This window comes from Oryctolagus cuniculus, chromosome 2, assembly GCF_051225735.1.
Source record: "Oryctolagus cuniculus isolate XC-2025 breed Fujian yellow rabbit chromosome 2, ASM5122573v1, whole genome shotgun sequence".
NCBI lineage: Eukaryota > Metazoa > Chordata > Mammalia > Lagomorpha > Leporidae > Oryctolagus > Oryctolagus cuniculus.
In genome coordinates, this window is record NC_142868.1 from 39881366 (window position 1) to 40141098 (window position 259733).

Sequence of the window (259733 nt, forward strand, 5' to 3'; positions counted from 1 at the left end):
CTTGATGCTTTTTTTAGTGCTTTTTTTAATGAGAGGAGGGTACAAATGCAGTCCCGGACTATTACAAATTATGCAGGTGAGTTTCCCACATTTGGGGAAATGGCAGGAGTCAGCACATCTGGGATGCTATAGAAAAGCCTCATTCTGGGGAAATCACCTTCATGATCATGATAACTCCTCTATGTGGTAAATATTCTTAACCTGCCAGATGCGCATTTCTTATATTTGTAAATGACATCACCTCTTCCCTCAGTGGCTGAAACCAAATGTTTCTTTCACAGCAAATCCTATTAGTCCTATTGACTCCGCTTTCAAAAGGTTACTGTTGTAAATAAAATCACAATAATTCCTGACCTCAAACTGGTCTCCTCAAATCCACTCCTTCCCCCTACAGAGTCTGTTTTCGGAAAGCAGATCTATAAAAATTTTAAAAAGTCAATTTAGATACATCCCTGATTGTAAGTGAACATCACTCTCAAAGCAAACTTGCCATCACACTCAATTATGTGTTTGCTCCCTGGATATCTATTCCGTTTCATCCTCCATCCCTCACAGCCGCTGTGCACCAGTTACACTGTCATCCTGTATTTTCATTAGATTTATACATGTTCCTTCCTCAGAATCTTCTTCTTTGGGGTTTCCACTGCTGGGAACACTCTTTCTGTAGGAACCAACGTAACTCATTCAGTCAATTCTGGTTTTTTTGTGAATACGCGCCTTCAGAGAAGATCTTCCTGACCACTCCATAAAATGGAATCCTGCTCCTTCTTCTTGGTGCCCTAAAACACAGTGTATTCATACAAAATTTGATGTGTACTGAAGACCTACAAGTTACAAGATGATTATCATCAAGAAGATGGTTGCCTTCTCACAGCTGTTAAAGAGGCACATCCTAGCATGGAGACCACACAGGGAAGTATCAGAGGTCATCCGCAGACAAACGGAAAAGGAGGGCAAGGACCTGCTTTCAGCAGGAAGGACTGGATGAGGCAGAGCAAACGTGCCCAGGATTATCTCTTGTAAGTAATGTTACCAGATCTGGAGGATGGAGGCTGTCATTGTTGTTTGGTACCTGGCCTTATGGGGATTGAGGAATGTGAATGGCAGTCTAGAGTGTGAGGCTTGGTAGCAGAGATACTTGCGGATAGGCCCTCTGAACTGTTTGGTTTGCATTTGAGAAACAGGTTTTTACTTAAATTTAGATGTTCCTTACACCCTCAAAGCCTTTTCAATCATATTTATCATTATCTGAACTCCAGAACCTAATTATAAGCTTTTGCAATCTTGAAAATACCTCTCTATTATTTTAAGAACCATTCTAATATTTGTACTTGAAAAGTAGTCTGCATAGTATTTTAATGCACAGTGGGAAGCAAACAACATATCCTGATATTTGGCTCTTTCCAGAACTTTATTGAGAGCTGCAGATTTGGTTGCCACTTGAACTACCTTCCAACCTATCACATGGTACAGTTCCATTAAATATTTTGCCATCATGACAGGGAATTCTGGCTTAATGGCTTTCTACATTTTCTAACCACAACCAACCAGCTAAACTAGTGCCTCAAAATTAAGTGCTCTTACAATAGCACACAACATCTGTTATAAATGTCTATATTAGTTAGACCAATCTTGCTATTATAATAAGTAATTGCCAAATTAGTGGCTGACAAGAATATAAGAGCATTTCCTGGTCGTATAACAGATATATGTGCATGTTCCTTGTTGCTTTCTTTCATGTGATGATTCAGAGTCAGGTTACTTCTATTATATGTGTTTACCATCTATTAGACTTTATGGCATCAAGTTGACAGAGAGGAAATAAGAATCAATTTGTGGAGGGAAATATAATTTATTTTAGTTATTTCAGTGTTGTTTAATTACCACATATACTTGGATATGAAATGATGTTTTGATACATGTATACATTACATAATGTTCAAATCAGGGTAATGATATTTATTTCTTAAAACTCAACAGTTTACTAAACTGGGGAGGCAGTGTTGTGGAGTAGTACATTAAATTGCAGCCTCAGATGAGTGCCAGTTCAAGTCCTGGCTGCTCCAATTCTGAACTAGCTCCCTGCTAATGCACCTGGGGAATCAACAGAAGATGGTCCAGATATTTGGGTCCCTGCCATGTACATGGGAAACTTGGATGGAATTCCAGGCTCCTGGTTTCCACCTGGCCCCGCTCTGGCCATTGCAGCCATCTGAGAGTGAACCAGCAGACGACAAATTCTCTGTGTGTGTGTGTGTGTGTGTGTGTGTGTCTCCTTGTAATTCTGCCTTTCAAATAAAATAAAATAAAATAAATGATAAAATAAAATAAATGTTTAAAAAAGTTTACCATTTTTGGCAGTTAACATCCTTTCTTATATGTTTTTTGGGGGAATATATGGTACATTCTGGTATTTGCTGTGAAATCAAGTACCACAAATTCTTTCTCTAATCCGATTATAATATTCATTGAACAACCTTTCCCCATCTCTTTATGCTCCATACTATCCACGCCTTTCCTAATCATTACTCACTCCCCTCTCAAATATTATGAGATCAATTTCTTTAGATGCTACATATGAGTGATATGTGTAGAGGGCTTCCTGTTTCTGGCTCATTATACTTAGCAAGTACCCTCCAGTTCCATTCAGGTTTTTGTAGATGACAGGATTTCATTCCTTTTGTGGCTGAGTGCTATTACATTGTGGATATGTCTCTTCCATCTGTTGATTATTTAATTTGGTGTTGTGCAGAAGCCTGATGAAATCCAAGTTGCATTTTTTGTTCGTTTCCTGCAAATTTCAGGTCTGATTAAAAAAATCTTGCTCATTCCAATGTCATAAAGAATTTTTCCTGTTTTCTTGTAGTAGTTTTAGGTCTTTCATTTAGATTTTTTAAACAATTTTCATTGGCATTTTGAAGATAGAGAATCTAGTTTCATTCTTCTACATATGGGTATCTAATTTCCCCAATACAATTTATTGAGATTATCTTTTCACTGATGCTTGTTCTCAGAATATTTGTAAAGTTCAGTTGGTTACAGATGCATGAATTTGTTTCTAGGCTCTCGATTGTGTTTCAATGGCCCATACACCTCATTTTATGACAATACCATGCTGCCTCAATAATAGTTTTTTTTATCCCATAGCTATTATAAGTGAGATTGCATTTCATATACTTGTCAGATAATATGCTATTAACAAAGAAATGCTACTGATTTTTGTGGCTTTATTTGTATCCTGTCAATTTGCTTATCTGTTCATTCTAACAGGTTTTTTTTTTTTTTTTTATAAAATCTCTGGTTATTTCTAGATATAGCATCATGTCATGTGAAGTGACAATTTGACTTCCCTGTTTCCAATTTGGATGCCCTTCATTTCTTTGATTGCCTCTTTGGTCTGCTCAGGACTTTCAGTACTAAATTGAACAAAAGTGATGACATTAAAATGCTTGATTGCTCTGGATCTTAGGAAGAAAGTCTTCCTATTTTCTCCCATTCAGTGTGATGTTATTTGTTGGCCATTATTAAATTGAAGAATGCTCCTTCTTCTTTATTTTTATTTTTTTTTGAATATCTATCTGAAAGGCAAAACTAGCAACAGAAAGGAAGAGACTCGTTGGTGGGGTGGGGGTGGGGTGAGAAAAAGGGAGAGAGAGAGATCAGATTGATGGTTCACTCTCCAAATGGTTACAATAGACAGGTCTGGGCCAGCCCAAAGGCAGGAGTCTGGAACTCTACCAAGATCTCCCACGTGGTGGTAGAGGACAAAAAGTTGAGCCATTCTCTTCTGCCTTCCCAGGTATATTATTAGGAAGCTGAATCAGAATTTGAGCAGCTGGGTTTGAGCCAACACTCTAATATGGGAAGTCAGCATTGCAAGGAATGGTTAAGTATTTTTAAACCACTGCACCACAACACTAGTCCCAGGACATTTCCTATGCCTTAACATATTAATGTAGTTATTAGTTTTATTTTGATTTTTCATCTTCAAACTAAAATAAAAATGATGTATAAAATCTTTTCACAAAATTAAAGTTCTGAATTTGTCAGTATACTCTGTTACTCTTATCAGTGAGCTTTATGTCATCCAATCTTTTCTTCTTATTCATTAGGTCTTGTTCTTTCAAAACGGAGAATTCTGTTTAGAATTTTTTTATAATACAAATTGGTTGGTGGTAAACTCAGTTTCTGTTTCTCTGGGTATATCTTTATTTATCCTTCATTTCTAAAGGAAAACCTTGCTAGGAACAAATATACTTAGTTGGAGTTTTGTGTTTTTGTTTTTGTTTTGCTTTGTTCTTCAATACAATGCTTCATTTTACTAGCCTGCAAGGATTCTGCTGAGAAATCAGCTGGCAAGTGAATCGGAAAACCCTTAGATGTTATTTTACTCTGCTGTCTTGCTTTGAGAATCCTCCATTTCTTAATAAATTTTGATAGCCTGATTATAATATGTCTTGGGTTCAACTTGATTGAGTTAAATATGAATGGTGACTTTTGGCCTAGTCCAGTGCTCTTTAATCTCAAACATTGAACATTTTCTGTTTTAACACTGTACCAAAATTCTCACAAGCTTGCTTTCTTCCTCCTCATTTTTTCTTTATTTCCCCCCAACAGTGTATGTTAAAACAGCATATGTTCTAGTTACTGTCTCTTTCTTCTGTGTGACCCATTCTCCTACTGGTGCCTTTTGTCATTTTTTTTTTTCATTTTGTTTAGTATACTTTTCAGCTCAAGGATTTCTATTGATTTTTTTTTTTAATTGCTTGATCTGTCTGTTAGATTTTTCTGGTAACATGCTGAATTGTTTCTCTGTGGTTTCTTGAAGTTCATTGAGTTTTAATTCCATTTCAAGCTACTTTAAATAAGGTATTTTAAAATTCTCTCAGGGTTTGTCCATATCAATTGTCCATATCAATATGTTGTCCATAACAGTTGCTTTCTGGTGGCTTGCTTTTTCTGTTAGATGAGACCATGCTTTCCTGAAAATTCATGATGATCATTGGCATTTGATAAAGTCTAACCATTGAAGGATTAGATATTTATTCCAATTATAGTTTGGTATAATTTTTCCTGTCCCATAAATTCAAAGCAGGTTGCTTATTTTTTCTCACACCACGATTACTGCCATTATTTAACCACTAGATGGTGGCGTAAGTCCAAGTTTCCCATGAGATTATGGTTGGTATGTTATCACTGTTTCAGCATTAGAAGGTGTCTCAAGCCCATGATTTCTCTTATTTATTATTTTTAAGATAAAATTTTAATTTACCTTATAGTCAAAGTTTTATGGATTCCACTATATAAAGTCTTCAACAACGCTTTTATTACATAAAAACAGCTGTTTATTGCAGCTCAATTCATAATAGCTAAGATATAAAATCAAACCAAATTTCTGTCAACTGAAGACTCGATAAAGAAATTATGGGATATGTACCCCATGGAATATTACACAGTGGTAACAGATAAAATCCTGTAATTTGCAACAAAATGGATGCAACTGGAATACATCATACTTAGTGAAATAAGCTAATCCCAAAGGGACAAATATCATATATTCTCCCTGATATTTGGTAACTAGTAGAGCAGTTAAAAAGTAATCTGTAGACGTGAAATTGACACTTTGAGATGTGATAACTTTGAACAGCCCTTGTTGTGACTGTTGAGGAACATGTTTTTTCCATACTATTTGTTGAACTCTTTACTTAATACAGAGTTAATCTTTTGTGTATAATGTTAATTCAAAATAAATCTTAGTAAAAAATAAGAATGAGAATAGGAGAGAGAGGACGAAGAAGGATGGGAGGGCAGGTAAGGTGGGAAGAATCATTATGTTCCTAAAGTTGTATTTATGAAATGCATGGAGTTTGTGAACCTTAAATAAAACAAAAGTTTCTGGGGGAAAAAAAAGACCATAGTCCACAAGAAAACAGGCAAGGATTGTCCACAACAATCTAAGGGGAAATTGTTCAGTTTCACTCATATAAAGTAAATTTTAAAATATTCATGACATAATTAAAACTACAATAGTGTATATATTTTTGATAAACATTTAACACAAAGTTTGAGAAAATACTCTACTGCAAAACTAATATACACAGGCATTTCTTTATTTTCTTTTTTTAAAATATTTTATTTATTTATTTGACAGGTAAATTTACAGACAATGAGAGAGAGAGAGACAGAGAGAAAGGTCTTCCCTCCGTTGGTTCACTCCCCTAATGGCTGCAATGGCCAGAGCAGGGCCGATCCGAAGCCAGGAGCCAGGAACTCTTTCCTGGTCTCCCATGTGGGTGTAGGGGCCCAAGGATTTGGGCCATCCTCCACTGCTTTCCCAGGCCACAGCAGAGAGCTGGATTGGAAGAGGAGGAACCGGGACCAGAACCGGTGCCCATATGGGATGCCAGTGAGGCAGGCAGAATATTAACCTAGTGTGCCACGGCGCCAGCTCCTGGGTATTTCTTTCTTTAATTTTACCTCTCTCATAGAAGGGAGAACAGGCAGTATTTGTCTGTCTGCGTCTGGATTAATTCACTCAACATGATGTTTTCCAGTTGCAATCATTTTGTATCAAATGATAGAATTTTATTCTATATTAAAGCTGAATAATATTTAAATACACACATGTATGTGTGCATGTATCACATGCATTTTCTTTATCCATTCAAATGATGATGGACGCTTCAGCTGCTTCCATGTTTTGGCCACTGTGAACAGTGCTGCTATAAATATGGTGGACAGGTATCTCTTTGATACAATGAGTTCATGTCTGTTGAGTATATACCCAGTAGTTGGACTGCTGGATCATATGGCAAGCCTCTACTTTAGGAGTCTTTGCAAGAAGCTATCATCCACACCATTGTCTTGAAGCATTTTATCTATGTTTTCTTCTAGCAAGTTCATAGTCTCAGATCTTTTACTCAGGTCTGTGAGCCATCTTGATTTGATTTTTATATATGATGAGAGGTAAGAAACCTAATTTCATTCCTTTATATCTGCATATTTATTGAAGAGACTATCCTTTGTCCAAGTTTTGGGCACTTTTGTCAAAAATCAATGGGCTTTATATACATGGATTAATTTCTGGGCTTTCTGTTTTGTTTTGTTGATTTATGTATCAGTTTTCATGCCAGTACTATATTATTTTAATTATGACAACTTTGTAGTAGGCTTTAAAATCAGATATTGTGATGCCTCCAGCTTGTATTTTTTTTCCCCCTCAAAAATTATGTTGCTATTCTGGGTCTTTTATGATAACATCATGTTGTACATGGAAAAAACCTAAACACTCCACCAAAAAGCTGTTAGAACTAATGTATAAATAAAAATAAAGTTGTAGAATACAAAATTAACATAAAAAATTAGCTTTTTTTAAACACTAATAATAATCTTGACGAATAATGAAACCAAGAAAAAAATTCCATTCACAACAGACACAAAAATATCAAACATTTAGGAATAAATTTAACCAGATAAGAGAAAGATCTCTACAAACAAAATTATAAAACACTGATGAAATCATCATCATGATACATTCATTTAAAACGCTCATGGATTAGAAGAATTTGTATCAGATTCAATGCAATCCCTATCAAAATGCCAATGCCATTTTGTACATAATTAGAAAAACATCCTAAAATGCATATACAATCAAGCCCAAGTTTGACACAAACCAGCAGTTGAAGGTTCAGGATAGACTGGGAGTGCTTAAAACTTCAGTTTATCCCTGTAGGCCTCTGCCTGGGGGCAGAGGCAGGCCCAGTGGCCTCATCCATAGTCACTGGTCTGTTAAGTTAGTTGTCACAAATTCTGCCCGACACAGGACCTCAGCATGGAGTAACTGGCCCTAGGCTCATATACAATGACTTGTGCCTACACTCTTTCTTCCCCTCAAGAAATTACTCTCCATGTTGTATTGCTCAAGGTTATAAGAAGAATGTAATAGAGGGATCTGTGGCCACCAATGCCACATCCTTGGGTCATGATTGGATCCTACAGACCCCTGAGACCTGCACAGTACAGGAACATCACCAAAGCCGTTCTTTTATGTCTTCCTTCCTTCTTTGGGATTTTCAAGGACCAAGACTTCTGCAGTGAGCTGGAGGTGATGCTGGCCAGAATGAAATCCAAATAACTAAGGCTATCGGTCTCTTGACATTGAGAGTATTGTAGAATCCAAAAATGATAAGCATCAAAATATGCAATCATCTGCTGATGTGACATTTTTTCTCATGAAATTAGTATCCTATTATTTTTGTGTGTGTGTGTCAATTTGTTAAGTCAACAACAGGAGTCACTGTGCACTTACTCCTCATGTAGGATCTCTGTCCTTAGTGTGCTGTACATTGAGATTTAAAGCTATAACTAGTACTCAAACAGTATTTTTCACTTTATGTTTCTGTGTGTGGGAGCAAATGGTTGAAATCTTTACTTAATGTATGCTAAACTGATCTTCTGTATATAAAGAGAATTGAAAATGAATCTTGATGTGAATGGAAGGGGAGAGGGAGTGGGAAAGGGGAGGGTTGCGGGTGGGAGGGACGTTATGGGTGGGAAGCCATTGTAATCCATAAGCTGTACTTTGTGGAAATTTATATTCATTAAATAAAAGTTTTAAAAAAGTATCCTATTATTTAAAAATAAATGATTCATACTATTTTCATCTGAGTAAATTTTGACCCATTTTTCTCATCTCAATAATGGGTGTAGTGTTCTATATTTTCCTCCAATAGAGTAATCTTATTAAATACAGGATAAGGAAATTGTACATCCTCACCAGAGCATATGTACATTGTTTGTAACTTTATATCTCATGGTGAAGCATTCAATTTTTAAAATTTCCTTTTATAAATAACATCATTTTTCCTATTCTCTTTAAACAAAGTTAGATTGCAGTATGTTTTATTAAAAAAAATCTGTTTACTTTTCAATAGCCCTTATACAGTAACTGGTGAACTTTCTTTTTACTCTGTTATCCAAGAATTTGACAATATATTTAACATTTTTAGTAGAACACTTGTCTGTCATTTATGGCTTAACCCATATAAAATTCATAAACCTTATACTGCAAGCAAGTTTTGCCCTCAATTTTTTATTTCAAACGTAGTCTCTCTTTTTTATTGCTAAATACTTGAAAATTATTCACACTTAATGTCTTTGTAATTTCAGACTTTAAATGACTGCTTTTTGTCTTCCAAATATATTTTAAAATTGGCTACATGTTGATGTGTTGAGTGAGTCAGAGCATTGTACACTAATTGACTAATCCTTTAATAAAAACACAATTTTTGTGATTAAAAAGTTAAATACACCTTCCCCTTGTCATTATCCACCAACTGAAATAACTGAAATACATTTTTTTATCACTTCACAATCTTTGCTCTAAGCGATACGGCCACTACCTCAAATTTTATCCAATCTCCTTCCTTTTTTGTTGATAAAAGTCCTTGTGTCCTCTTGTCATTCCTTTCATGCTAAACTCTAACTATTGCATTTCTTTTTTTCTTTTTTTTTAATATCTATTCAAAAGCCCTTATCCTAAACCCAGAAGGTCTGTATTCCTGCTATATAACATAGTCTTATGGAAATCTATTAGTGATACTCCTGTTACTCTTCTTCATGAGCTTTAGCTCTCCTTTGATCATTGTTCTTGAGAAGAATCAAAATCTTTCAATACAATAGTTTGAATGCTGCAGTAACAACAATCTCCATGGGAGAGGTAAAGAAGCCATGAGCTTCAGAGTATGAATTTCAGTGGTAAGTGGTTATATTTGGGAATTAGAAGGACTTAGATCTGAAATGGTGGAGGAGGATACTTGAAAAAATTTGTGGCAAAGAGGCATTGTAAGATAATTACAATTTGTTTCCCAAAAAAAATTGAAATCCATGAATAGTTTTTTCTTATTATGGTTTTTATATTAACTTTTTTTAAAGATTTATGTATTTATTTATTTATGTATTTGAAAGTAAGAGTTATACAGAGAGAGGAGAAGCAGAGAGAGACAGAGAGAGAGAGATCTTCCATCTGATGGTTCACTCTCCAACTGGCCACAAAAGCTGAACCTGTGCCAACCCAAAGCCAGGAGCCAGGAGCTTCTTCTGGGTCTCCCACGCTGGTGCAGGGCTCAAGGACTTGGGCTATCTTCTACTGCTCTCCCAGACCCTGTCAGAGAGCTGGATCAGAAGTGGAGCAGCCGGGACTTGAACAGTCCATATGGGATGCTGGTGCTTCAGCCCAGGGCGTTAACCAGCTGCGCCACAGTGCTGGCCCCTCTATGAATTTTTTCAAAGCCTTTTATATGGCCTTTATATGTATTTCAAAGTTTTATTTTACTGACTATACTTATCTTTTAATTCAATTTTACATGAACTTTTTGAAGTCTTCTCAATATTCAAGCAGAAATGTATAAAATCAAACATTACAGATATTTAATAATTAAATGATATTCATCGCAAATACAGAAGGGATTTAAATACTGAGTACTTTTAGAATGCACTTCATTTCATCTTCACAACAACTAGGAAAAAATTTAGTTAAAACAGGGTAAGTCATATGCTAGGCCATAAAGGAAGCCTCAACAAATTCAAAAAAATTGAAACTATACCATGCAGCTTCTCAGACCATAGCACAGTGACACTCGAAATCAACAACCCAAGAATCTCTACACCATATGCAAACATATGGAGAATGGACAACATGATCCTAAACGATCAGTGGGTCATCGAAGAAATTAAAAGAGAAATCAAAAGATTTCTAGAAATAAATGAAAATGATAACACAACCTATCAAAACCTGTGGGACACAGCAAAAGTAGTGCGAAGAGGAAAGTTTATAGCAATTGTTGCCTACATCAAGAAGTTGGAAAGGAACCAAACAAATGAATTCTCCATGTACCTCAAGGATTTAGAAAAACAGAAGCTATGAACGCTATGAGAAACGGTGACTTGATCAGTCCTTGCCCTGACCGTTGATGAACAACTTAATATGTTATCCCTCTTAGTATTTTTTGTTTGTTTGTTCTACTTAATACTTTTGGTTGAATACTGTAATAAATACACAGTTATTCTTAAGTGTTGAAACTTAACTGAAAAGTGATCGCTGTTAAATATAAGAGTGGGAATAAGAGAGGGAAGAGATGTGCAATTCGGGACATGCTCAAGCTGACTTACCTCAAACGGTAGAGTTAGAAACATACCAGGGGATTCCAATTCAATCCCATCAAGGTGGCATGTACCAATGCCATCTCACTAGTCCCAGTGATCAATTTCTGTTCACAATTGATCATAATGATAGGACTAAGAGCCAAAGGGATCACATAAACAAGAATAGTGTCTGCAAATACTAGCTGATAGAATCAAAAAGGGAGAGAACAATCCAACATGGGAAGTGAGATACACAGCAGACCCACAGAATGTTAGATGTCCTAAACAGCACTCTGGCCTCAGAATCAGCCCTTAAGACACACGGATCTGGCTGAAAAGCCCATGAGAGTATTCCAGGCATGGAAAGCCAAGACACTCTGGAAAAAAAAAAAAAAGAAAAAAAAAAGAAAAAACACCTAAATGAAAGATCTCTGTGAGTGAGATCCCAGTGGAAAGAACAGGTCATCAAAGAAGGAGGTACCTTTCTCTGAAGGGAGGAGAGAACTTCCACTTTGAATATGACCTTGTCTAAATATCATCAGAGTTGGTTTACTCAAAAGGCTTCCATAGGCTTGGCAACTCATGACAAGAGCCTAGGGTGATTACTGATGCCATAAACAAGAGTGTTAATTTGTTAAGTCAACAACAGGAGTCACTGTGCACTTACTCCTCATGTAGGATCTCTGTCCTTAATGTGCTGTACATTGTGATTTAATGCTATAACTAGTACTCAAACAGTGTTTTTCACTTTGTGTTACTATGTGGGTGCAAACTGTTGAAATCTTTACTTAATATATGCTAAACTGATCTTCTGTATATAAAGATAATTGAAAATGAATCTTGATGTGAATGGAAGGGGAGAGGGAGTGGGAAAGGTGAGGGTTGCAGGTGGGAGGGAAGTTATGGGGGGGAAGCCATTGTAATCCATAAGCTTCTTTGGAAATTTATATTCATTAAATAAAAATTTAAAAAAATTAAAAAAACAGCAGCAAATCAAGCCCAAATCCAGAAGGAGGAAAGAAATACTAAAGATCAGAGAATAAATAAACAGAATTGAAACCAAAAAAACAATACTAAAGATCAACCAAACCAGGAGCTGGTTCTTTGAAAAAAATAAACAAAATCGACACACCATTGGCCCAACTAACCAAAAAAGGAGAGAGAAGACCGAAATCTGTAAAATCAAAGATAGTAATGGAAATGTAACAACAGACACTACAGAAATAAAAAGAATAATCAGAAACCACTACAAAGATATGTATGCTAACAAATTGGGGAACCTGGAAGAAATGGATAGATTCCTGGACACATACAACCTTCCTAAACTGAGCTGTGAAGATATAGAAAATCTATTTTTTTGACAGGCAGAGTGGACAGTGAGAAAGAGAGGCAGAGAGAAAGGTCTTACTTTGCCATTGGTTCACCCTCCAATGGCTGCCGCGGCCAGCGCACTGCGGCCAGCGCACCGTGCTGATCCGAAGGCAGGAGCCAGGTGCTTCTCCTGGTCTTCCATGGGGTGCAGGGCCCAAGGACCTGGGCCATCCTCCTCTGCACTCCCAGGCCATAGCAGAGAGCTGGCCTGGAAGAGGGGCAACTGGGACAGAATCCAGTGCCCGGACCGGGACTAGAACCCGGTGTGCCGGTGCCACAAGGTGGATGATTAGCCTATTGAGCCGCAGCGCAGGCCTGATATAGAAAATCTAAACAGACCCATAACCATGGAAGAAATTGAATCAGTAATAAACGCACTACCGGAAAAGAAGAGTCCAGGACTGGATGGCTTCACCGCCGAATTTTACCAGACATTTAGAGAACAACTAACCCCAGTTCTTCTCAAATTATTCAAAACAATTGAAAGGGAGGGAATCCTCCCTTAAATCCTAAGCCCAGAAAAGACACAACAGAGAAAGAAAACTACAGACCTATCTCCCTGATGAACATAGATGCAAAAATACTGAACAAAATTCTGGCAAACCGAATCCAACTGCACATCAGAAAGATCATTCACCCGGACCAAGTGGGATTTATCCCTGGTATGCAGGGATGGTTCAATATTCGAAAGCCAATTAATGTAATACATCACATTAATAAATTGAGAAACAAAAAACATATGATTATCTCAATAGATGCAGAGAAAGCATTTGACAAAATGCAACACCCTTTCATGATGAAAACCCTAAGCAAATTTGGGTTAGAAGGATCATTCCTCAACACAATTAAGGCAATCTATGATAAACCAATGGCCAGCATCATATTGAATGGGGAAAAGTTGGAGGCATTTCCATTGAAAACTGGCACCAGACAGGGATGCCCACTCTCACCATTGCTATTCAATATAGTCCTAGAAGTGTTAGCCAGGGCCATCAGGCAAGAAAAAGAAATTAAAGGGATACAAATGCGAAAGGAGGAAGTTAAACTATCCCTATTTGCAGATGACATGATAATATATGTAGGGGACCAGATAAACTCCTATAAGAGACTATTGGAATTCATAGAAGAGTTTGGTAAAGTAGCAGGATACAAAGTTAACACTCAGAAATCAACAGCCTTTGTATACACAGATAATGCCAGGGCTGAGGAAGAACTTCTAAGATCAATCCCATTCATGATAGCCACAAAAACAATGAAGTACCTTGGAATAAATTTAAGCAAGTATGTCGAAGACCTCTATGATGAAAATTACAAAACAGTAAAGAAAGAAATAGAAGATGACACAAAAAAAAATGGAAAAACCTGCCATGCTCATGGATTGCAAGAATCAACATCATCAAAATGTCCATTCTCCCAAAAGCAATTTACAAGTTCAATGCAATACCAATCAAAATACCAAAGTCATTCTTCAAAGACCTAGAAAAAATGATACTGAAATTCATATGGAGAAACAGGAGACCAAGAATAGCTAAAGCAATGCTTTACAATAAAAACAAGGCTGGAGGCATCACAATTCCAGACTTCAAGACATACTACAGGGCAGTTATAATCAAAACAGCATGGTACTGGTACAAAAACAGATGGATAGACCAATGGAACAGAATAGAAACACCGCAGATCGATCCAAACATCTATAACCAACTCATATTCGACAGAGGACCTAAAACCAATTCCTGGAACAAGGACAGCCTCTTCAACAAATGATACTGGGAAAACTGGATGTCCACATGTCGAAGCATGAAGCAAGACCCCTCCCTTACACCTTATACAAAAATCCACTCAACATGGATCAAAGAACTAGAGATGCACCACGACACCATGGAACTAATTGAGAGCATAGGGGAAAACCTTCAAGATATTGGAACAGGTGAAGAATTCCTGGAGAAGACCCCAGAGGCACGGGTAATCAAAGATAAAATAAACAAATGGGATTACCTCAAATTGAAGAGTTTCTTTACAGAGAAGGAAACAGTCAGGATGTGAAGAGGCAACCAACAGAATGGAAGACATTATTCGTAAACTACACAACAGATAAAGGATTAACAACTAGAATATATAAAATGATCAAAAAACACCACAGAATCAAAACAAACAACCCAATAAAAAATGGGCCAAGGACCTTAACAGACATTTTTCAAAAGAGGGAATCCAAAAGGCCAACAGGCACATGAAAAAATGCTCAGGAGCCCTAGCCATCAGGGAAATGCAGATCAAAACCACAATGAGGTTTCACCTCACTCCGGTTAGATTGGCTTACATACAGAAATCAACCAACAACAGATGCTGGCGAGGATGTGGGGAAAAAGGGACACTAATCCACTGTTGGTGGGAATGCAAACTGGTAAAGCCACTATGGAAGACAGTTTGGAGAGTCCTCAAAAACCTGAATATAGCACTACCACAGGACCCAGCCATCCCACTCCTTGGAGTATACCCAAATGGAATTAAAGGGGAGAAATAAAGAGCCATTTGCACCTCAATATTTGTTGCAGCTCAATTCACAATAGCTAGAACATGGAATCAACCTAAATGTCCATCAATGGATGACTGGATAAAGAAATTATGGGATATGTACTCTATGGAACACTATACAGAAGAAAAAAAAACACACACAATGAAATCCGGGCATTTACAACAAAATGGAGGCAGCTGGAAAACATCATGCTGAGTGAAATAAGCCAGTCCAAAAGGGACAAATATCATATGTTCTCCCTGGTCAATGGCAACTAAACGAGCATCTAAAATGATACCCATTGAAGTGAAATGGACACTATGAAAGACAATGACATGATCAGCCCTTATCTAGACTGTTGAGGAACAATTTACTATTTTATTCCTTTTAGTATTTTTGTTGTTATTTTAGTTGCTCTGTTTGTTCTACATAAGACCACTGGTTGAACTCTGTAATCAATGCACATTCTTAGGTGTTTAAAATTAACAGAAAAGTGATCTCTGTTAAACATAGGAGTGGGAATAAGAGAGGAAGGAGATATATAGGTCAGCACATGCTCACTCGGACTTACCTCAAATGGCGGAACTAGAAATGTGCCAGGGGATTTCAGCTCAATCTTACCAAGGAGGCAGTTACCAATGCCAGTGCACTTGGTAAAGTGAAAAGTATAAATACACAAACGATCAAAAAGATAGGGTAAGTGTCGAAGAGAGTTCACAAATAAGACCAGTGTAAGCAAACAAAGAAGGACAGAATTAAAGGGGAGAGTATGATCCTGCAGGGGAAGCAGGACACAAAGCAGACTCATAGAATGGCAAATGCCCAAAACAGCACTCCTGCCTCAGAATCAACCCTTGGGGCATTCGGATCTGGCTAAAAGGTCCATGAGAGTCTCACAGGCATGGGAAGCCATGACACAGTGGCAAAAACAACCTAAATGAAAGATCCTGGTGAACAAAACCCCAGTAGAAGGGACAGACCATCAAGAAGGGAGGCACCTTTCTCCCAAGTTAGGAAGGAACCTCCACTGTGATATGGCCTTGACTAAACAAGTTCAGAGTTGGTGAACTCAAGGGGCTTCCATAGCCTAGACAGCTCATAGCAAGAGTCTCGGGTGATTGCTGACGTCATAAATAAGAGTGCCAATTGTTAAATCAACAACGGGAGTCACTGAGTACTTGCTCCCCACATAGGATCTCTGTCCTTAATGTGTTTTACTATGAAACTTAAAAACAACACTACTAGTCAAACAATGCCCTATACCTTGTGCTGTTGTGTGAGTGCAGCCTGTTGAAATCCTTGCTTGGTGTATACTAAGTTGATCTTCTGTATATGAAGGTGATTGAAAATGAAACTTGATGAAGGGCGGGATGGGAGAGGCAGTGGGAGAGGGGAGGGCCATGGGAGGGAGGGAGGTTGGGGGGGGAGCCACAACAATACAAAAGTTGCACTTTGTAAATTCACATTTATTAAATAAAAAAAGAACTTATGGGGGGAAGCCATTGTAATTCATAAACTGTACTTTGGAAATTTATATTTATTAAATAAAAGTTAAAAAAAAAACAAGGTAAGTAACCTGGCCAATGACAGTAGAGTTGAGCCATAATTGTTAACCCAATTCAAAAATGAATTTCCTTCTACTATGTCGTGCTGTCTCTCAGTTGGGACATAAGCAATTGTCATAAATTTTGCCTTTTGTTTTTTTTTATTTTTTTATTTTTTGACAGGCAGAGTGGACAGTGAGAGAGAGAGACAGAGAGAAAGGTCTTCCTTTGCCGTTGGTTCACCCTCCAATGGCTGCCACGGCTGGCGTGCTGCGGCCGGCACACCACGCTGATCAGAAGCCAGGAGCCAGGTGCTTCTCCTGGTCTCCCATGGGGTGCAGGGCCCAAGGACTTGGGCCATCCTCCACTGCACTCCGGGGCCACAGCAGAGAGCTGGCCTGGAAGAGGGCAACTGGGACAGAATCTGGCGCCCCGACCTGGGCTAGAAACCGGTGTGCCAGCGCCACAGGTGGGGAATTAGCCTATTGAGCCGCGGCACCGGCCAAATTTTGGCCCTTTTAAATTTTACATACAGAGTCCCAGATGGCATGCAGGAACTATGAACCATAATAAGGGCTCTGTTAGAAATCATCTGGAGCTGGACAAGTTGGTTAATATCTTACAGTTTCCTTATCTGAAAATTGAAAGCCTGAACTAGAAACAATGAAGATCTATCCACCTGCTATGATACATTTTGTGATATTTGGGAGTGTAAGAAAAAATAAATAACAGTTTTGAAAGATAGTTTATGATGTATATAAACATATAGACTTTCAGGATAAAATTGAAAGCTTAATTCAAATCATTAACCTATTCCTAGTTTGTTCCACTTGGGCTGCTATAATAAAATATCAGAAGTCAGGTAACTTACAAACTTATTTCTCACAACTCTGGAGGCTGGATTTTGTGCCTTGTAAGTGTCTACTTTATATTACGTAGATGATACCTTTTAGCTGTATCCACCAGTGGCAGGAGACAGAAATTAGCTCTTCAAGCCTCCTGTATAAGAGCACTATCACCATTCATTTGGAAAAAGGACTCACAGCCTACAAACCTCCCAAGAGCCCATCTCCTAACATCATTACCTGGGGGACTGGGATTTCAATATATGAATAGGGCAGGGAGATAAACCTGCAGAACATAACAATATAAAAGTTTCAGAACTTAGCTTTTTACCACTTCTTATAAATTTTTAAATAATGTATGTATGCATGTATTTGAAAGCAAAGTGACAGAGGGAGAGACTGAGAGAGGTCTTCCATCTAACAGTTCACTCCCCCAGTGCTTGCAGCAACTGGTACTGGATCAGGCCAAAACCAACAGCCAGGAGCTAGGAATTATATCTTGGTTTCACATGTGGATGCAGGGACCCAAATACCTGGGCCATCATCTAATGCCTTCCCAGGCACATTAATAAGATGCTGGACAGGAGGCAGAGTAGCTGGTCCTTTAACTGGCATTTGGACATGAGATACAGCAACTTAACCCACTGTTCTACAATACTCAGCCTTGAATTATTTTAGTAATTTCATTTAACACATATTTTATAACTCTAGGGACTCATAAGTATTTGAAAAGTTTAGAAAAATCAACAGAATATTCTCATGACCTCAAGTCATTCGTTTCCTCAAATAGCACAAAGTGTATTGACATGTTCCTTAAAAGTATGAAACAGACTGAATTTTTCCTTTACTTGTCATTTCTCTGAGAATTAAACCTAGGATTGTAAAGAAACCATTGTATTGGCTGCCTGGGTCATTTGTTTCTGATATGCATGTTGCTGTAATTATTAACTGTGCAGTACTAAATTTAGCCTTGCCCAAAAAGAGTTCTGGCCTCTTCCTGGTCCCTAGGAAGATAATCTCATTATTTAGAATTTCCCATATAATGGGTGTGTCTTTGTTATTCAAGATGATTCCTCAGACTATATGGTGTGGGGAGCAACTCGGACTATACTGTTACTGGAATTAAGACTTATTCTATGCATCTGCTCTCCCACAATGTGGCGCTGGGAGAGAAGCGTACAGCTTCTACCCAGCTGCCTCTCACCAACTTGACAAGCTGCAAGAGCCGCTCCTGATTGGAGGAGAGCGGCGCGCTCGGCGTGTGGGTAGCAGAGCACGGATTGGTGGAGAGGACTATATAGGAGGAGAGAGACGGCATGGTGGTGTGGGTTGGTTGGAGAGTGCGTTGGAGAGTTTGCAGGGAAGTTCGTTACTTCGTTCTTTCTCATTTCTCTCTACTCATTCTTGCTTTGGGAGTTTGCTGTTTACTTATTCTTACTTTACTATAGAAAGGACTTGTAAAAAAAGGGAACAACAAGCGTCCGGTCCGGTGCGGCTCCTCCGCATGCGGAGGAGCAGCAATATGGGATGGTTTATGCTAATAAGGTGACTCAGGATCTGATGTAAATTAGCAGAAACTATCATTTTTTCAACAGACATTAAAACAAATTTTCAACTGATAGACCATCTCTGATCATGATGTGAATTTGTTAAATAAAGTCAACAGGGCTTGAGTGTTATCAACCAGTGGGAAAATGGATGAGGTGAAGTCTGAGAAGGAGAACCGGATTAAGGAAGAGGCTTGGATTTTAAGCATGATGGGAAGCCGTGGGTGGGCATGGAAGGTACAGATAAGGCAAGAGAGGTTCACTGGGGAAACTTACACAAGAATTGAGGCACGGGCTAATAATGCCTTGCACTGCAGTAGGGGTAGAATGGATATAAGTGAACAGATCTATTTTATATTTTCATATAAGGATCCAAACTCATTAATGATTAGACTTGTTGTGTAAAGATAACCAAAATTTGGGGAGGTTGTTATATGTTTGCTGAGATGGAAGATAAAGTAGTGAATGTGGAGGAGAAATATGTTGCCGAGTAACATTATAAGCGCAACATATATATTAACTGTAAATCTACACAACATCCCTATGAGATAAGAAATAGTTTCAATGGGATAACTAAGTTTATAAGGTCACAAGGCCAGCATGTGGAAAAGCCTCATTTTCAAATCAGTCAGTCTGGCCTTGAATAATATTGTGCTTTTTAAAAAAAGAAAAAAAGATTTATTTAGTTTATTTGAAAGGTAGGGTTAGAGAGAGAGAGAGAGACAGAGAGAGAGATCTTCTATCTGCTGGTCACTACCCAATGGTGATAATGGCTGGAGCTGGGCCAATCCAAAGCCAGGTGCCAGGAGATTCTTCTGGGTCTCCCACGTGGGTGTAGGGGCCCAAGCACTTAGGCCCTCCTCCACTGGTTTCCCAGGCAAATTAAGTGGGAGTTGGATAGGAAGTTGGGCAGCTGGGCCCCAAACCTATGCCCATATACCATGCCAGTATCACAGTTTGATGGCTTATCCTGCCATGCCACAGTACAAACCCTAGCATTCTGCTTTAAAACACTATGCTTTACTACCTCAATTACATGCATTTGATTCTATATTTGTATGTATTATTCAGAACAAAGAAGAGGACTTATTTCATGAATGAAATTCTTAAACATAGTACAGTGTCAATATTATTGGAAACCCTAATTTGTTTTTATTTGTGAGATTCCAAAGGAGGCCTCTGCACTCACCCCTATCCTTACACTGCTCAACACATCCTCTAAAACAGCCTTAGGATTGGCACATACCTCTATGTTCTGTAAGGCAGAGCTCACTAAAACTGTTACTAAAACAGTGCCTGGAAGTAGTAGACTGTCACTATATTTTGTTAATAAAGAAGGGCTAGGCAGTGAACAGTAAGAGACCTAGAGAGAGGTGGGGATTTATACATGTATTTAGAAGTTTCAATAAATACAATCATTTTTTTTTTCTTTTGGATGCCTTGGTAGATAATGGTGCTATTAGCAAAGATCAAGAAACAGAAGTGGCAGGTGAAAGAATCCTCCATTTAATTTGTGACAGTTTAAGTTTGAGGTTTCTGAGGAACATACAAGGACAGATATCTAGTAGCTAATAATGACAGAATTGGTGAATGTTAGGAAAATGATTGATTTTGAAGATCAGAAAATATATATAATTATTCAAAGACAGTGACCTCCCCCCGCCATATTCTTTCTTCTAGGATGGATTTGGCAAGAATTATGCTAGAGAGAAAAGTACCATGGACTATGTTCAACTTGAAAAAGTACTGAGTGTGAGTTGGGGGAGGGGCTTGGGGACTATTTAGCCAGGAAATAAAACGATATATTTTTAAGTAAAGACCTCAAAAATACCTGAAATTTTCTACTTGCTCTTGTGGAGATTTCAACATTCAAATAAAAGGAACTGGGAGTTAAAAGTCAAAAGTGGATATAAAAATAACATTATATGAGTTAGATTGCAGATGATAAGAAATTGATGGACTTGTTTTCAAGTCTCTAATAGAAAGAATTAACATTGTTGCCAGATTTACAGCGATATAAACTTTAAGAACTTTGTATATTCATTAGTATTTTAGAAATAAAATCTTCCTTCCTTTTTAAATATTTATTTATTATTTTTAGTTACAAGGAAGAAATAGAGATCCATAAAGGGAGAAAGAGAGGTGAGAGAGACAGGGAAAGAGGGAGATGGAGAGGAAGGAAGGGAAATGGGAGAGGGAAAAAATAGCATGCTGCAATTCAAGGTTCACACCACAAACGCCTGCAACACCCAAGACAAAGCTGGGAGCCAGGAAGTCAATTCAGGTCTTCCATATGGGAGAGAGAGACCAAATTACTTTTTTTTAAAGATATTCATTTGACAGGTAGAGTTACAGACAGTGAGAGAGAGAGACAGAGAAAGGTCTTCCTTCCATTGGTTCACACCCTAAATGGTCACCATGATTGGCGCTATGCTGATCCAAAGCCAGGAGTCAGGAGCTTCTTCCTGGTCTCCCATGCGGGTGCAGGGGCCTGAGCACTTGGGCCATCCTCTACTGCTATCCCAGGCCATAGCAGAGAGCCGGACTGGAGGAGGAGCAACTGGGACTGGAACTGGTGCCCATAAAGGATGCCAGAGCCACAGGCAGAGGTTTAACCTAGTGCGCCAGGGCACTGGCCCCTAGACCAAATTACTTGAGCCATCACCTGCTACCTCCAAGGCTACACATCAGCAGGAAGCTGTAATCAAGTACAGAGCTGTGACTTGAACCTAGGAACTCAGATATGGATACCTACATCCCAGGCAGTGCCTTAACCACTATGGATAAAATAAAACTCCCTCTCTTTGTCTCTTCCGCTGTCTGTGTGTGTATGTGTGTGTGCGTGTGTGTGTGTAAGCAAGCTTCCCCAAGAGAGAATCACACACACACGCACACACACACACATATACACACACTTATTAAATATTTCCTCTACCATTTCTAGTCTACTGAAAGTCCATCAAAAGGCAAAATTCATTTATTTTATAGTAGCTTACATTTGTAACATTTAATTTTTTCTTAGAGTTTCCATCTCTCTGATTATAATGTCCATCTGTTCTCACATGCTGTCTATTTTTCCATCAAAACCCTTACCATCTTAATCTTAATCATGGACATTTTAAATTCACAGTATGACAATTCACCATTCTGCATCACATCTCAAATTCATTCTGATGATTGCTTTGTCTAGTTTTCTTTGATTTTTCTTGTTTTTTTGCAAGTCTTTTTTTTTTTTGCTTTTTCCTTTTTGATGAAAGCCAGACACAGTATCAGTAGGAACTGAGATAAATAAGTCTTTATATAAATCTGGCTAGGAGTTCAGTTATGTTTAAGGTTGGTTGTCATTATAACTGCTAGAAGCATCAAATTGCTATAATGTCCTTGTTTTTGTCTCCCCAGTTTGCTTTCAAGATTCCCAAGTACTTCTCCTTAAAGGAAGTCAGCAATTTGTAGCTTTTTAGCTGTAATTCATCGTTATTATAGGGAAGTACTATTGTGGTGGTTGCAATTTTAGTGGAAGGAGCAGCATTCTATCATCTTATATTTAAATCTCTGAACTTTAGCAGGACTGGATATTGAACAGTGACCTTCATGATGTATCTTTTTTTTTTTTTTTTTTTTTTGCCTTAGCTGATTCAGGAAGTTCACACGGGCCTGCCATGTAAAAAACACTCTTCCACCAGGTAATTAAGGCTCTTTGTGATTTTTTTCCTACTAGTGAGTATGCTTTGAAACGGAGAATGCCTTAGGTATATTTCACAGTGATTAGATTTCTCATCCCTTTATTAGAGCCAGGAATAGTTCCGTCCTCCTAAGTTTTTATGTATTTTTTTCCTTTTTCCCCCAGACCCTTTTATTTAAGGTATACAGACTTCCTGCATTTCATAAATATAACTTTAGGAACAAACTAATTCTTCCCATCCTATCCACTCTCTCACCCTTCTTCCTCTTCGCTCTACTTTTCCCATTCTTAAATTTTATTAAGAACTATTTTCTATTAACTTTATATACATAAGATTAACTCTAAACAAATAGTATGAAAAAAAAACTGTTCATCAACAATTGAAACAAGAACTGTTCAAAGTCATTGCATCTCGAAGGGTCAATTTCATTTCTATAGATTACATTTTAGGTACTCTATTAGCTACCACAGATCAGTGAGAATATATGGTATTTATCCTTTTGGGATTGGCTTATTTCACTAAGTATAATGTTTTTGACTGCATACATTTTGTTGCAAAAACAGGATTTCATTGTTTTTTACTGCTGTATAGTATTCCATGGTGTACATATCTCATAATTTCTTTATACAGTCTTTAGTTATTAGACATTTGGGTGATTCCAAATCTTAGCAATTGTGAACTGAGCTGCAATAAACATGGGGATACACATAACTTTTTCATAAACTGATTTCATTTCCCTTGGGAATTTCCCAGGACTGGAATCTCTGGGTCATATGGTAGGTCTATATTCAGACTTCTGAAGTACCTCCATACTATCTTCCATAGAGGCTTTACCAGTCTACAAAAACAATGGATTAGGATACCTTTTTCCCCACATCCTTGCCAGCATTTCTTGTTTGTTGATTTCTGTATGAAAGTCACTCTAGAGGGGGTATGTGAAACCTCACTGTGGTTTTGATTTGCAATTCTCTGATGGCTAGTGATCCTGAGCATTTTTTCATGTGTCTGTTGGCCATTTAAATTTCCTTCATTGAAAAATGCCTGTTTAGGACTTTTGCCCATTTCTTAACTTGATTGTTTGTTTTGTTGTTGTTGAGTTTTGTGAGCTATTTATATATTCAGGATATTAATCCTTTATCAGTTGCATAGTTTTCAAATAATTTCTCTCATTCTGTCAGTTGCCTCTTCATTTTGCTGAGTATTTCTTTTGCAGTGTAGAAGCTTCTCAATTTGATGTAATCTCAACTGTCAATTTGGGCTTTGACTGTCTGTGCCTTAGGGGACTTTTACAAGATCTCTTGGCCTATGCCAAGGTCTTGAAGGGTTTCTCCAATGTTTCCTAAAAATTTGATTGTATCAGGTCATAGATTTAGGTAGTTGATTCATTTTAAGTGGATTTTTGTGTAAGGTGTAAGGTAGGGGTCTTCTTCATACTTCTGCAAGCAGAGCTACAGTTTCCACAGCACCATTTGTTGAAGAGAATGTCTTTGCTCCATGGATTGAGTTTTGGCTCCTTTGTCAAACACAAGTTGGTTGTAAATGCACGAGTTGAATTCTGGAATTTCTATTCTGTTCCATGTGATCTATCCATCTGTTTTGGTACCAATACTAGGCTGTTTTGATTACAACTGCCCTGTAGTATATCTTGAAATCTGGTATTGTGATGCCTTCAGCTTTATTTCTGTTGTATAAGATTGCTTTAGCTATTTAGGATCTACTGTGTCTCCATATAATTTTTTTTAGATCTGTGAAGAATGTCATTAGTATTTTTGACTGGCATCTCATTGGATCTGAAAATTACTTTTTTTAGTATGGAAATTTTGATGATGTAAGACTTTTCCAATTTTTTTGTTTCTTCTACTATTTCTTTCTTTAATGTTTTGTAATTCTCACAGTAGAGTTTTGATGTCCTTGGTTAAGATTATTTTAAGGTATTTAATTTTTGCAGCTATTGTGAGTGGGATTGATCTTAGAAGTTTTTCTCAGCCATGGCATTGTCTATGTATACAATAGTTATTGATTTCTGAGTATTGATTTTATATCCTCCCAATTTCCAAACTCTTTTATGAGTTCCAACAGCCTCTTAGTGGAGTCTTTTGGATCTCCTATATATAGAATCCTGTCATCTGCCAATAGGGATAATTTGAATTCTCAATTTGAGTCCCTTGATTTCTTTTTCTTGCCTAATGGCTCTGGCTAAAACTCCCAGGACTATATTGAATAGCAATTATGAGACTGGGCATCCTTGTCTGGTTCTACATCTTAGTGGGAATGCTTCCAACTTTCCCCCATTGAATAGGATGCTGGCCATGGGTTTTTCTTTTTTTTTTTTTTTTTTTGACAGGCAGAGTGGACAGTGAGAGAGAGAGACAGAGAGAGAAAGGTCTTCCTTTTTGCCGTTGGTTCACCCTCCAATGGCCGCCGCTGCAGCCGGCGCACCGCGCTGATCCTGGCAGGAGCCAGGAGCCAGGTGCTTTTCCTGGTCTCCCATGGGGTGCAGGGCCCAAGCACCTGGGCCATCCTCCACTGCACTCCCTGGCCATAGCAGAGAGCTGGCCTGGAAGAGGGGCAACCGGGACAGAATCCGGCGCCCCAACCGGGACTCGAACCCGGTGTGCCGGCGCCGCAAGGTGGAGGATTAGCCTATTGAGCCACGGCGCCGGCTATGGCCATGGGTTTTTCATAAATTTCTTTGGTTGTGCTGAGGAATGTTCCTTTTATACCCAATTTGCTTAAAATTTCATCATGGAAGGATGCTTTATTTTATATACTTTCTCTGCCTCTAATGAAATAATCATATGGTTTTTGTTCTACAGTTTGTTAATGTGATGTATCACATTGATTGATTTGCGAATGTTGAACCATCCATGAATATCAAGGATAAATCCCAGTTGGTCTGGGTGAATGATCTTCCTGATGTGTTTTTGCATTCCATTGGCTAGAATTTTGTTGAGGATTTTTGCTTCTATATTCATCAGAGAAATTGGTCTGTAGTTCTCTTTTTCTGGGGTCTACCTTTTTCAGGTGTAATAAATAAGGTGATGCTGGCTCATATAAGGAGTTTGGGAGGATTCCCTCCCTTTCAACTGTTTTGAATTGAGAAAAATTGGAGTTAGTTTTTCTTTAAATGTTTGGTAGAATTTAGCAGTGAAGCCATCCAGCCTTGCACTTTTCTATCTTGGGGGGGGGGGTCTTTATTACAGATTCAATTCCTGTCTTGTTTATTGTTCTGTTTTGTTTTTCTATATCTTCATGGATCAATTTAGGTATGTTTATGTATGCAGGAATCTATCCTTTTCTTCTAGGCTTCCCATATTGTGGTGTACAGATCTTTGTACTGATTTCTGATGATTATTTTTATTTCTGTGGTATCTGCTTTTATATTTCCTTTATAATCTCTAATTTTATTTATTTGGTTCTTTCATTTAGCCAGTGTGTGGCAATTTTGTTTATTTTTCTTAAAAAACACAGCTCTTCATTTTGCTGATCTTTAATTTTGATATTTTGGTTTCAATTTTGTTTGTTTCATCTCTAATTTTACTTATTTCTAATCTTCTACTAATTTTGCATTTGGTTTGTTCTTGTTTTCTAGGTCCTTGTGATATGTTGATAGCTTATTATTTGGTGTCTTTCCAACATCTTGATTTAGGCATCAATTTCTATAAAATTTCCTCTTAACACTGCTTTTGCTGTATTCCACAAATTTTGTTACATTGTATTGTCATCTTTATTCATTTCCAGAAATTTTTTATTTCTCTTTTTATTTATTCTATAACCCAGTGTCCATTCAGGAGCATGTTGTTCAGTCTCCGCATGTTCATGTATGTTCTAGATATTCTTGAGTAGTAAAATTTCAGTTTCATTCCATTTTAGTCAGAGAAAATGCATGGCATGATTTTGATTTTTTTGAATTTAATTAGACTTGCTTTATGACCTAGCATGTGGTCTATCCTAGAGAAAATTCCATACACTGGTAAGAAGAATGTGTATTGTGCAACTGTAGGATGAAAAGCTCTGTAGATATCCTTTGGTCCATTTGGTCTGTAGTATCAATTAACTCTGCTGTTTTCTTGCTAAGTCTCCATCTGGCTTACTTGCCCATTGCTGAAAGTGGGGTATTGAAGTCTCCCATTGGAGTAAATATCTCCCTTTATATCAATTAACATTTATTTAATTAGGTGCCATGTAATTAGGTGCATTATGTTTATTTTTGTCACATCTTCCTGTTGAATTGATGCCTTGATCATTACATAGTGTCCTTATTTCTCTCTTTAACAGTTTTTGTGTGCAAGTCTATTTTGTTTGATATTACGATGGCTATACCAGTTCTTTTTTGGTTTTCGTTAGCATGGAATTTCTTTTTCCCATTTTTGCACTTTCAGCCTGCTTGTATGTTTGCTGGTGAGATGTGTTTCTTGTAAACAGATGGACCTTGTTTTGTAATCCAATCAGCAGTCTCTATCTTTTAACTGGAGAGTTGAGGCCACTTACATTCAAGATGACTATTAACAAGTAATGACTTGGCTCTGCCAGTTTTCCATAAATATTCCTTTTTTTTTTTTTACTTTGGATTTCCTTTGTACTTCTACTGGGAGATTTTCTTTCTTTACATCTTTTGTAGTGATGACAATGTTTCTGTGTTTCTGTGTGCAGCACATCCTTAAGCATCTTTTGCAAGGCTGGATGGGTGGTGACAAATTCTTTCAATTTCTGTTTGTTATGGAAGGTCTTTATCTCAACTTTATTAATAAATGAGAGTGATGCCGGTTATAGTATTCTAGGTTGACAGTTTTTTCTCTCTCTCTCTTTTTTTTTTTTTTTTTGACAGGCAGAGTGGACAGTGAGAGAGAGAGAGACAGAGAGAAAGGTCATCCTTTTGCCGTTGGTTCACCCTCCAATGGCCGCCGCGGCCAGTACGCTGCGGCCGGCGCACTGCGCTGATCCCATGGCAGGAGCCAGGTGCTTCTCCTGGTCTCCCATGGGGTGCAGGGCCCAAGGACTTGGGCCATCCTCCTATGCACTCCCTGGCCACAGCAGAGAGCTGGCCTGGAAGAGGGGCAACTGGAACAGAATCTGGCGCCCCGACCGGGACTAGAACCCGGTGTGCTGGCACCGCAAGGCAGAGGATTAGCCTAGTGAGCCGCGGTGCCGGCCCAGTTTTTTCTCTCTTAAGACTTGGAACATATCTCACAATTCCCTTCTGACATGTAGGGTTCTTGATGAGAAGTCCACTGTGAGTCTAATTGGAGATCTTCTGAAAGTAATTTGGTGTTTTTCTTATGAATATTTTAGAATCTTTTCCTTATGTTTTACTGTGGGGAGTTTGATTACAATGTGTCATGGTGAACATCTTTTTTGGTCATATCTCTTAGGAGTGCTATGTGCTTCCTGTACTTAGACGTTCCTTTCTTTCTCCAGATTATGGAAGTTTTCTGTAATTATTTCATTAAAAAAGACTGTCCATTCTCTCTTTCCATGCCTTCACTCCTAAGAGCCATATATTGGGTCATTTGATATTATCCCATAAATCTCCAACACTCTTTTTCACTTTTCTAATTTCTTCTTTTCTTCTTTTGGTATAACTGTAAAATTTCCAGAGATTTGTCTTCTGACTCAGATAGTGTTTCTTCCATCTTGCTGATTCTGTTTTTATAGCTTTCCACCACATTTTTTATTTTATCTATTGAATTGTTCATTTCGAAAATTTATTTTGAGTTCTCTTTAAGATCTTCATTTCATGGGAAAATTTTGATTCATGTCATGTATGGATTTCTTTAATTTTTGGGTTTGCTTCTGATTACTTCTAAGTAATCTTACAATCAGTTGTTTGAATTCAATTTCTGGAAGTTATTCAATCTCTTCATCTTCATATTTTAGTACTGGTGTTGTTGTGTTCCTTTGGGGATGTCATGTTGTCTTCCTTACTCTTGTTACTTGAATTTCTATGTTTATTTTCAGCATTTTTGGAAATATTGGGTCCCCCCCCCCCACAGAATGCTTTCGATCTTTGGATAAGTTCTCCAGTTTTGGGTTCTCCAATTTTATTTAATAGTTATTCAATCTTTCCCCTAATATTTGCTATATTTCTCATATTTCATGTTCAATTATAATAAGATACATATGTGTTCATCTTCAGTATGATTCCGAAACTGATGAATTCTCATTAACCCTACTGCTACCCACTAGTCCACACGGTATTGTATATGACAACTGGATTACTCTTTGTTAGTTCTTCTTCTTTGACAGAGCTAAGAGAATACTCACACATGTGGGTTCACCCCCCAAATATCTACGGTCTCCATGGCTGGGCCAAGACCAAAGACAGGAGTGGAGTTTTCTTTTTTTTTAACTTTTATTTAATGAATATAAATTTCCAAAGTACATCTTATGGATTACAATGGCTTCCCCCCCATAACTTCCCTCCCACCCACAACCCTCCCCTTTCCTTCTCCCTCCCCCCTTCAATTCACATCAAGATTCATTTTCAATTCTCTTTATATACAGAGGATCAGTATAGCATAAATTAAGTGAAGATTTCAACAGTTTGCACCCATATAGAAACACAAAGTGAAAAATACTGTTTGAGTACTAGTTATAGCTTTAAATCTCAATGTACAGCACACTAAGGACAGAGATCCTACATGAGGAGTAAGTGCACAGTGACTCCTGTTGTTGACTTAACAAATTGACACTCTTGTTTCTGGCATCAGTAATCAGCCTAGGCTCTTGTCAAGTCGCCAAGGCTATGGAAGCCTTTTGAGTTCACCGACTCTGATCATATGTAGACAAGGTCATAGTCAAAGTGGAAGTTCTCTCCTCCCTTCAGAGAAAGGTACCTCCTTCTTTGATGACCTGTTCTTTCCACTAGGATCTCACTCGCAGAGATCTTTCATTTAGGTGGTTTGGTTGTTTTTTTTTTTTTTTTTTTTCCCCCAGAGTGTTTTGTCTTTCCATGCCTGGAATACTCTCATGGGCTTTTCAGCCAGATCTACATGCCTTAAGGGCTGATTCTGAGAAGGCCAGAGTGCTGTTTAGGACATCTGCCATTCTATGGGTGTGCTGAATATCTTGCTTCCCATGTTGGATCGTTCTCTCCCTTTAATATTCTATCAGCTAGTATTTGCAGACACTATTCTTGTTTATGTGCTCCCTTTGGCTCTTAGTCCTATCATTGTGATCAATTGTGAACAGAAATTGATCACTGGGACTAGTGAGATGGCATTGGTACATGCCACCTTGATGGGATGAAATTGGAATCCCCTGGTATGTTTCTAACTCTACCGTTTGAGGTAAGTCAGCTTGAGCATGTCCCGAATTGCACATCTCTTCCCTCTCTTATTCCCACTCTTATATTTAACAGCAATCACTTTTCAGTAATCCTTGAGGTGAATTGAAAGCTCATCTATTTGGTGCCTTTCCAACTTCTTGATGTAGGCACCTATTGATATAAACTTTCCTCTTAACACTGCTTTTGCTGCGTCCCATAAGTTTTGGTATGTTGTGCAGTTATCCTCATTTGCTTCCAGAAAATTTTTGAATTCTCTTTTAATTTCTTCTATGACCCATTGTTCATTCAAGAGCATGTTGTTCAATCTCCATGTGTTCGCGTATACTCTAGGGATTCCTGAGTTGCTCATTTCCAACATCATTCCTTTATGGTCTGAGAAGAGGCATGGTATGATTCTAATTCTTTTGAATTTGCTGAGACTTGCTTTATGGCCTAGTATGTGGTCAATCCTAGAGAAGGTTCCATGTACTGCTGAGAAGAATGTAACATCTTTAGCTGTAGGATGAAAAGTTCTGTAGATATCTGTTAGATCCATTTGGGCTATAGTGTCGTTTAAATCTACTGTATCCTTGTTGATCTTCTGTCATATGATCTGTATATTTCTGAGAGTGGAGTATTGAAGTCCCCTAGTACTATTGTATTGGGGTCTAAGTCTCCCTTTATTCTTACGTGTTTAAATTTTAACTGAAAAGTGATCCCTGTTAGGAATTTGAAAAACATTATGCTGAGTGAAATAAGCCAATCCCAAAGGAACAAATACCACTTGTTCTCCTTGATAGGTGACAACTAACTGAGCACCGAAAAGGAAACCTGTTAAAATGAAATGAACACTATGAGAAACGGTGACTTGATCAGCCCTCACCCTGACTGTTGATGAGCAACTTGATATGTTATCCAATTCGGGACATGCTCAAGCTGATTTACCTCAAATGGTAGAGTTAGAAACATAGCAGGGGATTCCAATTCAATCCCATCAAGGTGGCATGTACCAATGCCATCTCACTAGTCCCAGTGATCAATTTCTGTTCACAATTGATCATAATGATTGGACTAAGAACCAAAGGGATCACATAAACAAGACTAGTGTCTGCAAATACTAGCTGATAGAATCAAAAAGGGAGACAACGATCCAACATGGGAAGTGAGATACACAGCAGACCCATAGAATGGCAGATGTCCTAAACAGCACTCTGGCCTCAGATTCAGCCCTTAAGGCATGCGGATCTGGCTAAAAAGTCCATGAGAGTATTTCAGGCATGGAAAGCCAAGACACTCTGGGGAAAAAAAAAATGAAAGATCTCCGCGAGTGAGATCCCAGTGGAAAGAACGGGTCATCAAAGAAGGAGGTACCTTTCTCTGAAGGGAGGAGAGAACTTCCACACTTTGACCATGGCCTTGTCTAAATATGATCAGAGTCGGTGAACACAAAAGGCTTCCATAGCCTTGGCAGCTCATGACAAGAGCCTAGGGTGATTACTGAGGCCATAAACAAGAGTGTCAATTTGTTAAGTCAACAACAGGAGTCACTGTGCACTTACTCCTCATGTAGGATCTCTGTCCTTAGTGTGCTGTACATTGAGATTTAATGCTACAACTAGTAATCAAACAGTATTTTACACTTTATGTTCTGTGTGGGTGCAAATTATTGAAATCTTTACTTAATTTATGCTAAACTGATCTTCAGTATATAAAGAGAATTGAAAATGAATCTTGATGTGAATGGAAGTGGAGAGGGAGTGGGTTAGGGGAGGGATGCGGGTGGGAGGGACGTTATGTGGGGGAAGCCATTGTAATCCATATGCTGTACTTCGGAAATTTATATTCATTAAATAAAAGTTTAAAAAAAATGAAAACCCCACTCCTAAAGTATTAAGTAGAACAAACAAAAAAAATACTAAGAGGGATAATGTATTAAGTTGTTCATCAACAGTCAGGGCAAGGGCTGATCAAGTCACCGTTTCTCATAGTGTTCATTTCACTTTAACAGGTTTCCTTTTTGGTGCTCAGTTAGTTGTCACCTATCAAGGAGAACAAGTGGTATTTGTCCCTTTGGGATTGGCTTATTTCACTCAGCATAATGTTTTCCAAATTCCTAACAGGGATCACTTTTCAGTTAAAATTTAAACACCTAAGAATAATTGTGTGTTAATTACAGAGTTCAACCAATGGTACTAGAACAAAAAAAAAGTACTAAAATGGATAAAGTATTACATTGTACATCAACCGTCAGGACAAGAGCTGATCAAGTCACTGTTTCTCATAGTGTCCTTTTCACTTCAACAAGTTTCCCCTTTGGTGCTCAGTTAGTTGTCACCAATCAGGGAGAACACATGGTATTTGTCCCTTTGGGATTGGCTTATTTCACTCAGCATAATGCTTTCCAGAATCCTAACAGGGATCACTTTTCAGTTAAAATTTAAACGCCTAAGAATAATTGTGTGTTAATTACAGAGTACAACCAGGAGTACTAGAACAAAACAAAGAGAAAATACTAAAATGGATAAAGTATTATATTGTACATCAACAGTCAGGACAAGAGCTGATCAAGTCACTGTTTCTCATAGTGTCCATTTCACTTCAACAATTTTCCCCTTTGGTGCTCAGTTAGTTGTCACCGATCAGGGAGAACATATGATATTTGTCCTTTTTGGTACTGGCTTAATTCACTCAGCATAATGTTTTCCATATTCCTCCATCTTCTTGCAAATGACCGGGTTTCATTGTTTTTCATTGCTGTATAGTATTCTATGGAGTACATGTCCCATAATTTCTTTATGCAGTCTACTGTTGATGGGCATTTGGTTTGGTTCCAGGTCTTAGCTATTGTGAATTGAGCTGCAATAAACATTAATGTGCAGACAGCTTGTTTGTTTGCCAATTTAAATTCCTTTGGGTAAATTCCAAGGAGTGGGATGGCTGGGTTGTTTCGTAGGGTTATATTCAGGTTTCTGAGGAATCTCCAGACTGACTTCCATAGTGGATTAACCAATTTGCATTCCCACCAACAGTGGGTTAGTGTGCTTTTTCCCCACATCCTCGCCAGCATCTATTGTTGGTAGATTTCTGAATGTGAACCATTCTAACCGGGGTGAAGTGAAACCTCATTGTGGTTTTGATTTGCATTTCCCTAATTGCTAGTGATCTTGAACATTTTTTCATGTGTCTGTTGGCCATTTGGATTTCCTCTTTTGAAAAATGTCTATTGAGGTCCTTGGCCCATCTCTTAAGTGGTTTGTTTGTTTTGATGTTGTGGGGTTTCTTTATTTCTTTGTAGATGCTGGTTATCAACCCTTTATCACTTGCATAGTTTGCAAATATATTTTCCCATTCTGTCGGTTGCCTCTTCACTTTCCTGACTGTTTCTTTTGAAGTACAGAAACTTCTCAATTTGATGCAATCCCAATAGTTGATTTTGGCTTTGACTGCCTGTGCTTCTGGGGTATCTTCTAAGAAGTCTTTGCCAGTACCTATATCTTAAAGGGTTTTTCCAATGCTCTCTAATAAATTGATGGTGTCAGGTCGTAGATTTAAGCCTTTAATCCATGTTGAGTGAATCTTTGTGTAAGGTGTAAGGGAGGGGTCTTGTTTCATGATTCTGTACGTGGAAATCCAGTTTTCCCAGCACCATTAATTGAATAGACTGTCCTTACTCCAGGGATTGGTTTTGGATCCTTGATCAAATGTGAGTTGGCTGTAGCTGTTTGGATTGATTTCTGGTGTTTCTATTCTGTTCCATTGGTCTATCCATCTGTTTCTGTACCAGTACCATGCTGTTTTGATAACAGCTGCCCTGTAGTATGTCCTGAAATCTGGTATTGTGATGCCTCCAGCTTTGTTTTTGTTGTACAGTATTCCTTTAGCTATTCGAGGTCTCCTGTGTCTCCATATGAATCTCAGCATCATTTTTTCCAGATCTGAGAAGAAGGTATTCGGTATCTTGATTGGTATTGCATTGAATCTATAAATTGCTTTCGGGAGAATGGACATTTTGATGATATTGATTCTTCCAATCCATGAGCATGGAAGATTTTTCCATTTGTTGGTATCCTCTTCTATTTCTTTCTTTAAGGTTTTGTAATGTTCATCGTGGAGATCTTTAACGTCCTTGGTTAAGTTTATTCCAAGGTATTTGATTGGTTTGTAGCTATTGTGAATGGGATTGATCTTAGCAGTTCTTTCTCAGCCGTGGCATTGCTTGTGTATACAAAGGCTGTTGATTTTTGTGCATTGATTTTATACCCTGCTACTTTGCCAAAATTTTCTATGAGTTCCAATAGTCTCTTAGTAGAGTTCTTTGGGTCCCCTAAATAAAGAATCATATCATCTGCAAAGAGTGATAGTTTGACTTCTTCCTTCTTGATTTGTATTCCTTTGATTTCTTTTTCTTGCCTAATAGCTCTGGCTAGATCTTCCAGAACTATATTGAATAGCATTGGTGAGACTGGCATCTCTGTCTGGTAGCAGATCTCAGTGGAAATGCTTCCAACATTTCCCCATTCAATAGGATGTTGGCTGTGGGTTTATCATAGATTGCTTTGATTGTATTGAAGAATGTTTCTTCCATACCCAGTTTGCTTAGATTTTTCATCATGAATGGGTGTTGTATTTTATCAAATGCTTTCTCGGCATCTATTGAGATAATCATGTGTTTTTTCTTCTACAGTCTGTTAATATGGTGTATCACATTGATTGTCTTGCGCACATTAAACCATCCCTGCATACCAGGGATAAATCCCACTTGGTCTGAGTGGATGATCTTTGTCATGTGTTGTTGCATTCTATTGGCCAGAATTTTATTGAGGATTTTTGCATCTATGTTCATCAGGGATATTGGTCTGTAATTCTCTTTCAATGCTGCATCTTTTTCCATCTTAGGAATTAAGGTGATGCTGGCTTCATAGAAAGAATTTGGGAGGACTCCCTCTTTTTCGATTGTTCTGAATAGTTTGAGAAGAATTGGAGTCAGTTCTTCTTTAAATGTCTGGTAGAATTCAGCAGTGAATCCATCCAGTTCTGGGCTTTTCTTTGTTGGGAGGGCCTTTATTACTGTTTCAACTTCTGTCTCAGTTCTGGGTCTGTTTAGGTTTTCTATGTCTTCCTGGTTCAATTTAGGTAGGTTGCATGTGTCCAGGAATCTATCCATTTCTTATAGGTTTCCCTGTTTGCTGGCATACAAGTCCTTGTAGTAATTTCTGATGATTCTTTTTATTTCTGTGGTTTCTGTTGTTACGTTACCTTTTTAATCTCGATTTTATTGATTTGGGTCTTTTCTCTTCTTTTTTTATTTAATTGGGCCAATGGGGTGTCAATTTTGTTTATTTTTTCAAAAAACCAGCTCCTCGTTTGGCTGATTTTTTGTAATGTTTTTTTGGATTCAATCCTGTTGATTTCTTCTCTGATTTTAATTATTTCTCTTCTCCTACTAGATTTGGGTTTGGTTTGCTGCAGTTTTTCTAGGTCCTTGTGATGCGCTGAATGCTCATTTATTTGGTACCTTTCCAATTTCTTGATATAGGCACCTATTGCTGTAAACTTGCCTCTCAGTACTGCTTTTGCTGTATCCCATAAGTTTTGATATGTTGTGTTGTTATCCTCATTTACTTCCAGAAAGTTTCTGATTTCTCTTTTGATTTCTTGAAGGTGAATTGTTGTTGAAATGAAATGGACGCTATGAGAAACAGTGACTTGATCAGCTCTTGTCCTGATGGTTGATGTACAATGTAATACTTTATCCATTTTAGTATTTTTTTGTTCTAGTAGTGGGGTTTTCAATCTAGGTTTCCAACCAAGGTGTCAGGAATACAATACTTGATTCATCGCCACTGCCTTCAAGAGTCTGCACTGGCGAAAATCTGGATTTAGGAGCTGGAGCTAGGAATCAAATCCAAGTACCAGTTTTTTGGACACAGGCATTCCAAATACTAGGATAAATGACTGTTCCGATAGTACTCTTTTAATTAGCCTTTCTTTCCCACAGAGTGATTCTGTTAAAACCTAAAAGTTGTTGTGTCTCTACACTGTTGAAACCTACGAGTACTTTTCTATCTCAGCCAGAGCAGAAGCCAAAGTTGTTAAAGAGTCTACAAAAGTATAAATGACCTGGCATCCCACTGTCAATCTGACCTGCTGCCACATTATTCTTTCCAGTGGTTCTTCCTTTCCAGACACATTGATCCCTTTGTTATTTCTGAAAAAATGTAAGGCATGTTTTTATGTTTCAGTCTTTCCCTGGAAATTACCCTCTCCCAGGAATGACTTTGCCCCAGGTACCAGCATGTTTTGATTCCTAATTTACTTCAGATTTATCTAAAATATGTTTCCTCAGTGAAGCCTTCCAAGTCATCTTATTTAATGCCTTCTTCCACCAGATGCTTCCTATCCCCATCACTGTTTTTTTCCACCAAATTACTTCACAATTTCGTAAAAATAATATTAATACTTAACTAATCTGATGATTTTTTGTAATACACTAACATACTACAATCTTAAATGTATAAATTTTTGTACTTTTATTATGCTCTTTTCATAATTTCTAGAACAATGCTTGATTTATGGTAAACATTAAGTAAATCTTGGAAGAATCACTGAATCTTCCTCTTCTTTTCAAAACTCATTGCCAATGTTGTGACTTAGGCATTCATCAACTTTCTTGTTGTTTTGTAACTGTCTTCCAATTTGTTTCTCTGTGTTACTTCAAACTCCTAAAACCCATCATTTCCTAAAGTGATCTTTCTAAAGCATCTCTCCTCATGCTTCCATGCTCAGAAAATGTTCTTGACTCCCCATTATCAAGAGGCTGTGTTGTTTTTCCCCAAATACTGGAGTGCAATGGCATCACTTGGCTCTTCACCTACAGATTCCAAGGTTTCATCCAAAATCTTGTTGATGACTCTATCGAAAGAGACTGTGATAGATAAAATTTTAAAAAATAGAAAAAAAGTGTGAATACAAAACACATATTTCAAGAGTCGCAAGCACAGAAATCTGGCCTCAACTTGCCTTCCACGTGCCTTTCTTTCTGTCTTCTTTCTTTCTTCTACTCTGTCCAACCAATGTATAAGAATATGTCCATAGCAAAATAATAATTGGATTATATGGAGGATTATTACATATAAGAAAGGAAGTATATGAGCTTGTTAGAAAAATTACAGGAAAGATGTTTTTCTGGAAGTGAAAAATCATTCATGATCTTTAATATATAATCTGCCTAGCAGAACAACTAACTCTAAAGTGATAGATAGTGATTGAGAAACATTTTCCCATAACAAATTTTGGATGTGGTCAACATTGAAGAGTCATTAAATAAACATCTTCTAAATGTATATAGAAGAATTTCCTTAATGAGTGGATTTTTTTCAACTTTTACTTAATAAATATAAATTTCCAAAGTACAACTTTTGGATTATAGTGGCTTTTTCCCCCATAACCTCCCTGACACCCAGAACCATTCATTCTCCCACTCCCTCTCCCATCCCATCTGTCATCAAGATTCATTCTCAATTATCTTTATATACAGAAGATCAATTTAGTATATACTAATTAAAGATTTCATCAGACTGCACCCACACAGACACACAGAGTATAGAGTACTGTTTGAGTAGTAGTTTTACCATTAATTCACATAGTACAACGCATTAAGGACAGAGATCTACATGGGGAGTAGTTGCACAGTGACTCCTGTTGTTGATTCAACAATTGACACTCTTATTTATGACATCAGTAATCACCCGAGGATCTTGTCATAAGCTGCCAAGGCTATGGAAGCCTCTTGAGTTCACCAACTCCAATCTTATTTAGACAAGGCCATAGTTAAAGTGGAAGTTCTCTCCTCCCTTCAGAGAAAGGTACCTCCTTCTTTGATGGCCCATTCTTTCCACTTGGATCTCACTCACAGAGATCTTTCATTTAGGTCTTTTTTTGCCAAAGTTTCTTGCCTTTCCATGCATGCAAAACTCTCATGGGCTTTTTAGCCAGAACTGAATGCCTTAAGGGCTGATTCTGAGGCCAGAGTGCTATTTAGGACATTTGCCATTCTATGAGTCCATTGTGTATCCTGCTTCCCATGTAGGATCATTCTCTCCTTTTTAATTCTAACAATTATTATTTGCGGACACTGGTCTTATTTATGTAACCCTGTGACACTTAATCCTTTCTTTTTGATCAATTATAGATTCAATGTGATACCAATCAAAATATCATTCTTCTCAGATCTGGAAAATATTATGCTGAAATTCATATGGAGGCACAAGAGACCCTGAATAGCTAAAGCAATACTGTACAACAAAAACAAAGCCAGAGGCATCACAATACCAGATTTCAAGACATACTCCAGGGCAGTTATAATCAAAACAGCATGGCACTGGTACAGAAACAATGGATAGACCAATGGAACAGAATAGAAACACCAGAAATCAATCCAAACATCTGCAGCCAACCTATATTTGATCAAGGATCTAAAACCAATTCCTGGAGCAAGGACAGTCTATTCAACTAATGGTGCTGAGAAAACTGGATCTCTACATGCAGAAGCATGAAGCTAGACCCCTACCTTACACCTTACTCAAAAATTCACTCAACATGGATTAAAGATCTAAATCTACAACCGATACCATCAAATTATTAGAGAACATGGGAGAAACCCTGCAAGATATAGGCATAGGCCAAGACTTCTTGGAAAAAAAACCCAGAGGCACAGGCATTCAAAGCCAAAATTAACAATTTGGATTGCATCAAATTGAGAAGTTTCTGTACTGCAAAATAAACAGTCGGGAAAGTGAAGAGGCAACTAACAGAATGGGAAAAAGTATTTGCAAACCATGCAACTGATAAAGGATTAATAACCAGAATCGACAAAGACGTCAAGAAACTCCACAACAACAAAACAAACGACCCACTTAAGAGCACCTAAAATGAAACCTGTTGAAGTGAAATGGACAAAATGAGAAACAATGTTTGATCAGCCCTTGTCCTGACTGTTGAAGAACAACTTACTATTTTAGTCCTTTTAGTGTTTTTTGTCCTACTTAATATCATTGGTTGAACTCTTTAAATAACACACATTTATTCTTAGGCATTTAAAATTAACTGAAAATTGATCTCTGTTAAATATAAGAGTTGCAATAAGACAGGGAGGAGATGTATGGTTCAGCACATGCTCCCTCGGACATACCTTTATGGCAAAGCTAGAAACGTGCCAGGGGACTCCAAATCAATCCCATCAAGGTGGCATGTACCAATGCCATCTTACTTGTTAAAGTGATCAGTTTCAGTTCATAAAATGAGTGAGTTTTATTATTTGGTGTGATTCATCATTTTAACCATCAACCACTAAGTAACTATATTTTAGACTGTGAAAAATAAAAATGACAAAGTATATCACCAGTTTTCATTCCTTCCATCGTCAAAAATTCATTAGTAACTTAAATGAAAGTTTAATTTCAGGATAAGAAAAGCATATGTCTCAGTTTGAAGAACCCAATATTAAATATGAAAGCATTTAACAAGAGAATCATAACTAAACAAAATGAAATAACATTATAGTTGTAAACATGATCATTTAAATAATGCAAGCTATTATATGGTTATTAAAGTTAACTATATACATTTTTAAAAGATTTATTTTATTTTGAAGTCAGAGTTATGGAAATAGAGTGATGGATGAATTTGTTCTCTCTCTCTCTCTCTATTTCTCTCTATAACTCTGACTCTCAAATGAATAAACTAAATCTTTACAAATTAATTAATTATAAAAATCATTTTTTGGATGGCATTGTGGTATAGCAGGTTAAGCTGCTGCCTGTGATACCAGAATCCCATATGGGCACCTGTCCATGTCCCAGCTGCTGCATTTCTGATCCAACTCCCTGTTAAAGCACCTAGGAAAGCAGTGTAATATATTCCACCCGCTTGTGCCCCCGCACCCATGTAGGGGACCGAGTGGAACCTTGTGGATCCTGGTTTCAGCCTGGCCCAGCCCTGGCTTTGAGGCTACATGGGGAGTGAACCAGCACATGGAAGACAGATCAATCTCTCTCTCCCCCCCCACACACACACCTTTTGTAACTCTGCCTGTCAAATAAATAATATTTAACAGAAATCATTTTCCAATAGCATCCGTGAAATTTTTATATTTTAACTCAATTATGCCAGAACTTCTGTGACATGGGCCCATATAGTATCTGACCAGAAATCATTAAACAAACCACTTGCCTGAGAGAAACCCGTCCACAGATTAGACCACACATTTAGATTTCATTCCCAGGAATTTGAATTCTGAGATTCAGAACTCAGTTAGCAAAACCTACCAAAACATTGACAAATACAGATCAGTGTTTAAAAATAAGAGAGAAACTACATTGAAGGTCCACAAAAAACAATTTCTTGGCCTTTAGAGATAAACCAATTTCTGACTTTCTAAGGCCTTGTTTTTCAGCCTTTATGAATTTCTATAAGACTTTTGTATCCTTTCCCTTTATTAATTAAGCTGGACTGAATTTCTGTTCCTGATCAACCCATGGGATCACAGGACTTCAAAATCAGAAAATATTATCTGTTCAATTATTCTGTTGTGTTCATGTGAATTTTTGGTTTTTGTGTATTTTGTATGATTTTCTATATTTTCCAAAAATACAATTCATTATGTTTAATCTGAGAACAAACATCAAATAGTAAAATCACTATAAAGCATTTTGCTTCTTTTTTTTTTTTACTTATTTTCTCTAAGAGAAAACCTTACAGTATTTTTTTTTTAATTTAAAATAACTTTTTTTAAGAAGTCTAAATTTCAGGGCTGGTGCTGTGGCACAGTGGGTTAAAGCTCTGGCCTGAAGCACCGGCACCCCATGTGGGCGCCAGTTCCAGAACTGGCTGTACCTCTCCCGATCCAGCTCTCTGCTATGGCCTGGGAAATCAGCGCAGGATGGCCCAGGTCCTTGATCCCTGCACCCGTGTGGGAGACAAGGAAGAAGCTCCTTGCTCCTAGCTTTGAATCGGCACAGCTCCAGCTGTTGCGGCAATCTGGGAGTGGACCAGCAGATGGAAGACCTCTCTCTCTCTCTGTCTCTACCTTTCTCTACCTTTCTCTGTAACTCTATCTAAAAAAAAAAACAAAACAAACAAAAAAAAACCTCTAAATTTCTTCCAAACTTAGAAATAAAAGTCTTGTTTTATATACCAAATTGTTTGAGCTTTACCTGTATCTTAACTAATCTATAGCTGGAAATAATTTAACTTCAAAACCTACCCCACCAATTTCAGCCCCAGATGACAGTTACAATAATGGAAAACATAGCCCTTAGAAAAATAATAAAATTTGCTCAATTATAAAATCATGAAGTCAAATTTTCATTGACATCTTAGAGATTCAAGCAGAATTTCTTAAAACGGGGATATTGCAGAGCAGTCTAAGTTGTTTTATAAGTTATCATTTCAAGCACCAGTGTTTTGACTTAGTAGCAGCCTGCAATGCTGGCACCCCTATGAGCTCCAGTTTAGTCCTAGCCACTCTCCACTTCTGATTCAGTTCCCTCCAATGTCCCTGGGAAAGCAACAGATGTCTCAAGTACTGGGCCTCTACCACCCACATGGAAGACCCAGATAGAAATCCAGGCTCCTGACTACTACCTGGCCCAACTCTAGCTGTTATAGCCATTTGGGGAGTGAACCAGCAAATGGAATCACTCTCTTTCCTCTCTGTATGTCTCTCTCTTTATGTGATTGTGCCCTTCAAGTAAAATAAATAAGCCTTTTCTAAAAAAAAAATAAGATAAAAATAAGAACTGGGTTCTCATTTCAGCAACTTGTTTAAAAACACTGTGTCACACCTAGTGAGTTCATCTAAAGAATGCCAAAGGTAAATGTTAACATACTCAAAGCACAAAATGCCAAAACAAACTGATATTTAAGATTGTGTACAAAAATATCTAATTAAATGACTAGCAATGTCATCTCTTACTCGGAGTATTTTTCTTAAATACTAATGAGGTTCTTAGGTCATTTGCTCTTATGTATATGATTTTAATCATCAATTTAGGAAAGAGGTTCTCAGGGTACTTTTCCTGGAACAGATGAATCAATATCACCTTAGAACCAATAGGAAATAAAAATCCTCAGTCTCTACTCTTGCCAAGTCTACTGTGAACAGAAACAGTGGGAGGAGAGTCCAAAAATTTTTAATGATCATTCCTATGATTATAATAAAGCTCACGTTTATGGAACACTGCTTCAGGAGAAAAACCTGAGTAATATACACAAAATCAAGATTAAGAAAATAAACTAATTTTTTCAACTTTTATTTAATGAATATAAATTTCCAAAGTACATCTTATGGATTACAATGGCTTCCCCCCCATAACTTCCCTCCCACCCGCAACCCTCCCCATTCCTTCCCCCTCCCCCCTTCCATTCACATCAAGATTCATTTTCAATTCTCTTTATATACAGAAGATCAGTTTAGCATATATTAAGTAAAGATTTCAACAGTTTGCACCCATATAGAAACACAAAGTGAAAAATACTGTTTTTGAGTACTAGTTATAGCATTAAATCACAATGTACAGCACATTAAGGACAGAGATCCTACATGAGGAGTAAGTGCACAGTGACTCCTGTTGTTGTCTTAACAAAATGACACTCTTGTTTATGGCATCAGTAATCACCCTAGGCTCTTGTCATGAGTTGCCAAGGCTATGGAAGCCTTTTGAGTTCACCGACTCTGATCATATGTAGACAAGGTCGTAGTCAAAGTGGAAGTTCTCTCCTCCCTTCAGAGAAAGGTACCTCCTTCTTTGATGACCTTTACAATATAACATTCTGTTATACTAAAAGACACTATTAGCAGCACCCCAACAAATAATTTATTTATTTGGAACTCATATGATATCAATGTGATTTTAGATTGCATGCTAATTTAATATATAGTTCAACGGGAGGCCCTTCATATCATAATCTACGTGAACTGGCCTGTTTTGCAGGTGTGAATGCTATAGTCAGAATGACAAAACACTGTGGTTCTTGTGCTAATAGCTTTTCATGAGCTCCATTATTCACCTATATAGATCTGCAAGAGGCAAGGTACACCATTAAAAAAAAAAACTATGACAAATAGGAAATGTGCATTTTGTTAGCAACGTACTCATTTCAAAAGGTTAGTACTAAATCTCTTTTCCTTTTCAACCTATCCATCTTATTTGGTGTTCAAATCTTAAGTATGAATGTTGTGTGTGGGTATTTTTCTTATATGTGGCTTTAATGAAAATTCTTTTGCAAACTTTTGATAAAATTAGAAATAAATGCTGCATGTGAAACTTTATTGCTTTTGTTGTGGGGAGTAGTTTTTAATAATCATCCACTTGAGTGAATGGTTATCTGAGTACATTATACTCGTCTACTCTTCAAAACCAGCCTTGGAACTTCTACTTTCTCTCATAACAGTTTGGTAAGGACAGGATTTGGCTGCAGTCTTCAGAACTCCATATGTCTGGTTTAGAATGTTTTCCTTGTTGTCACTGTTTTTTCACAGATGCACAGATGAAAGGCAACGTGGATTAAGCTGCCATGAAATACTAAGGTATTTCACAACCACTGCACAGTGACTACCAAGGAATTCCTGCTGAAAACTGTCACAGGCAAACCATTTCTTTTTGCCTTTATATTTAGGTAGCACAAAGACAAAAGGCTAAGAAGAACTTAATAAGCCATTCAGTATCTTATCGTATCTCTAACAAAGTCTAGACTTTGATCAATCCATCCAAAAATTTTAAAAAGTAAATTTACTTTTTTTGCTTTGAAGTGCACAGAAAAAATGTAATAATATTCAAGTTTAAATGTCATTAATTTGCCTTAATTCATACTGATTATCTGTGCCAGGTATATACAAAGAATTGAAGTCATGGTCTTTGTCCTTAGAAATCTCAAAGCACATGTACTTAAGAATAATAAAGGTCAAGTATTTTAATCATTAAAGAGAACTCACAACAGATAGCTATTATTTTGGATGTCACTTTATGGAAGAGGAAATTGATTTTCCCAAAGACACATAACTAAACGTGTAGACTTAAGATTTATATCAAAGTAATTCTGAAGTCCATTCTCATTCCTCTGTACCATATTACCTCTTGACAGGTGCCATTACTCTCTTTGATTTTCACAGAGGGTCTTGGAGCAATACTGTGGGTCTGGAAACTAACATGAGTTAGGTCTAGGGTGCATCTACCTTTCCAGTCTAAAACTAATCATTTAAAAATGTGTGCAGTTATGTAATAAAAGCATGATCTAATCCAGTCTGCATCCTAAACTCAAGGCAGGCATAGCTATCAGCCCTAACTCATTTGACATTTAACCCAAGGTTTTTTATTGACCAAGATATTTAGCCATTGCCAAATATTCATAGTTAACACAGAAAATGAAAATTGCTTGTTAGTGCTCAGTCTAGTCTAAACCTTATTTCCATAGATTTGGAGTAACACCGAGTAAGCTATAAATCCTTTGTAAAATATTTAGTACTATGTAAATATCAAGTTATATAGCACCTAGAATTTATTCTCAGTCAACAGATTCTTCAGGTTATGAAAGAAAATGATAATAATAGTTTCATAAAACATACTCTTTTTGTTTTGTGAGAAGCAGAGGTATAGAGAAAGAGAGATCAGGAGAGAACCCTTCCATCTGCTGGGGATACCTGTGCTGACACAGACTGGGTCAGACCAAAGCCAAGAACTAGGAACTCAATCTGAGTCTCCCATGTGAGTGAGAGGAACTCAACCACTTGGGGCATCACTGCTGCCTCCTAGGGTCTGTGGTAGGAGGAAGCTGGGATCAGGAGCAATACAGGGAATCAAACTCATCCACTCCAATATGGCACAGTGACATCTTAACCAGAATGTTAGTTAGGCTAACTAGGTGAAGTGTCTGACCCTTGACAAATATGTGCTTCGTAAGTTTCTGATTATGAGTCTTCCACTTATTTAAGTAATACTCTTCAGTCTTTGTTTTCAAATTGTCAACAGGAAACTAAAGGAAGAAATTGGGTCATATCAGATTGAGACAAAGGTGGTTGTTTTTGGACTAAAGGTATTGGGTATAAACTACTCTATTTAGAAGCTTTAATTTAAAAAACTACCTGGAGATAAATATTTATAGAACAAGTATGAATTTATTAAAAACAATCAAATGGAAGAGAAATTTTCAATGAAATTATTCTGGCTTGTAGCCCTCAACCAGCAAAATAACAAGAGTTGGAGAATTTGGAGAGCTCCATCCACTATCTTTGGGATTTGATAAGAATCTGGAAGCCTGCTCTGTTTCAGGAACCGGAGAGGTAACAGAATACATTGCTGCCCAGTGTTGGTTGGTAAGTTCTGGACGAGGCCTGTCCTTCAGGTCACAAAGATGCCCCTCCAAGCCTGAAACCCAGAATCAACCATAAAAGACCTTCAGCACTACCCTCACAGCCACAATGTCCAAAGGCCAGCCTCCAAAAGCCAACCTCCAAAGGCACTGTGTCACCATCTTGACACACTGCATATTATACATAGAAACGGAGAACAGACCTTTACCATAACCTAATCTTTCTAGTCTTAGAATCTTATTGTTTCCCTAGATGTTGAAATAACTGTTTTGTGGATATATTGAGTTAACTGGAATCTGTTAAAATTATTTTCTCTTCATTTTTTAACTTAAAAATGACTACTAAAATATTTAAAACTGCCTGTGTTTCCCATATTATATATCTATTAGGCAGTGCTGATTTATGATAATTTTGGCTAAATTTATAGATAAACCAACCTTACAAAGAATACCTGAATTATTACTTATTTTAGTGAATTTCCCCCAACAAATTACCTCAATCATCATACATTCTTCCACTCCCAGAAGGACTGAGAAAGACAAAATATCAGCTGTCCTAGAATAATCAACAAAAAACACTTCTCTGTTTTTTTATAGAGCATCAAGTGAGAAAACTGCACACTTACTATCTCAGTTAGCAATATCAGAACTATCGGCACCTCTGTGAGATTAAAACTTGATCTTAAGTAAGAAAAATTACAATACATTCTGTAGCACAGCATGTTTGAGTTATTCTTTCAGTTTCCATGTCTCAACCGTGGATAGGTCATTATACTCTTTCCCATCCAGGCCTCCTGTACTGTACAGAAGTTATCATCTTCTTTTCAGTGTCTGTAGACAGACAACTAGTCAGACAGCAGCAAAGAAAACCAGGTTCTACCGAAAGTTTTTGGTTTTTATCCTTGAAGAAAATTCAACTTTCTATTCTGTCACAGTTGGCTATGCCATACCTAGGTATACTCAGATTGAGTGGACAGATTATAGCAAAGTGGAATTACCAGAACATCATGACTAAATTATCTTCATCATTCATAAGATGTGTCCTTAAGTTTCATTTACATTTTATTTTCCTTCTGCTAACACATCTGTTTGTTGTATACCTGATTGTCTTTGTATCGCTTCAATCAAGTAATTTTTACATCTCAGGTCTACCTGTGAAATTCCAATACCCTTTTGGGCTTTATAAAATAGTGTAGCATAGTGATGTGACTTGGAGGTGAGAAATAAATGTTATAATCCACTGCTCAATTTAAATACTATGAAAAATCACTTTCTCCTATAAACAGATACTTTTATTCATAACTAAATCTGATGGGAAATTAAATTGCCATAAATATAAAGTCAGTATTAATTTTAGAAAAGTGAATAGGAATGTCTCTTCATTGAGATTTGAAAAGGTCTTACATTAATTGACGTCTGTAATTTTTTAACTCATGCTTGAAAAATATGCCAAGATACTGTGTCCATCTGAATTTCACAAGATGAGAGTAAAGATCAGTTTTAATTTGTTCTTAGTGCTTTGTTTTCTGGAAGACATTATATTTCTGATCTTATATCACATATTGAAAACTATACCAAAATTAACATGACTCAGTTGAATTCAACAAAGTGAGATACTATTCAGAAGTTTCCTTCTCAGGTACCTTATAAAAGATATATGACTCTCCATTAAGCTAAACTGTATTGTCTTTCTAGCAAGCATTTATAGAGGATAGTTCCATTAACTTGTTTATTTATGTTTTATTTATCAACACTAATGTAGAAATATTCTAATTATTTTTAGATATTGATATATTTCCATTAAAATATTAAGGGAGGTAGTTATTAATATTTCATCATAAGAGAAGTGATACGGAATAATCATCAGTTCCAGTAGAGGGGATTAGAATTTTAGATTGGATATGCACTAGAGAATGGGAATAATTATACAAAAATCTTCTTTGAGTATGTCTAGGAATCAGTGGAGACTATTCAGTTTAAAAAAATTCAATCTCTTCTATTGCCTTCATGTTCCACAGTTGTGTTTTTTAATCTCAGGAGAATGGGAAAGTATACTGTGCTGTGTGCAACCAGAGAAAAGCTAGCTGAACAGTATTTTAAACAATTGGATTGGTAGAACTGTCTGATTTTATTTGAAATTAATACAACTGGGAAATTTAAGCCTCTCAATAAGATCAGCAAAACTGTTGAATCACAATTTTCAAAGCTTCATTTTTTTGTTGTCATTGCCACATGACCTCATTATGTGCTTAGTAATTTAGACTCTTACCTTCACTGTTCTCTGTGGAAAAGTGTTTCTCTGTCTGCATGTTCCTCTGTGGATGTTCATTCATAGATTTCTTTGTGTGCTACTTGTCTTCATGCTTTAAATGAAGAGACTTCACTTTGGGGAGATTTGCATTGATGTCGGAAAGGTTAAGACGACAGAGAAGGGACATAAAGCACCAGAACTCACAACACAGGAAAGCATTTCAACCCCTAGACCTGAGGTGGAAAGGGTGCTAATGGCATCCAGTGAGAATTGAAGTCAGGAAGGAGGGGACAACCAGTGGATGCTTTAATTGTGGACAAATTCAGGCAACCTAACAGAAGCAGTGTCACTGCAGGGAGGCAACAAAGAGGAATATCCTAATCGAACTCTCTGATTTTTCTCTTGATGCTTCCATTACTTCAAACCTGACAGGAAGGCAGCCAGAAAAAATCTTGGAGGCTAGTCTCTGAGGGTCAGCCTCTTAGGGACCAGAACTGAGCAAACGTATCAGAGAAGGTATCTGGGGTGGGGTACAAGCAAACAGAAAATCAAAGATTTCTAGGGACAGATGGGTGAAAAACGACATCTATATTATTTTTCCCATTTTTAAAAACAAGAAAAAATCACTTAAAATACAAACACGCAGAAAGTCAGCTATTCAGTTAGCCATGGAAAGAAGGCAAATCTAGATGACCAGCTATAATAAAATCTATTAACATCTTATATTTCAAAACTTTTGAATCGGATAGGTTAAGAATGGAATTTCATATTAATGTATGTTTCATGGTAACTTTGGCCAACCGTATTTAATTTTTTCTCTGTAAAGTATTTATTGGTTTACTTCGTCTGCTTTCTTTGTATTTTTTAAATTATTATTTGAAATTTGTTGAACTTTTTTAAAAAGATTTTTGTTTATTTATTTGAGAAGTAGAGATACAGACAGTGAGAAGGAGAGACAGAGAGAAAGGTTCTCCATCCACTGGTTCACTCCCCAATTGGCCGGAGCTGCACTGACCTGAAGCCAGCAGCCAGGCGCTTATTTATTTGAAAGGCAGAGTGACAGAAAAAGAGGGAAAGACAGAGATTCTCCATCCTAGTTCACACCCTGAATGGCCACAAGAGCTAGCACTGGGTCAGCCAATGCCAGGAGCCTAGAACTCCATCCCAGTCTCCCACATGGGTTGCAGGGACTCAAGAACTTCATCATCCGCAGCCTCCTAGTACATAAGCAGGAAGGTCAACTGGAAGTGGATGACACAGTCAATTCCAGGTACTCTGAGAGCAGATGAGGATGACCCAAATAGCAGCTTCTTCTCACTAAGCCACAGACTTGATCCTCTATTCACATTTTTTAAAGATTTATTTCTTTATTTGAAAGGCAGAGAAAGTGAGTGAGAGAGAGAGAGAGAGAGAGTCTTCCATTCACTGGTTCACTACTCAGATGGCTGCCATGGCTGGAGCTGCACCAATCTGAAGCCAGGAGCCAGGAACTTCTTCTGGGGCTGCAGGGGCCCAAGCACTTGGGCCATCTTCTACTGCTTTCTCAGGATATAACAGAGAGCTGGATTCAAAGTGGAGCAACCAGGACTCGAACCGGCACCCATATAGGATGCCGGCACTGCAGGCGGCAACTTTACCTGCTATGCCACAGCGCCAGCCTCCCTTCATGCACTTTATAAAAGAGCTATTGGCTATTCTCTTTTATTAATAAAAAGCACATTACAAATTAACCCAATGTCAACTATGTTAGAAATATTCCTTCTTGCCACTGAGCAGAAGGGCTAACAATCAATAGCTTTTAATATATTCTTCTAGACATCTATCCATATACAGCCACATATATGTATACCTTTTCCATAAAAAGTATATACAGTCTTTGTGATATGTGAAATCTTAACTTACAAACTCTTCAGTATATTCTTATGTAAATTTCTTAAATATTTTCATTTACAGTATATTTCTAAAAAGTTTTATTTTGCATCAGTACCTATCTGATTCACTTTTATTGTCTGATAACATTACAATGTGTGTATATGTTGTCCTGATAAATCCCCTACCTAAAATCAGTTGTTTCTGGCTCTTTAATTTATAATATTTTATTATAAATAAAAATAGTACCACATATTATATGTATATATTTTTATGTATACTATTGTATCTGCAGGCAATTATTAATAAAAATGTGCACCAAAAAGACAAATACCATATGTTTTCTCTGCTCTGTGGTAACTAATAAAGTACCTAAAATATAATCTATAGGAGTAAAACTGATACTTTGTGATACAGTGATTTTGAACAGCTTTTCTCTTGACTGTTGAGGAACAATGTTTTTGGTTCGTTTGTTTTTGTTTTCATTTCATACTATTAGGTGAGCTCTCTACTTAGTGTCTTATGATTATAAAATTAAATGAAAATAGATCTTTGTAAAAAATAAGAATGGAGAGGGGCCGGTGCTGTGGCTTAATGGGTAAAGCCGCCACCTACAGTGCCTGCATCGCATATGGTCGCCAGTTCGAGTCCCAGCTGTTCCACTTCCGATCCAGCTCTCTGCTATGGCCTGGGAAAGCAGTAGAAGGTGGCCCAAGACCTTGGGACCCTGCATCCACGTGGGAGACTCCAAAGAAGCTCCTGGTTCCCGGCTTCGTATGAGCGCAGCTCCAGCTGTTGCAGCCAATTAGGGAGAGAACAGGCAGATGGAAGACCTCTCTCTCTCTCTCTCTCCCTCTCTGCTTCTCCTTCTCTCTTCCTGTAATTCTGACTTTCAAATAAATAAATGAATATTTTAAAAAATTAGAATGGGAGAGGGAGAAGGAAGCAGGGTAGGAGTATGGATCAGGGGGTAGGTAGGCCAGGAAGAATCACCATGTTCCCAGATTTGTGTATAAGAAATGCATGAAATTTGTATTCCTTAAATAAAATTTAAAAAGGAAGAAACCAATCACGTGCATGGGGAAGCCATCTCGGTCGTGGACCCTCTAGTCTCTGCCATTCCAGCAGATGCTACCATTGATGCTAGGTGCTTCAGAGAAGAACCATGACGTTATGCTCTTCCCAAATTCCCAACTCTCAAAATCATGAGTAAAATAGGATGCTTGCTTTAAAAGTAAAAAAGAATAATATGCATCTGAGTCTTCACAGTTACTGTAAACTGGTTAACCAAAGCTAAGTAACATTGTATTGAAAGTAAAGTACCTGTGTTAATCAATTATTTTAACCCTTTCCAGCATGATACATGAAAAATGAAAAGCTACTGCCGGCGCAGCAGCTCACTAGGCTGATCCTCCGCCTTGCGGCGCCGGCACACCGGGTTCTAGTCCCGGTCGGGGCACCGGATTTTGTCCCCGTTGCCCCTCTTCCAGGCCAGCTCTCTGCTGTGGCCAGGGAGTGCAGTGGAGGATGGCCCAAGTCCTTGGGCCCTGCAGCCCATGGGAGACCAGGATAAGTACCTGGCTCCTGCCATCGGATCAGCGCGGTGTACTGGCCGCAGCGCGCCGGCTGTGGCGGCCATTGGAGGGTGAACCAACGGCAAAAGGAAGACCTTTCTCTTTGTCTCTCTCTCTCACTGTCCACTCTGCCTGTCCAAAAAAATAAATAAATAAATAAATAAAATAAAAATAAAAAATAAAAATGAAAAGCTACTGAAATATTAATATTCCTATGATTCTCAGTGAAATTGGTCATATTTCAATTTTTTATAAGGTATGTGCAATTTTTTTTTGAAAACTGTGCAAAACCTTTACTGGTTTTACATATATTTGTGTACAGGTGTATGCATTCATATAGAATCTATTTTCTTGATTTTATTTACATGTTTTATATTTCATGACGTTTCTTCACTTAATTTTTTTGGTGTGAGAAAGGTAGACCCAACAAAGGAACAGAATGAAGATTTAGAAAATAGCTAACTGGCATTTCACATCAATAGGGAAAAGATGTATTTTTTTTTTAATAAAGTAGTCTGGAATGACTGCTAGCCAACTGGAATGAAAAAACCACTATCCCCAAACCATTCTTTTTATCACAAAAAGCTTTAGATAAATCAAAATAGAGAATATGAAAACTGATTTCACATGGAGTTGAAGAAAATAAATTAGGGCAATTTATTTATTATCATAAAGTGGGAAATGAATTTCTTCATGAGATAACATACCATAGAAATATTTTCACTACAGAAGAAAATATTGCTAACGTTATATATACCAACATTATTAGATGTCAGTACAAAAAAAATTTTTTTTAAGTTTTTTTTTTAATTTGAGAGTTAAGAGTTACATACAGTGAGAGGGAGAGACAGAGAGAAGGGTCTTCCTTCCGTTGGTGTATTCCCCAAATGGCCTTATCTGCCAGACCTACACCGATCTGAAGCCAGGAACCAGGTGCTTCTTCATTGGTCTCCCATGTGGGTGCAGGGGCCCAAGGACTTGGGCCATCCTCTACTGCTTTCCCAGGCCACAGCAGAGAGCTGGAACAGAAAAGGAGCAGCCTGGACTAGAACCAGCGCCCATATGGGATACCGGCACCACAGGCGGAGGATTAACCTACTGTTTTGTTTTTAAAAATGTTTGTTTATTTGAAACAGGAGAGAGAGGAGAGCGAGCAAGCGAGCGAGAAAGTTCCATCTGCTGGTTCACTCCCCAAATGGCCATAACAACCAGGTCTGGGCCAGGCCAAAGCCAGGAGCCAGGACCTCCAACCAGGTCATTCTCTGATAGCAAGAACTCAAGCACTTGAGCCATCATCTGCTGCATTCCAGGCATATTAGCAGGAAGCTGCATTCAAAGCAGAGTATTCAGGATTCAAAGCAGTACTGAGACACAGGATATGGGTAGCATTGTTACCTGCAGTGGCGTAACACCAACCTGAAGAATATATTTCTTAAAGAGCTAAGAGAGCATAGATAATAAAAGCAACACATCAGCTAAATATTTATGAATATTAATTTGACAATATCATACAATAGTGAAGGGAAAATAAGTTGCTTGTGTCACCAATTGTGAGCCAGGATCTAGACTGGTATGAAAACCATATTGCACACATGTTATTTTATTAACTTTAATGTAAGTAATCAGAGTTTTACTACTTAATATCCTGCATTTAATATTATGATGAGGTTTCACAAATGCAAACAGATGAGATATCCAGGAGTATTGAAGTCATAACCTCCTCTACCTCACCCTTCTCATGAGACTGATACACATTTAACAATGACTAACGGGACAGAGATGTTTTCAGTAAAGCTATCTTCGGCCCTAAATCCCCTGCTCATAATCCTCATAAGTGGGAAATTTTGCAGTGTGACCTTTCATTTTCTTCACTTCACTCAAACTTTCCTGCGCACATCTGTCCAGCTGAAAGCAGGTTTTCAATATTATGACCTCCTAACTTCATGTGGAAAAGACAGAGGACATGCAAAGAAAGTAGGTTTTAGGGCTTTCTAGATGATCAAGGTAATGAACAGCAAGACTAGAAGAGAAATGAGACAGAAATTCAAAAGTCGCTAGCCATTTAACCCACAAATTAACTTCACTCATTGGCTGATGGATCCTGTTCATTGTGAGATCTCAATTTGTCTATGTGATAAACGGAAAGAAGGAGGTGTGTGTGTGTGTAGGTAGAATTTTGAAATCCTCCTTTCCCCTGCAACTTAAAAAACTGGCAATTCTTAAATCTATTCTGCAAATTCAGTCCCATGGTCAGAAGCTCAGACCTATATATCCAACCCGACTCTCTCAGTTTGGATATCCCAGAATTGTCTCTGAGTCAATTGTCCCAAACTGAACCTAAATGAGTGTGTCCTAGACTGAACTCCCAAAGGAGTTCCTCTTACAACTGCCCTGGTTTAGAGAACCAGCCTTGACCCAGACACTTAGGGTAAAAGTGTCACGGTCTTCCTCCACAGAGGCCTACAACCAAGGCCCAAAGGACATTTTCCCTGAGCCATACCTTTCAGAGCTGCCTGAATCTCTCTCTCTCTCTCTCTCTCTCTCTCTCTCTTGCTCTCACTCTTTCGCTCTCGCTGTCTCCCTGTCTCCCCCCTACACAAACACCATTATTACAGAGGCTGTGGGCACCTGTTGTTCTGGATGGCACAGAGCCCTGGCCCCAGGTGCACTGTTCTACTGACACCTTCTCCCTTGACTAGTACCACATGGGATCCACGGTTTGTTTCTCACATCTTGCAGCAAAAGGGAATGCCTGAAAGGGGGGGAAGTGTAGAAATTTTGTCACTTCTGACTTCACTTGGGGAACTTTCCGTGATAAAGAATGAGGAGTTTAGGGGCTGGTGCTGTGGTGTAGTGGGTAGAGCCACTGCCTGCAGTGCCGGCATCCCATATGGGTGCCAGTTCAAATCCCAGCTGCTCCACTTCCCAGCCAGCTCTCTGCTATGGCCTGGGAAAGCAGCAGAAGATGGCCCAAGTGCTTGGGCCCCTGCACCCATGTAGCAGACCACCAGAAGAAGTTCCTGGTTCCTGGCTTCGGATAGGTGCAGCTCAAGACGTTGTGGCCATTTGGGAGTGAACAAATGGATGGGAAACCTCTCTCTCTCTCTCTCTTTCTCTCTCTCTCTCTCTGCCTCTGTGTAACACTGCCTTTCAAATAAATCTTTAAAATGAAAAAGAATGAGTTTAGTTCAAGTGAGCTTCATCAAATAAAAAGAAAAATTAATGAACTTGTCAAACCTTTCTTCAGGTAGCATGACTACAAAGGATGCTTGCAGTAGTGAAGAAAACCATAATTCCCATTAGAAACAAGCATCCAGTTTTCTGTTCTTTTTGAGTTTTAATTTGTAGTTTCAAAGGTATTCAAGAATTAGTATTTTATTTTCAGTAACTGCTCAATGGACACTGCAGAACATTTAGTAAAATTAACAATTCGTATTGATTTGTATATGTAAAGGATATACATATGTACACATATATACTTATATATACACACACACACACACACACATATATATATATACATAAACATATCTAAGCATCTAAAGTCTAGGGAGAACTTGCATGAAGTATGATACCAGTACTTCACATTGGCAACCTGATGGAACTTCAATGCTAAAATTACATTTAAAACTCTTACAGTCATTATAACTTGCATGTGAATTTTAATTTTAATAGAAAATCTGGATATTTTTAAGGAAAATTCTTTCCTAAAATATAGAAACTATTCTTTTGTTTACTTAAATTTACCTTTTTGAAATATTTTAAATTATATTTATTAAATAATAAATAATTTAATATTTTATATATTTATATTTAGTTTATATTAAATAATTCTCTACAAAAATATTGTTTGTATGATAAAATATATTCAACACTGCATTAAAATGTATTAATTAAATTTGCAGTACAATGACATTTTAAGTTTGAATTCCGTAGGCCATTGTTATGAGACAATGCTCACTGGAATGCTCAGACATGAATGACAATTATTAAACCCAATTGTGTGATATATTGCCAATATCAGCATATAAAAATAACAGATTATCACTATGTTTAATCTGTCATTATGAAATAATGTGTTTTTTTTGATGGTGGATAGTGCATATTTTCATTAAAGATTGATAGTTCTGGCCAGTGCTATAGCTCACTAGGCTAATCCTCCGCCTGCAGCGCCGGCACACCGGGTTCTAGTCCCAGTCGGGGCGCTGTCCTGGTTACTCTTCTTCCAGTCCAGCTCTCTGCTGTGGCCCAGGAGTGAAGTGGAGGATGGCCCAAGTGCTTGGGCCTTGCACCTGCGTGGAAGACTAGGAGAAGCACCTGGCTCCTGGCTTCGGATTGGCGCAGCACCGGCTACAGTGGCCATTTTGGGGGTGATCCAACAGAAAAAGGAAGACCTTTCTCTCTCTCTCTTTCTCTCACTGTCTACTCTGACTGTCAAAAACAAAGATTGATAGTTCTATCTATAATTTTTTAATTTTTATTTTATTTTTTGGCCTATATTAAAGGCATGTACTAGGGCACCAAAATGTGAGGGGCTTATTTAGTCTTCACCATTAATACCCCATGGAGTAGTTTCACTGCCTTAAAAATTTGTGCTCCTCCTGTTTCTTTCTCTTCTCTAACCCCTGGCAACCACAGATCATTTTAGTGTCTCCATAGTTTTGTATTTTTCAGAATGCTTAATAGTTGAAATCACACATATTATTTTTAGATGGTTTCTTTCACTTTCAAATACACATTTAAAATTCATATATGTCTATTCATGACTTCATAGTTCTTATCAATACTGGATACACACTTCAATATCTGGATACTGAAGGACACTGTGGTTGCTTCCAAGTTTTGGCAATTATGAATAAAGCATCCATAAATATCTGGATGCAGGGTTTTGTGTGAACATAAGTTGCCAGTTCATTAGTGTAAATATGAAGTAGTGTGACTGCTAAACTGTACATATGGTTAAGAATATGTTCAGTTTTGTAAGAAATTGCCAAACTTTCTTCTACAGTGGCACTATATTTTGCATTCCAAGCAGTAATGAAAGAGAATTCCTGTTGCTCCACATCTGCTCCAGGTGTTAACACTTTGGATTTGGCCACTTTAATAGGTGATGGGAGAGTAATTTCACAACAATGAGTGCTATCTCACTGCTGTTTAATTTGCATTGCCTAATTCTATATGATATTAAACATCTTTTCATATGCTTATTTGACATATGTTTATGCTCTTTGATGCAGAAAGTATTCAGATATTTTGTCCATTTTTAAATCTGGTTGTTCATTTTCCTTTTTTTTTATTGTTTACATGGAGGTCTTTTTTTAACTTTTTTTTTAAACTTTTATTTAATGAATATAAATTTCCAAAGTACAGCTTATGGATTACAATGGCTTCCCCCCCATAACGTCTCTCCCACCCGCAACCCTCCCAACTCCCACTCCCTCTCCCCTTCCATTCACATCAAGATTCATTTTCAATTCTCTTTATATACAGAAGATCAGTTTAGCATATATTAAGTAAAGATTTCAACAGTTTGCTCCCACACAGAAACATAAAGTGAAAAATACTGTTTGAGTACTAGTTATAGCATTAAATCTCAATGTACAGCACACTAAGGACAAAGATCCTACATGAGGAGTAAGTGCACAGTGACTCCTGTTGGTGACTTAACAAATTGACACTCTTGTATATGGCATCAGTAATCACCCTAGACTCTTGTCATGAGCTGCCAAGGCTATGGAAGCCTTTTGAGTTCACTGACTCTGATCATATGTAGACAAGGCCATGGTCAAAGTGGAAGTTCTCTCCTCCCTTCAGAGAAAGGTGCCTCCTTTGATGACCCGTTCTTTCCACTGGGATCTCACTCGTGGAGATCTTTCATTTAAGTTTTTTTTCCCCCCCCCCAGAGTGTCTTGGCTTTCCAGGCCTGAAATACTCTCATGGGCAATTCAGCTGGATCCGCATGCCTTAAGGGCTGAATCTGAGGCCAGAGTACTGTTTAGGACATCTGCTATTCTATGGGTCTGCTGTGTATCTCACTTCCCATGTTGGATCGTTGTCTCCCTTTTTGATTCTATCAGCTAGTATTTGCAGACACTAGTCTTGTTTATGTGATCCCTTTGGTTCTTAGTCCTATCATTATGATCATTTGTGAACAGAAATTGATCACTGGGACTAGTGAGATGGCATTGGTACATGCCACCTTGATGGGATTGAATTGGAATCCCCTGCTATGTTTCTAACTCTACCATTTGAGGTAAGTCAGCTTGAGCATGTCCCAAATTGCACATCTCTTCCCTCTCTTATTCCCACTCTTATATTTAACAGCAATCACTTTTCAGTTAAGTTTCAGCACTTAAGAAGAATTGTGTATTGATTACAGTATTCAACCAAAAGTTGAACGGTGACTTGATCAGCCCTCACCCTGACTGTTGATGAGCAACTTAATATGTTATCCCTCTTAGTATTTTTTTTGTATGTTCTACTTAATACTTTTGGTTGAATACTGTAATCAATAACTTTTATTTAATAAATATAAATTTCCAAAGTACAGCTTTTGGATTACAGTGGCTTTTTCCCCCCATAACCTCCCTCCTACCCGCAACCATCCCACCTCCCACTCCCTCTCCCATCCCATTCACATCAATTCATTTTCAATTCTCTTTATATACAGAAGATCAATTTAGTATATTCTAAGTAAAGATTTCAACAGTTTGCACCCACACAGAAACACAAAGTGTAAAGTACTGTTTGAGTATTAGTTATGCCATTAATTCACATAGTACAACACATTAAGGACAGAAATCCTACAGGGGAGTAAGTGCACAGTGACTCTCGTTGTTGATTTAACAATTGACACACTTGTTTATGGCATCAGTAATCACCCTAGCCTCTTGTCATGAGTTGCCAAGAATATGGAGGCCTTTTGAGTTCGCTGATTCTGATCATATTTAGACAAGGTCATAGTCAAAGTGGAAGTTCTCTCCTCCCTTCAGAGAAAGGTACCTTCTTTTTGATGGCCCATTCTTTCTGCTGGGATCTCACTCACAGAGATCTTTCATTAATTTTTGTTTTGTTTTGTTTTGTTTTTGCCAGAGTGTCTTGGCTTTCATGCCTGAAATACTCTCATGGGCACGTTTCTGTTTGGGGCAAGTCCGATTGAGCATGTGCCAAACTGTACATCTCCTCCCTCTCTTATTCCTTCTCTTATATTTAACAGGGATCACAACGATGGCAGGGAGCCAATTTCTTGAGCCATCACAACTGCATTCCTGGGTTTGCACTGGTGGGAAGCTGGAGTCAGAAGCCAGAGACAGAATTCAACCCTGTTCTTGGATGTTGGATGTTCCCTCCATGAGCTTTTCATACCATTTATTATTTACAACTATTCCAAGTCCTCTTTCTTTCTCTCTCTCTCTCTCTCTCTCTTTCTTTCTTTCTTTCTTTCTTTCTTTTTTTCTTTTAAGACAGAGGTACAGAGAGAGGTAGAGAGAGAGAGAGAGAGAGAGTGAGAGAGGTCTCCCATCTGCTGGTTTACTCCCCAAATGGCCTCAGTGGCCAGAGCTGCACCAATCCAAAGCCAGAATTTAGGAGTTTCTTCCAGTTCTCTCACGCGGGTGCAGGGGCCTAAGGACTTGGGCCATCTTTTACCTCTTTCCCACTGCTCTAAACCATTGTGCCACAGCGCCGGCCCCCACCAAGTCCACTTTCAACAACATGATACTAATTCATAGGTACTACAAGCAAATTGTAATAGTAAAGAATTTATAATTTCTCCCTCATATCCCTTACATCATTGCTGTCATTTATGTCATTCACTTATAAATGATAATCATTGACTGTACCATTGCTCTTATTATCTCAAACAAAATGTAAGATCAGTTAAGAATGAAGAACAAAAATTTTTATTTTACCTTTACTCATGGTTTATCTCATACTTTTTCTTTGTTTATGTAGATCCAAGTCTCTGAAGTTATCTTTTCCTTATCTTTGATGAACTTTCAATATTTCTTTTAAGCTGGTTTTATTAAAGAAAAATTCCTCCAAATTTCGCTGAGAAAGAATTTCTCCTTCATTGTTGAACGATAACTTAACAAGATGTAGAATTTTAGGTTGGTAGGTTTTGTTCTTTCAACACTAAATAGTTCACTGCACTCTCTTGTTGCTTGCATGGTATCTGAGAAGACCAATGTAATTTATTCCCTTGTTCCTGTCTATACAGGGATCCTTCCACTCTACTGTGGGTTCTTTTCAACATTTTTTCTTTCAAGATTTTATTTTACATTTTAGGCAATTTGAATATGATATGCATTGGTGTAGACTTTTAGGGACTCTTACTGTTGTGGAATTCTGTTATATATCTTTTTCAGTATTTTTCTCTTTGCTTTTTTAGTTTTAGAAGATTCCACAGAGATATATTCAAATGCTGACTTTTCTCCTGAGCCTCAATGATTCTACTAGTCAACCCAGTAACAGACTTCATTTGTGGTGTTTTTTTTTTTTTTTTTTGAATTTCTATCAACCCCTTTTTTCATTTTTTTAGAATTTACATCTCAGTTAATACTACACATCTGTGTTGCACATTGGCACTTTTTCCATTAGATTTCTTAGCATATTTATCATAGTTCTTTGGAATTCCCTTTCTTATAACTCTGAATTAATATCACATAAGATTATGAGTTTGGTGCTGATGCTTGCTCCTCCATATTTTTTTTAATTTTTTTGCCTTTGTTGCGCTTTGTCCTGTCTTGTTGAAACTGGAAGAGTTGCAAAACTGCAGTAGATGAGTTTTCAGTGATTTAAGATGCCAGGGAGAGGATACACTGTATGGTCATGATTAGGTCTCATTCTTGTATTAAGTCTGTGCTACTTGGGCCTATACCTTCACCAGTGCTCCTCAGTTACCCTACCCCCACCATTAGGTGGAACAGGATGTATAGAACATGCTAACCTATGACAAAACCCATAGGTTAAGCTTGGTGAAATATTTTTTCTAAGGCCGTCATTGTAATGTGGCAAGTAACCGTCACCTGTGATCTAAGCATACCACATGAGCACTGGTTTATATCCTGGCCACTCCACTTTGATTCCAGCTCCTGGATAATGGACTGAGAAAAGCAGCAGAAGATGGTCCAACTGTTTGGGCCCCTGCCAATCACGTGGGAGACCCAGATAAAGCTCCTGGTTCATGGCTTCAGCCTTGCTCAACCTTGGCCATTGTGGCCATCTTGGGAGTGAACCAGAAGATGGAAGATCTCTCTGTCTCTCCCCATCTCTCTCTGTACCTGACTTTCAAATAAATAAATAAGTCTTTCAAAAATATTTTTTTCTTGTTATTAGGACTTGTTAAGGAAAACAGAATGGTATGGCCCTATTTTACACAGCTACTCTCCTTCATGACAGAACTTTCTTTACCTCTTCTGTGAAAATTTGATAGGGTTTTTTGGGATAAAACTCATGAAAATATGACAACCTCTCCTAAACCTGACCCCTTTGAGTTTCTAAATCTCAGTCAAGCCTCCAATAAGTTTGCAATTACAATTTTGAAGAAAAAAATCTGCTCCAGTAAAGTGTGATTTTTCTGTATCTGCCTGTTTGTCTCTTAAATTTTTGAAGCAGTGGTTTTACTGAACACAGTCTTCTGAAGGATCTAAAAAGAGCTGTGGATTTCCAGGTGTTACCACTTTTTATTTGTTAGGACACAGGTAACTTCCAAACTACATACATGCTGGAACAGAGGCCACTACATATTAATTTTGTTAATGTGTCCTGGGATCTGTCTCACCCTGCATTTTTGTTTTGTTTTGTTTTGTTTTGGCAGGCAGAGTGGACAGTGAGAGAGAGACATAAAGGTCTTCCTTTTCCGTTGGTTCACTCCCCAGTGGCCGCTGCGGCTGGCGCACTGCGCTGATCTGAAGCCAGGAGCCAGGTGCCTCTCCTGGTCTCCCATGCGGGTGCAGTGCCCAAGGACCTGGGCCATCCTCCACTGCCCTCCTGGGCCACAGCAGAGAGCTGAACTGGAAGAGGGGCAACCAGGACAGAATCCAGTGTCCCGACCGGGACTAGAACCTAGGGTGGTGCCAGCGCCGCAGGTGGAGGATTAGCCTATTGAGCCGTGGCGCCAGCCTCACCCTGCGTTTTTCAAAGTTTTCTATCTGGCTGGGCTTCTCTGTACTTGATGCCACCTGACACACCTGCTAATCTACATGGTGGGACAAGCATTTCTTTTTCCCTTTCACTCGAGGATGAAAACTCAGTAGTGTGTTTAGACAAGTCTCTAGGATACTGCTATTTAACAAGAAACAGAAAATTCACCCAAATCAGTTTAGGCTAAAAGGAAAGATACTGACTAATAAGGAAATGCATGCAATGCTGCTTGGCTCCATCCAGTAAGATGCTGTCTCTTCATTCTCAATGAACTGTGCACTAACAAAGATTGGCACTCTAGGATTGTTGTTCTTTATATAATACTCCTTCCACCAAAATATCATAATACATCATCTGCCGACATCTATATTAATTCTGTGAAAATTCTATAGCTATTACTGCTCCCAATAGTAAGAGTAATTCTTATAAACCAGCCTGGATGATATCCCTTCCCCTTTAGGCCAGAATCTCACATAGAGAGGAGAGGAATTTCTTCAAAGGGAGGAACATAGGCAAGATACAAAGATCAGACAAAAATTCTGTGTTTTGTAACCAAGTAGGATCTCAAAATATGTAGAGATAATGAATTTACACCATCGGAATAGAAAACTGAAATTAATTAGCCCTAGCTACATCATTTTTCTTAGTTTTGTAGAGATGGGTCAAATTCACTGAGAATTTATCGTCTCCTTATTAGGAGATAGCTCCTCAGTAATCTCTAACAAAAAATATATATATTAATAGTTAAGAAAATGTAATACAAATTAACAACAGTTATTTCACAAAAATCCTGCTTTCATTTTTTCCCCAAAGTTATCTTTAATGTGATTTTCATGTTGTTTTTACAATAAATTTTTGGAAAAAGAGAATTCTTGCCAAAACGAGAACAATTTTGAAACATTTTGATGGTTGTTTCTATAGCAATAGAACCACACGGCCCACTATTTAAAGAAATGCTAATTTTTCCAATTGTATCTGCCTAAATGTGAATTTAATAAAGTTTCCATTGTTGTGATAACTTGGTAAGAATCTCTTTTATTTGTCCAACTCCATTTTGAAGAATTTAGGTCATTTTGACAGCAGCAGCTAATAGATACTGCAAACATCACTATGAAGGTATGCTGTTGATATAATTATTTTCAGCAACATGGAAAGAAATTGAAACAAAGGGAAAGTGTATGATTTGCCTTATTTACTTATCGAATCATGGAGAACAAATGGTCTGGAAGGAGCTTATGCTAAGAACAACTAATTCTACTTACCTCTTCTTGCTAATAATTTGGAGTCATTTATTCACCAAATCAAAGGACCTTAAAAACTTCACAGAGGAACCAGTACTGTGGCATACCAGGTAAAGCAGCTGCCTATGGTACTAGCATCCCATATGGACACCGGTTCAATTCCCGGTGGTTCCACTTCTGCTCTCTGCTGTGGCTTCAGAAGGCAGTAGAAGATGGTTCAAATCCTTGGGCCCCTGCACCCATGTGGGAGACCCAGAGGAAGCCCAACTCCAGTTGTTGTTGGGAAGTGAACCAGTGGATGGAAGACATCTCTCTCTCTCTCTCTGCTTCTGTAACTCTGCCTTTCAAATAAGTAAATAAATAAATAAGTCTATTTATAAAAATTTCACAGAAAGGCATATAATGAAAGTGCTACTCATGGATGTCAAAGGTTTTTTGCACAAGGATAGGTTTATCTAATGATTCCATTTTCCCACAATTGCTTGGAAATAGCTTCACATTCATGGAGCAATAGCCCCTTGGGAGAAGTATGCTACACTTCCTAGAGAAGGCATTTATTTGTATTCTTTACAACTGACTTCCAACTATTTTGCCTTGCTCAAAACTCTATTAAAATGTATGCGGGTTTTTCTTTATTTTTCTATTGTTTGTGATTTGCTCTATTTTTTTAAATATGTTATTTATTTATTTGAGATGCAAAGTTACAGACAAAGAGTGGGAAAGACAGAAAGAAAGGTCTTCCATCTGCTGGTTTACTCCCCAGATGGCCACAAAAGCTGGAGCTGGACCAATCTGAAGCCAGGAGCCAGGAGCTGCTTCTGGGTCTCCCATGTGGGTGCAGTGGCCATCTTCTACTGCTTTCCCAAGCCATAGCTGAGAGCTGGATCAAAAGAGGAGTAGCTGGGACACGAATCAGCATTCACATGGGATGCTGGTGCCACAGGAAGAGGCTTAACCCGCTATGCCACAGCACAGGCCCCTGTGATTTGCTTTTAAAATTCTAACAACATTCACAGTCACATGGAGAAGATGGCAATCTCCAGAGAAAACTTAAAAACTGGGCATTTCAGTCGGGCCAAATACTACAAAATGTATAGAATAAATTATTTATATATACACATCAATATATAGGTATACATACATATATAAGTTTCCTGTAGAAAACAATTTTTGTTATAAAATTCTTAAATGTAGTAATAAATATCATAGATGCAAAACTTGGCAAATGGTACACAGTAAATGATTTATGAAGAGAAAAATATCCAATTAAAAATAAAACAATTCAACCTTAATAATCAAAAACAAACAAGTACCACTTCTGTGGATATAATGGCAAGCTTTCAAAATGTGAGCATTATGTTCTACTAAATCATGCACAAGAGAAGTTCTCATCTATACTGTTGACAGGCACATTTTTGGAAGACAATTCTGCACATGAGTTCTGAACTTCTAATATTTTTATAGACTTTGAATTAGAATTTTAACTTCTAAAACAAAATAAAAAGGAAAAAAATACTCAGATGTAGGTAAAGATTTATGTATAGAATTCTCACTGTAGCATTATTTATATCAATGATAAAGGAGGAGACATTTTAAATTTCCACCATGAGAGAATAACAAATTATATTATGGTACACTCACACATAAAATAGAAAACTAGGTTTCCTTCAAAAGTTTTTATGAGTAATTATATTTACCGGAAATTTTTTCCCTTTATAATACAGAGATAAAAGTAGGATACAAAAGAATACTAGAAGAGTCAGAATTGTGGCATTGTGGGTTAAGTTGCCACCAGCAATGCTAGAGTTTTTAAATCACGAGCATGTATTACTTTGCTAACTATTAAAAATAGTGTTAAAATAGCAGGGAAAAATGTGTTCAAAAGTGCTCCTTCTCGAAGTAAGTTTTCTAAGCAAAAATCAGATTTCTAAATTTGTACTTGCTTTAACTCTGGGTATTCAAAACAGAAATGAAAACCACCTCTGAATTGCCAACTAGAATGAAGAACTTTGTTGTCATTGATTTCCTATAGTCAAGTACATATTCTATGCAAGTTAAAGATTTAGAGGAAACATCAGTGTTTCAACATAAATAAAATTATCCAAGCATTTTGCCAAATCTAGTTTATGCCATTGTTAAAGAAGAGATGCCAAGGAAAAGTAAATATTGCTTAAAGTTTTTGGTGCTTTCAATTACTTCTCTTTTGCACCCCTAATCTATTTGAATTGTAGCTTTGTGTTAAAACTGTAAGTCACTGGGAATTTTCAAACCACAGATGCTCTCCACAGCCTTTAGACTAAGTCTCCGCTAAGACCAGACTCTCTGCCTGCCAAGTTTGTTCAACCAGCTCAGACCATAAAACAGTGTTGGAGAAGTTGGGCTTGTCAACCTTGAACTGCCTAGAGCACGCACAACATGTTTCTCCCAATGCCGTGGGCAAAGAGCTCGGTAGACAAGGATCTGAAAGGAAGTCAGTGCCTAGAGCAATTTGGGTGAAGAGAACAATGCCTGCAGATCAACTCAATTAATGCACAAATCTCTGAATGCTTCTCTGATGTGCCCCTACAAGATTATTTAAACCAAAAGTCTTATTGGAAAAGGTCAAAAGAAATGATTGATTAAACAACTATATCAAAATTTAAAATTCAGTTGTTGAAAATACCAGAAATATATTTAAAAGAAAAACAACAAAGGCTGGTGCTGTGGTGCAGCAGGTTAACGCCCTGGCCTGAAGCGCCAGCATCCCACATGGGTGCCGGTTCGAGTCCCAGCTGCTCCACTTCCAATCCAGCTCTCTGCCATGGCCTGGGAAAGCAGAAGATGGCCCAAGTGCTTGAGCCCCTGCACAATGTGGGAAACATGGAAGAAGTTCCTGGCTCCTGGCTTTGGATTGGTGCAGCTCCATCTGTTGCAGCCAACTGGGGAGTGAACCAGTAGATGGAAGACCTCTCTGCCTTTCCTTTTCTCTCTGTATAAATCTTTTATGTAAATAAATAAACCTTGAAAAAAAGACAGATGAAGAAAAATAATGAATAATACATAAATACAAATGCATATATTAATATACTCAGCAGTCATAGTTTTAGAATACCTAGTACTATTAATAAAACAAAAGAAAAGCAATATCCTGGGGCTGGCATCGTGGCACAACAGGTTAATCCATTGCTTGAAATGCTGACATCCCATATTGTTGTGTGTATTAGAATCCTGGCTACACTGCTTCTGACCCAGCATCCTGTTAGTGAGCCTGGGAAGACAGCAGAAATGGCCCACGTACCTGGGACCCCTTGCATCCTATGTGGGAGACCAGGATGGAGTTCTTAGATCCTGGTTTAACCTGGCCCAGACCTGACAGTTGAGCCATTTGGGAAATGAATTCACAAATGGAAAATATGTATAAAATTTCTATGTCACTTTGTCTTTCAAGTAAAATAAATAAATAATTTTAAAAAAAGAAAGTTAACATCCAAATAGCACAGTATTTTTACCTATTAATTTTGCATTTTTAAAGTATTCTGAACCCAATTTAATAAAACTACTTAATGAAACTGGTGGAAGCTGACAAAAGTTTTCCAATAAACATTTTGACAACATATATCAAAAATTTAAAAATGGTTCTATCTAGTAGAGTCACAAGACTCTATATAAAAATTCCAAAAGTACACTTTCCAGGTTATTTAATACTGCATCATTATAATAGTAGTAAAGGAAGAATCTACATACCAACTACAGCAAGTCTGCTGATTTCCCTCATTAGAGGTCTGGCTGCCAACCCTGCAAGACCTTGAGCTCAAAGTTGCCAGCACCAGCCAAACAGTGATTCTTTTTCAGGGGTCTGAGCACCAATCCAGTTAGCCCCTTTTCATGCTTCCAAGTTCTGACTATTCTAACTTTTTTCTTTCCTTTTTTTCCTTGGTTATAACTGATGGCTATTCCCTGTAGTTACCCCCTATGAAAATCTCAGTGTAATCATTTTCTCCTAGTTTAATGACTTAATTTCCAAAGAAATCTTAAATAGCAGGAAATTTGTAAATTAATTTTGTAAATCCAGAAATGGAATGGGTTTGATCTTTTTCCTATGGTTAACAGTGTTAGCCCAATACTACTTACTAAAAGCATCCAGGTTTTCCTGGATATTATTTGCTGTTCCACATGAATATCATAATCAACATTATCAGACTCCAAACAAAAGTTTTTAGTGCACGAGAAAGGCAGTATTTAAATCAGTGTGGAACAAATTTTTGTTGGGATGAAGAAGTGATATTGCTGTGACACAGAACTGAAAACCAGCATTATTTCGTTCCCCTGGGAACTCAAACGTTGATATATTGCCCCCTGCAGGCAGAGATTAACAGAAACCAAGAAGAAAATATGTTGTTTGTTGAGTTCCAGCATGCAAATCCAGTTAGTTATAGAAGGATGGTTTTGAAACTAAGACACGTGTTTAACAAGTGATTACTTATAGTATTTTTCCATCACAAAATAAGTGTTTCCGTGAGTAATGTTTTGCATGTAAGTTTTCATGTATGTTTGTTCCAATAGGTTTTTATATAGATTCCTACAATAGAGATTGCTTGGGTTAAAGGATAAAGGAAGTATATTACCAAATTCATCTCCTGGGATATTATCATTTTGCATTTCCAACAGCAGTGTGTGATGGTCTCTGTATTTTCACAGTATCCTTAATGTACATTGGCTGGCTTTGGGATTTATGTCAAACTGACTGATGAGAAACAGCATCTTATTTTAGCTTCAATTAAGATAGTCTCTCATTATGGCACATGAACAATTTCATATATACTATTTATATTTGTTTTTCTGTAAACTATTCATGCTTATTTTGTTCAGTGGCATTACTTCTCTACTCTCAGAAGCCTTTAAATATTAGTAATAGTAACCCTTTCAATGCATACAACATTCAAATATTTAGTCAATGATCTTTAAATTTTATTGAGCTTCTAAAATGTTTAAGATGCAAAAGATATTCATTAATATGGTTAAATTCATTTTTTCTTATTGCATTAGGATTTTGAAACATTATCAGGAAACTTTCCTCACACCCATAAGAAAATGCCCCATACTTTTCTTGTATAATTTTATTTTGTATTAAGAATTCTAAACCAGCAGGAATTTATCCTTTCCACAGTAATAGAATTGGAAGCAACTTTCTCTCTCCACACTGTTAAAATGATGTCTTTATCACATACTTTAATTCTATATGCAATAAAATCCATTTATGTGTTCTATATTTTATTTACATGACTACTTGGGTGTACAACAGCAAAATAATTTAGACATAGAGTCTTTGGAGAAGTTTTCAATAACAGAGTTAGCTTACATCCTGACTTTTCACGTGCCCTGTTTATTTTTTTAATGGATTTTATTGTTGAATAACTTCTCAAACTTCAAAGAAAAATAACAATATTTTCTGAGAAAATTTTAATGTAACAAATCAACCCAATAAAAATTACATTGTATATGAGATTGTGTTTTTCCATCCATGAACATGGTATTATGTTTTCGTTTGTTCTTATTCAAACTGGTTGTGTTTGTATGTGTGTGTGTGTGTGCAAGCATACATAATTTACTGGTTACAATTTCACTTATACATCATCTATATATTACCTCTTTGGTAAATGAGATTATCTCATGCATATATTTTTGGATGTTAATCTGAGGATTTTATAATTGGCATGGTCCTGGAATTCTCTGTTTTCCTTCTCAACTCAGTTTTCTTATACATAATAGTGCCATCTGCAAATACAGATTAAATCATTCCATTCCTTATACCTCTATTGTACTTCCATTGACTAGTTCTTTTTTTCTTTTTTTTTTTAACTTTTATTTAATAAATATAAATTTCCAAAGTACAGCTTTTGGATTACAGTGGCTTCCCACCCCATAACTTCCCTCCCACCTGCAACCCTCCCCTCTCCTGCTCCTCTCTCATTCCATTCACATCAAGATTCATTTTCAATTATCTTTATATACAGAAGATCAATTTAGTATATACTAAGTAAAGATTTCAACAGTTTGCACCTACACAGAAACACAAAGTGTGAAGTATTGTTTGAGGACTAGTTATACTATTAATTTACATTGGAAAGCACACTAAGGACAGAGATTCTACATGAGGAGTAAGTGCACAGTGACTCCCGTTGTTGATTTTACAAATTGACATTCTTGTTTATAGCGTCATTAATCACCCAAGACTCTTGTCATGATTTGGCAAGCCCAAGGAAGCCATTTGAGTTCGCTGACTCCAATCTTAGTTAGACAAGGTCATAGTCAAAGTGGAAGTTCTCTCCTCCCTTCAGAGAAAGGTACCTCCTTCTTTGATGGCCCATTCTTTCCACTGGGATCTCACTCACAGAGATTTTTCATTTAGGTCTTTTTTTTTTCCAGAGTGTCTTGGCTTTCCATGCCTAAAATACTCTCATGGGCACTTCAGCCAGTACAGAATGCCTTAACGGCTGATTCTGAGGCCAGAGTGTTGCATAGGACATCTGCCATTCTATGAATCTGCTGTGTATCCCATTTCCTATGTTGGATCGTTCTCTCCCTTTTTAATTCTATCAGTTAGTATTAGCAGACACTAGTCTTGTTTAAGTGATCACTTTGACTATTAGACTTATTATTATGATCAGTTGAGAACTGAAATTGATTGCTTTGACTAGTGAGATTGCATTGGTACATGCCACCTTGATGGGATTGAATTGGAATACCCTGGCACGTTTCTAACTCTGTTTGGGGCACGTCCGATAGAGCATGTCCCAAATTGTACATCTTCACCCTCCCTTTTTTTTTTTTTTTTTTTGACAAGCAGAGTGGATAGTGAGAGAGAGAGACAGAGAGAAAGGTCTTCCTTTTGTCGTTGGTTCACCCTCCAATGCCCGCCACGGCTGGCGTGCTGCAGGCGGCGGACCGCACTGATCCGAAGGCTGGAGCCAGGTGCTTCTCCTGGTCTCCCATGGGTCCACCCTCTTTTATTCCCACTTTTATACTTAACAGAGATCACTTTTTAGTTAAATTAAAACACATAAGAATAATTGTGTGTTAATTAAAGAGTTCAACCAATGGTGTTAAGTAGAATAAAAAATACTAAAAGGGATAAGGTAGTAAGTTGTTCATTAACAGTCAGGACAAAGGCTGATCAAGTCACTGTTTCTTATAGTGTCCATTTCACTTCAACAGGTTTTCTTTTTGGTGCTCGGTTAGTTGTCTCCTATCAGGGAAAACATATCATATTTGTCCCTTTGAACTGGCATATTTCACTCAGTATGATGTTTTCCAGATTCCTCCAGTTTGTTGCGAATGACCAGATTTCATTTTTACTGCTGTATAGTATTCCAGAGAGTACATATCTCATAATTTCTTTATCCAGCCTACTGTTAATGGGCATTTAGGTTGATTCCAGGTCTTAGCTATTGTGAATTGAGCTGGAATAAACATGAAGGTGCAGACAGTTTTTTTGTTTGCCAATTTAATTTTCTTTGGGTAAATTCAAAGGATTGGGAAAGCTGGGTTGTATGGTAGGTTGTATGTATATTCAGGTTTCTGAGGCATCTACAAACTGACTTCCATAGAGGCTTTACCAGTTTGCATTCCCACCAATAGTGGGATAGTGTCCCTTTTTCCCCACATCCTGGCCAGCATCTGTTGTTGGTAGATTTCTGCATGTGAGCCATTCTAACCGGGATAAGGTGAAACCTCATTGTGGTTTTTATTTGCATTTCCCTGATGGCTAGTGATCCTGAACATTTTTTCATGTGCCTGTTGGCCATTTGGATTTCCTCTTTTGAAAAATGTCTACTGAGGACCTCGGCCCATCTCTTATGTGGGTTGTTTGTTTTGTTGTTGTGGAGTTTCTTGTTTTCTTTGTAGATTCTGGTTATTAACCATTTATCAGTTGCATAGTTTGTAAATAGTTTTTCCCATTCTGTTGGATGCCTTTTCAGTTTCCTATTTCTTTTGTAGTGCAGAAACTTCTCAATTTTGATGCAATCCAAATTGTTAATTTTGGCTTTGACTACCTTGCTTCCGGGGTTTTTTCCAAGAAGTGTTTGCCTGTCCCTATATCTTGCAGGGTTTCTCCAATGTTCTCTAATAATTTGATGGTGTCGGGTCATAGATTTAGATTTTTAATCCATGTTGAGTGGATTTTTGTGTAAGGCGTAAGGTAGGGGTCTTGCTTCACGCTTCTGCATGTGGAAATCCAGTTTTCCCAGCACCATTTATTGAATAGACTGTCCTTACTCCAGGAATTAGTTTTAGATCCTTGATCAAATACAAGTTGGCTGTAGATGTTTTGATTGATTTCTGGTGTTTCTATTCTGTTCCATATTCTATCCATCTGTTTCTGAACCAGTAACATGCTGTTTTTTATTATTACTGCCCTGTAGTATGTCCTGAAATCTGGTATTGTGATGCCTCCGGCTTTGTTTTTGTTGTACAAGATTGCTTTGGCTATTTGAGGTCTCCTGTGCCTCCATATGAATTTCAGCATCATTTTTTCTAGATCTAAGAAGAATGTCTTTGGTATCTTTATTGGTATCACATTCAATCTATAAATTGTTTTTGGGCAAATGGACATTTTGATGATTTTCATTCTTCCAGTCCAAGAGCATGAAGATTTTTTCATTTTTTGGTATCCTCTTCTATTTCGTTAAGATTTTGTAATTCTCATTGTAGAGTGTCGCTACCCCTCTTTGTGGAGGAATGACACTAAAACCTGCGCTGATCTTTTGTCTGCTCGGCCCTTCCTGGGTTTGCTGCTGGTCCTTCCTGGGTTGGTTGCCGAACCCTCCACCTCTGTGGAGGGGCGGCTCCCCCTGCCACTTTCCCCACTTCCGTGGGGGAGCTGCACACTGCCGGCCGGCTCTCTGGGGGTCTGCTCAGATGTTATCCGGATGTTCCTGGTGCATGTTGTCTCTCTCCTCCTTTATAGTCCTCTTCCACCAATCCCAACTCTGCTACCCACACGCCGAGCATGCTGCTCTCCTCCAATCAGGAGCAAGATCAGCTCCTGCAGCTCATCAGTCAAATTGGCGAAAGGCAGCTGTGTAGAAGTTGTTTACTCCTCTCCCAGCGCCATATTGTGGGAGAGCAGATGCATAGAATAAGTCTTAATTCCAGTAACTTAGTCTAGTCCAAGTTGCTCCCCACAGTAGAGATCTTTGACGTCTTTGTTGAGATTATTCCAAGGTATTTTATTGTTTTTCTGGCTATTGTGAATGGGACTGATCTTAGAAGTTCTTCCTCAGCTGTGGCATTGCCTGTGTATACAAAGGCTGTTGATTTTTGTGCATCAATTTTATATCCCTCTGCTTTGCCAAACACTTCTAGGAGTTCCAATAGTCTCTTAGAAGAGTTATTTGGATCCCTTAAATAAAGAATCATATCATCTGTAAAGATGGATAGTTTGAGTTCTTCCTTCCCAATTTGTATCCCTTTAATTTCTTTTTCTTACCTAATAGCTCTGGCTAAAACTTCCTGTACTATATTGAATAGCAATGCTGAGAATGGGCATCCCTTTCTGGTACCAGATCTCAGTGGAAATGCTTCCAACTTTTCCCCATTCAACAGGATGTTGGCTGTGGGTTTTTCATAAATTGCTTTGATTGTATTGAGGAATGTACCTTCTATACCCAGTTAGCTTAGAGTTTTCATCAGGAAAGGGTGTTGTATTTGATCAAATGCTTTCTCTGTGTCTGCTGAGATAATCATATGGTTTTTCTTCTGCAGTCTGTTAATGTGGTGCATCACATTGATTGTTTTGTGCACATTAAACCATCCCTGCATACCAGGGATAAATCCCACTTGGTCTGGGTGGATGATCATTCTGATGTGTTGTTGCATTCTATTAGCCAGAATTTTATGAGAATTTTGCATCTATGTTCATCAGGGATAATGGTCTGTTAATTCTCTTTCAATGCTGCATCTTTTTCAGGCTTAGGATTAAGGTGATGCTGACTTCATAGAAAGAATTTGGGAGGGTTCCCTCTTTTTCGATTGTTCTGAATAGTTTGAGATGAATTCGAGTTAGTTCTTCTTTAAATGTCTGGTAGAATTCAGCAGTGAATCCATTTGGTCCTGGGCTTTTGATTGTTGGGATGGCCTTTATTACTGTTTCAATTTCTGTCACACTTATGGGTCTGCTTAGCTTTTCTATGTCTTCATGATTCAATTTAGTTAGGTTGTATGTATGCAGGAATCTATCCATTTCTGATAGATTTCCCTGTTTGCTGGCATACAACTCTTTGTGATAATTCCTTATGATTCTTTTTATTTCTGTGTTGTCTGCTGTAACATTCCCTTTTTCATCTCTGATTTTATTGATTTGGGTCTTCTCTTTTTTTAGTTAGTTGGGCCAATGGGGTGTCAATTTTGTTTATTTGTTCAAAACCAGTCTTTGTTTTGTTTATGTTTTGTAATTTTTTTTATTCAATTCTGTTGATTTCTTCTCTGATTTTAATTATTTCTCTTCTCCTACTAGTTTTGGGTCTGGTTTGCTGCAGTTTTTCTAGATCCTTGAGATGCATTGGTAGCTCATTTATTTGCTGCCTTTCCAATTTCTTGATGTAGGCACCTATTGCTATAAACTTTCCTCTTAACACTGCTTTTGCTGTATCCCATAGGTTTTGATATATTGTGCTGTTATCCTCATTTACTTCCAGAAAGTTTTTGATTTCTCTTTTTATTTACTGTATGACCCAGTGTTCATTCAGGAGCATGTTGTTCAGTCTCCATGTGTTTGCTCTAGGGATTCCTGAGTTGCTAATTTCCAGCTTCATTCCACTGTGGTCTGAGAAGCTGCATGGTATGATTCTAATTCTTTTGAATTTGCTGAGACTTGCTTTATGGCCTAGTATGTGGTCAATCCCAGAGTAGGTTCCATGTACTTCTGAGAAGAATGTAAATTCTTTAAGTGTAGGATGGAAAGTTCTGTAGATATCTGTTAGATCCATTTGGGCTATAGTGTTGATTAAGATGCTGTTTCCTTGTTGATCTTCTCTCTGGTTGATATGTCTATTTCTGAAAGTGGAGTATTGAAGTCCCACAATACTATTGTATTGGAGTCTAAGTCTCCCTTTAAGTTCCTTAATGTATCTTTTAAATAAACCGGTGCCCTGTAATTAGGTGCATATACATTGATAATTGTTATATCTTCCTGTTGAATTGATCCCTTAATCATTACATGGCCCCTCTTTGTCTCTCTTAACAGTTTTGTGTTAAAGTTTATTTTGTCTGATATTAAGATGGCTACACTAGCTCTTTTTTGGTTTCTGTTGGCATGGAGTATCTTTTTCCAACCTTTCACTTTCAGTCTGCAAACATCTTTGTTGGAAAGGTGTGTTTCTTATAAGGAGCAAATAGATGGGTTTTGTTCCTTAATCCATGCAGCCAGTCTGTGTCTTTTAACTGGAGAGTTGAGGCCATTAACATTCGGTGTGACTATTGATAAGTAGTAACCTTGCCTTACCAGTTTCCCAAAGATATTTTCTAATATACGCTTTGAACTTCCTGTGATGTTGTACTGGGAGGTTTTCTTCATTTACCTTCTTTCATACTGATGGCTGTGTTTCTGTGTGTAACACATCTTGAAGCATCTTTTCCAGGGCTGGCCAAGTGGTGACTAATTCTTTCAGTTTGTTTGCTATGAAAGGTCTTTATTTCACCTTCATTCACAAATGAGAGCTTAGCAGTATATAATATTCTGGGATGACAGTATTCTCTGAGTTAACTGGGCTATATCTCACCATTCCCTCCTAGCCTGTAGGGTTTCTGATGAGAAGTCTGCTGTGAGTCTAACTGGAAATCCTCTGAGAGTAATCTGATGTTTCTCTCTTGCACATTTTAGAATCTTTTCTTTATGTTTCACTGTGGTGAGTTTAATTACAACGTGTCGTGGTGAGGATCTCTTTTGGTCATGTTTATTGGGGGTTCTATGAGCTTCCTGTACTAGGATGTCTCTGTCCTTCTCCAAACCCAGAAAGTTTTCTGCTAGTGTCTCATTAATAAGGCCTTCTAATCCTTTCTCCCTCTCCATGCCTTCAGGAACTCCTAGAACCCAAATGTTAGGTTTTTTAATAGTATACTGTAGATTCTGAATAATATTTTTTAGATTTCTAATTCCCTCTTATTTTCTTTGGTTTGACTATTTACTTAGCTGTGATCTGTCTTCCAAGATCAATATTCTCTCTTCTGCTTCACTCATCCTGTTTTTAAGGCTCTCTAAAGCATTTGTCATTTGATCTATTGAATTCTTCATTTCATTTTGATTTCTCTTCACTATAACAATTTCATCTTCTCCTAGCTTCTTCATTTCATTTTGATTCCTCCTTAAGATTTTATTTTCATGAGAGATTTTCTATCCTGTCCATTAAGGATTTCTGTAGTTCAAGAATTTGTTTTTGGGAACTTCTAGATGTTCTTATCATAAATTTTTTGAAGTATGTATCTCACATTTTTTCTATCTCATCATCTTCATAATCTTGATTTGGGGTGTCTTCTACATTTGGGGGCATTATAATTGTTCTTGCTTACTTTGTTTCTGCATTTGTTGCATGGCATTGTGGAGATATTCTTTGGCTTCTTCTTCTTCTTCTTCTTCTTCTTCTTCTTCTTCTTCTTCTTCTTCTTCTTCTTCTTTTTTTTTTCCGCTGTGGTGGCTTTTCTCATTATACTATGACTCTAGTTTAAGTGGACTGTTGTAGTTGATGGATCCTTAGAGGCGTGTGATGGGTGTGGTCAGAGAGCTCTGTTCTGTTCGTCAGGGTTAAGGGTGTGCCAAAGGTGACACACCAAGGTAAGGCATGGTAAATCTTCTTTCTCTCTTTTTTTTATTCAGAAGGGAAGTAATTCTGCACAGCTGAGCAGAATTGAAGGCAGTCAGTGTCTGAGCTCTGGCTCCTGTGGGTATAATATTTGTCTGTTCTGTCCCAAGGACCACACAAAGGATCTGTGCAGTCCTCAGGGTAAGCTCAAATTCCCCTTCAATCTTACACCAGGTTGCCAAGGTTACCACATTTGTGGCATACTCCCATCTCAGGCACTCTGTGAGTTCTCTCACACACCCTGTTTTTTTTTTTTTTTTTTCACAGTCTCAGTTCATTAGCTCCACACATTCACTAGGGCCTAACCTCCTATTATTTCTCCCCACCAGAGCCAGGTTTTTCTACTTGGCTGAGGGCGGGCACAGCCCTGAGGTGGCGCAGCTGTATCGTATGTCCAAAATGGTGCCTGCTCTTTGTATTACTTGCCTTTGTAAGGTGAGTGGAGAGAGAGAATCATGTTTGTACTGGTCCCTTTTATTAATTTATTTTCTCTCCTCTAGTTAGCCTGGTGAACTTTTCCCCCTTGGGGCTTCAAGCCTTGTTCCCTCTAGGCTCTTCCTGCTGCTTTCCTGCCAGTGTCTCAGGCTACCGAGGTTTCGCCTCACCTCCCTTTCCAAGACTGGTGCATGGACTCGGTGGCTGGGGTCCCAAGCCATGGGCTTCTGTGCCCTCCACTTAGGTCCACCATGTCCCACTAGTTCCGGAAGAGTTTCCTCTGCTGTTTTTTCCCTAACTCTTCCCTGAAACTACAGTATCTCCACTTTATTAAACTATCTTTTCCCAGTCTATTAATGTGCTCCCTCCCTATTCCGCCATCTTGGAGGAAGCCTCCCATTGACTAATTCTTAAGCCATTATCTGCAAGAAAATATTTCATAGGAACAGAGAGACCATGCTTGCACTTCATCTGAGATTAATGGGAAAGCCTCAAATGTCTTCCAATCAGTGTAATGCTGACTTAAGGGTCAAAGTAAACAGATGTACTTTCAAAAAATTCATGGGACAGGGAAACTGAAAGTAAGTTTTTTAAATGCAAATAATTCCTAAAATTCATGCAGAGTGGATAGTTATTTCAATAATAAACATTTTTCTTTAACTTTTTGAAGGGTCTTCTATGCAGCCACTGAAATTCTATCCACAAAACTAGTTAACTGTCTTGTATTCTGAGGGCACTCAGAACACAATTCAAAATGTTATTCATTTCAGTGCCATCCCATATGGATGCTGGTTTGAATGCCAGCTGTTCTACTTCCAATCCAGCTCCTTGCTAAAAGCAGCAGGGGATGTCCACAATCTTGGGCACCTGCATCCATGTGGAAGACCCAGAAGAAGCTCCTGGCTCCTGGCTTTGACCTGATCCAGCCCTGGCCATTGCGGCCATTTGGGGAGTGAACCAGTTGATGAAAGTTCTTGCTGTCTCATTTCTCTTTAACTCTTTCAAATAAATAATCTATAAAAATTACTAATTTCTAACAAGTATAGAATGTGATACATTCTATTATTGAATAAAGTTATAAATATGTTAATAAATGAGTAAAGACTAAATGAATAATTTGCTTAAAATTTTATGTGACATAAAAGAAATAAAAGTCGGCATCGCGGCTCACTAGGCTAATCCTCCACCTTGCAGTGCCGGCACACCGGGTTCTAGTCCCGGTCGGGGCGCCGGATTCTGTCCCGGTTGCCCCACTTCCAGGACAGCTCTTTGCTGTGGCCAGGGAGTACAGTGGAGGATGGCGAAAGTACTTGGGCCCTGCACCCCATGGGAGACCAGGATAAGTACCTGGCTCCTGCCATCGGATCAAGCGCGGTGCGCCGGCTGCAGCATGCGGGCTGCGGCGGGCATTGGAGGGTGAACCAACGGCAAAAGGAAGACCTTTCTCTCTCTGTATCTCTCTCTCACTGTCCACTCTGCCTGTCAAAAAATAAAAATTAAAAAAAAAAAATCATAGCCGTGAACAACAGAAATCCTATTCTTCTGGCATGGGACGTTCTTTTAAAGTGCTTTTAAGATCATTTTTTTTCATTTGCATAAAAACTTGAATATCCTAAATGCTCTCATTTTTGGGTAATTACTTAAGAATTGAGCACACTGAAGTTGCATAGCATATTACAAACAATATAACCTTTCTTCTTGTTGATAAGATTCTCTGGCTATATAGCAATGCAGTTTGTCCATGTAAAATTTTTTTTTTCTTTAAAAAAATTACCAAACAATGCTCACACTCATCAAATACAGCCTATGTTACCACATTAGAAAAACAACAGAATTATTATTCAGGGGCCCATGCTGTGGTATAGCAGATGAAGCTGCTGCCTGTGGCACCTGCTGAGTCCCTGCTGCTTCACTTCTAATCCAGCTCCCTGCTAATGGCATGAAAAAGCAATGGAGGATGGTTCAAATGCTTGAGCCCTTGTACCCATATGGGAGACCTTGAAGAAGCTTCTGGCTCTTGGCTTCCAATTGGCCCAACTCTGGACATTGCAGCCTTTTGGGGAGTGAATCAGTGAATGGAAGATCTCTTTTCTCTCCCCCTCTGTCTCCATAACTCTCTTTCTGTAACTTTGCCCTTCAAATAAATAATTAAAAAAAAAAGTAGTTCAAACTCATTTGCATTTCAGATACAGTACTTTAGGGGATGGGCTTTGGCACAGTGGTTAAGACAGCACTTGGGGTGTGGCATCTTTACCAGAATTCTTGGGTTTGAGGCCTGGGTCCAATCTCCATTACAGCTGACTGTTAATATGCACATTAGAAAGTTGCAGATAGCAGCTCAAGCACTTAAGCCTCTGCCACCTGTGTGAGACACCTGTTTAGAGTGCCAGAATCCTGATTTTGGCTTGGCCCAGCTCTTGCTGTTGCATGCACTTGGGGAGTGAATCAGCAGCTAGATCTCTGTCTCTGCCTTTCAAATAAAATAAATTTAAAAATTTAAAAAGCTATGGCATTTTTGATATATGTTGACATGTTCAATGTTAACTTATATGAAGAGAAGTGAGCAGTTACTTATAAGCAATTGATGTTGACTTTTTTGAAATGTGTAAAGCCAGAAGTCTTATCCCACTTTATTGGAAATATGCAAAATAGTTTTCGCATATCAAATACTCTTGGGAGTCATTTATAGTTACTGTAACTGCAAAAATGGCTTGGTACCACAATCTAAACATAATGAGGTAAACAATGGCAGGCTGTCCTATGAGCCTACTCACCAGTCTCATAGCATCAGGTTATGTAGTAATAATGTAATCTATTACTATAGTATTAACAGGTAAGACACAAATTCACAAATGATTTAGTAGGCAGAAAAATATAAAAAGAAAGAAATTGGAGTGAATTTAAGGCTACTCCTAGTAATGTCTCTCATACACAACAGTATCAGAATGTTTCACCAAGACATAGGGTTATTAAGGCAGATATATGGTGTCTGAAATTGTGTCTTAATTGCAATCATGTCTTAATCAAAATATGATACATTCTTAATATAATTGAGGTATTTATAAGTTATCATGACTTAGGAATCTAATTACCTCCTTGAAATTGAGAAATTCTGAAAACAATGTATTTCTGTGCTCTTAAAACATTTTTATGAAAACTTACGGCTTCTTAACCAATAAAAGTATGTATGTTCCTATTGTTTTAACTCCCCATTTTCTTCTACCAATCAAATTCTAAATACATTTATAGAACTAAGTCATACATCCATATATCAGCATATTTTCCAGCAGAATAAGTTTAAATGCTATAACAACATGGTAGAATCACAGCACATACATATTAAGCTTGGTCAGATTCGGCTATACAAGTTAGTACAGAAATAGAGACAGAGGCAGAAAAAAGCAAAATCATAAGAGACTGTGACCTACATAATTACAGAAACAAAGGAAGAAAGAAAAAAATGAATAGAGGGCAGAAAATTCTAGCTATTGTTTTACTCAGTAAGGATACATGTTACTGTTTTCTTGAATTGATCTTGTCAAAAAAGGGCATGTCCTTACACACTGTGTACATCTGCTGTATAATTTTTTGTTACCTGCAAGTCTTGATAATTTCATATTATTTGCTATATAAATTTTATCCCATTGTCCTACTTATGACACCTATAAAGCAAATAAAATTTAAATATACATTTACAATAACTTTGAAATAATTCTATCATTGAAATATTCACAGAATTGAAAATTTGGAAACTAGCAGGGTTAAATTAGTATTAAATCTTAGGTGTAATTTAAGATAATTTTAAAGTTATAATTTTTACCTAACATTCTTCTTTTTGAGACTGATACTACAGTAGGAAGACTGACTCTACCTCATTCATATGATGTGAAATCTAAACAGCAATTCTAAAAGTGAATTTACAGAAATCAGCTAAATTTTAAGCCAGGACAGCCTTTACATTATCAAAATTAAATCATGGCAAGGCCTATTTGCTATTATAGAATGCAGTGTTCATATTCAATCTCCATCTCCTAGAACATTACTTGCCCTTAATAACCATTTATTGCAGAGTGAAATCATAACCCTCATCCTCATCCCAACAACTCTCATCACTCATTTATTTATTCACTTTAGCAGATAAAATTTAGAATGGCTTATTAAATATTTACCTTAATTCATTTAATTTGCAATTAAATTTGTTAATTCATTTCTTTGCAATTAAATTTGTATCACGCATTATTTCTCCCACTTTCATAAGTAAGTGGGAGAAATAAGTCAAATAGCAAAGAGGGCAAGTTAGGTTCTGAATACTGATCTTTCTGAGTCCAAAGCCCATGCTACATTAGGGAAATATCTTTAATGCAAGAGTCTAGAAAGAACAATATGTAAAAGAGTAGCAGACAGAATGTTGTTTTCAAAACTGTATCATACTTTATTTCTATTGTAGGCAACATTTATATCATTCAAATGTTCTTATTTCTGAAGTACTTTTTAAATTCTCCTGCATATATTATCTAATAAAATATCCAAATACTTCTTTTTTTCTTGTTGTTACATTTGTCAGACACCCATCACTTATGGCTGTGCATCTGATTGGGAGATCTTTCATTTTAAGAAAATGTGACATGTTTCCATGGAGATCAGCTTGAGATAGCCCAGTGACGAACATCTTAGCTATAATTTCACATTGGTTTCTATGGTTTCCAGATAGGGAAAGAAAATGAAGTTGCAGATTTTTTGTAATGTAAAAGGCTATTGGAAAATAATAGAAACTGCTCAAATTAATTTCATCCCCATAGAAAAGCACCTCTTATTATTGCAAAACATGAAGCATGTTACGATGAATGCCTTACATATTTTCTTTTCTGCATTTTTAATAAATGAGAAATTATCATATTTAATTTTCAAAATTAGCAGTTAAGAGACTCATTTCACGGCTGACATTTATTTTAGCAACAGTTACTAACAAGTGGTTTGTAATCTCCACTTTACTTTGCTTACATCACATCTTTAAAGAGACCACAACATGCATCTATTAAATGGTTAAAGGACATGGAAGACAATTCTATGATATCTCACACATGAGACTGACATGCATACTTCTTTTCTGGACATGTCTTACTGTTATTGATAAAACTGTGTCACATCCCATTAAAGTAGCAGCACATAAATCAGACTGATCAAACACACATTATTAGCTCGATTCTCCTAATAACTGACTTACCAACTCTCCTAATAACTCACACTCAGTCACATTATTCATCTCTCTGTTTACCATCAGTACTTGGGATAAAATCAGGGTTGTTTTAAAAAGCTTATGAAATTTCTAAAGCAGAACAAAAGCCAAGAAGTGTAAATTCTATTTATATTTCCATTTTTAAGTAACTTCTGTGTCACTTAAGCAGACCATGACTGCTACACATATTCAGTGAGGTAAATGGCCAACTGACAGACTTCAAATACATAAATTCCAAATGAGAAAAAAAGAACAATGTGTACCTCTTTAACAATTACAACAGCACACTGATCTGCCCATTTTAATTATCACTTCCTGCTTATTATTCATACTCATGGCTTAGTAGCAAAACATCGCACAACTAGCCCAGGTTTTCCAAATAAAGGCAGAACATGTGTTAAAATGTTCTGTCTGTAGACAAGAAAATGTTTAAAAAACGATTAAGTAATGTTTTTCTTGTAAGAAAAATATGTAACAGCATACTTTTCCAAGAAGTATGTGGGACAATGTAAGCATTATAGTTAACATAAATACAGTTTTCAGACATAATGAGAAAAAATGGCTTGAGCTGATGTTTCACATAAATGCTTTCTAGTGAGAAAAATTAGAAACAGTAGATGATTCAACACTTAAGTTTGACTATAAGAAATAAGGGTCAGGCATTTGGTCTAGTGGTTAATCTGCCAGTTGGAACGCACACATCCTATATTGGAATGCCTAAACTCTAGGCCTGGCTCCACCCTTGATTCTGGCTGACTGCCAATGCACACCAAAGGAGGTGATGAGTGAAGTGGTTAGTTCCCTGCCACTCAAGTGGAAGACTTGCATTTAGTTCAATGTCTTAGATTTAGTGTGGCCCATTACCAGTCACGTGGGCTTTTGGGAAATGAAGCAATTGATGGGTGTTGTCTCTCTCTCCCTCTGGCCTTCAAATGAATAGAAATCCGTGAGCAACTTTTATATATACACACTTCTTAAAACAATGGTGCTTGAGAAAAATATATATAAAGCTATATCATAATTCATGGAAAAATGAAATTAAAAGAAAAATTATTCTGGTGCAAAATTTGAAATCCACCTCATAGTTTTTCATGGCACCAATTTTCCATGAACTTTTTAAGGCCCCATGTATGCATGTACTTCAAAACAATTTTACACCAAAATAAACCTAATTTTAATTCCATTTCTATAAACTTTTGAATTTACCCTTATATGTGTATATACCAAATACTTACCTATATAGACATCTATGAAGACATTCAAGTATATATGCATATATATGCATATACATACACATATATATATATATATTCACACACCCCTCAAAAGAGATAAGAATTTAATCCTAATTTCAAATCAGAAACATATTTAGGATAAAGGTAAGGAAGAGAGCAACTGCCACTTTAAAATAGATTACATGTCACCTACATTTCCTATCTCCATTTCTTGGATGATACTCTCTTGATTATCTACTCCACAGTTTGCATAACAATCTGTGATGACTTCCCATCTCTTCTAGCTTCCAATTGTAATGACTGCTTAAAAAGTGTAGCTTGGAAGTCAGAGAACAAGTTTGAACACCAAGGAGACCTGGCTAGAGCCATGAACCCACTAAGTAGTACAGCTGTGTGTTTAAGTAAATTTCATGTCACTCTGAACCTCCATTTAAAGGTATGTAAACCCCATTGTGGTTTTGATTTGCATTTCCCTGATGGCTAGTGATTCTGAGCACCTTTTTTCATGTGTCTATTAGTCATTTATATTTCATCCTTTGAAAAATATCTGTTCATATCCTTAGCCCATTTGTAAACTGATTATTCATTTTGTTGTTATTCTGTCTGTTGAGCTGCTTATATATCCTGGATATTAATTCATCAGAGGTATAGTTTACAAATATTTTCTCCCATTCTGTTGGTTGCCCCTTCATTTTGTTGAATGTACCCTTTGCTGTGCAAAAGCCTCCTAGCTTGATGTAATCCAATGTCTATATTTTTGCTTTTATAGCCTGTGCTTCTGGGGTCTTACCCAAGAAGTATTTGCCTATTCCAATGTCTTACAGTGTTTCTCCTATGTTTTCCGCTAGTAAAATGATGTTTTTTAGGTCTTAGATTTAGATCCTTGATCCACTGTGAGTTGATATTTGTATAGGCTATACAGTAGGGGTTCTTTCATACTTCTGCGTGTGGAGATCCAGTTTTTCCAATACTAAACTGTTCTTTCTCTAGGGAGTGATTTTTAGCTCATTTGTTAAAGATCAGTTGGTTGTAGATTCAGGGATTAATTTATGGGGTTTCCAATCTGTTCCATTAGTCTACATGTCGATTTATGTGCCAGTACCAAGCTGTTTTGATTGTAGCTGCCCTGTTCTGTGTCACCTTATTTAGGTTATCACCTAAAAATCAAAAAATAACAAATGCTGGTGAGAATGTGGAGAAAAAGGTATTTTAATATGCTGTTTGTGGGAATGTAAACCAAGGCAACCATTACAGAAGATAGTATGGCGATTACTCAGAAATCTGAAAATTGATCTACCATATGATCCAGCCATGCCACACCTGGGAACTTACCCAAAGGAAATTAAATCAGCACATGAAAGAGGTATGTGTACTCCATATTTATAGCAGCTTAACTCATAATATCAAAGATATTGACTCAATTCATATGTCAACCAACTGATGACTGGGCAAGGGAAATGTCTGTATGCATGATGGAATACTATTCATTCATAAAAAGATGAAATCCTGTCTTTCACAATAAAATGGAGACCATTATGCTTAGTGAAAGAAGCCAGTCCAAAAAAAATAATCTTGTTTTCTCTGATTTGTGGTAATATATAGAGTACAAAAAACATACAATGTATATGAGTCAAACTGACATACTGAGATTTGATTATTGCTTTATGGTCCTTGTCTATATGTCTGAGTAGCAGTGGTTTTTCTAATTACTAATTGAAGCTTGTGATTACAAAATAAATCAAAAGTAGGTCATTGCATAAATTAAAATAAAATAATGTAAGGAGGTAGGAAGGTGAGAAGTATAGAAGAAAGTATTGTTACGTTCTTAAAACTGTATGTATGAAGTACATGAAATCTGTTCCCTTCATATAAATAATAAAGCATGAAACATGTGTTCCTATCAAGACATTCCCATTATCAAATACTCTAGGAAGAAAAAATTGAGTTTGATTATGAAATATAAACTAAAAATATCTGAAAGCAGAGAATTTAAGCAATACAGTTTAATTTCAGATTGGCACGGAAGGAGAAGGGAAATTTTCAAGGTTGGCAGAAAATTAAGAAGTACTTACAACTGTACATTTTGCCTGGAAGAACAGAGGGCCAGAGATATAATTCAACACTAGGCAATTGGTAGTAGCTAATGGTTGAATGCTGGTCAGAAATCAGAAGAAACACTGTTAGAAAACTGTTAACAAGAAGTCTGAATCTGGGTTTTGTGAACAGATTTCTCCTTGTCTATGTATCACATCCTATAAAAATGCTTATTGAAACACTACTCAGTAGAGGAGTGTCTTAATTATAAGGTGGACAAGATGACCTATTTTAGTTACCAGTCTCTTTTCCACCCATCCTATGCTTTCACAATGGCTTAACGATAGTGACCATTGACAGCAGTAATGGAGTTTATGCGTGAGCTCAACAAGATAGACTTCCACTTACCACAGTAATCTAGCTAGCGCCACTGCTATGTTCCCAGCCTACTAAACCATCCAACACTGCACCATCATTTCACACCCTTTCCTAGAGGAAGAGATAAGATCAGCCAACTATTGAGCCATTTCCATCAGGGAAGAAACAATGCTTTGTTCTCACTGGAATAGAAACTTACTTTAAATTTATGTAGATTTAGTTCTTCTCCTGTGAATTGGTCATCTATGTAGTAAAGTGCTTTATTCAGCATCATGGTATGCCACATATCCTGCTTTAATCAGAAACTTATTGGGCAGCAAACGAAATACAGCAGAGGACTCATGCTTATGGAACTCATTGGTTGCATCATGTTTCCATCACTGAAAGAATGGTGCCATGGCTTTTTTAAGTGGTAGTTACATGCTTGCCACACTGAGGTAATGACTTCTTCAATTGTTAGATTATTTAAAAAAAATAACAAATTTATCTTGCTATTTCCCTTGGCCAGGATTAATAGTAATCAAGAAGTGAATCAGTACCCCTAGTGATTCCCTAGAGAAATATTTATTTCCTGTTCTCAGAATGGCATATTTTATTGGTCTTTAAATCTCAGGCTTCCACCAGGGATTCCAGGCAAGGGTGCCATTAAACTGAGAATGTCACTTCAAACGGACTTTTAGTTTTATGAGGCAGAGTTACATCATTTTTGGTATAAGGATATCTTGATACTGTCTTTATTTGAAATGTAGGTATGATTACACTGATATCAAGTAGGCACAGAATCAATAACAGTAGTTTTCTAAATATCCATTCAGTTGAACTCAAACTGCTTTTCCCCTTCACTCTGTAGTTTCTCTTGGGCACACAAGAAATATCTGTGAAATAAGGAAGATGGAGATGAAATGGTAATCATTTTACATTTGATATGTTGGTACAGAACACCAGACACCATGGCAGCTTCTCTAATGTTTCTGAATTTCTGGTTTGCCTTGTCGAAAAGAACAGCTCCTATATATATTTAGAGGCCTTATGGTACAGTAGGCTAGGCCATCATTTGCAACACCTGCATCAAATATTCCATGCTGGTTTGAGTCCCAGCTGCTCCACTTTTGATCCAGCTCCCTAGTAACATGTCTGAGAAATCAAAAGATGGCCAAGTACTTGGGCCCCTGCCACCCATGTGGGAGACTTGGATGGAGTTCCCGGCTTCTGCTTTCTGTCTGGCCCAGCTCTGGCCTTTTGTGGCCAACAGGGGGGTGAAACAAAGGATGGGATGAAAGATGTCTTTCTTCTGTATCTCCTTCTGTCTCTGTAACTCTGCCTTTCAAATGAATGAATGAGTGAAGAAATGAATAAATAGATGTTGTTTTAAACTACAGAGTTCTTGGGTTATCTAGGAAACAGCAATAGTAACTAATATACTCTTCAATCATCACTGCAACCCACAGTGGAAAACAAATTCTCAAACTAACAATACCCTTTGAATTACCTGAAGTTCCTACAAAAAGTCATTAACCTCACTGAAAGCCTAATACACTCGGTCCTGTTAAGGGGATAAAGCCATGAAAAAACACCCTAAAACCCATGATTCCACAGAGTTTCACATACCAATAAAAAACAAATCAGTAAATCCTACCTTATGCTGCTATAGAGAAAAAAAGTAAGGAAAAAGTATAGAGACAGCAAGGCAAAATTGGGGTTGCAATTTTCCAAAGGGTAAACAAAAGCTCTCTATGTAAAGCAGATACATGACTAAAACCCAAAGAACTATAAGAAAGTGGGTATATTTAGTATCTGGAGATGTGTAACCCAAGCAAATGGATGAGCCAATGGAAACATCTTGAAGCAGGAGGTAAACTGGTCAGTGCAGCACCTACTGGGCCTATGTGCCCTCCTAATATAAATTTGCTATAACTATAGAGAGAAATGGGAAGGAGCTGGATTTTGAAGAGAAGAGTGTCCTCACTAGACTATATTTTAAAATGTTCCCTCTCATTGCTGTGCTGAAAAAACACACACACACACACACACACACACACAATGCATGGTAGAGGGGGGTGGGTAGGAAATTTGAGTGATAGCAAGTACAGAAACAATAAAAACAGCCCGAAATGTTTTTATATAATATTACCAGTGAAAACATGATATTTCAGACCAAGTTGGGAAAGATGAAGTATATAAAAGATGGTCAGCTTCAAAATACTTTGAAGAAAGACTCAACAGGATTTGCCAGCAATTAAATTAAGGTACATGTGTGTGCATATCCAAGTGTAAATTATTAATTCAGAAGAATGATACTTTATTAATCTACCAAAAATTTGTTTTTCATAATTCCCTGTACACTACACCCATTGCTTCAGCATTGCTTCCAGACACTGTAAGATTTTGAAAGTATTTTATTTCTTCAATTATTCTCTATTTTAATGAGCAACAGAGTGCTTACATGACAAATTGGTTTTGAAAGAATTCTGTTATTATAGTAACTGAGATGGTTACTCATCATTCCACTCAATGGGTGTAACTCTGCCTACAGGAGATGGGTTCCATTCTATTCCCATCTGTGTGGTTAAAAACACCCATGCAACAATACAGAAAGTAGTTCCACTGGCTAGCACAGCATCACCATACTTGTCGTGAAAATCCAGTGAGCGTTTCACATGGCTCTGTCTTGCCATAATTTGCTGAATGTTTCGAATCTTGAGACTACTTAGTGCATTTTTGGCCAAAAGAAACATCATGAAGTTGTGACGGGATTGCAGTTGATTGCAGCTACTCTATTTTGTTGCAAAGAGACCTGGAAAAACAAATAAAAAATAGGCAATGACATCTGATCCACATTCAGTTTCTCCTTCTTTGAATGTTTTACCCAGACCAAACTTTTGATGAGTTAGTGATTATGTATGTGACCCTTTGTGTAATGAAATCTGGATTTCATCTCAACCTTTCCACTGATTAGCTGTATGAACTTGGGAAATTATAATCTCTCTTCTCTCACTTTGCTCAAAGATAATGTTTTCGTCCAACTCCTAGGCATACAGTAAGGATTATGAGAGATAATCCAAAAGAAAACAAAATAATAAGCACTAAGGAAGTGGCAGCTTTTCTACTTATAAGAAATATCTGATATCCGATATCCAATAGTTTGGTAGATACACTCCAAACCTACCACAGCTAGAATGGCTGTTTAAATTCGTATCCAACTGTCTCCACTAGTGTAACAACCTATACATTTATTATCAGTTCTAAAGTTCTGTCAAGAATTACAAGGCATGCAGATTAAGTCCCACCTCCTGTCTCTCCTCCTACTCCTTTGCTTTCTCGTGCTTCACATCACTCCTAATCCTCCCTTTTCTATGTATAATATCATCCTATTCCTTACTACACACTAAATTCTACTTACCTTGAAAAATCTCAGCCTGAAAGTTAGCACTTCAGTGAAGAGTTCTCTAAAAATCTGCAGACTCAGTAAGCCTCCTATTCTCTGAGCTCCCACACATTTCATCCTCATTTAATAGCATTTAACAGAATAATTTTCTTTTAAAAAATCATTATTTTTAGAGCAGTTATTGGTTCACAGCAAAATGAACATAGAGTTTCCATACACCCTCAATATTTTCCATCAGAGTTCTCTATTTGATAACAACCAATGACTATATTTGCACACTGTTTGTTCATTCTTGGTGTTGTGAATTCTATGGATTTTGGTATAGACTGGATTATGGCATATGTCTATCATTAAAGTATGATGCAGAATAGTTTCACTCTCCTAAAAAATATTTTGTACTCAGCCTTTTCATTCCTCTTTGTCCACAAATCCTTGGAAACCACACCATTTTACTGTCTCTATAGTTTTATCTTTTCCAGAATATCATATAGAATCACACAGTAGGTAGTTTTTTTAGATTGATTTATTTGACTTAGTAATATATATTTAACATTCACCTATACCTTTTCATAGACTTCCAGTTTTCTTATTTGTAGTGCTAAATAATATTCCATTACCTGGATACATCAGAATCTGTTTTACTGAAGACCATTTTGGTGGCTTAGAAATTCTGACTATAAATAAATCTCCTATAAACATCTGTGTGTAGGTTCTGTGTGGACATAAGTTTTCAAATAAAAAGTATCAAAGGAACTCAAATTCTGGATTATAGTATGTTTAGTTTTGTAACAAACTTTCTAGCTGCATTCCAAAACAGTTGTACTAGTTTGCATTCCACCACCAATGCATTAGTTCTTGTTCCATAAAAGACTTCTTATTACTCCATATCTTTGTCAGCATTGTTGGTGTTTTAGATTTGTCAGTGTGCAGGTTATTTGATTTACCATTCTATAATGGGTACTCTAACATAAAACATTTTTAATTTACTTATTTATTATCTAAATACTCCTATTTTGGAAAAGTAAAATTTTTAAAACTTCTATTATTAAATTGGCTTCTTCATTTTCTTACTGTTGGCTTAAGAGTTCTTTCTATGCTCTGAAAAATAGCCCACTATCAGATATATGTACTGTAAATATTTTCTGCTAGCCTGAGTCTTGCCTTGTCATTCTTTTAAATTATCTTTTTACTCTCTTCCAATAAATTTCAACATCTCCAGGAGCAAGTGATATAATGGTATATATAAAATAGGGTGACACAAATGCATAGAAGGAATTTTTTGAACCAATTCAAGATATGAATGAATACTGATATTCTCACAATACAGAATGAATATTCAGAACAATTTTAACAAAAATTAAATGTGTATTTTGCAATAATGCTTCTGATTTTATTTCTTATATACTTGTATGAAACAAGAAATCTAGAAGCAAAAAGACACTAAAGATTTCTGTCAAATTCTCCTTTTTTTGGCAAGTTGTCAAATATTGCTTAGCCATTAGCAGTAATATATATTAACTGTTGCCCAAATACAGGCAACAGGAATGTAAAAGGGCTTGACATCAGTACTTGTAAATATATAATTGTTCACCAAGATTTTGCAAAATACTTTATTTCCAATTTAGGAAATAAGATCTTAAGGTTCTCTTTTATTTCCAACCATACAGAAGTGGCTCTATTCATAACTGTGATAAACAAGATAAATAGAGAGCCAAATTAATTTCTTGACTGTTCAAATATTCAAAATTATTTTCTTTCACATATGATTCTCTCCACAAAAGGGTAGCAAGGTTTAATTTTGAACGAAATTCAGAAAATAGGCTGAAGGTGAAATGGAACAGAGTGTGACAGGCACAGTCTAATCCCATACAGAAGCACCTGTGCCACACATTACTTTCAGCCTATAGGAAGGCTCATAGCCAGAGAATAATCTGTGGTAACAGGGATCTCCAGTGGGTCACTGACTCATACCTGCCACTGTATGACAAACTGAATTCATTGTTCTTATCCTCAACTCAACTCAGACACTTTGTCTGAGGCGACACTGATCACATATCTTGGGTCTTCATCCTTTGGCTATTGTCATGTTTGTATGGTTATTCTTTTCCATCTAGCCTGCATTTTCTTGTGACAACAAATGTCCAATACTAGAAATTTACCTTTAGGAATGCCGTTTGCAGTCTGTAGTTGGCATTTTTCCTAAGATATGCAAACAGCAGTCTTCTTTTTTTCTCTTGTTGGCATCAGCAACATCAAACTCAGTTGCCTTCCCAACTACCTTATATCAATCCTTACTTGAACAACACTTGTAAAAACTAAGAACCCACTGATAAGAGAAATTTTTTTAACTTTTATTTAATGAATATAAATTTCCAAGGTAAAGCTTAAGGATTACAATGGCTTCCCCCCCCCATAACTTTCCTCCCACCTGTAACCCTCCCCTTTCCCTCTCCCTCCCCCCTTCCATTCACATCAAGATTCATTTTCAATTCTCTTCATATGCAGAAGATCAGTTTAGCAAATATTAAGTAATGATTTCACAGTTTATACCCACATAGAAACACCAAGTGAAAAATACTGTTTGAGTACTAGTTACAGCATTAGATCACAATGTACAGCACATTAAGGACAAAGATCCTACATGAAGAGTAAGTGCACAGTGACTCCTGTTGTTGACTTAACAAATTGACACTCTTGTTTATGGCATCTGTAATCACCCTAGGCTCTTGTCATGAGTTGCCAAGGCTATGGATCGTATTTAGACAAGGTCGTAGTCAAAGTGGAAGTTCTCTCCTCCCTTCAGAGAAAGGTACCTCCTTCTTTGATGACCTGTTCTTTCCACTGGGATCTCATTCACGGAGACCTTTCATTTAGGTTTTGTTTTGTTTTGTTTTGTCTTGTTTTGTTTTGTTTGTTTTGTTTTTTTTTTTTTGCTAGAGTGTCTTGGCTTTCCATGCCTGAAATACTCTCATGGGCTTTTCAGCTGGATCCGAATGCCTTAAGGGCTGATTCTGAGGCCAGAGTGCTGTTTAGGACATCTGCCATTCTATGAGTCTGCTGTGTATCTCGCTTCCCATGTTGGATCATTCTGTCCCTTTTTTATTCTATCGGTTAGTATTTGCAGACACTAGTCTTGTTTATGTGATCACTTTGACTATTAGACCTATCATTATGATCAATTGTGAACAGAAATTGATCACCAGGACTAGTGAGATGGCATTGGTACATGCCATCTTGATGGGATTGAACTGTAATCCCCTGGTATGTTTCTAACTCTACCGTTTGAGGTAAGTCAGCTTGAGCATGTCCCAAATTGTACATCTCTTCCCTCTCTTATCCCCACTCTTATATTTAACAAGGATCACTTTTCAGTTAAGTTTCAACACTTAAGAATAACTGTGTATTGATTACAGAATTCAACCAAAAGTATTAAGTAGAACAAACAAAAAAAAAATACTAAGAGGGATAACGTATTAAGTTGTTCATCAACAGTCAGGGCAAGGGCTGATCAAGTCAACCTGTTGAAGTGAAATGGACACTATGAGAAACAGTGACTTGATCAGCTCTTGTCCTGACTGTTAATTTACAATGTAATACTTTATCCATTTTAGTATTTTTTTTGTTCTAGTACTATATTGGTTGAACTGTAATTAACACACAATTATTCTTAGTTGTTTAAATTTTAACTGAAAAGTGATCCCTGTTAGGAATCTGGAAAACATCATGCTGAGTGAAATAAGCCAGTCCCAAAGGGACAAATATCATATGTTCTCCCTGATCGGTGACAACTAACTGAGCACCAAAGGGGAAACTTGTTGAAGTGAAATGAACACTATGAGAAATGATGACTTGATAAGAGAAATTTTACATACTGGTTAGCTCCACAAGACATACCTCTAATAATAAATGTATTTGTTAGCAGTGAGGGCTAAACATAATATCCCAAGATAATATAAAGGGAAATATAATGACATGGTCACCAGCAACAGCCCTTTAATTGAAAATGTTTACTAGTTTACTATACATTTATCCATCAACTATGTCAGGGTTTGGGCTAGGTGCTGTAAGTACAATGCTTTCTCTCAAGAAGTGATAGTTCTAGAGAAGGAGACAGACTAGACATAAGCACAGGGCTCCCTTAGTTCATAGAGAAGGGAGACATTTCAACTTAGCATTCTAGAAATGGTTTTAGAAGAAATGATACGTAGATATTAAAAAATGATTTAGGGGCCGGCACTTTGGCGCAATGGGTTAACGCCCTGGCCTGGGTGCTGGTTTGAGACTCGGCTCTCCACTTCCGATCCAGCTCTCTGCTATGGCCTGGGAAAGTAGAAGATGGCCCAAGTCTTTGGGCCCCTGTATGCACATGGGAGACCAGGAAGAAGCTCCTGGATCCTGGCTTCGGATTAGCGCAACTCCAGCCATTGGGCCCCACTGAGGAGTGAACCAGCGGATGGACGACCCCCTCCCCCCGCCTCTCCTCTCTCTGTGTATCTCCAACTTTCAAATAAGTAAATAAATTAAAAAAAAAAAAAAACACCATGATTTAGAAATACACAAAGCAGCAAAAACATAAGCACAGAGGCCTGAAACTGTGTAGAAAAGACAATTTGGTTGAACTCAGTAGCACTAGGTGATAAGTGTCAAAGCAATAAATGCCCAACAGATGAGCATGAGAGATACAAGGAAAGAACACCATATTGAGAAAAATATTATGTATATATGCCTTGCTTTGACATTTACACTCAATTCTACAGCTTGCTTGTTCTCTCTCTCTCCCTCTCTCTTTTTCTGAAACTTTTCAAAACCACACCCTTTGCTATTAATAATGGGGATTTCTAATTTTTTGATTTTACTTTCATGATAACATAAAAACACAAGAAAATGATGAGACTTTGATGATGTGGCTTAAGTTCTAGAGTCTTTGTTTACTTTTGTTCTGTATTTTTTTTTTTTTTTTGCACAACGATATAGGAATTATTTGTCTTGAGTTAGTTCAAAAGGAATGATGCAGCTTTTATATTTAACATTATGTCCTGGCAATGGATAAAATAATGGCCTGGGAAAGCAGCATAGCATGGCCTAAGTCATTGGTTCCCTGCACCCATGTGGGAGACTTGGAAGAAGCTCCTGGCTCTTAGCTTCAGACTGGCTCAGCTCCAGCCATTGTGGCCATTTGGGAAGTGAACTAGTGGAGGGAAGACCTCCCCCCCACCCCCCACCCCCGTCTCTACCTCTCTTTTTAACGTCTTTCAAGTAAATAAAATAAAGCTTTAAAAAATAAATAATTATAAGAGCAGTCATACTACAATTTACTATACAACATAGGCATGTAAAAATAAAAGATTAATGGTCACTTCAAGGAGTGTTAGAATTTCAGGACAATATCAAAATATTAATTTCTTTATTGTATAAGTCCTTCCAAATTTTCTTGAAAATGTTTGGGTACTGCAATTGTATTAAGTTTTAAACATTAAAGATCATTAATTTCTTTCATGCTTATGCATATATGTGTGATCTTTTGATAAAATAATGTTAGAACAAATGATATGAAATACTCTGATTTTCTTTAAAAAGATTCCATCTATAATCCAAGTTTGACAAATATTCCTACAAATGAGGAGAAACTACTGACTGATTTAACCAGAAAAAGGTTGGGGTGGTGAAAAATATGAGAAGTGTTTCACAAAGCTAACTATTAGGAGGAGATTGCAAAAATGACAATAAAATTAAGATGTTAGTGTTATTTAAATGATTCATGTAAAAGAATGGGTATTTGAATTAAGTAATTAAAACAGGGACAGAAAGAAGGAGATGAAATGGAGAAATTTTAGAAAAATAAAAAGATTGATTTAGCAAATATGTAACTACAAAGTTAATTTAATATTCCATTCAGTCTCTGTGTTAAGAATTTGGCTAAACCTCTATCTTGATTTCTGTTAAAATCAGCAGACACTGACACTGTATCATGTAACTGACCCTAGGGAATCAGGATTCAGGTGATCTAGAGAATAAAGAAAGTTCAAAGCATATATAATTGACAAGCTTTAAGAACAGGTAGGTTCAGATACCTGAGCAGAATAAAGGGAAGAATTTTGAAAGGATTTACTTCTTTTACCTTAAGAGAGGGAACCCAACTTCATCCAGTCTAAGTATAGTCCAACACGGACAAACAAATGATCTGCTATCTTCCATGTAAGGCTTTCCACCTAATTTAGGAAACAATATCCTGCTTCTCAAATGTGCCCAACAATTATTCTTAAACAACTCAGATAGAAATAATGCTCATGAAGGGACTGAGTATATGAAGAGATATCAAAAAGCTCATGGGAACAATGAACATAAAATGTAAAAAAAATTCTTTTTCAACATAAACTCCATCAAGTTCAAAATACTTTTGTAAGCAATGGTAACAGCTATTTAGTCTACTCCTAAAGAAATGAAGGTCCTATGATTTCACCTTCTTGATAAAGTCTTATTTATTATTACAACTAAAGAAAAACTAGTGCCTATAAAGTTTCGTTTTTAAGATTAGCAAAGAAAAAAGTAGAGTCATAGCAAAATTGTACAATGAATACCTAATGGATTCTCACAGAAACTGCACAAAATTTCCTTTGTTTCTTTAGGCAAGTTTCGCAGGGCTTTTTTTTTTTTTTTTTGGTACTAAAGCTTTGGATGGTTTAAATAAATAACCTTCCTTTATGTATATATTATCATTCTTTAGTCCACCAAAAAGTCAAAAACCAAAATGCCTTGAGCATCTTTAAAACCTTTTGCCAAGATCTTTGCTCTTGAATGGTCAGTCTGCCTTTGCTTGGAGTAGACTAGGTTAATCTCTTGGTAGCCACTGCTTTGATTGAGCTTTGTCTTCAGGTCCCAGTTGGTAAAGCCATGTTCATATCCTCTTGAGATTCATCAAACAGATGCTTCAGTGCCTTGAAATCCTCATTTACAATTTCTACAGAAAGCTCTTTCTGCAGCTGACCTGGGAGCACAAGTTCAGGCAGGCATAAAGAAGAAAGTTTGTTCCAAGTGAGTTTTTCAGTAAGAATTGTGTAAGCTCAACCAGCTGAGATACTGATGGCTACTATTTCTGCTGTTAAACATCGGTGGTATTCAATTAGGACACAGAGAAGATTAATGTTTTTCCTCATAATTTTATGTGGATGGTCTGATGCTGTGGGCTCCATCTCTAAAATCATCTCGTCTCCCTTCTTACAATGAGTTATCTAGCTGAGAAGTACTGATTCCTATAGGAAATTGTCACCATAAACTTTTTTCTAAGGAATCAATGATTTTGCCGATCTTTTGGCCAAGCTTTAATTTAACAAACAATTTGATGTTGGTTCTTGTTTCAGTTTTAGTAGATTTCAAGTTGCTTTGATAGGGGTTCTTTTCAAACTGATTTCTTATTCTTAGTGTTTCCAACTACATGCTCTTCAGATATCTTATAAAAAGTTAGGATGGGTCCTGCCATTGTGACACAGAGGGTTAAACCACTGCTTGTGACACTGACATACCATTTAGGCACCACTTCAAGTCTGATCCAGATCACTGCTAATGCTCCTGGAAAAGCAGCAGCAGATGACCCTAAAGCTTGGGTCCCTGTACCCATCTGGGAGACCTAGATGGAGTTCCAAGCCCTATGCTTTGGCCTGTCCCAGCTCTTGCCATTGTGCCTTTAGGGGAGTGAGTCAGCAGATGGAAGATCTCTCTGTCTCTTCCTCCCTCTTCATAACTCTTTCATAAATAAATAGTTTCTTTTTTAAAAAAAAAAAGCATGATTTTAATAAAAAAGTTCTGAATTCCATGTAGTTTTTCTTAAATATTGCCATTTCTTTTTTAAAAATTTGTTTAACCATTTATTAATTTATTTATTTGAATAGGAGAGTGAGAGTGAGTTAGAGAGATTGTCTATATACCAGTTCACTCCACAAATGGAAAAAAAAGGGGGGGGGGGGCTGGTCCAGACTGAAAGACTGAAGTTAGGAGTCTACAGCTCCATCTGAGTTTGCCAGGTGGGTGGCATAGGCCCAAGACCTTGAACCATCATCCACTGCTTTCCCAGGGCATCTGGATCTGAAGCGGAGTAGCCGGGATTTGAAACGGCACTCTGATATGGGATGGGGGCACTGCAGGTGTCAACTTAGCTCCCTGGGTCACAACACTGAATGCCAAAATACTGTTTCCTGTGAACTTTCTGAAGGTCCTCCTGTATTATCAGAGTTTCTAAAATTAGATATAACTGACACTTTGGTCTGAATAATTCTTTGTGGAGGAAGGGGTAATACTGTGTAACAAGTTTAGTGAAATCAAAACTCTATCTAGTTCATCTGCCAGTATCAGTATTCTCCAATTTTGACAGCATAAATATTTCCAGCATTGCCACATATCACTTGAGATACATAATCATCTCCAGGTGAGAACTACCATTCTATACAGAGAAAGGTGTTTACTATCACTTCTCCACTATACATGGTATCATATTCTTCCAAACAGAAGGAAACTAGAGCTCTAAGAAAGTATGTGTCCCTGTAAAATAATGAAAAAAAAAAGCCCATCAACATTTTTTCTTAAATAATCACAATATTTAAAATGTCATACAGTATAATAACTTAGATGGGCCATTTAATCTATTTGGATATCTGCTTCTTCCACATAGAATAAAAAGCAGTTAAACTAATTAATTTTTTCCGCAAACCTGCCTGATCCAAAGAGTCTTCTGGAAACTTTGTGATAAAATGTAATTTCCGGTCTCTATGTCAAATGCATTGTAATTGAGAATCCAGAAAAGTAACCTGAGAATCTGTAGGTTAAACAAGTCCTCAAGACAGACTTATCATCAGACATATTTATGGAAAGCTGAATTAGAAAATTTCTAAGGTACTATCCAGTTCTAACACTCTAGGCCTTTCCAAAGAGAAAAACATTTTAGGAAGGTTATTTATTCTTTTAGGGCACTGAAAGGGTAAAGGGGTAATTGAATTCACTACCAGGAGTGACCAAAATGAGTTATAGGGACCCTCCAGGAATAAGTTGGACCACAGAAACACCCAGCCATATTAAAAACACTAAAACTACTACTAACAGTTGTATTTTGCTGTACAATGAATAATACATTTTTGAAGCTAAGACGACTGGAATATCACTCACTTGCTATACCTTCATTTACACCTGCTATTATTTCTACCCTTTTCTTTACAACTTCAAAATATCAATGCAAAATAAGAAGCAATAAAGAGGCAATCTTCATGAAATGAAATTGCACACAACCTGCAGTGTCTTCAGTTCTCTTAGGTGATTGTCAGAAGACAATGGTGCTTGAGGAAGGATTCGGTATATACAGTGCTAAGTGTATCCCGTCAGTACTACTTAAGATTTCAGCCTTTCATAACAGGAAATATGAGAAGCTTGCATGAATCAATGCTGCTGATGGAAATGTTGAACAATGGTTCCATTTTATGTGTAATGGCACCATATCCTGAGTCACTGCATTGATGGACAGTACAGCCATTTGCTTAAGGCTCTGTTTTTATGTTACTTTATTAAGCCTAGAAGATTACATAATTTGATGCTACCTGAACAAATAGAAATGCTGATTACAGTGTTCACTTGTTCTGCCAGGGGGAACAAACAACAGAATGAACAAAGAACTTACGAGCTGATGTCTTTAAATGTCAAATGTTGTCTAAAGAGCAAAGAGATACAAGGTATGCCATCTCCCTCACAAACTCCCTACGTAGCCACAATCTAAAGTAAGAGACCCTGTCTATCCCATTTAGAATGCTCCAAGTATTCAATAATGTCCACACCAAGAATAATAGCACTCATTCAGGCAATTTTTTTGGTACTTGATCATATTCATCTGGGTCACACATGAAATATCTAAAATATCTGAGTCACAAGGTTCTTTCAACTATACTCCTTTTTCTTATCTTTCTGACAGCTCTATGGAAGACAGTGTTAGAACATTAACAGAGAGGTTCAGAGCTTTCTTCCACATCATACTACCACTCAGTGGTGTGACTGCGATACCTCTTATTTTCTGTTACTTAGCTTCAAGCAGGTCCACCACACTTACTCAAAGGGATTCCATGTTGCTTTTACATCACAGAAAAACTAGAACTAGATAATCATAGTATTTCAGGCAATTCATTTAAATGTTATGAAGTGTAATACATTGGTTGCTTCTCCAAAGTTTCATATTAACACCATTCCATGGCCCACAGACTATTGTCTAGTAAATTAATAAATATATAAACAAATATAAGTGAAACTAAATAAAGCCCTGTAAAATGATTTGCAGTCACTAAAGGATATTAAGAATATGAGTTACATGCTTCAATCTTGATTTAATCTGTAGTTTTGACATTGCTCTCATCCATTTGCAGAGAAGAGCATGCAAAGTAATACAACTGTGGGCAATGTGAATTCACTCAATTCCTACCACTAACGTTCCAGTGAGAAATAACAAGGACTTGAATGTGTTTGATTCACTCAATACATTTTCAAAATGTGCTAGTTCCTTGGTATAATCTCATCATTTTTCTGCATTCACTTAGCTTTGCAAGGTAAGGCCACAATTCTTTTTCACAGGCACTTAAAGATGAAATGCCTCTGTAGAACCTCCTCACACCAATGGAACTCTGAAGACTTAATGTATACACTGGATGCAGGAATTTATTTCATTGACTTCAAAATACGGATATTCCATTCCACTGAGTAGCATACATAATGTTAATTTTATCAGATTGACACTATTCCAATTATAAATTGACTTTATAACAGTATCTCCCCAAATAAGTGCCTTTTTCACTAGTTCCATTTGTTTTCGGTGGGAGTTACTTGAAAAGGGGCTCTAATATCAAATCTAAGTTTTGGGAAATATGGAAGTAACAAAGTGGTTTTGTTATCAAAATTATTTTTCTAAATTCTGTTGTGGTCATGGTACATAGCAATTTCCTGAGAGGAATGGCAGGTAGTGCTTTGCAAATTTAGCTAACACACAGCATATTTTATTCCTTCTAAAATATAATTCCATAACATAAAGGTGTTTTCCAGAACACACTTAGGGGAACACCAAAGGATGTCTCTGTGATCTCAATGCTGTTACATCACTGAACTCATTTCCACTGGCTTAATGATTCCAGGAGGCATTTCACAAACTAAATAATTTACCTGTGGGAACTTAATATGTGACTGGAGGAGAATAGGGTACGTGGTTAAGCCCAGGGTATCTTAACACTCATAGATAGGTAGCAATTAACTCTGGCCTTCATTATGTGATTCTAACTTTGGCAATCTTAATATTTGTACAGATATTTCTTTCATCTCCACAGTTTCCTTAATTCATTTAATGTCCTCTGAATAGAACATTTTCATGACTCTATAGTGGCCCTTAGTGTTGCACAATGACCCCTCATTGTATAATTTGAAACTTTCATTTAAATCCTGAAATGAAAACTCAGAAGACATTAATCTAAGTTTACCACGGATATATTTAAGTAAAAGTAAAGGGAGCATTAAAATATGTAACTTAAATATCAAGACATTTTAATTTTAAAATATTTTCCAACTGCTTCCATTTGGCATAAAAAATATTTTCAGTTTCTACCTAGAACTCAGGCCTGTAACAGTCCAGCCAAGAAGTGAAATTCTAAATTTAGATTGGAATATTACTTCATAGTAATTTTTTTCTCCTTCTTTCTGTAACCTCCTCCAGATTTTTTATTTCCAACTTAGACTATATATGCTCTACTAAATTCTACTCAAAATACACATGTAAATTAAGGCCCTGAGTAATTCTTTTGTTATTGCTATCACCTGGAGAACTTACGGAACATTTTCAGCAAAACTCTATTTGATAAGAAGAGCACTTCACAGCCCTGAAGTAGTAACTGTGACCACTCTGCGAGCTGTACACCAGCCCAGTGCTGTGTTCAGTGTAATTTTTTCTGCTTTTCACCTTCATAAAATCCAGAAATCTTTTAACAAGATGTTGGCATTTTACCTTTTTTTTTCCCCTTCTATCCTGGATTCATTATTTGTAGTGAGAAAGATTTTGGCCAGAGGGGCTGACTGGTAAACTGATTTTTACCCCTGTATATGCCTCAGCAGAAACAGTGAACAGGATGTACTTTGCCAAACCTTGGGGCAGAGTGCTTGCTTTAGCAAACTATTTCATTTTAGTTTTTCTTTTAAGTCCCTGAGGCAAGGATACTAAAGAAGAAAGCAAGATTCAAAAGAAGTTACCTATCTAAAAACATACAAGAGAAATTCAGAACACAGATTCTTGGTTTGAAATTCTACAGTTTCCGGGGAGGATCCTAGTTTTATAGGTGACTATATTTTAGTTTCAAATTCTATTAATATATCTGAAGTAGTATGAAATTTCATAGGCTAACAGAGCATTCTTATGCTAAATCACTGCAACATAACCACTTGAATGTTGGAAAAGTAAGATTTCTATGTAAATAGGCCATAATTTTTACAATTTTTGCATGTATCATTTATATAACTTAGGACCACTGACAATAATGGAACACTGGGCTTCCTCTATAGATAAAGTGTTTTATCAATTCATGAAATCCAAATCGTCAGATCTGAAAGACTTGTATCACTTCAGATTGCCTTTTAATGCTGCTACTAATATTTTGGTCACTGACCATTCGTGCTTGATATGATAAACAAATGTTGAGAAACAAAATGGACAGAAATAGGAGAATGGGTAGGCAACTGTAAATACATGGATCTCATCTATATGTTCCAGAGCTATTTCTTTTTATTATAATTAATTAGAGTGAGAGAGTTTTTCACCTCTAACATTTTGTTTCTTTATCTGACGTTTCCAACAAATTTATAATATTGCCATAGAGAAACAGTCCATGCTAATGGCAAATAGGACTGGTTTCTAAAACTTAAAGTTGCCCTATCCAGTTTCTTACTCATGAAAATGTTCTCTAGAAAGCTATAAATAGCACAATGATTATCAAAACTACTCTAATTATGAGAAAGTACAGATATTTACCAGAAGAATCTGATAAAGGTTGAAAGGTCAAATTTTTTTAAGTCATAGCAAAGTATCACTTGGACTAACATCTTTGATATGACTACCTCAGTCTGACAGTCTTCTTTAACAAAATACCATAGATTGTGTGACTGAACCAACAGAGATTTATTTTATCACCATTCTAAAGGCAAGAAAGTCCAAGACTGATGACATCAGCATTTGATTTCTGAAGAGGGCTCTCTGCTGACTCGTGTCCTCATATAGTAGACAGAGTGTTATGATATCTGTCCAAGCTATTTAAAAAGGGATGAGCCCTAATGTTTTAGGGCTTATGATTTCTTTCTTTTTTTTAAACTTTTATTTAGTAAATATAATTTCCAAAGTACAGTTTATGGATTACAATGGTTTTTGCTCCCCATAACTTCCCTCCCACCCGCAACCATCCCATCTCCCGCTCCCTCTCCCATTCCATTCACATCAAGACATCAAGATTCATTTTCAATTATCTTTATATACAGAAGATCGATGTAGTATATAGTAAGTAAAGATTTCAACAGTTTGCACCCACACAGAACATAAAGTGTAAAATGCTGTTTGAGTACTAGTTATAGCATTCATTCACATTGGACAACACATTGACAGAGATCCCACATAAGGAGTAAGTGCACAGTGACTCCTGTTGTTGACTTAACAATTTGATACTCTTGATTATGGCGTCAGAAATCTCCCTAGACTCTAGTCATGAGTTTCCAAGGCTATGGAAGTTCGCAGACTTCAATCTTATTTAGAGGAGGTCATAGTCAAAGTGGAAGTTCTCTACTGTGGGGAGCAACTGGGAGCAACTTGGACTAGACTAAGTTACTGGAATTAAGACTTATTCTATGCATCTGCTCTCCCACAATATGGTGCTGGGAGAGGAGGAAACAGCTTCTACACAGCTGCCTCCAGTTCAACCAATAAACAGCAGGACCTGCTCCTGATTGGAGGAGAGCAGCATACTCGGCGTGTGGGTAGAAGAGTTGGGATTGGTGGAAGAGGACTATAAAGGAGGAGAGAGACGGCATGCACCAGGAACATCTATCTGAAGGAACACCTGTGCAGCCCCCGAGAGAGCCGGCCGGCGGTGTGCCGCTCCCCCGCGGAAGTGAGGAAAGTGGCAGGGGGAACCGCCCTTCCACGGAGGTGGAAGGGATGGTAGCCAACCCAGGAAGAACCAGCAGCAAACCCGGGAAGGGCCGAGCAGACAAAAGAACAGCGCAGGGTCCTGTGTCGTTCCTCCGCGAAGAGGGGGAGTGACATAATGGTGCCGTGACTCGGATATGAAGCCTAGGCAGGGTTTAGTGTCGTTCCTCCATGAAGAGGGGGAGCGACACTCTCCTCCCTTCAGAGAAAGTGTACCTCCTTCTTTGATGGCCTGCATTTAGGTTTTTTGTTTTGTTTTTGTTTGTTTGTTTGTTTGTTTCGCCAGAGTGTCTTGGTTTTCCATGTCTAAAATACTCTCATGGGCTCTTCAGCCAGTTCAGAATGCCTTAAGGGCTGATTCTGAGGCCAGAGTGCTGTTTAGGACATTTGCCATTCTATGAGTCTGCTGTGTATCCCACTTCCCATGTTGGATCATTCTCTCTCTTTTTTATTCTATCAGTTAGTATTTGCAGACACTAGTCTTGTTTATGTGATCCCTTTGACTCTTAGACCTCTCATTGTGATCAATTGTAAACTGAAATTGATCACTTGAACAGTGAGATGGCATTGATACATGCCACCTTGATGGGATTGCATTGTAATCCCCTGGCATATTTCTAACTCCACCATTTGGGGCAAGTCTGCTTGAGCATGTCCCAAATTGTACATATTCTCCCTCTCTTATTCCTACTCTTATATTTAATAGGGATCATTTTTCAGTAAATTTAAACACCTAAGAATAAATGTGTGTTAATTACAGAGTTCAACCAATAGTATTAACTAGAACAAAAAAAAAATACTAAAAGGGATAAAGTATTAAATTGTACATCAACAGTCAGGACAACGGCTGATCAAGTCACTGTTTCTCATAGTGTCCCTTTCACTTTAACAGGTTTCCTTTATTGTGGTTGGTTAGTTGTCACCAATCAGGGAGAACATATGATATTTGTCTGTCCCTTTGGGACTGGCTTAATTCATTCAGCATGATGTTTTCCAGATTCCTCCATTTTGTTGCAAATGACTGGATTTGTTTTTTTACTGCTGTATACTATTCTATAGAGTACATGTCCCATAATTTCTTTATCACGTCTACTGTTGATGGGCATTTGGGTTGATTCCAGGTCTTAGCTATTGTGAATTGAGCTGCAATAAACATTAATGCGCAGACAGCTTTTTTGTTTGCCAATTTAATTTCCTTTGGGTAACTTCCAAGGAGTGGTATGGCTGGGTTGTATGGTAGGGTTATATTCAGGTTTCTGAGGAATCTCCAGACTGACTTCCATAGTGGCTTCACCAGTTTGCATTCCCACCAACAGTGGGATAGTGTCCCTTTTTCCCCACATCCTCGCCAGCATCTGTTGTTGCTAGATTTCTGTATGTGAGCCATTCTAACCGGGGTGAGGTGAAACCTCATTGTGGTTTTATTTGCATTTCCCTGATTGCTAGTGATCCTGAACATTTTTTCATGTGCCTGTTGGCCATTTGGATTTCCTCTTTTGAAAAATGTCTATTTTCATTTAACATTTTTCACCTCTTTTTAGGCCCTACTTTTTTTCTTTTGAAGGCTTTTATTTAATGAATGCAAACTTCATGTGTACAGGTTTTAGAAATATAGAGGTTCTTCTCCCCATTCCTGCCCTCCTATCCCTCCTCCTACTCCCTCTCCCATCTGATTCTTCATTATGGTTCGTTTTTAATTAACTTTATATACAGAAGACCAACTCTATACTAAGTAATGATTTCAACAGTTTGCACCCCTGCCCCCACACACCAGGTATAAAGTATAGATTGAGAGCAAGTTTTATAGTTATTTCTCATAGTAAAATTTATTAAGAACAGAGGTCCTACATGGGGAGTAAGAACACAGTGACTCCTCTTATTGATTTAACAATTAACACTCTTATTTTTTATGTCAGTGACCACCCTAGGCTCTTGACATGAGCTGCCAAGGCTATAGAAGCCTTTTGAGTCCACAAACTTAGGCCTTATTTTCAAATACGGATACATCAGGGGCTAAGGTTCAACACATGAATTTGGGGGTTGGTGGGGACACAAACGTTCAGTCCATAACAATAACCTATAAAGCATCATGGTTGGGGCTGTGGTGTAGTAGGTTCAGCATCCACCTGCAGTATTGGCATCCCATATGGGCATTGTTTTAAGTACCAGCTGCTCCAGTTCTGAGCCAGCTTCCTACTAATTACCTGGGAAAACAACAGAGGATGTACTTGGGCTCCTGCACTCACATGTGAGATCTAGAAGTGGCTCCTGGCTCCTGGTTTCAGATCGGCCCAGCTCCTTCTGTTGCAGCCATGTGGGGAGTGAAGCAAGGGATGGAAGACCTCTCTCTCTGTCTTGCCTTATCTTCTCCATCTATAACTCTGCCCCTCAAGTAAATAAATAAATCTAAAATATGGTTCCTGAAGACATAATCAGCAACACTGCACACAGATCCCCTATTCACTTTCTGCATTCCAGTTATATGTGGCCTTTTTTCAGTTCCTAGAATATCTCTTATTTCTCTCTCTTGATTTTTTTTTTTACTTTTTCATTACGTAATCAATTCCAACTCATCCCTCTGCTATCAGCTCAAGGTCACCTTAAAGAGATGATTATATTCTTTCATTTTTTCAACTGAAGAGCAACAGATCATATCTATGTCATGTAGTATTTGAAATTTTCCTGAAACATACATCATATGAATTTGTGAACTGCTGTGTGGTAGAGTACATGCCACATTCTTTAGTGAGTATTCGTATATCTAGTTGTGAACCCATTTCTTTTATCAACATTCTGTTCTTTTCTAACAGAAAATGTGAAAATTAATGATTATCTTCATTTTAACTTAGGCAAACTAAGGATAATCATATATTACTTATCAAAGTGAATTTTTATTGAAACAGTAGTGATTAAACAGATACTTTATTTATCCTCATGGAACTTACTCAGTTCCATGGCAAAGCAAGCTAAGAACTACAATCCTACATAATTACAATACATGATAAATTTGATAAAAATCACAGGTGTTATAAAAATAGATAATAAAGAGGTGACTTTATATTGGATAGGAAGGATAGCCCTCTCTAATAAAAGACATTTAGAATGAAAACAGATAATAAGCAGAAAAAAATGAATAAAACTCTAAGCAAATAAAAAAAAAAGCCCACTGTAACTAGGGCTTTGTGAAAGAGAGGAAAGCTGGCTACATGCAGGTTAGAAAATATCAACAGTAGCCAATGAAACAGAACCATGAAAGCCTATACAAGACTTTGGGTTTTACATGTAAAAATAATGCTTTAATATATTCTCTTTTTTTAAAAAAAATATTTATTTATTTAAGAGGTAGAGTAACAGACAATGAGAGGTATTAACAGAGAGAAAGGTCTTCCATCCGCTGGTTCACTCCCCAAAAGGCAGCAATGGCCTGAGCTGGGCCCATTGGAAGCCAGGAGCCAGGAGTTTCTTCTGGTTTCCCACATGGGTGCAGGGGCCCAAGCACTTGCGCCATCTTTTACTGTTTTCCCAGGCCATACCAGAGAGCTGGATCAGAAGAGGAGCAGCCGGGACTACAACCAATGTCCATTAATATATTTTCTCTATGTAAGTATTTCTTGTAACAATCATTCCATAAAGAACTTGGGTAATATTTATTAATCAGAATTTGGTGAAAATCTGCCCATAGTAACTAAGATAACTATTTTAGAGATACTATTTTCTAATGTCCTAAACAAAGAGTTATAAACATACATAGCATAAAGCACAGAAAAATGGGTGGTTGATACTGGTTCCTGAAGTCTCTTTCTGTATCACTCTCTCTTAATGCCATCATTATCAGTCACATATTTTGCAATAGTTGAATGCTACTCAATTCATGTCTTTGAATATTAACATTATGCCTATAGTCTGAATAAGCACTTAATTGATGACAATTTCATATATTTTATCTACAAAGTTCAGATAACAAAGTTAATATTACATGAGAAAGAGAATAAAGAGGTGCCAATTTAGTTAAGATACCCACAACACACACACAAATATACATGCAAGAACATTTGGTAGGCCAAATCTTTTCCCCTAGACTATTTTTGCTTAAGATTCCTCTGTTATAAAATGGCAGGATACATGGAAATATATCTACAGATAGTTCTTCACTTTTGAGGAAGTTACATCTTGATGAACCTATTATCTAAGTAGAAAATATTGTAAATTAAAAATATATTTAACACCCCAACCTAAGAAACATTATAATTTAACCTACCTACCTTAACCATGCTTAGAGCATTTACATTGGCCTACAGTTAGGCAAATAATCTAATCCAAAGCCTAAGTCATAATGAAATGTTGAATATATTACGTAAGTCATTGTATACCTGTACCCAAAGCATGCTAGCAACACAGCATAGTGTAATATATTGGTAGCTTACTGTCATGATCTGGTAGTTGAATGAGAACCAAGTCTCAATGTTGGTGTCTAATGATTATTGCTATCCTAGAAAAAAATCAAAACTTAAAATCTGAAACAGTTTCTAAGGACATATATTGCTTTTGCACCATTGTAAAGTAAAAAATTCTAAGTCAATCATAAATCCAAAACTGCCACCTTTATATTCTCAAAGAAGAGGCTTAATGATTGAATAAGCCAAAGAAATAAGCACAGATGTGTAGCCTACTTATATGCAGAGGCCATTTGCTCCAAAGAAATTAACTTGAAGTACAATTTTCATGGTCTCAGAGGATATGGAAAATAGGAACCCAACTTGTCCAAGGCAGGAAATCTGTCTTCTTAAAATTGAGATCCCAAAGGTTACATCTTCAGGAAAAGATGAACAATCCTCTATGCCTAATAAACAATCCTCTGCAGAAAACCGCAAGGCACACTAAACCTACCAAGACTTGAAACTGCCTAGAGAGGTATCAATTAAAATGGTGATTATGGTTTTGGAATCAAAAATCGGGCATCTCTCAAGTGTACAGTTCAGTTTTATGCTGTCATGATACTATGAAAGCCCTCAGTCTGAGAATATTAGTTAAAGAGATCTTAGACTCACAAAAGAAAACGTATATTTCCATCACAGGGGAATCCCACAATTAAGGACAGGGAGCAGCTCACAGACAAAAGCACTACACACTTAAAGAAGCAAGGCACCAGAAATAAGAACCAGAATAAGTAACAGAAGAAAGTTACAAGTACTACATATACTGGAATTATCTTAGAAAACAGTATAAACATATTTTACTACATTCAAAAGTATATTTTAAACTTTTAAAATATGCTCTGTGAACAATAAACTATAAAGACTGATGAGCAAGATGAGAAAAGTAACAAAATAGAATATAAAAATTATGTATTAGTCACAGTGAAAGAGAGAATTAATAAATAAGAGGCTAAATAGGAGGAAATTATTCAAAATCCTGCAGAGAAACAGGAAAAAGAGCTTTTTGATGTGCTCAGTGCCAAGAAGAGAACCCACAGTCACACTAGATTTAATAAAATATGCCTTCAAATCAGGACCACTAGGAATTCACTCCTTCTTTTGACTCTTAAAAACTACTCTGACCTTCAATCGCTCAGCCACTTGAGCTATCTGCAAATCAAACACAGGAAAACTTTTGGAAGGCAGATGAGATACTTACATAGCAACCTAAATGTTCTCTTAGCAGAGCTTCAACTCTTCCTCAATCAGAGCACTTATAAATGAGTAGAAAAAGTTTTTAAAAGGATGCCTTCCTAGCAGAAGCCAGAGCTCCCTGAATACAGTCCCTGTTCCATCTCCACAACTTGCTTGTCAGCAAAATCTGTACTGAAGGGGTACCATTTGGAGTGCAATCTAGTTTCCTCCTGTTTTCTCGCAGCCAAGAAACCCATTAGAAAACTGGCACAGCATCCAGAGACACATTAGACATGACCTTTGTTAAATACACAATCTCCTCATCCTTCCACATATGGTTATATTGCTTTAATTGGTCATTCATTCCTACTGTGCTCTCCCGGTCCCAGTGCAGGGGAAAAGCTGAACTGTTCTTGTACCTGTTATAGCAATATTTGCTCTGGCTGAGGAAGTATGAGATATAATTAAAATTGAAAATACATTTTCCAGGGGTCATTAAATCCTTTAATATTATATGTCTAAAATGGGAATGTTTGAACCTAGTATCCCTAGCTGCTTGAAACTCAATGTCCACTGTTTTGCTCCAGGGAAATAAAAAAATCTTTAGGGGACAACATAATGAATTACTTTTTTGTAATGCCTTTCTCATACCATTGGAAATACAAAGGATTAAAAGTCAAAGGAGTCTGAAAGAAATAACAAATTCTAATTATAGGTCAGAAGTTTTTGATATGAGTGAATTACAGTAACAGACTATTCTATCTACCATTTTTTATTTTTTTTTATTTAATAAATGTGAATTTACAAAGAGCAACTTTTGCATTGTTGTGGCTTTTCTCCCACAACCTCCCTCCCACCCGCAGCCATCCCATCTCCCACTCTCTTTCCCTTCCCACTCTTCATCAGGTTTCATTTTCAATTACCTTTATATACAGAAGATCAACTTAGTATATACTAAGCAAAGATTTCAACAGACTTCACCCACACACCTGCACAAGATAGAGAATACTGTTTGACTAGTAGTGTTAACGTTAACTCTCATAGTAAAACACATTAAGGACAGAGATCCACATGGGGAGCATGACAACCAAATAAAAAGATGGGCCAAGGACCTCAATAGACATTTTTCAAAATAGGAAATCCAAATGGCCAACAGACGCAAGAAAAAATGCTCAGGATCCCTAGCCATCAGGGAAACGCAAATCAAAACCACAATGAGGTTTCACCTCACTCTGGTTAGAATGGCTTACATACAGAAATCAAGTAACAACAGATGGTGGCGAGGATGTAGGGAAAAAGGGACACTAACTCACTGTTTGTGGGAATGCAAACTGATAAAGCCACTATGGAAGTCAGTCTGGAGATTCCTCAGAAACCTGAATATAGCCCTACCACAGAACCAAGCCATCACACTCCTTGGAATTTACCCAAATGGAATTAAATGGGGAAAAAAAGAGCTGTCTGAATGTCAATGTTTATTGCAGCTCAATTCATAATAGCTAAGACATGGAAACAACCTAAATGCCCATCAACGGATGACTGGATAAAGAAATTATGGGATATGTACTCTATGGAATACTATACAGCAGTAAAAACAATGAAATCCAGTCATCTGCAACAAAATGGAGGAATCTGGAAAACATCATGCTGAGTGAAAAAAGCCAGTCCAAAACGGACAGATATCATATGTTCTCCCTGATCAGTGACAACTAACCAACCACCTAAAAGGAAACCTGTTGAAGTGAAATGAACACTATAAGAAACAATGTCATGATCAGCCCTTGTCTTGACTGTTGAGGAACAACTTACTATCTACTATTAAGAATCTGACTGTTCTCCTAAACCACAACTATCACCTATTGACCTACTGTATTAAAAAAAAAAACAAAACTGGTTGCTGAGATTGCAAATAACCATAATAATAATATTAGTGGTCCAGAATACAGTATCTTATAGTTTCAGCTCTGCAACTATATTAAGTGTGTAATCTTGAGGAAGTTCCAAACTCTTTTTGCCACATTTGCCTCATAAATAAGGATAATAATGCCTATTGTAGTAGAAGACATGGTTCATAAAATGTTTAACTGGTGTACAAACAGGTGACAATCAAATACAGTGCACAGCAGAGAAGAAAAAGGCATTTAGTGCTATCATCACATACACCAAGTTTTATTAGTAATGCTTTTCTCCTTATTTCCTTTCCATTTAATCATGAACTTTTTGATAATAGGGACTTACTCACATTTTAATTCTTAGGTTCAAATATGGTATCTCACATATAAAAATCATCAATGAATGCTTGCTGAGAGAATGAATAACAGAATTAAGTCAAGAAAAGAAGAAAGATGTGCATCAGGATTTTCATATTCCATGTCAGTTAAAAGGGAAACAGATATTGCTCCAGTGTAGGTATGATCCTCCAGAGATTCACATACTGACGGCCTAGTGCTCAGTGCCGCACTGCTGAGGGGGTGGAACTTTTAAGGGGTGGGCTTACTGGTAGACAACTGGGCCATTATCACACTAGAAAGGGAATAATATTGCAATTTCAGAGTATGTCAGCTCCAGTAGGACTGGATTAATTCTTTTAACAGCAAATTACTTTATAAAAAGAGGAAGCCTGACTATTCCAGGGTCTCTTGCTTCCTTTCTAACAATATGATCTCCTTTGCATTTGCTCCTGCTATGTAACACCATCTGCCATGACACCCTCACCCAGAGCCAAAAGATGATGGCACCATACACTTCAATCACCAGACCTATGTACTAAATAAACTTTTCTTTTTAAATGACCCAGTCTTAGATATTCTGTTATAAAAAACGGACTGATACATATTTAAATCCAGAAATCTACATTCACATATCCCATACATATGAAGGATCATCAAAATGTTCATGGAAAATGTGTGTCATGAAAAGCTATGCAAGAATTTCAAAAATGTGGGGTACCAAAATAAACCCATAATAACTTGCCATACTATGTATAAATGAGAAGTGGTTTAAGGTTTTAAAAAGGGTAAGCCATCAGTTTGAAAAAATCCCTACTAAAGCAATAAAAATTCTGCTAAATGGGAACCATAACCACTCTTAAACTAATGGTGAACTTGACTAGAAGAATGCTGAAATCATTGATGCCTTATGAAAACCTTATGGGGATAAAGCCCCAACGAAAGCAGCATATTTCCAGTGAATAACTTATTTTAAGAACGAAAGAGATGATGTTATAGATGAAGTCCACAGCATCAGACCATCCACATCAATTTGCAAAGTATTCGTGTGTGCACTAAAGAGGATCAAAGGTTAACAGCAGAAACAATAGCCAACACTACAGACATTTCAATAGGTTCAGTTTACACATTTCTGAATAAAAATTAAAGTGGAACACATTTTCTTCCATGAACACCAAAACTATTGCTCCCAGATCAGCTGCAGAAAACATCTTTCAGCAGAAATTATAAATAAATAGGATCAAGATCTTGAAGCATTTCAGTAGAAACTGTAATTAAGTGGGATCAAGATCTTTAAACATTTATTTCAAGAACTATAGTAGGAGATGAAACGGCATTGCCAGTGGGACCCCTGAAGACAAAGAACAATCAAAGTAATGGTTACCATGCTTGGACATAATGCAGTCCAAGCAAAATCAGACCCATCATTAAAGAAAAAAGGCCATGGAAATAGGATTTTAGAGATGCTCAAAACATTTTGCTTTACCTTTGTGGAGAACTAAAGAGCAATCACATCTGTTTATTTGTAGAATGCTTTCAGAAACTGAGAAAGCTTCAAGAGACAGTACTTCCCCGTCATGACAACCAAATAGAGCAATTCTGTGAGAAATCATTAGACATCCAATTTACAATTTTGATTTGGACTTTTTTACGTCTATTTTTGTTACCTAATCATAAGAAATCTTAAAAGGGAATCCATTTTCTTCAGTTAGTAATGTAAAAAGATAGCACTGACACGGTGAAATTCAGTTTTCTAGTAATGGGCTAAATGGTTGGTATCATCATTGATAAAAGTGTCTTGAGGATAAAACTTATGTTGCGAGAAGTTTACATATTTTGTTTTAATTCCACATTCTCAACAAAGTTTAGATGTACTTTTATATATACATATTTTATATAATTTTATGTACATATATATTTCTTTTTTATATCTAATCATTTGGTGTACAAAGGGACTTTAAAAAGTTCATGAAAACTGGAATAAAAAGATGTTTATTTTGGTGCAAAAATTTTGTAATCTATGATTTTTACATTCTCTTTCTCTTCCTTCCCTCCTCTCCTTCTCTTTCTGTTCTTCTCTCCTCCTCCTTCACCCCTTTCATCCTCCTCTTCCTTCTTCTTTAATAATTTATTTATTTAAATGGAAGAGTTACAGTGTGAGAGACAGAGATCTTTCATCTGCTGTTTCACTTCCCAAATGGTTCTATTGGCCAAAGCTGGGCCAGTCCAATACCAGGAGCCAAGAGCTTCTTTCAGGTCTCTCATGTTTGTGGCAGGAGCCGAAAGAATTGGTCCAATATCTGCTGCTTTTGCAGGCATATTAGCATGGAGCTGGACTGAAAGTGGAGCAGCTAGAACTAGAAATGGCACTCATACAGGATGCCATTACCATAGGCGACAACTTTACTCACTATGCTACAACACCAGCCCCCTTTATATGTTCTTTATGTTAAATGGTCTTATAGCAAACCCAAAAATATAATTTTATTTAGATAATTGATGACCTAGTTGTTTTAAATGGTTTTTAAAACTTCCCTGAAACATTTTCTAAAGCACTGTATTTAAACTTTCAAGCACAAAATACATGCTGTCTTGCTCCTGACCATTTCTACCAGGTCCATGCATGTGCTCATAATTCAGGAACTTTTTAGTCTTATTTAATCATACTTGTATGTTTATATAACTATCTTCCTACCACTAACAAAGGTATTAAACAGTTTAGGAACTAGCATAATTGTGCAGCATAAGGTTTCAAGGCAGGGTTGTAACATGTTAAATGATATCTCAAGTGAAAAATCAAAGTGTCAATTAAGGAATTAAGTAAGAAATCACCAGAGAGTTCAAATATCAATTACTTTTGAAGTTACATATATATATATATATATCCATATATAATTACAAGTGTACATGTACATATATAAATTGAAATGTACAGGTAATTTAGGACTATAGTGGTAAAGTGATTCCCTGTTCAGGTTTTAATTGCACTACAACTTGAACTTTTTCATATAGCCTGGATAAAACTTGGTTACATGAGGAAGATAACTGAAACTCCTGACAGACATACAGAAAGTATTTTGGAACAAAATTATGGCCAATGAACATATACTTATTTCAGCCTCACTGAAAGAGGTGGTAAGCACTTACACACATAATTTCATATAATCTGAAAGATTCTATTTTCAGAACTGCTTTCTTTCTGAAATTACTATGGTGCATGTTTGCTAATATTTAAGGGCTTTTAAGTGTATATACTAATGAAGTGAATATTACTAAATATTCTCTTCACAAAGATGATAATAGTTTTAACAGTTGTTATAAGACTTAAAAGGAAAATCATACTGCATTTAAAGGTATACATGGATTGCTAGATAATCTTAATTTCAGAAATGTTGACATGGAAAAAAATCAAAATCAAAAGGCAGTTTTTTTTGTTTTGTTTTGTTTTGTTTTGTTTTGTTTTTTTGACAGGCAGAGTGGACAGTGAGAGAGAGAGACAGAGAGAAAGGTCTTCCTTTTGCCGTTGGTTCACCCTCCAATGGCCGCCGCGGCCAGCGCGCTGCGGCCGGTGCACCGCGCTGATCCGATGGCAGGATCCAGGAGCCAGGTGCTTTTTCCTGGTCTCCTATGGGGTGCAGGGGCCAAGCACCTGGGCCATCCTCCACTGCACTTCCCTGGCCACAGCAGAGAGCTGGCCTGGAAGAGGGGCAACCGGGACAGAATCCAGCACCCCAACCGGGACTAGAACCCAGTGTGCCGGCGTCGCTAGGCGGAGGATTAGCCTAGTGAGCCGCGGCGCCGGCCAAAATGCAGTTTTTGATTTTAAAAAATGCCAAGGAATGATGTCAACAAATTAGTAGAAAAGCAGTTGCCAGCATTTTTTCCTTCACAGAAACATCAATATGAACCATCATTATGCATCAACATTCACAAGAGCTAAGGAATCTAATTGTAAGATGAGAGTACCTGATCAGAACACAGAAATAAGAAAAGCTGCATTGAAGAGAATAGAAAGGATAGTTTCTCATTTCCTGTGTGACTCCTCCTCCAAGCCTGTACAGCACAGAGATATCCACTGCAGGGAGAAACAGGGGTCAGGTGAGGATCTAACTTTATGTCAGACTCCAGTACCAGGTACAGCCCAGAGGCTCATGGTTCCAGACTAGCACATGCTAGCTTGGGGATACCATCAAGTGAAACAATCTGCATATTTTTTTGAGATCAGAAGTAACAGAAAAAGAAGTAAAGGATGTAAGGATTGGTTAAAGAAATAACAATGAACAGTTTTCAAATACTGATTGAGAAATGAATATTTAGATCCATGAAACCCAAATAATTCCAAACACACTAAATATAGGGACATTTTAATTGGATTGGTCATTTCGTTGTTGAGTTTTCTGAGCTAAGGATACAATGTGGATTTTTTTTTTAATAGACATACTTATTTATTTGAAAGAATTACACAGAGAGAAGAGAGACAGGGAGAGAGATAGGCCTTCCATCTTCTAGAATACTCCCCAATTAGCCGCAAAGGCTGGAGCTACACCGATCCGAAGCCAGGAGCCAGGAGCTTCTTCCCACGTGGTGCAGGGGTCAAAAGACATGGGCCATCTTCTACTGCTTTCCCAGGCCATAGCAGAGAGCTGGATTGGAAGTGGAACAGCTGGGTCTTGAACTGGCGCCCATACAGGATGACAGAGCTTCAGGCCAGGCCGTTAACACACTGTGCAACAGTACCGGACCTATTGTGTATATTAATCCTTTGTTGGAGAGGTAGCTTAAAACATAGTTCTTCAGTCTAAGTCTCCTTTCATGTGCAGAAGTTTTTGAGTTTGATATAATCCTATTTCTCTAGTTTTTCTTTCTTTCACATGCTTTGAGGGTCTTAATTTTGGGTCTTTGATTCATCTTTTGTTGATTTTTAATGTATGGTGAGAGGTATGTATCTAATTTCAATCTTTTCAAATATACACACAGTTTTACTATATCTCAGTAAAAAAGACAATTTTTCACTTGATTGTTAGTTACAATCCTTGCTTATATTCCTACAGAATTATGGGCTTTTTGCTTTATATTTGTTGAACTCTTTATTATTTAGTGGAACATTAAGCCTTTGACTATAAAGTAAATTAAATAATTTAACTCAAACATAAAGTAAGTAGTTAAAAATAAGATCTTCAGGGAGATACATTATAATCAAATTCTCAAAATTAAATAAAAATATAATTTTGCAAAAAGTGACAGAAAAATGAAGAATCTCATACAAGAAAGCCCACAAAAGATTTTTGGACATCTCAGAGGAAGCTTTTTTGGCCAGGAGAAAGTATAATGATGCATTCAAAAGTATTATTATATTCTTATAATTTATCTATAAACTACACAGAAACTGTTCTCTTTGTATTAACATTATGTTAACATGAAAATTGTGTTGTAGTAATTATCAGGCATTTGCATTGGTCCTGAGAATCTAATGTACTAACAAATTCCTTAAAAAAAAAAAAAAAAAAAAAAAAGACATCTTCTGGGGAGTGAACCAGCAGATGAAAGACCTCTTGCTCTCTCTCTTTCTCTCTCTTTCTCCCCTCTCTCTGTGTAACTGTGACTTTCAACTGAAATAAATAAATATTAAAAAAAAAATCTAAAAACTGTTAGTAAAATAGGAAAGTCTTCAAAAGGCTCATGGAATTGTGTATTATCAGAAAATTCTGCATGGATTTTTTAAAAATGTACCAAATAAACTTATGTTATAATGTATATAAGCAAAATTGATATTTTGAGATTTGATGATTGTTGATAGCCCTTGTTTATACTCCTGAGAAACAATGGTTCTTCCATTTACCACTGGCTGAGTTATTTATTTTGTAGAAGTTTAAGCTTGTGATTATAAAGCAAATTGAAAGTATGTTACTATAAAAATAAAACAATAAAAATAAGAAAGTAGGGATGCAGGAAGGCAGGAGTAAGAATGAGAAGTATCACTATGCTTTTAAAACTGTTTATATGCAATACATGAAACTCTCCCCTTTATAAAAAAAAGAAAGTAAAATAAAGACCTCCCATAACAAGCAGAAACTGAAAGATTGGTCACCACTTGTCCACCTTTACAAATGATGCTTAACAATGCACTATACACAAAAATACAGAAACATGGTCATCACTATGAGAAAGGGGAAGGCAGGAAATCTCCCAGTAACAGCACAAAGGAAATCCATATTAAAATATAGGAATATTTATGGAAAAATTGCAGAGCCAAGTCATTACTTATCAATAGTCAATCTTTAATGTAAATGGCCTCAACTATCCAGTTAAAAGATACAGACTGGCTGAATGCATTAAAAAAAAAAAAAACTATAACCATCTATTTAGTGCCTATAAGAAACACACCTCAGCAACAAAATACACTCAGTATGAAAGTGAAAAGTTGGAAAAAGATATTCCACGCTAATATAAAGCAAAAATCAGCAGGTATAGCCATCCAAATATCAGACAAATAGATTTAAACACAAAAACTGTTTAAAAGAGACAAAAAAGGGCATTATGTAAGGATTAAGGGATCAATTCAACAGGAAGATGTGACTATAGTCAATGTATAAGCACCCAATGCCAGGGACCTGGCTATTTAAAGCAAATGTTAATGGATCCAAAGGGAGACATAGACTCTAAAAACCATAGGAATGGAGGAATTCACCACCCCACTCTCATCAATGGACAGATCAACAAGACCGAAAACTAACAAATTAACAAAGAAACAACAGAGCTAATTTACACTATGAATCGAATGGACTAAGCAATATTTACAGAACCTTTCATCCCACAGTTAGAGAGTACACATTCTTTTCACCAGTGCGTGTAACTTTCTTTAGGTAGACCATATCCTAGGCAATAAAGCAAGTCTTAGCAAATTCAAAAACACTGAAATAATACCATGTATATTTTCTGAACACAATGTAAAAAAGCTGGAAATTAACAACTCAAGAATCTCTAGAACATACCCAAACACATGGAGACTGAACAATATTCTCCAGAATTAACAGTGAGTCATAGAAGGAATAAAAAGGGGAATAAAAAAATTCTGGAAACAAATGAAGATAAAAAAACAACATATCAAAATTTATGGGATAGGGCCAGTGCCACGGCTCACTTGGCTAATCCTCCACTAACTGCGCTGGCACCCCAGGTTCCAGTCCTGTTTGGGGCACTGGATTATGTCCTGGTTGCTCCTCTTCTAGTCCAGCTCTCTGTTGTGGCCCAGGAAGGCAGTGGAGGATGGCCCAAGTGCTTGGGCCCTGCACCCACATGGGAGACCAGGAGGAAGCACCTGGCTCCTGGCTTCAGATCAGCGCAGCATGCTGGCTGCAATGCACCAGCCATAGCAGTCATTTGGGAGGGTGAACCAATGGAAAAGGAAGACCTTTCTCTCCATCACTGTCTAACTCTGCTTATCAAAAAAAAAAAAAATATGGGATAAAGCAAAACCAGCATTAAGAAAGTAGCTTATAGCAATTGGTGCCTACATGAGGAAACTGGAAAGGTATCAAATAAATAATCCATTAATGGATTATTTATCTCAAGGACCTAGAAAACCAACAACAAACCAAACCCAAAATCAGTAAGAGGAAAGAAATAATTAAAATTGGAGAAGAAAGAAACAAAACTGAAACCAGAGGGCAATTCAAAGATGGCGGAATAGTGACAGGATGGTCTGATTAACATAGGGCAAAATTAATATTAAAAAGGGGAGAAGAGGCCAGCACCATAGCTCACTTGGCTAACCCTCTGCCTGCGGTGCTGGCACCTGAGTTCTAGTCCCGACTGGGGTGCCAGATTCTGTCCCGGTTGCTCTTCTTCCAGTCCAGTTCTCTGCTGTGGCCCGGGAAGGTAGTGGGGGATGACCCAAGTGCTTGGGCTCTGCAACCACATGGGAGAGCAGGAGGAAGCACCTAGCTCCTGGCTTCGGATCAGTGCAGCACGCTGGCTGCAGCTGCCATTTGAGGGGTGAACCAATGGAAAGAAAACCTTTCTCTCTGTCTCTCTCTCTCACTGTCTAACTCTGCCTGTTAAAGAAAAAAAAAGGGGGGGGGGAAGAAAGTACACACCTAAAATTAAACCATGGGAAATCCAGAGTGGGAAACCCAGCGAAAAATATAGAGATGGTCCAGGTCCACAACAAAAAAGCAAATAAGAATCAAATAGACAGTGGAAGTTTGGACCTGGAGATGAGAATGGCAGCCCTAGCAGAAGAGGCAAGTGGCTGTCCCCCTATCCCCATGCACACACCCAGCAGTAGCAAGGGTCACTGCACCCCCGAGACACCCAAACAGCATGGGCCACAACAATTCAAAAGAATTCTGTCTCTATACCATGCCAGTTTCCCAGTCACCTGGCAAGGGGGAAAGAAAGCTCCGCCTATGGGAATCTTCTATCTGCCCACCATCAAGAAGTGCACTGGGTTTTAGTGTTCTAGTGAGAGGCACTCAGTGTGCCCATGACCCACAGACCTAATCATAGAAAAGAACTATCCTGGAAGCTGAGTCCTAAACAAAGTATGACTAAGCCCTAGGCAATTACAGAGTGCTTCCCTGCACACCCTGAGGTCCTTGGATACCTATAGCATCTCATAACAGAGCGAACCATGCTCACAGGAAAGACTCCACAGACAAAAGTTGCAGTTCATTAAACAGTGAGAATGAATGCTGAGAACACTAGGGCCTAACTCCAGTGCAATCTGCAGCTGTGAGAAGGGTGGGTCACACTAGCAGAGGCGACCACTCTCCTCCATCCAGATAACCAGAGGAAACCTACCAAGTACAACGGGTATCTTACCTTGGAAAATTGTTCCACCATGGAATACTAAACAGAGTACACTGGCTAAAAAATACTGCCAGAGATACACAAGATAATATCAAAAAACCCAACATACAGGTTCTAGGAGTTCCTGAAGGTGTTGAAAGAACTTTTTTTTGTAACTTTTATTTAATGAATATAAATTTCCAAGTACAGCTTATGGATTACAATGGTTCCCCCCCCATAACGTCCCTCCCACCCGCAACCCTCACCTTTCCCTCTCCCTCCCCCCTTCCATTCACATCAAGATTCATTTTCAATTCTCTTTATATACAGAAGATCAGTTTAGCATATATTAAGTAAAGATTTCAACAGTTTGCACCCACATAGAAACACAAAGTGAAAAATACTGTTTGAGTACTAGTTATAGCATTAAATCTCAATGTACAGCATATTAAGGACAGAGATCCTACATGAGGAGTAAGTGCACAATGACTCCTATTGTTGACTTAACAAACTGACACTCTTGTTTATGGCATCAGTAATCACCCTAGGCTCTTGTCATGAGTTGCCAAGGCTATTGTAGCCTTTTGAGTTCACCGACTCTGATCATATTTAGACAAGGTCGTAGTCAAAGTGGAAGTTCTCTCCTCCCTTCAGAGAAAGGTACCTCCTTCTTTGATGACTGTTCTTTCCACTGGGATCTCACTCGCGGAGATCTTTCATTTAGGTGTTTTTTGTTTGTTTGTTTGTTTTTTTTTTTGCACCAGAGTGTTTTGGATTTCCATGCCTGTAATACTCTCATGGGCTTTTCAGCTAGATCCACGTGCCTTAAGGGCTGATTCTGAGGCCAGAATGCTGTTTAGGACATCTGCCATTCTATGGGTCTGCTGTGTATCTCGCTTACCATGTTGGATCGTTCTCTCCCTTTTTTATTCTATCAGCTAGTATTTGCAGACACTAGTCTTGTTTATGTGCTCCCTTTGCCTCTTAGTCCTATCACTATGATCAATTGTGAACAGAAATTGATCACTGGGACTAGTGAGATGGCATTGGTACATGCCACCTTGATGGGATTGAATTGGAATCCCCTGCTATGTTTCTAACTCTACCGTTTGAGGTAAGTCAGCTTGAGCATGTCCTGAATTGCACATCTCTTCCCTCTCTTATTCCCACTCTTATATTTAACAGCGATCACTTTTCAGTTAAGTTTCAACACTTGAGAATAACTGTGTATTGATTACAGTATTCAACAAAAGTATTAAGTAGAACAAACAAACAAAAAAAATACTAAGAGGGATAACGTAGTAAGTTGTTCATCAACAATCAGGGCAAGGGCTGATCAAGTCACCCTTTCTGGTAGTGTTCATTTCACTTTAACAAGTTTCCTTTTTGGTGCTCAGTTAGTCGTCACCGATCATGGAGAACCTATGGTATTTGTCCCTTTGGGACTGGCTTATTTCCCTCAGCATAATGCTTTCCAAATTCCTAACAGGGATCACTTTTCAGTTAAAATTTAAACACCTAAGAATAATTGTGTGTTAATTACAGAGTTCAACCAATAGTACTAATGAAATAATAACAGAAAACCTCCCTAATTTGGAGAAAGAAAGGGTCATCTAAGTACAGGAAGCATGAGAACTCCAGAAAGACATGACCAGAAAAGATCTTCATCACTACATACTGAACTAAAACTCTCCACAGTAAAACATAAAGAAAAGATTCTAAAGTATGCACAAGAGAAATGCCAGATTACATTCAGAGGAATCCTAATTAGACTCACAGCAGACTTCTTATCAGAAACCATACAGGCTAGGAAAGAATGGGGAGATAAATGCCATTTTAAGATAAAAAAGGTCAATCCAGAAAACTGTACCAAGCAAAGCTCTCATTTATGAATAAAGGTGAAATAAAGACCTTCCAATAACAAACATAAATTGAAAGAACTTGTCACTACCACATACCCTAGAAAAGATGCTCAAGGATGAGCTACACACAGAAACACAGAAACAGGAACATCACTAAAAAAGAATGTAAAAGCAGGAAATCATCTAGTAAAAGTTCAAAGGAAACTCAAAGTAAAAAAATAGGACTATCAATGGAAATATGGCAGGTAAAAGTTATTAATTGAAAATAGTCACACACAATGTAAATGGCCTCAATTCTCCAGTTAAAAACCACAGACTGGCTGAGTGGATTTAAAAACTTGAAAGCCCATCTATTTCTTGCCTACAAGAAACAAATCTCACCTACAACAATACTCTCAGACTGAAAGTGAATGGATGGAAAAAGACAATCCATGATAATAGACACTAAAAAGAGCTGGTGTCACCATCCTAACTATCAGACAAAATAGATGTCAACACAAAAACTGTCAAAAGAGGAAAGAAGGGCACTATATAATGATTTCAATGGAAATATAATGGAAATATAATGTTTCAATGGAAACATGTGACTATTATAAATGTATGTGCGCCTAATTACAGGGTACCTGGCCATTTACAAGAAATATTAATGGGGCTACAGGGAGACATAGACTCCAAAACAACTGTAATGATGGATTTCAAAACCCCATTTTCAGCAATGCACAGATCTGTGGGGAGCAACTCGGACTAGACTGTTACTGGAATTAAGACTTATTCTATGCATCTGCTCTCCCACAATATGGCGCTGAGAAGGGAGCAACAACTTCTACGCAGCTGCCTCTTGCCAACTTGAGTGATGACCTGCAGGAGCTGATCCTGCTCCTTATTGGAGGAGAGCAGCGTACTCGGCGTGTGGGTAGCAGAGTTGGGATTGGTGGAAGAGGACTATAAAGGAGGAGAGAGACAACATGCACCAGGAACATCTAAGAGGAACACCTGTGCAGCCCCTGAGAGAGCCGGCCGGCGGTGTGCCGCTCCCCCGCGGAAGTGAGGAAAGTGGCAGGGGGAACCGCCCTTCCACGGAGGTGGAAGGGTCGGTAGCCAACCCGGGAAGAACCAGCAGCAAACCCGGGGAGGGCCGAGCAGACGAAAGAACAGTGCAGGGTCCTGTGTCGTTCCTCCACGAAGACGGGGAGTGACACAGATCAATTAGAGAAAATCAGCAAGGAAACAACAGAGTTAATTGACACAATAGACCAAAAAGACCTAACAGATAACTACAGAGCTTTCCATCCTACAGCAACAAAAGTACACATTCATCTCACCAGTGCATGGAACTTTCTCTAGGACTGACCACATGCTAAGCCAAAAAGCAAGTCTCAGCAAATTCAAAAAAATCGAAATCATACCATACATCTTCTCTGACAACAATAGAATGAAAGTGGTAATCAAAAACGCAGGAACTCCCACAGCATTTACAAACACATGGAGAATAAACAACATGCTCCTGAATGAACAATAAGTCACTTAAGATATCAAAAGGGAAATCAAAAGATTTCTAGAAACAAATGAAGATGACAATACAATATATCAAAACATGAGATACAGCAAAGGAAGTGTTAAGAGATGTTTATAGCAATTGGAGCCTACAGCAAGAAATAAGAAAAGCATCAAATAAATGAGCCATCAATGCATCTCAAGGACCTAGAAAATTATCAATAGAACAAGTCCAAAACTAGTAGGAAAAAAGTAATAATTAAATTAGAGAAGAAATCAACAAAATTGAAACCAAAAAAATTCAAAAGATCAGCAAAATGAAGAGCTGTTTTTTGGAAAAATAAATAAAATTGACACACGATTGTCCCAACTACCAAAAAAAGGAAGGAGAAGACCCAATTAATAAAATCAGAGATGAAAAAGGAAATATAAAATATACAACAGGGAAATTAAAAAGAATCATTAGAAATTGCTGCAAAGAGCTATAGGCAAACAAAACACAAAACCTAGAAGAAAATTCAATATAGTCCTGGAAGTTTTACCCAGATAAATTAGGGAAGAAAAAGAAATCAAATGGATATAAATGGGGAAAGAGGAAGTCAAAGTATCCCTATTTGCAGATGACATGACCCTGTATATAGGGGATCCTAAACTATACCAGGAGACTACTAAAACTAATAGAGTTTGGAAATTTAGCAGGATATAAAATCAGCACACAAAAATCAAAAGCCTTTGAATACACAGACAATGCCACAGCTGAGAAAGAGCTTTTAAAAACAATCCCATTCACAATACCTACCAAAAAAATAAAATATGTTGGAATAAATTTGACCAAGGATGTCAAAGATTTCTTCAATGAGAATTATAAAACAGTAATGAAAGAAACAAAATCAATCTTCCATGTACATGGATTGAAAGAATCAATATTATCAACATGTCCATACTACCAGAAGCAATATACAGATTCAATGAGTTATAAATCAAAATACCAAAGACATTATTCTCAGATATAGAAAAAATGATGTTGAAACATAGGAGACCCAAATAGGTAAAGCAATTTTATACAACAAAAACAGCCAGGGGCTTACCAAAACCAGATTTTAAGACATATTATAGAGCAGTTATAATCAAAATAACTTGATACTGGTAGAAAAAACAGATGGACAGATCAATGAAACAGAATACAAACACCAAAATCAATCAAAGCATGTACAACCAACTTATCTTTGACAAAGGAGCTAAAAATCAATCCCAGGAGGAGGACAATCTCCTCATGAAACTGCTGGGAAAACTGGATCTCCACATGCAGAAGCATGAAGCAAGACCCTTACCTTACGCCATTCACCAAAATCCACTCAAAATGGACAAAAGACATAAATCTATGACCCAACACCATCAAATTATTAGAGAACATTGCATAAAATGTGCAAGACATCAGCATACACAAAGAATTCTTGGATAAAACCCCAGAGGTATAGGCAATCAAAGCCAAAATCAACAAATGGGAATAAATCAAATCGAGAAGCTTCTGCACTGCAAAAGAAACAATCAGCAAAGTGAAAAGACAACTGACAGAATTTTGGAGAGATAATTTTTACAAACTATGCAACTGATAAAGAATTAACAACCAGAATATATAAAGAGATTGAGAAACTCAACAAGAACAAAACAAACAATCTGATAAAGAAAAGGGCAATGCACTTAAACAGACATTTTTAAAAGAGGAAATCCAACAAGATGAGAGGGGCTCCAAGATGGCAGAATAGGGAGGGAGCTCATTGATAATCCAGAAAAAGATAGTTTAATAAAAAAAAAAAAAAAGACACTGTAGTCTCAGGGAAGAGTTAGGAAAAAAAGTGCAGAGGAAACTCTTCCAGAATTAGAGGGACATGGTGGACCTATGTGGAGGGCATGGGTGCCCAAGGCTCAGAAGCCCAGCTGCCGAGGCAGTCTCCACTACAGCACTGGAAAAGGAGCTGAGATGAAACTGCAGTGACCCAATACACTGGCAGAAAAGTGGCAGGAAGAGCCTAGAGGGAATGAGGCTGGAAGCCCTGTGGGGGAAAGTACACCAATCTAACTAGAGGAGAGGAAAAAAAAATAAAATAAAACAGTATGTACAAGATTCTCTCTCTCCACTCACCTTACAAAGGCGAGTGAGACAATAGAGTAGGCACCATTTTGGACATACCTAACAGCTGCACCAGTTCGGGGCTGTGTCCACCCTCAGCCAAACAGAAAAACCTAACTCTGGTGGGGAGAAATACCAGGAGAAGAAACCTAGTGAATGTGTGGAGCTTATGAACGAGGACTGTGAAAAAAAATAACAAAAAACTGGGGGTGTGAGTGAGAACTCATGGTGTGGCTGAGACATGAGTAGTCTCAGTGGGAGATGCCACAAAATCGGGCAGCTTTGGCTATGCGGTGAGAGAGAATGCAGGGGAATCTGAGCTTAGACTGAGGACTGCAGAGATCTTTTATGTGCTCCTTCGGAGAAAGCAGAAAATATTATACCCACTGGGGCTAGCAGTTGGGCACTGATTGCCATCAATGAGAAGGGCTCAGCTGAGTGGAATTACTTACATTCTGAATAAAAAGAGAGAGAGAGAAAGAGAGAGAGAGAGAAAATTTACCACACAAAAGCTGGTTGTGCCACCTTTGGAACACCCTTAACTCTGAAAAACTGAACAGAGATCTCTGGCCGCGCCCACCATGATCCTCTAGAGATTCACCAAAAGCACACAGTCCACTTATCTAGCGTCATAGTACGATGAGAAAAGCCACCACAGAGAAAAAAAAAAAAAAAAAACAGAAGAAGAAACCAAAGAATATCTCCATAATGCCAATCAACAAATGCAGAAACCAAGGAAACAAGAACAAGGAAGACATAATGATGCTCCCAAATGAACATGACACTCCAATACAAGATTACGGAGATGATGAGCTAGAATAAATGCAAGATATGTAATTCAAAAAATTTATGATAAGAACATTTAGAAGTTATCAAAAACAAATGCATGAACTACAGAAATCCATACAGAACAGGACAGAAAATATCTCTCATGAAAATGAAATCTTGAGGAGGAATCAAAATGAAATGAGGAATTAGTAGAAACAGAAATTGAGATATTGAAGAGAAACCAAAATGAAATGAAGAATTCAATAGAACAAATGAAAAACACATTTGAGAGCCTTAAAAACAGAATCAGTGAGATAGAAGAGAGAATATTGGACTTAGAAGACAGAGCACAGCTAAGCATACAGTCAAACCAAAGAAAAGAAGAGGAAATTAGAAATCTAAAAAATATTGTTGGGAATCTACAGGATACTATTTTAAAAAAAAAACAATATCCGGGTTCTAGGAGTTCCTGAAGGCATGGAGAGAGAGAAAGGATTAGAAGGCCTTTTTAGTGAGATACTAACAGAAAACTTCCCAGGTTTGGAGAGGCAAAGAGACATCCAAGTACAGGAAGCTCACAGAACCACCAATAAACGTGACCAAAAGAGATCCTCACCACGACGCATTGTAATCAAGCTCCAACAGTGAAACATAAAGAAAAGATTCTAAAATGTGCAAGAGAGAAATGTGAGATTACTCTCAGAGGATCTCCAATTAGACTCACAGCAGTCTTCTCATCAGAAACCTTACAGGCTAGGAGGGAATGGCAAGATATAGCCCAAGTACCAAGACAAAAAAAAAAAAAAAAAAAAAAACAACCTGCCATCCCAGAATATTGTATCTTGCAAAGCTCTCATTTGTGAATGGAGGTGATATAAAGACCTTTCATAGCAAACAGAAATTGAAAGAATTTGTCACCACTCATCCAGCCCTGCAAAAGATGCTTCAAGATGTGTTAGACACAGATACAAAGAAAAATGGCCATCAGTATGAAAGAAGGTAAAGGAAGAATATCTCTCAGTAAAAGATCACAGGAAGTTCAAAGCTTGCATTAGAAATATCTTTGGAAAAATGGAAGAGAAAAGTCACTACTTATCAACAGTCATATTGAATGTAAATGGCCTCAACTTTCCAGTTAAAAGATAAAGACTGGCTGAATGGACTAAAAAACGAAACCCATCTATTTGCTGCTTACAAGAATCACATATTTCCAACAAAGATGCATGCAGACTGAAAGTGAAAGGTTGGAAAGATATTCTATGCCAACGGAAACTAAAAAAGAGCTGGCAAAGCCATCTTAATATCAGACAAAATGAACTTTAACACAAAAACTGTTAAGAAAGAAAGAGGGGCCACTGCCGAGGCTCACTAGGCTAATCCTACACCTGCATCACTGGTACCATGGGTTCTAATCCTGGTCGAAGTGCCAGATTCTGTACCGGTTGCTCCTCTTCCAGTCCAGCTCTCTGCTGTGGGCTGGGTAGGTGGTGGAGGATGGCCCAGGTTCATGGGCTGGGCCCTGCACCCACATGGGAGACCAGGAGGAAGAACCTGGCTCCTGGTTTTGGATCAGCTCAGTACGCCGGCCGTAGCGGCCATGTTGGAGGTGAACAAGCGGAGAGAGGACCTTTTTCTCTCTCTCTCACTGTCTAACTCTTCCTGTCAAAAAAAGTTTATCAGCTTAATTATTATTTATTATAATTCTTTGCATATGGCTGAAAGAAAAAGAGACGCATTATATAATGATTAAGGGATCAATTCAACAGAAAGATATAACGATTATCAATGTATATGCACCTAACTACAGGGCACCGGTTTATTTAAAAGATACGTTAAGGAACTTAAAGGGAGACTTAGACTCCAATACAATAGTATTGTGGGACTTCAATACTCCACTTTCAGAAATAGACATATCAACCGGCGAGAACATCAACAAGGAAACAGCATCTTAATCAACACTATAGCCCAAATGGATCTAACAGATATCTACAGAACTTTTCATCCTACACTTAAAGAATTTACATTCTTCTCAGAAGTACATGGAACCTACTCTAGGACTGACCACATACTAGGCCATAAAGCAAGTCTCAGCAAATTCAAAAGAATTAGAATCATACCATGCAGCTTCTCAGACCACAGTGGAATGAAGCTGGAAATTAGCAACTCAGGAATCCCTAGAGCAAACACATGGAGACTGAACAACATGCTCCTGAATGAACACTGGGTCATACAGTAAATAAAAAGAGAAATCAAAAACTTTCTGGAAGTAAATGAGGATAACACCACAACATATCAAAACTTATGGGATGCAGCAAAAGCAGTGTTAAGAGGAAAAGTTAATAGCAATAGGTGTCTACATCAAGAAATTGGAAAGGCACCAAATGAGCTTTCAATGCATCTCAAGGATCTAGAAAGACCGCAGCAAACCACACTCAAAACTAGTAGGAGAAGGGAAATAATTAAAATCAAAGAAGAAATCAACAGGATTGAATCCAAGAAAACATTACAAAAGATCAGCAAAACGAAGAGCTGGTTTTTTGAAAATATAAACAAAATTGACACCCCACTGGCCCAACTAACTAAAAAAAGAAAAGAACCAAATCAATAAAATCACAGATTAAAAAGGAAATGTAACAACAGACACCAAAGAAATAAAAAGAATCATCAGAAATTACCACAAAGAGTTGTATGCCAGCAAACAGGGAAATCTATCAGAAAAGAATAGACTCCTGGACACATACAACCTACCGAAATTGAACCATGAAGACAGAGAAAATTTAAACAGACCCATAACGAAGTCATAAATTGAATCAGTAATAAAAGCCTTCCCAACAAAGAAAACCCTTGACTGGATGGATTCATTATTTAATTCTACCAGACATTTAAAGAAGAACTAACTCCAATTCTTCCCAAACTATTCAAAACCATCGAAAAAGAGGGAATCCTCCCAAGTTCATTCCATGAAACCAGAATCACTTTAATTCCTAAACCTGAAAGATGCAGCATTGAAAGAGAATTAACAGACCAATACCCCTGATGAACATAGATACAAAAATCCTCAATAAAATTCTGGCCAATAGAATGCAACAACACATCAGAAAGATCATCCACCAGACGAACTGGGATTTATCCCTGGTATGCAGGGTTTGTTCGACATTCACAAATCAATCAATGTGATTCACCTATTAACAAACTGAAGAAGAAAAACCATATGATTAGCTCAATAGATGCAGAGAAAGCATTTGATAAAATAAAACAAGCTTTCATGATAAAAACTACAAATAAATTGGGTATAGAAGGAACATTCCTCAATATAATCAAAGCAATTTATGAAAAACCCACGGGCAGCATCCTATTGAATGGGGAAAAGTTGGAAGCATTTCCACTGAGATCTGGTACCAGATAGGGATGCCCACTCTCACCATTGCTATTCAATACAGTGCTGAAAGTTTTAGCCAGAACCATTAGGCAAGAATAAGAAAGTAATGGGATAAAAATTGGGAAGGGAGAAGTCAAGCTATCACTCTTTGCAGGTGATATGATTCTTGATTTAGGGGACCCAAAGACCTCTACTAAGAGACTATTGGAACTCATAGAGGAGTTTGGTAAAGTGGCAAGATATAAAATCAATGCACAAAAATCAATACCCTTTGTATACACAGGCAATGCCACGTCTGAGAATGAACTGCTAAGATCAATCCCATTCACAATAGCTACAAAAACAATCAAATACCTTGGAATAAACTTAACCAAGAACGTCAAAGATCTCTACAATGAGAATTACAAAATCTTAAGGAAGGAAATAGAAGAGGATACCAAGAAACGGAAAAATCTTCCATGCTCTTGTATTGGAAAAATCAATATCATCAAAATGTCAATTCTCCCAAAAGCAATTTATAGATTCAATGCGATATACCAAAGACATTCTACTCAGATCTGGAAAAAAATGGTGCCGAAATTCATATGGAGGCACAAGAGAACTCGAATAGCTAAAGCAATCTTGTACAACAAAAACAAAGCCGGAGGCATCACAATACCAGATTTCAGGACATACTACAGGGCTATAAAAATAAAAAAACAGCATGGTACTGGTACAGAAATAGATGGATAGACCAATGGAACAGAATAGAAACACCGGAAATCAATCCAAATATCTATAGCCAACTTATATTTGATCAAGGATCTAAAACCAATTCCTGGAACAAGGACAGTCTATTCAACAAATGGTGCTGGGAAAACTGGATCTCCACATGCAGAAGCATGAAGCAAGACCCTTACCTTACACCTTACATAAAAATCCACTCAACATGGATTAAAGATCTAAATCTACTACCTGACACCATCAAATGATTAGAGAACAATGGAGAAACCCTGCAAGATATTGGTACCGGCAAACACTTCTTGGAAAAAACCCCGGAGGCACAGGCAGTCAAAGCCAAAATCAACTATTGGGATTGCATCAAATTGAGAAGTTTCTGTACTTCAAAAGAAACAGTCAGGAGAGTGAAGAGACAACCGACAGAATGGGAAAAAATATTTGCAAACTATGCTACAGATAAAGGAATCTACAAAGAAAACAAGAAACTCCACAACAAAACAAACAACCCACTTAAGAGATTGGCCAAGGACCTCAATCGACATTTTTCAAAAGAGGAAATCCAAATGGCCAACAGACACACGAAAAAATGTTCAAAATCACTAGCAATCAGGGAAATGCAATCAAAACCACAATGAGGTTTCACCTCACCCCAATTAGAATGGCTTGCAAACGGAAATCAACTTACAACAGATGCTGTCAAGGACACTAACCCACTGTTGGTGGGAATGCAAACTGGTCAAACCACTATGGAAGTAAGTCTGGAGAGTCCTCAGAAACCTGAATATAACCCTACCATACAACCCAGCCATCCCTCTCCTCAGAATTTACCCAAGGGAAATTAAATTGGCAATTAAAAGAGCTGTCTGCACCTCAATGTTTACTGCAGCGCAATTCATAATAGCTAAGACCAGGAATCAACCTAAATGCCCATCAACAGTAGACTGGATAAAGAAATTATGGGACATGTACTCTATAAAATACTATACAGAAGTAAAAACAATGAAATCCGGTCATTTGCAACAAAATGGAGGAATGTGGAAAACATCATGCTGAGTGAAATAAGCCAGTCCCAAAGGGACAGAAATCATAGGTTCTCCCTGATTGGTGACAAATAACTGAGCATCTAAAAGGAAACCTGTTGAAGTGAAATGGACACTATGAGAAACAATGACTTGATCAGCCCTTGTCCTGACTGCTGAAAAACAACTTACTACTTATTCTTTTTTAGTATTTTTTGTTCTATTTAATAGTATTGGTTGAACTATTTAATTAACACAAAAATATTCTTAGGTGTTTAAATTTAACTGAAAAATGATCCCTGTTAAATATAAGAGTGGGAATAAGAGAGGGAGGAGATGTACAGTTCAGCACATGCTCAATCTGACTTACCCCTAATGGTAGAGTTAGAAACGTACCAGGGGATTCCAATTCAATCCCATCAAGGTGGTATGTACCAATGCCATCTTACTTGTTAAAGTGATCAGTTTAAGTTCATAATTGATCAAAAAGATGGGATTAAGTCTCAAAGGGAATACATAAATAAGACCAGTGCCTGCAAGTGATTGATAGAATTAAAAAGGAGAAAACAATCCAACATGGCAGGCGGGGTACACAGCAGACTCATAGAATGGAAAAAGTCCTGAGCAGCACTCTGTCCTCAGAATCAGCCCTTAAGGCATTCGCATCTTGCTAAAAGGGCCATGAGAGTTTCACAGGCATGGAAAGCCAAGACATTGCGTGGGGAAGGGGAAAAAAAGACCGAAGTGAAATATCTCTGTGAGTTGAGATCCCAGCGGAAAGAATGGACCATCAAAGAAGGCAGTACCTTTCTCTGAAGGAAGGAGAGAACTTCCTGTTTGAATATGGCCTTGTCTAAATCAGAGCTGAGTTGTTGAACTCAGGAGGTTTCTATGGCGTTGGTAGCTCATGACACGAGCCTCGGCTGATTACTGACATCATAAATAAGAGTGTCAATTGTTAAGTCCACAATGGGGGTCACTGTGCACTTGCTCACCATGTAGGATCTCTGTCCTTCATGTGTTGTACTATGAGAATTAATGGTAAAACTACTACTCAAACAGTGCTCTACGCTTCGTGTGTCTTTGTGGGTGCAGTCTGTTGAAATCTTTACTTAGTATATACTAAGTTGATCTTCTGTATATAAAGATAATTAATAACGAATCATGCTCAAGAATTGGATGGGAAAGGGAGTGGGAGATGGGAGGTTGTGGGTGGGAGGGAAGTTATGGGGGAAAAGCTGCTATAATTCAAAAGTTATACTTTGGAAATTTATATTTATTAAATAAAAGTTGAAAAGAAAAAAAGAAGAAATCCAAATAGACAAAAGACACATGAAAAAATGCTCAGGATCACTAGCTGTCAGGGAAATGCAAATCAAAACCACAGTGAGTTTTCACCTCACCCCTGTTAGAATGGCTATCATACAGAAATCTACAAACAACAAATGCTGGCCTGGATGTGCCGGAAAAGATACCCCAATCCACTGCTGGTGGGAATGCAAACTGGTAAAACCACTATAGAAGACAGTTTGGAGACACCTCAGAAATCTGATGACACAGGCATCCCTCTTTATGAATCTATCCAAGGGAGATGATATCAGCATAGGAAAAGACCATCTGTAACTCCATGTTTACCACAGCGCAATTCACAGTAGCAAAGACATGGAACCAACCCAAATGCTTATCAACTGAAGACTGGATGAAGAAGTTATTGGCTATGTACACCATGGAATACTACACAGCAGCAAAAAAAAATCTGGTCATTTGCAACAAACTGGATGAAACTCAAAATAAGCCAGTCCCAAAGAGACAAATTCTGTATGTTCTCCCTGACCTGTGATAACTTAGAGAGCACCTAAAAGTCAACTTGTATAAGTGGCATTGACACTTATAGAATCAATGACTTTGAACATCCTTATCCAGACTGTTGAGAAATAGCTTTTTTTATTTTATATGTTTTTCTTTTCCTTTATCATCTTCTTTATCTTTTTTTTCTTTTATAGTAATCGCTGAACTCTTTACTAAACATAGAGTTAACCATATGTGTATAAAGTTAACTGAAAATGGATCATGGTAAAAAAAAAAAAGTAAGACTGAGAATAAGAAAGGGAACAGGAAGAGGGGTGGGACTTAGGGTGGTAGGGCAGGCACCATGTGAAGAATTACCAATATCCTACAGTTGTAATTGGGAAATATATGCCGTTTGTAACTGCAAAGCAGTATAATTCTGCAAACATTCCTACTGACTTACTTCTAAGAGTACAGTTTAAAAACTTGCCATAGGACCCCAAATTCCCTTAAGCTGGCTGGTAAAAACAGCATCTTAAGTGTTACACAGATCAAAGTCATAAAGGATTATAACAGGATTCAGTCATAAAGTGACCACAGACAAAGGTACAAGTGTTAAAGTAATCATGTTAAGAGGACTAAGTGTCTGGAAAGAATAACAGAATTAAAAAAGAAGTGAAGGCTCCAACATGAGAAGCTTTCCATGCAGCAGACTCAGAATAACAATCGCTTTAAGTAGCACTCCAACCTCAGAATAATCTTAAAGCATTCCGGTCTGGCCTGGAATGCCAAGATGCTCTGGTTTCTACATAATGTACCTCTATGGGTGAGACCCCCAGTGGAAAGACATGGCCACCAAAGAAGGATGTACTTTTCTCTTAAGACAGGAGAGAACCACTTTGCATATGGCCTTGTCTAGCTAGTGGATTCAAAGGCTTCCATAATCCTGGCAGCTCATGTCAAGGTCCTTGGGTGATCACTGATGTCATATAAAAGAGTATTAATTGTTAAATAAACACCAAGAGTCACTGTGCACTAACTTCCCATGCAGGACCTCTGTCCCCAAAGAGTTGCACCATCAGACTCAATAGTAAAACTTATTCTTAAAGAATCACTTACTTTTAGTGTATTAAGTAGAGGACATTATTATGTCTCATAAGTTAGAGTTATGTTTAAGAGTTTGCAAACAATGTATCATTCTTGGGTTCTTCTATAAAGATAACTAAGTTTCTAAAAGAAAGCAGGGGGAGGAAGGAAGGGGAAAAAGACGAAATCATCTTTGAGAAGCAATAACTTTGAACAGGACTACTGAGGAACAGTTTTCTTAGTTTTTTCATTTTTTTTCTCCTTGTTTTCCTTTCTTTCTTGTTCTTTTTCAGTCTAAACAGGAGACAGAAGAGGAGGAGGGGTGGGAGAGTGGGTGGAAGGGAGGCTACAGTGGGAAGAATTAATATGTTGTTGTATTTATGTGATACATATAAATAAATTTTTTAAAAATCAAGAAAAAATAAAACTGAAACCAAAACAATATTAAAAAGATCAGTAAAATGAAGATTTTTTTTTGAAAAAGTAAACCTACTTGATATACCATTATCCCAACAAACCACAAAGGTGGGGGAGAGAAGCCCCAAATTAATAAAATCAGAGATGAAAAACGAAATGTAACAATAGATACCACAGAAATAAAAAGAATCATCAGAAATTACTACAAAGAGCTATATGCCAATAAGTTGGAAAATCTAGAAGAAATGGATAGATCCCTGGACACTTAACAACCTACCAAAATTGTGTCATGAAGACACAGAAACCTAGTGACCAAAAACTCAAGACATAGAGTGCATCATTAATAAAGACCCTCCCAACAAAGAAAAGCCCATGACCAGATGGCTTCACTGTTGCAGTCTACCAGACTTTTAAAGAAAAACTAATTCCAATTCTTCTCAAGTTACTCAAAATAACTGAAAAGGAGCGAATCCTCTCAAACTTCTTCTATGAGCCAGATTCACAATTCCTGTACCAGAAAAGATACAACAGAGAAAGAGAATAACAGACCAATATCCATGATGAACATAGATACAAAAATTCTCAACAAAATACTAACTGAACCAAACACATCAGAAATATCATTCAGGTGTACCAAATGTGATTTATCCCTGGCATGCAAGGATGCATCAATATATACAAATCAACAAATGTGATACATCACATTAACAAACAGAAGAATAAAAACCATATGATTATCTCAATTGATGCAGAGAAAGCATTTGATAAAGTGCAACATACTTCATGATTAAAAACCTTAAGCAAACAGAGTAAGAAGGAACATTCCTTAACAGAATGAAGGCAATTTATGATAAAACCCACAGACAGCATCTTAACGAATGGGAAAAGATGGAAGCATTCTCACTAAGCCAGAACCATTAGGCACAGAAAGAAATCAAAGGGATATGAATTCAAAAAGGAAGAAGTCAAACTATCCCTATTTGCAGAATACATTATAGAGGAAACAAAAGACTCCATCCTGAGACTATTGAAACTCATCAAAGAATTTGGTAAAGTGCAGGATATAAAATTAACACACAAAAATCAACAACCCTTGCATACAGACAAACCCATGGCTGAGAAAGAACTTCTAAGATCAATCCCATTCAGAATCACAACAGAAAAAAACTAAATACCTTGAAAATTATGAATCATTAAAGAAAGAAATAAAAGACACAAAAAATAAAAAAAATCTTCCATGTTCATTGTATCAAAGAATTAATATCATCAAAATGTCCATACTACCAAAATCCAATGTGATCCCAATCAAAGTACCAATATCATTCTTCTCAGATATAGAAAAAAGAATGCTAAAATCCATATGGAAACACAAGAGACTTTGATTAGCTAAAGCATTCTTATACAACAAAAACAAAGCTGAAGGTGTCATAATATCAGATTTCAAGATACACTACAGGGCAGTTATAATCAAACCAGTCTGGTAAAACAGACATGTTAACCAATGGAACATGTAAACAAGTGGAAACTCCAGAAATCAAACCATGCATCAAAAAAACAATGAATCTTTGATAAAATAGCTAAAATCAATCCCTAGGGAAAGGAGAGTCTTCAATAAATGTTGCTGGAAAAACTGGATCTCTGTGTGCAGAAGTCTGAAACAAGATTCCTACCTTAAACCATATACAAAAATCAATTAAATGGGCCAGCACTGTGGCATAGTAGGTTAAGTCTCTGCCTGCAGCACCAGCATCCCATTTGGGTGCCAGTTTGAGACTCGGCTGCTCCATTTCCAATGCAGCTCCTTGCTAAAGGCGTGGGAAAGCAGCAGAGAATGCCCCAAGTGCTTGGGCTCTTGCACCCACATGGGAGACCTGGAAGAAGCTCCTGGCTCCTGCCTTCTGAGTGGCCCAATTCCAACTATTGCAGTCATTTGGAAAGTGAATCAGAAAATGAATGGCCTCTTTCTCTCCCTTTCTCTAACTCTGCCTCTCAAATAAAAAATATGTCTTTAAAAAATATCAACTCAAAATGGATCAAGGATATAAATCTATAATGTGATACTATCAAATTACTATTGGAGAACTTTGGAGAAACTGAAAGACATTAGCAGAGGGAAAGACTTCTTGGAAAAGACCCCAGAAGCACAGCATTCAAAGCCAAACTTAACAAATGTTATTGCATCATCAAGCTGAGTAGTTTCTGCACTGCAATGCAAAAGCTCAGCAAAGTGAAGAGGCAATCAACAGAAAAGGAGAAAATATTTGCAAACTATCAAACTGATAAAGGATTAATATCCAGAATCTATAAAGAGCTGAAGAAACTCAACAACAAAACAATGTAGCTAAGAAATGGGCAAAGGATTTTAATGGAGAATTTTCAAAAGAGGAAATACAAATGGCCAACAGAAACATGAAATAATCATCAGGATTGCTAGCCACCACGGAAATTCAAATCAAAATCATAATGAGGTTTCACCTTGCCCCAGTTAGAATGGCTCTCATGCAGAAAAAATAAAAATAAAAATAAATAAATGTTGGCAAAATTTGGGCAAAAAGATACCATAATCCACTGTTGGTGGGAATGTAAACTAGTACAGCCATTGTGGAAAACAGTATGGCAATTCCACTGAAAGCTGAAAATAGATATATAACCCAGCAATCCCACTCCTAGGAATTTAGAGAGATAAATGATATCAGAGTATGAAAGAGTTATCTGTATTCCCATGTTTATTGTACATCAATTCACAATAGCTAACATATGGAATCAACCCAGATGTCCATAACTGATGACTGGATACAGAAACTGTGGTATACATACACCATGTAATACTACTTAAGCCTTAAAAAAGAACCTGGTCTTTTGCAACAAAATGGATGCAAATGCAAAGCATTATGCATAGTAAAATAAGCCAGTCCCAATAAAGACAAATACCATATGATTGTCCTGATCTGTGGTAACTAGTAGAGTACCACAAATGTAATATATAGGAGTTAAACTGACATTCTGAGACTCCATGATTCTTTACATCCCTTGTCTTGACGGCAGAGGAACAATGTTTTTTTCTTATTATTTCCTGAACTTTTACTAAGTATAGGGTTCATCTTATGAATGTAAAGTAAACTGAAAAGAGATCATTGTAAAAATTAATGGAGGGTCTAGGAGAGGAAGGATGAGGAAGGGTAGGATCACTGGAGGAAGGACAGTACAGTGGGAAGTATCACGATGTTGCTAAATCTGAATATATGAAGTACATCCCGGTTGCCCCTCTTCCAGGACAGCTCTCTGCTGTGGCCAGGGAGTGCAGTGGAGGATGGCCGAAGTCCTTGGGCCCTGCACCCCATGGGAGACCAGGAGAAGTACCTGGCTCCTGCCATCGGATCAGCACGGTGCGCCGGCCGTAGCGCGCCGACCACAGCGGCCATTGGAGGGTGAACCAACGGCAAAAGGAAGACCTCTCTCTCTGTCTCTCTCTCTCACTGTCCACTCTGCCTGTCAAAAAAAAATTAATTAAAATAAATATAATTTAAATATTTTTATTCCTTCCAAATGCTGAAAGAAAGAACATTTTTTATTTATTTAAGCTATACAAGTTTATATATTTTATATATAGATTTAGGAACACAATTATACTTACCTCCCTTACCTCCCTCCTGCCCATGCTACAAATGTAATGTACTGGAGTGAAAAGGACATTGTGAGGTTTGATGATAGTTTACAGCCTTTGTCTCTACTGCTGAGGAAGTGTTTTTTTTTTTCATGCTATTTATGTGTATTTTGTATATGGTTTATCTTATGAGTATAAAGTATACTGAAAATATTCTTTGTAAAAATAAAGAATAAGGGTAGGAGAGGGAGGAGGAGAAAAACCTTTCAATTGCCAAAACTGCACCAGGAAGTTTTCCATCAGAAATGAGAGAGAATAGGACTTTCAAACAAAACTAAGAGTTCATCATCATAAGAACTATCTTATAAGAAATGCTAAAACAGCATACTTCAAGTTGAGGCAAAAGAATCCTAATTAACAACATAAGATATTTGAAAGAATATAATACTGTAAAGAAAAAAATATAGTCAAATCCAGAATCGTTTTCTAATGTTTCTAATGTGTGTAAACACATTAAACTGTAGCATAAAAGTTAAAATATTAAAAATATGTTACCTACAATAATTTGTTGATACACAAAATAATAAAAAGGGTTAGTATGACATCAATAAAGTGAACTGTGGAAGAACAAAAAGTTAAGGTGTAAAGTTACTGAATACAATCAATATTAAATTATCATATTTAAATAAACTGTATAACTGTAAAATGTTTTACTTAAGCCCCATACAGAAGATCAACTCAAAAATATTAAACATGTAAGACCTGAAGCTATAAAATTTCTAGAAGAAATACAGGTAAAAAGCTTCCTGATTTAATCTGTACAGGCAACAAAAGAAAAAAGACAAATGGGATTGCTTCAAACTATTGTTTTTACACAGCAAATGAAACAATTCACAGTATGACGAGACAACCTAAGTTACAGAAAAGTATTTGTAAACCAGATATGATAAGGTGTTAACATCCAAAATGTACAAAATTCAAACAAATCAACAGTAATATTAGATAGATAGATTCAATTATAACAAATGGCCAAAAGACCAGAACAAATGTTTTCCAAAGAAGACTGAAAAATTCCCAACAAGTTTATGAAAAAATGCTCAATACCACTAAACATCAGGGAAGTACAAATCAAAATCACAAAGATACATCATCTCACATCATTTAAGATAGCTATTATCAAAAAGCAAGATGTTAAGTGTTGGTGAGATGGTGCAGAAAAGGGAAACTTTATACACTGTTGGTGGAAATGTGAATTGGTGCAACCATAATGGAGAATGTATTCAAGGCACCTCAAAAAATTAAAAGTATAACTACCATATGAAATAGTAATTCTCCTTGTGGGTGCATACCAAAAAACATCCAATCAATATCTTCAAGTAATATTTGCATAGTTGCACTTCCATGATCACTGTAGAATTATTCACTGTATCCAGGATGTAGAATGAACCTAAGGGCTTGCTTTAAGACAAATTTATAAAGACAAGGTGATGTGTGTGTTTGATGGAGTTTGTATGGCGTGCTTAACTAAGCCTCTTATTCTAGAGCACAGGCACAGACTTATATATCCATGGATACCAGAAAAATAATTGAAAACTGGCAAACAGCCTTAAAGCTTTCATGTACATTAGAAAATTTTTACAATGCCACAGAACATGTATTCTTGAAATACATAAAATATACTGATTTGATGTTCCATTCCAGAAGAGATATGGGTATAGAGATATATTTCCCTATTGTTATAAGGAAAATCCATGGTATAAGCATGTTAAAAAGTGAGAACTGACTTTAAGCATCAATGTTCAGAAGAAGAGCACCACTGGAAAAGCCATGGTGAGGTAAAAAAAATCAAGTTCTTTCTAAAAAGACAACTGCACTTGATTATTGCCTTCTTGGAATCTGAGTTGGGTTCCCAGACCTATTTTCTAAGAGAGGTCAACTATCTGGATTAACATAAAATATTCTGATTTTAAGAACAGATTTAATTTGAAAAATATAGTAAGACAAATACAAGAGATCTAGAAACCATAGATAGCTTATGGACTGACACTTCGAGGCCAGGGACATATTTCACCCAGAAAACCACTAAATTTAGCTGTAACAAGTGCCCACTTAATTCTTTTGTTGTTTTGTTTTCTGTGGGACGTAGTGAATTTTTGCTCAAAAGCTCTCAGTTTCTAGAATCTATGGACATTAAACAGACTCTTGCTAGACAGATACAACAGAATTAGTTACATTGTGCTGTCCTTGTTACCTTTCAGTCAGGGGTTGGCCATTTATGTTTGCAATGTATCATACAGTTATTACTCCTTCTTGGACAGTACCTCTTATTTTTGTAGGTGATTCTCTCCAAAAATGCAACTTCCTCTACTTTCCTTCATTAGCAACACATTTTTAACTCATTGTGTAAGGTTTTGATTCCTCCATCAGTGGCTACTCTGAATCATTGAATGTTGTATGTAAAATCTAACTGACCTTGGCTCACAGAAATTATACTAATTCCCAGCCTAACTATGCTTGCTCCAAGGATCTAGCTTTATTAATTTCTCAAGAATTGCTCCAACTATCCATTCTAAATTTTTCACAGATAGTCTTATTATGTTGACAAAGTACAGAACTGGATTTTAAAGGGAAAGTAATGAGTTTATCTTATCCCTAGTTCACTGGCAGAATATTTTCAATTTTACTTATTTCCATGGCTAAAGTATTATTTGGTCATGCTGATGGCTACATAGGGTTCACCCATTATTTCTTATTCTTTCTCTGATCTATATATGCTCTCCCAGTTTTCCTGAATCTTTCCTGCCCTCAAAACTTACAGATGGGTTTAGATGGTAACTGATAATAAGTACTGTAGGGAATGAAATGATAATTTTTCCTAGGCTGATTTTGACTCTAAAAGGCAAACAACTTAATTAGAGAGTTGACTAAATATAATTTATATTGTCGTTATTCAATTTACATCATCATTCAATTAGAACAAAATCAGCCCATGAATAATCTATGGCACAAAATTATTTTTATTCAGGATTGTAGAGAGACTTAGGCATGGAGATCACCATTTTTTACAAGGCCCATGTTGACTCAGCTAAATTTTCCCATAGTATCTGTTTGTTCTACTTTCTGCATTGAACCCTAACTCACCCTGGTGTGTTCTAACTTAATATTTAGTTCCGAAAGTTCACAACTTGGCAAACAGTTTTCTACAAGAAAGCAAAAATTAAGTTTAGGATCAGTTAGGAAAAGTAACAGACTTCATTTCATGGTTTGTGAATCCAATCAACTCTCAAAACTTAGAAGGTTGATTAGCTAACATATGGATTATCAAGACTTCCTTTGTTTTCTGCCTCTTTGACTATTCAATTGTCTTCACTGAATTTCTACCAGAATAGAACAAAGTAAAGAAAAGTTCAAAATAAAGCAAACAAAGCTCTGGAAATGCAGAACATAATAGATCAATTCTGTGCCTCTCCAACTTGTTATGATAATGCTGATCAAAAACAAGTCTCTCTCTCTCTCTCTCTCATCTCTTGCTCTATCACTCTCTCCCACTCTCACTCTCTGCTTCTGTCTCATACACACACCTCAAAATAGAAAGTAGATAAAAACTAGTTAGGAATGGTGAAATCATTTATTGAGTGAAAAGGTTTTTTGAGTTGTCAATTTCAAATAAGTACCATAGTTTACCATTAACCACGGAAATTCTGGATTCCTCATGGGCATATTATTTAAGACGTTAACAATGTTCTGAACAACTGAGAAAAATGACATAAAATGAAATGAGGATTATAAATTTCAACTGACTCAAGGGGCAAAATGAATTGTCATTCAAATGAGCCACTAGAGTTTCACTCCTAATTCTTTCAACTTTAAACATTAAGCTGAGTAAGGAAAGCCTGGTAATTTTTTCAGTGCTTTCCCTCAAACTCTCCTCTGCAAACCTTGAATTGTTTTCTGTAAATTGGTTGGAGGTACACGCTTTGGAGAATTACTTTTTTAGATCCAATTAAAGTATATCCTACTAGCATCCTAAAAAGTTCAGATTCAGTAACTGTGTCCCACATTGGTGACATTTCTCAGTATTTTAAAAACAACAGGATAAAAGTGAGTACCTCTCAGTAACTGCCACTGGGTAACTAAAAAAAAAAAAAAAAGATAAAGGTTATTTCATGTTTTTCATAAAAAATATTTTGTGAGTTTAAAAAATACCACAAATGTATGGTTTTTAGGTGTTAATACATCTTAAAATTAAGTACACCTTATCTAAAAATGCGTAAGTCTATCATCTTTATCTCTTTCATCTAGACACATCTTTACACCATAATGTTTGTTTAAAATCACGAAACAGGGAAATCTGTAGCAGGAATATAACAAATAATTTATGCATCATATGTGTGTTCCTTGTAATTCAATCAACTCACTCAACAAATATTTATTAAGTTAAACCCTAAATGTAGATTCTGTAGATGATTCAGTTTGTATCCTAAATTTATTTGGTTTCATTTTATTTAAAGGAAGATTGTAACTAAATAACTGTGGAAGTGTCCAGACTCTTGAATCCTATTTGTCTATCATACACACACAACTGCCATATTTTTGGTAAGTTTGGTCATTTCATTTTCAAAGTCCAAATTTATTTCTGCAAGTAATTTATTATTTCTAAGCTTATCTTACTGTTGCTCCGTTTTCATTTTGACTGCCCTATCCCAGTTCAGAACCACACCATCTCAGACATATATACATAAAGTCACTCCAAACTACATTTCATGCCTTAAGATCTCCTCTTTCAATTGATTCGAATTATGTTTAGCTGTATCTGGTTCTAATTACCCATATTCTCCTGGACTTCCAAACTCAGCCTCTGCTATACCCGAGGCAAATATGCCTGAAGCAAGAAATAGATTCGCAGTCTTCCTGGAGAATAATGAGGTGAGTACTACTCAGTCAAATGCTTGACCATCACTTTGAAATGACCTATTAGCCCTCTATTGCTGATAAACTATTGATTCTTGTTGTTGAAGATTCATACTTTTATAATTTTCTTCTCCACTTTCCCAGTGACAATAAAATTCCCTTGTGAACTTAATTTTATCTACATTTAATGCCTGAAGCCCACAAATGTTCCTTTCACCCAAACTTTTAAGTAGAAATAATTTCAGTAAATACATGACATTATATAGAATTATACATGACATTTATTATAACTATCATGTAAAAAAATAATCATTTTGGACAAAAGTGACAGATTTAAAGTAGATTAACGTGAATCTTCCTGACCTAATTATTTCCATTTGTCTCTTTAACTTCACATTGAACAGAACTGTCTGTTAAATAACCATGGGATCTCATTCTGAACTGGTTTAGACTAATTACCTGGGATGAAGGGATGTCCTCCTTTTAAACTCAGCACCTGAAAGGAGTAGAAGACTCCAGGATCCCAAATTTCTAGGCAACTGGTTTTCTAAAATTCAATTGAATGCCCGGAACTAAAGTCCAAGTTGCCTATTTCTTCCTATGCAAGGCTGCGCTCACATCCCCTGATGTCATTTAAAATGAATTATTCAAGTAATGAAGAATGAATAACAGATAGTACTGCAATATACTTGAGGGACTCCTATTATAAATTGGCTTTTGAAAGATTAGCCATCAGACTTCCTACCTGTAGCAGAGACTGAAACTCAGTTTTCACACTTGCAAAGTGTCTCATGCTTGGGTTATTTTATAAGAGAAGCTGGAGGAAAGGAAATCACAGGGATGTGATATTTGCTTAAATTATCCCTACAACGCTCTGTAGTGAAGTTACTGGGACAGTAGGGATTTATGAGGTTCAAAACAGAAGTATGCTTTTCATAAAACTGAGAAGGGGTTATGCTGGAAGTGAATTCTGTTAAGGTTCAAGAGTAGGATCAGGCACATCCATGTAACATAGGCACATAGAGTATCTCACTAGAAATAATTAAGAAACCCACAAATCATTTTCCTGATATAATCCCATCCACAGATTGGACCAAACATTTAGATTTCTTTCCTAGGAGTTTGAATTCTGAAACTCAGACCTTGGTTAGTAAATCCTATCAAGACATTGGCCAAGTACAGACCAGCTGAGGAAGAGGGAGAGGGAGGAGAATGATGGGGAAGGGAAGAGAGAAAGCAGGAGGAGGAGGAGGGAGAAGGAGGGGGAGGAGGAGAAATTTAAGTGAAGGTCCAGGAAATCGAATTTCTTGGCATCCAGAGCTACCCTAGTTTTGGCTTTCTAAAGCCTAGCTTTTCAGCATTTATGGAATTCTATGAGATTTTTGTTTGCCTTTGTTGAATAAGCTGATTTGGTATCTGTTCCTGATCAGTCCCCCATCTTTATATATCTCCCTCTTTCTATAACTCTGCCTTTCAAATAAATACATAAATACAGAGAAAGAGAGAGAGATTCCATAAATTTCCTTAGCAATGAGTATCTGTGATAAGTAGTTAACTTATCATATTTTATTTTTAAAGTCAGGGAGCTGTCTAGCACTTATATAAAGATTTCTTTCAGTCTTGTAATTCTATGGATTTAACAATCTTGGCAAAGCCCTGTGAGGTCTCCATTGTTTTGAGATTTGGTAGCAATTACTTCATTCTCTATTTCTCTATTTCTATACTTATACATATTTTGTATGTAGTATAAGAAATAGAGAATGAAGTAATTGCTACCAAAACACACAAATTAAGCCAGCAATGTATTATAAACAAGCTGTACTCTAAAACAGGGAGCCAGATAAAAACATTTGGGATATACTTATGCTAAAAAAGTTTATTTAATGTTATTAAAATTCTAAATCTGATTAGTGCTTCCTGTCTAGTTACCAAGACCTACTTGCCATATTTCTCACTTTTCCATCAAAGATTTCATTAGTCAATACATTTTTACACTCTCATCTGTCCTGAATCAATGCTTACTTAAGAACCTCAGATCACCAATCCCATCATTATGTTTTCTTCATTCTCTCCAAAATGTTTAACATTTACAAATATAGCACTTATTTTTCTCCTCAGATGAATTGCACACATTCTATGTCTCCAGTGGTTTCATTATCACAATTTTCTTTTTTTTCTTTTTCTTTTTGCAAATTAGTTATATATTTTCCCTGCTATCTTTCTTTTTTTATTATAAACACTTTTATTTAGTAAATATAATTTTCCAAAGTACAGTTTATGGATTACAGTGGCTTCCCCCCCATAACTTCTCTCCCACCTGCACCCCTCCCATCTCCCATTCCCTCTCCCATTCCATTCACATCAAGATTCATTTTCTTTTTTTTTTATTTTTATTATTATTTATTTATTTTTTTGACAGGCAGAGTGGACAGTGAGAGGGAGAGAAACAGAGAGAGAGGTCTTCCTTTTGCCATTGGTTCACCCTCCAATGGCCGCCGTGGCCGGCTCGCTGGGGCCAGCGCACCGCGCTGATCCAATGACAGGAGCCAGGTACTTATCCTGGTCTCCCATGGGGTGCAGGGCCCAAGCACTTGGGCCATCCTCCACTGCACTCCCTGGCCACAGCAGAGAGCTGGCCTGGAAGAGGGGCAACCGTGACAGAATCCGGCGCCCCGACTGGGACTAGAACCCGGTGTGCCGGTGCCGCAAGGCGGAGGGTTAGCCTTAGTGAGCCGCGGCGCCAGCCAAGATTCATTTTCAATTAATGGTTACTGGAGCTGAAGGCAAAATGGGGAGATATAAGGTCAAAATAATAACTGATACGCAGGATGAAGAAGTATAAAAATGTATTACATGAAGACCATATATAATAAAATTATACTGCATACAGAGTTCATGCTAAATGAATGGGCTGATAGCCACACTGACAATTGTGTGCCCATTTGCAAATGAGATCATTTACGTGTGGGACTTCTCCCTCAAAGGTTGACAAGTGGAAACTTAATAAAAAATTGAGGAGCAATAAATTCATGTTAAATGAATATAGAGATTTTAGATGTTGTCACAGAAGGAAAAATGTATGTGTATGTTGGATATATTCATGATTGTAACCATTTTACTATCTGTGAATGTTCTGTAATATGCTTTGTACCTTAATGCAAGGTATTAAGTATTATGGCATAATGGGTTAAGCTGCCACTTGTGATGCAAACATTCCATATCACGGTGCCAGTTTGAGTTCTGCTTCACCAATGCAGCTCCCTGCTAATGTGCCTATATAAACAGTTGAAGATGATGCAAGTGTTTGGGCCCCAGAACATCAATGGGGAAAACAGATGGAGTTTCAGGTTGCTAACCTGAGCCTGACCCACCCCTAGCTGTTGTGGCCATTCAGAGGATGAACCAGTGGTTGGAAGACTCTTTCTCTCTTATCCCTGTCACTCTACTTTTCAAATAAATAAATATTTAATTAAAAAAGAAAATCATGGAAAAATGGAATTCAAGGATGATTTTGGTATAAAATTGAAATTCATCCAGTTTTTCATACTATGAATTTCTGTGAGCTTTTATGTAGACCCCACATAAATACAACATTTATTACAAAACAGAAAACACACACAAACACACAAAAAATTAGATATCGATGTGAGGTGGTTTTCCTTTTTTTTTCTTCATTGTTGTTTTTCCCCCTTCTACTTAGAAGGCTTAGCCATGTCTGTTATTGTTTTACTTTGTTGGTTATGCCAATTTGAAATACTATAATGAGGTTAATATACAAATATTTTCACTTCCATTGACAGGCCTGAGCCATACTGTTGTGTTACACTGTTGGTTATAATGACTTCAAATATTAAATTGAAGTATTAATATATGGAGTCTTGGGACCATATAAATTAATAAAATTTGGAAGATTTTAAGGGTATATTTAGTGAGTATTTTGAGTCACCATGAACCTATGTAACATAAAAAACAAGCAAAAAGATAACTTTTCTATAGCAAAAAGATTGTTTTATGCCATCAAGAATTTCCTGTGAGGCAAAGTAAAGATACATGGATAAAGAAAGTGTATATATATTTCATGTTAGTTATTCATACATGCTTTGCACTGAATTAGAAGGATAATGGATAAGAAAAAAAGATGTGAACAACAATAATAGTAAGACACTGAAGATACCTTCTAACAAAGAGTTTGTATCTTCCCAGTTTCTAAATATTAAGAGGATACTTTAAGATGTCCAAAGTGAACAAAGATCATATTTATCTATGGAAGTCCATAAGCTGGTTGACAATATGGATGGAGAGGGGATGTTATATGAAAATAAGTGGACAAAAACAAGACATATAAGAGATGGGGGAATTTCATAACTAAAACTTCAGGTTTTTCAGTTTTCAGAAATAAGAGTTCAATTCCTAAATTTTGTTTGTATCCATGTAACCTTGCATTTCACTAGTCTTAGCCATAGGGAAAAAGAAATAAGAATTATTATTTACTTTGCAGAATTATAACGTAGATAAAATAATGAAAATGAAATAAACTTTGTAACCTATCATTAGGTTTCTTTTTATTAAAGATTTATTTATTTATTTGAAAGAGTTACAGAAAGAGGAGATGTAGAGGTAGAGCTAGAAGCAGAGGCAGAGGCAGAGGCAGACATAGACATAGACATAGACATAGACATAGACGTAGACGTAGACGTACACATAGATGTAGACGTAGACGTAGACATAGAGAAAGTAAGACAGAGAGGTCTTCCATCCAGTGGTTTACTCCACAGATGGATGCAACAGCTGGAGCTGTGCCGATCTGAAGCTAGGAGCCAGGAACTTCTTTGGGTATCCCACGCAGGTGGAGGAGTCCAAGGACTTGGGCCATCTTCTACTGCTTTTCCAGGCCATAGCAGAGAGCTGGATCAGAAGTGGAGCAGCCAGGACATGAACTGGCACCCATATGGGATGCTGGTGCTTCAGGCCAGGGCGTTAATGCACTGTGCCACAGTTTTGGCACCTACCTAGTTTCTTAAACACAGGCAACTGTTGTGACATAGTATTCCTTTAACATGCAGCATTGTTAATTATTCTTGAATAGAGTATATTGCTGCTGTTCTTCAAATAGAGACTTAAGCGGTAGCACAAATGTAAGATTAGTTAGGGAAGATAACTCTAGAAAGTCTCATTCTAATTTTTAAAATCTGTGGTGGCAGGATTAGCTGTAGTAACTACCTGACTTTGTTCAGAGGCAGCTTTGTCTCTTAGAAAGCAGAAAAAAAAAAAAAAACAGTAAATTCAGGCCCAATTTTGGTAAATTGAACAAGAAAATTTTACAATTTGGGACATGCTCAATCAGACTTGCCCTAAATGGTGGAGTTAGAAATGTGCCAGGGGGATTCCAATTCATTCCCTTCAAGACTGCATGTACCAATGCCATCTCACTAGTCTAAGTGATCAATTTCAGTTCACAATCAATCACACTGGTAGGTCTAAGAGTCAAAGGGATCACACAAACAAGACTAGTGTCTGTGAATACTAACAGATAGAATAAAAAAGGGAGAGAATGATCCAACATGGGAAGTGGGATACACAGCAGACTCATAGAATGGCAGATGTCCTAAACAGCACTCTGGCCTCAGAATCAGTCCTTAAGGCATTCGGATCTGTTCCAAGACACTCTGGAAAAAAAAAAGGGGGGGACCTAAATGAAAGATATCTGCGAGTGAGATCCCAGTAGAAAGAACGGGCCATCAAAGAAGGAGGTACTTTTCCCTGAAAGGAGGAGTGAACCTCCACTTTGACTATGACCTTGTCTAAGTAAGATCGATGTCTGTGAACTCAAAAGTTTCCACAGCGTTGGCAACTCATGACAAGAGCTTAGGGTGATTACTGATGCCATAAACAAGAGTGTCAATTTGTTAAGTCAACAACAGGAGTCACTGTGCACATACTCCTCATGTAGGATCTTTGTCCCTAATGTGTTGTTCAATGTGAATTAATGCTATAACTAGTTCTCAAACAGTATTTTACACTTTATGTTCTGTGTGGGTGCAAACTGTTGAAATCTTTACTTAATCTATACTAAATTGATCTTCTGTATATAAAGAGAATCGAAAATCAATCTTGATGTGAATGGAAGGGGAGAGGGAGTGGGAAAGGGCAGGATTGTGGGTGGGATGGAAGTGGAGGGGGGAGGCCATTGTAATCCATAAATTGTACTTTGGAAATTTATATTTGCTAAATAAAAGTTAAAAAAAAGAATCAGATGAGAAAGCAAGGAAAATGAATGAAAAACAGGCAAGACAGCCTATGGGATTTTTGGGAAACCATTAAGGAACATTTTTTATTATAGTAGTTTCAGAAGGAGAAGAAGGATTAAGAGGAATAGAAAGCTTGTTTCATACTTACTGAAAACTTCCCCAGTGTTGGGAGAGATATGAATGTTCTGATCCATGAAGCCCAGTCTCCATATGGATTCAATGAAAAGCAGTCCTCTACAGTTTGTCTAAAGTCAAAGAATATTTTAAAATAGAAAAAAAAAGTGTGTGTTGTGTGTGAAGGGTCATGTGAAAATCATCATTTAACATATAAGGAAGTCCCCAGTAGACAAGAGATTTCTCAACAGAAGCATTGCAGTCCAGGAAAGAATGGGGTGATATATTCAAAATCATCAAAGTAAAGACACTGCCAGTCAAGACTATTATACCTAGAAAAACTGTCCTTCAAAAATGAAGGAGAAATACAGTCTTTCCAAGTGAGGCAGTATCTGACTGAATTTATTACCATTAGACCTTTCTTCCAAGATATATTTGAGGGATTTATTTAAGTGGAAATGAAAGGATGTTAATTACTATGATGAATACATGTGGAACTCACTGGTACAAGTAATTACATAGTCAAATAATACTTACATACTATAACAGTGGTGTATAAGTCATACTTATCTCTAGGATAAAGCTAAAAAGTAAAACTGAACAACAATAACTAAAACATAAATATATTATGGATATACAATATAAAAAGATGTAAATTGTTAATATTAAAATCATAGCTTGTGGGAAGAGGTTAACAATTTTGAGGTTTTTATATATGGCAGAAGTTACCAGCTTAAATTACATTTTTCCTATAATTCTGTTCACATAAATTTTATGATGAGCACAAAGCAAAACAAAACACTGTAGCATATATGCAAACAATGCAGAGAAAGGAATCAAAATATACCACTGCAGAAGAATCAAATCACACATCTATAGTCAACAGAAGAGGAAGAAAGGAACAAATGAATCAAGAAACAATGAGTAAATAACAATGATAATAAGACCTCATCTATCAATAATAACCTTTCATGTAATGGGTTAAATTTTGTATTCAAAAGTCAGAGTTAATGAATGTATAATGAACAAGATCCAACTGCATTCTGTTAAGAAAACACCCACTTAGGCCTTAAGGATATGCATAGCCTGAAAGTAAAATAATGAATGAAGATAGACCTTGCAAATTATAGCCAAAAGAGAACAAACAAGGTTGGCTATATTTGATATCTATTAAAATAGACTTTAAATGAAAAATTATAGCAAGACAAAGAATGCCATTATATAGAGGTAAAGGGACTAATTCTGACCATTGAAAATGTTAATATGCTGAATGTTGGAGTACCTAATTCACAAAGCAAATGTTAATGGACATGAGGTACAAAATAACAATACAATAAAAGTAGGAGACTTCATTTTCCCACTATTGTCAGTGAATAGATAATCAGAAAATTAATAATAAACCACTTTAAATTAATTATACTTTATACCAAATGGGCTTAAGAGACAAGTACAAAACTCTGCATCATCAGAATACACATTTTTCTCCAGCATACATACAATATTTCCAAGGAGAGATCTTATGTTAGACCACAAAACTAGTTTTAAGGAATTTAGGATGATTGAAATTATACCTGTTATTGTTTCAGAATACAGTGTTATGAATCCAGAAATAATAACAGGAGAAACTTTTGAAAATACACAAATATGTGGAATTAAATAGCATGCACAGGGTGCTATGTGGTATATCAACACATGAGGATATCAGAGCACAACAATAGTTCAGGCTCTGTGAAGGCCAGAACCCAGGAATGACAAGGTACTATGGTGGGATCCTGGGTTTAGGGAGCAGTACGGTGACTCAAGTCCTAAGACAGGCAAGGTGACTTAGTAGCTAGGCCTGCAGGGATAGTCTAGTTCCAGGTAAGCAGCACACTGTTGGCTATCTGGTCTGGAGGGTCTGGTGGCACATCTCAGCAAAAACTCTTAATTCCCTAGGAATTGAGGCATCCCATTTGCTCAGCCACACAAAGCTCAAATGCATGGGTTAATAGGGCTTCTGGATCCCTGGAGTGAGGCACTATGTCAGCTGTGGTGCTAGGAGGTACACCTGCTCCAGTGTACCAGAGGCTCAGCATCCTGGGGAGTAAGGATGCTGCCTCAACTGTGGAATAAGGAAGGCAATGAGGGGATGTCTCTTATATACTGAATGCCTGAGGTCCCCAGGCGCAGGGCACTGCTTCAGCTGTGTTTCCAGGCAGTGTACCTGCTCCAGTGTGAAGGATCGCCGAGGTCGCTGGAGAGCAGAGTGTTATCTTGACTACTGTGTTGGGGAGGGAGGGATGACATTTCAAGGCCCTGTGTCCCCAGGAGTAGGCCACAATTTCATCTCAGCCATAAGTAGAGGATGCATCAGCAACTAAGCTGGAGATACAGCAACTCAGAGGCAGCTTGGTTTTAGGGGCAAAGGCAAAGCAGCAGCTCAGCTGCAGAATGGCACATCACTTGCTTAGGCATAAAAGAAAATAAATTGATTAACTAAAGGGCTATTTTAAGATGTAGTATCAGTATTCTAGAATACATGTGAATTAAATAAATTGTAGCTTTGTATTCAATACCCTTAATTAAACATTAAATTTAATTTTTATTCTTCCTATACTTCTTGCATATTGAATTTATTTCCATTACGAATCTTCTTCATCATTACTGGTCTCTACCATGTGGCTTATGTGGTTCCTTCTGTTTGAACATCCTTTCTTTTCTTAGTTCCTCTTTCTGTATATTCTAAACTCTAATAGCCACTAAAAAGTCTCCAACCTTTCAAAGTCTGCCTTTTCTTCAACCTAAGTTGAAGTAATCAAATTCTTCTCAAAATTTTCACAGTATGTTATTCTTAAAAATAATATATCCTATATTGTAAATGTTTAATAGTTATCAGTTACTACATTGTTATCAAGCTGGAGTCATTACTTGTGCCTGAATATTTTCTAATCCTCAGCAATTCTTGGAAAAATACCTTGTACATAGTGGGATTTTGAATGATGAAATATCAATTTCCAAAAATTATTTTATTTCAAAATATATTATTTTAGGACATTTTTCCATAGGCAGAAAAACCTGCTTCAAATTATAAAATTCTATAGGAATGACTTGAAGCATATTACATGTCCCACTGATTCATTTTCCCTGTCGATCAGGCTGTGTACAAATTATATCTAAACCTAGAAGAAACAAGGTAGTGAGCATTGCTGCACTGTCACAACGTACTGATTGAGAGAATACATTGAAGGCTTTGTAGCTTATTTGTGATAACAGGGTCCAAAGTTTTTTGTTTGTTTGTTTTGCTTTGTTTTGTTTTTAAAGTGGTCAATAATGCTCAGGATTTTGCCCTATTTTGCCTTTACAGATATTGTATGAACCAAAAGAATGATTCAGTCTTACTCAGTGTTTTCATATAGCTGGTCAGTCTAGTGTGGGAAATTTTTCAAGAGAGACAAGATGAAAGGGAAAGAGATGTAACTGAGGGTGAGCAAGTAAATTTTGATCCACAATTATTCAGATTCTGATTAACTGGTTAACAAATGATATATTACTATTCTTTGCCAGCCTGTTATGTTTAACCTATACATGGATGGACAATAGGAAAAATTAGTAAAGAGAAAACACTTATGTTTACTAGGAGGTAGGTAGGCACTAGGATAATTGTATCGGTTCTTTTATTCCACTCTAACAATGATTTGTGATATAGCCAGAATTATTACCACCTTTCTACTGAGGAAACTGATTTGGGGAGGGGCTGGAGTTGAAGTGCAGCTACAAGGGCAACAGCCAAGCCAAGGTTCACATTTCAGTCCCTTAGTCCTCCAACACTATGATCTCTTCAATGTATCATGCAAAATAAATGCAGATACTGACATTTTCTCAGGACTCCCTTTTCCTACTTCTTACATTCTTTAATTTGGCACCATTAATTTGTTACATAGCTATAAGTTCTAAACACAGAATAATTACATAATCAAAGGCTTAATCTTAGGTGACAGAATAAATAAAACTTTCACAAATAATTCCTCCTCTTGAGGAAATATAAAATTAAACCAAATGCAGCCAAAAGAGGCTTACAGTTTGGTTGTAGAGTCAGGTTCAATGATATTGAAAGAAAGCCAGGAGATGGGGATAAAGCTTCAAACTGGGGCAGCTTAAAGAAGACCAAATTCCTTAATCATCTCAGTAGGTTAGAGCTTTGCTATTGAGAAGAGTTAGAGGGTCACCCTACTGAGACCCTTTTCAAATATGTCTTTTCTCCCAGTTTCAGAACTCGCTTTGTAGAGATGTATGAATAAATCTTTGAACCCACACATTTTTTTCAGAATACAGAAAAGAACTCATTAGAAATTTAGATTTCAGAAATATGCAACATTGAAAAATAGATATTTTTTCTTAAAATACTATGCAGAGGCTTCCAGGAAGTCCTAATATGCATTTTACAAAGGGTAAGTACACTGGCATCCACACCATCAGAAATAGCTGGGTAAAGACAAAACTGTAAGTTAATTCCTAATTATTTGGTGCCCCTGTATGCACTCAGTGACCTTTATTGAATTTTCTGTCTTATTAATTGTATGCATATCTAGCAGGAGGTGGCAGGGTCAGTTTGTCAATGTCTTTTGTAGAAGTTCACTGTTCAGAGTTCTGCAGTAAACTTTTTAAATATACGAGTGCAGAAGACAGATGTTTGGACCTCATCTTTTGGTGTAATTCAAAGGCAAGTAAGTACACAAAAATATGCTCATTCACTGTAAATGACCTTTAGCATATATAGATATGAGTAATCATCTGCATGTACAGATGGCACATCTTATTTATTTAACACACTTCTCTGCTAACCACTTCATACATGCCAGTATTGTAGACAGCACAGACTTTGTTTTAATTACTCATCTGGCTTTCTTCTGCAAGCAAGGTAAGTTTCAATAATGAAGGGATCATGCTTTCTACCTATTACTGTGTATATCCAGTCATCACACACTTCAGGTGCAATGACTAGTTTGTATGCATTATAAAATAAATGAACAAAATGTTTTAGAGTCACTCTTGCATATCCACAATCACTTCAAATTTTGCCATTTTATAAATAAAGCTTTTTAATTTTCAATTTTAACCATGTTATCTCTTTGGTAACAAATGAGAGACTTTTTAAAATTCTATTATTTATTTTAAAGACAGTGTGACAGAGAGAAGTAAAGGCAGAGGAAGCAGGAGAGGGGGAGGGGGAAGGGAGGAGGTGATAGAGAGAGAGAGAAGGAGACAGGGAGAACAGGAGAAGGGGCGAGATGGACAAGCAGAGAGGATCTTTCCTCCCCGGTCATTCTCCTCATGGATGCAGGAGTTGGGGCTGGGCCAGGCTGAAGCCAGGAACTAGGAACTCTATCCATATCTCTGAAACATGTGGCATGGACCTAAGTACTTGGGCCATCTTCTGCTGCTTAGTATTCAGCTGGATTAGAAGCAGAACAGCTGGGACTCAAACCAGAGCTTTGATATCAGATGTTGGCACCACAAGCAATAGCTTAACCCGCTGTTACCACAATGCTAGCCCCAGCAAGTGATACAGTTTTATTGTCTAATAAGGATCATTAAATGACAACTTTTCACAGAAAAAAAAATAGAAAATGATAATAGATTTAATTTGGAGTACTTCCCAATTCAGTCTCATTCAGCAAACCCATCTGTGTTGGTACCACTTCAAGGTCATACCTCATTTATTTGTTTTACCATTTGCATTAAGTACCCAGCCTAAAAGCTGCATGGAGAGCAGCAAACTACACCCCATCTTAAGGAGCTGTGAAATCACAGGTAGGAAAGTCATTAAAATATAGTGATCACATAATTATTTTAGACCTTTCGATTAATTACCTGTTCTCATTCTAGTGAGCAATTCCATCACTTCTTCAGAGTCAATACAGTATGCTAGGAATTCCGACTGAAGTAACACTCTATATAAACTAATACTTGCTTAATTGTTAAGATATTACAGCATTTAGGCAATGTAACACAAAAAATGGAGTCCAATCTAAGGTAATAGTTTAAAAATTACATAAATATTTCTTTACAGAAAGCTAACCAGATTTTCTACAGTTGAATCTGAGCATCTAAATTTTAATAAGTTGTTCAAGCAGGTTTTATGCAAATTAAAGTCAGAACCACTGCTTTTTGTGTTTCCTTAAAAATACCACTGAATTTCCTATCTGATTTTAGTTAAAGCTCTTCTGTTCTGAATTCAACTCAAATACACATTTTCAATTAATTATTTTTGACAAGGCATCATATATATTTAATAGAAAATCATGACATAAACATCACGACAGGCTCTTTTAAAGATGTACAAGAGAGGGATCAGTCACTTTCACTAGAAAATATTGTTAAATAGCCTAGATAATTCCTTCCGGGTAAAATTACTTTTCCAGAAGAAAACATAAGTACATTTGGCAGCAAGAGTCTCTGAAGTTTTCAATGAATCTCAAACTATAATTAAATATATTTATAATGGAATGTTGTAATCCGCATTTGCAGTGGCATAAATTAGTATACAACATGATAAGCAAAGAAGAATTGACTCCAAGCAGTAGTATGCTGGGTGACACAAGAACTAGATTTGGACTATGATTAACTCTACCACTTACTTGTTTATATTAAGCCTAACATTTAATCCATCTGGGCAGCAAATTTCCTAATCTTCAAAGTATGAATGACAGTACCTCTACCACACTGTGTGAAGAATGAAATAGGATAAAGGCTGTAGATGGATAAACTCTTTAGGATAGGTCAAATGTATAAATTGAATAATCTCGGTCACAAATACTTATTATCAATGTCAAAGACCTCAATTCTAGTGGGATATTAAGAAATATCTGCTGATTACCTACAATGTAAAATAAGCCCAGGAAATTCACCTCAAATGACTTTCACACTTCCAAAATAGCTCAGTTGATTACTACACCTTAGGTACTCAGTTCATTTAATTATTTTTATTAGAAATCATGGTAGTTTTTGTTGGTTTAGCAGAGGCCACTTACATGAATCAGATCTTTCCCTGAAACCAACATGGTGTATGTCAAAAGTGAGAGAGTACATGGAAAGAACCAAGAAATCAATATAAAGATTATGAGGAAACTTGGAGGATACAAAAGAAAATATAGAGGGGTAAAGGCATGCATGGGCTATGGGGTCCTGAATAGGAAAGAAATCTTTCTGTGAGTACTGTTTCTCCTTCTCATAACCTGGATAAAGGTTTCCGTGTTCTCATGGGCAGAAAACTAACAACAGCACAAACACTTAACATAGAAACAGAAAAATCAAGTAGGTTAAAAAAACTATTAAGTTTAAGCCAGAATTGTGGCATAGCAAGTTAAGCCACCGCTTGCAGCATTGACATCTCATATGGGCACCGGTTCAAGTCCCACCTGCTCCACTTCTGATCCAGCTCCCTGCTAATGTACATGGGAAAGCAGCAGAGGATGCCACAAGTGCTTGGGACCCTGCACCCACGCAGGAGACTCAGATGAAGCTCCTGGCTGCTGGCTCTGGCCTGTCCCAACCTCAGCCATTGGCCATTTGGGGAATGAAAAAGCAGATGAAGACCTCTCTCTGTCTCTCCCTCCCTCTCTCTCTATAACCCTGCAAACTGATATTTTCCCTTATTAAAACATAAAAAAGATTTACTTGTTTTCACAATTCTCTCAGATTTTCAAAGAAGGAAATCCAGTGCATAAATCCTTAGAGAAAAACAAATGATACTACCCAACTTATTTCACAGGACTGCTAAAGCTCATATTCTAAATCTGTTTGTGTATGCAGACATAAAGTATTATATAATTGAATATACCAATATAACAAAAAGAATATCTCACCTATTATTGGAAAGAGCCCCACTCCTACCATTGAATAATAAAAACAAGCAATAAAACAGGAAATGAACAATTTTCTTAAACCAATGGGAGAACTGAGGTCTCAATACAAATACCTAATCCAAATGTGGAGAAAGAGATGCCTGCAGGTTGAAACAGGACCAACATTCCCTTACCTGGACATAAAATATCATTTGCCATATAAAGCTGGTGAGATGATTCAACCAGAAATATTTAACATACTTCTGAAAGCTCAAAGTGTTAAAGTATGAAATCTGACTTGTTCCCTTATTTCCCCTCTATTCTCTTCAAGATGGAAAACTGATTCTATTATGAAGAACTCTCCATCAGGATGTATAGTTTGATCTTCAGACTTTACAAAAGGGATGGCTAACACTTTTCTGTAATAATAATCTGGTCACATATAGAAGAAATTTTTAAATCACAGCTAGATTTATTTTGCCATGGGTAAGCTAAACAGATAAAACCTCTCCTTTCAAACCAAAACTAAGGGAGAGAAATAATTTTATAACTTCAAAATTTATAAACAGTTTGCATAAGGTGGTCATCTGTTTGATCTTAAAGTGAGGACATATCTTTCCTCATGGGCACTGTGTACCTCACAGAAAACCACTATCAGAACATACCTGTGACTATAGATTTCTAGCTCAGGCCACCAAAGATTAGGGATGGGACTAGACACCCACTTGGCTGGCAGTAAAGATTGCCTCCTCAGTCTAGCAGAAACCAGGAGGAAAAGGAATAAGCTAGGAAGCAGAAGCAATGTAAGGGTAGATGGCAGGCCAATTAATAACAGCTTTACACAGTGATCTGCCATCAAGGAGACCCAACAAGCCAGTCCACCACAAAATGGCACTGGTTTTCAATGTGGCATGCCAGAGCTTCATACAGATAGCAATCATGACAGAAGGCAGCCTCTGAAGAGCCCTGTCAAGAGCTGATTCACAGGACATGGACCTGCCCAGGAGTCAAAGGACTCCCAGGTCAGAGCGACAGTGCTTGTTGGCTCTAAGCAGAAAAGACCTTCACTCTGCCCAGCTTCCAAAGTAACCACCACTATTGAAGGGATGGCCAAGGGTCAGTAACACTGCAAGGCAGAACTGTAAATTTCCTTTTTTAAAGATCCCACTTGTCTTCTATTAAGGCCAGTTCTCCTCTCAGGCCATCTAGGTAATAGAAGTCAACAGGGCACCTTGCCTAAGGAGATTCACACCTCCCCTGTGATGTTTCTTTCAGTACTCCATGTGAAGAGACAGATCTGGACCTCATATAAACCCAGTCAGGCCTTAATGCCTACATAATTATTATCAAGCCCCTTCTGTCAGTTTCTATCTGTCTCTCAATGGGAAAACTTCTTCATGGTTTGGACAGTGCCTTTCTTAGGTCCTCTGATAATGACTCTGACCTCTGTTTCAGACCCTGTACATTTAATCTGCTTCTTATATTCATTTTCTCCAGACTTGAAACAATAAACTTCTAGATGGTCATGTATGTGAAATGTCAGATGGGAGCTGTTTCTGCAAGCTGGCACTGTGTACCCTAAAGAAGCCACCTCCTGTGGGAACCCTGCTGGTCCCTACTCTACCCCTACTCAGCTTGAAGAACCCAAAGCAGCCACTGTGCCATAAAGTTAGGGTCTATTTTTAAGGGGGGAGGGTACGTGAGGAGTCAGATGGGTCAATAGGCAGTCAGGTTGGTCCCGGTGGAAACCGAGGGTGCAACATGCTTGCTTCCCCAAAAAGTTATCTTTAGAAGTGTCAAAAATGCTTACCCCACTCTTTGGGAGCTTCCAATATTATTGAATAGTTTCCAGGTTACTGTTAAAGAAGTTACATATCCCACCCTTCTGATGGTTCTTTTGTTTTATTATGAGCAAGCCAGACAGGGCAAATAAGATTACAAATCAGGTCTTGATGGGTTTGTCCCCATTTGGTACCACTTGACAGTTTTATTTCCCAAAGCTGTGCTTAAAAACCCCATTACCAAAAGCCTCTTTGGGTCTTGCTCTCTTGGAATCCCCCTCCTGGCCACTTTGGCAGGAGGTTTCCAACAGAAATAAATCCTGTTTTTCTCTTTAAAAAAAAAAGGAGAAAATTTTTGAAGAAATAATAGCAGAGAAAATAAAAGGAAAGAAAGAAAATTCAGATTCAAAAAGCATGCACACCAACCAAGAGAAATACAAAAAATGGGACTTTCCAAACTGCTAAAAACAAAAAACAAACACTAAAATCTTAAAGACAGCCAGAAAACAGGACACACTATCTTGCAGAAGAACATAAGTAATAATAACAGGTGAATTTACCATCAGAAATCAGACATGTAATATGTTAGAAAAATGGTTCTACACATAGAAAAATATTAGAAATTGAATAAATGGAATGTAGTTCCCATTCAGTATCCTTTCTTTTTTAAAAAAGATTTATTTATATATTTGAAAGTCAGAATTATAGGGCAAGAGAGAGAGAGACAAAGAGGAGACACCGAGAAAGATATCTTCCTTCCCCTGGTTCGCTTCCCAAATGGCTGCAAAGGCCAGGGCTTGGCCAGCCCAAAGTCAGCAGCCAGGAGATTCATCCCGGTCTCTCACACGGGTTTAAAGGCCCAAGCACTTGGACTATCTTCTGCTGCTTTCCCAGGCACATAAGCAAGGAGCTGGATCAGAAGTGGAGCAGCTGGGACTACAACCAGTGTCCATATGGGATGCTGGCGCTGCAGACGGCAGTGTTGTACCAAATGTCAGACCCAAGTTTTCTTTTAAAGATTTATTTTACTCAAAAGTCAGAGTTAAAGGGAAACACGGAGAAACAGAGAATGAGTGAGAGATTATCTTCCACCCACTGGATTTCTAAGGTAGGCACAATGGCTGCAGCTGGACCAGGTCAAAGCCCAGAGCCAGTAATTCCATGCAGGTCTCCCTGTGTGTGGCAGGGGCAAAACATTTAGGGTCATCTTCTGCTGCTTTTCCTAGGCCATTAGCAGGAAGCTGTATCAGAAACAGAACAGCTGGGATAGGAACCAGCATCCATATGGTATGCTGGCATCATACAAAGCTGCTTTGCCAGCTACGCCACAACGTCAATCACTCCAATCCAATTTTATTATCTTTAAAATATAATGAATCATATCAATGATGTTGATAACATGGTGTGATATAATACACGTACAAGTGAAATGGTTGATAAAATGGCACAAAGGATGAAGGGGGGGAACTGTGAATGCATTGTTTTGAGATCCACACTACTCACGAAGTGGTATACTATATTTAAAACAAAGTATTCTAAAATGTATATTATATTTTCTAATATAATCATCAAAAAATTTAAAAAGCTGGACAGACACAAATAAGGGGTATAGACAAAATATTAAATGAGACAAAGAATAAATTCAATAATTAGAAAACAGAAAGGTGGCAGATTTTAATCCAACTATTTAAAATCTATGCATTATTAATTAATAGAAATGATCATACTGGATTTAAAAAAGCAGTACCAAACTATTTGCAGTCTACAAAATACCACTTTACATATAAAATCTTAGATAGGTTAAAACTAAAAAGTTAGAGAAATGTATACAATGTAAAACAACAGTTAAGATGGAACTGTTATAGCCTTTTCAATCTCACATAAATATCTCTTAAGAATAGGAATGTTTACAAACTTCCTCTCCCTCTCCTATTCCCACTCTTATTTTTTACTGAGATCTATATTCAGTTGATTTTATGCACATATGATTAACTCTATGTTAGGTAAAGAGTACAACATATTATATGAAGTCCAAAATATTGTATGAAGAAGAGAAAAAAACTGTTCCTTGACAGTCAAAAAAAGGGCTGTTAAAGTCATTGTTTCTCCAAGTGTCAATTTCACTTCTACAGATTTCCTTTTAGGTGCTCTATTAGTTATCACAGATCAGAAACTTGTAACTGTAAAGCTGTATAGTTTTGCATGCATTCCTATGGAATTACTTCTAAGGGAACAGTTTAAAAATTTTCCATGGAACCCCAAATCCCATTAAGTTGGATGGTAAAAATGTCACCTTAAGTGTTAAAGTGACCCTATTGAGTGTAAAGTGATCATATAGACAGGATTAAGTGTTAGAGGGATCATATAAATAAGATCAAATGCTAATAATAATAGAATTAAAAAGGAGAGAATATTCCAACATGGGAAGCAGTCCCCATAGCAAGCTCAAAGAATCAGCCCTAAGGCATTCTGGTCTGGCTGAAATGCTAATGAGAGCATTTCAGGCATGGAAAGTGAAGCTACTGTGGCAAAAAAAAAAATGTCCTACATGATGGGTCTCTGAGAGAGGGACCCCAGAAGTGGCCATCAAAGAAGGAGGTACCTTTTTTCTGAAGGGAGGAAAGCACTTCTACTTTGCTTATGGCCTTGTCTAAAAACTGACAGAGATTGTGGATTCAAAATGCTTCCATAGCCTTGGCAGCTAATGTCAAGAGCCTTTGGTGATCACTGGCATCATACATAAGAGTGTTGATTATTAAACAATAGGATTCACTGAACACTTATTTCCCATGCAGGACTTCTGTACTCAATGAGTTGTATTATGAGAATTAACTGTAAAACTTGTTTTCAAACAGTTTTGTGTGTGTGTGTGTGTGTGTGTTAAATCAACAGGATTCACTGTGCACTTACTCCTCATGTAGGATCTCTGTCCCTAATGTGTTGTTCAATGTGAATTAATGCTATAACTAGTACTCAAACAGTATTTTACACTTTATGTTCTGTGAGGGTGCAAACTGTTGAAATCTTTACTTAATCTATATTAAATTGATATTCTGTATATAAAAATAATTGAAAATGACTCTTGATGTGAATGGAATGGGAGAGTGAACGGGAGATGGGAGGGTTGCAGGTGGGAGGGAAGTTATGGGGGGGGAAAAGCCATTGTAATACATAAGTTGTACTATGGAAATTTATATTTGTTAAATAAAAGTTAAAAAAAAAAGTCCCCTCTTCTCAAAACTGCTACATTAGGAATTAGTTCCTAACAAATTAATTTGGGGTGACTTAATCAAACCCATAGCAGAGACTAAATGAGAAAATATCTCCATCTCATTAGATATCAAAAAGGCATTCAATCAAATTTAACAACCACCTATGATAAAAATAACTTTCAGAGAACTAGGAAGAGGGGCAACTTCCTTAATCTAAAAAAGGGAATGTGAGAAATCTGCTTATTACATTGTGCCAAATGATGAGAAACTGGATTTTCTCCCTCAAATAAGGTAAACTAAAACTGTCTTCCGTCACTACACTCATTCTTGTTACAGTAGAAATCTACTCAGTAAGTGAAAAGAAAAAGAAACAAAAGACATATAGTAAGAGATGGAGGAAAAAAGCTGCTTCAATCTAAACATAATACAATTATCTATGGAGAAAATGCCACCAAAGAATCTAAAAAGAAGGATCCTAGTACTATTACACAAGTTTAGCAGATTGCAATATGAAGGTTATTCATCAAAGTGACTTGAATATCTATATACCATCAACAAAAGTTGAAAGTTAAAATTCTGAAATCCCATTAAAAATACTTACAAACTAATTTAACAAATATATACAAGATCTGTGCATTAGTGAGGGTTCTCCAAAGAAATAGTCTCAATAGGATTAGAGGATGTGTGTGAATGTGTGTGTGTGTGTGTGTGTATTGTGAGAGACATTGAGCAAGAGACAGCAATGGGGAGGGTGTATGTGTGTGTGTGTGTGAGAGAGAGAGAAAGAGTATGACTGATTTTATGGAATTCACTTACATGACTCTGGAAGCTGGCAAATCCAACATCTGCAGGGGAGGATGGCAAGCTGGAAACCCAGGAAACTCCTGATGTTGCAGCTCAAGTTTGAAGTCAGTCTCCAGACACATTTCCCATTTAATTGGGCAAGCTCAGTCATTTTTTTTTCTTATGGATTTAAAAGAATGCCAAGCAACATTATGCAGGGTATACTGATTTGAATGCTAATCTCATACAACATACTTTTACAGTGACAGATTCATGTTTTACCAACTATCTGGATTCTGTGGGCCAGCCGAATCAATACATGAAATCAACCATCACTATCTACCGAAAACTACAAAATCCTCGTAATGGAAGACATCATGTCTTCCATGATCTAAGTAAATGAGAACTAGAGCGGCACATGGATTGGGAAATTCAATCTCAATATATAACTAATCTGTACATACTGAACTAGAAAGTGAATGCATCACAACCAAAATGACAGTAATACTTCATGTATATTTTGGCAGGTTGATTTCTAAAATTCATATTGAATGATGAAGGAAACTAATTAAATAAGCCTTAAACATAACAAAATGAGAAAACTCATACTCCTGAGTAGACTTACCAAAGCTAAAGTAAAGTAGTGTGGTATTGATGAAAATACAGGAACAGATTAGAATAGAAAACCTAGAAAGAGACTCATGAATATCAACAGACTTTTGAGAAAGGTCAAAGGGAACTAATAAAAATGGAAATGTGTTTTCAATAATTACAGCTGGGATATATGAAAGCTTTATCCAAAAAGAATGTCAATATATACCTTATTCTTTATCTTTCAATTGACTCATTATAGATCATTGATATAAACATATACACACAAGTAAAACTACAGACATTCTAGAATTAAGGAGCAAATGGTAAGCCATTTCTTTGGATGCTCACATCCCATATCAAAGAGCCTGATTCAAGTCCCAGCTCCACCTCTTATCACAGCTTCTTTCTTACCCATACCTTAGGAAGGCAGCAGATAATGAATTGTGTACTTGGGTCCCTGTCACCGATGTGGAAGACCAGGATTAAGTTTCTAGTTCCTGGTTTTGGCCAGAACTAGCTTTGGTATTGCAGACATTTGGGGAGTAAAACAGTGGATGTAAACTTTCTATCACCCTTCCCTCTGACTTGCCATGAAAATGAAATATATTTAAAGATATTTCTAGAATTAATATAATCATAGAAGTGAACAGAATATCTTACCTTGTGTGTGGTAATAAATAATTTTATATGACACTGAAAACAATATTCACAAAAAAATAAGCAAATTAAGAAATCATTACAAATTAAAACTTGCTCTACAAGTGACAATGTTAAAAGAATAAAACACAAGCCATAGACTAACAGAAAATATTTATAAATTACATATTTTATAAAACAATTAAGGACTGAATTCAGGCATCTTGGCTTTGGCCTGGCCCCATCCTGTCTATTGCAGGAATTTAGGGAATCAAACAACAAATGGGTGACCTCTCTTTCTGTGTTTCTCTCTGCATTTCAAATAAAATAAAATCAAGTGAAAAATGTTTTAAGTATAAGAAAATATCAGAATGGCTTGAGAAAAAAATTTTTCAGCCAAGAATCTATATGGGGCAAAAGTACTCATCATAAAAACTAAAGCTGAATAATTTATTTGCTTTCAAAATAAGTTATTAGCATATGTACACTGAAAGAAAACTTGGAGGACTGAAAAGAGAAACACCACATAGTAACTCAGATAAAGGAAGAATGAAGAACCCAGAAATTGTATACAAATTAATGCAATATGTGCATGTATGTATGCATTTTCTTTTTAATTTATTTTCAAACATTATTCTGAATAAAGGAAGTCACACACAAAATGTACACACTACGATTTCATTTGTATGACATTCTAGAAGAAATCCAATTTATCTTTAGTGACAGAAAACAGATCACTGGCTGGGTAGGGCTACGAGGAAGGAAGGTTGGGAGGCAGGGAAGAAAGAAAGGAATATCATTATATTCGTAGAATTTGATCTGGAACTATATTGAATCTATTATAAAATAATTTTAAAATAAAGGGAGGGAGAAATTGAAATTGTGCAAAAACGTCACAAGAAAACTTTTAGAAGACAGAGAAAGTTTCCGTACCCAGTTAGTGGTAGTGAAAACAGACTTCACATCTGTCAAAACTCATCAAATAGAATTTTTAACATGGATTCCATTTTATTGCACATAAATTATACCTCATGAAACTTGAATCAGAAAAGAAGCATAAAACAAAAATCAATCATCTTGAAAAAAATAAATAACATAATATAAGCAAAGCGCACAATACCAGATTTTAAGACATACTACAGGACAGTGATAATCAAAACAGCCTGGTACTGGTACAAAAACAGATGGATAGAACAATGGAACAGAATAGAAACTCCAGAAATCAACCCACACATCCACAACCAACGTACGTTTGACCAAGGAGCTAAAATTAATCCCTGGAGGAAGGAAAGTCTCTTCAACAAATGGTGCTGTGAAACTGGATCTACGCTTGCAGAAGTATGAAACAACATCCCTACCTTATGTGTTACACCAACATCCACTCAAAATGGATCAAAGACCTAACTCGATGACCTGACATCCTCGTATTATTATAAAACATTGAGGAAACCCTGCAAAACATTGGCACACACACAAAGCGTTTTTGGAAAACACCCCAGAGGCACAGGCAATCAAATCCAACACTGATAACTGGGATTACAACAAGTTAGAAGCTTCTGCACTGCAAAAGATACATTCAGCAAAGTGAAGAGGAAACTGGAAGAATGGAGGAAATTATTTTCAAACTATGGAACTGATTAAGTATTAATATCCAGAATATGTAAATAGTTCAAGAAACACAACAACAAAACAAACAACCCAGTTAAGAAATGAGCAAAGGACTTAAACGAGCATTTTGCAAAAGGGGAAATCCAAATGGCCAACGGACACATGAAAAAATGTTCAGGATCGGCCAGCGCCGCGGCACACTAGGCTAATCCTCCGCCTAGCGGCGCCGGCACACCGGGTTCTAGTCCCAGTTGGGGTGCTGGATTCTGTCCCAGTTGCCCCTCTTCCAGGCCAGCTCTCTGCTGTGGCCAGGGAGTGCAGTGGAGGATGGCCCAGGTGCTTGGGCCCTGCACCCCATAGGAGACCAGGAAAAGCACCTGGCTCCTGGCTCCTGCCATCAGATCAGCGTGGTGCGCCGGCCGCAGCGCGCCGGCCGCGGCGGCCATTGGAGGGTGAACCAACGGCAAAGGAAGACCTTTCTCTCTGTCTCTCTCTCTCACTGTCCACTCTGCCTGTCAAAAAATAAAAAAATAAATAAATAAAAAAAAAATGTTCAGGATCACTAGCCATGATCAAAATGCAAATCAAAACGACAATGAGGTTTCACCACACCCAGTTTCAAATGGTTTTCATACAGAAATCAACAAACAAGAAATGCTGGAAAGAATGAGGAGAAAAAAGTACCCTAATCCACTGTTGGTGGGAGTGTAAACTGGCACAGCCACTGTGGAAGGCAGTATGCTGAACTATTTGTTGAACTCCTTACTTAGTACAGAGTTAATCTTATGCTTATAGAGTTAATTGAAAATGGATCTATGTAAAAAATAAGAATAGGAATAGGAGAGGGAGGGGGAAGAAGGACAGGAGTGTGGGTAGGACAGCGGGAAGGGTGGGAGGAATTACTATGTTCCTGAAGTTGTATTAATGAAATGCATGAAGTTTGTATACATTAAATAAAAGGTTTCTGAGGAAAAAAAAAAAAAGGAGGGATATTTGCAATATCTACAACTAACACAGTATTAATCTAGAATACATAAGAAACTCTCAGAAAACAAGAATGAAAAGATAGGAAATTGAATAAAAAGAATATACAAAAGGTAACTGTATAAACAAAAAAAGATTCATCTTTAATACAAAATAATTCAAAATATAAATGATTTTCAAACTAACAAGAATCAGAAAGTTGGATAATATCAAATATGTAAAATTAAGCCAATGGAAAAGACACAACTGGGTTTTGCTGATAAGCCTTTTAACTGATGCAGCATTTGGTAAAGTAGACAGGAAATATTCAGTGAAATTTTATTTATATATGACCTAAAAAAACTTATTCTGGTAATATTATATGCTAACCAAAGAAAATAAGATGAAAAAAATGTGTCATATGCACAAAACAGAATTCAAGGTAATAGCGAATAGAGGGGCCAGGGCTGTGGCACAGCGGGTTAACGCCCTATCCTGAATCGTCGGCATCCCATATGCATGCTGGTTCGAGTCCCGGTTGCTCCACTTCCAATCCAGCTCTCTGCTTCAGCCTGGGAAAGCAGCAGAAGATGACCCAAGTCCTTAGACCCCTGCACCCGCCTTCAGATTGGTGAAGCTCTGGCCATTGTGGCCAACTGGGGAGTGAACCATTGGATGGAAGACCCCTCTCTCTCTCTCTCTCTCTCTGCCTCTCCTCTCTCTCTGTAACTCTGACTTTCAAAGAAATAAATAAAAACAGTGATAAAATACAATTAGGTGTTTATAAAGTGAAATTAATAAATTATAGGGCAAATACTGTTGAATAGGAAACTTACTGACCAATAAAATAATCCAATATGAATTATGTGAACTAAAATCATGCAGGAGCCAGAGCTGTGGCTTAGCGGGAAAAGCCACTGCCTTCAGTGCCAGCATCCCATATGGGAAGTAATTCAAGTCCCATCTGCTCCACTTCTGATCCAGCTCTCTGTTATGGCCTGGGAAACAGTAGAAGATGGCCCAAGCGCTTGGGCCCCTGCACCTGCATGGGACAATGGGAAGAAGCTCTGCCTCTGCCTCTCCATAAATCTGCCTTTCAAATAAACATTTTTTTAAAAAAAGTACACACATATACAGAATAAAACTATGAAGTTTTCAAAGAGACATTTATCTCTAACTCTCTTCTACTAGTATGAGCAAAGAGGAGGGTCTGGAAATGAGTAACCAACTGAGAAAAGGAATGATAGATAAAGAAAGTGAGAGACATTGCACATATGGATATCAGAGAATAATGATGAACTCGGCATACAAAATAAAAATGTACTCATGGATATTTATCTTCTTAAAATGTTTAATTTTAAAATAAGTTGTCTTCACAGTTTGGGCTAACTTATATTGAGCTACTACCTCTTAAAAGTTAGCCCAAACTGTGAAGACAACAGTATTCTACACATATGCTCCAGATTACTGTCTTTCTCCATATCAGAATGGATACAAAATTATTTAGAGAACATCAAAGATTCATCTCATCATCACTTTTTCCCCTCTAAACGGGATGTATTTATTTTTATGGTACATGTCATACTGCCAAGATCCATCTAATTTTAAATTGAAAAATATGTCAAGAATCATTCATTAGTTTAATTGAATTCTATGAAGTAGTAATTCCTTTCATTTCATAACGGTAGTTGAGTGTCCATGGAGTAAGACTATCTTAAATTGTCCTAAAAATAATCTTTTTACAAACCCCATAACAGTCTATCTTCTGCTTCAGCTTGCATCTTTTTCATGCTTTCGAAAAAATCAATGATATACTTATTTCCACAAGCATTTTTCCAGATAAAATTCTATTAGTAATAGTTTTTTCTTTATTTATTTATTTCTTTTGGAAGAATGACCCCTGATAGAGTGTAAGATAAACTTAAATGGCTATAAGAAAACCAATATGTCATAAATGACAGTTCCATCAGATGACACTACCTCAGAGGATAAAGAAATTATTTATTATTAAAGAAAGATATCAGAAGAAATAACATTTCAGCTGGACTTTGAAGTTAGTAAAAATACAAATATTAGGGGCAAGATGTTTCATGTAAACAGAACAAAGGAAGTCAGGATAATAAAGATTATAAAAAGAAACTGTTCATCTTTTTCTTTGAACAACAAATTATATAAGGAACTACATGAAATAAGACAGCAAAATAATATTGAAAGTTGAACTGATTATACATGAAGAATCTGAACTTTATTATATACCATTTGAGTAAAACATAATAATGATCTGTGAGATCCAAGACTGGGATATTAATCAGCTCCACGTAAGAAGCACAAAGAAATGAAATCAAAGACAGTGATTTATTAGAATGTTATGGTAAATGTACAATTAAGAGATGACAAAAACTTGAAATTAGATATCATGAAAACAGAGAGCAAAGAAATAATGCATTACAGAGAAGATATTTTTCAGGAAACAGAAAGCAAATAGATGATAGAGATAACAAATAAAAATTTTAAATGACTAGTATTTGTAGATTGGAACATTAGCAGTATGTTATATTCATGAACACAAACAGAAAAAGAGAAATATTAGATTTAATAAAAGAATTGTATTCCGATTGTAATGAGTTTGAAGTGCCTAAGATATCTCTAAAAGAAAACATGAAAAGAACAATTGTTTTGATTAAGGTAATGCTAGCTGATGTAACAGAAAAACCTTGAAATATAAGTGACTCAACACAATAAATATTTATCTCTTGCTCATATAAGCCTAGTAAGGGCATGGCAGGCAGAAAAGAATGTAATCCGCAGTAATTTGGGAACCTTAGCTGGAAATATCTATCATTTTCAATATATGCCTTTCAATGTTTCACTGGTCTTTAATACAGAATCAGGAGATAAGGAGGGGAGAATATGGAGAAAATTAAACCAAATCCCCAACAAGGTCAAAATAAAAGTATCAAACATCACTTCTGTCCCAACCCATCAGCACAAATCAGTTACAGAGGCATATCTAAGTTCAAGCTGAAGGTTAAATTTGAGGTAATTGTGTAGATAACTACCTCCTGGCATCAACACTGTAATTCAAAGAGGAGATATACTTATCTTTGATGGATGACTCACCATAGTAAGGTAAATAAGAGAATGTAACTACATGTTAAGAAGAGGTCAGAAATACAGATTTAAACTTGAGAGGAACAAACTTAAGTAAAAGCAGAATTTACAATGAAATATGACATCCAAAAGTACAAAGTATAAAAAGAAAATAGTCAAAATACAAGCTAAAAGAGATCATATACTTTCTGAACTGGGCTTCAGAAGAAGTAAAACTCACACAACCTCAGTGCCACAGAGTTTAAAGGATGGCTTTCAACAAATTATGGGTGGGGCTGGTGCTGTGGCATAGCAGGTAAAGCCTTCGCCTGCAGTGCCAACATCGCATATGGGTGGCTGGTTTGAGACCCAGCCACTCCACTTCTGATCTAGCTTTTTGCTATGGCCTGGGAAACCAGTAGAAGATGGCCCAAGTCTTTGGGCCCCTCACCCACGCAGGACACTCAGAAGAGGCCCCTGGCTCCTGGCTCCTGGTTTTGGGTCAACACAGCTGATCAGTCATTTGAGGAATGAACCAGTGAATGGAATAACTCTCTCTCTCTCTCTATCTCTCCTTGTCTCTGTGTGTAACTCTGACTTTCAAACAAATAAATAAAATTTTAAAAGTACAGGCAATAAATATTACCAAATCATGAAGAATGAGGCAAGTAATATGAGATTAAAAAAAAATCAATGGGAAATGATGTCAGTGAAAAAAAACTGTCATTTTATAATAGTATAAATTTAATAATTATGAAAAGGGAAGCCATACGAAATGGAATGACTAAATTTAATAATTATGAGAAGGGAAGTCATATGAAAGGCAATGACTTGGTGAATTGTTGAAAAAATTGAGTCCATAGAAAGATTAAACTTTATAAGATATAAGAAAGGAAGAAAAAAGAGATTAGTGTGTAAAACCATGTTAAGTACATGGTAGGCTGTAGGGAATTTGTTGGGTTTACAAAAATTGAGAAATGAGATCACATCTAAGAAGCTTCTGCACAGCAAAGGAGATAGTCAACAAAGTAAAGAGGCAACCAGTAGAATGGAAGAAAATAGTTTCAAACTATCTATCAGATAAAGAATTATATAGGGGGCAGGTGCTGTGGGGTAGTGGGTAGGGCTGCTGCCTGCAGTGCCAGCATCCCATGTGGGTGCCAGTTCAACTCCCAGCTATTCCACTTCCAATCCAGCTCTTTGCAGTGGCCTGAAAAGCAATGGAAGATGGCCCAAGTCCTTGGGCCCCTGCACCCACATGGAAGACCCAGAAGAGGTTCCTGGCTCCTGGCTTCAAATCTGCGCAGCTCCAGCCATTGCAGCCATGTGGGGAGTGAACCAACAGATGAAAGACCTCTTCCTCGCCCCTTTCTCTTTTTCTCTCCCTCCCTCCCTCTCTCTTTGTAACTGTAAATCTGCCTTTCAAATAAATGAATATCTTTAAAAATGAATTAATATACAGAATATATAGCTCTAGAGACTCAAGTGACAAAGCAACCTACTTAAGAAAAGAGCAAAGGATATGAACAGATATTTTTCAAAGGATGAAATACAAATGGCCAATAGACACATGTCTTATGGAAGACAGTATGTAGTTTTCTCAGAAAACTAAAAATAGATCTACAATATGAGCCACTGGGAATATATCCAAAGCAAATGCAAACCACATATGAAAGTTATCTGAACCTGCATGTTTCTAGCAGCTCAATTCACATAAGCTACAACTTGAAACAAATCTAGATCTATCATCAATTCATGACTGCATAAAGAACATATAAACACAATGGAGTATTACTAAGCCACAGAAAGAATGAAATCTCAAAAGCTGCCACAGAATGTATGCAACTGATTATTATGATAAGTGACATAGGCCAGATCCATAAAAGAAAATATCATTTTTATTTGTGATACACTCACACACACACACACTATAGGTTTAATGATCAGTGATTATCTTAAAATTTTCTGTACCTGAGTGAAGTGGACATTTTTCATTTGATTACTGTTGTAGCCCATGCCTACATTCCTGCTGAACTATGATCTTTTTACTTTTTACTTGTGAAACTCTTTATTCAGTGGAGTATTATGTCTTTGACTATAATATAAATTAAAAAATGTTATCTCAAAAATTCAAAAAATGGAAGGAAAGAAGGGAAGAAGAAAATTATAATTATATTCTTCCAATTGTACATATGGACTATACTGAAAATGTTCTCTTTGTATCAATATCACACTAACATGAGAATTGATGACAGTTGTATTGTAGTAATTATGCATGTATTGTGACCCTGAGAAACTAACGTGTTAATATATTCCCTTTTTAAAAAGAAGAGTAATCTGAGTAAGATTTGGAGATAATAAGCATGTCTACAAGGGAAAGAAACAGCTTTTACTGGAAAAAACTAAATAAAATTTAACATCTTACAGGAAACTCAGTATCAAGACAGATTTTGAATGCATAAGGTATTATAGGTCATGTATTTCTTAGGACCAAAAGTTTTTGAGCCTCTGAAAATGTGTAAATTTTGAAAAGTACAAAAACATTTACACTATAATTATGGATTTTTAAGTAAATGTATATACAGTTGTACAAATGTACCTAATTTTACGGTGTTTTTCCTTATTGTGCCTCACAAATATTATAGTTTTTACAAATTTGAGGTGTGTTGTGGTTCTAAATTGAACAAGCTTATGTCTCCATTTTTCAAACAGATCAAAGGATTTTTAGCTTTTTTAGCAATAAAATACTTGTAGTAAGGGTATACACATGTTTAGACATAATGCTACTACTAACACAATAGACTACAGTGTAGTATAAACATAACTGTTATATACACTGAAAAACAAAAACAATCATGTAACTCAAATAAGGAACTGTGTATCCAAGGTATGCTTACATGGGTCAAATGACAACAATTTAGCTCACTTCATTTGTAGGTATAGTGGCACTTAATTGTAACGTAATTCATTTGAATTTGTTGGTTTAAGTGAAGGGCAGAATTTCCACAGAAAAAGAGTCTAAAGATCTTTAAAGGTTCTGAGACTTAGTTCAACACAATCATAGCTTAAGAAATAAAGATGCTTTAAAATAATTAAAAATGAAAACAATCTCAGTACAACAACGAGTATCTAAGTGTCCCTGTGTATCTAAGTGTTCTGCAATCATGGATTCAGTCAAGTATCAATTGACAATATTCAGGCAAAGTACCATATCCTTACTGATCATGTACATTTTCCACTGGTCATTGTCATTATTCCTGAAACAACAAAGTAAACAACTATTTACATTACATTAAGTATTATTGTAAGGTCTAGATTTTTAAAGTATACAAGAGGATGTGTATATGTTATGTGAAAACAATAGGTCATTTTATATAAAAGACTTAAGCATCTGCATATTTTGCTATCCACAAAAGGGACAGGAAACCAATCCCTCACAGATAACAAGAAATGACTGCATATAATAGAATTATCATTCACTCCCAAGAAGGATTGACGTGCTATACATGAGGCAACAAAGCTGAACCCTAAAAACAATGCATAAAGTGAAATAAATCAGATACAAAAGAATAAATAATGGGATTCCATTTATTTTAAATATCTAGTATAGGTAAAATCGTGGAGAGCAAAGGTACAATAGAGATTACCAGGTCTATCGGGAGGAAAGAATGCAGAGCCATGACTTAATGAATACACAGTTGCTCTTGGAGATGATGAAAATCTTAAGAAATTGAGATAATGGTTCTACAATATTTTAAATGCAATACCACTAAACTATATACTTAAAAGTGTTAAGATGCAAAATTTTATGATTTGGTGCTCTCAGAAAATGGGTAGCACTTAAACATACAGGAAGGATATTTTGTAATGTTCCACTTTGTGTATTCCTATACTGCTTCATGCTGTTCACTGTCACAGTTCATAAACATTGACAATCAAGAAGAAACAGAGAAGGAAAATTGAAACAATAAAACACAGAATATATTTTTAAATTAAAAAGATACAAAAGGTCATAACTCCTAAACCTGAAAAAGAGACCAAAATAACTAAAATTTTTATAAACACAGAAGACACTGAGAAGGTAAACTGACTACTGAATCCAGTACGACTAAAACTTATATCTAGAGAACAGTCTATTTTTGGAGTTATATTATTTTTTTTAAATATGGTATTTTAATGAATTCAACTATATAAATTATCAGTTTAAATGTGAATTATCTAAATACACTGATTAAAAGACAGAGATTGACTCAGACAAAATAAAACCAAGACCCAACGTTGTGTTTTACAGATCAAAGCAGCCCACCAACTACAAGCAAAAAAGTTTTGAGAGTGACAGTATTATTCCATAGTGGATAAAGCCACTGCATACAATGCTAGCATAGCATCCTATATCAATAGTACCAGTTGACATTGCAGCTGTGCCACTTATGCTCCAGCTCCCTGCTAATGGACTAGAGAAACCAGCAGAAGATGGCCCAGAGATTGGGTCCCCATCACCCATGCAGGAGACCCAGATGATGTTCCTGGCTCTTGGCTTCAGCCTAACCCAATGCTGGCCACTGTAACCATCTGGAGAGTGAACTAGAGGATGCAAGATCTCTCTCTGTATCTCTCTATCTAGAACTCTGACTTTCAAATAACTAAGTAAATATTTTTAAAAAGACTATTTTAAAAACATTTTGAGAAAAATGTAGATGAATTTACACATTCAATATTGAATTATGAAGGAATGTTAAAAAGTATTAGGTTATATCTCTATTCCATGTTATTTGAGTTCATCTAAAATATATTCTGCCTCAGAGACAGTGCTTTCAAAGTCAAGACATCATGAAAAAACTAGCACTTTGTCCTACACTGGAAATAATTTGGATCCAAGTGATCCAATACATGTTATATAAAATGAAACAAATATATATACACTTTCACTTCAGAAAACACATGCTTCATCAAATTTCATTAAATAAGGTAACAGCATTCCTCATTAGGTGAAGTGTCTTGGCAGAACGGAGTCAGAGAAACCAAAATACTTATTATCCTCTGTGTTTGTGAGTTGCTCTGTTTCTTCAGGAAGAATGGATGACTGCCATAGAAAAGCATAATTCTCTATCAGAACTTGGTAGTCACACATCAAAGCATAACTTGGCCCATTTATCCTGCGTAGAGTTAAAGTATGAAATGCTTTATGATTATATAGACATGCATCAATGCTTTATTGGAGGCGCTCAGTCCTTATTTTCAAACCAAGATCACTGGCAGCTTAGTTCTCATTTGTCTTCTGGGAAGACCCTGAGTGTCACACTTAGAAGAAATAATAATATGTTCACATTTGCTTCTGTAGCTTATCCCAAGACCTGAGGATTCTCAGTGGCATTTGACCCAACCCCAGAAATTTTATTCCACATTATGTCTGCCTTTCCTAGGGCTATTTTTCATTCCAAAATCTGCGCGCACGCACACACACACACACACACACACATCATCTCAAGATCAAACTCTAAAATTGATGCTAATGTCCCTGGATCCTCTTTGTTAATTAGTTTCCTTTAGTATGTAACTGCCTTTTCAAAATTCAACTCATTAGAAATTTTACGTTTTATTTTGAGATTTTTTTCTCATTTTGACTCCTTCAAACCTCTGTTACTTTAAAATGTCCCTCTGATAGTCTCCTTCCGGCTCCTTCCGGCTTTCCTAACAGAGGCTTCACCAAAGAGTCCTGGAGTAGAGCAGCCTATTTCTGTGCTCCCTTGAGGAGACTTCCCTAGCCTTTGCTCACTGTTTGTTCCTTACAAGCTGTAGGCTGCCTGATGTTTGGATGTCTCTCTCCATTAACTCTTGCCTTTCAACAACTCTTCAGTTTCTTGTTTACCACCTTCCCAGTTACAGCTCTTGGCTTACTGTTTCAGTCTGTGTGTCAACAGATTCCTTGGCAACTTCCTGGGTCACCTCTTGCCCCTTCTTCACCACAGGCTGCTTAGCAGCAATCTGACTTTGCAAAGACAGCCTGTCAGCAGTTCGAAGTGTGGATTTTATCTTCAGTGTCCTGGACTGTGCTCATTTCAATTATATGAAAAAGCAGCAAGGGTGACAGAAGTAGGTGACCACCTACACTGTGTCAATAAAAAGGCACAGGGAATAAGTCCTGTCCAGTATGCCTGAAATCTCATATGAGAAACTTACTTCCTGATTTCAAAAAAATAGTATCGTTAGAGCAGACTGAACAAAATGCAAATGCTTTCTTCTGTTTAACCTCAGGTTTTTCTCCATATAGACAGTACAGTATTTACCCTATTACACATTCTACCTTGTATTATATATTGTAATTATGTTTATGTTTCTGTGCCTTCAAGACTCTAATTCTAAGCCGTCCACATCATAGTATTTCAATCTTTATATCCTAGTAGGTAAGGCAGTACACATTAACAGTGGCTCTTAGCATATGCTTGGTGAACTGACAAACAGGCAGAGCTAAGAAACTTAAAACAATAATTCCAGTATCAGCTAGAGAACTGACACAATCGATGCAGAAGAAAACCCAAATAGGAACAGCTTAAACATAGCATGGGGAAGTTTTTGCATGCTATGAGAAGTCTAAAGGAACCCATAAGTCTTAGTAATCCCTGGCTTTATTTCTCTCAAAGTTATAGATGGATGACCTAGTTCCAGTCATCACACATATCTTCCAGGAATGAAGCAGGGGCCAGTTAGAACATACGTAAGAAGGGTCAGTCATTTGTCACACTGATTAAGATCCTGGTTTTTGAAGCTTGCATCTACAATCAAGTGGCAGGGTTGGAATTCTGGTTCAGCTTCCAATTCCAGCTTCTTGCTAACGCATACTCTGGGAGGCAGCAAGTGATGGCCTAAATACTTGGCTTCCTGCCACCCAGATGGAATATCTAAACTGAGTTCCTGGCACCTAGTTTCAGCCTAGCTCAGCCCTGGCTATTGCATGCATTAAAGCATTAAATAAGTGAATCACAAGATGGAAAAGATACCCCCCCCCCACTTACATCTCTCTCTCTTTCTCTCTCTCATGAAAAACTGTAAAAAACCTATAGCAAAAAAAAACAGAACATTCCCAGAAATCCCATCAGATTTCTGTGTGTGTGTATATATATATATATATATATATAATTGGACAGAATTGTGACAGAATGTCTCCCAGAGCATAGGAAGATGAGAAAATGTGGGGGGGGGGGGCGAGGGGGGTTGTGAATTTGTTTTCGCTTGCAACAATAGTGGAACGTGGCAAGTAAGGAGAGACTGAATACTGAGTGAGTCACAGGAAATATCATGGGGGAGTAGTTAGGTGCACTGAGAAACACATGAGTGCTGAGAGAGTCGATGTAAATGGAAGACAAAGAACATACAGTCGCTGCTGTTTCTTCATCCTGACTAGCCATGACAGACAGAAGCTGCTCATTCTGACCCTCCAGCCAGAAAGTCTGACTGAAGGCCCAGCTTTAATCGAAATCCTAATACAACATCTTTTTGGCTTTTATTCAGCCCCTACACAATCTTCCTAAATAATGTTCTTCCTTAACACATTCTATGTACCTGGCACTCTGATACAAAGTAATACAACAAATACACCTTCAAGCTTCACATTGTAAACTGAACTTGGCAATGACAGAAGTTGTCATTCAATGGTCCACTTAAGAGGTATTTAGACTAGCCATGTGCTTGCTGAGTGAGAGTTCCATCTAGGCAATGATGGCTGCAGAAAGTGAACGTGGAGCTCAGCCAAAAGTCCTCAACAGGTAAAGTGATGAATTGTGCTACTGTTACAGAGAGCTGGTGCAAAATGGCACAAAGGAGGAGGCAAAGGAAGTAAGAAGCATCGTGGGTTCCGTGATTTTTTTCAGTGGAGCAAAGCACAAAGTTTAACGGGTAAGGACAATGGTAAAGAGACAAGCTGAAAGAGAGGTAAGCAAGAACCAAAGAGTATTGGGGGTCAATGAGACTCTGGATTATTTTGAACTGATTTTAGTTCTATGCTTTAGGAAAATGCACTGGTCTCAGTGAGGTTATTGAAAAGTGGCAAAATTGGAAAGAATTAAGGGGTTTTCCAGTTATCCAAAATATGAGAGGCCTTTGGGCAGGTTTTTGTTTGTTTGTTTTTTTGTTTTTGACAGGCAGAGTTAGACAGTGAGGGAGAGACAGAGACAGAGAGAAAGGTCTTCCTTCCATTGCAAAACATTTGAAATGTGTTTTAACAGCTTATTTCCCACAGCAAATTTAAACGACCAATGGAATAATATGCAACACCAGGTTTTATTAAGGAAGAACATGCTTGTTAACACGTTTCCATGGTGAGCTCCTTAGTAACCTTCAAAAGTAGATAACAAAATGAAGACCTTATTACGTTGACCTTTATAGCAATTAAAGAATAAAATTTGGTATATAAAATATCAGAAAAATATTTTAACTCACAAGGAAAACTACACAAGCTTCACAAAGCCAATGAAAGTAATTAGATACTTAAATAGAATGGTAACGCACATTGGGATTAGATGATGGTTCCAGATAAAAACAAAAAAAGTGACGAACTGAAAGCATGCTGACAGTCTCTAAAATTAGCTTTCTATCATCTTGCTTTTATATTATTCTTAAAGGTGCCCTAAACTCACTAACCCAGGACATCCAGTCCTTGTCATTACTTTTTTAAGCTCAGCTATGCTAATAACAAGAAATTTCCTAATACTCCACCTGGTTTGAAAAAAAATTACACAGAAAGAACACATGTTCAAATTAATTCAGATTTCCAGATGAGAAAAACATCCGCTATAATATTATGGATAATATAATATTATAGGATCTCCCAGGGCCATCCTTGTTCCACATCTGGATGGAGTCCTGGCTGCTCCACTGCTTCTTCAGCTCCCTGCTAAGGCACCTAGGAAAGGTGCTTGGGCCTCTGACACCCATTTGGGAAGGGGTCCTGACAAATGGCCTCAGCCTGCCCCCCCCAACCTAGCTATTACAGCCATTTAGAGAGTGAACCAGCAAATAGAAGATCTCTCTCCCTTTCTCTCTCTCTCTGTCTCTCCCATTCATTCCATGTTTTGGTTCCCCCTATTCTGTTATAAAAGATTAGTTTCCTCTACGCACTGGGGAATTGTTTGATTTTTAAGAACAATTAAATTAACAAATTACTAGAAATAAATAAGCATGATTGAAGTACAGACATAGCTCAGTGGTTTATGAGCCCACTTTATGTCAGAAAAGATTCTAATTAAAATTGTGACTTTTCCACTTATGAAATTAAGTAGCCTCACCAATAATATAAAATAATAATGCTTTGTGCATAGAGTTGTGGTGAGAAATAAATGCTCATAAGGCCCCTGACCTAAATTTGGCATACATTAATGTAAAAGATCTATTAGTAACATTATTTGCATTACTCTTTATTAGAAGACACTGAGGCTCTGACAGTCAGAAACTTGTCCAAAATCTCAATTTCTCACAGAATATAAGAAACCAAGATTCAAACAAAGATCTTCTATGAGAGATTCACTGCTCTTGAGTTTCAAAAACCTCATTTTTAGAAGATATTCATTCAGAGAGCAGGAATTAATGGGAATACTGTACTGAACATATGGCTTCAGAATCAGGTGAGAAAGGAGAAAATACAGAAGAAATTAAAAGCAAAGGCAATCTGTGAAATAGAACTACACACAGAGTAGTTCTGCAAATTATCGAGTTTAGAGCAGAGAACCTGTAGGAAATAGTTAAAGCAATCAAGATAATTTGGTCTGAGAAACACAGTGGGGGAAATAATTGCAATAGTCAAGTTTACAGAAATGTGGTGTAGAATATTATGTACAGTATCAGTTTGAAAGGATGGTTTAAATCTTCCCAAAGGATTAAAAATTAAGAATAAGAGAGAAATAGCTGTTATAAAACAGATATTCTGCTGTCAACTCTAAGAATTTATAGGGGTGGTGGTGATTTGGGGGCCATCATACATTGACAGGGAATAGTGTTATTTTAATTAACAGATAAATTAGTTTCATATTTGCAAGTCCTGCAGCAATAGCAAGCTCTTGGTTTGTAAGAAAATGCCAAAATTTGGATTATTTTCACACAATGGACATTTTAAAACAGAACATATTTGAATATTTGTGTCACAAAGATTGTTTTTAAAATGCCCATGAGCTTACCAAAAAAGGAATTTTTCACAGAAATGTCATTTAAAGGGCATAATAGGCAAAGCCTCCGCCTGCAGCGCCAGCATCCCATATGGGAGCTGGTTCACCTCTTGGCTGCTCCTCTTCCGATCTAGCTTTCTGCTATGGCTTGGGAAAGCAGTAGAGGATAGCCCAAGTGATTGGGCACCTACATCTGCAAGGGTGACCCAGATGAAAATCCTGGCTCCTGGCTTTGGATTGGCCTAGCTCTGGCCATTTCAGCCATTTGGGAAGTGAACCAGTGAATGGAAGACCTTTCTTTGTCTCTGTATCTCCCTCTCTCTGTCTGCAGCTCTACCCCTCAAATAACTAAATAAAATCTTTTAAAAAATTCATTTAACAAATTCTGTTACCATCAAAGAATTTGATTATGCAGTAAAATTTCATCTAAGTATAAAATTTCACATTTATAAAATAATATATTATTGGGCATTAAGCTTGAATTATAGAAGTTTAGGAATTTGGTATTACAAAATCTATTAAGCTGACCACTGACTCCAGATACAAGCATGGGTAGGAGTACCAAAAAATCAAACATGTTTTTCTAGATAATTACCATACTGAATAACTTAACCCTGTGTATAAAAAAGCCCACTACTATCTAACAGCTAAATGCGATTTTCCAAACAATGCCTAAAATATCACATAAACATAATTACAGAGTCACACTAGGGGGCGCTCTTCACACTGAAATAATGGATGACATATTTTAAAACACGTGGTGGTCTCAGCTGGCAAAATGAAAGATTTTTCTAAGCATGTAGTACTTGCAACAAGTGTTTATCTCTTGAAAACGTTTGCTGGCAACACACACATTTTCTTTTGCGTCCAACTGTGGAGTTAAGACTATCAAGTTAGTCTTTCAAGTAAAACATTCTCAGCTGATAGGCAGTATTTTATTCTGGAAACATTTGGCTACTTAGACTGGCATCTGTCTCATTCTTTTTGTAGTAAGACTGAATCTCAATAACTACCAATGCTTAAAAGTATATACAATTTTTAATTGTAATTTATTTTTTAATTTTCTGCTAGAACTTTAGTTTCCCCATAAAAAGGAGAGAGGCAATTATCAAAGTAATCTAATATGAACATTCACAGTGAAATTCTAATCTAGGCAGTATGAGCTTTTTCCACATTTTCTCTTTACCTGGTAGGAGCTCTTTATGTCCAGATGTTCTCCTCAGGAAGTTGAAGATTCAGCTTCCTAAAAATACAATTAGAATATTATTATCAGGCTTCAAAGAAATAGCAAATGGTAGGAGCCAGCACTGTGGAGCAGCGGGTAAAGCAGCCGCCTGCAGTGCCAGCATCCCATATGGGCACCTCAGCTGCTCCATTTCCAATCCAGCTCTCTGCTGTAGCCTGGGAAAGCAGTAGAAGATGGCCCAAGTCCTTGAGCCCCTGCTCCCACATGGGAGACCCAGCGGAACCTCCTGGCTCCTACCTTCAATCAGTCCAGCTCCAGTGGTTGCAGCCATCTGGGGAGTGAACCTCTCTCTCTCTGCCTCTGTCCCTCTGTAATTCTGTCTTTCAAATAAACAAACAAATCTTAAAGAAAAAAAAAATAGCAAATGGTACAAGATAGGTAGAGGCTATGTTACCCAGAGAAAAGATCATTATATACTACTTCAATCAACATTATTTTCACACAAAAAACAACTAATTAAAATAAATGTTGGGGCCATCACTGTGGTATAGCAGGTAAAGCCACCACCTGTAGTGCCAGTATCCCAAATGAGCGATGGTTCAAGTCCCAGCTGCTCCACTTCTGATACAGCTCTCTGCTATGGCCTGGGAGAACAGCAGAGGATGGCCCAAGTCCTTGGACCCATGCATCCATGTGGAAGACTCAGAAGAAACTCCTGGGCTCCTGGCTTCAGATCAGCGCAGCTCAGGTCACTGCAGCCAATTGGGAAGTGAACCAGCAGATGGAAGACCTCTCTTTCTCCACCACCCTTCTCTCCCTGTGTTAACTCTTTCAAATAAATAAATAAATCTTTAATTAAAAAAAAAGAAAATATACCTAGAGAAAATGATACACTTCTTTACTACCTTGGACTAAAGTATACATTAATGATAGGAAGTTGTACCCAGAAATTAGATTTTAATATGTTTTTTGAGGATGTTAGGGAATGGGGTTGGGGGAGTGAATAAAAGAACATAGGATGAAAGGAGCACAGGCCACAGATGAGAAAATCCTTTGGGAAATATGTGGCAGAACAGGTGTCAGATGACCATTATTGCCCACTTTATACATTGTAGATCTTCACAGTGAAAAAAAAAAAATACTGAGAGGTTCACCAAGCCATATGCAGCTTTGTTCAATGAGAAGCCAGGACTGATATAAAAAACAATCTAGCATAAGGTAAGGCTGCATGAGTTTCCACCAATTTGCAACGGCAGAAAGCAGCAGCATTGTGGTTCCTGTTAGAAGCAAGTCCTGAGCCAGCTGAAGGGAAATGGGAGAATTTACCTCCCACTAGGTCTGGAATGGTTGCTAGCAGGGCATCAAGTGACATATATTAGTTTTTATTTATTTGAGAGGCAGAGAGACAAAAAGAAAGATTGAGACAGAAAGAGCTCCCTTCTGGTAGTTCACTCCCCAGTGCTCCTAACAGTTGTGATTGAGCTGTGGCCTGGGCTAGGAATGGAGAAAGCAATCTAGGTCTCTCATGAGGGTGGCAGGAGCCCAATTACTTGAACCATTACAGCTGCCTCCTAGAATCTGCACTGGCAGGAATATGGGACCAGGAATCAAACCCATACACTCCAATATGCAAGGTTGTTTTCTTAATCACTGAGTTAAATGCCTGCTGCCAACATATATTTTAGAACAAGTCCAAGTGACAGCTGAAGCTGAAGATAATTATTGTAACAAGAAATGTCAAGTTTAAAAAGTTTGAGAAAAAAGCAATTCTATAAGCACTTAAGATTCTAGTTTACCTGAAATTGCTAATCAAGATGAGGAACAAGGCAAACTGCATTCATTCATTCAACAATATTTCAGGAGTACTTATTTATATGCCAGAACACTCTTATGGGTCTGAGACAGAGAAATTAATAAAGTAAACAATATAAAGTAAGCAGTAGGTGATAAAAATGTTTGGTTCACAGAAGATAAAGCTAAGTTATAAGGTGGAGGGTTGTTCCCTCACTGACAGTTGTTAAAACCATAAAGTAACAGGAGAAAATGAGTGCAGAGGAGACAGGGAAGAACTATCTGGGGGTGGATACACTCCTGAATATCCCATTGTCCTCACCTCCTGGTAGTCCTGCTCCTGTACAATCCCCATCCTGTGTGTGGACAGGCCCTGCAATTTGTTTCTAACCAACAGAAGAGTGGCAGGAATTAGCTCAAAGGATGTATGTGAATTAACACAGTTTGATTACATTACCCCATTATATACAATGGTAGTCTCAACCTAGTAGGATTTTTACCTCATGACTTAACTTTTGTGAAGCAAATAGCCACATGGAGAAACAACACTTGACAAAGAACTGAGAGCAGCCTTCAGTCGCCAGCTTGCAAGGTCTCCAGCCTCTGGTGAACAACAACAAAAAAGGCCTTCCCTCATATAGCTACAAGGAAATAAATTCTGCTAATAACCTAAGCTTGTAAAGATATCCTTCCCTAGTCAAACACTGGAGGACACCCTAGCCCACCTGACACTCTTAACTGCAGCCCTGCGGAGAATTCACTCAAGCTAAGCCCAGGCTTCAGTTGCAAAAAACTGTGAGAAAATAAATGTACATTGTGTTAAACAACTACATTTATGGTGATTTGTTATACACCCATGGGAAGTAACCGTAAGTCCTGCTTAAATTCCAATATTTGGAGGCCAATGAGATATGAAAGTGGCAGAACAAGGACCAAGGAAGACCAGTGAAACAGGAAGAAAGCCAAAAGAAAAAGCATTTGCCCGAGAGTAAAGTTCATTGCCAGCTTCCTCAGGAAGGTACAGAAACAAAAAGCAAAGGGGAGGGGCCAGCGCTGTGGCACAGGGGGTAAAGTTGCGCCTTCAGTGCCGGCATCCCATAGGGCGGCAGGTTCCAGTCCTGGATTCTCCACTTCTGATACAGCTCTCTGCTATGGCCTGGGAAAGCAGCAGAAGACGACCCAAGTCCTTGGGCCCCTGCACCCACATGGAAAGTCCTGGGGGAAGCTCCTGGCTCCTGGCTTTGGATCAGCGTAGATCCGGCCACTGCAGTCAACTGGGGAGTAAACCAGCAAATGGAAGACCTCTCTCTCTATGCCTGTCCTTCTCTCTCTGTCACAAACACCTTCACTCCAGCCTCAGGGTCCTCGATGTTACCCCCTCCCAGAAGGTGCTAAGAAGGGATGACACTCTGGTAATTGGTAGATGCCAGAAGGCAATGCAGTTCTTTCTGTTTAGATGCGCATTCATTAACAATACTGGTTTACACACTGAAAGATTCACAGCAGATTTTTGGTGTCAATGAAATTTCCTGCAGATATTTTATAGGGGGAAGGAGATATTTTTAATCAAGCCAGATGCTCACTGCTAAGTAAATTATATTCAGTCTTATCAGACACTTTGGTGGACACAACTAGTGCCAGAGTTCCACTACTTCACTGTATTAAGGCTTTGAAGGTTGGTATCTCAAAACTGGCTAACACATAATACTAATCAAAGTCAACTCATTTTAATTACCAAATATCTCAAATAAGCTACTTTTATACTTTTCATTGTTGCAAGACATGCTTAAATTGCCTTTTAATTTATTTTTCAAAAATATTCAATACAATCAAATCTAATAAGCAAGGCCCTGGGTTAACAAGGCATGGCTCAGTAAGAGGCTGAAGTGCTGCTTTTTTACATTTATAATCTGTAAGCAAATACTATTTATAAAGTACTGTTGGTACTGTCATACAAAAGCTGTGTTGTGTCCTGATGTAATGAGTACTCAGCTTTTATCTGACTTATCTATGGTGAGAATCTCATTTTCCTATAATGCTTTGAAAGCAATTTTTCCACTATTCATTCAATAGATTATTGAACACTTACTTAGTTACATAGAAGGGCAAGTTGTATAAAAGAGAAGAATTTTAAAGTTCTTGTCCTATAATAGACATCTAAAATAGGTCCTTTATATCCAATATATTTTACGTATATGTATATATTAAAAAACACAATTTATCTACACGTACTTTACATACTTAGAAATACAGCTCTGCCCCTTGCACCATCACCTTTTTCTCAGGTTTTGCCCAATCAAGGCTAAAACACTGAATCAAGTGCTTCTATGTTTCATTTAGTTCAGTTTAGTGGTTCTCATTTGTCTCAGTAATGTCCTTTTCAGGCATTCTGAAGTATAATGCTAAAATGGCCTGAACAGTTTTGAACTGATTTTGTTGCAGTTTTCCTATTTTTTTTCTTTTCATACCTTTCCTCATTGGAATGTAAGCTCCTACATAACAAAAAAAATGTATTAACTTTTCAATGATGTAGGTTTTCATTCACAGTATGCCCTCAATAAATATTAGTTGACTTACAGCTTCCAAAATATGCAATTGGACAAGAAAATGGGAATACACTGTTAGATAAATATGAAAAACCACAGCTAAATAAGGGCCTATGTCATGTTCAACTACAGCTTTTAACTCAGTAGTTTGTTAAATGACTTCTGGACATTTACTATCTTTTAAATGCCCATGTAGTAACAACATCTGAAAATTAAATCTAGCTCCGTGGTTTCTCACAGCAATTACAAAAAGGAAAACACAGATTGTGTAGTCATTTTTCCAACAAAAGAAAGCACTTCTTTTTATCAATCAAAAAAAATTTCCTGGATGATAAAGCAAAATTTATTGCAAGGATCATTAGTTTCAGACAAAAACAAGAAGAGAACACATGTCTTTCTTAATGGTCTTAGAGGGAGATGGATAAAATGAGTTCTTCTTGCTAAAATTAAGATACTGGATTGAATGTAATATAAGACTTCTTCCAATATTTATCCTGAAATTCCATTGGCTATCACTCTTTTTATTACACTTGAACATTCCCTAAAAATTATTCATTAGGACAAGATGGTGAACATATTTAAGACCAGTATTTTAAATATCAGGCTGCTAAATGAAGAGGTATTTGAGGCCGGCGCCGCGGCTCACTAGGCTAATCCTCCGCCTAGCGGCGCCGGCACACCGGGTTCTAGTCCCGGTCGGGGCGCCGGATTCTGTCCCGGTTGCCCCTCTTCCAGGCCAGCTCTCTGCTGTGGCCAGGGAGTTCAGTGGAGGATGGCCCAGGTGCTTGGGCCCTGCACCCCATGGGAGATCAGGAAAAGCACCTGGCTCCTGGCTCCTGCCATTGGATCAGCGTGGTGCGCCGGCAGCAGCGCGCCAGCCACGGCGGCCATTGGAGGGTGAACCAACGGCAAAGGAAGACCTTTCTCTCTGTCTCTCTCTCTCACTGTCCACTCTGCCTGTCAAAATAAAAAAAAAAAAAGAGAGAGAGATATTTGTTGTACTTTCTTTTTTTTAATTTTATTTAGCAAATATAAATTTTGAAAGTACAGCTTATGGATTACAATGGCTTTTTCCCCCCTTAACTTCCCTCCCACCTGCAACCCTCCCATCTCCCGATCCCTCTCCCATTCCATTTGCATCAAGAGTCATTTTCAATTATCTTTATATACAGAAGATCAATTTAATATAGATTAAGTAAAGATTTCAACAGTTTGCACCCACATAGAACATAAAGTGTAAAATACTGTTTGAGTACTAGTTATAGCATTAATTCACATTGAACAACACATTAAGGACAGAGATCCTACATGAGGAGTAAGTGCACAGTGACTCCTGTTGTTGACTTAACAAATTGACACTCTTGTTTATGGTATCAGTAATCTCCCTAGGCTCTTGTTTGAGTTGTCAAGGCTATGTAAGCCTCTTGCGTTTGCCGACTCTGATCTTATTTAGACAAGGTCATAGTCAAAGTGGAAGTTCTCTCCCCCCTTCAGAGAAAGGTACCTCCTTCTTTGATAGCCCGTTCTTTCCACTGGGATCTCACTCGCAGGGATCTTTCATTTAGGTGTTTTTTTGTTGTTGTTGTTGTTGTTGTTGTTTTTTTTATCAGTGTGTCTTGGCTTTTCATGCCTAAAATGCTCTCATGGGCTCTTCAGCCAGTTCAGAATGCCTTAAGGGCTGATTCTGAGGCCAGAGTGCTGTTTAGGACATCTGCCAATCTATGAGTCTGCTGTGTATCATGCTTCCCATGTTGGATCATTCTCTCCCTTTTTTATTCTATCAGTTAGTATTTGCAGACACTAGTCTTGTTTATGTGATCCCTTTGACTCTTAGACCTATCAATGTGATCGACTGTGAACTGAAATTGATCACTTGGACTAGTGAGATGGCACTGATACATGCCACCTTGATGTGACTGAATTGGAATCCCCTGGCATGTTTCTAACTCTACCATTTGGGGCAAGTCTGACTGAGCATGTCCCAAACTGTATATCTCCTCCCTCTCTTATTCCCACTCTTATATTTAACAGGGATCCCTTTTCAGTTACATTTAAACACATAAGCATAATTATGTGTTCATTAAAGAGTTCAACCAAAAGCATTAAATCGAACAAAAAAAATACTAAATGGGATAAAGGATTAATTTGTTCATCAACAGTCAGGGCAACGGCTGATCAAGTCACTGTTTCTCATAGTGTCCATTTCACTTCAACAGGTTTCCTTTTTGGTGCTCGGTTAGTTGTCACCGGTCAGGGATAATATATGATATTTGTCCCTTTGGGACTGGTTTATTTCACTCAGCACGATATTTTCCAGATTCCTCCATTTTGTTGCAAATGTTGTACTTTCAAAATGCACAATTAGATCTCTCACATGAAAAAATGTCTCAATATATCTAATATTATTATCTATTTTCCACTTCCCAAAGGGTAGAGTTTTACTTCATTTAATGTGAGGTATCACATAAAGTTACATGAATAATACAATTTTAGCAGGCAAAACACTGCAAGAAATGCCAATGAATTACTCACACTGTATAGCAGTATAGTTGGTTAGCAATATACTTTGTTAAAGAAAAGGTAAATGGTTTTGAATAGGCGAAACACAATGCCTGCCAATACTTTACTAAGTTGCTTAACTGCAGTCCCGAATGAGTGAAATCAATAGATGATCAGGCTTTGCAATATGTGTCTGTGCCCCCAAAGAACCAGAACTGACTGGACCTTGACTTACCCTCTAATCCAAGAGCAGGGAATCCATTAAGTTGGCCTTGTGATTTTCAATGATATCAGGCTTACTTTCTTAACAAAAAGGGCATGAGATAATCTATTTCTTTTTTCAGTTTGAACTAAGAAATGCCAAGAAACTGAAACAGTGACAGACCTGATGGTTACAGAGGCATCAGGTAAGATGTAATTCAAGTAAATAGGAGACATAAGTACAAGGGCAATAGTGTTGTCCTTAGAGCAATGCTGGCCCATGAAAAGATCCAAGGAGGGCCGGTATTGTAGCACAGTGGGCTAAACTGAAATGCTTGCATCCCATAACAGAGTGTCGGATTAAGTTTTGGTGGCTCTGGTCTCCAATCCAGTGCCCTGCTAATATACCTAGGAAAGCAGCAGATCATGGCCCAAGTACTTGGGCCTCCTGCCACCCATGCAGGACACTCAGATGGAGCTCAAGGCCCTTGACTTCAGCATGGACCAGCTGTGGCCACAGCAGCCAATTTGGGGAGTAAACAAGCAGATAGGACATTCCCTCTCACTCTCCCACCCCAAACCCTGTGACTCTGCCTTTCAAATAGGTGAAATAAATCTTTAAAATAGAAAGAAAGATACAAATTAGATATATGAAGTACAAGAAGGCTGGCTTTGCAGTTAGATCTGAATCCATACATCTCTTAACAAGAAAATACCTTTGTGTTAGAATAACTGGAGCAAGTGATGGGAACCAGAAAAGAAAAAAAAGTAGAGCAATTGTCTAACAAGGTAAGCCAAAGTTGTTTTAAAGTACTCAAGACATTTACGAATCTCATAAATAACAAATTCCAAATCAGGCAAAAAAAAAAAAAAAAAAAAAACAGAATGGACTCAATAAATTTTAAGTTTTAAACTATTACTATTTTGAATTAAACACTGTAAAATTAGTGAAACTGTTACATTCTTCACTCAATTTAAATAATAAAAGTCCAGAATTAATGGTGACACAATACTACTAACCACAATCTAGACTTTGATACTCACCAGGTTTCCACTTACAGCCATTTTCTGTTCCAAAATCTTAGCAGGGATACCACATTGCACTTAGCTGTTGTCTCTGTTTGTCCTCTCCAGTCTATTGCTAAGTTTTCCCTTTTTAAAAAATATTTTTAATTTATTTTCATTTTACTTAAAAACGAGAGAGATCTTCCCCCTATTGGTTCACTCCCCCAAATGCCTGCAATGGCCAGGGCTGGGATAGGCTGAAACACAGAGCCAGGAATTCAATCTGAACTTCCCAGAGCGGGCAGCAATCCAAGTACATAGCCATCACCTGCTACTTCCCATAAGTGAGCACTAGCAAGAAACTGGACCAGAAGCAGAGTAGCTGGGTCTCAAACAAGTACTTCAGTATGGGATATGGGCCTCTTAATTGGTGACTTAACCACTGCACCAAACACCCACTTCATTCTTCCCTTTTCTTTGGTGATTATTATGATATACATGCTTTTTGTCCTCACTGAAGTCTCAAGTGTTGGAGGCTGGTTCCCCAGAATGTTGGTATTGGAAGGCCATAAAACATTTAGCATGATGTGAGGCCTAACAAAAATTCTGAGATCAATTAGAGTCATGGCTTCAAATGAGAATATGCTAGTTCTTACAAGAGCACTGTCATAAAATCCTGAGATTGGGGCTGGTGCTGTGGTGCAAAAAGTAAAACCACTGCTGCTGTGGCCATCTGGGTAGTGAACCACTGGACTGATCTCTCTCTCTCTCTCTGTCTCTGTCTCTATATCTCTCCCTCTGTAACTCTTTTAAATAAATTAAAAAAAAAATCTGGAGACTGGTCCCTCTTTCTAGCCTCTTGACTGATGATATGATTGTTTCTTTTCATTTTTTCTTTAAGATTTATTTAGCTGAAAGTAGAGTCCACAGGGGGAGGAGAGGAGAGGCGAGGTAAGGGGAGGGGAAGGGATGGGAGAGGGACTCAAACCAGAAGAGAGGAGAGGAGAAGAGAGGGGAAGGGAGGGGAGGGGAGAGGAGGGGAGGGGAGGGAGACTCAAACCAGTGCCCATATGGGATGCTGGCACTGCAGACAGCGGCTTGACATGCTGTACCACAAAGCAGGCCCTACAACTGCTTCTTTTTACAAGTGTTCCTGACACTGCCATTTGCTATGATGTGATCCAGTCAAGGTTGCTCTCATTAGAACTCAGCCAATTCCAGTACCATGCCCATGAATATCCACAGCTATGATACACCATCTTTATGACATTAACCTGTCTCAGGTATTTCATTATATTAACAAAATAACTTCATTAAAGAAACGAAAAGCTTACTAATACAATAACCTAAACATGTTAGAATATTGATTATTCTGTACAATGACCTTTAATTTATCTCTGTCCAGTGATCTCAAGATTATATCGAGGTTATTTATTTTTTGGTAAGAATCACACTAGCATGGTGCTGTGACTTACTCAGTGTATCATAACATGGGGTTCATTTTATCTATTAATAAGTCTCATTATTAATGATGCAGTTTACCTTGGTCATTTCATTAAATTGGTTAGCCAATTGCTTTCAGAGGATTCTTTCTATAGCTGATAAGTATTCACAAATATACTTTGAGACAATGCAAATCATGTTCTTCCTCAATAGCCACCCAGGTAATTTTAGTATCCACAAGAGATTTTGTCTGCAACATGTATTACTGTGTTGTTGGTCTAATGGTGATTCTCTATTTTCCTATTCTCTTCTACACTAATTGAAAGGCCACTGTAAGGAACATCTGTTTCTTCTACCTCTAATACACTAGTTATGTGCAGATATCAGGATGAATAGATATTTTATTCTCTGTGTTAAAATCCAATACAATTGGTTGGCGCTGCGGCTCACTAGGCTAATCCTCCGCTGTGGCACTGGCAGCACGGGTTCTAGTCCCGGTTGGGGCACCGGATTCTGTCCCGGTTGCTCCTGTTCCAGTCCAGCTCTCTGCTGTGGCCTAGGAAGACAGTGAAGGATGGCCCAAGTGCTTGGGCCCTGCACCCGCATGGGAGACCAGGAGGAAGTATCTGGCTCTTGGCTTCGGATCAGGGCAGCAGGTCGGCCGTGGCGGCCATTTGGAGGGTGAACCAACAGAAGGAAGACCTTTCTCTCCGTCTCTCTCTCTCACTGTCTAACTCCGCCTGTCAAAAAAAAAAAAAATCCAATACTATTATTACTGATTTTATTACTCAATTTGTCCCAGGTTTGGCCATGGGGAACTCTTTCAGGTTGTTTCCTATGCTGTTTTGATAAACCACCATTATTTATTAAATTATATTCTTATGTTCTGGCAAAACAAGACATTTAAGACCAAACATGCATTTTTCTTTTCATAATGCAGAATTCAATCACTTCTCTAAGGAGTCCTATATCCTTTTCCTGGGGAAGGATATTTGGAGGCCAAGTTCTAAGCACTATTTATAATCATTGTCAATGTAGTATCCTTGCTTCTAAAGAGCTTAGCCTGCACAGCTAGGTTAATACACATGCATATATTCACACACACAAATAGCTGATTTTTATTTTTTATGAATGCATTTATGAACTAGTCTACTCATCTTTATTTGTAACCTCAAAATCAATTCTGGAAACATCTTAGCAGTCACAGATAGATGCAGAAAGGTGAAAACAAATTCGAGCCACCCAATGGGCACGATCCTAGCTGAGGCTGAACAAAGCAAAGCTCTGCTTTCTTGTTTCAGTTCTCATAATGCAAACACACATTCTCTGGGGGTCTACTTTACGCTAAATGCTTTGCATTTTCCTGCGCTTTCTGTTGGCAATTTCACTGCTGTCATGCTAAAGTCCATCTTGTATTCCTATATCCAAAAGGCTGAGATGTTCCATAGACAGAACATACACACATAAAAAACCTTTGGTCAGACACATGTTATAGCGTTTTTGATCAGGAGTTCAATGTTAAAGAAATAACAATATATTAAATAAGATGTCTTTAAACAGAAACAACAAGATACAAACAGATACAACAAGGCTATGTATCAATCAGCTGATGAAAATATTGTGACAAGAGACTGGGAAAAACCTAACCCTGTTTTTATCCTTTGAGAAATGGTTCAGTATTTGCTACTTCAGTGACTTTATGGACCATATTTAATATGAATAACAAGAATTGATGGCATTTATTTGCCTTTCTGTGTGTACATATTAAAAACAATGAGCTTACACTGACACCTCATATTCCAATTCATCTAACACCACAGGATTCACTTTACCATTCCCCTTTTATTTATACTTCTTTCTGCAAAAGAGAAAACTGGCTTTCACTATCAAAAATTTATTTTACTTATCTGTTCAAGGCTAGTAGCCACATAAAATTAGACTGCATGTGTATATACAATACATACCCAGCTAGCCTAACCTCTTTTAGAAGCACTTTTTCTGGGGTCGGCGCTGTGGCGCAGCTGGTTAACACCCTGGTCTGAAGCGCTGGCATCTCATGTGGACGCCGGTTTGAGACCTGGCTGTTGCAATTTTGATCCAGCTCTCTACTATGGCCTGTGAAAGAGTAGAAGATGGCCCTACTCATTGGGCCCCTGAAACCGCGTGGGAGACCCAGAAGAGGCTCCTGGCTTTGGATCAGTACAGCTCCGGCTGTTGAGGCCATCTGGGGAGTGAACCAGTGGACAGAAGACCTCTCTCTCTCTCTCGCTCTCGCTCTCTGCCACTCCTCTCTCTCTGTAACTCTGACTTTCAAATAAAAAAAAATCTTTTTAAAAAAAAGAAACATTTTTACTAATTAAGATTACAGTAATTATGTATGAGATTTATCTTTAATTATATAGTATCAAGATACTGTTTTCTACAATTTTTCATGAAATTTTGTCTATAAATTATGTTTAAAGTGTTTTCCATTTCCATTTTAGAATCTAAATTTACCATTTGTTGTAATTTTTTTATAAGTAGAATGACAAAATGTAAAAAGAATCAACTGTTTTCTAGATGCTTCAAGAAAAGTTTAAGTCTGCTTCTTTAAAAAATTTTAACAAACAACCCAGAGCATTAAGATACACTGAGTAGAATGCAGTTATTTAAATTAATTACTAATTAATTCTAATTAAGTTTGTGGTGCCTCTTAATTAGTCATTTGGTAAAAATATAGTAGTATCTATATCCACATATGCACCAATATGTATCAATACAAATTTCTGGAGGTTTCACAGCTACTTTGAATAACTGCCTATCTCATACATTGAGGTTAAAAATGCATACTGAAAAAAAAAATGCATACTGAATTTATAATTCCATTACACTGTAAGTTATGTTTCTTCAAATAATATACGGAAAAGCATCTAAGCACAGATTTCATGAAAGTTATAACAATACATACTGGTCTAGATAGCTAGTAGATTTGAGAATATGATCAGGGAAATCTCTAAGATTATACCTAAGTCAACAGCCAATAGCCACACATGGCTATTTAAATTCAAATTTAAATTTGTTTTAAAAATATATTGGACAGTGCAGACATTTTCAACACTGAAAACATATTTATTAGACAGCACTTTTCTACACTGTAAGTTCCATGAGACTAATGGCTATCTGCTTTATGTCAGCACAGTGTCTTAACACACATTAGCCACCCAACATATACTAGTGAAATGAATGAATAAATGGAAGATAGTCTGAAAAACAAAATCTAGCAACACACATCAAGATATAATTATTATAGAATTTTTATAATAAAAGACATTGGAAATAACTTGCATATCAAATAAATGCAGTCATTAAAAAGTTATACAGTCTTATATTATTATAAAATCCCTGAAAGGCAGTTCTGAAAAAATTAATGATGTGGAAAAATAATGTTCTCGAGTTAAGTAAAATAAACCACAGTAACATTTTAATGGGATGTAATTATGAAAATATAAGCACCAAAATCTTAGTGATATTTAGTTATATGATAAATATTTTACTTTTGGTTTTGTCAATCTGTGTTTCATAAAGTTTTTAAAATTTGTTTATTTATTTGAAAGGCAGTTACAGAGAAAGAGAGAGATCTTCTATCCACCATTTCATTCCCCAAAGGCCACAAAACATTAGAGCTGAGCCAGACCGAAGCCAGGAGCCAGGAGCTTCTTTCAGATCTCCCATGCAGTTGGCAGGGGCCCAAGAACTTGGACCATCTTCCACTGCCTTCCCAGCCCTTTAGCAGGAAACTTAATCAGAAGTGGTGCAGACAGGACTCAAACCGGCACCCACTAGGGATGCTGGCATCACAGGTACTAACTTTTGCACTTCACAAGGCTGGCTATAAAGTTTTTATAATATTTCACTTTGATAAGAAAAATGTTCTGACTTGGATCCAGGATTAATTCCTGAAGAAATTAACAAAATATTATTAACCTAAAATAATTATGTTACTTGGCTATAGGAGAAAAGCAAAGATTTCTGTATAAAATTTTCAATACTTATCTCAACAGTGAAGAATGATCAAATATATACTAATCATCATAGAAGAAAGCAAAACCAATGAATTAAAAACATTTTTCAGAACAACACTGACTATACAGCAAACTATGTGCTTCACTCCACACACTCAGCTCAGCTAGTGGACTGGTCAGGATTCCTTTTTATACTTTTAAGTATTTGTCACAGTACTCCAATTTCTCAACTGCTAAGTTCAGTTTCCATTCCTTTAGTCTCTTCCCATAGTGCTTCATTCCACATTAGATATATATTTTCCAAAAAATATTAGGGTTGCACAGGTTGAGCTGCCACTTGAGGTACCTGCATCCCATATGACAGTGACAGCTTGAATCCCAGCTACTCTGCTTCCAAACCAGCTCCCCACTAATGTGCCTGGAATGGCTCAAGTACTTGAGTTCCTGCCACCCAGGTGGTAGACCCAGATGGAATTCTTGGATCTTGGCTTCAGCCTGGCTCAGGCCCAGCTGTTGCAGCCATTTGAGGAATGAGCCAGTGAATGGAAGGACGGAAGATTCTCTCTCTCTCTCTCTCTCTCTCTCTCCCTCTCCCTCTCCCTCTCCCTCTCCCTCTCCCTCTCCCTCTCCCTCTCTGTGTATGGGTGTATGTGTTACTTTACCTTTCAAATAAATTTAAAATGGCATTAAAAAGTTGAACAAGAAATTCCCCACTAATTAGGAAACAAGTAGCTTTTTATCTCACCAGATAGCCTTTTCATAGACAGGATGAAATTAATAGTGATGACCAAAAGCAACTCTAGTGGAAGTGAAGTTTTTTTTGAGTACCAGTAAAGTCATGAAACCAAGCTATAAGAATTTGGTTACTCATTCAAAGTTAACAATAGCTGAAGGATTTCCATTTGTTTTTAGAGGCCAGCATCAGTAGGATGCATTTACACTAGAAGGAATCCACAAATATGGTAATTTTAGAATTTCACAGGTGAAATGCTAGATAGGAATATAAATAATTAGAAAAATGGATAGCAAACAATAGAACTGTGTAATCAAAGTGGAAACTTTGAATGTTAAAAGTTAAAATTTTGAGTACTCAAAGGTAGAAAAACTGAAAATTTTGTCAATATACAACACTGCATTTTCTTCTCTGATATTCAGCATAATATTGACAAAATTTTCCAATATGCATGAACATGACAAGTACACTACTAACTGATGAAAAGAATTAAATAATGTTAAGTCAGATTGCACAGTGGTTAATGATACAAAACCAGAGCTGGAAAGTAAGAATCAAAAATCTCACCTAAACCACTCATTAGTTGTGTAACTCTTGACAACTTACTTCGTTTTTCTATACTCAAGTTCCCTTACTGTAAATTGAGGATAATAAGAATATATTATATCTTCTACTGCTCTTTTGAGAATAAAATCATACAACATAGTAAGTTCTTAAGAACTAGCTGATTTATAGTGTGAAGTACAGAACACAACTACCTCACTGGAATCCATTTTATTTGCTTCACACATATCACTTAAAAAGCTGAAATTCTATTCACAATCTAAACATTAGTTTGAATTGCAGTTATGAACCCTGGATCCTTGTTGCAAGTCTTCTTTTCTAAATCTCAATGGTGTCATGAGGAGGTGAAAAGGATAAGTTTATACTCCCTTGCTGCTTTCAAATTTCTATGATCTATAGAACTGGAAGAAAATAATTGTTTTAATACGGCTGCTTACAAAATAATTTCACAGTAGTAACTGAAATGGTGGAATGTTGCAACATATTTATATAACAGCTAAATTAAACAAAAAATAAATAGAATTTCCCAGAGAGAGAAGTATAGAAGTAATAAATAACTGATCAAAACAAAGAATTTTCAGAATGTCTGCAGCAGTAAAGTTTCAGTAAATGAAAGAAAAGCCCAGAAAAAACAAACTTGGATTTGGAAAAAGGAGAAAGTTAGAGAAGCTTTTTCTATTTTTTTCTTTTTTTTCTTGTTTTCTTTCCTATACATTTATCCATTATTGTCTCAAGTATTTTCCAGTGAAACTGTTATCTATTTTTACTTAATAATAATCCAATCTACCAACTATTAATTTATTTGTGAAATAACTTAGCAATTATTTTGAAGAATTTTATTAAATATCATGTCTGCCCTTTGGGAGCCAATATACATTCCACAGAATAAGATATGTAAAACAATGATAATAAGAATATATGGTATTTTTATATACCATAATGTAAAATATAAACATACAATTAAATTAAAATGAAAAGTAGAATGTACCCAAATACAAAAATAAGTGGCTCAACTTAGGAATTGTAAATTCAAATTATTATCAGGTTCATGTAAGCCAATTAAGATTTTATGCAGGGGGCCAGCGCCCTGGCTCACTTGGTTAATCCTCCGCCTGTGGTGCCAGCATCCCATATGGGCACCGGGTTCTAGTCCCGGTTGCTCCTCTTTCAGTCCAGCTCTCTGCTGTGGCCCGGAAGGGCAGTGGAGGATGGCCCCAGTGTTTGGGCCCCTGCACCCGCATGGGAGACCAGGAAGAAGCACCTGTCTCCTGGCTTTGGATCAGCACAGCGCTGGCAGTGGCGGCCATTTGGGGAGTGAACCAACAGAAGGAAGACCTTTCTGTCTGTCTTTCCCTCTCACTGTCTATAACTCTACCTGTCAAATAAATTTTTAAAAAATTTAAAAAAAAAGATTTTTTTTATTTTTTATTTTTTTTTAACTTTTATTTAATGCATATAAATTTCCAAAGTACGACTCATGGATTACAATGGCTTCCCCCACATACCATCCCTCCCACCCACAACCCTCCCCTTTCCCACTCCCTCTCCCCTTCCATTCACATCAAGATTCATTTTCGATTATCTTAATATACAGAAGATCAGCTTAGTATACCTTAAGTAAGGATTTCAACAGTTTGTTCCCACACAGAAACATAAAGTGAAAAATAATAGATGATTTTTTTAAATGATGATGAAATCAGATCAGACCTATTGTCATGTTTAATCCCAGTGAGAGTCAAGTTGGGAATTGATAATTTCTTTTTTTTTTTTTTTTTTTTTTTTACAGAGGATCAGTTTAGTATGCATTAAGTAAGGATTTCAACAGTTTGCACCCCCATAGAAACACAAAGTGAAATATATTGTTTGAGTACTCATTATAGCATTAAATCTCAATGTACAGCACATTAAGGATAGAGATCCTACATGAGGAGTAAGTGCACAGTGACTCCTGTTGTTGACTTTACCAATTGACACTCCTGTCTATGGCATCAGTAATCTCCCTATGCTCCAGTCATGAGTTTCCAAGGCTATGGAAGCCCTCTGAGTTCTCCGACTCTTATCTTGTTTAGACAAGGTCATAGTCAAAGTGGAGGTTCTCTCCTCCCTTCAGAGAAAGGTACCTCCTTCTTGGATGACCTGTTCTTTCCACTGGGATCTCACTCGCAGAGATCTTTTGCCAGAGTGTCTTGGCTTTCCATGCCTGAAATACTCTCATGAGCTTTTCAGCCAGCTCCGAATGCCTTTAGGGCTGATTCTGAGGCCAGAGTGCTATTTAGGACATCTGCCATTCTATGAGTCTGCTGAGTATCTCACTTCCCATGTTGGATCACTCTCCCCTTTATTTACTCCATCAGTTAGCGTTAGCAGGTACTAGACTTGTCTATGTGCTCCCTTTGACTCCCAGTCCCTTCACCATGACCAACTGTGAACTGAAACTGATCACCTGGAACAGTGAGATGGCATTGGTACATGCCACCTCGATGGGATTGAATTGGAATCCCCTGGTATGCTTCCAACTCCACCACTTAGGGCAAGTCAGTCTGAGCATGTCCCAAATTATACATCTCTTCCCTCTCCCATTCCCACCACCATGTTCAACAGGGATCACATTTCAGTTAATTTTTCAACACTTAAGAATAACTGTGCAGTGAATTAATTCGTGCTCTTTTGCAAAAGCTGCTGACGCAGGGCAGCTGCCATTTGGAAATGCAAACACAGAGTACCCAGATCTTCTGATTTTGAAGACAGAAATAAGAATCTAATGATTTATGTAATGTATTATTTTTTAACATTAGAAATTAATATGAATAGTATATCATATAAATCAAATAGACATGTTGCTAACATGAATATATATATATTCATAGATGTAGATGCGCACACATCTATACACACACACACACACCCATATTCTGTGGGATGGCATTATATAGTCTCTGCTTTTAGTAAAATATGTTGGGCTGGCGCCACGGCTCACTAGGCTAATCCTCCGCCTTGTGGCACCGGCACACCAGGTTCTAGTCCCGGTCGGGGCGCCGGATTCTGTCCCGGTTGCCCCTCCTTCCAGGCCAGCTCTCTGCTGTGGCCAGGGAGTGCAGTGGAGGATGGCCCAAGTACTTGGGCTCTGCACCCCATGGGAGACCAGGAGAAGCACCTGGCTCCTGCCATCGGATCAGGGCGGTGCGCCAGCCGCAGTGCGCTGGCTGCAGTGGCCATTGGAGGGTGAACCAACGGCAAAAGGAAGACCTTTCTCTCTGTCTCTCTCTCTCTCACTGTCCACTCTGCCTGTCAAAAAAAAAAAAAAAGTAAAATATGTTGACATTTTATGACACTTCAAATGTTTATCGTGCTATAACTTTTTTTTTTTTTCTCATAGAACTTGAGGCTAGCAAGTGGCAAGCACTGTGGCATAGCAGATAAAGCCACCACATGCAGTGCCAGCATGCCATGGGGACACTGGTTCAAGTCATGGTTGCTTGACTTCTTATCCAGCTCTCTGTTATGGCCTGGGAAAGCAACAGAAGATGGCTCAAGTCCAGAATCCCTGCTCTCATGTAGGAGACAAAGAAGAAGCTCCTGGATCCTGGTTTTGGAATGGCACAATTCCAGCTGTTTTAGTCATTTGGGGAGGGTACCAGCGGATGGAAGAGCACTCTCTCTCTCTCTCTCCATTTCAAATAAATAAATATATCATTTAAAAAATGAACCAATTATTGCCCCAATTCTTACTATTTTATGGGGAAATCAAGGATCAGGAAGCTAAATGGCTACACAGTCACAGAACTAGTAAACTAAAAATTTTATTTCAACAGGTTTTCCCGATTCCAAATACTGTCCATATACATTGAAGGGCATGTGTGAGGAAAAAATACCAAACATCCAATCAACAAACAAAGTAAACAGGACTTAATACTAGTCGTATCAGGGCAGGTAATAGTTGGACAACCAAAAGGGAAATATGAAATGATACTAGAGGAACACGAGAAAACTGGGAGGAAAGAATGAGCATGGTATTGTCAGACAACAGCTTAGAGACTGATCTGGTGAAATCAGACATAATATATTGTGATGCCCAGGTAAGTGGTTATACAACATCATCATGATAATAATAACAATATTCATTAATAATATTGATCTGCAGTGAATTTAACAATCACATCAAAACAGAACATTAAAAGCTAGGAAATTTCAAATGCAATTTATTCATTTTAATTTCCAAGTTCAACCAATATCCAATAACATCCTTAATTTTATTACTTTTCTTTTTTTATGATTGCACTTAATTTTTAAACTAAAGATATTTTTATCAGTTCTCATGTTAATGTGATTAATACAAAGAGAACAGATTCCATATAGTTCACAGATACATACTAAGAATATATAGATATATTTGTGGGGGCTGGTGCTGTGATGCAGCAGGTTAACACCCTGGCCTGAGGCGCCGGCATACCACATGGGCACCAGTTCCAGACCCGGTTGCCCCATTTCCAATCCAGCTATCTGCTATGGGCTAGGAAAGCAGCAGAAGATGGCACAAGTCTTTGGGCCCCTGAACCCACGTGGGAGATCCAGAAGAAGCTCCTGGTTCCTGGATTCAGATCAGCGCAGCTGCAGCCATTGCAGCCAATTGAGGAGTGAACCAGCGGATGGAAGACCTCTCTCGGTCTTTCTCTGTCTCTCTCTCTCTCTCTCCCCCTCTGCCTCTCCTCTCTCTGTGTAACTCTATCAAATAAATAAATCTTTAAAAAATATAATTTGTATTTCTTCCTCCATCCCTTTCTCCCCCTCCATTCTTTCCTTCTTTCCTACATTCCTTCTTTACCTTTAACTGACATACAGTAATTTAATACAGTTATGGGGTATAATGTAACACTTCAATACATGCATGCAATGTGTAACAATCAAATCTAAGTAACAGGCCTAACTATCACTTCAGACATGTATCATTTGTGTGTGCAAGAAAAATTAAAACTCCTCTCAATAAGATATGTTGAAATACTCAATTGTTTTCAACCACAGTTATTCCATATAGTGTTATAGAATATTGGACGTCATCCCTCCTATCCAGCTACACCCTTGTACTTGCTGAACACTTTCTCTCCTGCCCCACTCTTCACAACCCATTCTGAGGATTGATAACCAATATAGATTTCTAAGAAATCAAGTATTTAGCTCCTATATATAAATGAGAACATGTGATATTTTGATTTCTTGTCTGACTTATTTAACATCAATGAACACTTAGCATGTGTCAATATAACCTTCATCTGTTTTAATTGTCATTAATGAAAAAAAAAAAGTTTCCCTACTAAGAAAACAGGGATAACACTTCATGACATTATTCTGGTTAAGGATGGTTTGGCTATAACCTGAAAACCATAAGCAGAAAAAAAAAAAAAAATCTGGGGCCGGCGCTGTGGCATAGCAGGTAAACCTGCCTTCCGCAGTGCAGGCATTCCATATGGGCACCGTTCCAAGTCCTGGCTGCTCCACTTCTGATCCAGCTCTCTGCTGTGGCCTAGAAAAGCAGTAGAAGATGGCCCAAGTCCTTGGGCCCCTCCACCTGCATGGAAGACCCATAAGAAGCTCCTGGCTCCTGGCTCCAGCCATTGCGGACAATTGGGAAGTGAACCAGCGAATGGAAGACCAGTTTATTTTATAACCATAAGATTAAAAAAACATTGTCTAAAAAGTAAAGAAAAGGTTGCAAATGTAAAACATAAGCAATTTTCAAAATGTAAATTTTGCCAATATATATATATTTTTGTATTCTACCAGTTACCACAGATCAGGGAAAATATATGGTGTTTATCTATTGGGGATGGGCTTATTTCATTAACTATAATCGTTTCCAATTGCATCCACTTTGCAGTGAAAGACAGGATTCAAGATTTCATTCTTTTTCATTGCTGAGTAATATTCCATAGTGTAGATACAGCACATTCTCTTTATCCAGTCAGTGGCTGATGGGCATCTGTACTGGTTCCGTATCTTTTCTTTTAGGAACTAAGCTGCAATAAACATGGGGGTACAGAAAACTATCATATTCTGTTTTCATTTCATTTGGATAAATTCCCATGAGCAGGATAACTAGGTTATTTGATAGAACAATTTTCAGATTTCTGAGGCATTTCCATACTGTCTTCCACAATGGCTGTACTAATTTATGTTCCCACCAACAAATGAATTAGGGAACAAATTTACTACATTCTTGCTAGCATTTATTGTTTGAACTGTATGAGAGCCATACTAACCTCATTGTGGTTTTGATTTGCATTTTACTAATGGATAGTGATCCTAACAATTTGTTCTGGTGTGTCTGTTACATCTTTTTTAAAAGGTTTACTTACTCATTTGAAAAGCAGAATTACAGAGAGAGAGAGAGAAAGAGAGAGTGTCTGTCTGTCCAGTGGTTCACTCTCCAAATGGCTGCAACAGCCCTGGCTGGGTCAGGCAGAAGACAGGAGCCAGGAGCTTCTTCAGGGTCTCAAACATGGGTGCAGATGCCCAAGGACTTGAACCATCCTCTGCTGCTTTCCCATGTGCATTAGCAGGATCATAAATGGAAGAGAAATGGAGCAGCCATGACATGACCCAGTGCCCATATGAGATGGCAGCCCTCCAGGATGTGGCTCAAATCAATGTGCCACTGTACCAACCCCAAATTTCATTATTTATAAAATGCCTGTTCAAGTTCTTTGCCCAATTCTGAATTGGATTGTTTGCTTTTTGTTGAGTTTCTTGAGCTCTTTATAGCTTCTGGATGTAAATTCTTTATCTCTTTGAGTGTTTACAAATATTTTTTCCTATTATGTTGGTAGCTTCTCCACTTTGTTTAGTGTTTTCTTTGCAGTGCAGAAGCTTCATAGCTTATTGTAATACCATTTGTCTTTTTTGGCTTGGATTGCCTATGTTTCCGGAGTCCTTTCCAAGAAGTCTTTACTTATGCCAATGTCCTGTGCTTTCCCCAATGTTCTCTAGTAATTTGATGGTAATCAGGTCATAGATTTAGGTCCTTGAACCATTTTGAATGGATTTTTGTGTAAGGTGTAAGGCAGGGGAGTTGTTTCATGCTTCTGCACATGGAAATCCAATATTCCCAGCACCATGTGTTTAAGACACTGTCCTTGCTCCAGAGATTGAATTTTAGCTACTTCATCACAGGACAGTTGCTTAGAGATTCCTGGATTAATTTCTGGGGTTTCTATCCTGTTCCATTGGCCAACCTGGCTATTTTTATGCCAGTACAAGGTTGTTTTGCTTATAACTGCCCTGTAGTATGTCTTGAAATCTAGTATTGTGATGCCTCTGGCATTGTTTGTTTAAAACTTATTTAGCTATTCAAGGTCTACCTGGTTTCCATATGAATTTTCACATCATTTTTTTATAGATCTGAGAGGAATGTTGTTGGTCCTTTAATTGGGATTGCACTGAATCTGTAAATTGCTTTTGGTACTACAGACATTTTGATGATATTAATACTTCCAATACACAAACATGGAGGATTTTTTTCTATTTTGTGTGTGTGTTTTCTTCTATTTCTTTAATATTTTATAATTTTCATCATACAAATATTTGACCTCCATGGTTAAATTTATACCAAGGTATTTAAAATTTTTGTAGTTACTGTGAATGGGATTGAACTTACAAGTTATTTTTTAGCCCATAGCTTTGTATATATGAAGGATATTAATTTTTGTGTGTTAATTTTGTATCCTGCCACTTTAACAAACTCTTTGAGTTCCAATAGTCTCTTAATGGAGTCTCTGCTTCCTTATAAATGTTATCTTATCATCTGTAAATACGCATACATTGACTTCCTCCATTTCAATTTGTATCCCTTTAATTTCTGTTTTGCTGTCTAATGGCTCTGGTTAAAACTTCCAGGAATATATTAAATAGCACTGCTGAAATTGGGCATGCTTGTCTGGTTCCAGATCTTAGTGGCAATGCTTCTAATTTTTTCCCTATTCAATATGATGCTGGCTATGGGTTTGTCATAAATTGCCTTAATTGTTTTGAGGAATGTTCATTCCATACCCAATATGCTTCAGATTTTATCATGAAAGAGTGTCTTTATTTTATCAAGTGCTTTCTCTGCATCTATTAAGATAATTAAATTTTTGGTTTTCAGTTTTTAATGTGATGTGTAACATTTATTGATTTCCAAATGTTGAACCATCCTTGCACAGCAGGGATAAATCCCACTTGCTCAAGGTGAAAGATCTTTCTGAGGTGTTGTTTGATTCAATTAGGTGTGTTTTATTGAGGATTTCTGCATCTATGTTTGTCAGAGATATTGGTCTATACCTTTCTTCCTTTATTGTATCTTTTTCTGATTTTGGAATTAAGTGATGCTGGCCTCCTAGAAGGAGTTTGCGAGGATTCTCTCCCTTTCAAATGTTTTGAATAGCTTGAGAAAAACTGGAATTAGTTCTTCTTTTAAAAATCTGGTATAGGGGCCAGTGCTGTGTGTAGCAGGTAAAGCTGCTGCCTGTCATTCTGGCATCCCATATGGGAACTGGTTTGAGTCCTGGCTGCTCCACATCCTATCCAGCTCTCTGTTATGGTCTAGGAAAGCAGTAGAAGATTGTCCAAGTGCTTGGGCCCCTGCACCTACATGGTAGACCAGAAGAAGCTCCTGATTGGCCCAGCTCTGGCCATTTGGGGAGTGAATCAATGGATGGAAAACCTCTCTTTCTCTGCCTCTCTCTAACTCTGCCTTTTAGATAAATAAATAAAACAAACAAACAAACAAACAAAAAAACGATGTCTGGTATAATTCAGCATTAAAGCCATGTGATCTTGGGCTTTTCTTTGTTAGGAGGTCTTGTATTAGTGATTCAATCTCTGTCTGGTTTAGGATTTCGGTTTAGGTTTTCTAGTCTTCATGACTCAATTTTGGTAAACTCTATGTTTCCAGAAATCTATATATTTACTCTAGATTCTCCAATTTGTTTGCTTATAGCTGTTTGTAATAATTTCTGATTTCCTTTTTATTTCTGTGGTATCTATTTTTACATCTCCACTTTCAACTCTGATTTTATTGATTTGGGTCTTCTCTATCTTTTTTTGGTTGGTGAGGCCAATGGTGTATCAATTTTATTTATTTATTTTTTTCAAAAAATGAGCTCTTCCTTTCAGTGACTTTTTCTAATTTTTTTTAAGTTTCTATTTTATTTCTTCTCTAATTTTAATTATTTCTTTCCTCCTACTAATTTTGGGTTTAGTTTGTTGTTTTTCTAAATCCTTGAAATGAACTGATATTTCACTTATTGGATGCCTTTTCAATTTCCTCAGGTAGGTACCAATTGCTATAAACTGCCTCCTTAACACTGCTTTTATAGTATCAGTAAGTTGGATATGTTGTATTGTTACCCTCATTCATTTCCAGGAATTTTTTGATTTCCCTTTGATTACCACTATGACCACTGTTCATTCAGGAACATGTTGTTCAGTCTCCATGTGTTTGCATATTTTCTACAGATTCTTAGGTTATTAATTTCAATTTAATTCCACTGTAGTCAGAGAAGATGCATGGTATTATATTTGAATTTTTTTAAATTCGCTGAAAGACTTGCTTTATGACTTAGCATGTGGTCTACCTTAGAGAAACTACATGCATTGATGAAAAGAACGTGCATTCTGCAACCGTGGGAAGAAAGGTTCTATAGATATCAAATAGGTCCATCGTGTAGATTAATTCTATTTCTGTTTTTCTTTATTGATTTTCTACCTTGTCCATTTGTCCATTGATGAAATGGGTTGTTGAAATCCCCAATTACTATTGTATTGTAGTATATGTCTCCCTTTAGATCCAATAACATTTGTTTTAAATAGCTAGTTGCCCTGGCATTGATTGCATATATCTTTATTATAGTCACTTCTTCCTGTGGAATTGATCTCTTCATAATTACATAATGCCTTTGCCTCTTTTAACAACCTTTGTTTTAAAGTCTATTTTGTCTGACAGTAGGATGGCTACATTGATTATGTTGTTCATTAGCATGGAATATCTTTTTCCATCCTTTCACTTTCTTTCTGCATGTATCTTTGTTCATGAGGTGTTTTTCTTGTAGGCAGCAAATAGACAGGTCTTGTGTTTTAATCCATTCAGCCAGTCTGTTTCTTTCAATTGGAGAATTCAGACCATTTATATTCAAGGCTACTATTGATAAGCAACTACTGGGCCCTTCCATTTTTTTTTGTAAATATCCCATTTATTTCCTTTTGGTTCCCTTTATTTTTTTCTTCCAAGACATGGACTATGTCTTTTCATTCTCTCCTAGCCTAAAGGGTTTCTGATGAGAAAATAGCTGTCAAGCTAATCAGCGGTCCTCTAAAGGTAATCTGATATTTCTCTTGCACATTGCTGTTCAAAGTTTGATTACAATGTGTTGTGAAGATGTTTTTGGTTATGTCTACATGGAGTTCTATTTGCCTTGTGCACTTAGACATCCCTTTATCCACATTAATTTTCTGTAATTATTTCACTGAATAGGTCTTCAAATCAATTCTCTCTCTCTCTCTCTCTCTCTCTCCACACCTTCAGGAACTCAAAAAGCCTCATATTTTGTATCACTTGATAGTATCCCATGAATATGGGAAACTGCTGTTAATTATTCTAATTTATTCCTCCAATTTTTGGTCTGAATAAGATATTTCCAAAGATTGTATTCTAGCTGGGATATTCTGTCTTCTGCCTCACCAAGTCTATTGTTAAGGCTTTCTACTGTATTTTCTACTTTACATACTTTTGAGTTCCTCATTTCTAATATTTGCTTGATTTATTTTCAAAATCTCTATCTCATGGGAAAATTTTTCACCCATGTGTTTTATGTATCTAATTTATAAATCTGCTTCAAACTGTTTCAGAATAAACCCATGATCATCCTTTTGAATTCCATTATAGGCATTTCATCAATCTCTTCATCTTCACTCTGTAATATTTTTATTTATTTGAGAGATAGCGTCACAGAGAGAGAGACAGACAGACAGAAAGATCTTCCTTCCACTGGTTCACCCCCTAAATGGCCACAATAGCCAGAGCTGGAAAGATCCGAAGCAGGATCCAAGAGCTTCATCTAAGTCTCCTATGTGGGAGCAGAGGCCCAAGCACTTAGGCCATCCTGTGCTGCCTTTCCAGGCCATTAGCAGAGAGCTGGATCAGAAGAGCAGCAGCCGAGACACGAACCAGTGCCCATATGGGATGCCAGTGCCACAGGCAGAGGCTCATCCCTCTATGCCACAGCACCAGCTCTCACTGTCTAATATTAAGTGTTGTTGTATTCCTTTAGACAGTCACGTTGTCTTCCTTGTTCTTGTTTTTTTTTTATTTCTGTATTTATATTTAGACATTTGTAGAAATACTTGTTCGTTTTCTCCACTGATAGGTTTTATCTTTTAACTATGCCTCTGTGATTTACAAGAATGTCTGCTCCTTCAGTCAATACCCAGATGTGTGTGGTAGGGGGAATTAGGGAGTTCTGTTCAGAGCTCAAGTGTTGGGCAAGAATCCAAGGTGACAGCCAAATTGGTTGTGGTAGATCTCCTCTATGGTTTGTAGGGGAGGGTATGATCACTCCTGTTGACATAATCACAGCCTCACCTATTCTTTTCCCAGGTGATCAAATCCTGGGGTTAGCCCACAGTAGCTACAACTACCACCCATGCTGCTACATGAGCTGCACAAAACGATCTGTGCAGTTCTCAGTGTGAGCACAGAATCCTCTGCAGTGACCTACCCCAGGCAGTCAAAAAGCTCTGAGCCTGGTGCCAAGTCTACTCCTCCCTCTATTTACCCTTTTTTGACTCCCCTGCATGCTCTCAAAAGCATGGCAGATTTTAGGAGTCAGAGATGATTATGTAAATTTACACTCTGACATTTACAAGCTCTGTGATCTAGGAGAAGACATTTCACATCTCTGAGATATAGTTTCGTTCATCTGGAAAATAGTACTAGGAGAAACAGAAAATTAATTATACAAAATAACCTAAGAGGTCTGTCGGGGAGTCACCATTGTTATATTTACGTTCTTAATGACATTCTGTAACCTAGATTCCTTGATCTTTCAGGAATAAATACCTTTGCTTCTTATTTTTTCATCTCAGGAAAGCAAATATTCACAAATCATGTCACTAGAGCAGCTCTATACACAGAGCTAATGACATGAACTCAGGGGTGAAGATGTCAAGAGTCGTAGTTCATGTTTTTAACTACGTCTTGTATCAAACTGAAGCCAGGCTGGGAACTTTGGCTCATTCATCTTTTAAAAGTGTGGTTATTTGACCAGTGCCACCGCTCACTAGGGTAATCCCCCGCCTGCGGCACTGGCACACCGGTTTCTACTCCCGGTCAGGGTGCCGGATTCTGTCCCGGTTGCTCCTCTTCCAGTCCAGCTCTCTGCTGTGGCCCAGGAAGGCAGTGGAGGATGGCCCAGGTGCTTGGGCTCTGCACCCGCATGAGAGACCAGGAGGAAGCACCCGGCTCCTGGTTTCGGAGCAGTGCTGTGCGCCAGCAGTAGTGGCCATCTGAGGGGTGAACCAACGGAAGGAAGACCTTTCTCTTGCTCTCACTGTCTAACTCTGTCAAAAAAATTTTTAAAAAAGTGTGGTTATTTGGTTCAGCTTTTTGTGAAGAGCAAATTAAATTTATAATATACAACATAAAACCAAAATCCAACATCTAATTTTAGGTTTGATTCAAGTAAGAGCAACACAGCTGGGGGGGAGGGGGAGTCAGACTTTGTTTAAATATGTGATATTTTTAGGATCCTTGCAATATGGTTCAGGCCAATATGCAATGCTATGTTTTAAGTTGCAATGAAAATACTAGAAGATCCCAAAGGAATGAAGTGGTGAGCACAATTTCACCCCTGAAATCTTCACTGGGGATATAATTTTTCAGTGCAACATCTAATGTGCAAAACTAAAAACAAACAAGCTGAAACTGATCTAGTCTTCATTTATATTCCTTTGCTGTAACTACCAAAAGAACATATGGCCCATCACTTTGATTCTCTTGTGCCTGTTTTTCTGTTCCAAGAGCAGAAGGTATTCCCAGCTACATTAATATTTTAAAATCAAGTTTACATTTTGATACCTAGGTTTTATACAGGCCCTGTTTCATTTTTAAAGTATGCAGTATTGTCTGTTTATGTAGACTAGATATAATCCTTTAAAAATACTGAAAAAATTGTCAACTAAATACTACAAAATGAGCAGATGTTTTCTGGACATTTCTCTTGACACTGATATTTTTGTGTATTTTTTAAGACTGACACATGCAATTCTACCCTAGTCGCTTCTCTTCTGTTTGTTTGTATACAGACAAATAGTCATAAGAGTGTCTAATCAACATGACATGCTCCCTACCTGCTACGTCTGCTGCTGTTACCAGGCTAGTCTCCTAGGTATTTTCTGAAAGTAACAGGCTTATTGCTCATCTCCCGTGCTTTTTATTAAAAATATTCCACACCTTCCTTTGGCTTCTAGGTCTATGGGTGGGCACTAAAGCTGCAGAAGCTAACTGCAGCACATATCTGCTATTCTACATATAGAGATACCTTCTGCACAAGTATGTTTCTCACTACTCATTACCAACTATTTCTAATTTTTGTGCTTCAATGAAAATTTGGAGTTTTTTGGAAATGTCAAAATAACTACTAAATAATTCTTAAAAGGCATTTTTAATTCAGGGGTAAATACAAAACAGATCGTAATGTGTTTCATTCTAACAGACAAAGTTCTACCCACCTATTTTGCCCAGTATCTTCTGGAGCAAAGCTAACCGTTCGTTTCTTTTTCTTTCTTTTTCTTTTTCTTTTTTTTTTTTTTTTTTTCCCAATCTCACTTGTTCTCAGTTGTCCTTGGAAAGAACTCAGAATTGTTCCATCTTCAATCCTCAGATCATAGCTCAATTCTTGGTACTGAACAATTTCAACTCATTTGTACTGCCTAAGTGACAGTTTTTGCCACCTCCAATACATACTATATGCATCCTCTAGATTAAATTTCCTAAAACAGCATTTTATCATGTCACAATCTTGCGAACACCTTACTGTGCTTCTAGTTTATAGGCAAAAGCCTACACTCCTCTCCTTACACTGAAAGATTTCCAAGGCCTCAAAAATGGCATCCCATTTTAGTTACCAATTTGCTAGTTATCAACCTAACATGCTAAGGCTTCCAAATTTCTTTTTGCTGTCATCAGAAAAAATTCCCTTCAATTTCCATGTCCCATGGTTATAATTCCTCAGTGATATTCCTAGGAACCTCTTTTTTTCCCATTTCTTCAGTTGTATAAATCTTAGGTGTTCTCAATGTCAACTGAAATATTACAAACTCTATTTAAAAAATTCAGTTATTGGGTCATTTTCTTTTTTCTGAACTTACTCTAAACTTGTATATGACCATGTATTCAGGGAAGTTTCTATGCTGTTCCTCCAATGTTTCTCCTATTAAAGTATCCCTACTCCAAACAGATTATAAATTGATCTAGGCCACAAACATAGCCTATGTAATTTTTTATATTACCCATTATACTTATGTCAGTGCCAAAAACACACTAGATATGCAAAGACACAAAGTAGACTAGGGGTTGTCATTGCAGTGCAGCAGATTAAGCTACTACTAGCAACACAGGCATCCCATATAGGGATGTCAAAGTCCTGACCTACTCCGCATTCAATTCAGCTTCCTGCTATTGGGTCTGGGAAAGCAATGGAAGATTACCAAAACACTTGAGCCCCTGCCACCCATCTGGGAGACCCGGATGAAGTTCCAGGCTCCTGGTTCAGCCTGGTCCAGTCTCAGCCATTATGGCCACTGGGGAGAGACCCAGCAGATGGAAGATATATTCTCTCTCTTTTTTTTTTCTCTCTCTCTCACTTTGCAATTCAAATAAATAAAATAATTTTTTTAAAAAGTGGACGGGGATACACTTTAAAAACAAAGAAGGAACATTTTTAAAATGTAAAACGATTAACTGTACTATTACTACAGAGAAATGAATTATTCTAAAAGATATGAATAGGGTAAATCTACATACAGTGAAAAGGTTAAAGATAAAACATTTTATGATACATATTATAAGTTAAATGTACTAGATGATGATATTTAATTATCTTTGTTGATCTTTTTATAAAGGGAAAATGATCTATGAGCTTCAAACAGATTTTTGACTTATTGTCTTATAAAATCTTTTCTTGATATATCTGCAATGAGTTTAAAAGGAGACTTTGCCATCTATATGAGTTGGTATTTTTAAGCTTTTTAATAAGGCTATTACATTAAGAACTGAAAAACTCAGTCCGAATTTAGAATGGTAGATGGCAAAATGATCTCCAAGACTGCTGAAAATAAAACAGAAATGAATTACAGGTGCATATTAGGTTGAATGCAGTGTATCAAGGAGTAGTAAGTATAGGACAAGGGGTAGGAGATACATATATATATATAAAATATATAATTGCATATGACAAATGAGAAAACTTAAGAGATTTTAAATGACAGCTCTGAGATTTCATAGTCAAATCCTGGATCATCTGAACACCAGACCTATACTTTTACATTTACCATGACACATCTTCGGATAAAATATCCTTCATCATGCTAAGGCACTTAGCATGCATTGTTTCTCTTTGTCATTTAAGGCTGGATAGTATTTTATCTGATAGAGAACATAACGACTATAAATCTTGCTGCACACATCTTTATATAGATATATGTTCTAGTAGCATCATTAGATAATAGGGTTGCCCAAAGAAACTCAGTTAAAAAATTAGCTAAGAACCCTTGAAACATTTTCCCAAAGAAAACCCACAGTAGCCAACAAGTATTTTAAAAGGGGCTCAACATCAGCAACCACCACAAAAACACAAATAGGAATCACAATGAAAATATCACCTCAAGCGCCAGCGTTATGGCTCAATGGATTAAGCTGCCAAGCCATGGCCTGGGACACCTGCATGCCACATGTGCACAGGCTCTAATCCTGGCTGCTCCACTTCCAATCCAGTTACCTGCTAGTATGCCTGGGAAAGTAGCCGAGAATGGCCCAAGTGCTTGGGGTCCGTGTACTCTTATGGGAGACCTGAAAGAAGCTCCTAATTCCTGGCTTTGATCTGGCCCAGATCTGGCTCTTGCAGCCATTTGGGCAGTGAACTAACAGATGGAAGATGTGTGTGTGTGTGTGTGTGTGTGTGTGTGTGTATCCCTCTCTCTAACTCTGCCTTTCAAACAAATAAAGAAATATTTTTTAAAAAATCACCTCATTTCCTGTTAGGATAGATATTATCAAAAAAACAAGACATTAAAGGTATTAATGGGGATATAGATTGAAGTAAACTCTTATATGCCATTGGCAGGAATGTAAATTGTATTAGAGAATATAGTGTGGAGATTTCTCAAAAGTTAAAAACAGAATTACCATATTACCCAGAAATCCCTCTGTTGTATAAATATCCAAAAGAAATTAAATCAGCATCTGAAGTATCTGCACTCCCATGCACTTATGGTTTATAAATAGAATGAAATATTACTTGGATACAAAAAAAAGAATATATTGCCATTTGATACAACATGGATGAATTAGAGTACATCATGCTAAGTAAAATAAGTCAGAGACATAAAAAAAATACTGCATGATCTTATTTATATATGTGAAATCCTAAAAACAGAAAGTCAAAAGCATAGAAACAGAGTGTAGAATGGTGGCTATCAGGAGTGGGGAAGGGGAAGAAAGAAGTAGATAAAAGGACACAAAATTCCAGGAAAGTAGGACTATGAAGTGTAGAGATGTAATACACAGCATAAGGGCTATAATAATAATATATATTGAGTATTTTAAGTACAATTATCAAAAAATATAACTATAAAAGGTGATGGACAGATAATTTACTGGATTGCAGTAATCATTTCACTACATGTGTGAACACAATTTTATTATCTTCAGTATATCCAATATAAACTTTTTAAGAGATCTAAAAATATGGTGACTTAAGGCAGAAATATATTTCTCTCTCACATAATAATCTCAGTATAAACAGTACAGAAAAGACATTGTATCATGTCTGCCCAACCTCAAGAACTCAGATTGCTACTATCAAGCTGACCGGTCTTCCTCAGTATATTTTGTCTGGATCCTTCCGTTTTCTTTAGTGATAAAAATTCTGCATGATCTTATACACATTCCAGACAATGAGAGGGAAAAAGAGAGGAAGTGACAGTTTAGCCTTCTAACAATATAACACAGAACATGCACAAGTCACATCTACTCACATTTTATTGGCCAGAGCTTACCCAACGAGTCAAGGAAATAAAGCCATTGTTAGTCAGACATTTACTCAGCTAACAACAAAGATTATATTACTCTATTAGTCTATGCTTCTAGATGACTGCAGGTAAATAGCATTAGTCATTAGATACTTTCTTAACTGACTCTGAACTTCCTATTAAGGTAAACGTATTTAGTTCTTCTGAACACAGTAAACTAAGGCCACGCTCTTTCTTTCTTTTCTTCATCTTTTCTGAGTTGTAACCCATTATATTATGTTCATAATTTTTCCTTTATTGCTCTGCTTGCAGTGAGTTTTACAAGGGAGAGAGACAGAGAGACAGAGAGAGACAGAGAGAAAGAAACCAGCAGGGAACTATTTTGTCTTAGTTGATGTCAAGTAGCATAATTTCAATAATGTTAGTGACCTTCTAATGACAACACTTCTGGTATATTACAGGAAGTACCACAGAATAAACTCTGTGGATTTTCTACAAGCATTGTTTTATACTAATGACAACTCATAGTTTTCACTACATAGAGAGAAATAGTTGTTGACGTCAGTGTTTGTAGTGCATGGGTTGGTGTTTGATACACACCTATATTCCTTAATTGATGCCCTCCAAAAGCATCCATCAGCTCACTCAATTCTTGGATCTTAACTTTTTTTTTTTTTCTTTTTGACAGGCAAAGTTAGAGAGAGAGACAGAGAGAAAGGCCTTCCTTCCGTTGGTTCACCCCCCAAGCAGCCGACACGGCCGGCGCTGCGCCGATCCGAAGCCAGGAGCCAGGTGCTTCCACCTGGTCTCCCATGTGGGCCATCCTCCACTGCCTTCCTGGGCCACAGCAGAGAGCTGGACTGGAAGAGGAGCAACTGGGACAGAATCTGGCGCCCCAACCGGGACTAGAACCTGGGGTGCCAGCGCCGCAGGTGGAGGATTAGCCTAGTGAGCCACCGCGCCGGCCTGGATCTTAACTTTTGCCAATTTCCAGTAAAAAGGAAATCAGGCCACACGGTAAAATGGCAGATTTTGGGCTGGAGACAGAGAAAGTGCAGGATAAGCCACAAAGTAAGCCAGTGTTCAAATAATGAGGCTTATTTTACAATTACAGAAGTTAGCTGAAGTGGCCATTGTTTACCAAATTGGGAACCACTTAAGCACAAAAATTAAACTCTTAAGCCTTCTTTACACAGATAAAAATTAATAAAATAAAGGACAGATTTTACGAGAAATAGCATATTACATAGTTTGAAAGTAACTTCCCAGAAAATACTCATTAAGAACAAAGATGATGGAGCCGGTGTTGTAGCATAGCAGGTAAAGCCACTGCCTGCAGTGCTGGCATCCTATATGGGTCCTGGTTCAAGTCCTGGCTGGTCCACTTCCAATCCAGCTCTCTGCTATGGCCTGGGAAAGCAGTAGAAGATGGCTCAAGTCCTTGGGCCCCTGTACCCATATGTGAAAACCCAGAGGAAGCACCTGGCTCCCAGCTGCAGATCACCGCAGCTCTGGTCACTGCAGCCAATTGGAGAGTGAACCAACAGATGAAGACCTCTCTCTGCCTCTCCTTCTCTCTCTGGGTAACTCTGACTTTAAAATAAATAAATAAACTTAAAAAAAGAACAAAGATGAAAAGAGTTGCTTTACTGTGCAGGAGTACAGCATCCATCTCCTTAATCAAGTAATCAAAGCGACCACTGTCATTAATGGGACAATTTAAAATAATGCAGCACCTTATCAGACACACGGAAAAGTAGAAAGACAACTTCTTTGGTTTTCTGCCAAAATGCCCAATCTGAATGCAATCATGGAGAAATGTCAAACTGAGGGAACACTGTACAAAATGACCAGTCTGTAATCTTCACAGTGTCAAGACCGTAAAAGTCAAAGGAAAGCTGGGGAAGTTCCTGAACTGAAGAAGTCAAGAGACTTCAGTTTCTTAAAATTCATCAAAGAGGGGCAGGAGCCGTGATGTGGTGGGTAAGTCTGTGCTTGGTACACCTGTATCCTGCATCAGAGGGCACAGTTTGCGTCCTGGCTACTCTGCTTCTGATTCAGTTCCCTACCAACGCATACTCTAGGAGGCAGAAGTTGCTGTCTGAAGTACTTGAGTTCCTGACACTCATGTGGGAGATCCAGATGGAGTTTCAGATTTCTGGCTTCAGCTTGGCCTGGTCCCACCCAGTTACTGAAAGAATTTTGAGAGAACTAGTGGATGCAAACTCACTCTCTCACTCTCCCTTTTCCCCTCTCTCCCTCCCCCTGTACCACCTTTCAAGTGAATGGAGATAGGTAGGTAGGTAGGTAGGTAGGTAGGTAGGTAGATAGATAGACAGACAGATAAATAAATCATCTCAGAAAGGTAGTTAGTCTAGCTTCATGATGACTGCCTAAGGTTCACCTATGGTGGGCTGATTTTGTGCTCCCTAACCAGAAGACTCAGGAAAAACAATTTAATAATTAAAGCACTACCACAAAATACACATTATTTATCTAATAAGAAACATCAGAAAAGATAAAGTACTTCAACAATTTGGGCCAGCAACCAGACAAACCTCTTAACAGAGCTTCTATGTCTACTGCATAGGAAATTCTTCTCTTATCAGTATCATGGGCATTACTGAACAAAAGATGTTCTAAAGAAGTGGCTATTTTGGTGCAGTTGACTAAAAACCATGCAGAAAAAAATTTAATGAAAAATTTTAGCACTTTAGATGTATAAGTCTTAGTATTTATCTTAGGATAGCAACTCTCTGACATCTAAGGTTTTTCTAAATTATACATCTTCTAAATTCAACATTTATCATCTATGTGGGAATTGGAATATTACCCCAAATCTTTTGGAAAGAAAAAAAGGATACCCGGTTTAACTTTTTATTTACCACTATACCCCTGCCACATCTCAAAGGCAAAAGAGACTAAGAGATAGCAAAAAATGATTTATTTCCTCAACTTCACCTGTAAGTCATCTATATGACATTATAAACTACCAATATACATACAGATCTCATGAATCACCCTGAAGTATAAACCATTTTAATGATCCATCTGAATCTATGCTACAATTCAACTCTGGATTTTGGTAAACTTTTACACTAATATCTCAAGAGGAGCCTTAACAAAGATAGAGAATCTGGGCCTTTACTGTACACTTTGAATAGGACATATTGTAAGATGAGTTTTTTCCTATGTAGCATCACATCTGCAAAGGCCCAAATACATTACATAGAGCATAAAATCAAGCAATAATTTGAGTGGTATTTGAAATAGTAGCCTGCACAGTAGGATAAGACTGAAATAGTAAACTCTTGCTACATTTTTAATAGTATTCTAGTAATTGTTCTAGCAGAATACTATCATTATTGTTATATTTTCTGCATTATTTCCTCATTAGCTGTGCATAATACTGGACTATCAAACAGACTTAATTTCTCACATACATTTAATGGGTATCATTCATTTGGGTAACTAATTTGAAGGCTATTATTTGATTAAAAAATCAACTTTCTATTATTTTTGGAAGATAGTAAAGTAAAATAAAAACAAATCTCTATCATAAACATCTGACAGCTGGTGCCAATCTTGAGTATATTAGCAACATCTATTAGTCCATGTTTTTATTCTAAGGGGAAATGTTAAACTGTACAAAAGAGAATTACTATCAATTTTCTTAAACTGCCTTGACAATTCCAATCATTTACTTAACTCACCTTTTCCGCAAATTAATTTGTAGATTCAGTAGTTTGGTATGTGTCTTGTTCATCTGACTTAATTTACATAAATAACAACCTCTCTGATTTAGCCCTTTTGGAAATCTCTATTTTTGCACTGAAATTTTCCTTAAAATTAGTTATTACCTACCAAATTGTATGGTCTTAAAATTTTAATGACATTTCTTGAATGTTAATTGAAAATTCTTGTGAGAGACTCAAAATTTAAAGAATCTATTTTCAGAATGTGGTTTCCAGCATTGTATTTTCTTTTTTCTATATCATCCTGGAAATGGAATATTATTACTGTGGAGAATTCCTCTACTTGCTTTATAAGTAGTTAAATTTACGATGGCAATTTCAGTGTTAAATGGCAAAAATCAGAACAACTCAATTTAAGTCTTCAATGTTCATAGCCTATTATTAAACTACAAAATATCCTTTCTTCAGTTTAGAAATTGAAATCCTGAATCTCCAAATAAGCAATGACTCACAAACACATTCCTCCATTCTAAATTTTCTGTGGATTTTTTTTCTAAGTTTTCTATTCTATAATGTCATCTTTAATTATTCTGCTTAATTTGAAGAGTTTTTAAAGTTCATGGAAATTTTGCATTTTTTTTTCAAAAGATGTATTTTATTTGGAAAGCAGACTGATAGAAAGAGGGACAGAAAGCAAGAAAGAGATCCTCAATCAGTTGGTTCACTCTCCAAATGGCTGTGATGGTTGGTGCTGGGCCAGGTTAAAGGCTGCAGTTAGCAACTTCACCCGAGTCTCCCACATGGATAGCAGGGGTCCAGGTACTTCAGCCACCTTCAGCTGCCTTACCATTCACACTATCAGGAAGCTGAACTGGAGGTGAAACAGCCAGAACTTGAACCCGTGCTCTTATATGGAATGTTGGCATCACAGGCTGCTGCTTAACCCACAGTTCCACAACACTGGCCCCCTGTACTATCTTTTTTTTTTTAAGATTTATTTTATTTATATGAAAGACAAGAGTTATAGAGATGGAGGAAGAGACACAGAAAGAGAAAGATATTCCATCCACGGGTTCATTCGTCAAAAGGCTACAAGGGCCAGGGCCGGGCCAGGTTTAAGCCAGGAGCCTGGAATTCCATCCAGCACTCCCATATGAGTGGCAGAGACCAAGGTACTGGGGCCACAAATTTTTTGAAGTATGCTCTTAAAAATCTTACCTCAATTTCTGAAGCAGTAAAATGTATTTTACTCATGGTTCTGTAAGCAAATTAGCTTATGTGATCAGTTAATATTGAAGTACCACTAGTTAACAAAGAAATATTAGTACATTGATGACTTTTCTCTAGCACTTTAAGGTTTTATGCCAAGTACCACCAGATATACCTAGCAAGCCAGGGAAGAACAGCATGCTATACACATTGCCCATTTATTCTTTACATTTTCCCGCCTTTGATTTCCTTGATTGCTCTGCCTTTGAATTCTGTGTTCACTGAATGGTTTGCCTCAATCTTTGAATTCTGACCTTATTTGGTTGGAAGTCTCAACCCTTCACACTTTATTCTATCAAGTTACTTTCAGGCTTATTTTCTGCTTAAGTACCTTACTGAGTATTGAATACAAACAGCACCGATATATTTTTTGGTTATTATCTTTACTAGAACTGTTGCATTTCTGTTAGTGACTTGGTTTTGAATGATCTGCCCCAATCCCATATTTTATCTCAGAAACTAGTTTTCTATTTTGCAGAAAACCTACCCAGAAAAGCTGATACATTAAATTGCAAAAATAAAAATACTTCAAACATGATTGTGACTGTATTTGATAATTGAGAATACATGACCACTAGTACTGTCTAAATTATTTTCATTATTATTAAAGTCGCTTTAACTTTCACTTCCCATTCCTTCCATATATTTATTGAAAATTATAATATATAAGATTCTGTAGTATATAAATGTGTATTAAACACTAAGTCTACTTATTAGAAAACTTCGATAGGAAAAATAAATTATGTATATAAATACAAAAATTATTAATAAACACATGTAAAGTTGTGCATTAGGTAACAGAAATATAAAATTTTTGAGACGCAACTCTTCTATCAAAGAGAAACAGTATATACATATAAAACTGTATTCATAATAATGCAAAAAAACCTTACAACCTTCCAAACAACACAATGACAAATTTCTAACTAAATGTATGCCCTACTATGGTTTGATATATGAAGTACTTTCTGTGAATTTATTCCAGAATAGTGCCTTTACTATTTGCTAAATGAATCAACATGCCCTGTTCTAATCAAGAAACATCAACTGACAAGCAATTAAGGGCAGAACTTTATTCCTCCATATTTAGTATCAGAAGCTAAGATAGATAAATAAAGATGGATAATGTATAACCCTTTACTTCAGCAAGTTTAAAATATAAGTTAAAAGCAGAAAATTTTAGCTTGATTGCATAAGAAAAACACCACTATTTTGTTTTCATTACTTCAACAGTTTAAACTTTTCCATTGGAGGTAGAACCTGTATATCTGAGAAGACATTAAACTGTTAGAAAAGTTTGGTTTGTGGTTACACACTATCATCATTGGCCCAGTCATACAAAGTAGCATACAAAGGTTACCTAAATGAGGTCTTCCTAAAATTGGGTTTTCAGGTCCAGAGATTTCTTAACCGTGTTGGAGTAAAAGTACTAAATCAATTACTAAAAACTTAACTACGTAGACATTTTATTGTCCACAAGCCAATGGTGCGGCAAGATTTTCTAGTAACAGGGGTTAAAAGTAAGGATTTAAGGAGGAAAGAAAGCTGGTATTTAACATTTAACAAAATGTTAAGCTGTGCTCATTCCAGTGGTCACAGAGGCAGCAAAGAATTGCCAGAGCCATCAAACTTGTGGTGAGCGTACTGGAAGTTACAGTGGTTTAAAATGACTCACATTCCAGATTCCTTCGCTAAGAGAAAAAAAAAAAAAAAAAAAGACATTCAAAAATAACAACACAAAAAAGTACTGCAGGACAACATGGTTAAAAAAATTGGGACTACGAAAAATTTATTCACATAACTGTAATTATTAGTCATTGGTGTAATTATTCCCGTATTTGTACACTGTGATAAATATCAGCTCATGAATGTAGTGTTTTAAAAGAATTTAAGGCAGATGGTAAAGTTAAACCAAAGAAAAGTAGCTAGTTTCTGTAACGGATCCCTGATTAATTTTTAAAAATGCCAATATGCTAAAAGAAAAAATTAAGAAAAGATGAAATTATTTCCCAAAGAGATGTAGGTGGAATCTATTTTCAGCTTTTCAGACAGCAAATTGGTAAAACCAGAAGTTCAATATAAGGAAATGCTTTTTTTCATATTTAAGGAACACTTGATTAAAATAAAAAGAAATCTCCTATATGTACAAGTAGGTGTCCACCTACTGGACAGAACTATCAAATGGTTTAGGGGGAAACTATCACAAACATATTTTATGCTGTAGGTGGAATTCATTCCAACCAAATGAACATATTTTTTTTTAAAAAAAAATAGTATTACAATTCTAAAAGGTAACAGAACAACTGTGTGTATCTCACATCAAGGAGGGCTTAATAAGAATCATGCACGAAGACAGGAAGGAAAGGATGAAAGACGACAGGGAAGGAGGTACTGAATTCCATGTTTTCTTCCTAATCTCCACATTTTGCTTGTTTTTCAAGTAACATTTCAGGATACAATTTTCATGAGTTTTCCAAAGAATGATATTTGTGTCTTCCTCATCAAAGGGTATGAGCAAAAAAGCAAATACACTCATTTAAAAAGCCAAACTAGCCCTTGGTTGGTTTGATTTTTGTGAGAAAATGGTTGCTTCATGTCCTCTATCTGCACTTTGTCTACCAACCAGATCTCAGATCATAGAGGATTCATCTAAGGTAATGCACATAAAATTACTTTGGAAAGTAAATATCTCATGCTGATCAGTAAGATAATTTAGTCTTAACTGGCAATTTATACCAAATAGAACAGCAATCTTACTATCTACCTTAGCCTCAGTTCCGTCATTTCACAGTTAGCTTCTGACTCTTGCATGCAGCTTGGAAAATGAAAATAAAGGTAAGAGTTGATCTAGTCTAGGAATTCCTTTGTCATCTCCTGGACATGCCTCATTCCTATTTGAAGCCATTAATCAGGTAAGAACCAGTAGGCTACTAACCCCTGCTGAAGGCATAGATGCCCCAAATGGAAGGTCTGCTTGCTGTGCTGATGCCACTCTTAATGACCCAAACATCTGGAAAACAACATTTCACAGTGATGATCAGAACTTCACTGATAAGCAATAACTTACATGCTGTGCACTGTGCATTAGGAGCACAACAGGAGTAGTAAAGTGGTGTCCCTTAGAAGGTGCCACAGAGCTTAGTGCTTTCCTTTGAAGTAAAGACTTTTTTGTACCTCAGAGGGGTGCCTTCAGGTAACAGGCAATGAAGTCCACCAATATTTCAGTGAATTCCTTTAGTATCACAGGTAATAAGCCACTTTCAAACTCTGGTTCCTTCAATATTCTACTTCCAGCATGTTCATGTTATCTTTAAAAATTAATATTTAATATTAAATGTGTTTTGTAATCAAAAAAGGTATGTTAAATAACAGTCATGTACAGAGGCAGATTACTATCTTTTCTTAGACATTTTATATTTCATTGATTTTATTTGCCTACCTGTTCTCCTCATCCCCATCTTACATACCACCAGTAAACACAAGCAGATATCTTTAAAATAAGTATAGCAATTATTTATCTGTACTTTCTAGTGTTCCTAAAATCATCATATATTAATGAAATGAATCCAAGAAGAAAATATGCATTTGGTAGAACCAGCTAAATCCCACACTTATAAATACTCCCCCATGTTTCTTCCTCCCAATATGATTATTATTTTCATTCTCTCTTGCTAGGACTTTAAACATTTTACTTTGTAGGCCTGACCCTAAATCTCAAAGTGTGGTCCTATTATATTACAGAACAGCTAAGCTGTTCCCTAGGGTTTAGCTTCTGTCAAAAAGCAATTTTACCATTCCCTCTTCCTCATGTCTATCAGACCTGACACCAAAGTAGCACTTCACTCTTCTACAAGGCAGGGATACTCGCTCACATTTTAATTCTTGTTTTCACCAACTAATTTCTGTTTCACAATGTTGCTTTTTTTTCTTCCTGAGGAGAAATAACTGACAAACTGGAAAGCAAGCTAGATAAGGTTGTCATCTCTCAAATATTATCAAGAGACAGAAGCTATCCAGATATGACAAAGAGGACAACTGTACAATCAAGCACAAACTAATGGTAATGGGGCAAAAAAGTTGTAATTTCAGGCAAAAGAGAAGGTATTCCAAGAAACAAGGAACAGTTCAGAATGAGGACAGAAAATAAAATTCTCTTGTTTTTATTAAGCTTATTCAGGACATGAACAAAGTGCTTGAAACACAAACAGCACTCAAAAGTTATTGTTGACTCACTCCAGCTACAAACACATATATACATGCTCTTTAAAAAAAAAAAAAAGGATCTGTGATAACTAAAAGGCAGTTTGTAGAAGTGAAGTTGACACTTTGAGAAGCAGTTATTGGAACAACCCTTGTCTTGATTGTTGAGGAACAGTTTATTTTTAATATAAACTATTTATAGAATGTTATAAAGTTAATTGAAAATAGATCTCAGTAAAAAATAAGATTGGAAATAAGAGAAGGGAAGGTAGAGGGGTGGGAGTATGGGTGGAAGGGCAGGCATGGTAGAAAGAATCACCACGTTCCTAAAGTTGTAATTATGAATATATGAAATTTGTAACTGTAAAGCTGTATAGTTCTGCATATATTTCTAGGGACTTACTTCTCAGGATACAGTTTAAAAACTTGCCATGTGACCCCAGATCCCCTTGGGCTGGGTGGTAAAAATAACATCTGAAGTTTTAAAGCAATCATATGGATAGAACTGAGTGGTAATAATAATAGATAGAATTAAAAATGAGTGAATGTTCTGACATGGGAAGCAGTCCACACAGCAAGCTCATAGAATGAAAATCACTTTAAATAGCACTCGGACCTCAGAATCAGCCTTTAAAGAATTCTGATCTGGCTGAAAAATCTACAAAAGTATTTCAGGCATGGAAAATCAAGACAGTGGCAAAAAATGTCCTACATGAAGGACCTTTGTGGGTGATACCTCATGGAAAGAAGTGGTCATCAAAGAAGGAGGTACTTTTCTCTGAAGGGAGGAGGGAACTTACACTTTGCTTATGGCATTGTCTAACTACTGAGGGAATTTGTGGATTCAAAAGGCTTCCATAGCCTAGGCAGCTCTGGTCAAGAGCATCGGGTGATCACTGATACCATATATAAAGAGTGTTAATTGTAAAATTAACAACAAGTCACTGTGCCCTAATTTCCCATGGAGGACCTCTGTCCTCAAGGATATATATACATATATATATATATATATATATATATATAAAATAGATATTTTGACAGGTAGAGTTAGTGAGAGACAGACAGAAAGGCCTTCCCTCCGTTGGTTCACCCCCCAAATAGCTACTACAGCCGGAGCTACGCCGAAGCCAGGAGCCAAGTGCTTCCTCAAGGTCTCCCTCGCGGATGCAGGCACCCAAACACTTGGGCCATCCTCCACTACCTTCCCGGGCCACAACAGAGAGCTGGACTGGAAGAGGAGCAGCCGGGACCAGAACCCGGTGCCCATATGGGATTCCGGCACCGCAGGCAGAGGATTAGCCAAGTGAGCACGGCGCCAGCCCCTCAAAGACTTATATTTTCACCATGTCTAAGTTCTCCCAAAAGATTTATCATTCTTTGGTGCTTAGTGAAAGTTAATTAAGTTTCTAAAAAAAAAGTGAAATTAACTTAAAGATGTAACAGCCCATCTTGACTGTTGAGTAACAGTTTGTTGTTGTTGTGCAAATTGTTGAACTCTTTACTTAGTAGAGAGCTGGTCTTCTGTGTACATCAAATATGGATCTTAGTGGAGAATGGGACTGGGAATGGGAGAGGGAAGAAAAGGAGGGGTGGGAGAATGGGTGGGAGGGCAGGTATGGTAGGAAGAACCACTATATTCCTAAAGTTGTACTTATGAAATGCATTAAGTTTGTATTTCTTAAATAAAAGGTTTCTTAGGGGAAAAATAATAATGCAAAAAAAATTTTTAAATAAAATTTTTCTCATCAAACTAAAAAAAGAGAAAATGGATAAAAAAGAGAAATATATCAAAAAATTAAGTGGTTATTTCTAATTTTTAGCAATTATTTTTAAATTTTAGCAATTCTTTCCTCTTTCCACATTTTCCCAATGTTTCCTAATGTATCTACTCTGTGATTTTTTATTATAAGGAAAAATTATACAAATGAATAATGGCCAGCATCATGAATGGTAGTAAATTTGCCTAGGCACTGATACCTCTAACCCACAACATGGCCAGTTGAGTCTAGCTCCAGAAACAATGGAGGTACGTGGAGGGAACTAATTCAGCAAACGTAGGCCTGCACTAAAGAGAATAGGGAATCAACCCTGAAGCTTTATATTACTTTGGACTGTGTGAGCAGAAAAGCAAAGCTAGCCTTACCTTCCACTCCATGTTTTCATAATCAAAAGGATTTGGTCTCTGTTCTAGTGATACACTAGCTTCTAGAAGACTGGTCAGGCAACTGGCTGTCAACTAACACGGATTTGTGTACAGCCAAACACCTTTTGCCTGCCCCAACACAAACAATGCTGCTCTACAGCAAATGAAACACTTAGAACTAATGATGCTTTATTTATTCAGTCCCTAAATATTTTTGAGGGTTTTGAGTGCCTACTCACCGCTTATGAAAAGACATTTTTTACTCTGGATATACCAAAAAAAAAAAAAAAAAGAGGGAGACAAATAAGACAAGGACATGTGTCTCTTCTTTTATAGATCTTACATTATCCTAACATGCAAACAGCATAAAGAAAAATAAAGCAGAAGGATGCTATTTTTCTTTTTTTAAGGTTTATTTTCAATTATTTGAAAGACAGAGTTACACAAAGAGAGGGAGAAAAAGAAAGAGAGCTCCCATCTGCTTCTTCACTTTCCAAATGGTTGCAATAGCCAGAGCTAGGCCAATCCAAAGCCAGGAGCTAGGAGCTTGTTCCAGGTCTCCCAAATGGGTTCAGGGGCCCAAGGACCTGAGCCAGCTTCTGCTACTTTCCCAGGCACATTAGCAGGGAGCTGGATTGGAAGTGAAGCAGCCAGGATTTGAACTGGCACTCTTATGGGATGCCAGGGCTGCAGACGGTGGGTAATCCCCTACACCACAGTGCCTGCTCTGGATACTACTTTGATTAGAATAGTTAGTAAAGGCTTCTTAGCCAACCTGACAAATAGATTTAAAAAAGAGTGAACCATGTGGACATCAGGGTCAAGATCATACCAAACAGAGGGACTCAGATAGTGTTCTCAACATGCTGAATAACAATGCAGAAGAGCAAGTAAGGGTAGAGTAGCTAGATAACACAATTCCTTTGGGACACAATGAGAATTTTGAATTTGGACATGACAGGGAGTCACTGTGTAGGATTTTATACAGATGGTAGTAATATAGTAACACTTTAAATGGATATTTCTGGCCATGTGTGAAGCATAACTAAAATGGTAGAGGACTGGATGCAAAGGATTGAAGGTATGAAAAAGAGTGCAGGCCAGAGATGATGGCGGCTTGAATGAAAATGGGGGACAAGGGAAATGGAAAAAACATGTCAGCTTCAGAATAAAATTTGTAAGTTGTAGAGCCAACAGTTTAGCTGATGTGAGATGTGAAACAAAAAAGAGATAATAAAGGTGATACCACATTTTTTTTTTACCTATGCATTTAATGTTACAATTTACTTGAAAGGGAACATTGCAAGAGAAAGATTTGGCAGTGGAAATTAAGAATTCAAGTTTGGATTTGTTAGATTTAGGTGTACAGGTAGAAATGAATCTGCAATCCAAGCCAGGTACAGAAAATGAGGAGCTGCCGCCAATGTAGAGATATTAATTAAAAAATAATGTATGGAGATGAACATATTGAAAAAGGAAAGTAGTCCATGGTCTGAGTCCTGGGACTTCAACATTTAGATGTTGAATAAAGATGGTCATAATAAAGATGGTCTAACAAAGAGGATTGCAAGGGTGTAGCAATGAAATGGGGGGAAGGAGGATTAGAAGAAAGATGCCCCAAAGTCAACTAAACAAATCCTCTAAGAGGATGTACTTTAAACAACACGACTGTCTAAAATTTCCATGTCTTATCTCTAGCCCTGGCTATTAGACATGACTTTAGATCACATTTAAGTTGTCCACATTCTTTTGAAATTTCTGTAGTAGACTAGTGAGCATGATGCCACTTTATTAGTGGATAGTTTGTTTAGGCTTTAGTCCATTCTTGCTTCTTCCCCTTCTCTTCCAGCTGATGTCATAGGGAATGATAGTGAATTGAGCTCAACTTTTTTTTATTTTTATTTATTTATTTATTTTGACAGGCAGAGTGGACAGTGAGAGAGACAGAAAGAAAGGTCTTCCGTTTGCCGTTGGTTCACCCTCCAATGGCTGCCGCGGCCGGTGCGCTGTGGCTGGCGCACTGCGCTGATCCGATGGCAGGAGCCAGGTACTTATCCTGGTCTCCCATGAGGTGCAGGGCCCAACTACTTGGGCCATCCTCCACTGCACTCCCTGGAGAGCTGGCCTGGAAGAGGGGCAACCGGGACAGAATCTGGTGCCCCAACCGGGACTAGAACCTGGTATGCTGGCGCCGCAAGGTGGAGGATTAGCCTAGTGAGCCACAGCACCAGCCAATTAAGCTCAAATTTTAAAAACTACATATTTTAGGGTAATACATCCTGAATATCAAGTCAGTTAAACTGTAGGCATGCTATTATGATTCATGGAAAAGAAAATAAGTCTCAGATGTAAGTAGGTTTCTTTTGTTCCAGCCCTATGCAATGGACATTTTCTGTATCCATTTATTTCCTTTTACTCTTTCACCCTATTCAGTTCAATTTATTTTTCGCTATTGTTGGGCAGCCTTTAGGAGAGGCAAATACTAAGGGCTATAATTGAGTACAACCCACAAGTTCCAAAGAATAACCTACTTACCACATCAGTGTCAAAGGAAAAATGATCACTTTCTTCAAAGGGGAGTCAAGGATTCGGGTGAACTGCAGAAGTCTGTTAGACTTCCTGACTTTGATGTTAACTGCAGGGACTATCAGTATTACTGTCATATTTTATAGTATGAATTAAAAAGCAACACTGCACTGATTGTTTATTGGACTTGATTAATATATTCAATAACGTTAGTAGAATAGTTCCATCAGAAACAACATATGAGTCAATACATGTAGATGGAAAAGGCAGACATCCTTTGAATCACTATCATGTAAATTTATTTGTATTCATGATGGAATTCGTGATTCATTTTATAAGAGCTGTTCATAGCCTTGGCCATGATATAGAAACTAAAGTACCCACTGACATAATTCGTTCTAGCCATGTTACTTTGGACACATGACATCAAGTTACATGGAAGGTAGAACTTGGGGTACCCAAATATGTGATTTACTCAATGATGCTTGACACTTTGGCCCCAAACCTTCGGCCTCCTTCCCATTTCAATTTACATAATCAGAAAAAAGTGACTATAAGAAGACAAAAATCAAAGTAGCTCCCACATTTTCAGAAAATAAGGAAAAGATCACTGTACCCATAAACCATTACCTATTTTGGTAGGCTTGTTTTGTTGTGGTGAAAATAACTTCAAGTAAAGTTGAGGAATGCCTAACTAAACAAGCAGTTAGGTTTCTTGGTGAAGATGTTCTTACAGCCTTAACTACGGCAATGGTGCACTGTGAACCTCTGAGAGGAATATGTGGCATTATTTGTCTCTTAAACTCAACTTGCCTGTAAAAAGCCTTTTCTTTCATAGCTTCTTACAAGATTCATGTTCTCTGGAAAATATTTTTGAAAAATTATAACACAAGTGATATCCTTTATACCAGCCTATTTAAATTCTCCTTATTAATTTTTCCATAGTCCTTTAAGATTCTTACTTTGTTGCTGAATTGTTCATATTATACTATGCAATATCCATTTACACTCTTGTGTGAATTCTACAAGGGCAGAAATGTTTCCTAAACTTCTTTTTTTTTTTTTTTAAGGATTATTTATTTGAAAGAGTTACAGAGAGAGGTCTTCCATTCCACTGGTTCACTCCCTAAATGACTGCAACTGCCAGAGCTGAGCTGATCCAAAGCCAGGAGCCAGGAGCTTCTTCAGGTCTCCCAATCAGGTGCAGGGGCCCAAGGACCTGGTCATCTTCTACTGCTTTTCCAGGCCATAGCAGAGAGTTGGATCTGAAGAGGAGCAGCTAGGATTCGAACTGGTGCCCATACGGGATGCTGGCACTGCAGGCAGGGGCTTTAACAGGCTGCTCCACAGTGCTGGCCCCCTAAACTTCTTTATTATCAAGAATTAGCATAACATCAGAAAGAAAACAGTGAATAAATCCATTCAAGCCCAAATAAATAATGAATGACTGAATTAACAAATGGGTTTTTTGTTTCTTTGGCTCATCTTTTTTTTTTTTTGTTTTGTTTTTTTGTTTTGTTTTGTTTTTTTAGAGTGACAATTACCTAACTAAATGGTATCAGATGAGGGAATATAAGGAAATTTCAATATGCTGAAATTTTCCAGAGCTGATACTTGGGCACTAAGCAATCTGAGCAAGAACCTGTGGATAAAGTCAAGATGTGACATTTCTAAAAGTGAGTGACAAAGTACAAGAAAGTTCTTCAACCTATGGAAAAAATACCACTCATGTTTCAAGGAGTCAAAATAATCTTCCTTTTTACTCTATAAAAAATGTTATAAAATGTCACAGAAAGAAATTAAAATAGTAAATGGCTTAAAAATGTAGGCACAAAATAACCTTAGAGGTATTATGGAGTTAATTAAAAATTAATTTTGTTGCATTTGTCATTTTAATGCGTAATTTTAAATATTCCCTTTACTTTTTAAGTTTTATTTTATTTTAGAGCCAAGAGACAGAGATAGAGACAGAGAGAGGGCTCACATCCACTGGTTCACTCCCCAAAACCCAGAACTGGAGTTGAGTCAAGCAAAAGCCAGGAGCCAGGAATTCAACGGGAGTTTGAATGTGGGTGGCAGAAACCCAGTAACATGAGCCATTACCCTGCTGCCTCCCAGGAGGCACATTAGCAGGAAGCTGGAATTGACAGCTGAGTTAGATTTGAACCCAAACACTCCAATATGGGACGCAGGCATCTTAACAAGAGTCTTAACTGCTAGGCCAAATCCCCACACTAACAATAACTTTCTTAAAGTAGATGTCTATAGTTTTGTACATATATATTTTTAAAGGTCCCCAAAGTTGTATAAACTTCAAGCTACATAAAATCCTAATCTCTTGGAAGGAGAAATTATTAACTACACCATTTAACTACAAAAGTCAGGGCTGACTGGTCTCAAAAACTTCTTCCTAGGCCAGTGCCATGGCTCACTAGGCTAATCCTCCGCCTGCGGTGCCAGCACACCGGGTTCTAGTCCCGATTGGGGCGCCGGATTCTGTCCCGGTTGCTACTCTTCCAGTCCAGCTCTCTGCTGTGGCCCAGGAAGGTAGTGGAGGATGGCCCAAGTACTTGGGCCCTGCAACCCGCATGGCAGACCAGAAGGAAGCATCTGGCTCCCGCCTTTGGATCAGCGCAGTGCTCTGGCCATAGCAGCCATTTGGGGGTGAACCAACGAAAGGAAGACCTTTCTCTCTGTCTCTCTCTCTCTCAATAACTCTGCCTGTCAAAAATAAATAAATAAATAAATAAATAAATAAATAAAAACTTCTTCCTATAGTAACATCATCACCTTTGTCATTTAAACCCCTGTGAGAAAGAATTTCATCTGCTACTGAGGGTAAATTTGGAGGGGAGAGAAACCAATGAAGCCTCTAGGGAGACTCTAGGTGACATTATTAAGCACAAAAAGATGAGGCTAGAGGGACCTGATACACCATTCCTACTTCACAATTTCACCTTTACTTGTCCCACTGGTCTCCATTTTATAGGGCTAGTTTAAAAGAATTATTTACTGAGTATACATGAATATGAACTTTTATTTTTTCCTTACCTTTGCATTTCTATAAATTTAACTATGGTTTCACAATTGTCATGCCCACAAGACATCATGGGGATAAAGAAAAATGAAGAGTACACCCTTTGCTTATGGAAATGATCTCTGAGGTATCAACCAACTTTTATTTCTGGATGCTTTTCATTATTGTTGTGGTAGTGTTACTAAAAAACACACCCAGCAGCAATTTCTTGACTTATATACCAAATAAATACAATAAATAATTAAGCATTAAGCATTCTAGTAAGTCTACATGATAGTTTCGAAAAACATTTATACCAGTAATGTAAAAAGAAGACAACAGGCAGATAGGCAAGCCAATCACATTTGAGATTTGATCATTTTTCTGGAAGATACACAGTTGTTCAGGTATTAAACTCAGTGGAAAAATCTTTCCACCATTTTCCTGGTTCATTTTGCACCAGCCTAGAACTCAAAAAAAAAAAAAAAAAAAAAAAAAGAAAGAAAGAAAAGGAAAGACAGAAAGACAGAAAAATAACAGAAAAAAAAGCATGTACTAAAAGCATAAGGCTCAATAATATGAGTAATCCTAAACACACCTAATAAATACACTGTTTGGGGCAACTGAATACTGCATTTTTTGTCAAAAGCAAGCTACAGATATCCTTTGCTTTTATTAACACAGTTCAGCTTATATGAGCAGACAAAAATGAAAGAGAAGGAAAATGTGCTTTATCATTTATAACTGAATTTCAATTTTCTCTTTCAAGTAGCATTGAAAGCATTTTCTTTGCAACCCAAAGACAGAAGGTCTTGATTATTGTTGTAAGAATAATCTCAGTCTTTGTGTGAAGATAGGGAAAATAAATAGTCTCTCTGGATGATATGTCAGCTTCTGAACTTACAAAACAAGATATATTCATGGATGTAGGAAAATTAAATTAAGGTGAAATAGTAGACCCATTAAAATGACAACTGAAGGCTTATTTTATAGGCCATGGCAGGCTTCCCAATTGTCCTCTACCTTAGCTTCAGCCCAGGGGCACAGACTACTGAACCAGAAATAAACAGGATCAAGGCAGGGGCAACTGTCTGGAAGTACAGGTCACTCAGGCTGTGAACCTGTCATGAACTGCTAGCTTTTTTGTAAAATTAAGGTTTTCGTTCCATTCTTGCCTCCACCACCCTTGTTTTAAGGCTAAAGACAGAAAAGAATTGTCATCTCTCCCCCAACTTCTTCTCATTTTTAACCATGTAAAAAATATCATTCCAATATCATCTCAGATGGGTTATTTCTTTCTGTATCAGGAGAATGCTAACCATGTGCCTTCCTGAGTACAAGAAAAGCTGTACTTCCCAGTCTCCTCTACTTTATCGCCATTCAGCAGACAACATCTGGTTGTTGTCTTCTGCTAAAAAAAAATAAAAAAAAAAAATAAAAAAACCAGAATGGGCCGGTGCCGTGGCTCACTAGGCTAACCCTCTGCCTTGCAGCGCCAGCACACCGGGTTCTAGTCCCGGTCGGGGCACCGGGTTCTAGTCCCGGTCGGGGCGCCGGATTCTGTCCCGGTTGCCCCTCTTCCAGGCCAGCTGTCTGCTGTGGCCAGGGAAGTGCAGTGGAGGATGGCCCAAGTCCTTGGGCCCTGCACCCCATGGGAGACCAGGAGAAGCACCTGGCTCCTGCCATCGGATCAGCTCGGGGCGCCTGCCACAGCGCGCCAGCTGCGGTAGCCATTGGAGGGTGAACCAAGGGCAAAAAGGAAGACCTTTCTCTCTGTCTCTCTCTCTCACTGTCCACTCTGCCTGTCAAAATAAATAAATAAAAAATAAAAAAATAAAAAAAAAAAACAGAATGGTCCATTCACCAAATAGGATCAGAAGACATTAATTTATGAACCAGTCCATTATTGTTCCCTCTTAAGTATTCTGTCTCTTGCACCCTCCCAAGATAATCCTAATGGCTGCCAATTCATCATTGCTCACCTATCTCCACTCACATTCCCATTCTTCATCTCTTCCCACTGTTCAAATTAAATAACCCATTCTTAATATATTTCACAAATCAATCTTCAATAATGATAACAGTAGTTTGAGGTATGTATATACACAGACAGAACAACTCAAGTCTCTCCATTGCAGATCCTTCCCTTACTCTGAGTAATATTTTATACCAGTTCATTAATGAAGATTTCTCAGACTCACTTTCTTATACTTGACAGAAAAAAATGATATTACTAACCACATTGATTAAAATCAGTGCTTCTTCAGCTTTCCTAACTTTCTAATTATACTTTTTGACCTCTACTTCTGTTTCTCCTCCTAACCACCTATGGGCTTTCTCTAAACTCTGTTTGGCTTTGTAATTCAAAGGATGTCCACACTCTCATGACTACTGTCACTTTTAGGTTCATGAACTATAAACTTTTATCCCTGCCTAGATTTCTGATACTACATGTTCAATATCTAGACAGCTTTCTCCTGTATATGGTCATTGGCCATACACATATCCAAATATATATAAAGATAAATTTGCCACTTACCCTCCCAAATTTGTATTATTTCCACTAAACCCTTATGACATTGCCTCTGAATCACCACCTTCCTTCCATTCATAAGTGAGGTCTACAAGAATTTTTTTTTTTGAATTCTCAGTTCTAAAAACCACAATTATATTTTGTATTCTCATAATTTTAGGCCTTAGGCTATTACAATTTTTCCCTAATTGATCTAACTCACAACTCTTCCCATTCAACTTATCATTGACCAATTTTCCCAAAATAACGGTTTTTGTTCTTTTAGTTTCTTGTTTAAAAACTGAGTTGAAGGATAGAAGTTTGCTTGTTGCAGTGGTTAATCTACCGTAGGAACACCTGTATCCCATATAACGCTACCATAATTGGTCTTGGCTCCTTTCTCAATTTGCATTTCCTGCTAACGCATACCCTGGGAGGCAGCAAGTAATGGTTCTAGTGCTTGGGTCCATGCCACCATGTGGGAGACCTGGAATGAGTTTATGGCTTCTGTCTGTGGCCTGCCCAATCCCTGGAGATTGCAAATATTTGAAGAGTAAAAAAGCAGATCTGTTCTCTCTGCCTTTAAAACAAATAAAGGAAAATCATTCTTAAATTAGAAAAATTAATTAATTAATACAAAGAACCTATGCTGACGCCATACTGTTTACATCTAGATTAAATTTTTTGGTTTAACCTGGTTATGCTCATTGCTGCCAGTGTTTTCTGCTCCCTAATCACAGAACTAATCAATGCATGACAGTGTACTATAAACCTGCTGTACTGTAAATTCATGAAGGAAGAAGCTGCTCCTCATCCCTTGTTCATCACTCTATTCCATTATACCTGGAGAAGAGCTAAGAAACGTGAGTAAATGGTCTTGGTTCACATTAATTTCTGTAAGTGTGCTGTCTTCTCTACTTCTAATACAAAACAAGGTCCAATTCATGTACTTCCTCCTCCACTAAATATTATCAATTAGTCCAATATAACTGTATCAACTTTCTCCTTTTAGTTAATAAAATATTCTATATTTTACTGTATACTAATAATTCCATTTGTGGTAGTTTTGTATTTCTAGCTATATTTCATTGTACCCTACCTGACAAACTGTCATAACATTAGACAGAAAATAAAAAGAATTTGAAACTTTATAACCACAATCTGAAAGATAAGTTAAGAAAGACAAACGGAAAAAAAAAAAAAAAAAGAGAGAGAGAGAGAGACTGATCTCCTATTTGGTTAAGCTACCAGCAGGGAACAGATTAAGCATAAAACCCTTGTTAGGCATAAACCCACTTTTATTAACCTCTGTAGAGAACAGAAACCTGAAGATCTCCCAAAGTCAAAGGTTACATACTGGGGCAGATATTCAGGTACTGGCTAAAAGTACTAGGGGAGACAATCCCAAGTTCAAGGAGGACTGAGACAGTATTTGGAGACATTCTCCAGGTCTGAGATATACACAGCTACATGACTCCTACAAACATTTTAGTAATATACACTGAAGTTATATCATTAGGAATCAAATCCACTATGTTTCTACGGAGATTTTTTTTTTTTTTTTTTTTTTTAAGGAAGAGAGGGGGATAGCTGCCTGCTTACCTCTTAATAAGCCAAGGAAAAAGTGTGTTTTCTCATTCTTGCCCATGTCAGTTTGGCTTTTTGAGTAGAGCTGACTTGAATCTCATTGTGATTGTCACTACAAATGTAGTAACTGGGGTAGAGATGGTCTTCTCATTATTGAGAAATCAGTCACTAACACAGAAACTTCCAATTCAGAATAAAATTAGTAAGAATATTACTACTACCTGAATGTTTGAGTCCTCTCAAAACTCATGCTGAAATCTAAACTCTCAAGGTGACCATATAAATTAAGTGGGTGCTTTGAGAGGTGAATAGATAACAGAACCATAGTACCTCATGAATGAGATCTGTGCCCTTACACTCAAATAAAAAGCAAGAGGGAGTGTCATTTGCTGCAGTGGTTGAGATACTGCTTGTCATGCTCCCAGTTCCACTCCTAATTCCAGCTTCCTGCTAATGTTCACCATGGAAGGTAGATGACTCAAGCAACTGACACCTGGCCATCCATGTAGAAGACCCAACTGAGGCTCCTGGCTTCAACCTGGCCCTGTCTCAGCTGTTGCAGGCATTTGGGGAGTAAAACAGTAGATGGGAAATCTCTCATGACTGTCTTTCTTTCTCTGCCTTAAAAGAAAAAAAGGATCTGAGGAAACCTGTTTGCTCCTTCTACTATGTGATAACACAGAAGAAGATACCATCTGTGAGCAAGCAGGCCATCACCAGACACCAGATCTGCTGATACCTTCATCCTATTCTTCCCAGCATCCTCAACTGTTAAGAAATAAACTTCTGTTGTTTATACAGTACCTCTTTTATAGTATTTGTTATATCATCCAAACAGACTAAGACAAATATTAACAACTCAACATGATGTAAGCATTATATTATTTTTTTTTCCTTGACAGGCAGAGTGGATAGTGAGAGACAGAAAAAGGTCTTCCTTTACCATTGGTTCACCCTCCAATGGCCGCTTTGGCTGGCGCGCTGTGGCCGGCGCACCGCGCTGATCCAAAGGCAGGAGGCAGGTGCTTCTCCTGGTCTCCCATGCGGGTGCAGGGCCCAAGCACTTGGGCCATCCTCCACTGCCTTCCCGGGCCACAGCAGAGAGCTGGACTGGATGAGGAGCAATCAGGACTAGAACCCAGTGCCCATATGGGATGCTGGTGTTGCAGGCAGAGGATTAACCAAGTGAGCCACGGCCCGGGCCCCAGCAAATAAATATTTTTAAGAAGTTTGGGCCCACGCCGTGGCTCAATAGGCTAATCCTCCACCTTACGGCGCCGGAACACCGGGTTCTAGTCCCGGTCGGGGCGCCGGATTCTGTCCTGGTTGCCCCTCTTCCAGGCCAGCTCTCTGCTATGGCCCGGGAGTGCAGTGGAGGATGGCCCAAGTCCTTGGGCCCTGCACCCGCATGGGAGACCAGGAAAAGCACCTGGCTCCTGGTTTCGGATCAGCACAATTTGCGCCAGCCGCAGCACGCCGGCCGCAGCGGCCATTGGAGGGTGAACCAACAGCAAAAGGAAGACCTTTCTCTCTCTCTCTCTCTCTCTCACTGTCCACTCTGCCTGTAAAAAATAAAAAAAAAAAAAATTAAAAAAAAAAGTTTGAATGAGAAGCCAAATGTGTTAAGACAATGACTTTTCCACATAAAAGAAAACAGAACAAGAAGGAAACATTTTGTAATCCTTCCCATATACCAATATGCATCAGAATTTTGTTCTCTAAAGCCACTGGGTTTAATCATTAAGATTATGGTCAGCCAGCACTGTAGCATAGCAGGTAAAGCCTCCACCTGCAATGCTGGCATCCTATATGGACACCGGTTCAAGTCCCGGCCTCTCCACTTCCGATTCAGCTCTCTGCTATGGCCTTGGAAAGCAGTGGAAGATGGCCCAAGCCTTTGGGCCCCTGCACCCACATAGGAGACCTGGAAGAAGCTTCTGGCTCCTGGCCTTGGATCGGCGCAGCTCTGGCCACTGCGGCTAACTGGGGAGTGAATCAGAGGATGGAAGACCGCTCCCCCCCCCCCCCCGTCTCTCCTCTCTCTGTAACTCTGATGTTCAAATAAATAAATAAATCTTAAAAAAAAAAAAAAAAAAAGAGTATGGTCAGCCATGGGGCTACATTATGGTGCAGCAGGTTAGGCCACCACTGAAGATGCACACATTCCATATGAGTACCAGATCCAGTTCCAGTCCCAATGACTCCACTCTAATTCAGCTCCCTGATAATAAGCCTGGGAAAGCAGCAGAGTGTCTACCAAGTGTCTGCCAACTCTCTGGGCCGCGTCATCCACATGGGAGACTCAGATGTAGTTCTAGGCTCCAAGCTTAGGCCTGGCCCTCCCCTCGCCATTGCAACTATTTAGAGAGTGAAACCAGTAAATCAAAGAACACACTCACTCTCTCTAACTCTGCTTTTAAAATAAATAAAGATATCTTATAAAAAATTGTGTCAAGAATATAGGAGTTCGTTTAAGAAAAAGAAGTTTTGGCCTTTAAGCAAATGGAAAGATATTCAATTCATTCATATCTTAAATCATAAAGAAATAAATCTAAATTAAAACTAACATGGTGATAAAATTTTCACTATCAGATTGTCAAAGAACCAAAGATTTCATAATACTGTTGATAAGGCTATGAAGAAACAGAACTCTCATGATGTAAGCAGAATGCAAGATGGGTCAGCTCTCATGGAGAAGAACATGATGGTGTATAAACACCACAACATATGCATTAATTTTTGATCCATCAATTGTACTTTTAGGAATTTTTACTATTAATTCATTTCTCAGAAGTTTATTTATATAAATTTATTTATTATCACACTTTTTTAAGTGTGTTCACTGAGAGGGAACTGTTTAAATAAACTATTATACACTGACATAACAAAATACAAATGTCATGTAGCAGAAGAAAGGGTAAAAAGTTGTCTACAGGAGATTGACGCCACGGCACAGCAGGTAAAGCCTCCGCCTGCACTGCAGCATCTCATATGGGCACCAGTTTGAGTCCTTGCTGCTCCACTTTTGATCCAGCTCCCTGCTATGCCTGGGAAAGCAGTAGAAGATGACCTAAATCCTTGAACACTTGCACCCACACAGGAGACCCAGAATAAGCTCCCGGCTCGTGGCTTCTGACTGACCCAGCTCCAGCCGTTGCAGCCATTTGAGGAGTGAATCAATGGATGGATGACCTCTCTCTCTGCCTGTGCATCTCTGTAACTCTGCCTTTCAACAAATAAATATTTTTTTAAAAAAGTTGTCTACATACTGGTATGGAAATATATGCAAAATATATAGTTAACTGAAAAGTTGTACAGAATGTAAAAGTTTGCTTTCTTTTGAACAGAAAAAGAAACATTAATATATATATATAACATTTCTGCATGTATCTGCATTTAAAGAATGTCAGAAAATGTATAAATAGAATATCAGACCCTATTAAATGTTTTACCTATCTAGTTCTGACAATGAAGCCAAATTTGCCTGGTTCTGTTCCTACTACTTAGAAATTAAAATATTTTTGAGTCTATTTCTAAATGATCATGATTGGAATTTTTATCTCAGAAGTTTGAAACATGACAGAATGAACATTTGCAAAATATAGTCATGAACCACATAATGACATTTTACTCAAGAACAGATCTCATATATGCTGACAATCCCATATAATTGTAACAGAGACGACAAATTTCTATATTCCTATTGTCTAGTATTGTTGAAGCCATTATAAGATCATACAGCAAACAAAGTTTCACTCATTTGTGGTAATACTGATATAAACAAATCTACCATGTTACCATATAGAAATGTGAAGCAATACAATTATGTGTAGTAGCCAAGACTTGATAACACTATTACTGGTTTATGTATTTACTACATTACAATTTTTGTTGTTAGTTTTGAGTACGTGCCATTTACTTACATAAACAACACAACACTTATTATAAAAAAATCAAATGGTTTAAAGCAGGGATGGAGAACATCTGGCCCAAAGGTTGCATAAGGCCATGAAATAATTTGTTCTGGCCCCAAGGCACCCACAGGCAAAACTCAAAATTCAATAAATCTATAGCAGATTAATTTTAGGTTGATAATTTTGTATGGCCTATGAATGATGTCATAAATATTCACATGGTGGCATAAAAATGTTTCCCATCCCTGGTTTAAAACATTAATAAGAGGTATGTATAAATACACACACTTATGTGAGAGAGAAAGAGACAGAGGGAGGAAGCTAAGGTCAATTTTTTTTAATTTATATAAAGGGAACACATTTCATGTATTTCATATACACAATTTTAAGAGCATAATGATACTGCGCGACCTATCCTCCTCTCCCTTCCTCATTCCCACACTCCTACTTGTTTTAATTTTTATAATAATATACTTTCAATTTACTTTATAACCACAAACTTAACTTTCCACTGAATAAAGAATTCAACAAGTAGTGAGTAGAAATAGGTAGAGACAAGACTAATAGTATTTTAGTGTTTCAAATATATGAAGGTATGATTCAAAAACAGTAATAAAATAAATAAGCTTAGCAAAATGAAATTTAAATACAAGCCACTCCCAGATCCTAGAACAGCTGTAAGTCCAAAGAACACTGTGTTCTTAGAAACCACATCTGAATGGCATCTCAGGAAAGCTGGGAATACAGAAATATCATTAGTTTCAGCCTCACTAAGGTGCTTGTCAGTTTATGTGAATAGCACATAATCTAGCAAATTCCTATCAGTATGTTTATTCTGACACAATGGATTCATCATATCTGGTAAAAAATGAACTTATCATATTTTTTCTCAGAGACTGACATTTGAGACACCCTTGTCTTGAAGAAAATTTCAAAAATTTCAATCAAGATCATCAGTTGTTTGGGCCTATGCTGTGGCCTAGTGGGCCAGGCCTGGCCTGCAGTACAAGCATTCCATACGGGTGACAGTTCATGTTCTGGCTGCCCCTCTTCCTATCTACCTCTTTGCTATGGCCTGGGAAAGCAGGGGAAGATGAGCCAAGTGCTTGGGCCCCTGCAATTGTGGGAGACCCAGAAGATGCTCCTACCTCCTGGCTTATCAGCCCAGCCCCAGCCATTGCAACCATTTGGGAGTGAACCAGTGATGGAAGACCTTTCTCCACGTCTTCCTCTTTCTGTCTGCAACTCACCTCTCAAATAAACAAAATCTTAAAAAAAAAAAAAAAAAAAAAAAAAAAACAAGCATCAGTTTTACTTAAAGTGTATTTCTTCCTGTACAACCTGTATAAAAACCTCTTTGTGTCCATTTACTCCCTGCTTCTTCAGTTTCTGGAAATCCAGTGCTGCTGGAAGTGGACTCATCTTACAAAACCTACAAGACCTACTGTCTTCCCTGAGCAGACATGTTCAATCCTATGCCAAAGTGACTCTTTTCCACTGCCTCTCGCTATGGAAACACTATCCTAGTGACACTTGCCTCTTAGGGAGGGTTTCTATCTTATCCCATTTGTTTTAGCTAGCAAATCACTCTCAGCAGATTCTTGAACTGAACCTGCAATTGATGGGTCTGAAGCCTGAGCCCCAAGGGGCTCAGTGAGAACTAATTCCTCTCCTCTGTGCTCCCTTAGGCACTGTCTTTCATCACTGAATTGTTTGGACCTTGAACAGTATTTTTTTTCTGCTGCATATTTTTCTGTGCAATGAAGTGTGCCTCTAGTTTTTATTTTCTTCTATCCTCCTCCTACATCTTTCAGGAAGTTTGAGCTGAGTTTTTAACTAATCTACTAAGGTTTAGTTTCTAATTACTTAACCTGTTTATTAATTTACTCTTATATATAATGCATTATGTAATTATATATGTATTATATATTATATATAACAAGGCTGTATACTGGAAATTGAGTATTTGCCACATTTGTAATTTTTTCTAGGCAATTTTTTTGTAATAAACTTCTTTATTTCTTAAATTCTAGAATATTCTTTACCAGTAACAATGAAATTACTGAATTCTGAGTTTCTGAATATCTACTATTCAAACAAATCTTTTTTCCAGCTTCTTTCACTACCCTGGGATGGGTAATTCTATGAAGGAACTCCTCCCATCAAACCAGTACTCAGCACATCCAAACTTGAACCTGACTGTCCTGAATGTCTTGACTCCTAATTGGATACATTCCTTCCAAACACAAAATGCATCTATATACAACCCTGTAATGGCTATATTACTTTGCAAATCACAAATGATACTTGTGTATTATACTTCCTAGTCTTTCCCAATCTTTTGGATGTGGTTCTAATTGCCTTTAATGTTTAATTTACCTGTGAACTCTAGATTGTTTCCTATCATCCCTCCTCTTTTGATTAATTTGGACACGGGCTTCTGTTTCAATCTAGTAACAGCATCTCTCCCTTTTGTGATATTTTCCTGTACAGCATTTAGATCCCTTTTCACCACTTCTCTCTTACAGAAGTAGATATCTACTTCAAATTTCATTTTCTATGTCACTTCTGATAAATCTGTCCCCTAATTTCTCAAACTGTTTCCCAAAAATCTTTTCTTCCAGCTCTAACCTATTTTATGCTTTGGTTCCATTTTTTCATTTCTTCATATTAATACTAATACATCTGGTTTCAACTACTCAAAAACCTCTCAAATTCCTATGCAAAACTGAATGCTAGAACCAAACATTTCAATAATGAGTTTTTTAATTGACTTATTAGCCACATTTTTTGCAGTGATTTTCTTTAACTGTTTCTGAACCTCAATTTATGAAGACAATATATGCTCTTTACAGGAACTGTCTTTGCTCTTTTTTTTTTTTTTTTTTTTTTTTGACAGGCAGAGTGGATAGTGAGAGAGAGAGAGACAGAGAGAAAGGTCTTCCTTTTGCCGTTGGTTCACCCTCCAATGGCCGCCACGGCTGGTGCGCTGCGGCCGGCGCACCGCGCTGCTCTGAAGGCAGGAGCCAGGTGCTTCTCCTGGTCTCCCATGGGGTGCTCTTTTTAACATTGATATTCATCTTCATAATCTAAGATACTTATTCACCTCATTGGATGAAGTCACAGTTTGTATCTCAATGATAAAAATTATCACCAGAGCATAAAGAATTTTCAAATTCAAAGCCAACTTGAGATCAAGAGGTCAGAGCAACTCTTAAAACTACAGTCACGTCACAGGACTCAAGATTTGTCCCTCCACAGATCCCTCCCTTGACTCCAAAAAGGAGTCAGAATAGAAAAGATCATAATCTGAGAGACTGTGTACACCACCTACCTAGTCCTGGCACTAAATACCGTGTGCAGCTACTGCTGGACATGAAAGAAACACTTCAGTGCCTAAAAGGCTGGAACCCAAAAGGACACTATCATCAAACCACAGTCTCAGAAAATGTAACTCAGAAAAACATACATCTGCAGATTTCAAGGACAAGCAATAGCAAGTATATAATTATGATCCACGTGATAAGGATGTCTCAGCCCTCCTGATCAGATTTTGCGTGTGGAGCCCTTCAGAGCTTGCTTGCCTTTGTTTACAGCCCTGACATACAAACCTGCGTCTACAGGGAAAAAAAAGGAACAAAACATTTGCTTATACAGAAACAGCCAGTCTTCCTGGCTCCCGTGGACAAAGTTGTTATAAGCCACAACTACAGCTCAAAATACCAACTCTACCAAAGCTTAACACGCCCCGCCTGAGCCACGCCCCGCCAGAGCCATTATCAGAGTTTTATTTTTTTTATTTATTTATTTATTTTTTGACAGGCAGAGTGGACAGTGAGAGAGAGAGACAGAGAGAAAGGTCTTCCTTTGCCGTTGGTTCACCCTCCAATGGCCGCCGCGGCCGGTGCACTGCGGCCGGCACACCGCGCTGATCCGATGGCAGGAGCCAGGATCCAGGTGCTTTTCCTGGTCTCCCATGGGGTGCAGGGCCCAAGCACCTGGGCCATCCTCCACTGCACTCCCTGGCCACAGCAGAGAGCTGGCCTGGAAGAGGGGCAACCGGGACAGAATCCGGCGCCCCGACCGGGACTAGAACCCGGTGTGCCGGCGCCGCTAGGCGGAGGATTAGCCTAGTGAGCCGCGGCGCCGGCCTGATTATCAGAGTTTTAAAACTCTGCAAATCACATTGTGACGTACAATTCCTTTCCTTTCCATTTTCTCTTTATCTCTACGCTATGCCACAGATGCTGGGATGTGAAGAAAGTGTAACGTAACGGCACAAAAGCCGAAAAGCAATTTAAAAACGCAAAAAAAAAAACACCAATATTTCCTTTTAATTTCCGTGGGAGCTCAAAAAGTTCAGACAAGCAGTATTTTAAAATGATGCACATTTTCATTGAATTTTTTAAGTTCCCCTCGTGGTTTCCAGCCATGCGCTTATTGAAGCTGAACCCCAGAATTAGAAAGACTTACCAGCAGCTTCCGGAACGCCAGACGAGACAAGATGGCGCGGAGGCAAACGCTGTACTGGCCAACGTTACAGCCTGGAGGAACAGAGTACAAGGAACACTTCCTGTGCGCAGCTTCCGCCCAAGAGGAAAGGAAGGGGCGGGTCACCCATGCTGCCATTCACCTCCTAGAAACTGACCAATCAGATCACTGCCTGCCACCGCTACAGGAAGAAGAAACAATTTTAAGAGTGTTATTGTAAGATATGTCCTGAGTAATGAAGGAAACAATAGAAATGAATAATAAATGTTCCTGGCCTTGATATGACACATAGTAATTCCTGCTGGGAACCTTTACTTCCATATCTATCTCATGAATGTTTTGGCAAGACATGGGCTCTTTCAATGACATCTTTATCCTGCTTGGTCGTGAGGGAACGTTGAGATTGCCTCTAACCCCAAAGCAAGCTACAAGTCCCAGGTAGCGAGTGTATCTCACCTCTACTAAGCCTGCTAAGCTGCTGATTATGTGACTGTATGTTTTGCCCAGAGGAGGACCCTTGCATGTGAAAGGGGGAAATAAAATTAACTGCAAATATATGGGGAAAGACATTGGCGCCATCGTTAGGACACCCCTTGTGATTTCCACGTTCCAGAATGGATTGCTTGGTTTCAAGTGGCACACCTGGGTTCAGGTTGACTCCAATTCCAGCCTCCTAGTAATACACATACTGAAAAGCAGCACGTGATGGTTCGCCTACTTGGGTCCCTGCAACCCACTTGGGAAACCTGAATCAAGTTCCTAGCTCCTGGGTTGGGCCTGGCCCAATTCCAGCTGTTGCAGCCATTTATGAGGTGAGCCAGTAGGTAGTAGGTCTCTCTGTCACTGGCTCTCTCTCACTGCATTTCTTTTCCTCTAACCTCTCTACCTTGCAAATAAAATGAAGATAAACTTTTTAAATAAAATTATTTTTAAGTTACATGGGATTTTTTTTAGAGGATGAGATTTTATATTGTTGAACCATTAAAAATTACAATTCAAAATCCATTTTTAAAAAAGTAAATTATTCCTAAAAAATAATAAATAACCTGTGTATATTAAGGCAAAGCATTTTGATATGTCTACATTGATAATGTGAACATCAAAAATAACATAGAATGAAAATGTTGGGCATAGGTTAATATATTTCAATTAATGTTCAGCCATAATTTTCTTTAATATTGGTAAACTAATACTTTTTGAAGTATATACTTTAATATATTATTTTTTAAAACTATAAATTATGTATAATGTTTTCCATATGTGTATGTAAGTCATATCTGAAACTGATAAAACAGAAATACTGATAAACAGAAAATATTTTTATTTTTATCTTAAAATATGTAATTTTCAGCTCAAATACTTTCTTTTTTGCCTCTATTCAGAGTACCTATCTTCAGATATGTTTGTATGAGATGAACTTCATAAAATAATCTTTCCATTATTCATGATTCTTTTGAAGATTTTGTTAAATTTAGGTCCTTTTAAATTCATTTCCCTAAGAATGTTAATTTACACAAATTATGAAAGAGCTTCATTAAAGTATGCTTCATGTGCGTTTTAAAAACCACAAAGCACAATTATAAATTCTAAAATTAATACTGTATCTTATATAATATATTATTTTTATATATTATTATTTAACAATTAACTTTGTTCATGTTATCTCTTAATTTGGTAGAGGTAAATTTAAATTTCTCCCCATGCCACTAGATTTGTTTTTGATAACTGCAATCTGAAAAACCTTCAAAATCTGAATTCACAACAATTGAATTATTTGATTAAAATTTTCCGTGATTTTTAACATGATCTAATAAAACCTACATGCTCAATGACCAGGCTACAGTTGGATAGTACCCAACAATGGGAATAGTATCAGATTCTTTTCCCACCACCACCTAAGACTACGAATTAACTTCCCTGGCTCTCCTAGACTGGTGTTCCAAGTCTTTGCTTTATTAGAAAATGTGCTACAAGTTATACATGATAGAAAAGGTGTTGGTTATGTTGGGTCTGGAAGGTTCAAAAACTAGAGAAAAGGTATTGTTGGTTGCTTGCCCAGTTTAACCATCTTATAAAGTCAAAATTATATGACTGGACATGTTTTATATGTTTCTAAACAAAACCATACTGAAGCCAAAAGTACAAGTACAAGATCAAAAGGTCAAGAGTTAACAAACCCATTCTGACTTACATTAATGCAAACATGAATACAACTTTTTTCAAAAACAAATTTAAATATGAGATCAATATTATGGTGGAAAAAAATACCAGGAAATGGAATGCATCTTTTTTGTGTTTTGTAATTCTGTTGAGCCTGATTCCTTCAGAATTCTCCAGATAAGAAGTGAAAACAAGATGTCCTCCCACTTAATTTCTCTCAAAACATAAATGTTGTTTACTTCCTGTTTCTGACTCTGCCCCAGAGCTTTAGAGGTGGGAAGAGGCACACTGTGTTTACCTCTCTCCTTTTTGTATAACTCTTTCTCTTTTTTGTCCAAAATATCAACATTCTGCTTTTCCTTAGTTTACATTCCACTTATAAAGTCCAAGTTAGTTGAGGAGGAGTATGTGGAACTCTCTAAAGCAGAATAGGTCAGAACTGCCATATCAGTTCTTTTCTTTAATTATAAAATGATATTAGAGGGCTGAGAGAAACATAGGACGTGTAAAAGATGAGATCAAGATGGCACGGACTCGGTAAGAATGTATAAAGACTTTGGAGACAAGGACATGGAAATAACTGTGGAAAACAGGGGAAGGGATGAGAGATAAAAGAGGATTATAAGAAGTGTCTGGGGCTGGGGCTGTGGCGCACTAAGTTAAGCCTCTGCCTGTGGTGCCGGCATCCCATATGGGCGCTGGGTCTAGTCCTGACTGCTCCTCTTCTGATCCAGCTCTCTGCTATGGCCTGGGAAAGCAGTAGAGGACAGCCCAGGCACTTGGGCCCCTGCACCCACGTGGGAGACCTGGAAGAAGCTCCTGGGTCCTGCCTTCGAATCAGCACAGCTACAGCCATTGTGGCCATTTAGGGAGTACACCAGCAGATGTCTCTCCCTCTTACTGTCTGTAACTCTACCTCTCAAGTAAATAAATAGAATCTTAAAAAAAAAAGAAAAAAGAAGTGCCTGTTAATGTTATAGGTATACAGTTTATGGTGTTTAAAAATTCAAAATAAATTGATTTGTTTGGAAGTTAATTTCTGATTGCTGCATTGTGATTCCTTACCCATCATACTGTAACTCTATGATTTAGATAGGATAGTTAAAAAAAGAAAAAACAGAACACAAATTGAATATAGGAGAAATTTTCGCAGAATATCTTGATCAAGAAAGAGTTCAAGTATAAAAATATTATCCAGCTACACTAGCCCTTGTGAAATGCATTTCTTTCTCTCTGTCTCTCTCTCTCTTACTAACTCTGCCTGTTTAAAAAAAAAAAAAAAAGGACGGTGCCACGGCTCACTAGGCTAATCCTCTGCCTGCGGCGCTGGCACCCCGGGTTCTAGTCCCGGTGGGGGCGCCGGTTCTGTCCCGGTTGCTCCTCTTCTAGTCCAGCTCTCTGCTGTGGCCCGGGAAGGCAGTGGAGGATGGCCCAAGTGCTTGGGCCCTGCACCTGCATGGGAGACCAGGAGGAAGCACCTGGCTCCTGGCTTCAGATCAGCACAGCACACTGACCGTGGAGGCCATTTGTGGGGTGAACCAATGGAAGGAAGACCTTTCTCTCTGTCTCTCTCTCTCTCACTCTCTAACTCTGCCTGTCCAAAAAAAAAAAAAAAAATGCCTTCATGATGCCAGCCTAAAAACCTCACAGCCTCACTTTTAAGAAATTTTAGGAGAGATCCTACTTTGCACTTCCTGGCCAGTTTTTATTTCTTTTTTTTTTTGAAAATAATGATTTGTGAGTTCTATTTGACATAACTGACATCTCCATTTATTTAGATCATGTGAATTGATTATTTATATGGATTGTCTAGATTTGTGAAGTTGAATCTCAAAAACTAATTCCAATTTGCTTAGGTTCGAATTGTCACTTAATGCCTCCATTGCCAGTCCTCTCAGGTTTGGAGTCAATCAACTAATAAATAATTAATGGAACCTTGTAATGCCAACAGGAAGGATATGTCTCTTTCAAAGTCAGAGACCACTTGTCTTGAATTGTAATGCTATTTTTACCTAAGGTTTGGTAAGAATCCCCTCTGCTATGGTAATGCTTTTTACTGAAACCTGAATGACCTATGATTTTAACACTCTTAGAAAACATTTGTGACCCAGTTCTCTCACAGTCTTCTTTCAATGTGTAGCTATATATCCTCTATGGGTTTTACTAAAGTTTAAATGGTTCTTCGTCTACATTCATTTGCCTATTTGGACTGGTATTTGACTATTAAAGACATTGTACCCAACAACACACCAGATAACACAGGTCAAAGGAACACAATAGCTTAGATTATTTTTTCAAAGACTACAATTCTACTAACCACAAGACTAATCACTCAAAGATCACATTTTTAAAAAGATCACAATTTGGAGAGTCTAGGGCCAAAGTATTTTATTCCACAGAAGTTTTATATTTGCCAAAAAATTTGAAATGATAGCATTCATTAAATAGATGTCTGAAAAATGCCAATAGATGTGACAAAGACAGCCAAAATTTTTAGACACTCTTGTTAAGAGGTGAGATCTATGCCCCTCTCCTTAAATCTGAGTGAATTTTGTTGTAAGTACTTTGGTCAACAGATTATGGCAGAAGGAGCATAGTGCCAGTTTAAAACTTACTGTTTCCACTTTCTATCACTTGAAATGCTTACTCTGAGGGAAGCTAGCTGCTACATAAGAAGTCTGACTTATGAGACTGCCATGCCATGAAAAAGTGCTAGGTACTCACATGGGGAGAAACAGATCCTCAGACAACACAGAATTACCATACTAAATGCTTATGCTTCCATTCAAACAACTCAGAAATAAGAACAAGCTTAAATATACATAAAAGCATGTTAAGTTGCAGCCTGCATTGTGGCACAGCTGGTAAAGCTGCCACGTGCACCATCAAAATCGATATGGGCACTGGTTTGTAGCCTGGCTGCTCCAATTCCAATCCAGTTCCCTGCTAGAGGCTTGAGAGAAACAAAAGAGGATGGCTGAAGTGTTTGGGCCCCGCCTACCCACATGGGAGATCCAGATGAAGCTCCTGGCTCCTGACTTCTTCCTAGTCCAGCCCTGGACATTACTGCCATCTGGGCAGTGGACACCAAATGGAAGATCTCTGTCTCTGTGTCTGTCCCTCTCTCACTGTAACTATGACTTTCAAGTTATTAAGTTCCTTTAAAAATGTTAATTCAGAAACACTCCTCATACTGTCTTCATCATCTAACCCTGTTTCCTATGCCCCAAGTTGAACTTCTAATTATACAATATTTGAAAATTAATCTTGAAAATGTGGAACTGCATCCCTGTCACGTACAGAATTTCATTTCAGTCTCCCAGCCAACTTTAAAACCACTGTGGAACTTCTTTAGCAACACTCCTTACCTTGTTTTTTAAAGTTTTCTCTCCCTCTTACCTCCTTGATATCATCTTTTTCATTCTACTGTCACTATAGAAAGGAGTTTTGCATGCCACAAGCAAATGTACTAATATATTTTTAACTACAATGAGGTTTTCATGGGACAACATAATGTATATATTCCACTTCAGAAACCATTGGAACGAACTGTCATACATAGCAGAACATTTATTTCAAAATCATTTTTATCAGTCTAAGTAAGTAGTGTTTCTTAAGTGTGTGATTGCTGTCAAACAACCACAAATTTATTAGAGCACTTTTATGGCAATATAATTTTCATGGGTATAAACAGGAGAGAAAGATTTCAACCACAAAATGAGTGTGATGTTAATCCTTCTGTTTAATACACATTCTCTTTCCAAGCAACCAACAGGGAAAGATAGTTAAAAACAGTGAAGCTAAACTACCTCTCAAAACCACAAAGTATGCACAAGTCCCTCTTCAATTGCTGTTAATGTCAGAATTGTGATTAAAGAACAATTGTAATACCTTATTCCAGAGCATTAAAAAATGGTTGTTTTAATCAGAATACACAATATTAAGGTGTAACTACATAAACTACGCCTGCTTCTTTTAAGTGATTAAATATATTATATAAATGTTTGAATAAAATGAAAGCTAGTTGTTGGCATGTTATTATGGATAAGTTCTGATGTGAAAAAATCATAGTTTTATTTACAAAATATGCTGGGTGACATTAGGTTATTAGTTATTTTTAATATTTATCAGTTTGTTATAAAGAATGTTATAAAGAATATTGTAAAAAGTATAGAACAAGTGATGCTTGGGAAGGGGATGGGAGGAGCATAGAGTTGTTATGCTCCCTCTGAACACACCATCCTCCAGGAACCTCTACTTGACTAGCTATCTGAAAACTCTCTGAACCTTTTTCTTTGGGGATTTTATGAAGGTTTCATTGCAAATGTATTATTGAAGCAAGGATAATTCTGCTAAAATATAACTTGACAGAAAAGGTCTGATCCAATACTAAAAACTAGGTGGGAAAACCTAGTGAGGTCTGTCTGCCCTGATTCTTTAACATTGCTTCCTCGTGGGCATGGAGCAGAACCTTTTCGGAAATGGGAGTTGGAGTTTCATCATTTACTATCAGACAAGGTAGGTCAGAGGATTTCTTTTTGTTTCTTTTTTTACTTCTATGTATTTAAATATGCATTTGGTGTATATTTAAACTCTACCCCAAAATGCATATTTAGGAGGTACTATTCTTAGTTTCAATTTATATGTATACACTGTGTAATATCTAGCTGGAATAAACATATTCATCTCTTCTAACACTTAACATTTCTTTATGGTGAAAGTATTCAAACTCCTTTCCTGTAGGTGCTATTAGTTTTTAACATGATTCTTTTAAACACAATCCATTTACAACATAACCTGAGAAATTTGGGATTCAACTTTGTTGCTGTCATGTGTCCTCCTTATTCATCAACTATTTCTGTAATTCAAATTACCTAACAAACGAAACCTACAAATTGCCAAATACTGAACTAGGGTAAGGTTAATACTGTTATGCTTACCAAATAAAACTCTGAACTTGTGACCAAGGAGCATGGCTGTTCACCATTTATATACCCTTTACAAATAAAAAAATATGATGTCATATATTCGTGATTTCTTATGAAAGTTCCTACAAAAGAGATGTGTGGATGGGGGAAATGCTGCGGATTAATTCTTCAAGGACAATCAGAGATGGCCTCAACAAGTGCGGTGAACATTGCTTTGATTTACATAAAGTTGCCAATAAAATAAAAGAGAAGCAATCCAGACAAAGGATTTTCCTTGACACTGCATCAAGGTATGGTCACATAGCATATGATCAGAGAATTTCATGTAAACGTGGGTGGCTAAATCATAAAACAAGTGGGGAGAAAAGATGTAGATGACCTATAGTTAGATTGTTTTGGGCCCTGAATCTCATGGTAAATAATTCATATTTTATCTCATAGTGGTGAAGAGCCAATAGAGTTTCAGAGCCAAGTGATAAATGAATGGAAGCATGCTTTAGAAATATCCTGACATCATCATGTAGAATGGGTGAATCTGGAACAACAAGATCAAGAAACCCATAATAAGGCCATCGCTTGAGCGGAAATGCAAAGAGTAATCATGTAATGGAAAATGGATTATGTATCACTCAACCTTTATGATGAATACCAGCATTTTAGTCTGCTCTGTCAGGGATATATTTGAATAATTTAGTGAAAACAATCTTTAAAGGGCATTTGCAATTTTATCGAGTGGCCAGAAGGTATTATTCTGTTCACAATTGCAATCTTTTCTAAAATAAATATTTACAGTTCCCCCTCCCATATTTGCTTTGTTTGTTGAAAGAAACATTATAATTACTGTTTTTTTTTTAAAAAAAAATATTTATTTATTTATTTATTTGAAAGGTAGAGTTACAGAGAGGCAGAGAGAGGTCTTCCATCTGCTGGTTCACTCCCCAGATGGCAGCAACAGCCGAAGCTGCGCCAATCCGAAGGCAAAGCCAGGAGTTTCTTCCCAGGTCTCCCACATGGGTGCAGGGGCCCAAGAACTCAGGCCATCCTCCACTGCTTTCCCAGGCCTTAGGAGAGAGCTGGATAGGAGGTGGAGCAGCCGAGACTAGAACCGGCACCCAAATGGTATGCTGGTGCCTCGGGCAGTGGCTTTACCTGCTACACCACAGCACTGGCCCCTAAACTTAGTCTTAATTATGAGAGAATGATATACTGTGCTCAGTTTTACTGGAATATTATATACATTATAATATTTAGAATATTATGCACTTGAAAATACAGAAAAATAGAAAGATGCCATTACCATTTCCATTTTGCATATAGTAGAGATTTTTGTTTTTTCTCCATGGCACCAGTAGGAACACCACAAACAGTAAGAGATGGAGTTTTGGTACCACACTATGTTGTTTACAATAAAGGAAAAGTAGGCAAAATGCAGGCAACTGAAGTCAAAGAAGAATTGTTACTACTATCAAAATGTTGGAGTACCATGTAAATTGAAATATATGCCTCTGTTAAAAGTAAATATGTATGAATCTGTTTAAATTAATAGCTGTACATGAGGCATCTTGACAATAGTATTATTACAAAAGCAGACAAATGGGCTTACTTAATAAATGATGTCACTGATTAGCATTTATCTTAATGCCAAAGATACAGATTAATGAATCTGCCAAGAATACAGAGCTGATTAATGTTACCCAGAAGCGTTTTCAAAGACAAACATAATCCAAACCAATATTAAGTGGCTGACATTATTCTCTGTTCTGTGGAATAAAATGAAAAGGATGACATTTAAAATTTTCATGTTGGATATGTATCTGACATCAACAAAACATACTAGAATAGCAGGGAATGCATGTAATTTTTCTTGTGAGAGAGATTAATTTTTAGAACACACAAAGGATAATAATGCAGATTATGTAATATTGTAAACAAGTTCACAATTACTGAACCACTCAGGATTTATTTTCATAACTAAGAGACCAACACTGAATTTCTACTTCAATTAATCAAAAGTAAATTGACCTTAGACTATTATACTTCTAAAAATAATGACCTATATAGAAAATTATTTGTAGAAAACTAAAACTAATGAAGCTAGCATGATTTAAGCAAATTGATTTACTCCAGCTTGAAAAGTCTTTATATTCCATATCTCCCACCAATTCATATTTTCTATATCTCTATGCTTCTGTTTGTGAATAATTTTACTTGCTTGATCTTAACTTTTAACTTCTGCATCAGCTTAACATCTTTATAATCAACACTGAAAATAAGAAGTAGGCACATTCTGAAGAATATTCCATTCACTTGGGAACAGGGTATGGTAACCAATGAGACCTTCACAAATTTAAACATAGATATAGATATAAAACATATATGTGTATGTATGTGTGTGTAAGATAAATATGTAACAAATACGTTGCTATATTTGTGGTTAATATAGTATATGTATTATATATTTACCACTACACAATAATGTGGCTGTATATTTTAAATATTAAATTTTAACAGCAATTCTCTTATTAGACTAAGGAATTATATCTAACTAACCAATACAATAAAGATGGAGAATATTTAATTAAGTTCATATAACAAGGAGACAAAAGACAACTATATATTATATTGTATTAATATGTCATAATACATGAATGTGCATGTGTATATATTGTGGACAGCCTTTGATCAAATTTTCTACTCTTGGGTACATTATCTTTTATAAAAGTTATATTCAAGCAGTTCTTTTAGAATATTATATTCAAAATATTTCATGGAATGGTACAAGATGTAAAATAAATAATAAAATCAAAACTTCCATTAAAAACCATTATACTATTTCAAGTGCTTCATTTCATCAAAATAATTACAGCAAATATTCTTAACTAATTAAAAAGCAAAAGCTCATGTATTTCTAGTATACGTTAATCTCACTCAGATTCTTGGAAATTCATTCTGATCTTCCACGTTGGGAACAAGTTGTAGATTGATTACTACGCTTCACTAGTTTTTACCTTTTCCCTTGGGTAGCCTCCATCAGAAAAAAAAATGTATATATACATTTGACACCCTTTTAGTAAATCAAAATAACATAGTGAAAGATTTTTAATATACCACACCTGATATCACAGATACTATAACTTTTCTTCATCCATGTCACCAAAAAAGAATTTCCTCAACCATTATAACAGGGTAAAACTACAATCTAGATGGCGATATTAATCATTCAAATGAAACAGTAAAAATTAGGACTACTCATGACAGCAATAAAGCTTCAATAGAGAAATATCACGGCAGACATAATACTGTGACAAATTTAAAGGAAAGATATTTGTACTCAGAAAAAACAAACAAAAAACAAAGATACGTATTGCTTCAAATTCAAAACGGAAAAAATGTATTAGGGAGATATAATTTATTTTATATTCAGTGATTCCAGAGTTTAGCTTCAGCACATTTATCCTAAAATATAGGTATCTGTGATAAACTTCTATAGAAATTTAAACCCCTACTACTTCAAAGACTCACTTTCCAGTGAGAAATCAAGATGTGGGAAATTCTAAAATGCTATGCTCTGCTGTAAATTTTTTAAAAGCTTTATTTATGTGTGTGTGTGTGTGTGTTACATGATCTCTCTATCTCTCTGCCTTTCAAATGAAGTGAAAATAACAACAATACAAAAGTTGCACTTTGTAAATTCACATTTATTAAATAAAAAATAACTATATAACAAACAAAAAAAGAAAAAAAAGAACTTTATACTTTACCCTTTTAGTATTTTTTATGTTCTACTTAAAACTATTGGTTGAACTCTGTAATTAATACACAATTACTTTTAGGTGTTTAATTAATGCTATAACTAGTACTCAAGTAGTATTTTACACTTTGTGTTTCTGTGTGGGTACAAACTGTTGAAATCTTTACTTAATATATGCTAAATTGATCTTCTGTATATAAAGATAATTGAAAATTAATCTTGATGTGAATAGAAGGAGAGAGGGAGTGGGAGAGGGGAGTGCTGTGGGTGGGAGGGAAGTTATGGGGAGGGGAAGCTATTGTAATCCATAAGCTGTACTTTGGAAATTTATGTTCGTTAAATAAAATAAATTTAAAAAAATCAATAAAAATTTAAAATATCCTGATGAATTATTTTAAAATACTCAACTAACACTTGAAAACGTGTCTTCTCTTTAAACAAAATTTAAAGAGTATGTGCTCTTCACTATATTTCAAGATTTTGTTCCTACATAGAATAAAACCACTAGTTTCAGGGAGTCAAATCTGATTGCTAAAATGTCCAGACATGTGTACTTTGTAGGAAAATGGTATTTCCCTTGAAATCAAAACACCTGCATCTCTTGCCAAGAGTTTTTTGTTTTTGAAAATCCAAAGAGAGCCTTTATTTCTTCTTGAGTTGCAACATTTTAAGCATCAAAGTAATTACTGGAGAGTTTTCTTCATCAAGGGTAAACAAGTGGAAAAATTAACCTCCTACTTAAATTAAAACCATTCAGTGTCTTATTGCATAGGTATGGCTTTGTATGAAAACTAAATTCTCACTCATTTTATAATAAAACTCTTTAAATCCTAAAACCTTATTTTATCCATCAACAATTCCTCTGTATCTTGAAAAGTTAAATCTTTAATTTATTGTATACTTCTCAGAAAGTAACAAACCAGCATGCTGTACTGTACCAGCAACATCAGCAAGGATCAACTACAGACTATGATTCACAAATATAAGACTGAAAAAGAATATGTCAGTCAAAGGTTAAGTGCAATAATATACATTTCGTGTTATCAGTGTCTTTTTTCTTCCTCCAAAAATAATGTGTTTTCTTTTTTTTTTTTAAAGCTTATATATTTACTTTAAAGTTAGAGTTGTGAAGAGAGAGGGAGAGCCAGAAAAAGAGATCTTCCACCCTCTGGTTCACTCCCCAAATGGCCGCAAGGTTTGGGGCTGCAAAGGGACAAAGCCAAGAGCCTGGACTCTCCCAGTCCACAAAATGAGTGGTAGTGAACCAGGCACTTGGGCCCTCTTCCTCTGCCTTCCCAGGTGAATTAGCTGGAAACTGCTGAACAGGAGTAGCCTGGACTCAAACTGGTGCCCATATGGAATGTGAGTGTCACGGGCTGGAGCTGTACATGCTGTGCTACAATGTTGGCTCCTAGAACGTGTTTTCTGTTGACTTCAGTATGTATGGATATCCATGGAAATTATACTTTACATATTAATATGCCTTTAAAAGCATATTAAATAGAACAGGGAGATTCCAAGATGGCAGAATATGGAGGGAGCTTACTGCTCTAGTCTAAGGGAAAATAGTTAAGAAAAAAATGTGGAGAGAGTGCAGTCTCAGGGAAGAGTTGGGGAGAAAACTGCAGAGGAAAGTCCATGAAAATTAGAGGGACATGGTGGGTTTTTGAGGCGGGTGTGGATACAGATGACTCAGGATCCCAGCAGCTGAGAGCATCAGCACTGGATTTGGTGAGTGAGGTGGGACCAGACTGCAGTAGCCCAAGCCACTGGCAATAAAGCTGCGGGAAGAGCCTAGGGTGAGTCCAGCTTAGAGCCTTGTATGAGACAGTGTACCTGCCAACCTAGAGGAAAAAAAGGGGAGGAGCACATTCCTCTCTTCCCGACCACCTGGCACCTGCATTCTGTAACTAACCAAGTGAGTGCAGGCACCATTTTGGACATATGTAACAGCTGCACCAGACTGTGTCCGCGTGCCCAGCTGAGAGGAGATGCCTGAGTCTGGCTGGGAGAATTTACAGGGGACTGGGCACTCATGACTGAGGGATTCTTGTGTGCTGGAATGGACTGTAAAAACACTGTGGCTGCGTAGAAGGGGGCAGGGCATGGCTGGGTCTCCAAGCAGTCACTGTGGGCAGCTCCACACACTCAGGGCTTCCTTAGTTGCCTGGTGAGACTCATTGCTGTGGGATCCTTGCTCACTGAGGTCTACACAGATTGCCTGGATCCTGTGGCAGTGCCAATGATTATTGCATCCACTGGGGCTAGTGCCTGGGCATTGGTCTCCTTGGAGGAGAGGAGGTGAGTATGAGACTATGCCAACAGTGCAGATCAAACCTTCACCCATTGATTTAAAAAAAAACAGAGAGATTTTCCACACTCAACTTGGGTGTCCCTTTGGACACTCCCTTAACCCTGGAGCACTGTTTACAGCTCTCAGGCCACACCTAGCATATGCCTCTGAGTATTTACTGAAGGAGCAGACAATCTACTGAGCCAGAGAGGCATAGAACAATGACACAAGAAAAAAAAACACACAAGTATCTCTACAAATGCCTAAAAATAAATACAGAAATTCAAGAAACAAGAATAAGGAAGAAAACATGATACCCCGAAAGGAACACAACAACACTTCAATACCAGAATGTGAAGATGAAGAAAATAAAGAAATGCCAGAAACAGAATTCAAACAATTGGATTACTTACAAGTAATCACAAGCAAATCCACAAATTAAAGAAATCCATATACAACATGAATGAAAGTGTATGCACTGAAATTGAGATATTAAAGAGAAATCAAAATAAAATTTGAAAATATAGAATTTAATAGATCAAATAAAAAATGCAGTGGAAGGCATTAACAATAGAATATCCAAGTTAGAAGACAAGTCTGGAAATTTTACAGTCAGATTAAAAAAAGAAGAAATTAGAAAACTAAAAAACAGTTTTGGAAATGTATGGGATACTGTCAATGACCCAATGTATGAGTATTACGAGTTCCTGAAGGCCTAGAAAGAGAGAATAGATTAAAAGGCTTTTTTAGTGAAATAACTATGGAAAACTTCCCCAACTTGGAGAAACAAAGGGACATCCAAGTATAGGAAGTACATAGAACATTATAGAAATGACCATAAAAGATCTTCACCACAACACATTGTAGTGAAACTCTCCATAGTAAAACATACACACCCCCCAAAAAAGATTCTAAAATGTGCACAAGAGAAATTTCAGATTACTTTCAGAGGATCTCCAAGTAGACTCATAGCTGATTTCTTATCAAAAACCCTACAAACTAGGAGAAAATGGCAAGATATATTCCAAATATTTAGAGAAAATAATTGTCAACCCAGAATACCATACCCTTCAAAGCTCTCTCTTATGAATGAAGGTGAATAAAAATCCTTCCATAACAAATAGAAATTGAAAGAATTTGTCACTACTATCCAGCCTTAAAAAAGATGCTTAAGGATGTGCTGCATGCAGAAACATGGTCATCACTATGAAAGGTGAAGGCAGAAAATCTCCCAATAAAACACAAAGAAAATCCAAGTAAATGATAGGAATATAGATGGAAAAATGGTAGAGCCAAGTCATTACTTATCAATAGGCACCTTGAATGTAAATGGAATCAACTCTGCAGTTAAAAGACACACAATGGCTGAATGGATTAAAAAATAAGACCCATCTACTGGCTGCCTACAAGAAACACATCTCACCAACAAAGATACATGCAGACCAAAAGTGACAGGATGGAAAAAGATATTCCATGGTAACAGAAACCAAAAAAGAGCTTGTGTAGCCATCCTAATTTCAGAAAAGATTTATGAGATACTTTCAAATGACCCAACAAATAGGTCTGAGGAGTTCCTTAAGATGCAGAGAGAGAGAATGGATTAGCAGGTCTATTCAGTGAAAATTTCACTAATTTGATTGAAGGAAAGGGACATCCAAGTACATGAGGCACATATAACTCCTAATAGACATGACCAGAAAAGATCTTCACCACAACACATTGTAGTCAGACTTTCAACAGTAAAACATGAAGATTCTAAAATGTGCACAAGAGAAATTATAAATTACTTTCAGAGGATCTCCAATTAGACTCACAGCTGATTTCTCATCAGAAAATCTATAGGCTAGGAGAGTACGGAGAGACATAGTCCAAGGCTTAAAGGAAAAAAAAAAAAACTTGAAAACCCAAAAAAAAATACTGTACCCTGAAAAGCTCTCAATTATGGATGAAAGTGAAATAAAGACCTTCCTTAATAAACAAATTGAAAGAATTTGTCACCACTCATCTAGCATTACATATGATGCTTAAGGATGTGCTATACACAGAAAGATAGTCATAATTATAAAAGAATGTGGAGGCAGTACATTTCCCAGTAAAAGTACAAAGGGAATCCAAAGCAAACAATAGGAATATTTATTGAAAAATGGCAGTGACAAGTCATTACATATCGAATATAAATGGCCTAAGTATTTCAATTAAAAGATACACACTGGCTGAATAGATTGAAAAAAAAAATCAATTTGTTCCCTATAAGAATCATACCTCACCAACAAGGATACATGCAGACTAAAAGTGAAAGGATAGAAAAAGATATTCCATGCTAACTGAAAGAAAAAAATGAGCATAAGTAGCGATCCCAATACCAGACAAAATAGACGTTAACACAAAAACTGTTACAAGAGACAAAGAAAGACATTATATAATGATTAAGAGATCAACTTAACAATAAGATGTGAGTATAATAAATGTATATGCATCTAATGCCAGGGCACCTGGATATTTAAAACCAGTGTTAATGATGTAAAAGGAGACATAGATGACAATACAATAACAGGGAATTTCAGCACCCCACTTTCATCAAAAAGAGAAATAGACAGAAAATCAATAATGAAACAGAGCTAATTTACACAATGGACAAAATAGACCAAAAATAAGCAGAACCTTTCATTCCACAACTGCCAAATACATATTCTTTTCATCAGTGTGTGTAACTTTTTATAGGATAAAGCATATGCTAGGACAAAGAACAGGACACAGCAAGTTAAAAAACTTGAAATCATACCGTGCATCTTCTCTGACCCTGATAGAATGAAGCTCAAGTATATCTAGAAAATATGCAAACACATGGAGACTGAACAACACACTCCTGATTGAATAGTGCGTCATAGAAGAAATCAAAAGGAAATTAAAAAACTCTTCAAAATTAATGAAGATGACAATAAAACTTACTAAAACTTATTAGATATAGCATAAGTGTTAATTAGAAAGTATATAGCAATTGGTATTTATATCAATAAATTGGAAAGGCATCAAATAAATGAGCTATCAATTCATCTTAAGGACCAAAAAAAAAAAAAAACCAAACCCAAAATTAGTAGAAGATAAATGATTAAAATTATAGAAGTACAAATCAAACATGAAACAAACAAAAAAAAACAGAAGATAACTGAAATGAATGACTATTTTTTGAAAAAATTAAACAAAATTGATATACCATTGGCCCAGTCAAGCAAAAAATGAGAGAGAAAACTGAAATCAATAAAATCAGGCATGAAAAAAGAGATGTAACAACAGATATCACAGAAATAAAAACAATCATCAGAATTTACTACAAACAGCTATATGCCAACACATTGGAAACTCTAGAAGAAATGTATAGATTCCTGGACACATACAATCTACCAAACTTGAGTCATGAAGACACAGAAAACCTAAACAGACCTATAATGAAGATAGAGATTGAATCAGTAATAAAGACCCACCCAACAAAGAAAAGCACAGGCCCAAATGGCTTCACTGCTGAATTCTATCAGACACTTAAAGAAGAAATAATTTCAATTCTTCTCAATCTATTAAGAACAATTAAAAGGAAGGGAATCATCCCAAACTCCTCCCATGAGGTCAGCATCACTTTAATTCCTAAACCAGAAAAAGAAACAAGAGAAAGTGAATGATAAACATCCCTGATGAACATAAATGAAAAATACCCTCAACAAATTACAAGCTAATTGAATCCAACAAAACATCAGAAAGATCATTCACTTGGATCAAGTGAGATCTATCCCTATTATGCAGGGATTGTTCAACATCTGCAAGTCAATAAATGTGATATATCACATTAACAAGTTGATGAGTAAAAATCATAAGGTTATCTCAATAGATGCAGGGACAGAATTTGATGAAATGCAACAAATTTTCAAGATGAAAAACTTAAGCAGATTGAATATAGAGAACTATTCCTCAACATAATCAAGGCAATTTATGATAAACCGACCACTTATTAAATAGGGAAAAGTTATAAGCATTCTGACTAAGATCCAGAACCAGATAAGGATGCTTGCTCTCACTGTTGCTATTCAGTACAGTCCTAGACATTTTAGCCAGAGCCATTAAACAACAAGAAATGAAAGAGATACAAATTGGAAAGGAGAAAGTCAAATTATCCCTATTTGCAGATGATATGACTCTATATATTGGGAAACAAAAAATCACCACTGAGAGACTATTGGAACTCTAAAAAAGAGTTTGGTAAAGTGGCAAGATATAAAATCAACACAGAAAAATCAATAGTCTTGGTATACACAGACAATACTATGGCTGAGAAGTAACTTGTAAGATCAATCCTATTCACAGTAGCTACAAAAAAAATAAATATCTTGATATAAATTTTACCAAGGTGATCAAAGACCTCTATGATGAAAACACAAAAGATTCAAGGAAGAAATAGAAGAAAGATTCAAGGAAGAAATAGAAGAAGACACAATAAAACAGAAAAATCTTCCATGTGGATTATAAGAACTAATATCTTCAAAATGTTCATACTACTGAAAGTAATTGACAGATTCAATGTGATCCCAATCAAAATACCAATGACATTCTTCTCAGATCTAGAAAAAATGATGCAAAAATTCACATGGAAACACAAGAGACCCTGAATATCTAAAGCAATCTTATACATCAAATACAAAGCTGGAGGCATTACAATACTAGATTTTAAGATGCATTACAGGGAAGTTATAATCAAAACAGCCTGGTACTGGCACAAAAACAGATGTGTAGGCAAATGGAACAGAATAGAAACTCCAGAAATCAACCCACACATCTACAAATAACTTATTTTGACAAAGGAGCTAAAAATCAATCCCTGGAGCAAGGACAGTCTCTTCAACAGATAGTGATGGGAAAACTGGATATCCACATGCTTAAGTATGAAGCAAGACACATACCTTCCACCTTCCACAAAAATCCATTCAAAATGGATCAAGGACCTAAATCCATGAACCAATACCATCAAGTTATTAGTGAACATTGGGGAAACTCTGTAAGACATTGGAATAGGCAAAGAGTTCTTGGAAAAGATCCCCAAAACACAGGCAATCAAAGCCAAA

At 37.2% G+C, this 259733-nt stretch overlaps 1 protein-coding gene and 1 non-coding gene across 12 annotated transcripts; both read right to left on the reverse strand.

Moving 5' to 3' along the window:
* Positions 1 to 30: 30 nt before the first annotated feature.
* LOC127490479 (U1 spliceosomal RNA) lies at positions 31 to 194 on the reverse strand. Its single transcript, XR_007918426.1, has one exon. It is a non-coding gene; the product is annotated as a U1 spliceosomal RNA (small nuclear RNA).
* An 86590-nt stretch (positions 195 to 86784) lies between these two features.
* COX7B2 (cytochrome c oxidase subunit 7B2) lies at positions 86785 to 241814 on the reverse strand. 11 transcript variants are annotated; one of them, XM_008248488.5, is made up of 5 exons: positions 241476 to 241637; positions 180084 to 180140; positions 148288 to 148384; positions 141090 to 141113; positions 86785 to 87303 (listed from the first exon to the last, which is right to left on the reverse strand). In XM_008248488.5, exon 5 carries the CDS (start codon positions 87245 to 87247, stop codon positions 87002 to 87004), a length of 246 nt encoding a protein of 81 aa, XP_008246710.1. In that variant the 5' UTR covers positions 87248 to 87303; positions 141090 to 141113; positions 148288 to 148384; positions 180084 to 180140; positions 241476 to 241637; the 3' UTR covers positions 86785 to 87001. The 11 variants fall into 11 exon arrangements, 9 of the variants coding, with proteins under 9 accessions (XP_008246710.1, XP_089183316.1, XP_008246702.1 ...); XM_089327190.1 differs by lacking the exons at positions 141090 to 141113; positions 148288 to 148384 and adding an exon at positions 180381 to 180484 and having other exon boundaries at positions 241476 to 241638; XM_008248480.5 differs by lacking the exon at positions 148288 to 148384.
* Positions 241815 to 259733: the final 17919 nt, after the last annotated feature.

Bases quoted from the DNA above. Each gene is read 5' to 3' on its own strand.
- COX7B2 (XM_089327187.1), bottom strand. From the start codon at position 241,631: ATGGCAGCATGGGTGACCCGCCCCTTCCTTTCCTCTTGGGCGGAAGCT. The intron at 148,385-241,475 runs GTAAGTCTTTCT...CTTTGACTTTAG, and splicing joins TGGCGTTCCGGAAGCTGCTG to ACAAACTGTAGAGGACTGCT. The intron at 141,114-148,287 runs GTAAGTATGAAA...TTTTTTTTTTAG, and splicing joins CAACACTGGGGAAGTTTTCA to TTACCCAGTGGCAGTTACTG.